The 288,358-nt window shown below is 42.0% G+C and overlaps 1 protein-coding gene across 1 annotated transcript; it reads left to right on the top strand.

The window, feature by feature from the left end:
- Positions 1 to 22,415: 22,415 nt before the first annotated feature.
- On the top strand, positions 22,416 to 228,236 carry LOC126478516 (uncharacterized). The gene is made up of 10 exons (XM_050103707.1): positions 22,416 to 22,535; positions 123,632 to 123,677; positions 181,601 to 181,668; positions 189,498 to 189,630; positions 196,489 to 196,619; positions 197,967 to 198,076; positions 200,032 to 200,180; positions 211,373 to 211,574; positions 217,860 to 217,976; positions 227,719 to 228,236. The coding sequence occupies exons 3-10, from the start codon at positions 181,609 to 181,611 to the stop codon at positions 227,834 to 227,836; spliced, it is 1,020 nt and encodes a 339-aa protein (XP_049959664.1). The 5' UTR covers positions 22,416 to 22,535; positions 123,632 to 123,677; positions 181,601 to 181,608; the 3' UTR covers positions 227,837 to 228,236.
- Positions 228,237 to 288,358: the final 60,122 nt, after the last annotated feature.

Consider the following 288,358-nt stretch of genomic DNA (forward strand, 5'->3'; position numbering starts at 1 on the left):
AACATGTTATTTTCTCTGTTATTGCGTATAGCATCACTTCCGATGTGATGTCTCGTGGTTACATAAGTAAGACTGAAATTGTGGACGACATATCAGATAAGATTATGTCTCACGTAATTGTAAGAAGTATAACGTAAAGGTGATAGCGTGATTTGAAGCATTTGGTTTTTATTCGTTTAAGCTAAGTGCCCAGTTTCTTAATACTTGGCATAAAACGGAGTTTATTCGACAGAAAGAGGCAGAGGTACTACATCCACAGTCTGCTGCTGCGGTATCTACTTCACTGCGACGGAATTATATAGTGCAGCTTCACTGCTTTTATGAAAGACGATTTTATGTATAACCACGACAAAACTGCTATTGTTTACTGTTTTGCAACAGGTATCGATAGTATTGCAGAACAGTGAAGGATTTTACCAGCTGTTTGGTGGCCACACATAAGAATGTCATCAACATACTACCCTTCCTCCATAACGCCCCAAGAAACTGAAAATTCAGCTACACTCTAGTTAATGATACGAACCCGTAATTATCATTAAAGTCTTAGTGTCTTAGCTCTTGATTTTATACTTAATTTTCAGTTCCTTGTTTTTGACATTATGACCTTTATATTTTACAGTGTTAAACATGGCTGTTTCTCAGCCACCGTAGACAATTTTCAAAGATAAGAGCTATACAGAAAACCGGTTGCAAATAACGTTTGGTATAATTGACCTAGATTTCGACACCTACTAAGGGTGTCTTCATTCTGATACAGACACCCTTTGTTACTGTCGAAATCTAGCTCAATTGTACCAAACAGTTAATTGCAACCGGTTGGCTGTATAATGTCTGTGTTTGAAGGTCTTTACATTTGATTATTTATAATCCAAATAACAGTACATGTGTTTTGCTAGGTGTCGTAGTGCTTACGACAAAGAACTTGCCAGAGGTCTGGCAATAAAATCCCTGCCCTGATTAGCCAGAGTACAGAAACTGCGTAACGATTAGTACGTTGATCAAAAAAACAGTCACACACTGCTGGTCGTTAAAAGTGAAGGCGGCCTGCAAACAATGTCATAATGTCATGTGAACTACATGATTAGATATGCAAATGATTATCATTCCAATGTAGCTATATAAAGCGAATGCCATAATGACACATCCATTGTGTATTCAGGTGTTTCAAGATCCCTACTATAGTCTTCTATAGAAGGTAAAATATGCGAGAAGATGGGATCACTTTCAAATCTTCCGCTTCACGGTACGCACACAAACTGAGGGGAGGGCACCGTCGTCGCTCCCTCTTATGACATCGCGTACCATTTTCATCTCTCTCTACAACGTCTTCGAGAAAGTGGTACCCTCGGAACAACGGGGATAGGCTCTAGTGCTGCAGGAACACGCCGCAATCTCAATTTCGCAGAAGACGTTTATCGTCACATCGAAGAGAACCTACCTACGAGTACTCGTAACATTACCGATGCCTTAGGCTCCTGCAGAGCAAATAGGTCAGAGCTCATTGTCTCCGTGAAGCTGGATTTTTCAGAGTGATCCGCTCTTGAAACCTATTTTATAGCCAAACGGTACATCTAGAGACATCGGTCCCTTATCAAAACATTATCTACAAAGTCATCTCTATAACCCCTAAACGCCTGTAAGATGGATTGTGAAAAACTCTGAAAAAAAAGGAAAAGGAATGTCACTTCTGAAAGACCGTGTTGTGCCACGTGTAAGAAGGAGACAGGTCTACTAGCAAGTGAATTCGACATTGGCTCGATCGTGGCCTTCGAGATTGCCGACTATGGCTCAACGATATTGCTGGCAGCATTAGTCGTGATTCTAATGACTGTAGGAGAAACGTACTCAACGGAGAAACACACTCAGTGCCATACAGGATCTCAGCACCCCCACGTGTCTGGCACCCAAGAGGAGAGACGTCTTCATCCATCGACTATGGGACTGCAGAGCCACATCACGTAGCTTGAGCCAGGAAATGGGTTCGTCTGCAGCAAGACGAGTATACACGTGGATAGTGCATACCGTCTGGAGCCCCACGCTCTGTCATCACGGAAACCATGGGTGGTTTGGTAAATCTCCATTGACAAATGGAACATGGTTGGTAAGCTTGATTATTCCAGGGATCGTATAATGAATTTCAGCAACATACAACGTACAGTTCATCCGTCTGGATTGGTCAGTGTGTCGATTGCGATATGTAAAATGGAGAAAACCGGCTATCGTGGTGGTACTAAATACTTTTTTTTGAATGGTTGGACTGGCGCACAGATCAAAACAGAATTGTATGACGTCCACCAACATTTTACACGGTCGCTGAAGACCATTTACGTCTGGTTTAATAAACTGAAACGTGGTTGGACAAGTGCCGAAGACAAAACGTCCTCCTGCCGTCCAGCTGAGTTTCTTCTTCTTTTTTAAATTTTTTTTTATATAAGAGGTTGAGTCCCTCCACGCCAACACCGGCATGATGGCCAACTCAAAAGGTCTACTGCCATCTCTGCATAAGGGTTAGTTTTCACTAAAGTGAGGTGTCGCAGGATGTGGGTACTGCGATGTTTGCGAACGTCTGGTTAAGGTTAACTATTAATACTCGCTCATATGGAGATAGATTGGGTCGAAAGTCGAACGAAGGGTAGCAATTTGTATGGCAGAGGAAAAAAACTGAGAAGGCAAGAGCCAAGGGAAAAAAACCTCTACGATAGTTAGGTCGGGTAGTAAGAGCAGAAGCGGTTGTCTTTCTGCCTGCGACAAGTCGTGCAAAGATAGGCTTTGTTAGTACTTGTAGCGGATACCATGTATGTCGATACCTTTGATGTTGTGCGGTGCTGTTACTCGGCGGCTGCCGCTGGGTGCAGGTATTGAGCTCTCGGTCAGCGGCATCGTACTTGTAACAGGTTCATCATTGTTTTGTCTCCGATAGGTCATATATGAGATGCACAGTGTAGGGTGGAGGTGATTTTCTTGTGCGTTAGTGGGCGAGCTCGTCGGTTTCCCTGCTGTAGCCTGTCGGTCGGCTTTAACAACAGCTGGTGTATCCAATCAACGTTTCTGATATGCAGGGGCTTGCCGACGTTTGTCGCTTGTTGGTGTATGTTAGCTTGCAGTAGGTGGTTATGCCCTAATTAGTAGTGTCTTTGGCCGCTTTTGCTTTCACCTATGGTTATGAACATAGTTTCCCAGAGTAAGGCTGAAAGGATTGTTCGAGTGTCTCGAGTTCCTGTATAGTCGTGTGGCGTGTTTTTTGATTACTTACTTGAGGGTTTCAAGGCGGTATTCATTGTGAAGATCCACGATGCGTATATATCTCGGAGCGTTGCTAACGATGCGTAGCACTTTGTTCTGTATGATCTGCAGGCTGCACAGGCGTGTAGGAGCTGCATATCCCCAGACGGGAGCTGTGTACGTCATCAGAGGCTAATCAGTCCAGCTGAGGTCACCACGAAGGAAATCGTTGACACAATTTATAGTGTGGTAATGAAAGACCGCAGACTGTAGGCATCGCAACTGAGTGAATGCCAATATGCTGCAGAAAAATTGGCCATAAAAAAGCTGTGTGTGAAATGGATGCATCCTGTAAACAGTTCCACACAATGTCTGGCGATGGTTAATCCCAATCTGCAATACCTTTTGCGCCGATTTCTGACTGTTGGTGAAACCGGGTCCATTGTTAATAATCAGAGGCGCCAAAGGAACTGGTATAGCCATGTGTATGCAAATACAGAGATATGTAAACAGGCAGAATACGGCGCTGCGGTAGGCAAAATGTGTCTGCGCAGTTGTTAGATCGGTTACTGCTGCTACAATGATAGGTTATCAATATTTAATTGAGTTTGAACGTGGTGTTATAGTTGGCGCACGAGCGGTGGGACACAGCGTCTCCCAGGTAGCCATGAAGTGGGGATTTTCTCGTTCGACCATTTCACGAGTTTACCGTGAATATCAAGAATACGGTAAAACATCAAATCTCCGACATCGCTGTGGCCGGAAAAAGCTCCTGCAAGAACGGTACCAACGACCATTGTAGAGAATGGTTCAACGTGACAGAAGTGCAACACTTCCGCAAATTGCTGCAGATTTCAGGGCTGGGCCATCAAGTGTGAGCGTGCGAACCATTCAACGGAACATCATCGATATGGGCTTTCAGAGTCGGAGGCCCACTCGTGTACCCTTGACCACTGCACAACACAAAGATTTATGCCTCGTCCGGGCCCGTCAACACCAACATTGGACTGTTGATGCCTGGAAACATGTTACCTAGTCGGACGAGTCTCGTTTTTAAACTGTATCGAGTGCAAGGACGTGTACAGGTATGGAGATAACCTAATGAATCCATGGATCCTGCATGTCAGCAGGAGACTGGTCAAGCCGGTGGAGGTCCTGAAATGGCGTGGGGCGTATGCAATTGGAGTGATGTGGGACCCCTGATACGTCTAGGTACGACGCTGACACGTGACACGTACGTGAGCGTCCTGACTGATCACCTGCATCTGTTCAAGTCCATTGTGCATTCCGACGGACTTCGGAAATTCCAGCCATACAAAGCGACACCCCACACGTCCAGAATTGCTCCAGTAACACTTTTCTGAGTTTAAACACTTCTATTAGCCACCAAACTCCCCGGACATGAATATTATTGAGCGTATCTGTGATTCCTTGCAACGTGCTGTTCAGAAGAGATCTCCACCCCGTCGTACTCTTGCAGATTTATGAACAGCCCTGCAGGATTCATTGTGTCAATTCCCTCTAGCAGTACTTCAGACATTAGTTGAGTGCATGCCACGTCGTGATGCGGGCACTTCTGCATGCTCGCCGGGGCCCTACACGATATTAGGCAGGTGCACCAGTTTCTTGGCTCTTCAGTGTATATTGGTGAGTCAGAGCAGTAGTATTCGGTGCACTACAAGTGTTTTGTATTTGTTCGTGTGCAGATGTACTGATAACATATCCGTTATATGTTTGTTTCGCAGTGCACTTGTCTTGACCAGGTCCCTTCTCACTTAAGGGCATAGCAAATTGTTTCTTTTCGTTAATGTGTTCCAATGAACCCACTCCGAATATAAATTTTAAGTTATGTAAAGAATTTTGAAAGTTGTTGGCCAATTGTGGTACCTGAAGGTGTTTTGGTATTTTGGGCGTCTGGTCCGATGGTGTACTGCTTTAATGGCCAGACAGGGCCTGTTTTTTTGAAATAAGTTCCATGGAATAGTCATTACCGTTATTGTTAAATCTTGTGGCGTTCAGCGCTACGGTACTTGCATAACTGTATATGCGTAACTGGAAGTGCGTAGTTTATTTCAAAGGGTTTTATACTCGTAAAAATGTTATTGTTGATAGCCATTGCGCAAATTTCATGATTCAAGAACTTGTACAGTCATTTAAAGAATTTGTTGTTTTTATGTTTTAAGATTATTTTGGGATACCTGGAGTTTCTTACTTGCCTTCTTTTAAATTGTGAAGTAGATTTTTTTTTTTTTACATTGTGACATTGTGATACTTGTTCGTGACTGAGCTCAGTGTTGAACAGTTAAAAGGCGTTATGCTGTGAAGTGCAAATTTAAACAGTGCCACACAAATTCGTTGTGAAATTAAATTTTAAAATCTGTTGAATAAAAGCTTTCAAGGGTGACAGACCACTCACAGCTCAGCCCAGTCCTACCACTCCCACTGGCAGCACATTTTGATAGTAGAACATGATTAAGGACATGGCTAGCTGTGAGTGGTAAAAAGGGTAGTTAAGGAAATGGTATTATAGTGTCTTGGTGTAGATTCCTTAGTGTGGAAAATACTACTCCGTTTACTGTTGTGTTTCATTGTGGCCGCAGTGGAGGTGACCAGAATGACGGCTTTGCACGAGGACGAGTTGAAGTATGAATTAGAAACCAAGAGTGTAGATACTGCGACTTGCTCGACCACTCGGGTGCCCCACCGGACATGCAGCTAGCAGACGTGTGTAAGGCCGCCTCCATTCTCCACTCTCCTTTGGCTGAGCTAGAAGATGGGGCAAATAAAACTGGCCCCCATTTGTGGTAGCATTAACGGGGGAAGAACAGACCTACAGTTCCTTCCAGCAACTGCTCAATGAGATGGCTAAACCTTGGAGCACATTTACACAATCTCCACGTATGAGAGAGTTGTTAGCAGAGGTCTGTCTGATCGTGATCCTAGCTGGCCTCCCAGGTCACCTGATCTGTTACTGTGCGATTACTTTGTGTGAAGAACCCTCCGGTCTTCCGTGTATCGCAACAACCCTCGCAGTCTTGAAGAAATATAGCAAAACATTTAGGATGACATTCCAGCAGTATAGCTTCGATTCGCGTAGAGAAATTTGCTGACCAAGGCCGTAATGGGCCAAGAAATGAATAGTGGTCACTTTCAACACCTGCTATAGTCGGGTTAGCACTGTATTTCCTTTCTTCTACTGTGTTTGTTTGTACCCTGGAATTCTGTTCTCCGGGTCACTTTTCTTTGCCCCTTCATGTAGCTTCAGTGACTGGTGTGTTAGAAGCGAGTGAGCCTCACGTCCTTATGTTGGTATAGTTCTCTCACGAGTGTTGCATTACGTGAACAGACTCGTGGTTTTGGGTAGCGTCAATGGTGTAGAACAATTCGACGAATCTATCATTCCATTGCTGAGTAAAGTGAAACGTTTACAGCATCGAACCAGGTTTCATTTGGTAAAATTTTCGATCGTTTCTATAGTGAAAGGTATTATGATGATGAGGTAGAAATTAGAGGCAGGATGGGATTGGGACAAGTCGAGCGTGTGCCGAAATTATTTCACAAGCTGCCAAATCACTTAGTAGGATTTTCCACGAAGGTTGGGTCCTATCAATTAAAAGTAGCAAGGATATCGAAAATACATTACAGTTCCTTTTAAATTTACAGGATAAGGGATATGCGTTGGGACTGAAGGATTTTTCAGTTTTATTAGTTGCTGACGCCAATGGTATTTGCCTGTTTATAACAGGTTTCGTGGGAAGCCATGCAGAGAAACTTCCTGTTGGCGTAAATTTCGTGAACTTATTTGCAGCCAACATCTGACTAGCAGAATGTGACAGGAGTTAGTCAGTAAAATATACCAAGAGGTACAGTATTCCAACGAGCTACTAGAAGATTATGTTATTAGATCTAATAGAGGTGCTCAGTGTATGTTTCTCTTCGCTTCCGAAGAGGGTATGTGCCTTAAGAATAGGATGCGAATAGTGCTTAGTATCCGACCAAGGAATATTGTACAGGTGGAACGGTCCTTAACGGAGATTTAGGCAGTTAGTGAGGTTGATAGGAAGTGCTTCAAGAAAAATAACATAGGATTGATACAGGAGAAAGGTAAACAAATTTCATTAAGGAATATAAGAGGGAGGAAGTGAAGTGTTATGGGTGTAACCACCCGGGGCATTTTGCCAGGATCTGTGCTGACAAGTAGAAAGATACTAGCAGACGACGCCAGAACAGTGGAACGCTTCGGTTAGTCTCTGGTTGTAATAGGATATCTGCAGCACCTGCAATTCGGGTTCCTCTTATGTGCGCAGAGACTAATGGAAAATCTGTTTGCCCACTGCTAGATAGTGTCAATTTCTCGACGTTGATTAGCGAGGAATTTTACAACACATTTAAAGACATTTGAAAGACTGAATACCTTTCAGGGAAGAAGGAAGAGTGCAAGGCAGCCAATTTAAGTGAAATGTTTTATTGGGATAGTTGGGCGTAAGGTTAAGCATTAACAAATGCACTTGGCGCTTTGAGTCCATTCTGGCGGGAGGTTTACTAGTACCAATGATTCTGGGGGCGGAGTTTGATTGCAGCATGGGTTAGGTTCTGACCGCTGCGTTCAAGAAGTTTCTCTTTCGTTTTGAGCCTCATTCCATCTTTGAATTTTGTAAAAATATCGCAAAAGTAGGTGCGCACACGATAACTAACAGTAGCGATGCTGGTACTGGGTACGTCTTCGAATTGAGTCAGTTAAGCCATCGACAGATGGAAGTTGCAGCAGTTATGTCGGGAATTTAAGGATGTTCTTCCTGATTTGCTGGTCTGTGTGTGTGATCAGACAGGGGTATTCTAACTCCCCATGACAAGTGACGGTTATATCTCTCCATGATGTAATCATCAGTGTGTTCGACTGGAGAGAGCACTATGATTTAGGTGCAATGTTTCTTTGAGTTACTAGGCTGATCTCTACTTACTGTGTGCTCTGCAGATTGATTATCAAATTACGTTGCCTCTGCGCAAGGTGTATTCGTCAGTCGTTGTAGCAGTGCAGTAGTATTCGGCGCATTACATATGTTTTGTGCTTGTTATCTCGGCATATGTGCATGTTTAGAGGCAACATACCCGTAGTATATCTGTTTCATAGTCCACTTGACTTGATGGAGTTCCTTCTCACATAAATATGTCGCAAAATTGTTTCTTTTTACAAATGTGTTCCAACGAGCCCGCTCCAAAAATAAATTTTAAATTCCGTGAGACCAGTGGTGGTATCTGTAGGTGTTTTGGTATCTGCCGCATCTGATCTGATGATCAGCTGCCTGACGGTGTGCACAGTTTTTGAAATAAGTTCCATGGAAGAGAAATTACAGTTATTGTCAAATCTTGTGAACAGCGCTTGCGTAGCTGTATTTGTTTTATTACAAAAGATTTTTACTAAATGCCGAAGTGTATTTTTGTTGACTGCCGTCGGCCAATTTTCATCATTCAAAATCATGTATAACTATTCAACGAATTTGTTGCTTTCTGTGTGAACTGTTTATGCTGACAGTTAAGAAACATTACGTTGTACAGCGCAGATTTAAACCGTGCGACATAAATTTGCTGAATATCTGATGTAAAATTAATTTTGAGAAACCGTTCGATAAAAAACTTAAGGGGTTACGGACCTCATTGCTCAACGCTGTCTACATATCCCTGAGGCGTCACAAATGTACGACATTTTCTATATGTCGCAAACCTACCGCTATCGAATTTTGACACGTGTGTCTTCTTTTTACAAGAGGCATAATACGGTCTTTCCCCAAACAACCAGCATTCAAACGCTATTTGTGAAGAACAATTCACTGTGTAACCTTGTCTTACATACAGAAAGTAGCTAGCGTTACTACTGTTTTGCGCCGTTGCTCTGAAGTGCTACTGCTCTGCATATTTAAGCATGCTAGTTTGTCGGTTGTTTTACGCCGCCTTCAGAATGTTCCAGTTTTAACGGGCAGCAGTGCAGGTGAAGATGTTAACACCGTAGTCGGATACCGGATGTCGTAGGCCTACGTCACCACTACAATCGTAATTAACGAGACAGGATACCTATAATTTTCGGTTGTAATCTCCATACGTATCGTCACCTCGTCGTCAGAAGGTTCAGAAGCAGCTGTGGCCAGCCGAATGTTCTCCATTTTGTATCGCGGGCCACCACAGTAGCAGAACAGCCAGTCTGCGATCCTGCCACTTTTGCGGCTGGCCTTCAGACGAAGCTGTCTTGATCCGGTCCAATTCTTGGCGAGTAAACAGATTCGAAGGCGTGTCCAGTTCAAAGGGCAGTCGTAGCAAATAAAAGCTTAAGACTGGCCTTCGCTTCGACAATGGAGGCTCGATAGAATACCTACGTCTTAATAGACTTTACTGTAGGGCTATAGAGTCCTGGACTCGTCAGATTAAAGATTTTTTTCTAGAACGTAGCATACAGATCCCGATTCGAGTATTCGTCGTTTTTCGAATCTCCCAATATACACGCGGTAATAAAGTGGGCTATGTATATCTAAGAGGAAATGACAGAAAAACGGATGAATTTATTGGGATACAATTCAGATGATTCTTTGTAGATGCTCTCCCGATAAGATAATCTACTACAGCTGAGATTATTGAGGGAAATGCCAATCAAAAACTTATGCTAAGAAGGTACTCACTCGTTTATATCCAAACATCAATGTTCTGGAAACCTTGCCAAATATACCAACAAACGGGAATATAGTCAAAATTCCTTTCACGGATGAAGTTATATGACTAAGATAATGTGACTAGTAGTACATCTAGTGTAGAATAACCTATAGTACACCTGTTATATTAATATATGTACATAGGGCATGTAAACCAACACTTACTTTTCGGTAAAGTCTGTATTGTGGAAGAGATAGTTTTGTTCACAATCTGTCGCGACTAAAGTTTATAGGATAGGATTCCTTCCTTTATATCAAGTTACCGTCTTTGTTTATTTCTGTCTTTACATTACGTCATCCCCTTTCTGCACATTTTCCTACGTCGATAGTTAAATGTACATCTGCTTCGAATACAAGAAAACGAACGTCTTACCTTGCAGCTAAAAACCATGCATACCCCACCGGTGTCCCGGACCTGAGACTCTTATCTCAACAGGATCATCCTGTACTCACACACTGAAATATGACAAGGTTCCGAAAACCAAGAAGGTGTTTCTTACACGAAGCCTATGGAAACAATCCAAGTAGGTTGGTTCGTGACGACGTCGCGAACAGTATTGCAATTTAACCGTGTGTGCTGCGTGCAACACGATTATCATAGCTGACATAGAGTAGACTGACACTTGAATGAGCTGCTGTTTTAGTCTCTAGTTAAGACTCCAAGAGTGCTTCGGTAACAGGAACGTGAGAACCACCTGCCAACAAATCGAACAACACGTGCCACTATCTTTGTGGATTCGATTATCGGCGGGCCTTAGATGCCGATGTGGATGGGATTTAAGTATCGCAACATCTATTTCACGTAAAAAAAAAAATAATAATAATAATTCAAAGAACACAGGCTTTTGGGTCAGTGAACTGAACAAACATAAATCAACTAAGAACGCTAGTTAAACATCTTTTCTCTACGAAGGTCTTCCTCTGAAATGAGAACAGTCATGTTCTTCAGTGGAACTAGCCTGTACTTTGATTCATCAAGTACGTCTTCTGGTCGCGCGAGAAATCATAAATTTTCGCGAAATGGTCATGATCAGTAATAACTTAGTTAATCACAACTGACAACATGGAGACAAAAGCATGTACGTTAAGGAATTAATAATCAACGATTATTAAAAGACAGAGTTACATTTTTCTCTTTGACACTTATACGTCCTCAAGAACAGCAATACAACGCTGTAAAGATTTTTGATGCTAAGACGGGTAGATCCGTAAATATATCCGATTATCCTAGGCCAGCAGTATCTGGTGTGGTTACAGCACGACTGGTGCTTTTACATCTAATATCTACATCTACGCGATTACTCTGCAATTCACAATGAAGTGCCTGGCAGAGGGTTCAATGAACCACCTTCAGCCTGTCTCTTTACCGTTCCACTCTTGAAGGGCGCGCGGGAGAAACGAGCACTTAAATTTCTCTGTGCGAGCCCTGATTTCTCTTATTTTATCGGGACGATTATTTCTCCCTGTGTAGGTGGGTGGCAAAAGATCGTTTACGCAATCGGAGGAGAAAACTGGTGATTGAAATTTTATGAGAAGATCCCGTCGCAACGAGAAACGCCTTTGTTTTAATGACTGCCACTCAAATTCACGTATCATGTCTGTGGTACTATAACCCCTATTTCGCGATAATACAAAACGAGCTGCCCTTCTTTGTACTATTTCTATGTCATTCGTCAGCCCATCTCATGCGGATCCCACACCGCACAGCAATACTCCAGAACAGGGCGGACAAGCGTGGTGTCAGCAGTCTCTTTAGCAGACCTGTTGCACTTTCTAAGTGTTCTGCCAATGAATCGCAGGTTTTGGTTTGCTCTACCCACAACACTATCTATGTTATTGTTCCAATTTAGGTTATTTGTGATTGTAATACCTAAGTATTTAGTTGAACTTACAGCCTTCAGATTTATGTGACTTACCGCGTAATCGAAATTTAGCGGATTTCTTTTAGTACTCATGTGAATAACTTCACACTTTTCTTTATTCAGGGTCAATTGACACTTTTCGCACCATACAGATATCTTATCTACACTACTGGCCACTAAATATGCTACACCACGAAGATAACGTGCTACAGACGCGAAATTTAACCGAGAGGAAGAAGATGCTGTGATATGCAAATGATTAGCTTTTCAGAGCATTCACACAAGGTTGGCGCCGGTGGCGACACCTACAACGTGCTGACATGAGGAAAGTTTTCAACCGATTTCTCATACACAAACAGCAGTTGTCCAGTGTTGCCTGGTGAAACGTTGTTGTGATGCCTCGTGTAAGGAGAAGAAATGCGTACCATCACGTTTCCGACTTTGATAATGGTCGGATTGTAGCCTATCGCAATTGCGGTTTATCGTATCGCAACATTACTGCTCGCGTTGGTCGAGATCAAAATGGTTCAAATGGCTCTGAGCACTATGGGACTTAACTTATGACGTCATCAGCCCCTAGAACTTACAACTACTTAAACCTAACTAACCTAAGGACATCACACACATCCACGCCCGAGGCAGGATTCGAACCTGCGACCGTAGGCGGTCGCCTGGTTCCAGACTGTAGCGCCTAGAACCGTTCGGCCACCCCGGCCGGTGGATCGAGATCCAATGACTGTTAGCAGAATATGGATTCGGTGGGTTCAGGAGGGTAATACGGAACGCCGTGCTGGATCCCAACGGCCTCGTTTCACTTGCGAGATGACAGGCATCTGGCTGTAGCAGATCGTGTAGCCACGTCTCGATCCCTGAGTCAACAGATGGGGATGTTGGCCAAACAACAACCATCTGCACGAATAGTTCGACGACGTTTGCAGCAGCATGGACTATTAGCTCGGAGACCATAGTTGCGGTTACCCGTGACGCTGCATCACAAACAGGAGCGCCTGCGATGGTGTACTCAACGACGAACCTGGGTGCACGAATGGCAAAACGTCATTTTTTCGGATGAGTCCAGGTTCTGTTTACAGCATCGTGATGGTCGCATCCGTGTTTGGCGACTTCGTGGTGAACGCACATTGGAAGCGTGTTTTCGTCATCGCCATACTGGCGTATCACCCGGCGTGATGGTATGGGGTGCAATTGGTTACGCGTCTCGGTCACCTCTTGTTCACATTGACGGCACTTTGAACAGTGAACGTTATATTTCAGACGTGTTACGACCCGTGGCTCTACCCTTCATTTGATCCCTGCGAAACCCTACATTTCAGCAGGATAATGCACGACCGCAATTGCAGGTCCTGTACGGGCCTTTATGGATACAGAAAATGTTCGACTGCTGCCCTGGCCAGCACATTCTCCAGTTCTCTCACCAACTGAAAACATCTGGTCAATGGTGGCCGAGCGAGTGGCTCGTCACAATACGCCAGTCACTACTCTTGATGAACTGTGGTATCGTGTTGAAGCTGCATGGGCAGCTGTACCTGTACACACCATCCAAGCTCTGTTTGACTCAATGCCCAGGCGTATCAAGGCCGTTATTACGGCCAGAGGTGGTTGTTCTGGGTACTGATTTCTCAGGATCTATGCACCCAAACTGCTTGAAAATGTAATCACATGTCAGTTCTAGTATAATATATTTGTCCAATGAACACCCGTTTATCATCGGTATTTCTTCTTGGTGTAGCAATTCTAATTGCCAGTAGTGTAAATCATTTTGCAATTTGTTTTGGTCATCTGATGAATTCACAAGACGGTAAAAGACAGCATCGTCCACAAACAATCCAAGACGGCTGCTCAGATTGTGTCCTATGCTGTTAATACAGATCAAGAATAATAGAGGGCCTATAACACTTCCTTGGGGAACACCGGGTATTACTTCTATTTTACTCGATGACTTCCCGTCTATTATTACGAACTGTGTCCTTTCTGACAGGAAATCACGAATCCAGTCGCACAACTGAGGCGATATTCTATTGGCACGCAGTTTGGTTAGAAGACGCTTGTGAGGAACGGTGTCGAAAGCCTTCTGGAAATCTAAAAATATGGAATCAATTTGACATCCCCTGCCGATATCACTCATTACTTCATGAATATAAAGACTAGTTGTGCTTCACAAGAACGATATTTTCTGAATCCGTGCCGTCTGTGTGTCAATAAATCGTTTTCTTCGAGGTAGTTCATAATGTTCGAATACGGTATATGTTCCAAAACTCTACAGCAACGTTAGTGAGATAGGCCTGTAATTGAGCTGATTACTCCTACTTCCATTTCTAGTTATTGATGTGACTTGAGCAACTTTCCAGTCCTTAGGTACGGATCTTTCTGTGAGCGAGCGGTTGTATGTAATTGCTAAAAACGGAGGTATTGCATCAGCATACTCTGAGAGGAACCTGACTGGTATACAATCTGGACCGGGGGCCGTGGCTTTATTAAATGATTTAAGCTTCTCTGTTACACCGACGATATCTACTTCTATATTTCTCATTTTGGCAGTTGTTCTTGATTGGAATTCAGGAATATGTACTTCGTCTTCTTTGGTGAAGAAGTTTCGGAAAACCGTGTTTAATAACTCTGCTTTAGCGTCACTGTCATCAGTGACTTCACCGTTGTTATTGCGCAGTGAAGGCATTGATTGCGTCTTGCTACTGGTGTGCTTTATGTACGACCAGAATCTCCGTCGGTTTTATGGCAGATTTCCAGACAGAATTTAGTTGTGGAAATTATTAAAAGCATCTCTCATTGAAGTACGCGCTATATTTCGAACTTCTGTAAAACTTTGCCAGTCTTGAGGATTTTACGTTCTTTTAAATTTGGCATGCTTTTTTCGCTGCTTCTGCAACAGCGATCTGACCCATTTTGTGTACCATCACTTAGTAATTTATGTGGTATATATCTCTCAATTGCTGTCGATACTATCTCTTTGAAATCATTCGACAACTTTTCTACGACTACATGATCAGATCGGAAGTAGTGAAGACTATGTCTTAAAAAGGCGTTAAGAGCATTTTTATCATCTTTTTTAAATAGATATTCTTTGCGTTTCTTTTTGATGGTTGTAGGTCTTACGGTATACAGCCTAGCAGCAATTGCCTTGTGGCCGCTAATCCCTGTATTCGTCACGATACTCCCTAATTGTCAAGAATAGTTGTTGCCTAGAGGTCAAGTATGCTTTTGCATCCATTTACCCTTCGAATAGGCTAATGAACTAACTATCCAAAATAATTTTCTGAGAAAGCCTTCAGTACAATTTCGGATGACGTTTTATGCCTGCCGCCGGTTTAAACGTATAATTTTTCCAGCATATCGAGGGTAGATTGAAGTCACCATAGACTATAATTGTATGAGTGGAGTACCTATTTGAAATGAGACTCAAGTTTTCTTTGAACTGTTCAGCAACTATATCGTCTGAGTCGGGGGGTCGGTAGAACGATCCAATTAATAGTTTAGTCTGATTGTCAGGTATAACCTCTACCCGCACTATTTCGCAGGAACTATCCACTTCAATTTCACTACAAGGCAAACTCCTGATGACAGCAGTAAATACTCCACCACCAACTGTATTTAATCTATCCTTTCTGAACACTGTTGGGTCGTTTGAAAAAATTTCGGCTGAATTTATTTCCGGCTTTAGCCAGCTTTCCGTACCTATAACTATTTGAGCTTCAGTGCTTTCTATTAGGGCTTGGAGCTCTGATTCTTTCCCAACACAGCTACAACAATTTACAACTATAATACCATCGTTCCTACAAGTACCTTACTGTGTTTTACCTGCCCTCTTTTAGGTGGACGCCCTTTCTGTGGTTCTCTGAGACCCTCTACCCTAAAATACCGCCCAGTCCCTTCGACGCAGCCCCCGCTACCTGTGTAGTCGCTTCCTGTGTGTAGTGGACTCCTGACCACGGAAACCCACCATCCGATGGCGCAAGTTAAGGAATCTGCAGCCTATACGGTTACAGAACCGCCTGAGCCTCTGATTCAGACTTTCCAGTCGATCCTGCACCAAAGGACCACAGTTGGTTCTATCGACGATGCTGCAGATGGTGAGCTCCGTCTTAATCTCGGAAGCAAGACTGCCAGCCTTTACCATTTCTGATAGCCACCCGAAACCAGAGAGAATCTCCTACTATCCAAAGTGACACACGTCATTGGTACCGACATAAGTCACCACCTGTAGTTGGCTGCACCCTGTACTCTTCATGGCATCCGGAAGCACCCTTTCCACATCCGGAATGACTCACCCAGTATGCACACAGAGTGCACACTGGCTTCCTTCCCCTCCTTGGCAGCCATGTTTCTAAGGGACCCCACTAAGCGCCTAACGTTGGAGCTCCCTACTATCAGCAAACCCAGAACTTGCAGGCAGAAAAGCTTCCCCAGGGACATGGTGGATGACTGCATCCGGCTTAGAGACATCGTCAGCCCAAGATAACGCCAGAAACCTGTTCCTCAACCGAACTGGGGAGGCCCTACGATCGGCCCCTCGGAAAGTTTTTAATTGCCTGCCAGACTTCGGAAAGATGTCCCACTCGACCAGGGGTGAGGGGTCAGCCTCAGTGCAGGCAGTACCTGGGGCGGCCACAGCAGTGGACCAATTGGGGGACATGTGGGATGTGCTCAACGTCCCTCACATCCCCACGTCCAACCCTCCACAGTGATGCCCCTTTTCAGCAGCCTCAAGCTGTGTGATGGAAGCCAACGCAGCCTGGAGCTGTGAGTGAAGGGTCGCCAACCCAGCTCGCATCTGTACACAGCAATCACAGTTAATATCAATTACTGCAGTGGCTCCTGTTTGAAGCTTGTAAGAATATGTAACAAACGAATGGTGTACTCAGGTTTTTAGCAGCAGGAGTTCGAAGTGCTGTCTGACTGACAGTCTAACCGACACTGAATCACACTAACGAAAACAACCAAAAGCCTATACGAAAAGGGTCTATAACAATGGCGGTACTGTACGCTACAATGTTATTAAAATAAAAGTAAAAGGTTGTGCTTAGTAAGCACTAGAGCACGCAAGAAATTACACAAATAATGTAGTAACTACACAGGTATTTGTAAATAGGTCGCTCCTGACAGAAGCTCGTAAAAAATATATTTAGGTTTCTGCATAACTTTTTAGCGCTATTCCGTAAGTTTAATAAATACAATACATACTCATAACAAAACTTTAGTCATCAATAATATCTTGACTATTTACAACAGTCTACCAACGCTGGAGTAACTTTTTAATTTTGCGATTGTATAAATTACGCCTATTTGAGGTGAAGAACTCGTCGAACCATCTTAAGAGTTCATTTGCATATCGAAAGGAAGCTCATCATAGGTTGTTCGATAAAGGGCGGAAAGTATGAAAATCTGAGGGTACAAGATAAGGTGAATAAGGTGGGTGCAGAATGAATTTCCAACTCAGCTCCTTTATATTATCAGTCTATCAGATGCATGCGTTGTTCATTTGGGATGCACCTGAAAGATAGCTCAGTTGTCGTCAATAAACGTCAGCAGTGATGGTTACACCTCGGGGAAATAATTCTCAGAATGTCACACCTTCGCTGTTCCACCAGATGCATAACAATAACTTTCGTGGAGGGGTGCAGGGGTTCGTACAGGGAGTTGCTGCTTGTTTGGGCTCAACCATTCCTTTCTTTTCCTGACGTTAGTTGAAATGGTTCAAATGGCTCCGAACACTATGAGACTTAACATCTGAGGTCATCAGTCCCCTAGAACTTAGAACTACTTAAACCTAACTAACCTAAGGACATCACACACATCTACGCCCGAGGCAGGATTCGAACCTGCGACCGTAGCGGTCGCGTGGTTCCAGACTGAAGCGCCTACAACCGCTCGGCCACACCGGCCGGCCCCTGATGTTAGCATAACCAGTAACGCTACAGGATAGGAATGCTCGGTGCTATTCGCGAGCCAACTCATACGAGCAACCTGAGATGTACATATGACCGCCCGCTGATTATTGTGATTTTGATTTAGGGCATGCAGTACCCAAACACCCGAATTTTGAACCTACCCCATTATATGCAAACGTCCCACATGGTGGAATGATCACTGTTGGAATGATCACAGTTCATCCCATTTGCCAATTCTCGAGTACACTGAAGTCTATCTTTGTGGATTAAAGCGTTCAAACCATCTTCTTCAAACCACGAAAGTCTTATAGAAAGTCATTAATACCAAAAAGATCCACCTTGAAATGAGAAAACCATTTTATTGCCGTGCTCTGTCAAATGGCATTATCCCTATACACGCCACGAATGTTTCTGGCTGCCTCCATTGCCGTCATCCCTCCATTGAACTCAAACAGGCCGGCCGGTGTGGCCGTGCGGTTCTAAGCACTTCAGTTTGGAACCGCGTGACCGCTACAGTCGCAGGTTCGAATCCTGCCTCGGTCATGGATGTGTGTGATGTCCTTAGGTTAGTTAGGTTTAAGTAGTTCTAAGTTCTATTGGACTAATGACCTCAGAAGTTAAGTCCCATAGTGCTCAGAGCCATTTGAACCATTTTGAACTCAAACAGAGGAATATATCGGAAATGTTCCAATCTGTCCACTTGGACTCCATTTTCTAGAGTCCACAGCTCACTCACCATCTCTGAATGACAAAATGACAATACGCAATCTCAAATAGCAACAGTGAAATAGAAAACGACAATCGATAAGTAAACCCATAGCAACCGGAATACCAACATGCAAAACAAAAACGCTACGAATTTATGTATTACCCTAATACAAGGAATGCGGACACGAACATATGCGACTCGCATACGAACTTAAATTACGAGCGAGAGTCGATGGGTGCTTCAAATACAATAAACTGAGAAATTTAATGTACAAAACAAAACAGAGATCACACTATGCACCCACAATTGGTCTACACGATTCGTTTACCTGAGAACGACAGGTTTGCTTATGTTAACATCGCAACAGCGCTTGATTCAGTCTCGTGGATCTCACAGGACCAATTATTAAATGACGCTACAATAATACTCCGCCGATATGGTGACATAGTTATATTCAACGGTGGAGATTCGTTAATTGCATTTTTCAAATTAAATGAACTTAAGTTAGAACATAGGGCAGTGGCTAAGACATCAGTATTTGCGGGAAACAAATTTATGCCAGACAATTTATCATATCAAATTGCATAGGTGTCATTGTATCGCTTACCACATCATCCGGAGAACATTTCTTTGAAGTCATCTGCTGACATGATAACGTATTTTTGTTTTCGTTCGTATCGTCAAAGTAAAATGTTTACTCTCAAAGCAGTCAATATACGAATCTTAAGATATGTTACATTCTACGTATGTCGACATATCATAGCAGCATTGAAGCGAAAGATATTCTAGGTTCCAGTAAATATGTCTGCCTACATGCTTTATACGCAGTCAATTCTGACATATGACAACACACATGCCGTCCAGATGCCTGGAACGATAGGGGTCCTGTAGTACTGTACATACACAGCTGCAGTGTCACTCCACAAGTTTTGACCCTGGGAAAGAGTAGCCGAAAGTTCATTCATTTTATTTTACAGCATGTCTCGGTAATCCGAAAAAATCTTTTTTTATAAGTTTAAAAAGCGTTGCCAAGGCAAGATATTAGAAGCATACTACCACAGCTGATGAACATTATTCAACATAACACCATATTGGTGCCAACCAATGACAGGAAATAAGGATAAACTTTTCCAAACAGCGTAATTGATTTAGCTCTGTGGAGAAATGAGCCTTAAACACAAAAATTGAGGAAGAACTTGAAAATATGAAAAATTTGTTGCTACAGATAAAGATGTAATAGATAATATAGGCAAGGAAAAATGGCTATGGAAATCCTCTTTAAATGATAAGATACTCGTAATGGAAACAATTAATTTAGAGCTCTAAGCTGACTAATGACAATCCCCCGTCTGAATCAAATTATCTGCCAACAAGTTTCAAAACAACACTACTGGAAAGTGAAATATACATTCGGGTCGTACGGGTTCATTTTAGCCGCGGTTCTCCTAAATTATTTGAACTGAGTAACAGGCCGAGTACTTGGACTGCGACAAAGCTGATTCCCTTCTGTTCGGTGTCCCTATTACCTAGTTCTCTATTTCAATAACAGCTTTTTTTTCCTTTCCTCCAGGAAGAAACGTTCAACTTTGACGTGACACTGTTTAACAGGATGTTAGAAAAATATGCTGACGGAAAAACGTCCCAAACCAAGTAGGAATTGTGCGACGTAAACGATAGTTGATACATGTATTTCTACATCTGAAAGCTGATGTATGTTCATATTTCGCACCTGTCACATGACAGTGGCAACAGCACAATTGACCTTTCTTTACCATCAAAATTCAAACTTGGCGCCAGTTCCTAGGAAGAGGTGGCGGTCGGGTAACTTAGGGTAGTGGAGGTGGCCCAAGTGATCTATCTTCCTGCAATTTTCTTAGGTTAGTAGAGGTAACTGTGGTATGATGCATTATCCTGTTTGAATTTGAGCTTCCCGCCATTTTTGGGGGGAGGGCAGGTGTTATGTAGGTGGAGATAGCCCAATTGACCTTCTTCCTGCCAAACTTCAAACTTCCCACCAAAATCAGCCATCTTCAATGACGTCACAGCCGTCATCTTGGATGACATCATGCACTGTTGCCAACTCTACACGCCACCATCTTGGATGACGTCATCGCCGCCATCTTGGATACATCTGGCAACAATGCAGAGTGCACCAGAACATAGGTTGCCCCAATAGTGAGGTGTATGTATGAGGAAGTTCTGTGTTGACTCTTTCTTGGGACTTTCGTCTCGGAATTTCGTAAGAGAATATATTTTAAGGATATTAAGATAATTCCACTGAAGGTGCTCAGCTTTCACGTGTCCATTAGCATTGGGGTAGCATTGTTATTAGAAATTGGTTCAAATGTCTCTGGGCACTATGGGACTCAACATCTGAGGTCCCGTAGAACTTAGAACTATTTAAACCTAACTATCCTAAGGAAATCACACACATTCATGCCTGAGGCAGGATTCGAACCTGCGACCATAGCGATCGCGCGGTTCCGGACTGAAGCGCCTAGAACCACTAGGCCACACCGGCCGGCCATTATTATTACAGCAGTGGAGTCACGTCAACACAAAGACAAAAGATTTTCGAATGACTGCAGCTAGCTTGTAGCTTACTATAGGACTGTAACTGAGTCATTACAAAGAGAATAGATTTTCAAACGGGTATAGTTGGTTTGCTGTTTCATCCACATTTGTAAACAAAAATACGTTAAAAAAAATAACGTTCATGGATTCGATATCAGAAGTAACACTGATTGTCTGATTTGGAAGAATCTTGAGTGGATTATGTAGCTACGAAGTTGCAGTTCACTCATTGCAGCAATAAGTGTGTCAGAAAGTTAAATATTTTTAAAAACCAGTGGAAATTGTTACACGACTACTCTTTTTAAACCATAGATGAGCTCCCATGCATTTTGAGGCGGTGTGTGTGTGTGTGTGTGTGTGTGTGTGTGTGTGTGTGTGTGTGTGTGTGTGTGTGTGTGTGCGTGTGTGTTTGAGTTTGTGTGGGTAGTAGGTGTCAAAAGGAGTGAGAAAGTCATACAGTGGGATCAAGAGGCAGGGAGGCACAGCTCTTATACATAATTAAAAACGACATCCAGTTTCATTAAACGTATCCGCAACTGTGAATATGGACAACCAACAGCTGTAGAATGGAATGACAACGAAAATTTGTGCTGGACCACAACCGCGCGGGCAGTCACATTACCATTTGGCTATCTGTGCGCGACCCACCGCCAGACCCAAGATTCCATATGTTGTCAACCATGCGTCTAAAAGCTGCACTACGTATGTTTCCGTACAGGTGAGACATTTTACTCGAAAGCCGCTTGCCGGGAGTCGGCGGACAAATACAATATTGCAGTGAGTGTGTTATTCTGAATTAAAATGAAAAGTTTCTTTTTGCATCGTAATTCAGAACAATACAGGCACTGCAATATCGTACTTCCAGTTCCACTGAATGGCAAAATAGAGCTGATTATTTTTTACATTTACAGTTTTTGATCAACTCGAGGACTATTGAAGACGTATGTATCTTTAAAGACATGCGTTTTTATTTTAAATAGAAAAGGGGAGCCGGCCGCGGTGGTCTAGCGGTTCTAGGCGCTCAGTCCTGAACCGCGCGACTGCTACGGTCGCAGGTTCGAATCCTGCCTCGGGCAGGGATGTGTGTGATGTCCTTAGGTTCGTTAGGTTTAAGTAGTTCTAAGTTCTAGGGGACTAATGACTACATGTGTTAAGTCCCATAGTGCTCAGAGCCATTTGAACCATTTGAAGAAAAGGGGAATCCCCTGTGAATACTTTGTATTACCGTAGTGCTGTTTACGAACGTTGGAGATCTTAAGACGGTTGTAACAGCTTTTTCATTGACTACCACGATAATTGTGTACTCATGGCGAATCAGGTCCTGTCCCGACACAGCACTGGAGTCACCAGTGGGTTGTCCCGGGCGGGCGCGAACCACAGGTCGGTGGCGGGGGCAGGGTGTGGCCAGCGGCGTACGCCTGGCCAGCGCGTCTGGGCGCAGACATTAAGTGGCTGTTCCGGCCGCGGAGAGGAGCACCCGACACCGACAGCGACAGCGACAGCGACAGGTCCAGACGCCGCTCAGTGACATCCGCCGGCTGAGCAGCAGGTAAGGCAGCCACCACCCACCTCTCAGCGGTATGAGTATCCCTGCCTCACGCCTTCCATCAGTTTCAAATTACCTTGTCTCGGGTATGCAAACATAGTAAACTGATGAAAAACCTTTAAAATTCAATAATTATTTATACCAATTTTTTTGATACGACATGGAGTTCAATCCAGTGCATGTGCGTTATGACCTGTCTAAAGCAACTACAGTTGCAAGGTTGACTAATTTATATAACAGTGTCTAATTATTATTTTCTCTTCATTTGATTAATGTACAAGATATTACACATGTAACACATGTCTACTTTTCATGAGCATCATCGTAATGAAAATATACGTTCTGGATACAGCCCCTATCTGTGGATCAGTTATATCCGTGGTATCCTCTTATTCGAGGATCTAGTCGGACGAAGTACGAAAGAAAGCTGCTACAGAGTTCGGAAGGCTGGATAAATGTATTAGGGGAGGGATAATTGGTGTGTGGATAGTGCAGATGCAAAAAAGTATTGCCAGTGAAAGACAAGTGTCTGGGTTCGAGTGCCGGTCTTCCACATACGTTTAATATATCATGGACTTTTAAACACATTTCTTAGCGTATTTGTACGTATTATTACATATTTTTCCATTATTATGAGTGTATTACGTAAAGTGAATCTGTAGCAAACAGGTGGGGCTGTAAGTTATTGTCGCCGGAAATGGGTTGTGCCGTTCTTTGTTACATGGATGGATGAGTCTAATGGTCGCTCATTTAGGTAAATCATCATTCCGCTATCATTATGGCACGTCTACCATTATGAAATCTTCACATACAGACTGAATGAAAAGTGTTATTTTCTGCATGCAACCATACAAGATCAATACATTATAGCAGCCCACAATGTTAAACTTTATGGCATGCAAACACACCTGTGACATAATTAACGTTCTAGATCTACGCTGGCCTGTTGTTGCTTATCATCTCAAAAAGCGTTTTATAGACCGCGACATGTAAATACCATAACGACAGACCGTTTTTACAGTTAAAACTTTACTGCAGGGTAGACTTAGACTAAAACTGCATATTTTAAACTGTTAAATGATTTTGCGATAGTGGGTTTCGTTAATATGAAGTGCGATGGATATGAACAGTGCTTTCATATTTCTTATCACGACGTCTCCACACTTATCTTACACAGCGTGTCACAAAAAGGTGTAAAATTGTGCAAAATTCAAGAGCTGTAATTATTTTCTTCTGTCAGCGAGGTCTGATGTCAGCCACTACATTTATGGTTTTGATATATTTGGGAAAGTCGATACAGAAAGATGTATAAACTTATAATTAGTTGCAAAAAGTATTTTGCTATAGTTTAAAAATGTTTAAAAAGTATTTTGCGACTGAAACTGTAATTGAGCGCTGTAAATTCTCCAAACACCTGTAATTTCTATTGTTTATATTACGTGCTCTCTCCCTCACTCTCTGCGTGCCTGTGGATAAGTGTGTGTCAGTCACATTCACTAAAATGCACTGGTTGCGGAAAACTATTCGTGTTGTGTCTGCATTCAAGAAAACTTTCTTCTAATTGTAACACATTGCTACTTCCGAGTAGAAAGTTGTGTTACAAACGCGTTTAGAATACCATTTGCATGACATACTGCCACTGTGTTGCAGAAAACGCTTGTCTCTCTGTTATTCTATTTGTGATTGGCAGCTAAATAACTTAAACATCAAATCAGAACCTTCTTAAGTCACTATGAAAGACCATAAGAACATCAGTGCAGGGTTACTAGCATTTTTACGATTAATACCGAAGAGCAACAGCTCTTGAGTTGGAGGCATTCATTGCATAGCAGTACAACTAAAATATAAATTCTATTTTTATGAAGCTGGGCACTACTGATTGTTGGTTAACGTCTCTATGTTGGTGCGGAAGGTCTCCATAGTTCGACTGTGCGAACTTTCGCATTGCGGCGGTAACTTTCGCGTCGTAAGGTTGTTCCGAATGTATAACTTGTCAGTAGTCAATAACGGAATTTTAATCAAGATCGCTTGCAGGAGTGTGATCGAAATGCGTTTGATCGTATTCGATACAATGTGTCTGGAAAGTAATCATTCAGAGGAACGACGAGGATCAACTCTTGTTTACTAGCTTAACAGAGTTAACAAACAGTGGCTTTGAAAGGCAATAGAGGTGCACAATAATCTGCAGCATTTGATCCGTCTCAGACTCACAGAACATGTAATTTTGGTAGTTGTGACATTTTTCAAAGCTCATTTTGTCAGTAGGCACAGACAGTTTTAAGCATACTTTCATAGGTAACGCTGTCTATGACATGTTGAATGTTTCTAGAGGCACACAGTCGTCAGTTACGCTTCGTGGGTGCACTTAATGAGACATTAATACGTTTTATGTAAACTACCCTAACTCCCATGTGTTTAAAAAATTCTACAATTTTTCTTGCGCTTTTGATTCACGAATTATTCTCTTAAAAAATAAGAAGGTGAACTTAAAAGTAGAATTTTAAGTTTATTTAGGGTTTGTTGAAGCATATTTCCAGACATAATTTCATGGAAAAAGCAGTCACTAAGCGAACGAACCTACGAATCACATCTTAAGTAACTTCAGTAAAATCCATATGAAAGAATTCGACTCGGTTGCATGTGCTATATTCTTAATACTCTTTACAATTCGTTAACAACTGAGCAATCAAATAAATACGAAAGCAGGAGATACTAGGAATAATGGAGGACTACGTGAAAAACGTGGGTGATTGGTAAGTGAGACAGCTAGTTCGTATACTATTCAGAAACATGTACTGGGAGGAGGAAAAGCTAAAGAGAAAACATGTAGAGTCTGATAAATGAGCCAACTAAAATACGGAGGATGTTGGAACTGGTGGATGCGTAATGAAGAAAATATTACAAAAGTACAGGAAACAATGGAGGACGGCAGAAAACCAGTAGAAAGAGAGACAAAGAGCGCTCAGACTACTTGCATGTCGCCACGGGGTATCCAAAAACTAATGATTTAAAAACATGTTCAAAAAACGTGTACTGAGACATGGCAGAAATCACTTTGAAGCACCTAATCTGCGACACTAGACGTGCAACAAAATACCACATTAATGGGAAAAAAATAAAGTTATAAGTGACTACCACCGATAATTTTAACCTCTGTGCTGTAAAGTAACTATTTTTACCTCCTGAAGCAACAGATAAACTAAAATGAAAGAACGCCTGAATTTATCGAGAGGCATGTAGCTAGTGCAAGGTTAAAATTTCTCTACTTCGCAAAAGGCAGATTGATCACAATTTGGGAATCTGTTGTTAATATATAGACATATATTACTCTGTAACGTAATCGAATTGTCATGTAGAGAGTATGAACAAACAGCAGAAAACATTGCCATCAGGATCATTCACTACTGTTAGCAGCAAGTAGTCGTGTTGCCTTTATTACGTTCAAACGAGAAAACTGGAATCCCGTCCTGAACGTAAATTTTTTGTTTCGCGACGACGTAATCACACCACATGTTAGTAAAGATTTAGATTCAGCTAACGCAACAGTTAATAAAGGGGACACTGAGTTCAATCTACAACATATTTATCTTGAAAATGACCGAAAGTTCCTATCCTCCAATTACAAGCTTATGAGAAAAGTAGTACAACATATTTTTCAACAGGAATTAATTACGACAAATTTTGTTTCGGGATAAGTGCCACTTCTTTTTAAATCTAGCTTACAGAAAACATAAAATCGAATCTTCAGCGATGAACTGATCTTTTTAAATCGATTTCCAAGAGTTCTGTGAGCCGATTTGTTGGTGTGTAACATACTCGTAGACAGTAGCTACACTTTAGTACGATAGAGTATTTCCAGAATCAACATCAGGCCTTTAGCTGCACTTTGTAGAAAGATTGGAAGTGTACATAGACCTGTAATGTGTTCACGACGAAAACAAAGTGCATTTTGAAAACTTAAAGAACAGGAGCCAATCAGTAACCTACTCTTAAAAGTGTGGCTGAAACATATATTTCGTTGCTATTTTCGTGTGGTGAACAGAGGTGCACGACGTCATGTGTTCCTGCACCTGAAGCTTGGCCTCGGTGCCGGCGAATCCCGCCACGATACGCTCGTAAAGTAATTGCACGTCGAGCGTAGCAGACGGCGCGATGTGCGTGACCCTCGCACGCGGCCGGCGGTGAACCCTGGCGTGTAGCCGCGCACAGTGTTTTCGATGCTGCCGCTGCCGCTGCCGCTGCCGCTGCTGTTGCGGCAGGGTCGTTAGGAGGCGTCGGCCGACGGCCGATGGCCTGGCCTTGAGATCGCAACGGTCGTCATTAGCAGAGGAGGCACAGCCGCAGACGATTAACAAAACATTTAACGTATAACGAAACAGGTAGCCGAGAACCTGCTGGTTTTCCAATAAAATGTTTGTATATTCGTTTCGAAACTGGATCTATATTTGAATGAAGCTAATGTACCTCCTACATCTTACTGAAACTGGTTCGGTTGGAAAACAAAGTAGGGAAAGAAGAGCAGCTCTTAGCGTCGTGTCTACGACTAAACCCGAATTGTAGAACAATTTGAAAGAAAATCTCCTGTGCTCTTCTCAACGAACCATCGAGATATTTCCCGTAATCGATGTAAGGAAAATACAGATATTGAAGCAGAGAGCAGTGCTAGAGGTAGAAGAACTCACGAATTACTGACTTGCCCCATACTAACTTGTTACATCATTCATTTGACAACTGAATTTAATAATGTTCATTTCTGAGATTGAATATGTATCTCATACTTCAGGAAGTGAGTATTCTGTCATGTACCATCGTAGCATTATCCGTAATATTCTCCGACTAATCAGCATCTCTACATCAGCCTTCGTAAGTCTATTGTTCCAGTAGATGAGGCACCATATATTTCAGCATCTTGTTATTCATTTATGTAACAAAAGTAACGTTATCAGACATGCTATTTGAAACTTTCGTTATCAATTCCGTCTTGTAGGACAAATAGTAACGAACTGGCCACACTATGTTTATATCGATAACATTTTTATATCTTAAGCCGTCGAAGCTGTTTGGAGATTTCAAAAATACACACATCAAAAGTAGTTTTGCATCACCTTGGTTCCCAGACGTTGACTGTTCAGAGATTTCACTAAACCCGCCCATAGATATAAACAACCATGCTTGAGCAGCGCCTATTAGACGGAGGGGGTCCGACAGCCAATCAGTTCTAGTCATTCCACCAGGAAGTAGGTACACAGCTCGTGTTGACTGTAGTTCAACCATACCTAGAAGGTCAATACCGTGGTTCGATCGCATCCACATTGTTACTTTGTGCCAGGAAGGGCTCTCATAAAAGGAAGAGCCCAGGCGTCTCGGAGTGAACAACAGCGATGTTGTTTGGACATGGTGGAGATATAGAGAGACAGGGACTGTCGATGACATGCCTAGCTCAGGCCGCCCAAGGGCTGCGCCTGCAGTGGATGACCGCTTCCGACTGATTATGGGTCGGAGGAACCCAGACAGCAACGTCACCATGTTGAATAATGCTTTTCATGCAGCCACAGGACATCGTGTTAGACTCAAACTGCGCGCGATAGGCTGCATGATGCGCAACTTCACTCCTGACGTCCATCGAGGTCCATCTTTGCAACCATGACACCATGCAGCGCGGTTCAGATGGGCTCAGTAACATGCCGAATGGACCGTTCAGGATTGGCATCACATTCTCTTAACCAATGAATGTCGCATATGCTTTCAACCAGACAATCATCGGGGACATGTTTGGAGGCAACCCGGTCAGACTGAACGTCTTAGACACACTGTCCAGCGAGTGCAGCAAGGTGGAGGTTCTCTGTCCCTTGGGGAGGGGGGGGGGCGCATTATGTGCGGCCGGCGTATGCCGCTGGTGGTCATGGAAGGCGCCGTAACAGCTGTTCGATGCGTGAATGCCATCCTCCGACCGATAGTTGAACCATATCGGTAGCATATAGGCGAGGAATCTTGTGAATTACTTCGTTCAGGATAACGAAATCGTTCGACTAGAGTGGCCAGCATGTTCTCCAGACGTGAACCCTGTAGAACATGCCTGAAATAGATTGAAAAGGGCTGTTTTTGGACGACGTGACCCACCAACCGCTCTGAGGGATCTACAACGAATCTCCGTTGAGGAGTGGGACAATCTTGTCCAACAGTGCCTTGATAAACTTGTGGGCAATATTCCACGACGAATACAGGCATGCATCTATGCAAGAGGACGCGCTACTGGGCATTAAAGACCGGTGTGTGCAGCAATATGGAGCACCACCTCTGCAGGTCTCGCTGTATGGTGGTACAACATGCAATGTGTGGTATTCACGAGCAATAAAAAGGGCAAAAATTATGTTTATGTTAACCTCTATTCAAATTTTCTGTACAGATTCCGGAACTCTCGGAACAGAGGCGATGAAAAACTTTTTTTGATGTGTGTATATAGACGGCGTGCATCAGGTCACTGTGGAGGAGGAGACGGAAGGAGAGCTTCCATTTGTAGATATTTTCGTAGAGCGTAATCCAGATGGTAACTCGATCGACACCACGCTGACAGAAGTATAGAAACATATGAGGCAGAAAACATTACCAAGTCTAATACTGTGTAGGAAAACTGTTGTCATTCAAAGCAGCTTCCAATCGTCTCGCAGTGGGTAAATGCAGGTCCTGTGGTTTTCAAGTGTAAATAGTACTGAGATATGGTGACTGTGGCGAGGGCTGTGGACGCTTCATCCTCGTGCTCACAAAATCTGGCCTGGACTATGCGAGCTGTGTGAATAAGGGCGATGTGATCTTGGAACAGAGCACCACCTTACGTGTGAAGTGTCACTAGCATTCGGGAGGACAACTCTTCAAATCTGCTTGCAGCCATCCAGATCTACGTTTCTGTGATTTCCCTAACTCGCTCCAGGCAAATACCGGGATGACTTCTTTGAAAGGGCACAACCGATTTCCTTCCCCAACCTTCAAACTTTCCGCGCTTGTGCCGCGTCTATAACGACGCAATGGCGACGAGACCTTGAAGCCTAATCTTCCTTCCGGTCTACAGCGCCGCCACTGTGGAACAGCCAAAATGGTCACATAATCCTTGACAGTAAAACGATCTTCCAATGTAATAATAGGCCCGCATCTCGTGGTCGTGCGGTAGCGTTCTCGCTTCCCACGCCCGGGTTCCCGGGTTCGATTCCCGGCGGGGTCAGGGATTTTCTCTGCCTCGTGATGGCTGGGTGTTGTGTGCTGTCCTTAGGTTAGTTAGGTTTAAGTAGTTCTAAGTTTTAGGGGACTTATGACCACAGCAGTTGAGTCCCATAGTGCTCAGAGCCATTTGAACCATTAATAGGGCCCATGAAATACCGCTTTGTCGCTGTCCAAAACATCAGTGAACCCCAATCATGTTTCAGTATTCGGACGTAAACTCGACCACAAGCTGGAAACAGAAACAAGACACATCAGAGCAAATGAATTTCTGCCATTGCTCCGTAGTCCAGGTTTTATAGTTTCGACACCAGGTTTTCCCGTTACAGGCATTTACGTCACAGATGAGTGGCTTCAAAAATTCCAACTGACCCAGCAATTCCTTGCTTATGGAACTCCCTTCGTGTTGTTTTGGTGCTGACAGCGTTCGCAAGTGTTACAGTCAGGTCTGCTATGACTTTTGCAGCTGTCTTCATCTTATTTTTCGCCGCAATTCGCTTCAATGACAGTCTGTCACGACGACTTTGCCAACTCCTTCGCCCCGTTGTGACTTAGGGGATGTTTTTCCACTTTCCCTGTTGCGGTATAAATCATTGATGCGGTGCCTCTAGAAGTACCAAACACTTCGGCTACTTCGATTACGGAAGCACCCTTCATACGGGCACCAACAATTCGTTCACGTTCTAACGCACTTATCTCTGACATAATGCACTCAAAATCACAAAACACACTGTTCTGACCACGACTGACATTTTCGACGTATTAAGTACGGCAATGATGGAAATAAAAGAAAGTTTCAGGAGTGGAATTAAAATACAAGGTGAAAGGGTATCAATGATACGATTCGCTGATGACATTACTATCCTGAGTGAAAGTGAAGAAGAATTAAATGATCTGCTGAACGGAATGAACAGTCTAATGAGTACGCAATATGGTTTGAGAGTAAATCGGAGAAAGACGAAGGTAATGAGAAGTAGTAGAAATGAGAACAGCGAGAAACTTAACATCAGGATTGATGGTCACGAAGTCAATGAAGTTAAGAAATTCTGCTACCTAGGCAGTAAAATAACCAATGACGGACGAAGCAAGGAGGACATCAAAAGCAGACTCGCTATGCCACAAAAGGCATTTCTGGCCAAGAGAAGCCTACTAATATCAAATACCGGCCTTAATTTGAGGAAGAAATTTCTGAGGATGTACGTCTGGAGTATAGCATTGTATGGTAGTGAAACATGGACTGTGGGAAAACCGGAACAGAAGAGAATCGAAGCATTTGAGATGTGGTGCTACAGACGAATGTTGAAAATTAGGTGGACTCATAAGGTAAGGAATGAGGAGGTTCTACGCAGAATCGGAGAGGAAAGGAATATGTGGAACTACGGATCTTACATATACATACACACCTGAATAATTGGTACAGTAATCCTATTTTTAGTTATAGCAACTGCATTTATAGGATACGTTGTACCTTGAGGTCAAATATCATTCTGAGGTGCAACAGTAATTACTAATTTATTATCACTGATAAGGAGAAGGGACAGAGGACACCTGCTAAGACATGAGGGAATGACTTCCATGGTACTAGAGGGAGCTGTAGAGGGCAAAAACTGTAGAGGAAGACAGAGATTGGAATATGTCAAGCAAATAATTGAGGACGTAGGTTGCAAGTGCTACTCTGAGATGAAGAGGTTAGCACAGGAAAGGAATTCGTAATTCGTGGCGGGCCGCATCAAACCAGTAGTCAGTAGACTGATGACAAAAAAAAAAAAAAAAAAAAAAAAAAAAAGTACGTTGCACACATGCTGTTCGTCGTCAAATGTAACAGCACAACTGGCAAGCTTGGCTTGCGTCTTCATTTAGGGTTAAACATGCATTTATTTAGGTGTTTCCAGCCCGCAGCTCGGAGCTCAGAGCTTGCACCACCATAATATTCCTTCCTTCCTTCTACACAGGAGCAACAGTATGAGTTAATTCGTGCAGCTTCAGAATGCTATGAAGCTCACCAATGGGCCATTAAAATATAATCATCTTACTGTTGAAACAACCTCAGGAGAAAACATAAAATTATCATTGATGATTAAAAATGTTCCACTCATCATTACAGAGCAAATCTTTCATCCCAGAGGCTACAGAAATCAAAATTTACAACAGTAACTTGAAGCAGGGAAGTGACTATAGTAGTAGTGTTGAAAGGAAGCAGGCTCTCGACGTTGATAGCTTGCAGAAAAATTTGCAAATTCTTTAAGTTGTAACACGAGCCAGTAGCATCGCAGAAATCAACACGATCCTTGGTAAGACGGCGTCGTGATGCCACTGCCTTATCAATTACTCCCATGATAGTAGCAGTCACTATATTCAGTTGTTCGTTACGTGGGGGTCATCACCTAAAATACGAGACTTTATTTTTTTAACGTCAGGCAGCAAGAACGTATAAAAACTTTTACACAATAATGTTGACCCGAGAAACGTCGTTATCAGTGTACATTAAGATTCGTGAAAATCGCAGTATTCAAGCTCGGAGGATGTCTAGAACATGTTCCGACTACAGGAGGGACGATGCGGACGTACGATAAGGCAAGGTAGTCCCCTTTGTTGTATGAGTGAAAAGATCAATGCTATGTGAAGTTCACCATATGAAGAACCAATACGCCTCATTGCTTACATGGGACACAACACCAGCATTTGACGCAGTTTAAGACGTAGACTGATTTGTCTCCCGGTAAAGAGTTTAACATACCATGGCATTTTGGTTCGTACGTGAAGGGCATCTGCGGAACTGTTGAGAATGTGTGTGTGTGTGTGTGTGTGTGTGAGTGTGTGTGACTGCACACTGAAGCGCCAAAGAAACTGCTATAGGCATGGGTGTTCAAATAAAGAGACAAGTAAACAGGCAGAATACGGCGCTGCTGTCGGCAACACCTATACAAGACAACAAGTGTCTGGCACAGTTGTTAGATCAGTTAGTGCTGCTACAATGGCAAATTAACAAGATTTAAGTGAGTTTGAACGTGGTGCTACAGTCGGCACACGAGCGATGGGGCACAGAATTTCCGCGGTAGCGATGAAATGGGGATTTTCCCGTACGACCATTTCACGAGTGTACCGTGAATATCAGCAACCCGGTAAAATATCAGATCTCCAACATTTTTGCAGCCGGAAAATGATCCTGCAAGAACGGGACCAACGACGTGACAGAAGTGCATTCCTTCCACAAATTGCTCCAGATTTCAATGCTGGGTCATCAATAAGTGTCAGAGTGCTAACTATTCAACGAAACATCATCGATATGGGCTTTCGGAGCCCAATGCCCACTAGTGTACCCTTGACTTCACGACACTAAGCTTTATGCCTCGCCTGGGCCAGTCAACACCGACATTGGACTGTTGATGACTGGAAACATGTTGCCGGCTCCGACGAGTCTCGTTTACAGTTGTATCGAGCGGAGGGACGTGTACAGGTATGGGGACAACCTCGTGAATCCATTAGCCCTGCATGTGAGCAGGGGACTATTCAGTCTGGTCGAAGCTCTATAATGGTGTGGGGCGTGTGCCGTTGGAGTGATGTGGAACCCCTTGATACGTCTAGATACGACTCTGGCAGGTAACGTGAATGTAAGCGTCCTGTCTGATCACCTGAATCCATTCATGCCAATTGTGCATTCCGACGGACTTGTGTAATTCCAGCAGTACAATGCGACACCCGACACGTCCACTGTTACTACAGAGTGGCTCCTGTAACACGCTACTGAATTCATATACTTCCGCCGGCTAATAAAATCCCCGGACGTGAACATTATTGAGCATATTTGGGATGTCTTGCAACGTGCTGTTCAGAAGAGATCTCCACCGATTCGTACTATTACGGATTAAGTGCAGCCCTGCATGGTCTATGGTGTCAGTCCCCTCCGGCACTACTTCAGACATTAGTCGAGTCCATGCACTTCTGCGTGCTCGCGGGGGCCCTACACGTTATTAGCCAGGTGTACCAGTTTTTTTTTTTTTTTGGCTCTTTGGTGTAGTTAGCAGGACATGGTCAGACTCAGCAATCACGGAGTGTTAGTGACATATAGTTTAGTAAAGCTGCTAATACATGTTTTTTTTATATTTTATTTTATTCCAGTCACAAACATCTTTCTTAGTGTTGTCATCGGCTAGTTCTAAATTTAACCTCATTCGCATAGGGCATTGCGTGATATTTCTTCCGCCAAAACAGTGCTTGGAAGCAACAACAAAAACATGCGTCCACATGTACCACTTTGGCCAATGTAAAAATTATCATAAAAAGGAAAACAAACTTACTTACCTATGCGCAGAAATTAGTTCTGTTGCAGGAAGACCGTCTTTGGGTACAGGGCCCCTGAATACCGTCACGTTAATTGTTGCTACCTGTGGATGGCGACGTAATGAAGCCGTCCAAATAAGAGTACTTCCGTTTTAAAGAATCTGATATCATGATTAGTTTTGACTTGACGTCTTTCTTCAGTAGGGTGTCACTGATGGAGTCTCTTGAACTTCTAAGCAAAACGTTTGCTCCTAGAATCCTGGCGCTGTTCAAGCATATCCTGAATTCAGTACTTGGCAGTTTAGATGATTTATATTTAAACACAACCGCACTAATTAGGTACGAGTAACACCAGCTAGTTTCTGTAAGTAAGGGAAGATTACGCAGCAGATTTCTCATTCAGATATCTCAAATGAATGTTGGTGTTTGTGAGGAGATATAGTTTTATGTAAGGAAGAGAAAAGTTTGTCAGCACATGTCTGAATTCGACAGCGGCAGGATCGCTGCCTGTCGAGAATTCAGTTCATCGATTCACGGTATTCTCTTAAGCTGGAACTCGCGACTGTCATGCGAGTATGGAAACGAGGACAGACATACTTCACGGTATGCGGGATCTCAACGGCCGTACGGGACTAGCACCACAGAGGAGAGACATAGAGACATGTGCTGTTTTTTTTTGGGGGGGGGGGGGGGGGGGAGTGTCGTGCAATGTCCTACATCCGCAACAAACTTGAATCAGGAACTCCGCGCTCATAGTAAGATAGATATCGACACATAAAGTGTGATGAGTCTGAAGCGCTACGGGTGCCACTACAGCGACTGTTGCTGCAACGTCTCTTCATGCGGCAGCAAAGAAAGGCATAGCAACAATGGAGCGCCAAATGACACAGTATTGGTATAATGTAGGTCCTGCAGATGATTATCTGTTCTGCGAACGGAATAATGATGGATATATCCGTATATGGGGGCTCTCAAAAGAAAGCCTCGTCAGATTGCATTCAGCAACGTCATAGAGGTACAGCACATGGCGTGATGATGTGGTGTGACACTGGATAAACAACACGGTCTCCCCTGCCTCACATAGCCAGTAATTTGGTCAGCAAATGTCACAATTTTGGCGTGTCAAGACTAGTGACTGTCATATTTTCGAGTTCTCTGTGGTGTTATCTTCCAACAAAATAACGCAATACCACCGCATATTGCCTGTACTATCTTGACCTACCTTCAGTGTTCGGCTTTTACGCTGACCAGCAACTCCGTCAGATATGTCACCGGTTGAAAACATCTTAGGTTGAGTTGATGGTCGATTTGCACACCACTACACGCTAGCTCCCAGGACAGCTGAAATATGGGACAGAGTTGAAGTAGCATGGAATGACGTACCCCTGTCAGTTATCGAAGATCAGTTAGACTCGATATCCATTCGGATTAGAGCAATCGTTGCTGCGCACACTGGCAGCTCTGTGTACTAAATTTCATTCCCTTTATATACCAGAAACATGTACAAATTTAATGACGTATTGTTCCCCCTCCACTGCAATCGCACAGTAGGTATAATTTCGTATTGACTATCCTTCCTTACGTTGTAGTTGTTACGACCAGCAGTGTGTTTTGCCGCTAACACCTGGCTACTTGCCAGAGAACTACTACCTAACTACAACCGAGGTAATTATGATTATTTAAACCTGTGAATCTGACGGGGTTTTCTCTTATGGGGATTATTACGGATGAAGTAGTGGTGGTATCTTACAAATGCTCTTGGCGATAATACGTATCTTTGTTTCGTCTAGAGATTTCTGGTGCAGTCATGCATGGTTTCAGAATGGGGGAGTGGGTAGTTAAATGAAGAAACACAACTTAGTCTCTGCACACATCTGTCAGCTGAGAACAATCATTGATTAGAAAGCTTATCCAATGTACTGAAATTATACTGCATCCCTTAAAAATATTTCAGAAATATACGTAGTCAGCCATTGTGAGAGTTTCCTGAGGAATTTCTTGCAAGAATGTTCCTAAATATAGCGATAACACCGCGTTTTTCGTTAACGTCACTGTTACTGTATTTCTGATATTTAAACAACCATTGGTTATAAATTTGGAAGGCTATGTTTCTCATCTAGACATCAATTTCTTTCACTACAAAATGCACACAAAAACGCTTCGTAATTCTAGTACATGCAACTGCATTCTGTCCACAGTCATCTTCGTATAACGAACGGTATACTTTGTTTTTCGTAGTACTCTCAAACGGCATCGATTAAATAAACCCAGCGGGAAGACAAGCAGTGTTAATGTAGACAATGCTTTGAAGACCTTGACCTTCGTCCGATGGACCGAGCTGCTTTGCATGCAAAGTCGTAGGCTCTTTACTCACAGCTTATTTATTATTCGCTGGGAGGACGTCAGATAGACTATCGGCGCAGCGGTGCAGAACTGTGAAAGGAAACGTGACTGGGTGGTCGCCCGCCTTCCACGCTGCTGCGGCTAGCAGGTGTGTAACGCGTTTTGTAAAGCCTGTCTCCGACAAAGCGTGGTTCTCGATCACGGGCAGGTATTCCGAGCCTCCGAGTGTTACTGATATGGCAGATGGTGAGCTGATAATGTCACAGTATCACAAAGTCATGTAAGTAATGTCACACATTTATTTAAGCCGAATTAGATATTTCAGATTAACACGGGTTGGGAGAGTAAACATATGATAGGAGTGCTACATACTTCTAGCAAAATTTACGGAGGAAGCAAAAGGGATTAAATGCGTGTGCTTAATCCTTCAGTACGATGGAAATGGGAAGTTTTACACGATGAAAACCGTGACTGAATGCTTTCGAACTAATACTCATGCATTTCCATTACTGTAGTATATGTCGACTAAAATTTCATTCTTATGCGAGTTGATTTTCAGTTTTTTCAACACAAAGCTATCTCTACAAATGAAGATAAGTATGAGTGGATTATGGCCAGCCGGCCGCGGTGGTCTCGCGGTTCTAAGCGCGCAGTCCGGAACCGTGCGACTGCTACAGTCGCAGGTTCGAATCCTGCCTCGGGCATGGATGTGTGTGATGTCCTTAGGTTAGTTAAAGTAGTTCTAAGTTCTAGGGGACTGATGACCACAGCAGTTGAGTCCCATAGTGCTCAGAGCCATCTGAACCATTTTTGATTATGGGCATTGGATGTGTCAAACGTTACTGGAATTTTTGAGGTGTAGGTTACAATACAGAATACCTACAGGACGTAGACATACAGCTTATCGATGTCTTTCGAACTTTGAAACAGGTCGAAGAATCACGAGCACGAGGGACATAGAAGGATCACGCCAACAGATCGCAGAGGTATTTGGCTGTAGTTCAGTGACTGCAGAGTGTGATGGCGAAATGGACGCAAGAAAACACTGTGGCAGGAAGAGTAGGCACGGATCCTTCCATGAGAAGTTTTTGTTTTTGTTTTAGTCGTTCGTATTCTCACTGGTTTGATATGACCAGCCATGAATTTCACACTTGTGCCAACCTTTTCATCTGCACGATGGAAATTATTCTCTGATGTCTTAAGTGATGTTCTGCCATCTTGTTCCTTATTCTAGTCAGTTTTTCCCATACGTTCCTTTCCTCACCGATTCTATGGAGAGCCTACTCATTCCTTTTCTTAAAAGTCACCTAATTTTCAGCATTTTTCTGTACGTCTCAGAGGCTTCAATTCTCTTCTGTTCCGGGTTTCCCACAGTCCATGTTTCACTAACATACAATGCCGTGCTACAAACGTCCATTCTTAGAAATTTACTCCTCGAATTAAGACCTAAGTTTGATACTAGCAGTCTTATGAAGACCAGGAATGCCCTCTCTGTTAGTGCTAGTCTGCTCTTGATATCCTTCTTGCTCTGTCTGGTCTTATTTGATCTGAAGTAGTCGAAACCCCTTTTAAATTCTGATTCTAGTACTGGATCCCCTATCTGTTCTCTGTGGACTCCTGTTTCCTCTTCAAACACGCGATCAATAAAGTTTTCGCCTCTTATAGAGGCATTCAATGTACCTTTTCCATCTAACTGGTCTCTCCTCTGCATTTAACAATGGAACTGCCATTGCACTCTTAATACCGCCGGCCTTACTTTTAATTCCGCCGAAGAATGTTTTGATTTTTCTGCATTCTGAGGCAGTCTTTCAGGCAGTCATTCCTTTATCCATTTCTTCATATTTCTCATGCAGCCGTTTTGCCTTGGCTTACCTTCTCTTTTTGTTTATGTCATTCCTACGTAACTTGTATCTCCTTATTCCTGAATTTTCCTGAGAATTTCTTGTACTTCCTTGTACATCGCGGGAAAACCGTGGATTTTTTCGACTGTCTCCGACAAATAGACGGCTGACAATGCCAGAAATTCGAGCATAGAATATCGCCTGGAAAAGACGGGAACATACTACTGGGAGCTCGGTTGAGATCTGAAGCTGCTATGCGTTCATTACCGCCACACCATAGTACAGACAACAGATACTTGTATGATGCAGAGACAGAGTTACCTCGGATTTCCAGTGGGTTTGTACGATGTTCAGCGGTGAATTTCACTTTGTTTGCGGCTGTCTCAAAGACGTCAACGTTTCCGTAGACAACCTGGAGATAGCTCACTTGAAGCAGCGATTCTCGAAACCCATACCGTCCCATTTGTTTAATGGGGAGCCACTGGATTGATTTGATGATTGTTGCAAAAAGCTGAATGCTCGGCAGTTTGTGGCAGAAATAGTAAACCCAGTTGCTACATTTCTCATGACCATTTACCATATTGCATGTGTAACTGCATATGCAAGACCCCACACTGCAGTTCACGTGCCGGCCGTTGTGGCCGAGCGGTTCTAGGCGCTTCAGTCCGGAACCTCGCTGCTGCTACGGTCGCAGGTTCGAATCCTGCCTCGGGCATGGACATGTGTGATGTCCTGAGGTTAGTTACGTTTAAGTAGCTCTACGTCTAGGGGACTGATGACCTCAGATGTTAAGTCCCATAGTGTTTAGAGCCATTTGAACCATTTGAGCCATTTGCAGTTCACATCACAAACGCCTTGATGCATGTACGAATCCATGTCCAACCTGTCTGGCCCTCTAACTTTTCACCCATGGAGCATGTCTGGAACGCTATGGGGAGAGTATACTTTCAATCAGGCACCAGGCAGCAATTTTTATGAACTGACCCACCATGTCTTTCAGGCTTAGCAAGAAATACCTCGAAATGACATTTAGAAAAAGTATGCTTTGATTCCACAAAGTATACCACTGTCTATTTATCCCTATGCAGATCACATATATAGGTGTCACTTTGGATCAGAAGATATTCCCTCTAGTTTCGGGCGGATAGCTGAAGCAGCAAAGACTGCCAGGCTTGCTTGCGATATGAAGGCAGAAATCACCATCTGTAGCACCGTCGACTGAACCAAATGAAGCTCAGATGGTTCTGTGACCGGGTACGTTGCAGCCTTCTCTAACTGCGCCATAGGCTGGCGGGTTTCTGGGTTCCGTTAAATAGGTGAGGAGTGAACTACACGCAGGAAGCGGCTATACGGCTAGTGGGGTCTATGTGAAGAGGACTGTACGGTTTTTTAGGTTAGAAAGTCTTGAGAAAGTACAGGAATACTGTTGTAGCTGTGTTGGAAAAGAACTAGAGTTCCAAACAGTAATAGAAAGTTCTGAATCTCAAATTGTTATAGGTATGAAAAACTGGCTAGAGCCGGAAGTAAGGTCAGCCGAAGCTTTTACAAAGGACCTAACGGTGTTCAGAAAGGATAAATTACGTACTGTTGGTCACCCCCAGCTGCTGTCAGAAATAGTTTACATTGTAGTGAGATTGATAGATAGTTCATTTGATTTAGTATAGGTGGGGTATTATACTTGACAACCGTAATAAATTAATAACTGGTTCCTTTTACCGATCCCCAGACTCAGATGACACAGTTGCTGAAGAGTTCAAAGAAAACTTCAGTATAATTTCAAATAGATACCCCATTCATACAACTGCAGTTGGTGAAGACTTCACTCTACCCTCGATGTGTTGGCGAAAATACGCTTTTAAAGTCAGTGGTAGGCATAAAACGGCGCCCGAAATCGTAATGAACGACTTCTCAGAAAAGTATTTTGAAAAGCTAGTTCAGGAACCCACTATAAGTGTGAATGTTTGCGAAAATATACTTGACCCCTTATCAACAAATAATCACGTCCAAATAAGATGGATTAGTGACCACAAGGTTGTTGTATCTAGACTGAATATCGTGACATCCAAATCATCCAAAAAATAAACGCAAAATGTATCAGATGAAAAATGCAGATAAAAAATTCGCTTCACACCTTCCTAACAGTAGTCAGTCTTTCCAATCTGACTCTTTAAGTGAAGATGTGGGTTAGATTAAAATAAATATTATCAGTGGCTATTGAGAGATTTATACTATATCAATAGGTCCGCTTGGTACACAGAACAGGTCAGAACATTATAGTAGAAGCAGCGAAAAAAGCATGCCAAATTTAAAAGAGCGCAAAATCCTGAAGATAGGCGAAGTCTTACAGAAGCTCGGAATTTCATGCGAACTTCAATGATTGATGCTTTGGATAGTTTCCACAACGAAACACTGTCTCGAAATCCGTCCGAAAACCCAAAGATATTCTGATCGTGTGTAAAGTACACCAGTGGCAAGACGCAGTCCATACCTTCACTGCGCGATAGAAATGATGATGATGACAGCGCCACTAAAGCAGTTATCAAACACGGTTTTCTGAAATTCCATCACAAAAGATGATGACGTGAATGCTCTAGAGTTCGAATGAAAAACAACTGCCAACAAGAGTAACTTAGAAATAGATATCATCATTGTATCGAAGCAGAAAGTGAAACACAACTACCACTTTATTCCCATGAAGTGATGAGTTCTTTCACCAAGAGACGTCAAACTGACTCCACACTTTTAGATTCCCAGAAGGATTTTGACACCGTTCCTCATAAGCGGCTTCTAATTACATTGCGTGGCTATCGAGAATCTTCTCAGTTATGTGATTGGATTCGTGATTTCCTGTCAGAAAGGGCACTGTTCGCAATAACTGACAGAAAATCATCGGGTAAAACAGAAGTAAAATCTGGCTTCCCTCACGAAATTTTATAGGCCCTATGTTGTTCCTGATCTACAGGAATGATTTTGGAGACAATCTCAGCAATCCTCTTCGACTGTTTGCAAATAATGCTGCCATTTACAGTCGTGTAAAGTCATCAGATGATGAAAACGAATTACAAAATGATCTAGATAAGGTATCTGTGTGATATGCAATGTGGCAATTGACTCTAAATCATGAAAAGTGTGAAGTCATCCACATGAGCACTAAAAAGGATCTGCTAAATTTTAGTTACGCGATAAATCGCCCAAGTCTAAATCTGTAAACTCATCTAAATACTTAGGGATTACAATAACGAGGAACTTATACTGGAACGATCACAGCGATAATGTTGTGGGAAACTAAACCCATGACTGCGAGTTATTGGCAGAACATTTACAAAATGTAACAGGTCTAGTGAAGAATGTAACAGGTCTAGTGAAGGTCTAGTGAGAGTATTGCTGTGCGGTGTGGGATGCGGTTCGGATAGGATTGACGGAAGAGATCGAAAAAGTTGAAAGGAGGGCAGGTCGTTTTGCATTATAGGCAGAAAGTAGAATGGATATGATACACGAATTAGGGTGGCAGTCATTAAAACAAACTCATTTTTCGCTGCGACAAGACGTTCTCATGAACTTTTAAGCACCAACTTTCTCCTCAGAGTGTGAAAATATTTTGTTGACGCCACCTACGTAGGGAGAAATGGTCTTCGTTATAAAATAAGAGAAGGCAGCGCTCGCATGGACACATGTAAGTGTTCGTTTTTCTCACGCGCTGTTCGAGAGTAGAACGGTTGAGATGTAACTTAAAGCTGGTTGGATGAACCATGTGCCAGGGACTTAATTGTGAATTACAGAGTAACCATGTAGATACAGGAGTAGATGTAGCTGATGATGATGATAACAATGAAGTACGTCAGTGCCGAATGCCATATCTTTTCGTGTATCTGGTACTCAAAGACCATACATTACAGAAGTGTGAAACTCCCCTTCTTGATACGTTCCGCTTGGACGTGAGGGTTGCAAAACGTGTGGTCCTACAGCTATTTAGGTAGTACATCAAATACTGAAGGTCCTATGAGCCACAACAAATGATTGCGTCTTTGTTCACTATACAATGAGGTGGCAAACGTCATTGGATACCTCCTAATAGCATGTCAGACCTCCTTTTGCCCAACGTAGTGCAAAAACTCGATTTGGCTTGCAATCAACAAGTTGTTGGGAATCCCTTGCAAAAATATTGAGTCATGTTGTCTCTATAGCCGTCCTTAATTGCGAATGTGTTGATGGTGCAGGATTTTGTGCACAAACTGACCTGTCCGTTATGTTCCGTAATAGAAGGGATTTGTGTTGGGTGGCCCGGTGACATGGCCCATTTTCATGGTAACGTTAAGTTCGTCAATGGCTGAAAATGGTCCGCAAGTAGCCGAAAATAACCATTTACAATCAATGACCGGTTCACTTGGACCAGAGGACGCAGTCCATTCCATGTAAACACAACCGACACCATTACTTATCTACCACCCATTTGCACAGTGCCTTTTTGACAACTTAGTCGGTCCATGGCTTCATGAAGTCTGCGGCACATCAGCTTTTACCATTTTAAATCGGGACTTGTATGATCAGGCCGAGGTTTTTCAGCCGTCTAGGTCAAACCGATACGGTCGCGAACCCAGGAGAGGCGCTGTAGGGGGTATCGTGCTGTTAGCAAATGCATTCGTGTCGGTCGTATGCTGCGATAGGCTATTAACTCCAAATTTCGCCATCCTGTCCTAACGGTTATGTTCGCCGTACGTTCCACATTGATTTATGTGGTTATTTCACGCAGTTTTGCTTGTCCGTTAGCACTGACAACTCGAAGCAAGCTCTGCTGATCTCGGTCGTTAACTAAAGGCAGTCGGCCACTGCGTTGTTCGTGGTAAGAAGTAATATCTTAAAATTGGTATTCTCGTCACACTCTTGATGCAGTGCCTCTCGCAATACGGCTTCCCTAACGATTTCCAAAATGGAATGTCCTATACGACTAGTTTCAACTTTGATCCCGAGTTCAAAATATGTTAATTTCCGTCGTGGGGCAAAACTCACATTGGAAATCTTTTCACACGAATCGCCTGAGAACAAATGACAGCTCCGCCAATACATTCCCCTTTTGTACCTTGTGTACGCGATACTACCGTCTTCTGGTTGTGTGCCTATACGTACCCCATGACTTTTCTCATCTCAGTGTAATGCCGTTATCAATCCATTGGAAAACGGAAATTTAAAAATTTTTGGGAGCACTGTATCCTGACGGCTATTAACAGCGACTGTTGTGGAGTTAGACATGTAGCGTAAATTACACACTACACGGAATCGTTGTTCCTTTTACACAACGCTAGGGCACAAATTATCGTAACTACTAACCTAATATTTGTTTTGGTCAACAACAGAGCATTCAGACCTATCACTACTATTTCTTGAAGATAAAATCTGCTGGTTCAAAATGGTTCAAATGGCTCTGAGCACTATGGGACTCCCCTAGAACTTAGAACTAGTTAAATCTAACTAACCTAAGGACATCACAAACATCCATGCCCGAGGCAGGATTCGAACCTGCGACCGTAGCGGTCTTGCAGTTCCAGACTGCAGCGCCTTTAACCGCACGGCCACTTCGGCCGGCTAAAATCTGCTGTTTGTGGATGTAGTAACTTGTTCGTAATGCAGAATATTGGTCGATCTTTTTATGAGGATATGGACACTAAGCTTCAGCCAATCAGTGGTCCACTGGCACAGAGAAACGTTACGCTCTCATATCAAACGTAGTTCAAACTGATTTCGATATGCTTCAGTAGAGCGGGTTCGGGCTGTCAGGCAGTTGCAACGTGCCAGGAGCGCAGTTCGGACCTGCCAGTCGGGGAGCTGGAACGCGACATTAGTTCAGTCGAGTTGGAGCAGCAGTGAGGCCCACAGGTCCATGGCTCGCCCGACCGTTGCCGCCACACATCCCTTGAGCCAGGGACGGTCATCGTGGATCGTCGGTCGGTCGTCCTACCAGACTACGTGAATTGGCTCGCCGATCGCTTATGGCTGTGTGTGTGTGTGTGAATCGACTCCTGATTTGTCTTCGTGATTGCACAGCCACTGCTTAGTGTCGTTCAAGTCTTCGTGCAAGTGTCAAACTGTGTCTGTAGTTGGTGTCATTTCCACAGACAACTTGTTTTAAATGTTGACGGCGTACTGGCAATGAATCTGTCGGTTGGTGCAGACCAAGGAGGATATCTCCGTGCGGTGCAATCGGCTGGGTCCGCTGGCGGTTCCTGTGCAGTGTCGGAGCGTGTTTGGAGCTGTCTAATCGCTACGAGCTTCGTGGCTCACCGACCCAGGACGTCAAAGCTGAGTGGTGTCTTAAGTACCCAAGCCACATCCGATCATGTTGTGTCGTTCGTTTCGGTGGTTCGCTATTGGGGAGCTTTTCCTGTGAGCAACACAGAGTTTGTAGTGGTGAAATCGAGCCGCCGTCCGTTGGAATTAACTACATTGGTTCACTACAATTCAAGTGCACCAGCGGAATTTTCCACCTTGTGGCCGTTAGTGTTCTGGTTACCTGCCCTAGCCACTGACCTAAATTCAGGCAGTGTTCCTTTCTGGTGAAGTTAACTATATTACCTTATTTCAAATTCAAGTGTATTAGCAGAATTTTCTGCCTTGTGGCCGTTAGTGTTCCAGTTACCTGCCCTGGCTACTAATGTTATTTCAGGCAGCGTCCTTTCCCCACCTGTTGTCGCTGTCCAACATGGTGTGTAGTTTTGACAGCTTAATACATATTTCATTGTGGATAATCACGTCCGTAACAGCTTGGTCTTTGAGTTTTTATGAACAGATTAGTGGCTATCAAGTAGTTTGGTCAGCCCGTCCGTGACTGTCTCTTGGTTGGGTTACCGACAGATCAAGTGTAGCTGGGCCCACCACCTGTCTCACCTAAGTGAACGTTAATGTTTCGAGGGCAGCCCCCCCCCCCCTCCCCCCCCCCCCCCCCCCTCCACGATGCGTCTGAGTGCTTATGTCTATACTGGGTGTTTAATGGTCTGTTGGTAATCTATTATAGCCATTGATTTAAAAGAAAAAAAATATTGTGTTTTATGTAAATCAATTTATGTAAATCAATTATGGGCCTTCAGTCGCTTAAAACCTTATTCTTAAATTTAGTTATTGTTGTTGCGTTGCTTTTTCATTTAGTGTGCGTTCGGCCATTGAAAACTTAAAGGTTGAGGTATTTTTGATTTTGAATATCAACTGTGGGCCTTCAGCCGTTTGTATTGCACCTTGTATATGTTTATTCTATCCATTTTTGCCTTCAGGCTTTCCGCCTAGCTGTGATATATATTATTTTATTTGCAATTTTAATTGCATATCTTCAGTCACTTGAAATTTATCTTGTTGCTTTTTAAGATTTCTTGTTTGGAGGCCTTCAGCTGTGAAAGAATTGGATTTTGAAACTTGTAGTTCTAAAGGTTCGGCTATGTGCCGTTTTGGTTTAAAGGTTTTCTTAAATTACAATAAATTACAATTTTAAGGTGAGCCTGACCGGCACCTTATTTGGCCCTGTATGCAGTATTTTATGAGGTTCGTTTCAGTATCGAAGTACATGTAGTGGCTACTCTTCTCTCCGTATAGTTGTTTCTATTCCTTCCAAATTTTGAGTATCTGCTGGTTCCCAACTTTTATTACATCCTGATGTATTCTAGCAAAACAAATAACTTATCTATTACCGGGAGTTTGTTGAAATTGTTAAGTAATTACAGTACTGATGTAAATCAGTAACTCTGTTACCTCTGGACTATCGAACGAATACAGCAGTACTTGACTGATGTCAGAGACGGCCCATGGCGGTCACTGGGATGCGTTCCGTGTTTTCATTGCTTTCAGCTCTTGTCATCAGATCTGTTCACGACCATACGTCTGTTAAGTTACACCAAAAACTCAACATACAACCAAGGAAGTGAACCCGATTCGGTTAGAATCGAGGCGCCATATCATCTCCTGTTGGCTTGGTGCATCGCCCAGCATAACTGTCTATGTAGACTGTTTACGATACTGTTCTAGGCAAATTCGAGGAGGTTTCTTCATGTACGTCTTAAAAATACAACACACAGCGGACAGTATCAAAATCACGCTATAAAGAAGAATATATAGTTACTGGGGTAGAAATGTGAACTGAATCGACCTTCTCGTTCAAGAAACTACCTTCACTATAGGAGTTTGAGTCCGATGTCTGTTGCCCGTAAATTAAAGTCGCAAAGAGGCTTTATCTCCGACTCTGAAGGCCTATCATTGAACACTGAAGTTATGACACTGAGGAAAACTTGGATCATTGGTCTATTATTATAAGAAATCTGAATATATCCACGCGTCTGTCCGGCTTTGCATTTAAAAGTGACATACCTATGGACGCATGCTAGGTGTTCTGTTGATAGCAACGAGAAAGACAACAAAAATCCCACTCAGACTGTTAACTGTATCCTTGCTATTGCAAAATAAACATCCATATTTTTTTCGTTCGTGTATGTGACTCCGAGACACAAACAATATATTATGCAACGACGTTACTTACATTGTAACTGCAGGCATCCAAGAAATAAGGGAAAACCAAATAGACTGTGAAAGTAAATACATAGTAAGGGAAAAACAAATATTGTGAAAGTAAATACCAAGTATAGCCCTGTCGATTTTATCTACCTATTCATCCATATAGTTCTTAGTACTTCATAGTGGATATAGGATTATTAGCATAGTCTCGGTAGCTATTGAATTGAATTGTACACTTATACTACACGTACTTTTAAAAATGCCTTCTACTCTTAAAACAATCTCATACTCCTTTCTTGAAATAGCGTATTTGACACATGAGGTTACGTGGGAGGGTAGTGGACATCAGTAATGGCATTGGAAGATGTATTGAACATAATCGTCATAATAAGTTACATTATTTACTAGTTAATGTATGTAACGCAGGAACATTTCTCTACACACTGGTGTCATCTGGACCGTTGAAGAGATATTTCGAAACAAATAATCTTTAATCAGCGCTGGTGAACATTCCTGAAACGTGGTACTTACTGGAATTAAGGAAAACTCGGAAGGGAGGACCCACCAATATAACTTTCTTTTCACTCCACCTCTTTATTTAACAATATATAATCATAATTTTTTTTACCAAATGAACAAACCTTAAGATGAATCAGCTTTTGCGAAAGAAATCAAAACAGCAAACAATATGACAATGGTTACAAGACGGCCGGACCCGCGTCCTGCCCGTTATCGGGTGAAACAGCGGTGTTTACTACCGCGCTGGGCACAGTCTCTCTTGTTAAATGCCATTCTGCAACACATGAGAACTATATAAGCACTATTGATGACAAGAGTGATTCAGTTACTCAAAACAGATGACGCAACTTTTAATCTGAAAGCTGTATGTGAAGAGGTTCGTGGTTAAGATCCGCGGATTAGGAAACAATATGAAAATGATAAGGCTTACTTCAAAGCAGCCAACATCTTAATTTCAGTCGGCAACCGAGGTGCGACTGGATCCTAACCCGTCGTTTCTGACAATTTTGTTTCGGCTGGTGACAGTTGGCTGTTAATATTTTCAAGGTTCAACTGATTGTTATGGAACGCAGTTTTCCGAAATTCCTTCACCACGGAAGACGAATGGAATATTCCAGAATTTGAAACACGAACAGCTGCTGGCATGAGTTTCTCAGAAATAGATACCTTAGGGGTTGCGAAACAACTCAAATCGCTTGATACGGGCAAGTCTTCAGGTCCAGATTGTATACCGATTAGGTTCCTTTCAGATTACGCTGATACAATAGCTCCCTACTTAGCAATCATATAAAACCGCTCGCTCACCGATAGATCTGTACCTACAGATTGGAAAATTGCGCAGGTCGCACCTGTATTTAAGAAGGGTATTAGGAGTAATCCATCGAACTACAGACCTATATCATTGACGTCGGTTTGCAGTAGGGCTTTGGGGCATATACTGCATTCAAACATTATGAATAACCTCGAAGGGAACGATCTATTGATACGGAATCAGCATGGTTTCAGAAAACATCGTTCTTGTGCAACGCAGCTAGCTCTTTATTCGCACGAAGTAATGGCCGCTATCGACAGGGGATCTCAAGTTGATTCCGTATTTCTAGATTTCCGGAAAGCTTTTGACACCGTTCCTCACAAGCGACTTCTAATCAAGCTGCGGGCCTATGGGGTATCGTCTCAGTTGTGCGACTGGATTCGTGATTTCCTGTTAGGAAGGTCGCAGTTCGTAGTAATAGACGGCAAATCATTGAGTAAAACTGAAGTGATATCAGGTGTTCCCCAGGGAAGCGTCCTGGGACCTCTGCTGTTCCTGATCTATATAAATGACCTGGGTGACAATCTGAGCAGTTCCCTTAGGTTGTTCGCAGATGATGCTGCAATTTACCGTCTAGTAAGGTAATCCGAAGACCAGTATCAGTTGCAAAGCGATTTAGAAAAGATTGCTGCATGGTGTGGCAGGTGGCAGTTGACGCTAAATAACGAAAAGTGTGAGGTGATCCACATGAGATCCAAATGAAGTCCGCCGGAATTCGATTACTCGATAAATAGTACAATTCTCAAGGCTGTCAATTCAACTAAGTACCTGGGTGTTAAAATTACGAACAACTTCAGTTGGAAAGACCACATAGATAATATTGTGGGGAAGGTGAGCCAAAGGTTGCGTTTCATTGGCAGGACACTTAGAAGATGCAACAAATCCACTAAAGAGACAGCTTACACTACACTCGTTCGTCCTCTGTTAGAATATTGCTTCGCGGTGTGGGATCCTTACCAGATGGGATTGACGGAGGACATCGAAAGGGTGCAAAAAAAAGGCAGCTCGTTTCGTATTATCACGTAATGGGGTAGAGAGTGTGGCAGATATGATACGCGAGTTGGGACGGAAGTCATCAAAGCAAAGACGTTTTACGTCGCGGCGAGATCTATTTACGACATTTCAGTCACCAACTTTCTCTTCCTAATGCGAAAATATTTTGTTGAGCCCAACCTACACAGGTAGGAATGATCATCAAAATAAAATAAGAGAAATCGGAGCTCGAACAGAAAGGTTTCGGTGTTCGTTTTTCCCGCGCGCTGTTCGGGAGTGGAATGGTAGAGAGATAGTATGATTGTGTTTCGATGAACCCTCTGCCAAGCACTTAAATGTGAATTGCAGAGTAGTCATGTAGATTTAGATAGATGTAGATTGTCAGTTATTAAGGCCGCTCTGAAGGAACGTCTTAAAACATATCTTGTGAACACTTATTACAAGAGAACTCACTCGGCGGAACCACAAGATCAAACTAAAATACACAGCAACGCACAACTTAGTACAACAGGTTGTTTAGATTATATATGACTGAGAAATGCAATTACGATCAAAGAATTGAACCAGTTAAAGTCTAAATCTAAACACAAGGTCCCTCTTTTGTTTAACGGCAACCTGTGCCTTCGTACAGCTGTTCCTGCTGTATTTACGACCAGGAGCTGATTCAGTAGAACATTAATGAACGGATACAAACCAGAAAGGATAGGAAATATAATAGCGGGAGAAATTTTCAAACTACAACTAGTTCTTAGTACAATACTACGGCCTATATTTACGACCAAAGAGCCGACCGAGTAAAACTCTGGGAGTCGGGTACAAACCATAAAATAATAAGGAAAGGCAATATAATAGCGGAACAAATTTTCAGACGACAAATATTGTCTTAGTACAGTACTACGACGTACATTTGAGACAAAAGAGCCGACAGAGTAAAACTCTGAAGTTCAGGCACAAACCAGAAAATAATAAGGAGGGCAGGTAGACAGGTAGACAATGACACGAATCACCACGAGAATTACAGAAAGTTACTCTCCTTTATCAGCAAGCAGCCCCATGGGTCCACGGTCCGTCGTAGCGGTTACTGACAAGGGAACCGCCCCATCGCACCCCCCTCAGATTTAGTCATAAGTTGGCACAGTGGATAGGCCTTGAAAAACTGAACACAGATCAATCGAGAAAACAGGAAGAAGTTGTGTGGAACTATGAAAAAAATAAGCAAAATATACAAACTGAGTAGTCCATGTGTAAGATAGGCAATATAAAGGATAGTGTGAGCTCAGGAGCGCCATCGTTCCGTGGTTAGCCTGAGCAGCTGCGGAAGGAGAGGTCCGTGGTTCAAGTCTTCCCTCGAGTGAAAAGTTTACATCTTTTATTTTCGCAAAGTTATGATCTGTCGGTTCGTTCATTGACGTCTCTGTTCACTGTAATAAGTTTAGTGTCTGTGTTTTGCGACCGCACAGCAAAACCGTGCGATTAGTAGACGAAAGGACGTGCCTCTCCAATGGGAACCGAAAACATTTGATCGCAAGGTCATAGGTCAACCGATTCCTCCACAGGAAAACACGTCTCGTACATTCTATACGACACTGGTCACGGCTTGTGCGTCACATGACAGGAATATGTTGTCGACCCACCTAACTTGTACGCTTATCGAATGGATAAAAAGATTCTTCTACCTTGCCCGATTTAGGTTTTCTTGTGGATGTGATAATCACACCCAAAAAAGTGATGAAAACATAAGAGTTTGTCACATAAACTGCAACAAATGAATGCAACAGTTTCACAGTCGCACAGTTTTCCCTGTGCTCTGTCAAAACATATGTTTTTAACGTTTTCAAGTTTTTCCGTGTGTAGACCGTCAAATCCTGCATATCTCCAAGAAAATCTGAACATGTCCTGGAATTTTGGAGAGCGAAGTTGATTATGTGTGAGTGCCTGAACTTTGATAACTGTCTGAAAATAAAAAATTAAACTTTTCACTTAAGGGAGGACTTGAACAAAGGACCTCTTCTTCCGCAGCTGCTCACGCTAACCACGGGACCACGGCGCTCCTGAGCTCACACTAGATGTTGCATATCTTGCACATGGACTACTCAGTTTGTATATTTTCCTTATTTTTTCATTGTTCCATATTACTTCTTCCCGTTTTCTCGATTGATCTGTGTTCAGTTTTTCAAGGCCTATCCACTGTGCCAACTTACAACTAAATCTGAGGGGGGGGGGGGGGGGGGTGCGATAGGGAGGTTCCCTTGTGAGTGGTGCCGATGAAAGCCACGTAGAAGAGGGCAGCCAGGTCACGAGCGGTCGACCGACACCAATGTTGCCAACCAACTGACGGGATGTCGGCCTGCTGCTTGTAGTCGACGCTGACCATGGTGAAGTACTCCGGTATCTTCGTTCTGGGCAAGCCCTCCTTGTGTAGCTCGTGGCTCGGACCTTGTGACCATCTCTTGTCGCGACGCTACAAAAATCCCCAAACTTCTCTCGGGCCAGCGAACACCGTATATGTATCTCAGCAAGTGAAGACCTTCCAAGGACACAACCCACAGATACCAACTCTTCCCCATAGATATTGGCAATGGGGCCGCAAGAGGGATAGTCGATACTACCCTTGAGCCAGTGGCGCCAGACAGAAAAGTGTTACTAACTCAATGGCGCCACGGCTCAATTCGCTTAGTCAGAGAGTAGTTCCTTTTGTCGATGAGATGCCGGATTTTGAAGGAAGGTATTTCATATTCTCTTTTGTATGAGAATACAATAGCTGGGAAACAGCTGCCGATCGCGAGAGATATTAGATATTTGCCAACACTAGAGCCGACGGAAAGGAACTTACACGTTTTTCAGGCGTTCTATGCGAGCAGTTCCAGTATCTTTCTTATCAGAATGGGTTAACGCTGTCCAGCCTATCATTAGCGCAGACTGGGTAATTTACACTGTGCCATCAATACGGACATTGTGGCCAACTCTGATCTCTCCACCAGATGCCTCACATATATTACACAACTGCCAGTAAGGACGTGCAGTCGACCGTGGCAAGCGTGGTCGGGGAAAAAAAAAAAAGAGGAGAGAGGAGGAGACAGCCAGTCCGTAAAGCGGCGTTGTACTCGTATGTTTGGTTCTGGTTTTTGCGTGTGTCCCGCTGCTTGCCTTGCACGTCAGTCTCGGAACACGATTAACATACAAGCTATCGGTCCAGCAATTTGCCGCGTCCTCACTGAATTGCGAAACGTAATGAGCGTGATGAATATTTAACTGCAACGCGCTTGTTGAATATTCACTGTCACCTCGTTCTCATGCCTTCGTTGACCAGCGGCAACAAACGATGCGGAACGAAAACTCGGCAGCGTGCGTGGAGGCAGTAGTTGGCTGCGTGTCTTATTCCGTCATATACGTGTGAGAACTTTTACATTTCGGTGTAAAAAAATTAATACTTTTCGGCTACCGATTATTAAAAAAATTAAATACAAAAGTGCAATTTTTATCGTTTGAATATGTTAGCGAAGTTGTAAATGCTTTATAATCGTTCACCAGTTACATTAGTCGGAAATTTCTAAGATATGCAATTTATAAGGAGAATTGAGCAGTCTTTCGCGAATGTAGATAGAATTTTCTTTCGTTTCTTTTGGGTCTGAGCATAGGCGCCACTTTTCTTTTGGATCAGAGCATAGACGCCGCTACCACGTATCTATTACACTAAAATTCGCGAGATATTGTATATTCATTTTAAGATGCAACTAGCTGACTATTGAAGACGTCGCCCGTGTATGTATTCATTGCAGTGTTCTATTTCTCCATCTCTTCCTTCCCCCTCTCTTTATCCACCTTCTCCGTCCCCCCTCTCTGTCTGTCTCCTCTACCCCCTCTCTCCGTCAACTCCATCCATCTCCTCCTCCCTCCCCCCACTCCACCGTATCCATCTTCTTCTAGGCAGCTAAATCCGATCAGGCCGAAGCATCATTTCACCTTTGCAACCACTCAGCAAGAAGAGAGATCAATGTTATCTTTGAAGGGAAACGTCTTAACCATAACAACTATCACAAATATCTAGGAGTTACATTGGACACGATGCTCTCTTACAAGGAGCACCTGACAAAGACTACAGGCAAAATGAGGACAAGAAAAAACATCATCCATAAATTTTGCGACACTATTTGGGGCTTCACAACAGATACATTCCGAACATCAGCAACTGGAATCGTCTACTCAGGGGCAGAATACTGCGCTCCAGTGTGGATTAAATACCCGCACGCAAACAGATGTGGTATTAAACGACACTATGCGCATCATCAGCGGCACAGTCAAATCCATCTCTATCGTATGGCTGCCAACGTTGAGCCATATACCACCCCCAGATATATGGTGGAAAAATGCTCTCCTCATAGAATACAACAAGGTAACTAATAACCCTCAGCTGCCCGTGCATAATGATACAGCTAACCTGGACCGCAGGAGACTTAAATCGAGAAGACCACCACTACTCACTACTAAAGAGATGACGAACCCCAACTTTGACATCCACAGTCTCTGGAAACAACGCTGGTTAGAACACTGCCCACCAATCGCATAAAACCGCATACGCACTGGCCACGAAGGAAGTGCTGACGCCCTCTAGAAAGGGGAAAGATACCAACTCCTTATTGCGGCTGCGGTGCTGAAAACCAAACAACCCAGCACATAGCAGAAGAATGCCCAGTTCGAGTTTACAAGGGAACCTTCATCGATTTCCTAATTCCAACAGAGCACGCCATCGATTATATTCAACGTCCGGATGTCAGTTTGTAATTAAATAGTATATAAAGTGTATAAGAGTAGCAAAATATGCCATACGATAAATATAAAGAAATGTACCCTCACTTTGTCTGTCCATATCCTCCTCTCTTTACAAGTTAACTTAATTTACTGGAAATCGTTGCAGGAGTTTAGGATGAGCATCTTACTCGTGGCTTTGCCTTCGTACGCTCATTTAAAATATATTTCACACGTATTTTAATACATTTCGCACGTATCTGTACACAGATTTCACCTTTACCTCTAGCGATTTTTTATGGAGTTCAAGGCTTCTGACATTTCTCCTGAGCTACGAAGCGTACAATATAATGTTACAAGTATATTCAGTGATATATGCGGCTACTGTCTGCAAAATGCGTTGTGAGTAGATATTCATCATTTGGATTTGCAGCTCCTTGTGTTGACCGTGTTTGCAGTTAAAATTGTAGGGTGTGAGATCCACTAGTTGTGCAAAACACCGTTTTCTCTCAGTACACAAACATGTTTCAGCACTACTGTGCCATCATCAGTGGGTTTCCGTTTTATTTATTTATTCTTTACACTTGGTGTGCGTGATTATTCCAGATCACTTGTGTATTATTTACATGCCGGCCAGTGTGGCCGAGCGATTCTAGCCACTTCAATACAAAATGTTAAAATGTGTGTGAAATCTTATGGGACTTAACTGCTAAGGTCATCAGTCCCTAAGCTTACACACTACTTAACCTAAATTATCCTAAGGACAAACACACACACCCATGCCCGAGGGAGGACTCGAACCTCCGCCGGGACCAGCCGCACAGAGGAGCGCTTCAGTCTGGAACCGCGCGACCGCTACGGTCGCAGGTTTGAATCCTGCCTCGGGCATGGATGTGTGTGATGTCCTTAGGTTAGTTAGGTTTAAGTAGTTCTAAGTCTAGGGGACTGATGACCTCAGATGTTAAGTCCCATAGCGCTCAGAGCTATTTGAACCATTTTTGTATTATTTACTACAGGTAGCTTGTCATCTTTTCGTATGGCAAGCCCTTTTATTCTCCGCATCATGGTGAGGTGCCGTGATGCACACATGAATATAACACGTATTTTCCACAAATAAGATTGTAAAAGCACTTTTCACTTCACCAAAACACAGTCTGGTTGTGGTTGGGTTTGTGAAGTGAAAATTGCTTTTACAACCTTATTTGTGGACAATACGTGTTATATTCACGTGTGCATCACGACACCTTACCATGATGCGGAGAATTAAAGGGGCTTGCCACACGAAAACATGACAAGCTACCTGTAGTAAATAACACACAAGTGATCCAGAAAAATCATGCACACCAAGTGCAAAGAATAAATAAAACGGAAACCCACTTAAGATGGCACAGTGGTGCTGAAACATGTTTGGGTACTGAGAAAAAACGGTGTTTTGCAAAACTGGCGGTCCTCACATCCTACAATGTTGCGATTAGGATTAATTGTAAAGAAGTAATAAAGTAAATCGTCTTGCTCGAAGAGGCAGTTTTGCATGTACGTCAGTATTTATGACGTCATGCTTCTGAACTATTTGATGTATAACGATATAATTTTGCTGATACATTCAGGGGTGTATGTAAATACTATCTCCAAAATACGCTCGTACGTCGCGAATATAGTTGGCACTAAAGAAGTAATACATTAAAACATCGCTCTTGATGCACCGTCTTACGGCATGTACAGCAAAAATGTAGTGAACGATAAACTGTTTTCCTTTGATTATTCTATGGGGGTTGAAAGCGAGAAAAAGTTTCATAAATGTTTGAAGTTACTGCTTTCCAAGACCCACTTATCAGAGCCATTAATTTTTAACTCTTTTTCAATGCAAATAGTTTATCACAGAATATTTGAGTTCGAAGGCGAGGATCTGCATATGGAGAACGTTCACCTGAAACGAATCAGATGCACTCTCGATGTTTAGCCGTAGTCCAGTGGCGCCTTGCAGCTACTGTTATACAGGCACATTCGTTTGGTGAGGAGGTCTAACACAGGGGAAACCTCTATCCACTTCATTCCGCTCACAGGCAGGAAGTTGTAATAGAAGCTAAACATTCACAAAGCCCGTGCTATATAAACATAGGCAAAAAATAGTTGTGTTTCATTTTTATCCATAAAATGGACAAATTAGTTTCGTGTGACCGCTTACCGAAGAAAAACGAAGAAAACTTGAAAAATGATCGCTTTTTTATTTACGAAACACGCTCATGACCAATGATTGCATTAAAATATTATGTATCTACGTCAAAGCTAATAAAAACTGAAACACCACTATGGAGACATGGGAGTTAAATTAATTTTGTATCACAGTTTCAAGACGTTGCAATCACCAAGTGTTTAGGAATAAAGAGCTATTTATGATTTTTGACATGACAAACTTACAGGGTGTCCATAAAGTCCAGCTATCATTTAAAAATTCGTAACCTTATTGTAGACAGAGAATCGTCTTTTGCATTGAAACTTTTAGTAACTCTCGAAGATTGTTTTCCTTTGACCTTCGTTACAGTTTGGATTTGCAGGGCGACGGACCAGGTGAATGTGCAATGTGTCATTTGGTGTGCAAATCCAAATCTGTGATAATGGTACAGCGGAATTGTCGACGTCAGTATGCGAGGGCACCACCGCCAAAAACAAGCATAATGAGGCGGTTCGAAAACTGTAAACGGAATTGCAGTGTCTAGGACCTTGTGATGTCCTCTTGTATATCAAGTACGTGTTGACGGAGTGCAAGCTACATTTCAACACAGCTCCCAGAAGTCAATTCATGGTACGTTACGCGAACTGCAGGAAGCAAGGTCAATTGTACATCACCTTCTAAATAAGCGGTCATGCATTTTTAAGTAAGAAGCGCAAACGCTGCAAGCATTGCAGCCAAACGATCGTCCTCTGCTGTGTGGATTCGCGTATTCCATGTTGGCCTCCATATAGTCTGATAATGACCACCTGAAAAGGTGTCTGTTTTCAGACTGAGCAATGTTCCACATTTATGGAGATGTAGATCGCCGTAATATTAGGATCTGCGGCTCCGAAAACCCATGAACACGTTCGCGATAACTCGAAGCTTTATGTTTGGCACGGCCTAATGCACGGTAGTATGTTAGAATGGTTCAAATGTATCTAAGCGCCGGCCGAAGTGGCCGTGCGGTTAAAGGCGCTGCAGTCTGGAACCGCAAGACCGCTACGGTCGCAGGTTCGAATCCTGCCTCGGGCATGGATGTTTTTGATGTCCTTAGGTTAGTTAGGTTTAACTAGTCCTAAGTTGTAGGGGACTAATGACCTCAGCAGTTGAGTCCCATGGTGCTCAGAGCCATTTGAACAATTTTTTTTTGTCTCTAAGCACTATGGGACTTAAAATGTGAGGTCATCAGTCCCCTAGACGTAGAACTAATTAAACCTAACTAACCTAAGGACATCACACACACCCATGCCCGAGGCAGGATTCGAACCTGCAAGCGTGGCAGCAGCGCGCTTCCGGACTGAAGGGCCTAGAACCGCTCGGTCACAGCGGCCGGCTATGACAGGATAAGAGGATTTTTCTTCGCAGAGGAAACCATAACGGGAAATGTTTCATTGGAATGATCGAACAGTCCGCGCAACTACAAGTTGAAAAGCTATAGTCGTCCATCGTCTTCCAGATTGATGGTGCATCCTCACACTGGTGTTTGAACGTGTGGGGTATACTGAATGACAGGTTATCTGAGAAGTGGATGGATCGTGACGCAAAGTTCCTCCGATTTCAAGCCATTAGACTTACTTTCGAGGCGTTATGTCGAGGATCGCTTGTATTTCCACTGCTGCGTTGAACTGCGAGACGATCAGACAAGGACGTGCCCACCTGGCACATAACCACGAATTTGAATGCACAGCATCCCAACTCAGGGCGTTCCACTTCATTGACAGTTCGCCTCGAGCTACCTCCCTGTGCGACCATGGTGTTTAATTTAAGAGTTAGCAAATGACATGGTCCTTGAGATCATTACAGACGACTCTATTCACTTATATGTATGGCCATCCTGATTTAATTCTCGAAGTTTGCTGTATCACTGCACCAAATTTAGTGATAATTTTGACAACAAATTCATGATCGTTTTGCTCACCCTTTTCCATCCAATTCGCCATATACACTAGTTTATTCCATGTAGTGACCTCTATTTCTATCTCACGCCTAACTTTCTAGCATTCTTCCTAGCGTCAGTTTGTCACCAATGTAAAATTTTTGGAGCTATTTCTATCTGTATCTCGTTTATGTATCTCTGAAATACGAGTAGATCAGTGTTGTTGACAAACGCTATTAGATGTAAAGATAAAATCCTGGAACTTTTTTAGTCATATGCAATTAAAGCGATAATATGGTAGGTGAAATCTTGATCATTCTATGCCTCCACAGCTGAATAATATGAATGTTAATAAAAAAATCATCCCTGCTGTTATTACATATACGTTTATTATCCACATTTTGCCCAAATAAACGCATACGTAATAACAGCTGGAGTGTCTTTTTTTATTATTAACATTAGATAACAGATATGCTTCAGTTGTCATAACTGTCTTCTAAATACTAGATTTGCCGCAGTTTACAGTACTTGGCCGTACGGAATCAAATATATATTTCATTTTAAAGTCCGTGTTTAGGTACTCTGATTAATTTCATATCTTTGACAAATTTCGAATGTTTTTTAGAAGCAGCTATTGAGAGAGGCTGTACCGTGGTTAAGATACCGGACTCGTAATCCACAGGACGGTAGTTCTGAACCCTGGCTGGCGATTCAGAGTTCGGTTCTTCGTGCTTTCACCAAATATTTTAAGCCAAATACCAGTATTGTATCTTTAAAATGCACACGACCAGTTTCTTTCCTCACTCATCCCAATTCGAACTCGTGGTCCGTCTCTAACGGCCGCGTAGTCGACGGGTCGTGAAACCTCAATCGCTCTTCCTTTCCACATTCCTTTCCTGAAATTGATAGTTGAATTTCAAATACAACAAATAAGAGCCCACATCGTTCTTGTTTTACTTGCAATTTCCTCTTTCAGGTCCCGAACTTATAACGCATATTTATATACATTTTCCACATCTATGAAACTATTATAACCTTTTATTGTTTTTTATCCTAACCCCTGCTTAAACGTGATGGCATAGGACTTCTGATACTGCATATCGTTAAGAAATGAATGTAAAATGAAAGTAAATTTCACTAACAAAGTATAATATTGCTTTCAGTTGAAACAACGTCAGTTGCATTGAACTTGTGACAGAAATTAAATATTAAACAGCTATTTAATTCCCAGAACGGAATTAAATAAAACTACAATTCCTAGGAATAACTGACATGCATAATGCTAAAGTGGAAGGTGTACAGAGCAAGCAGTTATGGTTTCCGGAAGATGGCGCTCACACAGTGAAAAGAAAAGAAAGCAAGTGCCAGTGTGACTCATAAATGTCGGAGGGTTTAATATTAACATAAGCTCTAATAGGACCAAATGATCAGTGTAATGGGCATTTCATACCTTAAAAATGAGTGGATTGAAAGCCAACGGCCTTGCGCCGTTGAAAATACCGGCACCCGACCGATCAGCGAAGTTTTGTGCTTTCATGGGAGACCGTCAAATACGCAGGATGCTTTTGGCTCAGGGACATGCAAGTCGTCGAAGTGGTGTCCAACCGAAAGATTTACGCCAAGACATTGGGTCATTAATGTAATTAGTGGATTGAAGATTATCGTATGCAGTCACGTGCTTGTCCCAGAACAGTAATATAGGCAAAGCTGGGGGCTATCGACGCCTTGTCAGCTGGGGTGGTGCAGGACTGCGGCGGGTTTAACCCTGTCTCTAGGGTGAGTTGTCGCCATCTGTGCAAGCTGACTGACAACATGTGTCCAATTGCATCGTTTTCCGAAGCGCAAAAACTATAAACACCTCGAACAGCAAAGGTCACATGAGCCTAGGTACTGGGAACCTAAGTGAAAACATAATGTTTCTATCGATTTGCACTACAGCCTGTCCCGCAGTGACAGGTCGCATGAATGTTGAAGATACCGTGCCGAGCGTAATTTGATAGGCACCACCGTTCAACGTTGAGTGATGTAGCGGAAAAACGTAAAAAGTAATTCTTACAGGCTCTATTGGACGCCACAGTCAATGTTTTTGGAGACCGAAATACGAGGGGCGTTCAATAAGTAATGCAACACTTTTTTTATAAAAGCAGGTTGGTTTTAATCAGGATTAGAATAGACCGTATTATTCCCCTGTCTTCTAATTACAATACCTATTTTCAGCATAATCTCCGTTCACTGCGATGGCCTGCACCACCTCTCTGAGAGGGCTTGTATGCCGGGGTGGTGCCACTCTACTGGTCGGCGTCGAATCCAACGTCTTGCAGAGTCAATAACCTTTCCATTATCCACGTTCTGGTTCCTGCGGAGTGCATCCTTTATGAGGCGAAACATATCGAAAGTGGAAGGTGTGAGATCTAGGCTGCAGAGTGGATGAGGAAGAACAGCCCAACGAAGTTTTGTGGGTTCCTCTCGTGTATGCAGACTTGTGTGAGGCCTGCCGTTGTCATGCAGAAAGAGCAGTTCGTTTCCGTTTTTGTGGCGACGAACACATACCAAGTGTCACAGCGGTGTGTGGCCGGAAAGCACACGGGAGATCGGACATGTTAGTGCGAACTTCCGATGATGACAGACGCCTCGCACAACGATTCGCCGTGCTTTTGTTCACTTCCAGGTCTCCGTAGACATTCTGCAAGCGGAATCTGTACTGCAGACGGCGATCATTTAGCTGCAATGCTTACACCATTCGCACTTGTTATGCAAGAAGGCGTGACCGCATATATAGAACTTGATGGAAAGTTGACCCTGCTTCCTGCAATTCGTGTAATGCAAGACGAATTGACCTGAGAGCTGCGTTGAAGGAAGCTTGCACTCTGTCAACACGTGCTTGAGATACAAGAAGCGTCCATTTCGAGGAGGGTCTTAGACACTGCCAGTCAGTCTACAGATTTTGAAGCACCTCTTTACGCTTGTTTTTGGCGGTGGTGCCCTCCCATCTTGGCGTCGACAATTCCGCCGTGCCGCTGTCACAGATTTGGATTTGCAACCCAAATGACACGTTGCACTTTCACCTGGTCTGTCGCCCTCCAAGTCAAATCTGTAACGAAACTCGCAGGGGAAAAGCTTTGAGAGCTACTAGAAGTTTCACATCAAAACACAATTCTCCGTCTCTAATAAAGATACGATTCCGAAGTTCAAACCAGATCTTTTACACTGTACCACTGCTAGTTATTGGGGATACATGTCCGCCAGTTGCTTGTCCAGATTCTGTGAAAGAGTCCCTCACCAGAGCAGCACTCACCCCATACTAGTATGCGAGCGGTAGGCATCTTCGGAAGAGTGCACCACATGGTTTTGAGTGGACCATCCCCTGACCTGGCACGGCATAGTGGGGGTCTCTCACTAGAGCAGCGCCCAGCCCATACTAATGTGCAAGCGGTCTGCAGCTTCGGGAGAGTACACCACAGGGGTTGGGGCAGACCAGCCCTTACCTTCTGGTACGGCATAGAGATGTCCAGGTCAGCGCTACGTCAGGACCCTGGGTTCCACCAGATAACAACAAAAACAACATGGCTGCAATTGCTTCACAGAGACTCAGGAAATAAATCAGCGATATACCACATGAAATTTTAGTACGTAAATTAATGGGAAATACTCCAATAGAGGGAAGTTGCAAACCTCTGTAGTTATCACGTCTGTTTCATTTGAATATTAGATTCCACATTTTACGAGTAAGAGAAGAGGAAAAAATTCTATTTACCACTTGACTGAGTAGCTAGTATACATAATTAAAAAGTAACCGTTGGGCTGGTTCCAGCCTGACGCATTTCGTAACGAACATTCCGTTCAAAGTCAATCTGCCAGCATTTGCCTCAAGCGATGTACGTAAATCACAGAAAATCTAAATCTAGGTTGCCATACAGGGACTGGAACCACCATCTTCTCGAATGGTAGCCGAGTGTCCTAACACTGAGCCACATCGTTCAGCCCGTGAAACAATGTACAGAGTTGACAACAATTATAGATCTCAATTCAATAAACTTTACCAACATCCGTATACTTTAGGTTATTTATTTCATTTCGAACGCAACCAGTTTCGGCGATTAATTTTGCTATCTTCAGGCCCCATACGCTTTTTGAGAATCAGCGGGCTTATCATACAGCGCCATAAAACTGGATGCCGCGAATCCCAATCGTTGTGCAACTGATTCATACGAAAGGGTGACATCAACCACACTTTTGGTATGAATCAGTTGCACAACCATTGGGATTCACGGTATCCAGTTTTATGGCGCTACATGATAAGCTCGTTAATTTGAAAAACGCGTATGGGGCCTGAAGATGGCAAAATGAATCACCGAAACTGGCTGCGTTCGAAAATAAAATAAAACAACATAAAGTATACAGCTGTTGGTAAAGTTTATTGAATTGAGATGTACGTACCAGCCGATGTCCCCTGGCCATAATAGACCGACAGAGCTAATTATAGATTGTAAGTAAGATAATAAGAAAAATAAAATTATAGAGCTAAGTCCGCAAACATGAGAACTGAATGATATTTTAAAAAAATGTTCTACACCACTTATTTCCAAGTCAGAGAACGGAATCTTATTTCAATACACAGATTATCGAGTGAGGTAATTATTCAGTCAAGCTGTATTTTCCATTGCTGAGAACATTCTTGTACATTATCAATATATATTAAGAAAGACACATTCACAGGCTTCTTCCTTAGCCTGAGACGTCTGAAAGCTTTCACGTGGTAAGTCATCGAAAAATGAATGTATCGTTTTGATATTTCAATCAGTAATTGTAGTATAAAGAATTACAGAGTAAAGGCTAAATTTTTTTAAATTGCATCCCATCACTCCCTTTGCTGGATAAGGCTTTTCATTTATCACAATTCTACAATTCAGTATTCAACGTTCATGGAGTGAATGGAAATAGCAAAACATCTTTCTGAGTTACTGCATTTTCAATGTAATCATTTAATTCCATCAATATGAATCGGAAGAAGGAAGTTAAAAACTCTCGCAATCATATTTGCAATATAATGCTGTACTGACGTCAACGTGAAAAACGCAATATGGGCGATTAGAATAATTAACTGCAAACAGGTTCGTAGCACGATTGCCAGTATTGTGATCCTGTGTTGTTTTTGATGCTATATGTAGATCACTGCAAGCAATACGACACTCGCGGTTGAGAAATAGTTTAAAGGCATATGTCGACTGTCACGTATCAAGCTATTACTCTCCACAGTAATAGAAACAAAGACGTAATACGTAACACTCCAGGTACAACACTTGCGCAGATGCAAATAGGATTGTACCACGGGTATACGACTTGATAGTAACATATGAAACTTAATGCCAGACGAGGACTCGAAGCCGGGTTCCTTGTTTTACGCGAGCAATCGCCGTAACCGCTTCGGCCACCCGAGCACCATCCAAAACTTCCGTAGGCCCTATGTCCTAGGGTCTACGTCCCATAGTGCTCGCATACAAATTGTATGATTGCCGCGTGGGGAGAGACGTTATTTTCCTTGTCACATTCCCTTGCTTTGCATGAAATACAGTAGGGCAGCGTGTGTATTTTACAGTGTGTGTAGTTCGATGTAATGTTCGTTGCCTTTCGGAGGGAATATTGCATCGAACTACACAGTCCTTGTAAAATACACACGCTGCCCTAGTGACTTTCGTAAGACTACTTCACAAAAGTAGATGCTAAGTAAAGAAGACAGTACTAAGATACTGATTCCTTTCCTAAATGAACGGTCAAAATAAATAACTGCAGCGAAAAGCCATATTACTTTCTTAAATACAGAAACTGATTTCCTGCTCCCTCACCCCCCACCCCCCTCCAACCACCAAACCATTGCAGACTAGAGGCGTTACATCATCTGTAACGACCTCAGTGTCAGGAAAACGTTAAAGACGAAAAATAAAAAAAGGTATTTTTCACACTATCAGAAATTAAGCTATTAATTCTGCAGGTGGAAAAAATTTATTGACTCTACTGCAGTATCAACCTCTTCATAATACAAAAGAAACTGAAACTGAAATACTTCCACACTGGAAAATTTATAGTTGATATTTATAGGAAATGGAATTAAAGCAACATCTCAAGAGAAATGTAGCACCCCATTTCTGCGTGAGATTGCGACGTGAATTCACATCCAGTTGGCGGCCTTAGGAACTATGAGAATGGACAGGTACTGAATTCATGTGACCAGCTGGTTGTGATATAGGGTGCGCGAAGGCGACTAGACAAGTAAACCTGCTTACTTGTGTTTTCTATGTTCACAGCGTCATTCTCACTAAATATAGGAACTTTTATGTGGAGCATAAGTGCTATAGCTCTGTGTAATGGTGCTAATTACGGTACCATTACCTGTGAGGACAGGGCCGATAAACCAAGCTTCTCATTTCGTTGCACGTACAAGTTCTCATTAAGAGGATAACGGCTGAGGCCGTAATTGTATGCCACTTAAACTCGTACCATGTAGGCGTGCTCAGTGCTTTTGAGAACTTACAGCGTCTACTGGTGTTGCCCCCTGCGCAATCGCTCTTTCTCTTATGATGTGTGAATATTATTGAGGATTGGTGACTTATCCAGTGAAAAGCGAAAATATAGGTTGTTAAATTATTATGGTCTTCTAATGAATTGATTAGTTATGTGCTGAACTGTAGCCCATATCTCCCCGAAGACTGAAGTCTTCGTATACGAAATTTGTTATTTAAACGTTATTGAAGGAGGCAATTGACTGAATGAGTGTAGACCTTTGATTTAGTGCTGTGTGACGAGATCAGAAGCTTCAAGGATGTGTTTCGTATGTGACTGGCACAAAACACAGAGGCGTCCAGAAAAATGTACACCCTTTAACAGTTAATACCTTTGTAACAAACTGACATATTGTTGCAATTTTGCGCAGTAGCGTAGTCCACTGTTTTTTCACCGAGCTTGCCGAGCGTTTTCCACCAGATGACAGTGCACCGAAGAGTGAAGTAAGATTGTCGTCTGAGCAATGTAAGGCCATACGGTACAGGAAGTACGAAAACTTGATGGAGATATAACGGCAATGGCGTAAAGTGTACGAAAGTCAGCCACCATCACGTACAACAATTTGTCGTATTCGGGATTGAAGATGACGGTATTATTCAGGATGTGCATAAGGAAAGGTCTGGCCGACCAAAAACATCAACATATCCAGCTTTCAACGCTGCTGTGTTGCAACATTTTACTTGGTCACCTCAAAAAACCTGTGAAGCATGGTGCACGTGAAAGTGGGGTAAGCCGCGTAAGCCGCTCAATCTTACGATGAATTCCGAATGCTGCAAATTGGAAAGAGTACATTCCAAGATCGCTGCACACTACGAAAGAGAACGAACCAGATAGAAGGATGGAGTACCGCGAGTAGTTTTAAGGCTTGCTTTGTGCGGATGAACGGTTTACACGGATGGTTGTCTGGTCTGACGAGGCACAGTTGAGACTAGACGGCACTGCAAGCCGCCACAACTGCGTGTACAGGGCTCCTGAAGATCTTCACGTTCACGTGGGCAAACAAGTTACTGTAGCGGGTGTTAATTTGTGGTACGGTCTGTCATCGGGCTCGTTCTTCTTTGAAGGTACCGTAGCTGTCGAGGCGTATCCCCATATGCTGCAAACATCGATTTTACTTGCCATCCGAAAGGTGTTGGGAAATGAAAGCTTTTACCTACAACAAGATGGTGATCCGCCTCATTACCACAGAGGTGTCAGAACCAACTCTGATGAAGATCTACCTGGACATAGGATAGGCCCAAGAGGATCTGTTGAGTACCAACCATGATATCCAGACCTTACACTTCTTGACGTCTGCTTGGGGGGGGGGGGCTTGAAATGCGAGTTTATCAACAGAAGCCAGCTACACTGAACGAGCTACGAGAAACCATCGAGGCGTCCTGCACGGCTATCAGACCAGCAACACTCTTCAGTCAAGATTTTAGCGGCATCGACTTCGACTAGCTGCCAGTGAGGTCACTTGGAACACACAATATAGCTTTCCCCCGGGCAAGAACTGCAACGGTATGCCATTTTCTTACATTAATATTGACTATCAAAGAGTGTCTACATCTTTCTGGATCCCTCTGCATTTTATTGTCACCTGACAACCTTATCACAGGATCACATGCAGGAATGCTACATCTTCAACTGATATTTATCCATAGGTAATTGGTCATTACCGTAGGAACAGCTTCAGTGACTTTCGCCGATTCAAACCATCGCTGCCGTTAAGGCGTGGGACTTAATTAACGTTGTTGACGACTTTAGAGCCCTGAGCAGCAGGCAGAGGTAGCGGGCAGAGTGATGTTGCAGCAACGACGCAACCACGTGCCGACCTTGCTTACTGGAAGCGAGTAACGGTGGCAGCGCGTTACCACGGCTGCCGCTCCAGGGAGAGCGTCGCTGTTACGGTAACTGTCCTATGAATGGTCGGCCTCGCTCAAGGGCACCAGCAAGGCCGCTCACTTGAGAGGCAGACGTCTGCCTGTCACAGGGTCGATAGCAAACCTCTGTGGGAAGTTGGGAGTTCAGACAGGGCGTACAATCAAATGCTACAGAGTGGCCACGCGAACTCTGTCTAGCAATGACGGCAGCTTTGTAGACTGCTGTGCAAGGAGGAGCAAATGTTTAACCATTTATATAAACTTTTCCACCAATTAAAAGCTCTAAACGCCAACATTCTTGCACTATTTGGAGACGAAGTGCAACGTATTAATCACTATCTTGGTGTAATACAACTCAACTAGTTCCAAAATTTATCATTGTTCTTTCAGGTGCACGTTTCATTTTAACATTTTATAAGTTGTTTCCGCTCCATTCAGACGTCGTCCCTTTTTCACTTGGAAACCAAATGCTACTGAACATTAGTTTCAACATCTTTTCCGTGAGGTCAGCGTAAAATAAACAAGTTTTCCGACAAAGACCTCAATATCACACCATAGTCTGTTGAAACCGATTATCTTAAATGAATATATATATATATATATATATATATATATATATATATATATATATATATATGAATGGATTTTATTTTAACAAGTAAACGTATCGCCCTTCATTTCTCACGAAATGAGAAAACTCAATCACAGTAGTGAAACTGCACTGCAGCACTGAATTGTGCAGGCTACATCCAACCCAGCGTCGCTCGATTATAGCAGTAATGCTACATTATCATTTTTGAAAGTAAAAATGTCGCATGGCATTCAGCTGCCTGTCGGAAAGGAAGTTCTTCCTCCGGCCACACTGGCTCCTTTTCTTGCGGATATGTGACAGTTGTGTCGGATGTGTGTCTGGGCGTAGGTCGGTGAGACGGATGCCTATGTAGTGTAGTGTTATGTTTGTACCGTATGTAATGAGGCAAGGGAGTGGGTGAAAGATACTATCGACGTGTAGCCTACTCCTTTCGAATAGTACCAAGCGACCGGAGATTTCGAAGTCCACATCCGACGGAGCCCGGGGACTGGATGTTTGTGTCGTTCTCATCATTTCATCATCATCATCATCATTTGTGTCAGTGGCTGGAGTGGACTGTGAAAAAATTGGACTGTGTAACAATTGGGACTTTGTATGGGCGTTACTGACCGGGCAGTTGAGCGCCCCACAAACCAAACATCATCATCATCTTCATCACCATCCGACGGACGGATTATCATCAACAATGTTACATGCCCTCGCTTCATGAGATACTGAGGAGAGATCTGGGATTTAATACAGGACACTGGCTGAAAGCTGGTGATCAGAACTTTCAGCCACATCCCGTCCTTCCCTTGCCGGACAACTACTGGCAGTTAAAATCTCGTCGACGTCTACCACCAAGTCCACGTCCATGTCCACTCCCACGACCGGTTTGTCTCCGAGTCGAGCGCCAACGACCTCGGCTACTGCGGCTCATCATGTGTGCACTCACAACTGGTCCTCTTAACGTATTCGTTGGGCATATGCTGGTGTTGCAGCACACTGCTTCTGTGCTGTGTTATTCCCAAGTCCGCTTCCGTCATGGGATACCTTCTTCCAAAATTTCGTTGAAGAGGAAAACCAATGACATATCATTCAGCAACATATACGCTGACAAGAGTAATACACAGAAGAATGGAGAAGAAACCTAAGGATATGTTAGAAGACCATCAGTTTGGCTTTAGGAAAAGTAAAGGCACTAGAGAGGGAATTCTGACGTTCCTGTTGATAATGGAAGCAAGTCTAAAGAAAAATCAAGACATGTTCGTAGCATTTGTCGACTTGAAAAAAGCGTTCGATAGTGTAAAATGGTGCAGTTCTGAGAAAAATAGGGGTAAGCTATAGGGAGAGACTGATAATATACAATATGTACCAGAGCCAAAAGGGAATAATAAGAGTGAACGACCAAGAACTAAGTGCTCGGATTAAAAAGGGTGTGAGTCAGGGATGTACGTAATTTTTCGCCCCTAGTGTTCAATTTGTACATCGAAGAAACAATGATGGAGATAAAAGAATGGTTCAGGAGTGGAATTAAAATTCTAGGAGAAAGGATGTCAATGATACAATTCGCTAATGACATTGCTATGCTGAGTGAAAATGAAGAAGAATTACATGTTCTGCTGAATGGAATGAAGAGCGTAATGAGCACTGAGAGTAAATTGAAGATAGACGAAAGTAATCAGAAGTAGCAGAAATGAGAACAGCGAGAAACTTGACATCAGGATTGATGGTCATGAAACAGATGAAGTAATTCTACTACCAAACCAGCAAAATACCCGACAACGGACGGAGCAAGGAGAACATCAAAAGGAGACTAGCACTGGCAAAGAGGTCATTCCTGGCCAAGGGAGGTCTAGTAATATCAGATATCGGCGTCAATTCGAGGAAGAAATTTCTGAAACTGTACATCTGGAGCACAGCATTGTATGGTAGTGAAACAAGGACTGTGGGAAAACCGGAACAGAAAAGAATCGAAGCATTTGAGATGTGCTGCTACGGTCGAATGTTCAAAATTAAGTGGACTGATAGGGTAAGGAATGAGGAGGTTCTATGCAGAATCGGAGAGAAAAGGTATATGTGTAAAACACTGACAAGGAGAAGGGACAGGATGATTGGACATTTGTTAAGACATGTGCGAACGACTTCCATGGTACTATAGGGAGATGTAGAGGAAGACAGAGATTGGAATACATCTAGCAAATAGTTGAGGATGTAGGTTGCAAGTGCTCTTCTGAGATGAAGAGTCTGGCACAAGAGAGGAATACATAAAAAAAGCAAATGTCTCGTTTTTGAATCGTTAAGCGTAACTAGTAGAATGACATAATTAGGAGATTTACAGTTTTTTTTTTCTTTTACATAGAGACGATTGACGATTATGGTTACAAATCTTATTTCCTAATACGATCTTCCTGTGGTCCATATTTCCTTGTCTCTCAATTCTTACAGAGAGTGGAAGGTTGACGAATCTTTTCGTACGTCCACAATTTCCTAAATTCCCAACAATATTTCAGGTTTCCTCAACTTTTAATGAAGTTTTTGTTATTTTAGTGTCCGTCAACACTCCTTCTACGTAGAAAGGGTCTACAATTTTCTTAGAAATTTGGTACCTTGCGTTTCTGTTAATTACGAATCCAGATGCAGTATCAAGATTTCCAACGCATTTAATGCTTAAGGTTAAATTAAATTATTACATAGTTTTGCGTGCTCATGCTGAGATACTGACTCTTCGTCCTAGGATGCTGGTTTTTCGGCACGTGAGTTCCAGGGTATGTCACATAATCTGTAGTCGTTAGGTTGGTCATTTAAAAACGAGGGTTGTATTGTTATCTTTCAGACACAGTAATTTTGCTAAAGCAGCAAATTTTTTAGAAATTAGTTATTGATTGAATCGGGATACTCCACTGTATTATGTTTTTGGAAATGAAATGTGAAGTCTGGCTCTGTCAACAATTCCATAAAGTTTCTCAACAAAGTAGGCTGCCATTTGTCTACTCTTTAAAAAATTTGTCGTATGAAACTGCGAAACAAATCACCTTTGATTTATGTCCATCTACTGTTTGGTTATTTATCTATTCTTAAAATCGCAAGACAGCAGATGTAATTCTTCGCAGTTAACTGCCACCAGAAATATACCTTTGATTTTTGTCAATATTGGCTACACATTCAGTTTCTAGTGAATAGTAAATAGTAACACAAAAAACACTGTGATTTAAACCAATTATTATGATAACACTTCAACCGTGTGTTACTGAAGTTTTATCTTTCTTTTTACATCAGAATCTTAACCCATTTGATTTGTGGAGCTTCCGTTTATGTGAAACCTATGTACAGTAGATTGCGTTGATATTTTTCAATGGACAGCACTTGTCTTAGGTGAACGGCGAATCAGAAATTGTTTTGAATCGGGCTGTACTTTAAATAAGTGATTCTCTTCTCTGAAACCGTAGAACCACATGCATTTTGTTTTTAATTACGTTTGATTCAGCGATGCATTCCTGACAAGAATCCACCTTACGAATGCGTCATTTACCTGCTGGCTTTGCCATACTATTGAAGTACTGAATTTAGCAACCAAATTCAGTATGGGAAATTTCAAATGGTTCAAATGGCTCTAAGTACTATGGGACTTAACGTCTGAGGTCATCAGTCCCCTAGCCTTAGAACTACTTAAACGTAACTAACCTAAGGACATCACACACATTCATGCCAAAGGCAGGACTCGAACCTGCGACCGTAGCAGCAGCGCGGTTCCGGACTGATGCGCCTAGAGCCGTTCGGCTACAGCTGTCGACTATGGGAAAGTCCTCAGTCGAATTTCTATGTATATTCTTCCACATTAAGGAAGAACAAAGCACCGAAATTACGCACGTTTACGTATTCCACTAGCCACCACGTGAAGCGAACAAACGAGGACGTAACGAATTTTTATCGACGTGTAACTGTGTACAAAACTAATTTGATCTTCAGTTTCGAAAAAGTTATTGCTCTTTATATTGGTCGTATATAAGAAAACAGTGCATCCACTTGTGATCGGAGACGCAGATAAATCAGAAAGTAACAGCTGGTTACCAGGAACCGGACGAGTGAATCACTCCTGTTATTAAACGGATCACCCGCCACAACGGAGGTCTTCGAATGCTGACGGCGGCTTTGTGTGATTATGACGTCATTTATGGGACAATAAAGTATATCACCGCGCTGGCGGCTGCCGCTTCATTTGAATAAGGAGCGCGCGCCGGCCAGCCGTGGAGAATGGCTACGGCGTCTGCGCCTGGCCGCCTCCGGCTGTCCAGGGCCAGAGAGCGGCGGCGCGCTGGCTGCGCCGCGCACTCTCGACCAGCTTCAGAATCCACTTTCGGCCACAGTCCAAGACTGCGTTCGGCACATAATGATATCGTCGTTGTCGAGACAAATTCTAAAAAATTTCTTTCTTTTAGATATCTACAAAGAAGTGTACGAGACTATCCAGGAACACTGCGTTGTTACAATAGTTAAAAAACCGTTAGCAGTTACACTGGTTTCTAGTTAGAAATGTTTTTGATGTAAAACATCTCTATTCTTTGTCAACACGTCAAAGCTCTGCGCAGACACTGTGTGCGCTAGAAACGGTGGCAAAGTTAGTTTTTAGTTGTTTTAATACTGTCCTTTCCTTATAAACTATAACAGCTTCCTGTACAGGAAGAGCTTAACTTGTTTTAACCAGACTTCATTATTTTTGACACCACACCAGAAAACATTATGGGCGATGAATAGACGTACTGCTTCCGACGTACTAATCGAGCCAGCGTTCCGCCGGGTGAGGCCGCCCTTCCACCGCCCGCTCTGTTCGATGAGGGACACCACGCATGCGCGAAACCAGAGGACGTTCAAGTCACATGACCTCACTGCACGCAACCTGACTGGTCGGCACATCCTTTCAAGCAGCCCCATTTCAGAGCTCGACTCCCGATCCAGTGCATCTACAGACCTATGAACAGACAAAAATCTCTGCATGTAAAACTGTTGACTGTCAACAACATTGCAGTAATTTGTATATAGCTCACACCATAGACGAAGCTACATCATTCAAAGTTATGTATAACTCAGTTATTCATTGTACATCGTGTAAGTAAACTTATTAATGTGATACCTGCTTGTATTTAAAAGTAGGTACTATCGAAATTTCAACTCAGTCGTAAAAAAATCGCAGGGGGCTGAAAATGTGCTTCATAACATATCTTGGCATGCAGAGTTCAGTGGGTAAATCCAATCTGCTAAACAAAATTTTTGTATCAGTTTTAAATTTTTGAGTTTTGAAAAAATGATTACTCATGCGTGAAGTTATTATCACGGATGTATTTATAAAAAAAGTTTGAGCCAAAAACTTTTAAAACTGACGGAGGAGCAGCATTTTTCACTGTGGCCATTTTGCTTTCCTTTTTTTTTTTTTTCAAAACAATTGAAGAAGAGTTAGGTTTCTCTCACAAGATCAGAACTGATGCTCTCGAAGTCTCTGATCGGATTGCAGCCAACAAGCTATGGGCGGCTGGTTAAGTCAGCGTTGACCGAGACCGCTGAACTCTGTCTTCATGGAGGTTTGGCGCTGCTTGCTATTTCCATTGATGCCGTTTTGTGGCGCTCTACTGGTCAGCGTGAAGTCGATGCCTTAGGACTGCACGGAGAGTGTGTAGAGGAGGAAGAGGTGGTCCCAGAGATGGCACAGAAGGGATAAAAAATGGCTCTGAGCACTATGGGACTCAACTGCTGTGGTCATAAGTCCCCTAGAACTTAAAACTACCTAAACCTAACTGACCTAAGGACATCACTCACATCCATGCCCGAGGCAGGATTCGAACCTGTAGGGCCTATAACCGCTCGGCCACTCCGGCTGGCACAGAAGGGATAGGTAAAGAGTGGCGCGAAGACGGTAAAGACAGAGAAAGGAAGAGGAAAAGTGGATTTCAGCTGCAGATGCCCCCCACGTCCAGTGTGTTGTGGTGTATTATCAGTCTTCTTTTATCGACATGTTTTTCAGGGGCTACGCATGGGATTGACAGAGGGTCCAAGGCGAGATGCATAGTGACAGGGGCTGGAAGGGATGACGGGAGGAGGAGACTGACAGCTAGAGGCGGGAGGGTGAGGTGGTCAGAGAGATGGAGGTCAAGAAGATGTAGATACAAAGAGAGGGAGAGACATATGCACAGTACATGCACCAAATACATTGCAAGCGATATATATATATATATAGTTTTTTTTTCTCCCACCCCCATGAACCATGGACCTTGCCGTTGGTGGGGTGGCTTGCGTGCCTCAGCGATACAGATAGCTGTACCGTAGGTGCAACCACAATGGAGGGGTATCTGTTGAGAGGCCAGACAAACGTGTGGTTCCTGAAGAGGGGCACCAGCCTTTTCAGTAGTTGCAAGGGCAACAGTCTGGATGATTGACTGATCTGGCCTTGTAACACTAACCAAAACGGCCTTGCTGTGCTGGTACTGCGAACGCCTGAAAGCAAGGGGAAACTACGGCCGTAATTTTTCCCGAGGGCATGCAGCTTTACTGTATGGTTAAATGATGATGGCGTCTTCTTGGGTAAAATATTCCGGAGGTAAAATAGTCCCCCATTCAGATCTCCGGGCGGGGACTACTCAAGAGGATGTCGTTATGAGGAGAAAGAAAACTGGCGTTCTACGGATCGGAGCGTGGAATGTCAGATCCCTTAATCGGGCAGGTAAGTTAGAAAATTTAAAAAGGGAAATGGATAGGTTAAAGTCAGATATAGTGGGGATTAGTGAAGCTTGGTGGCAGGAGGAACAAGACTTCTGGTCAGGTGACTACAGGGTTATAAACATAAAATCAAATAGGGGTAATGCAGGAGTGGGTTTAACAATGAATAGGAAAATAGGAATGCGGGTAAGCTACTACAAACAGCATAGTGAACGCATTATTGTGGCAAAGATAGATACGAGGCCCACGCCTACTACAGTAGTACAAGTTTATATGCCAACTAGCTCTGCAGATGACGAAGAAATTGAAGAAATGTATGATGAAATAAAAGAAATTATTCAGATAGTGAAGGGAGACGAAAATTTAATAGTGATGGGTGACTGGAATTCGGTAGTAGGAAAAGGGAGAGAAGGAAACGTAGTAGGTGAATATGGATTGGGGGGGAAGAAATGAAAGAGGAAGCCGCCTCGTAGAATTTTGCACAGAGCGCAACTTAATCATAGCTAACACTTGGTTCAAGAATCATAAAAGAAGGCTGTATACATGGAAGAAGCCTGGAGATACTGACAGGTTTCGGATAGATTATATGATAGTAAGACGGAGATTTGGGAGCCAGGTTTTAAATTGTAGGACATTTCCAGGGGCAGATGTGGACTCTGACCACAATCTGTTGGTTATGAACTGTAGATTAAAACTGAAGAAACTGCAAAAATGTGGGAAATTAAGGAGATGGGACCTGGATAAACTGACTAAACCAGAGGTTGTAGAGAGTTTCAGGGAGAGCATAAGGGAACAATTGACAGGAATGGGGGAAAGAAATACAGTAGAAAAAGAATGGTAAAAATACGAGGGCTAGTAGAAATCCTTGGGTAACAGAAGAAATATTGAATTTAATTGATGAAAGGAGAAAATATAAAAATGCAGTAAATCAAGCAGGCAAAAAGGAATACAAACGTCTCAAAAATGAGATCGACAGGAAGTGCAAAATGGCTAAGGACAAATGTAAGGATGTAGAGGCTTATCTCACTAGGGGTAAGATAGATACTGCCTACAGGAAAATTAAAGAGACCTTTGGAGATAAGAGAACCACTTGCATGAACATCAACAGCTCAGATGGAAACCCAGTTCTGAGCAAAGAAGGGAAATCAGATAGGTGGAAGGAGTATGTAGGGGGTCTATACAAGGGCGATGTACTTGAGGACAATATTATGGAAATGGAAGACGATGTAGATAAAGATGAAATGGGAGATTCAATACTGCGTGAAGAGTTTGACAGAGCACTGAAAGACCTGAGTCGAAACAAGGCCCTCAGAGTAGACAACATTCCATTAGAACTACTGACGGCCTTGGGAGAGCCAGTCCTGACAAAACTCTACCATCTGGTGAGCAAGATGTATGAAACAGGCGAAATACCCTCAGACTTCAAGAAGAAAATAATAATTCCAATCCCAAAGAAGGCAGGGGTTGACAGATGTGAAAATTTCCGAACTATCAGTTTAATAAGCCACAGCTGCAAAATACTAACGCGAATTCTTTACAGACGAATGGAAAAACTAGTAGAAGCCGACCGTGGGGAAGATCAGTTTGGATTCCGGAGAAATGTTGGCACACGTGAGGCAATACTGACCCTACGACTTATCTTAGAAGCTAGATTAAGGAAGGGCAAACCTACGTTTCTAGCATTTGTAGACTTAGAGAATGCTTTTGACAATGTTGATTGGAATACTCGCTTCCAAATTCTGAATGTGGTAGGGGTAAAATACAGGGAGCGAAAGGCTATTTACAATTTGTACAGAAAGCAGATGGCAGTTATAAGAGTCGAGAGACATGAAAGGGAAGCAGTGGTTGGGAAGGAAGTGAGACAGTGCTGTAGTCTCTCCCCGATGTCATTCAATCTGTATATTGAGCAAGCAGTGAAGGAAACAAAAGAAAAGTTGGAAGTACGTATTAAAATCCATGGAGAAGAAATAAAAACTTTGAGGTTAGCCGATGACATTGTAATTCTGTCAGAGACAGCAAAGGACTTGGAAGAGCAGTTGAACGAAATGGATAGTGTCTTTAAAGGAGGATATAAGATGAACATCAACAAAAGCAAATCGAGGATAATGGAATGTAGTCGAATTAATTCGGGTGATGCTGAGCGAATAAGATTAGGAAATGAGACACGTAAAGTAGCAAAGGAGTTTTGCTATTTGTGGAGCAAAATAACTGATGACGGTCGAAGTAGAGAGGATATAAAATGTAGACTGGCAATGGCAAGGAAATCGTTTCTGAAGAAGAGAAATTTGTTAACATCGAGTATAGATTTAAGTGTCAGGAAGTCACTTCTGAAAGTATTTGTATGGAGTGTATCCATGTATGGAAGTGAAACATGGACGATAAATAGTTTGGACAAGAAGAGAATAGAAGCTTTTGAAATGTGGTGCTGCAGAAGAATGCTGAAGATCAGATGGGTAGATGACATAACTAATGAGGAAGTATTGAATAGGATTGGGGAGAAGCGAAGTTTGTGGCACAACTTGACTAGAAGAAGGAGTCGGTTGGTAGGACATGTTCTGAGGCATCAAGAGATCATCAATTTAGTATTGGAGGGCAGCGTGGAAGGTCAAAATCGTAGAGGGAGACCAAGAGATGAATCCTCCTGCAGGTGCCACCTAGCCACATCATAGGTCATCTGGCATGATCCTCCAGGAAGGCAGGCATATACTCCTTGTCATGCGTGTAGAGCTACCAGATCACGCATCAAAAGTGTGAACCCTGTGTGGTCAGGAGACTCTGCCGAAAGGGTACAAAAGACTCCCTACAACGGACTGGCTTTTAAGCACGCTTGTGTGTCTACGTGGGCATTGTGCCCAGAGACTCACCGACACCGTAAGCCATTAAAGGCGTTCTTACCCTGTCGGTCCACACACAGAAAAAAGAAAAAGAAAGTTGTGAACTGTGGTCGAACCCAGAAGGTAACTAAAATTACTTCCGCCCGACATTGATGTATGGCAAATGAATGAAGATGTCGACGAAAGCAGAACCTAGGAAATATCCGAGTCAATATCAGAGTCTGCCACTGCGACTTAGAAACAGAAGTAAGAACAGTCGGAGATCGGAGACTGCAGCACAACAAAGAAAGTAGGTGCTGCATTAGCTTCGGGTCCCATGTCGCCTCACACATGCGAAAGAGTCCTAGGCCTCCTGAGATTTGTAGCTTTAACAAGCTTCCGCGTCTCGAGGACGAAACTCCTGCCAGTATTATACACTTGACTGAAAGCGTTCGAGAGCGAAAACCTATTTTCGTCATTTGATGTGTAAAGTATTACTGGAGAACAGAAATAATCGTTTTGTATACAAAACCATCTAGATCGCTTAGTATATTATCATTATTTATTACACTGTTTCGGCAACTTCCATCATCAGCTGTCTGATATTAGGCTTAGAGGAAGAGAAAGGCCGACAGCCGTTTACTATACAACATCAAGCTATGGAAAGTCAATAATTAAAAAGGAGGTTCGAACTTACTTCTGTGTGTAATTTTTTGAACCAAGTTTTTAGCTCTTTCTCTGGTTAGGCATAGGTTTTTAGCACTGACACTGCACCTTGTTTAGAAAGTTCTAAAATATTTGGTAAGTAGACTTCGTAAAATAATTTAACTTTTCAATTTTTAATCTTTTCGCTCTATTTGTTCCTTTAACTTTTTTACCTGTATCTGAATATGACAACAATCTGAACGGCGTAATAAATAAAGAAATTTTATTCAGCGATTTAGGCGGTTTCATTCATAAAATATTCACAGTGATTGCGTACTCATACAGGAAATTTATTTCCTTCATTAAGAAATAATCATTGCAAGGAATGAATATCGAAGTGAACCCTCTAAATTCATGTGTTTCAATACACACATCCTACGCGCATTTCTTATTTCTTCCACTATGTAATATCTGTGTCGGAAGTAGAGCACGGTTTTCCTTCGAGAATTTTGATGTTTGCGACGCTGCTCACTTGCACCGTGTAATTGTCTAACGGAAGAAAACATTATCTAGTCATTGCAAAAATAGTCACCGAAAATCATATACATAAAATCGTTTGTGTTGAAGTGTACAATGTTATGTTACCTATGACAAAATGACAAAGTTTCTGTATCTGTAATCCTGAGATAGAGTATCCATTAAAATATAAATTGAAAGTAAATATTTTAAGATAAAAAACCCAGTTTACAGGAAATAAATATATCATTAACTTTTCTTTTGTCTCTGTTCTCAGGAATGAAAGATCGAGGAGTAACTCTCTCTGATTTATGCCTTTAGTATTACAGAAGCACGACGAGAGTCAGTTTACAGCTATGAGACACATCTTATACTGCTCTTCGAGCGTTCAGTGGCCGTTCATCTCTCCAGTTCCCCCATTATCACTCAATTAGAGATAATCTGTTTGTGTCGAACGAAACCATTCGCCCCGCACAATGTCATAAATCACCAACGTGATACACGAAATTTCGTAGTAAGCGCCGTAGATCACGGGCTGGTGGTCCTGCAGGGCCACACTGGTGGTTGTAGGACAAGGAAACAGAAAGATTTGTGTTCGCCCTGATGCCAAGAAAACAAGCTGTGTCAAATGTATTTTTCTGCGCCGAATTTATTAGACCAGTCAGGAGACGATAAGAACCTCAACGTTGCCAAAAGACCGACAGACCTCCGCTTTATACGGCAACACCTGCCACATGTTTTAACATAACGTATCTGAAAGACATCTGAATGGAGCTGCTTCACTAGTATGTCACTTGTTGTACTCAAAATAGCTCGCAATGGGCTTCATATTTGGAGGAAGACGGAAGTGGTTGACGGGTGGAAGATGGAAAATTAGAAACTAAGCGTCATGGAACACTAACCTCTCGTGAAGTAATTGTGCGTGGCACAGAACACCGCAGAAAAGACTGAAAGACATTGTGAACTAAAATTATCTCATGCCAAACAATCATATTAATCTCAGTCATTTAACTTGCTGAAGTTCGAAATAGCTGTAGAAAAGGGTTTTCTCGCTTTTTCATCAAGCTCGTTATCAACAATCATCAAATATTAATTTATCTGGAAAAAGGATTCCTGGTTCAGTAGCATTCACAACATTTGGAGTGCAGTGACTCATAAAGGGGAAAGAGTCATTCTGAACAAGAGTATCTAAGTCGACGGAAGTGTAATAAAGAAGCAGCTATCAGAAAATTGATAGTTTCCTCTAACAGTACAAGCTCTAGTACTCAATTTTGGTTCTACTCGTTCTCTTACAGCTTTTAGGAGCTCTTAATAATTTTGTGACAGAGAATATCGGTATCTTGTTTCACTTCTCTATTTCTGGAAATACTGACAGGAAAAAATTCACAATACCAAAAAATAATTAATACAGAGTAATGAAATTTCGGGAATACATTTGTCTACGTAACATATTTAAGTGATTAACGTCTCAAGATCACAGGTTTATTTACGTACGACATAAGCCACTGCAAAAGTGAAATGTTGGTACATTAATAACCAGAGTAACCGCCAAATGGTGAATGCATGCATGCAAATGACAGTGCATTGTGTTGCATAGGTGCCGGATGTCAGGTTGTGGGATGGAATTCCTTGCCTGTTGCACTCGGCTGTTCAATAGAGGAACAATTAATGCGGGTTGTGGATGACGCTGGAGTAGTCCTTCGATGATGTCTCATAGCGCTCGACTGGAGACAGATCTGATTACCGAGCAGGTCAAAGCAGCATGTCGACACTCTGTAGAGCATGTTGGGTTACAATAGCGGTATGTGGGAGAGCGTTACCGGAACCTGCTGGAGAATACCCTCTGGAATGCTATTCACGAATGGCAGCACAACAGGTCGAATCATTAGACGTACAAATTTACAGTCAGGGTGCGTGGGAGTGTGCTCATGCTATGATACGAAATCACACCCCAGCAAGCAGACAAGTTGGTTGTAGACCGTCAACTGGCCGACCTCCCTTTAATCGCCACACGGCCATCACTGGCACTGAGACAGGACTGGCTTTCATCAGAAACCACAATACGCGTCCAACCAGCCCTCCAATGAGCTCTCATTTGACACCACCGCAGTCACAAATGGCTACAAAGCGTATGACTTGGAGCTGTCCTCGAAGTAACCGATTTGCAACAGTTCGTTGGGTCACTATGGTGCCAAATGTTCCGCAGAGTGCTGTACGGTGGGCCAAAGCCATACGCCGAACATGACGGTCTTCCCTCTCGATAATGCGAAATGACCGTCCGTATATTCCCGTGAAGACCGCTGCGAGCAATCGTGTACAGTGGCTATATTTCTGCCAAGTCTTTCTACAGTATCGCAGAAGGAACATCAAGCGTCTCGTAGCCCTATTATACGACCGTGTTCAGACTCAGTGAGTTGTTGATAACGGCGTCTTTGTCGCCTTAAAGGCATTCTTGGCTAACATCACCTCACAACGTCTAATCTCGAAGGTAATTAACGCTCACGATCGTTACAACGTGTGTTTAAAGGAAATGTAATTCGCATCTTCATAGTGGTGCTACGAGAGCTACTCTTATGCGGCTGGCACGAAATTTGAATGGTCATAATCTTTGAGATGTACAAACATGCCTATCAATTTTCACTTATGTCGCACAACTCCTTCTTGATATTACGTTTTTTTTTCAATATATAACACCATAAAGGCGGTATGCAACAAACGTAAAGCAGGTTGGTGTGAAGCCATCTACATTCTGTGTACAACAAAAGAATAGGCAGTGGCTTTCTCATTCAGAAACCTCGTTTTAAGGCAGGAAAGTGTCGGAATTCGACAGTGACAGAATCGTGGCCTGTCGACATTGTGCTTTATCCTTCACCAATACAGTACAACAACTGCCATGTAAATAAGGAATCGAGGGTCCTGGACGGTCATACTCACTGCCATGCGAGGGTCTCAGCTGCCCCACACGACTAGCGCCCGAGACGTATCTAGAGTCAAGAAACGGGCTTGTTTGCAGTAACGTTAGTGTAAACAGAGACAGTGCAATGACGCCTGGAGCACAATGGACTGTCAGTAGCGTGATCATAGTTTAGGCTTCCCTCGACGCGGTAACAGAGAGAGGTGCGTTAATTGTGGTCAGCACTGGACAAAGGAGTGTCTCCGCGTTTATTTGGCCAGTCTCGGTATTACGTGCAGCCTCACGATGGACGTGTCCATGTAAAAGAAAGTCGGTAGGTTGCATTTGACACCGTCATATGGGTACATGACCTACCTTAATGGTAATGGATGTCTTTCGGTATACGATACAATCGCTCCTGGTCGCACGCGCTGTAATGGTGTACTTCGAGACAGAAGGTGTTTGACTGCTGCCTTGGCCCACACGTTCTGAGATCTATCACCCACCGAGAACGACTGGTGACGGCCGACTGAGAGACTGGCATGAAACCTCTCGCCAGCCATTTCGACTGACAGGCATTCAGGGTCAGTTACACTCGGTACTAGCCATATTAGAACCGTCATTGCTGCTGCTGCCTGTAGCAGCTCTGTGTAATACATTTCGAACCCAATGTGCCCGTAGGTTGCGTATTGTTACTAATATTCTGTCTGCAAAAATTTGGCCGGACGGTGTGGCCGAGCAGTTCTAGGCGCTTCAGTCTGGAACCTCGCGACTGCTACGGTCGCAGGTTCGAATCCTGCCTCGGGCATGGAAGTTTAAGTAGTTCTAAGTTCCAGGGGACTGATGACCTCAGATGTTAAGTCCCATAGTGCTCAGAGCCATTTGAACCATTTCTTTCCATAAAATTTTCGTATTTAATGGCCATTAATAGGTCCACACTCTTCGAAAGTATCTATGCATCTTGAGAACGGGATCATCGTTCTTTATCATTCACGGGATGTGGAGAAGTAACTGTTAATGCGACAAAGTAATTCTTACGGAAAAATCAACAACTTTTTAATAACGAAGCACAAAACTAATACTGTCCTGTTTGTCCTCATCTCTTCAGCTCTAATTGTACCTGCCCTTGTTCCACTTACGTACAGCAATGCCGCGATTTAGCATATATTTATTGTAACTACAATGACTGCTGCACGAGCAGATTTCCGCGAGTCCACTTCATATCTGAGCGAGTACCTCACGTAGCTGGAGATGTTTGAGGTGCATGTGCTGTCGTTTAGGAAAGGAGTGTGGAAGTGGTGCTACACTAATAGGAGCGGTCGCGCGCGCGCACCTCACTATCGGCTCAGATATCTCGCGCTCAGAGATGTGCCGCGGCCGCCCGTGCAGGGCTGAGGGCCGGCGGCCGCACGCGGCGGACCGGTTTGCAGGCACCAAGGACGGCGGCGGCGGCAACCGCTGGCCACCGCTCCTCCCGCCACACACTCGCCATTCCACACGCACCTCCCACACCTCACTCTGCTCCAGCACCTCATATCGCCAACAGCCACCATTTTATAACGCCTACCGAGGAAATGAAACACAGCTGGAATGGAGTACCCTTGAATTTTCGTCTGAAACTATGAAAAAGTGTTTTTCTGGAAAACTGCTACAATTTTGTGTTATTCTCCCTTTCTTAAAAGTTAGTAGAACATTACAGAACAACTATCATTCAGTCACTGTGTCCATTTCTTAACTCGATTCTCCTGGCTGTGTGCACATACAATTTTGCAGCGGTTTCATTACATTTTTTAACATGTTCGTTCTTTTTTAGAAGCTTTCGGAGGTCCCCTGTCGTCAATTCTTTCAGCATTTTTTGTTCGTACTGATATGAGTCTGTTTCTCGAAAGCGGCTTAATTTTCAGCTCTCGTTCACTATTTTCATAATAACTGCATTTGATAAATTTGCAACATTCAACTATGTTCTGAATGAGTGCCTACATTCCTAAGGTAATAATAACAGCTGGCTATGATCAGATTTGTAACTTAGCACATAGTTCAAAAGTTTCACATATTCCTCAAAGTTTTATAATGTTCTTTCTATCATCAATGTTAGAACTAATCTGCCTTAGTAAAGGTTTCAGCTCTGAAGCAAAAACCGTCGACCACTACCCACTTGTCATCAAAATAAAATGATATCCGTGATATCCATTAATCTACTAATAATTTGGTCACTGCTTGCAACGGGAACACCGTAGCACTGAAGCAAAATCTTAGTGAATTGATTATATTTTTTAAATATGGGAGAAGTTATGGGAGGTAGAACTCATAAATGGATACCGATTTCCAATTACCAAACATTTGTTCAAATTCGAAACCAGCATGGAATCTTAATGCAGAGTGACTCTTTAAAAGCAAAAGCGCGGCAAACTAATATGAAATAGTCAAGTTAATTATGTGAGACTTCCATCAACGTCGTTAGGAATATTGAAAGAAAAACAACTCCCATTTTAAAATTAATAAGAGAAAATAAGCAAATGAACTCCGCATCCAAGATGCGCAAAGAATAAGATAAATGCGAACTGGACAGAGCATCGACTATGCAATATGAAAGTTGCACATCATGCTATTAGTAAAAGGGACACTTACACTGTCAAACTGCACAGCCAACTTGGGACAACAGCAAGTAAGCGAATGATAAGAAGCCAAAATTCTCTGTACCCAGCTCAAACTCTCTTTGGAGGGGCGGCAGCAAGCTTGTACCCAAAGTGACGAAAGACGAGGTGCTGTGGAACATCAAAATAGAGAGGAACGCTCCAAAAGTTTCCCTGACGTGGCAAAACGATTTTTTTAGTTGGTGCCTATGTCGATAAGGGAAGGCAATATACAGGACTGGACGGACAGAAATACTGTTCAAATGATGGGAAATCTCTCATATTTTATGGGAATGAAAACGCAGGATACTTGTTGACTTCCAAGCTGATAGCTGTTATATCTGAAATGGGCACTAGGCGACTAAGACGCCGTTACAACTGCAAATAAGCGATTAACTCCTGGAAACCGCAACTTCAGACTACAGTGAGCAGCCACTGAGAACCAGCCCAGAATGCTACCTGACTTGAGGTGAGCTTGTTGGCTGTAACTCCACAGTGAACACCAGATGTACCAAAAACCGACTGCTTATGTGAGAAGCTTTCAGGCACCATCCAGCGACTTGTACTGCCCACTTTAATTTAAGAAATAAATGTAGTTGAACACACGATCATGAAGCAATCTGTAAGTACCAGTCATCTTACGTCACCTAGTCCCACCAAAAACATTAATGTTAATCAAATTTCTTTCCTTTTTTGGCACATATGGTCATCATCCGGTTTTGGCATTTCCGAAAAATCATATTTGTAAGAGAAAATGGAACCAGTCTTCCTATTGGAAAGAAATGCTGGCAAGACATATTATGGCTAATTTGATTTTTACAATAATGTAAAAGAAAGGAAATTTTTATGTAGAATGCCTTGTGCTAATGTAAATACCGGAAACAAAGGAAACCGAAGGTTCACGACAAATTTTTTGAATTATTTCCTGAAGCCTTCAGCTGCCATTTTGTACAATTTCGGCCTTAGTCCATTTTCAAGTATTGTACGGATGAGTTTTTGGTAACAGATTATGTCATATACGGCGTTGCTCCTATGACATCATGTTATGCCTACTTGGACCATGTTTTAATTTTCAAAACATGTTGAAGTAGTGGACCCTCGCAGAAACGAAATTATGAAACAAAGGTGTTTGTCGCTGTGGCAGAAACGTTTTACGAAATTTCGATCAGAATGCGAAAATATTTTTTTTATTTGCACCCACACACATAGCGAGAAATGATCATTGTAATAAAGTAAGAGAAATCAGGGCTTGCATGGAAGGATGTAAATGTTTGTTTTTCTCGTGAACTTTACAAGAGTGGAACGGTAGAGAAATAGCTTTAAGGTGGTTCGATGAACACTCCACACGGCATTTCACTATGAATTGCAAGTTAGTCGTGTAGACGTAGTTGTAGCTATAGAAAATTCGCTCTGTGCAAGCACAGATTTTGCAGAACTTAATTGCAACATGATAATAGGTCCTTCTTTCTTTTCTGTTTACTGAATGTAGTGACATGACGATTAATGGTAAACGATAAAACTTGTGTCTAAAATTCACGTATTGGTTAATGGCGAGGGTGTTTACGCAACAAATGCAAAACTTTGCAGAAATTAATTCCTCGTGAAAAAATTTATGTTTAAGATTAAAATGCTGTGATTTATGGCAAAAGAGTTTACCTATGGAAAACATACAGCTACATTTGACTTCGACGAAAATTGTTCAACTGGATAATGGCAGCAGAATGACAAAACGGAAAAAACTTCTGTGAGAATTTAACTCTGTGAAAAATGGCAGAGGGGTTTGTGTAAGAAAAAAACTTCCAAATTATTATGCAGGTCCGTAATAAAAAATATTGCTTAACGAAATGAAATACCAGTATAATGATAAGGTTTACATTAAAAAAATTAACAAAGTGCCCATCCAATCAGCATAAATTGATTATAGCAAAGTAAATTTGAATCTTCATTGCATTTATCATTATGCGATGACAGACTCATCTGCGTAAAAGGAACTTTCATCTCAGAACAAAATTTTCACGCTAGCACGTGACAGTAGGTGCGACATAATTTACTTTGAATTCTTTGACGCGGTTCTAGGCGCTACAGTCTGGAACCGCGCGACCGCTACGGTCGCAGGTTCGAATCCTGCCTCGGGCATGGATGTGTGTGATGTCCTTAGGTTAGTTAGGTTTAAGTAGTTCTAAGTTCTGGGGGACTGATGACCTCAGCAGTTAAGTCCCATAGTGCTCAGAGCCATTTGAACCATTTGAATTCTTTGACAAAACAGTTTCAATAGTTGCTTTACAATATGTTCTGTTTATCATAACGGCAGAATGGGCAAACTATTATTTAAGATTAATTATTAGTCGTCTTCCTGCCGGCTTGTGTGAGGCAGGCAGATGTAGCTTTTGTTGGTCGTTTTGTTAATCATACAGTCGACAATGCTATAAAGATCTCTCCATTTGTTGGCCTGGCTTTTAGTTCGTCTTTTGTCTGCTTTGACACCATCTCTTCCCGTGTATGTCCCGTTGCACACTGCAACTCGTCTACATTGAAAAATGGGAACAGATTCCGGCAAACATATTTTGTATGCCAATACAGATTTACACAACAAGTTGGTAATCTTTTCATAAATAGTTTAATTTTGTTGGTTGCAGAAAAAAATACAAGCATGTTTAAGCGCGAAATTTCAAAGGATAGTTGTAATATCTAAGCTCACAGTTAATTTATTTAATATTCACTTTTTCTGCTAACTTCACTGGATACGTTATCTCCAAAATAGAACAAACATAAGTGATATTTTTGTCCTTGATGTTCTTTCACTCTGTTAGCCATTGTAATCATGTATGTGAAACGTGTACTATGCACAGAAAATTTGTATGGCGTGGCGAAATTATGGCTAAAACGAATCGTTCCTGTTAGATATACGCCAGCTAAAACTGGTCTTGAAGAAAAACAATCCCTAACACGTATAAAAGTCAAGATCGCCCAGTGCCGCTTTGGCAAACTGGCATCTGATCAAAATTGTCACAACCTGTCTCAGAACTCAAGGTCAATACTCAAGCACATTTATTCGTTGCCAGCGGCATTTCATGTCCATAAAAATAGCGTCAGCAGTGCGTCCAGCTGACCACTCAGTTCATTTAAGAAAAATTTGGAAATGCTATACACTCCAGACTTCATACATCAGTTAATTCAACATTCAAACTTAATAAAACATAGGAAACCATGGTCATCACAAAAATTTTGGAATCTCAAAAATTACATTATTCTTAAAGTAATGGAACTCAACACAAGTGAAAAGTAATTTTCGAGAACATTTCTCGCGGAGGATATCAGTGGTGTTGCTAAAATATATTAAAACTGAATTAAAACAGTCTTGGCTACAATAAAATATTTATTGGCCATGGTAACAGGTTTGGGTCAAAATTTAACCATTTTCAGATCAAAATACATAACGATGGCAGGCAGTGGTGGTGAACGGAGCAGGTATCGTGGATCCACGAACGTTAACAGCCCTTGCTGCTGACAAGGAAACACCTGGGTCAGTGCCTCTGCCCTTACAATGCTCTTCACACGCCCCCTCCTCCCTCCATGACAGCATTCTGCACTGATCTGCTGCAATAGCCATATCAGCTCATCTCCATACAAGTCTGCTGACGGGGATACTTCCTTCTGAAAAGGTCACTTAAGGCCAAAAATGGCGTGGCATATGCCACAATCTCCTTCACAATACCAGAGAGACACCAGATTCCGCAGCAGTAGATCAGTTACCGAAGGAGACAATGACAAAGCAAATGGTTCCGCTGTAGACTCGGTACATTGCGCAGCCTTGGGTAGCAATTGGTCCACCATCATTGACAGGAACGCGGACTCCTCCACTAGCGAGTGGTGAAAGAAAGACACTGGTTAAATTCCAAGGTCTCTGCATTGATAGAACTACCCCTGTCAATACCCTGTTTCAGGGTCGAAGGTAGAATGGCAGAGGGGGTGGTGGAGGTGGCAGTGGGTAAAAGCAATACCATACTTGGGAGCCTCCCACTGGAACAAGACTATGACCAACACCATCGCCGCCTGGCTTGGAGAAGGCCGCATCAAGGGTCCAACTGATTTCAGATGCAAGTGACTGGAATGACAGGTTAGCTGCTCCTGAGTGACACCACAAACCAGTGCTAACCCCTGTGGCCCACACAACACACAGGAGCCTACCCTGCTGCCACCCAAAAAGACTGGACCCACTGGTAACGCCACACAAAAAATGCGGCAGGCTAAATGATCTGAGGCATGCAATTTGGGATGCAACAGAAACAAAAGACCCTTCTGCTGGTACTCATGAAAACATTGCACTAGATTGCACCCATTAACCAACGTTGCCTGGTACATGCCAGGAAAACTGGACAGTGCATTATCGTAGATGAGACGGACACAGACTTATTCATTTGAGTTTTGAACATTCGTATAAATCATGGCACCTCCGAATTAGAAGCCGAGTGAAATGGGCTGATATTCAGATGCTGGACACCACTGAAAAAATCTACAAACTTCATTAACATGAACTGCTGAGTTACAGGAGAGACGAAAGTCTGGGGAGCGTCTTTGAAAGCAAACATGACAACGTACGAATATTTGCAGTCGTCAGCGAGGAGGACAATTCTGCAACATGCAGGATATTTTACAGTGCGCTGCTTCCTCGGCAACCCCCAAAAATGTACAAATTCGACGTGGTGTCCAAGACAGTGTTTCATTCCTATTGCTATATTCGATCCACTGTAATTTGCTTTTTGCATAAGCAATTGTGTGAGGCTGTGTTTTCATACTGCATAAGTGACGCTACAAATCTAGACAGCCCGAGAGTAAAATAGATCAGCTTCACCTAGGAGTGGCCAATAAAATGCAAATAAGTTTATAGAACTAGTCGGTCATTTAGGCATTCCTTATGCCTAAATTCCATCGACCGTTTTTTTCCATGGCAATGCTAATATGTATACTCAAAACCATAACAGTAGAAAAAACAGTCTGTCACCATAGGTGTCTGTTTATTGTACATCATCACAGGGCGTCTTCATCAAATCTACCAGAGTGTTTCAGTATATGACTGTGTTATGTTTCTGTAGCAGACCTGCTATGAGTGTTAAAACGAACGGAAAAGAGCAAGAACACAGTGTGTTTACAAATCTAACTGTGTGGTTGTTACTATTCACAATCTTAGTGCTAAAGATTGTTCGATGAGACCTGAGCTAGCTGTCTTCCTCACTTTCAGAGGTCCATGACTCAAATGGTTGAGCAAAGAACCGGATCACACTCATCGTACATTGCAAGGTGGTTTCATGACTAGAAAATATACTTAAGTCAATTTGTATGACGAATGTGCTAACTGACTCACTGTCTGCAACATTGGTATGCCGTCACGCCAGGGAGTCTTAGGTAGATGTAAACATGTTCCGTCTAGGAGTATGGAATTAGTGATGTCATTTGAGGAATTATCGTCACCACTGCCACCCGTCAGGTATGCACTCTGGAGTAATCCATAAGAATATTGTACATGCGAAAGTAGCACTGTCTGCTACGTTTTCTCAACTAAATTACTGAACTCATTTCAGTGAAATTTGGTATGCTGATACCTTGAATCTTAAAAAACAATGTACTGTATATTATAGCGTGTTTATGCAATATAATGATTGCTTTGAAGACCATAAATTGAATTAGGGAAATATTTGGTCTTTGGAAAAGGTATTTTGACTTTTGCACTTTATGATATATGAGAAAATGATTTTTTTTGGTTGGTGTCTTCCAAACGATGCGATTTAACATATTGAATACAGTGACTGTACAATGCATACTTGCACTCTATACTATTAAATGCGAAAGTATCTGTAAACGTCTAAACCGCCGGACCTCTTTAGATGAAATGTGGTATAGAGATAGCTTGAACCTAAGAAAGCACACAGGCTACTGTAGAAAGCAGAAAAAAGAAATGACTGCTAAAAGGGAAAAGTGAAGAATGGAATATATTTTTTGTACGTCGGTAGAGAGAAACTGTGTTAAAGTTACTAAACTGGCTGCTTAATTTACAGCTGTATGATGAATGTGTAGCTACCTCAGTACTACAATGCGCAGATACGTGCTCCCTCTCACGGCCCTAAGCACGCACTGCTCGGCAGTGACGCTCCGTGTCCCACGACGCCGTGCGTTGGATCATTAGGGAGAGGAGGGGGATACAGTATACATGAGCTATGTTTACCAGAAGAGACGAAGGCTCGTGAGGGAAGCTGACGTAACTACACGTACATAGCTTTCTTATTCACCATCAATTATCATAAAGAACAACTGATATGTGAACTCAGTCACTGGTAACAGTTAGTTCTTAATAAATGTACCGATTCTGTCACTAGTGAGATAGATTATGCAACATGCTTTTACAACATGCTTTTACACTTGTGTGACTTACTCTTAGAAAATTCTAGATTGGTTTATGGGCCAGTTGCTTATCAGCAACACTAAACTCTTGCAACACATGAACAAAAATGGAATAATTTCAAGGACTAATGTTTGGCAAAGATGCTCGATTGCAACTTTCGTTGGCTGAATTATTGGTTTTACATTCATAGGCTTAAACAAATAGTTAACTGTAAGTTTTTACTGTCTCCAATCCAGCTTTCTTTTCCACACGAGGGAATCTACACTTCAAACAAACTCCCTTTCAGTATTGAGATCCATCATCTTTCCATATCACTCTGTACTGATTCCTACCTGATAGCCTCTAATCGCAGATTAAGAAACTTCTGTTCCTAGTGCGATTGTAACGGAACGATATTCGTAGAATGAAATTTATTAGCTGAAAGATAAGGCCAGCTCTCACGCCTACATCTACATATATACTCCGCTAGCCAGAAAGCGGTGTGTGGCGGAGGGCACAATTCGCTCCAAAAGTCATACTTCCCCCCCCCCCCCCCCCTCTGTTCCACTCACAGATCGCGCGAGGAAAAAAACGGAAAAACGACTGTCTGAACGCCTCACTACGAGTTCTTATTTCCCTTATCTTTGAATGATGATCATTGTGCGATTTTTGAAAGTTGGTGGTAATAATATATGCTCTACTTCGTCGGTGAAGATTGGATTTCGGAATTTAGTGCGCAGCCCCTTCTGTTTAGCGCGTCGTCTATCTGCAAGTATGTCCCACTTCAAACAATCTATGAGATATGTAACGCTCTCGCGATGGCTAAATGTACCAGTCACGAACCTTGCCGCTCTTCTTTGGACCTTCTCAACCTCTTGAATCAGACCCAACTGGTAAGGGTCCCATGCAGACGAACAGTACTCTAAGACTGGACGAACTAACGTATTGTAAGCTATTTCCTTTGTTGAAGGACTGCATCGCTTCAGGATTCTACCAATAAACCGCAATCTAGAGTTCGCCTTACCCGTTACTTGTGTAATCTGATCATTCCATTTTAGATCATTTCGAACAGTCACACCCAGATACTTGATTGATGTTCCCGCTTCCAAAGACTGATCATTTATTTTGTATTCATACCTTAATGGGGATTTTCGCCTTGTTATTCGCAGTAGGTTACACTTACTAATATTGAGAGATAACTGCCAGTCATTGCACCACGCATTTATTTTCTGCAAATCCTCATGATTTGTTCACAACTTTCGTGTGATACTACTTTCCTGTAGACTACAGCATCATTGGCAAACAGTCTAAGGCCGCTGTCAATACCATCAACCAGATCGTTTATGTAAATTGTAAAAGGCAGAGTACCTATTACGCTGCCCTGGGGCACACCTGAAGTTACTCTTGTTTCTGTTGAAGTTACCCCGTTCAGGACGACATATTGCTCCCTGTCTGTTAGAAAACTTTCTATGCACCCGCTACTGTCGTTGGATAGACCGTAAGCGCGCACTTTTTGTAGCAAGCGACAGTGTGGAACTGAGTCGAACGACTTTCGAAAGTCGAGAAATATGGCATCAATCTGGGAGCCGGTATCTAGAGCCTGTTGTATATCATGCATCTCGCATGACCGCTGTTTTCTAAAACCGTGCTGGTTTCTGCAGATGAGCTTCTCAGAGTCTAGAAAGGTCTGAACACAAAATATGTTCCATGATTCTACAACAAATCGATGTCAGTGAAATTGACTGGTAATTATGTGCATCCTATTTTCCACCCTTTTTATAGATTGCTATGACCTGGGCCTTCTTCCAGTCCCGTGGAACTTTCCGCCGTTCCAATGAGCTCTGATAGATGACGGATAAGAATGGTGCTATATTTGTGGCATAGTCAACATAAAATCTTACGGAGATACTGTCTGGGCCAGATACCTTTCTGGCGTCTAAGAATCTTAACTTTTTTACAATCCTAGTTACACTAAACACTATGTCAGCCATCCTTTCGTTTGTTCGGTAATTGAAAGGGGGAATGGCGCTGCAGTCCTCTATCGTAAACGAGTTTTTGAAAGCTATGTTTAGAATTCCGGCCTTCTATTCATCATCATCAGCTACATTACCCGTACTGTCAGCAAGAGAAGGTGTCTTAGTAAATAGGCACATTTCCATCGAAACCTTATGCTATGGGTTTCGCTCCCAACTGACACGATATTCATAACATCGATTGGGTAAAGGGAAAGAGCTCAGTCGTCAGCGACACACATGAGAAAAACAGTATCGGAAATCACGCACAGGCTAAGGACAGGTAATTTAGATCTCGAGACGTTTCAGTAAACCATGTGCTGACGACGTTGTATATAAAGCAGGAGACACTGGTTCATAATACTCGGAAACCTGTCGCTATTTCGGATCGTAGCAACCTTTCAAACAGTGTTCGTGGGAGGAGGGAGGCGACGCCAGCGTCCGCGGGCAGGCAGCAGCGAGCGGAAGCCGCGCCCCGCCGTGTCTCTTCGCCGCGTCCCGTTACGCGCCGTCTGAGCAGCGCACGACACGCCACGCCACGCAATGCGTGAGGCGAGGCCGCGGCTGTCCGACCTTGGTGCGTGTCGCGGCCCCCGATCCCGCCATATGTGGACGCGGCAGGCGCCGCTGGCCGCGCCTCCGGACCATATGTAAAGAGACTGGCGTGGATATGTCAAAACGTCGCTCCTTGCAGTCTACCGTCACTGCTGAAAATACGCCACTCGACAAGGAAAGTGAAGCGCCCATAAGGAGAGGAGGAAACGAAATGAAACTTCAGTGGTTGAGAGGGTATGTGATGTTATTTCAGATAGAGTCAAATTTACAAAGAACTTGGGAATGTTGGGCCCCCTTATCAGTATGACGCTACACTCACTTTGGTCGAGATGCGTGTACTGATTTGGTTGGAAAGGGTATCATAAAGGCACTGTATCGTCTCCTGACTCAAGCTGCTTACTGGAGCTGGGACGGAACTGACGCCCGAGCTGGTCTCACACCTGTTCTGTAGTGACCAGACCTGAAGAACTTCCTAGCATGAGTATCCCAACATCACGCATAGAAATCTGTGCCACGCAAGGACAGTGGCATTACGACGCTGTTGCCTGAGACGAAACTCATAAGGGCGCAGGATAGCCGTGAGTACAGTTGTGCCGTCAGAGTTCCCTCAGTCACTACCAGCCCTGACTTCAAGTCATACCCGATGGCCTGCCACACCATCACAATGGGAGTAACGTCGCTGTGCCTTTCCAGAGATTTGGAACAACGAGACCTCCCCCAGGTCGCCGCAACTCTCGCCAACGATGGTCATCTGGCGTGGAGCAGAACCGCTATTAATCTCTCAACACAGTGCGACGCCACTCACAGCACCGCTGCAAGTTCAGCTGTTTGTGTTGTGGTGTTAGAGGTGGCCTACGCATGGGAAAGGGTAGTTAAGCTACTGAAGGCTGCAATGTAGTTACCAGTTACTATAGATACAACGGAAATAACCCAATCCATCAGATTACATCCAACAACGACAGATCCGAAACAACCTTAAATGCCACAAGAGGAAAATACACTCCTGGAAATTGAAATAAGAACACCGTGAATTCATTGTCCCAGGAAGGGGAAACTTTATTGACACATTCCTGGGGTCAGATACATCACATGATCACACTGACAGAACCACAGGCACATAGACACAGGCAACAGAGCATGCACAATGTCGGCACTAGTACAGTGTATATCCACCTTTCGCAGCAATGCAGGCTGCTATTCTCCCATGGAGACGATCGTAGAGATGCTGGATGTAGTCCTGTGGAACGGCTTGCCATGCCATTTCCACCTGGCGCCTCAGTTGGACCAGCGTTCGTGCTGGACGTGCAGACCGCGTGAGACGACGCTTCATCCAGTCCCAAACATGCTCAATGGGGGACAGATCCGGAGATCTTGCTGGCCAGGGTAGTTGACTTACACCTTCTAGAGCACGTTGGGTGGCACGGGATACATGCGGACGTGCATTGTTCCGTTGCCGGTCTAGGAATGGTAGAACGATGGGTTCGATGACGGTTTGGATGTACCGTGCACTATTCAGTGTCCCCTCGACGATCACCAGTGGTGTACGGCCAGTGTAGTAGATCGCTCCCCACACCATGATGCCGGGTGTTGGCCCTGTGTGCCTCGGTCGTATGCAGTCCTGATTGTGGCGCTCACCTGCACGGCGCCAAACACGCATACGACCATCATTGGCACCAAGGCAGAAGCGACTCTCATCGCTGAAGACGACACGTCTCCATTCGTCCCTCCATTCACGCCTGTCGCGACACCACTGGAGGCGGGCTGCACGATGTTGGGGCGTGAGCAGAAGACGGCCTAACGGTGTGCGGGACCGTAGCCCAGCTTCATGGAGACGGTTGCGAATGGTCCTCGCCGATACCCCAGGAGCAACAGTGTCCCTAATTTGCTGGGAAGTGGCGGTGCGGTCCCCTACGGCACTGCGTAGGATCCTACGGTCTTGGTGTGCATCCGTGCGTCGCTGCGGTCCGGTCCCAGGTCGACGGGCACGTGCACCTTCCGCCGACCACTGGCGACAACATCGATGTACTGTGGAGACCTCACGCCCCACGTGTTGAGCAATTCGGCGGTACGTCCACCCGGCCTCCCGCATGCCCACTATACGCCCTCGCTCAAAGTCCGTCAACTGCACATACGGTTCACGTCCACGCTGTCGCGGCATGATACCAGTGTTAAAGACTGCGATGGAGCTCCGTATGCCACGGCAAACTGGCTGACACTGACGGCGGCGGTGCACAAATGCTGCGCAGCTAGCGCCATTCGACGGCCAACACCGCGGTTCCTGGTGTGTCCGCTGTGCCGTGCGTGTGATCATTGCTTGTACAGCCCTCTCGCAGTGTCCGGAGCAAGTATGGTGGGTCTGACACACCGGTGTCAATGTGTTCTTTTTTCCATTTCCAGGAGTGTATTTTATAATCACATAGCTGACTCATCAGAGTCCATGACACCAAATTAGTCAACGTCCGTCGCTCCTATACAACCATGCCGAATGTGACATGCCATTCTTCTGACTGCAGCAATCAGCAGACTGGAAAGTCAATGTCATCGAACTCTTGACGAAGAAGCCTCCATCCGTGGCATGGAACATATTCGTCCACCTCAGCAAGGTGAAGACAACTTCCTCTTCATACCCATTTGCTTTACTCAGCAGTGCAGCCAGGAAATTCAGGAATAATGCTTCCATGCCCGTCATGGTACAAATTAAACGAAAGATGACATCAAGGCACAATTTCCAATGTTACATTCTTCCTAGAATCATTAGGCTAGGGCTTAGATTACACGACAACGTCAAGGGTTCATCGAGAACGCACTGAATCACACTTGATATGATTTCTAAACTATAAAACACATTTAAATCCACTGGCTTCCGCAACGCAAGCACAATGCTGTAATCATCTTAGAAAGTACAACAGTACATGATAACACATGACGGCGATGTCAAAAAAAAAAAGAATACAGTTTTTCTGAGTGACAGTAACTGTATAATGACACCATTCCACTCAGACAAGTGCACACAGGTTTACTTTTAGAGGAATCCAATTTCCTGGCACTAGAAGCCCCATGCACATCGGTAAAACAAATGTATAAAAACTTTGGTACATACATTTGTTTACATCTGAGTGTGACTCATGCTGTAAAAGTGTGTTTGATGGTGTAGTGCCGCTAGCGACCCCTAGAAGTACCGAGGAGATGGGGGGACGGAGGATGTTGGGAGGGGGGGGGGGGGACGAGGAGTGAGAGGAAGCTAATCTTCTTCGTGTAATCGTGGCGTCTACATCCGTAGGTTACCCTGTACAGCTAATAGTAATTTTCTTTTCTGTTCCACTGACGAATAAAGCAACAGAAAAACCATTGTCAGTATAATCCCTAATTTCTCGTCTTTTACCTTTGTGGTCCTTACGCGAAATGTATGTTACAGGCGGTAGAATCGATCGGCAGTCAGCTTCGGATGCCGATTCTCTAAATTTCCTCAGTAGTGTTCCTCGAAAAGAATATCGACTTCCCTCCAGGGATTCCCATTTGAGTTCAAAAATGTTCAAATGTGTGTGAAATCTTATGGGTCTTAACTGCTAAGGTCATCAGTCCCTAAGCTTACGCACTACTTAACCTAAATTATCGTAAGGACAAACACACACACCCATGCCCGAGGGAGGACTCGAACCTCCGCCAGGACCCCCATTTGAGTTCCCAAAGCATTTCCGTAATACTTTCGTGTTGTTCGAACCTACTGGTAAAAAATCTAGCAGCTCGCCACTGAATTGATTCGATGTCCTGCTCAATCCGTCCTGGTGTGTGACCCAAATACTCGAGCAGTATTCGAGAAGCAGTCGCTCTAGCTACATGTGGGTGTTTCACAAATGAATCGCACATTCCCAGAATTGTACGCTAAACCGAAGTACAGCCTTCCCTGCAGCGGTCCTCACATGCTCGTTCCATTTGGTATCGCTTTGCAACGTCACGCCCAGATATTTAAACGACGTGACTGTGTCAAGCATGACACTCGAACATATCGGGTTTGTTTTTTCCACTAATCTGGACTTATCTGCATTAACTTACATTCTTCTACACTTAGAGCAAGTTGACATTCATCACATGAACTAGAAATTTGGTGTAAGTCATCTTGTATCGTCCTACAACCACTCAACTTCGACACCAGAGCATCAGCAGCAAGCAAGTGCAGATTGCTGCCAGCTCTGTCTGCAAAATATCTTATATATAAAGATAATAATAGCATTCCTATCACACTTCTATGGGGCATTCCTAACGATGCTCTTAGCTCTGACGAACACAACGTACTGGATTCTTTTACTTAAGATGTCTTCGACCCACTAACACGTGTGGGAACCTATTCCAAAAGCCTATTCCATTCGTTAAGAGTTTATAGTGGCGCGCCGTGTTAAATGCTTTTCAGAAATATAGAAATATGGGATCTGCCTGCTACCCTTCATCCATGGTTCGCAGAATACCATGTGAGAAAAAGGCAAGTCGAATTTCGCACGAGAGATCCTTTCTAAAACCGTGCTGGTTCGTCGACAAAATCTTTTCGGTTCCAAGGAAGTTTTTTATATTCGAAATCAAAATGTGTCCAAAAAATCTGCAGCAAACCGATGCTAGGGACACTAGTCTGTAATTTTGTGGATCCGTTCCCTTATCCTCCTTATATACAGGACTCACTTGACCTTTCCTCCAGTCGCTGGGGGGTCTGCGCTGGTCGAGAGCTTCGCGATAAATGAAAGATAAGTAAGGGGCCAGTGCCATAGAGAACTCTTTGTAAAACAGAATTGGGATTCCATCCGGGAATGGCGCCTTACATGTGTTCAACTCTTTCAGTTGTTTCTCTAAGTCACTGGTGCTATGTCGTTCATACGGGACACTGCGCGGTGGTATACTCGTACGATTCTCCTGTGTGAACGATTTCTTAAACGTGAAACTTAAAAGTTCGGACTCATCAGAGCAGTTGAGCGCATCGCCGCAGTTGACTTTATCAGCAGGAGTGGTGATCGACTTGCGACGTAAACGGCGAGGAAACGAGGTCGGATGTCGCAGAGGGTGGCGGACCCCACCTCACCTCAGCTCACCTCGCGCTTGACACAGAGCGCCGCGTCCAAGGCCAGGAGAAGGCCGCGCTCTTGACAGCCGCCAGCGACCGGTTCTGCAGACGGACATCCCGCTAGCCTCCACCTGAGCCGCCGCCGCCACCACCGCCGCGGGCGACGTGTGTACTCCGCTACCAGCATTTACTATGTCTGGACATCGCAAACTAGTACACTGTTGGCCATTAAAATTGCTACACCAAGACGAAATGCAGATGATAAACGGGTATTCATTGGACAAATATATTATACTAGACCTGACATGTGATTACATTTTCACGCAATTTGGGTGCATAGATCCTGAGAAATCAGTACTCAGAACAACCACCTCTGGCCGTAATAACGGCCTTGATACGCCTGGGCATTGAGTCAAACAGAGCCTTGGATGGCGTGTACAGGTACAGCTGCACATGCAGCTTCAACACGATACCACAGTTCATCAAGAGTAGTGACTGGCGTATTGTGACGAGCCAGTTGCTCAGCCTCCATTGAACAGACGTTTTCAATTGGTGACACATCTGGAGAATGTGCTGGCCAGGGCAGCAGTAGAACATTTTTTGTATCCAGAAAGGCCCGTACAGGACCTGCAACATGCGATCGTGCATTATCCTGCTGAAATGTAGGGTTTCGCAGGGATCGAATGAAGCGTAGAGCCACGGTTCGTAACACATCTGAAATGTAACGTCCAAAGTGCCGTCAATGCGAACAAGAGGTGACCGAGACTTGTAACCAATGGCACCCCATACCATCACGCCGGGTGATACGCCAGTATGACGATGACGAATACACGCTTCCAATGTGTGTTCACCACGATGTCGCCAAACACGGATGCGACCATCATGATGCTGTAAACAGAACATAGATTCATCCGAAAAAATGACGTTTTGCCATTCGTGCACCCAGGTTCGTCGTAGAGTACACCATCGCAGGCACTCCTGTCTGTGATGCACTGTCAAGTGTAACCGCAGCCATGGTCTCCGAGCTGATAGTCCATGCTGCTGCAAACGTCGTCGAACTGTTCGTGCAGATGGTTGTTGTCTTGCAAACGTCCCCACCTGTTGACTCAGGGATCGAGACGTGGCTGCACGATCCGTTACAGCTATGAGGATAAGATGCCGGTCATCTCGACTGCTTGTGATACGAGGCCGTTGGGATCTAGCACGGCGTTCCGTATTACTCTCCCGAACCCACCGATTCCATATTCTGCTAACAGTCATTGGATCTCGACCAACGCGAGCAGCAATGTCGCGATCGATAAACCGCAATGGCTATAGGCTACAATCCGACCTTTATCAAATTCGGAAATGTGATAAAAGGCATTTCTCCTCCTTACAGGAGGCATCACAACAGCGTTTCACCAGGCGAGGTATCACAACAACGTTTCACCAGGCAACGCCGGTCAACTGCTGTTTGTGTATGAGAAATCGGTTGGAATTTTTCCTCATGGCAGTATGTTGTAGGTGTCGCCACCGGCGCCAACCTTGAGTGAATGCTCTGAAAAGCTAATCATTTGCATATCACAGCATCTTCTTCGTGTCGGTTAAATTTCGCGTCTGTAGCACGTCATCTTCGTGGTGTAGCAATTTTAATGGCCAGTAGTGTACCTCCCATGACTGGAATCCCACAGTTTAGTATAGCGCCAAAACATTTACGTATAACCGAAGAAGTGACAAGTAAAGGACTATTAAGAACAAGAGGCGTTGAATAAGTAATGCAAAAATTTTATTTCTCGGCCAGTTTCGGTTGAAAAAATGCAGAATTTGAGAGGTGCGTTCCAAGCAGAGGCTGTCACTGAGTTTGTTTCGGCGGAAAACCATACCATCGCAGATATTCATAGGCGCTTGCAGAACGTCTACGGAGCCCTCGCAGTGAACAAAAGCACTGTGGGTCATTGAGCGAGGCGTGTGTCATTTCGGAACAAGGTAGCGCAAACCTGTCCGATTTTCCTGTCCGATTTTTCGCGTGCCTACCGGTCGTCTACAGCTGTCACTGCGTGCGCACAATCAAACACCTCGCTGCACAATTGTACAGCTCTGCTGGTAGTGCTGACACACTCGTCCACCAGTTGGGGTACACGAAGGTACGTGCCCACTGGATTCCTAATAAAAGGCAATAAGTCCATCTGAGAGGAGTTGTTTGCGCTTTAAGAGGCCGACCGTGACAATATTTTTTGAATATCGTCAGGGGCGATGAAATCTGGGTTCATCACTTCGAGCCAGAAACAAAATGGCCATTCATGGAATGGCGCCACACTACCTCTCCTCTGAAGAAGAAAAAGTTCACAGCTCCACCCTCAACCGTAAAATCATTGCGATGGTCTTTTGGGACTCTGAAGAGATTCACTGTGATGTATTCCCTCATAATGCAACGATGAATTCTGAAATCTGTTGTGATACTCTCAGGAAATTGAAGGAACGACTACAGCGCATTCTTTGCGACAAAAATGCCAACGAACTTCTTCTTCTCCATGACAACGCAAGGCCTCACACGTCTGCACATCCGAAAAGAGGTCACAAATCTTCATTGGAATTTTCTTCCTCATCCACTCTACAGCCCGGATCTCGCACCTTCGACTTTCATCTGTTTGGTCGAACGAAGGATGCACTTTCCGGAAACAGTACGTGGATGACAGGGAAGTTACTTACGTAGCAAGACGACTCCGACATCGACCAGTAGCGTGGTACCCTGAGGGCATATAGGTAAGGTGGCGTGAGACCGTCGCACTGTACGGAGATTATGTTGAAAAATAGACTTTCGTAGCCAAAGACTGGAGAATAATTAGGTGTACTGGAATCCTGAACAAAACCAACTTCTGAGAAAAGAAGTGCGTTCATTACTTACTGGACGTCCCTCGTACTACAGTGTTCCAGCAGGCTTGAAAGCACTACCTAAGTCAAACATTTGCATGGTCTTACGCCGGTAACTACGGTGAGAAGTTACAAATCATCAACAGTCTGAACTAAACTGAAACTTCGTAACTAACAAGATGCAGAAAGCGTATATTTTAACGTTCAGTTTCACATGGCACTTATTAAAAAATTCACCTAGGGAAAAAATGAGGTGAATCAGAATTAGCAGCTGCTGCCTTGCAATTTGACTACTGGATTATCAAAGGCTATAGAAAGAAAATCTTGAACTAAAATTACCTCGTCCTCCAGGTTGCGGTTGGTGCAATTTGCCGACTCCCCCACTCGTCGAAAATATTCACTTTTTAAAAAGCCTGTAAGATTACTGAAGGGACGAATGTAGTGGGAAATGGAAAATTATACGCAAAAGAACTATTCTGATTGATGTATGTAACATAGCTGTCTGGCAAAATAAAATAGATGAAGCTAGGGATGTACAGAGAATTGAAATCCGAGACATTATTGTTCTCCCAGAATAAAAAGAAAAAGACAAGGGCCATCGCATTAAACTCAAGAGACAATATACACACTTTTATAGTAGGGTATCGAAAAATCAAATAGATTAGTGTCCGATATCGATAAATGTGGAAGACATTTCCAGAAGAATCGTTGTGGACTGAGAACGTGTCAACGGAAATTTGAACAGTATTAATGAACCATTGTATCAAACGGTAGAACTACATAATAAATTAAATGAAACTGTAGGGAATATCGAACACCAAGAGAGATCAACAATTTCAGGACATTTTAGCATTAGAATAGAAAGTAAAAAGGGATATAATAAAATGGAATAATTTGCAGTAAAAATCGATATTGATAACTGTAAAAGTCTCAACGATATTCGAAAGGAATGTCCACTGAAAATTCTGAGCGCTTTTATCAACACGAGGAAATGCATAATAATTACAGATACACTATGTGATAAAAGTATCCCGACAACTGGCTGAAAATTACAAGTTCTGGCACCTTTCATCAGTAATGCTGAAATTTTATATGGTGTTGACCCGCCCTTAGCCTTGATGACACCGAGCGAGGTGGCGCAGTGGTTAGCACACTGGACTCGCATTCGGGAGGATGACGGTTCAATCCCGTCTCCAGACATCCTGATTTAGGTTTTCCGTGATTTCCTTAAATCGTTTCAGGCAAATGCCGGGATCGTTCCTTTGAAAGGGCACGGCCGATTTCCTTCTCAATCCTTCGCTAACCCGAGCTTGCGCTCCGTCTCTAATGACCTCGTTGTCGACGGGACGTTAAACACTAACCACCACCACCACCACCACCTTGATGACAGCTTCCACTGCCGCTACGGTTGCAGGTTCGTATCCTGCCTCTGGCATGGATGTGTGTGATGTCCTTAGGTTAGTTAGGTTTAAGTAGTTCTAAGTTCTAGGGGACCGATGACCTCAGAAGTTAAGTCCCATAGTGCTCAGAGCCATTTGAACCATTTTGAACAGGTTCCACTCTTGCAGGGATACGTCAATCAGGTGCTGGAAGTTTTCTTGGGGAATGGCGGCCCATTCTTCACGGAGTGCTACACTGAGAAGAGGTACCGATTTCGGTCGGTGAGGCCTGCCATGATGTTGGCGTTTCTAAACATGCCAAAGGTATTCTATAGGATTCAGGTCAGGACTCTGTACAGGCCAGTCCATTACAGGGATGTTATTGTAGTGTAACCACTCCGTAACAGGCCGAGCATTCTGAACAGGTGGTCGATCGTGTTGAAAGACGCAATTGCCGTCCCCTAATTGCTCTTCACAGTGGGAACCAAGAAGGTGCTTAAAACATCAGTGTAGGCCTGTGCTGTGATAGTGCCACGCAAAACAACAAGGGGTGCAACCCCCTTCCATGAAAAACACCACCACGCCATACGATCACCGCCTCAGAATTTTACAGTTGGCACTACACACGCTGGCAGATGACGTTCACCGGGCATTCGCCACATCCACACCATGCCATCGGATCGCCACATTGTGCACCGTGATTCGTCTCTCCACACAACGTTTTTCGACTGCTCAATCGTCCAATGTGTAATCTCCTTACACCAAGCGAGGCGTCATTTGGCATTTACCGCAGTGATGTGTGGCTGTGAACAGCCGCTTGACCATGAAATCCAAGTTTTCTCACCTCACGCCTAACTGTCATAGTACTTGCAGTGGATCCTGACGAAGTTTGGAATTTCTGTGTGATGGTATGGATAGATGCCTGCCCATTACACATTACAGCCGTCTTCAACTGTCGGCGGTCTCTGTCAGTCGACGAGGTCGGCATGTACGCTTTCCACTTCATTATCACATCGGAAACAGTGGATTTAGGGATGTTTAGGAGTGTGGAAATCTCGCATACAGACGTATGACACAAGTGGCACACAGTCACCTGACCACGTTCGAAGTCCGTGAGGTCCTCGGAGCGTCCAATTCTGCTCTCTCACGATGTCTAGTGACTACTGAGGTCGCTGATATGGTGTACCTGGCAGTAGGTGGCAGCACAATGCATCTAATATGAAAAACGTATGTTTTTGTCGGTCTCAGAGCTACTACTGTAGCGCCTCCATTATTTTTCGGCGCTACGGAGCAAAATAGCGGCACTGCACAGCAGGTGCAATAGTGTCGTTAAAGTCGGTAAATCCAGAGCCGACCAAAACACTGTTACATATTATGTTGCTATTCACATGTCGATATGCACATAGCATACCGAGCGATAGGCCAGTAAATTAGCAATTTCGATGCAGTAGGAAGGCAGAGCAACTGCGTCGTCAGCAGGCAGGTCACTAACCTCCAAGCAATGGGTTTATTTTGATGTATATGTTTTGCTGAAGCACGGCTTCCAAGCAGGTAGACGCTGAACCAGTAGAAATGGCCATCATTTTTAACCAAAGGTCTTTCAGTCTGGTAGCACCATCTACAAGGGCAGGTCTAGAGCAGGTGATTGGGTGAGACGCTTCTGCAAGCAGTGGCCACGAGACTTGACTCCCAGGAAGAACGGGCCTCCTGCTGATTCTAAGTCCACCACCATGCACTTAGATGTGGTCTTCCTCGAGGATCGCTCTAGCCACGGCCAGCCTTCTGTCCTGCGGGGTAGCGATTGGAGTCCAGGGCGGTAGAGCTGCTTAACCACCAGTGGCTGTGTGGTCTGACTAACGCTATACACCTCCGCTCGCAAGCACTTCTTGCTGCAGCAGTGAGGATGGGACTACATGCGTAGCGGCGCTTCCTGTCCTGACCTGCTGGGCCGTAATCAGACGGTTCACAATCTGCCGCGAACTCTGTGTGTCAACAAATCTGCCCAGCTACGGCGTCAAGCAGGTCACAGACTGTCCAGTTGCATCAATACCGCCGCACTTGCTGCCGCAGAGTGTTGCTACGAGTGTTAGACTTTTTTTAAAATAAAAAGTACGGCTAATAATGATGTTTCCTTCATAAGCCATTAATAATGATCCTGACGACAATCCACCCTGTCAACTGTAATCCGCCACCGAAGAGGTCATCCACTCTGGTCCTCTACACAGCATGATGTTGTAACTGAACGGCACATCAAGACAAAAATAAGATCCTATAGTTGTATAACAGTGGTAACTATGTAGTAAATCGAATTTTTTCCCTTTCAGACACTGCACAAAACCAGTTTGAAATCACCAAACTCATGAGACACTCCCCAATGGACTTAAGAATGTAAATGCTGTATTTTATATAAAAAACAAGATAAATTTGTGGACTGAACATTTGGTACTACCAAAACCAGATTACATAATAAACAAATTACATGATCTGTACAAAGAAACATCAGGAGAAAATTATGAATCATTATTTACTACTGACATGATGTAACTGAAAACGAGATAAAACTAAATATATAAAAAGAATTACTGCCACAAAAGTGCTTAATGCACAAAAAGTCGCAATCAGGAAAATGTTGCAGAAGTAATAAACAAAACTATGGAACAGTTATGTAAAAAACAGAATCTTTTGTTGGGGGATGGGAGGAGTGGTACAGAAACATGTGGAACAACGAAGAATATTAGAAGGAGTTGTAATGTGACAAAGCTTATTAAATGTCTCTCTTTTCTTTGGAGAAAAACATTCCTTTCTATAAACAAAACATTTGGAAAATGATCTGACAGAATGTATTGGACAAATAAATGGCTGGACAGATTATGATATCCATCTGGAGATAGAAATAGTTACATAGGCTGTAAAAACCTATAAAGAATGGAAGAGATATAGGCACTGAAAGCATTACCACAGTGTAATTAAAATTTGATGCTGATAAAATTACGTGAAACAGTAAGGTGTTTAAAAAACGCTTAAATTCAGAGAGCACGCTAAGTAATTGAAAAGTAGAAGCCTTTTTAAAAATCCATAAAAACCAAATAAAGGTGACTCGAAAATTATAGGCATATAACAGATAAAGTAAGTTGACTTCTGAGATGATTGTAATCAATGAAGACTGAAGAATTAGCTGGCTTTAGATTTGGTTGATCATTACTGGACCACATTTTCTTCCTACAAGAAATATTGGGGTTAAAAATACTTGATATTTGCAGGTCCGGAAGAAACCTATTTATGTGTTGCTTTATCCATTGTGCAGGAAAATCCAAAATCGGAGAAAATAAATGAAAATATAATCAAGAAAATTCAAACACTGTCAAAAATACAAAATAATTATCAACTGCATTTCAGGTCACAAGAACATTATGTTGGGGTTGTGCACCTCACCTGCATTTTATAAAATATGCACATAAACCTAAAACGTTGGAACAAAAAAAGCAAAATTAAAAATATGTGGAATGCCATAAATGATTGAGCAGTATACTCAATACAATTTGCAGACAACCAGCTGATGATGATATTGAGTAAATGATCAGAAAAGTGATATAAGTATATAAAAAGCAAGGTCTAAATATAAAAATTAATGAGAGAACATTAGCGTTAAATGATGGAATAAATGAAGATTTAGTACTGGAAGGATAGATGGGAATGTTGCAGCTACTATCTTACACAGATTCCTAAGAATGAAAATTACAAATAACGGGAAACAAGACAAAGAATTTACGTAAAGAATAACTTCATAAAAACTTGATATTCCATGATTAAATGGAGTCATCTGGCAAAAATAAATAAATGGAGTTATCTGCAATAAACATATAAGAACTGATACAAAACAACAGGTTTGTTGTTCCATGTGTATCAGAAGTTCACACAAGAAAATGGCAATAAATTCAGTATCACTATCTACAAAGACATACAGCAACGACATGAAGGGAAATGTAGACGAGTCTAAGGGATACAAAAATAATGAACAGTGTGTCAAGTAGAAGGACAAATGGGTATCAAACTAATACTTGGACTCAGGGGAGGTAAGAATATTCCTCATGAGTTATGGAAGAATACAAAAGGGTAGAGAAAAAGAATTAGACACACACTATGTTATCATAAGAGCTGCTGAAACGTGCAAACTTTGTTAAACCAGAAATAATTAAATGATTTAGAGAAGTAAAGGAAAACATTAATCAGTAATGTTATGTGGAGATTCTGAACCCATTCGTCCCGAATACGAGAGCAGTATTTCAACCATTCCACCCACAAGTCCAGTATCGCATATACTGTTGTTACTGCTGCCAGTGCAAGTCACAGTAACTGCTGGAATAATAATTTAAGTGCTTAACGACATTTAACCATAAATCTTTCACTTATTTGTCTGTGGCAAGTAAATTGTCAAAAAACTAAAAGTTGCGGTAGCGTAAATAGTATAAAACTGGTATTTTGATATGTAATTTATTTTACGTTATCGTATTGTTCATTTCTGTCAGCGTTGGAGATTGCACTAATGCGAGACTGTTAATGTCCATTGCAGTGTTTAGAAGCAATTTCTAATTAAATCGTGGCAGTACATTATCAACCCAATAAAGTTATTGATGGATTAATTTCCTAAAGCAACAAACTGAAATATTTAATGAATTTACCTGTCATACGAAGATTAAATCCTTTCAAGCGGTAATTAAGAGTTTTTGAGGGAAGAAACCTGTCGAAGCTATATAGGAATTTATTCACTCAGTGTTACGCAAATAACTTCTTCGTGAAGGGACCGTTAAAATGTTAATTACTTCTCATAGCAAAATGTTGGCCTGTACTGTCCACTAGTTGGTCATGTGAATTATCTAAAAACACTAGTTTCTAGAGGAATTACTAAGACAACATTCCAGCACCAGCACAAATCAAACCGGGATACATCGTAAGAAACAAATACCCAAAGGAGGATGATGCTGTAATAAACCTGACCTATGATGCAAGCAATATTGCGCTGAGAGTTCAGTGATTTACGATAACGTTGACCATTACGTCGATCTATAAAGCCTACTGGGTCATGTGACAAAGTTATATGTACTGTGATCTCTGCACAGCAACGTATTGTGCAGCAATTGTCCTAATTACTGATCATTTTTCATTATATTTTGGGGAATGAGTGATGGTTTCTCTGTATTTAAACTACAATATCCAGTGTGGTTGAAGCCCAAGGCGTATACCCGCTCTGGGCAATGAATAGCCACAATGAAGGCCCACAGGGAGACAAGAGACACACTTTGCAGCGGCAGACTACCCAAACCACTAGCATGGTCCCGATAGGCACTCAGTATTGGTCATAAGGAAATTGCAACAGGAATTTCATTCAGAGAATAGAGAAAGTTTTCTAAGTTCTAATGTGATGCACTGTACTTTTTGCTTCGTTATTTAAATGCGAGATTTTTCGATTATATGACTGTCCTTTATGAGATTGATAAATAGCGTTTATTCCTTCCAATATTATCCATCTTAATGACCGGAGGTAGTGGCTGTAACGACAATGATTATAAATATTTTAGCATGCGACCACTAATACTAGTAACATAATAATCACGAATGCATTACGGGAGTCAAGCTCGCATTATCTGGCTGTTAGGTCGTGCATGCACTTCAAAACGCCCACCCACTGAAGCGTTCCTTCCGTAAAGAGACAAACATCGCTCACAACAGCTACCTCTCCATACGCCGCTAGTTCGTAAACAAGTGTACGGCTTTGACAGACTGCACTGAGCCATAAGCCGTTCCATAATATCTCAGAGATGTTGCAAAGGACCTGTAGAGACAGCATACCAACGGTTATGTCTGCGAAATCTTAAGGAACGATTGGTAGAAGAGCGGTAACGTGGATAAGCGGAAAAGAGAATCCGGTGTTGCAATTTTTAAAGTAAGACGAGAACTTCAGGTTCAGATAACTTTTTATGTTTTGATATTGCATGTTTATGTAGTATTTACTTAGGTATCCAAATGATGTGGGCTTGATTCCCGAAACGATTATGTTCCTAATGTCAGTAGTTGTACGCTAAAATATTTATAACGAACGTATATTCATCTGTTGTATAGACCGACTAGTTGTTGCTACTGTTGCACCACAACTCTGTCGGGTGTGCTGAACTGCTTTTACGACTCTCAGCAAAACAAAGTCATGCAGAGGAAAGCGAGTGTCGGCCTGAAGACCCGATATCGTTTCACAGGAAGTTGAGTTCGGGACGGAAGAGTGTTTATTCGGGAAACTGACGGACCGGAAGAACCTAGCCAGCGCCACTGAAGTGCAGGAGCTGACAAAACAAAAAAGCCAAATAAATTATATCACCACCACCCAATGGCGATACCCGGATGCTACAGATTGTGTCTCTTCTGGGGAGCGGGTGCTGCTACTGGAGAAGTACTGGCGAGCAGACACTTTTAAATACATTACCGCCTCCCCGAAACAGACCGTCGCCCTCAGATGCTCGCCACTGTTCTCTGTACACGACTGTATAAGGGTGTATATGTGTTTCTGAACACCAGTCTCTCCGTCCGCTGCCAACTTTGAGCTTAAGTTCACTGCAGTGTCAGATGAATCATCCTATAACGTACCAAGGACTGAGTTTGGGACAGCATGCAGATGACCTGGCGCCTTCGCGTGTTAGTTTATATGCCGTATGACTATCTTTTGCCGGCGACTACCTACCTCGTGTGTCACATTCACGAAGCTGGTCCAGGGGCTGCCTAATCTGCATGTTAGAGCGTGGGCTAAGGGTTGCACTATCTTTGTGTTATTGGACACTGGTCTCTGAGGGCCCATCATTGTCGCTGATTATTGCCCACGGTGGGCATATGCCTTCGACCTCAGAGCCATGCTGGATTTTACGGTTTAAACACCCACTATCCCGGTGTGGTGTGCAGCGGCCACGAATTGGTAGGGCTGCCAGAAGGCTCGCCAGGCCCATTTCGGCGACAGTTTCACTGAAACCAACGCCATGGTTGCTAACGCGAGCCGTCCTCTGAGATAGAAATTTCTGACATCAGCATCCGGCGAACCGCCAGCCACTGGCCTCCTTGAGGAGCAATAGCCTCCCGTCTGCTGCGATCCCGTCCCCGTGTTAAATGAGTGAAGGGCTATTGTAAACGGGGATGTTTCACTAAAGGCTCACCGAACGGTTCCAGCCACCACCATCTGCCACGTCCAGGTGAGGAGCAGCACCTTCTACTGAACTACGACTGGCCAATACGACCGCCGCCCGGGGTCATCTCCCGACCTCAACGCAACTTTACCCACGAAGGGAGTTACGTACATAAACTTGTGATATCCTTCGCTTCACAGTGCCAGAGGCAAACAGAATTCCAATTTTCGTGATAGTCAACATTATATCGATTGGTGATAATTAGGCAAAGCGAATATGACTGGACGAGAAAGGGAAACTGTCAGTATCACGTGTGTAATTGATGTACTGGCTGATTTCATGTTTTAATTTCGTAGCTGTTGTGGCTGAGGAGGACCAGCTGAAAATTCCTCTTTTTTTAAATGGGAAGGAAAATTCAGGGACGCTTACATTTCACTTAGATACGAGGGGGAGGGGCGTGGGAGGGGGAACGAGACGAGGGGGTCCAACCACCCAACCCGAGAACCATGAAGGTCTTTTTTATTTATTTTTGTTAAGTCGCTGACTTTGATATATGACAATTATCAGTTGTCATGAATGGAGTGAATATGAGCTTAAATTCTGCCTTTTGAACACTTACAGTAACTGTTATATTGCAAAGTTTGGCAGCAGCGAAAAGTGGCTCGAGTCTATAAGTTGTCTATGCTAATGTGAGGTTTGGCTCCCTAATTGGTTCAAATGGCTCTGAACACTCTGGGACTTAACTTCTGAGGTCATCGGCCCCCTAGAACTTGGAACTACTTAAACCTAACTAACCTAAGGACATCACACACGTCAATGCCCCCGAAGCAGGATTCGAACCTGCGACCGTAGCGGTCGCGCGGTTCCAGACTGTAACGCCTAGAACCGCTCGGCCACCGCGGCCGGCTGGCTCCCTAATTGTTAACGCTACATGTCGCTACACTTTGTGACTATTGTCTTATGTTTAGGACTGTTGTCAATTTCAGTGATATAACAGCTATAGCATTACGGTACGAGGCAACTGGTGTTCTGTGTGTCAACTGAAAAATAAATACTATAAAGAGTGTCTGAAAGTGCAAAAAGCCTAAGATATTCTTTCAAGGAACCTTGTTACTGCCAAGTGTAATTTACACTATAGCATACAGCTGCGGATTATCAGCGCACACGGATGCCTAAAGTGGCATCATTGTGTAGCAGACAGATAACATTCCCTCTCTTACATCCCTCCTCATCGCAGCGACAGAGATCTCCTTCCTGCTTTCTATACAACTTAAAATCCATTGAAATCTAAGGTTAACACCGGGGATTAAACCGACTTCTATGAATATATTTGGAGTGGAGATCCCTAAAACTTTCAGTAAAAGTTGAAGTGTCTTAAACAATATAGTGATTACCAAAAACTTGAAGGCTTTTAGAACTTAAGACTTAATTGTCTGAGTTTCATTCGTAGTCATGTAACAACAGTAGTCATGTAACAGCGTTTTTTCACACTGATAGCAAGAAGGTAGTTGTCGTACTTGACGTGATTGAGATTGTGTTGATTGTTCGATCCAAGTGAAGTGATATTTCACTACACACTCTTAATGCTATGGATCTCGGAATATTGAATTCCCTAACGATTTCCGCAATCGGAAGTCTCATGCGGCTAGCTCCAACTGCCATTCCACGTTCCAAGTCTGTTAACTGCCGTCGCGCGGCCATAATCATGTCGGAAACCTTTTCACATGAATCACCTGAGAATAAATGATAGCGTCGCCAATTCACTGGCCTTTTATATCTTGCGTAGCAATAATTACACATCGCTGTCCTCTTATCTTTTTCACCTCGGTGTATTTCACCCACACAAAAAAAGAACACAGTTGTCTCCGCCTTTGTGTGGACACACATTCAGGCTCGAGATGAGACTAGAACACGCCACTACCTTTCCTCAATATGGCGCATCCGGTGCTGGACTGCCAGTGGCGTCGCAAAACGGGTGCGGGTGGTGCGGTCTGCACCGTGTACCATTTTCGTGGGGGTGACAAAACTTGCCATCTTCTGTGGCACGACTACTACAAACATTTTTTGTTCGTCGTTTCATTCCTGACATTTGTCGGAGCCGACAAGCGACTAGAGAATTTATGGACTCGGCCTGTTCCTTTAGCATGCATACCCGCACTTTACCGCTAAAACAGCGTGTACAAAAATTATTCTCCCACAGTACTTGAGGTAGTGATGTCGATTATCTTGCTTTGACATTTTCTAGGGCATTGTTAACACAGATTCTCAGTAACTAAACTGTTTTTATGCTTTGATTGTGGTTTGAAGGTTGTAGTGCTGTAATTATTTTGTGATGACTGGGGATTTCGGATTCTGAAATAAACAGTCTGTCTTTTATTAGTGATCGTATTGTGATCGGAAAGGAGTTCAGGTTGTCGATAGGGGGCTATCCGATTTAGAGTCTCCTGGATTCAAAAAAGTTTTTTTTTTACTCGAATCATGTTGCATAATGTATGTAACAATGTGTGTCTATTAAATTGTAAATTCCTTCAAGATAAGGTACTCTAGCCGGTCATATCTGTTTCTTAAATCATGTAACTATGATAGTACGATCATGGACACAACACACTTTCAAGAATCGTGCCACATGTTTTGATTATATACTGCAAATAGATAAGTGCTTGATCCGGATACAAGTAGCGAGAGGATTTTCTTTTGCATATTTTGAAACTTTCTGCATCTCGCGCATAGATAAAAATCATTGATATCGTTCGTTATGTTCATATGCAAACATGCAAGTAAAAGTAAAGGAATAATTTCTAGGTAATCTGTAGTAAACTGGGAAGAAAGTCGTTACTATGACGAAAGATGATTTACAGGTTACTAAACTGAATAGTCAGGACATAACAAAATGCTGGGCACAAGGATTCGACAGTACTTCTACAATGGCCATAGTGCATTCAGCAATACAAGCAAGAATTTGAGAACTTAATTCTAAGACATTTTTTGTACCCTGTACAAGCCACTCTCTTAAATGTGTGGCTTACACGCTTTTGTAACAGTTACGTTATGTGTGACTTTTTTGGAGCCTTGGAAACTTTGTAGGTGTTTTACTCATCTTATAGCCACAGATGCACTATCTTTCTGAAAGACGCTGGAGTTACAACTCGGAATTTCAGAAACACGATTGAATGCTCACCACGACGCCTTTAAAAAATTATCTATGCGTTTGAGACCTGCCAGTTTCTTCAGAAACTGTAGAAACCAGAGGATTTCCTCAAATTCAGTTGTCGGCATTTCATGATTTTGTGTGTGTGTGTGTGTGTGTGTGTGTGTTTGTGTGTGTGTATGTTTACGAACTATTGTCTTAGAAGAAGACAACCATCCTCAAAAGCATTTACAGATTGTTGGAGTCAACTTCGGAATGCATATTACGAAGATGATAAGTCTATTGCTCTTTTCGGAAGACAAGAAATTTATCTTGTTCACGAACTAATTGAATTTTCAAAGGTCACATGTGATGAGATATGCATTTCTATGGAAAAAGTAGTACTATGAGGAAGAAGAAAATAATGCCTAGCAAGGAGGCTTCAAAGGAGATGTTGATTTTGCACCACGAACCAAGAAGGTCAGTGTTAAAGTGTATCGAAAGGTCTCTAATGGTATCGTATTGATGGCACAATTTAAAAATTTTCAGCAGAAAAGTTAGAAAGAAGAAATTCTAAGCTTTGTGTTAAGTCACCTACCAATAAGAAGATCGTTTTCTTATTTGTACTGCTTCATTAATAATCAATTGTACTATATTATTTATAAAAGTGCGTTGTACTTAATTGTTTCGAATCTGAAAACTGTTTACAAAATAATTAAAATTACACTTTATTTACTTAAAGCACTTGTATCAAAAATTTATGCCCCCCCCCCAATTTTTTGTTTGTTTTTGTTTTTGTGGGGTTGGTGGGATGCTGACAGCGCTCCACACCGGTTGCCAAACTATCCAGCTAAGCCACTGTGGACAGCGGCACTTTTTCGAAGTAACAGAGGTCGGCGTCTCGATATTTTCCTGTGTGATGACACCTTTGTACAATCTCGTTCATGGAAGGGCTTTTGAGGAAAATGCTATGGAAGGCCTTTCCATACTGAATAGTGCTGTCTGCATTGAAAATTTTAACTGTCAAATATTCATAGAATTTTCACAAGGCCTAAGCATAATTTTCAATTTTGTCGCAGCTACCCCTACTGTCCAGGACCTGCCGTTCAGTGCTGTAGCAGCTCAGAAAACGATGTTATCGAAAACTTCTTAATACAACTGGTAAATGTATGTGATGTTATCGTTTTAGTAACTGAAGACAAACCAAACCAGATAAAAAGGTTTTTGTCTTAGTTCACCTCGTAGGTTTTCTTTATATTATTCATGGCACTGTGGACAGAGCTTTAATTGCTTCCTGCACCTTTTCGGTTAGTCATGAAAGATAACAAACCTATCACCCAACACGAGAACAAGGCGGAGTCTTCCGTTTTCACAGAGCGTGAGTCGGATAGTGGAGCATCTAACCAGCATCAAGTGTTAGGTCCACTGTTCGGTAATGGCACATCAGTGGACAAACGACGACAGGAAGTTAGAACACAAAACAATGGAAGCGCCTTGGCAAAGATGAACGTGTGGAGTGTTCCTTGCTGGACGAGGACCAACCTCGTGGCCTGTCATTAGGGAGGCCGCGAGTATAATCAGAGGCGGAGCACGACGGCTTCGCGAGGATCGCAGATGTCAGAGTTGTTATTTCGGCAGCCTGTGTCACATTACCAGCTGCTTACAAGGCACACCCACCTTGTAATGAACTACCATTATACTCCACTGAGTGCTCCTTCCACATAATGCAGGGGCTATAAAACAATTAAACCGTAGGAGGAAATTAAACTGCAGTTGCGTTCTTTTCATGAGCTGTATACTTATCGATTTAAAACACAGAACTAGAGAAAAGTTAATCTTTAAAGCTACTAGTGAAGACGAAGAAGTACTTTAAAATGTAGGTATAAAATGAGGAAGAAGTTTCTAAAACGTACTAGTCAACGAAATTGAGTCGTATACCATGAAACAAAAGGATAAAAAGAAACAGAAAGCACCTGAAAGATACAATGGAAGAGAAGTTACTCAAAAAGTAATCAAAGAAAGAAATCTACGGAAAGTCCTTGCCAGGATCTGCTAGGTGGACATTTACATATCATGAACTTTTGCACTGGTAGGAAGTAGAGAAGGGAAAAGTTATATGTACAGACAAATACTCCAAAGTAATGTAAAATATGTTGATGATATTAGGTGCAATATATAAGTATAGGTTAAAATCTCGAGCTAGAAGTCGGAAGACCGCATATATTGTTTATTTATACGTATTTTGTTTTGTTTATTTATACGTCCGTTACAACCATAACATCAGTTTGCTGCAGAATTCTTGAACACATTCTGAGTTCAAATTTAATAAATTTTCTTGAGACTGAATAGCTTATGCCACGAATCAGCATGGCTTTAGAAAGCAACGTTCGTATGAAATTCAGCTTGCTCTTTTCTCACATGATATATACTGCGAACAATGGATGGAGGGCAACAAGCTGATTCCCTATTTCTAGAATTCCGAAATGTATTTTACTCAGTGTCCCACTGCAGTCTTTTATCGAAGATACGAGCATATGGAATAGGTTTCCACACATCTGAGTGCCTCGAATGCATCTTAGGTAATAGAATCCAGTAAAATACGTGCAAACTAAGTTGACACTCGGTGCAGTGGCTGGTGGGAGCGACCGTACAGACATTTCCCATTTATAGTCTCTCCCATCAGCCACCGAGCCAAGTGTCAACTTAGTTTGCGCATATAGTATATTGTCCTCGATGGCGAGTGTTCATCAGAGAGAAGACTGTCGTCAGGAGTGCCGCAGTGAGATGTGACAGGTCCGCTCTTGTTCTATGTACACATAAATTACCTAACGGACAGCGTGAGCAGCAATTTACGGCTGTTTGCTGATGATGCTGTGATGTACTGGAAAGTATCATAGTATACCGGCTGTAGGAAGATACAAAATAACTTACACAAGATTTCTAGTTGGTGTGAAAATGTGAGTTAATATGGATGGGCATGAGCAACAAACGCTCAGTGTTCAGATACAGGATTAGTGGTTTCCTGCTTGACACAGTCATGTCGTTTATTTATATCTGGGTGTATCGCTGCAAAGCAAGAAGGAATGGAATGAGGATGTTAGGTTTGTCATAAAGATGGCGAACAGCCAACTTCGGTTTATTGGGAAAGTGCGGCTCATCTATAGAAGAGACATTGTATAGAACGCTAGTGCGACCCGTTCTTGAGTAGTGTTTAAGGTTTGGGATCCACACCTGCTTGGATTAAAGGAAGACATTGTGGTGTGCGTACTGTAAGACCTTCGGTACACACACCATCAGATTATTTGACTTGTCGCTCTAACGAAGTAGGCGAGTGTCAGCAATATGTCTCTTGGTCTTATTGTGGCGTGTTTATCTTCTGCCGTTAGGTCAGACGACAGAAATGCCACTTGCACGCTTAGAGTAGCAGATTGACGGTGACCAACTTTAAACAGAACTTGATTAATTTTCACACACATTTATTAAAATAATAATAAGCATAAATATTACTTAACTGGATTCTGGATGATATTTACAACTGACAATCTGAAGTTCCTTTGGTCTTGGTACGTTAATCTTATTCTCACATATCTCTGATACTTGACAAAGTGTCTATACATTTCTCTTCATGGATATGTACAGGAATATGATAATCTTATTAGGCGCAGACTGAAACTTGACTACAGACTAATGCAGACTGACTAATCGGAAGTCTGTACACTCGTTATAATACCTCGTGCGTTCAGGTATCACTGCGCGAGTGTGATCCACGAGGATAAAAGGTTCTACATTAGCAGCAATCCCATTGGCTGCGTTACATATTAATACGCAGAACGGCGGAAGCAGAATTTGGTCCATCTCTAGGACAGCGCCATCTCGTAGTGTGGAGACGGACGAGCGCTTTGCCTGCGCTGTTGTGCTTAGCGGGGCGCGCACTATTGGGAAAGTTGTGTACGCGCTGACTACATGGAACTATGTACACAACAGACATCGAACCAGTTCATAGGCGTGCTGCTAGGTTTCTTCCTCATATGTTCGATACACACTCAAACATTACAGAGATCTTCGTGAACTCAAATGGGAGTCAGTGGAGAAATGATAGCTCTCTTTCCGGAAGGCATTACTGTGGAAACTTAGAGACCTGACATTTGAAATTGACTGTAGAACGATTCTACTGCTGCCAACGTACACTTTGCGTAAGGACCACTAATATAAAGTAAAAGAAACAAGGAATCGTACTGAGGTACAAAGACAGTCGTTCTTCCCTCGCTCTGTTTGCGAGTGGAACAGGAAAGGAAATGATTAGTAGTGGAAAGTTAGAAGGAAGAAATTCTAAGCTTTGTGTAAAGTCACCTACCAATAAGAAGAACGTTTTCTTGTGTGTACTGCTTCATCAATAATCAATTGTACTATATTATTTATAAAAGTGCGTTGTACTTAATTGTTTCGAATCTGAAAACTGTTTACAAAATAATTAAATTTACACTTTATTTACTTAAAGCACTTGTATCAAAAATTTCTGCCCCCCCCCCCCAATTTTTTTGTTTGTTTTTGTTTTTGTGGGGTTGGTGGGATGCGTCTGAAAGACGGTGGAGTTACAGTTAGGAATATCAGAAACTCGATGGAGTGCTCACCACGATGCCTTTAAGCCTGCGTTTCTGTGCTTTAAAAAAATTATCGATGATGAAGTTGTCTGCATTTCATGATGTGTGTGTGTGTGTGTGTGTGTGTGTGTGTGTGTGTGTGTGTGTGTGTGTGTGTGTGTGTGTGTGTGTGTTTACGAAGTATTGTCTTAGAAGACAACCATCCTCAAAAGCATTTACAGATTGTTGGAATCAACTTCGGAATATGTACCGTATAACGAAATGATAAGTCTATTGCTCTGTTCAAAAGACAAGAAATATTATCTTGTTCAGGAAGTAATTCAATTTGCATAGGACACATGTGATGAGATATTCATTCCTGTGGAAAAGATGGTACTACGGGGAAGAAGAAAATAATGCCTAGCTAGGAGGCTGCAAAGGAGACGTTGACTTTGCACCAGGAACTAAGAAAGTCAGTGTTTAAGTGCATCGACAGGTCTCTGCAAGAAACCGAGACACATTGCAAAACCATGGACCGCATATCAGATCGTTCTTCTGTTTTAGAACCTAGGAATCTGAGTAAAGCTCCAGGAACTGACCTTTCCACGATTATGAATAGCGTGGTTCTCATTTATGATGAGATTTCTGGAGATTGTAGCCTCACACGCTGAAGAAGAATTCAGGAAGCTTCCAAAATTCTAAAAGATGTGTCTTGTTTTGGCAGAGTTTAATCATTACAGTTCATGCACGTATATGAATTTTCCAAATATCCTCCATGCCTCATTTTGGCGTTAAGGTTTTTCTTAACTTTGTATGTATGTTTCGGTAGCGTAATATGGAAGGAATTTGTTAAAACTCAAACTAATAAAGAATTATCTTAACTCCACTTTGAGTTAGACACGACTCTTTAGTTTGTAAATTTCGTCAATCGAAAACAGTCCAGCTAATGGTACCGTATTGACGGCATAATTTTCTGCAGATACGTTCGAAGGGAGAGACTGTAAGCTTCGAGTAAAGTCACCTACCACTAAGAAGATCTTCTGTTATTTGTACTACTTCATTAATAATCGGTTGTACTATAATATTTATAAAAATGCGTTGTACTTACTTGTTTCGAATCCGAAAGCTGTTTACAGAAGAATTAAAATTACACTTTACTTACTGAAGCACTTGTATCAAAAATTGCTTCCCCACAAATTTTGTTTGTTTTTGTGGGGTTGGAGGAGGGGGGGGGGGGGGGGGGGGGGCAGGCGTGACAACGCTCCACATCGAGTGCCAAACTAAAGCTACTCAGCTAAGCCACTGTAGACAGCGGCACTTTTTCGAGGTAACAGAGGTCTGCGTCTCGATATTTTTCTGAGTGGCGCCGACCGGGGTGGCCGGTCGGTTCTAGGCGCTTCAGTCTGGAACCGCGCGACCGCTACGGTCGCAGGTTTAAGTAGTTCTAAGTTCTAGGGGACTGATGACCTCAGATGTTAAGTCCAATAGTGCTCAGAGCCATTTTCTCTGAGTGGCGACACCTCTGTACGATTTCATACATGTAAGGGCTTCTGAGAACAATGCTATGGAAAGCCTTTCCATACTGTATAGTGCTGTCTGTACTGAAAATTTTAATTGTCAAATATTCACAGCATTATCACAACGTCTAATTTTGGATTTTGTCGGAGCTACCCCTACTCTCCCTGACCTGCCGTTCCATGATGTAGCAGCTCAGTAAACGATGTTATCGAAAACTTCTTAGTACAACTGGTGAATGTATGTGATGTTATCATTTTAGCAACTGAAACAAACCAAACAAGAAAAAGGTTTTTTGTCTTAGTTCACCTCGTAGCTTTTCTTTTTATTATTCATGGCACTGTGGAAAGAGCTTTCGGTCCTTCTTGGGCATTTCCGGTTAGTCACGAAAGATAACGTAAACCTAACACCCAACACGAGAACAAGGCGGAGTCTTCCGTTTTCACAGAGCGTGAGTCGGATAGTGGTGCATCTAACCATCGTCGAGTGTTAGGTCCTCTGTTCGGTAACGGCACATCAGTGGAAAAACGACGACAGGAAGTTAGAACACAAAACAATGGAAGCGCCTTGGCAAAGATGAACGTGTGCAGTGTTCCTTGCTGGAAGAGGCCCAACCTCGTGGCCTGTCATTAGGGAGGCCGCGAGTATTGTTGTGTCTAGACAAGACAGCCTAGACACAATGAGAGGAAGCCGAAAGGCACGCGCTTAAACTCACGCAGGCTGGCGTGAGGTCTGAAACAGGATACGTAATGAATGCTATAAAGAAAAGTATGTAGCTTCTGAAATACTTAACTTTAATTCATAATTGTAGAACACTCTCGTTACTGTACATGCTTCATAATATTAATTACCAATTGAATACGGCGCCTTGCTAGGTCGTAGCAAATGTAGCTGAAGGCTAGGCTAACTATCGTCTCGGCAAATGAGAGCGTAATTATCAGTGATCCCCTTCTGGCAAAGTCGTCTGTACAACTGGGGCGAGTGCTAGTAAGTCTCTCTAGACCTGCCGTGTGGCGGCGCTCGGTCTGCAATTACTGACAGTGGCGACACGCGGGTCCGACGTATACTAATGGACCGCGGCCGATTTAAAGGCTACCACCTAGCAAGTGTGGTGTCTGGCGGTGACACCACAAGTATAACCAGAGGCGGCGCACGACGGCTTCGCGAGGACCGCAGACGGCAGAGTTGTTATTTCGGCAGCCTGTGTCACATTACCAGCTGCTTACAAGGCACACCCACCTTGTAATGAACTACCATTATACTCCACTGAGTGCTCCTTCCACATAATGCACGGGTTATAAAACAATTAAGCCATAGGATGAAATTAAACTGCAGGTGTGTTCTTTTCATGAGTTGTATACTTATCGTTTCAAAACACAGAACTAGAGAAAAGTTAATCTTTAAAGTCCAGTACCAGTTTTCCTTCCCCAATATTAAGTGCCTTTAATTCACTTACTGTTATATCTGTACTTATTTTCTTTATACCTTAAATACGTATATGTAAACTTCCCTAAACATTGTTTCGCTATTAATGGCTTTAGAAGCCATGAAGAAAGTGTGATGGATGGTTCAGTTTTATCGTCCCGCCGCAAACACACAAAAGAGCCAAACATCGAAACGGTGAAAGACAGTAGAAGTACGAGGTGCATTCAAGTTCTAAGGCCCCCGATTTTTTTTCTCCAGACTGGAAAGAGACAGAAACACGAGCAATGCTTTAAAATGAGGCCGCGTTCATTGTCAATTTGTTCCAGAGATGGCAGCACCGTATGGCAGATGGAATTTTACCGCCAGCGGCGAGAATGAGAATTGTTTTAAATACTTAAAATGGCGACGTTTTACTTACTTGAACAGCGTGCAATCATTCGTTTTCTGAATTTGCGTGGTGTGAAACCAATTGAAATTCATCGACAGTTGAAGGAGACATGTGGTGGTGGAGTTATGGATGTGTCGAAAGTGCATTCATGGGTGCGACAGTTTAATGAAGGCAGAACATCGTGTGACAACAAACCGAAATAACCTTGGGCTTGCACAAGCCGGTCGGACGACATGATCGAGAAAGTGGAGAGAATTGTTTTGGGGGATCGCCGAATGACTGTTGAACAGATCGCCTCCAGAGTTGGCATTTCTGTGGGTTCTGTGCACACAATCCTGCATGACGACCTGAAAATGCGAAAAGTGTCATCCAGGTGGGTGCCACGAATGCTGACGGATGACCACATGGCTGCCAGTGTGGCATGTTGCGAAGCAATGTTGGCGCGCAACGACAGCATGAATGGGACTTTCATTTCGTCGTTTGTGACAACGGATGAGACGTGGATGCCATTTTTCAATCCACAAACAAAGTGCCAGTCAGCTCAATGGAAGCACACAGATTCACCGCCACCAAAAAAATTTCGGGTAACCGCCAGTGCTGAAAAAATGATGGTAACCATGTTCTAGGACAGCGAGGGCGTAATACTTACCCATTGCGTTCCAAAGGGCACTACGGTAACAGGTGCATCCTACGAAAATGTTTTGAAGAACAAATTCCTTCCTGCACTGCAAAAAAAAAAAAAACGTCCGGGAAGGGCTGCGTGTTTGCTGTTTCACCAAGACAACGCACCCGCACATCGAGCTAAAGTTACGCAACAGTTTCTTCGTGATAACAACTTTGAAGTGGTTCCTCATGCTCCCTACTCACCTGACCTGGCTCCTAGTGACTTTTGGCTTTTTCCAACAATGAAAGACACTCTCCGTGGCCGCACATTCACCCGCCGTGCTTCTATTGCCTCAGCGATTTTCCAGTGATCAAAACAGACTCCTAAAGAAGCCTTCGCCGCTGCCATGGAATCATGGCGTCAGCGTTCTGAAAAATGTGTACGTCTGCAGGGCGATTACGTTGAGAAGTAACGCCAGTTTCATCGATTTCGGGTGAGTAGTTAATTAGAAAACAAATCGGAGGCCTTAGAACTTGAATGCACCTCGTAAATGAATTTTCTCTCTAGGGGGCAAGATTAGGAAAGATCATCGAAACAAAGCTACTAGTGAAGACGAAGAAGTACTTTAAAATATAGGTACACAATGAGAAAGAAGTTCCTAAAACGTAGCACTGAACGAAATTGAGTCTTATACCATGAAACAAAAGAACAACAAGAAACAGAAAGCAACTGAAAGATACAAAGAAAGAGAAATTACTCAAGAAGTAATCGAAGAAAGAAATCCATGGAAAATCCTTGACAGGATCTGCTAGGTGGGCATTTACATTTCATGAACTTTGGCATTTGTAGAAAGTGGAGAAGGGAACAGTTATAAGTACAGACACATACTCCAACGTAATGTAATATGTTGATATTAGGCGCAATACATAAGCATATGTTAAAAGCTGGAGCTAGAAATCGGAAGAGCACATATACTGTTTATTTATACGTCACTTTAGTAAAATATTCCGTTACAACCATAACATCGGTTTGCTGCGGAATTCTTGAACATATTCTGAGTTTAAATATAATAAGCTGAATAGCTTATGCCACGAATCAGCATGGTTTTAGAAAGCAACGTTCGTACGAAATTCAGCTTGCTCTTTTCTCACATGATATATACTGCGAACAATGGATGAAAGGCAACAAACTGATTCCGTATTTCTAAATTTCCGAAATGTATTTTACTCAGTGTCCCACTGCAGTCTTTTATCGAAGATACGAGCATATGGAATAGGTTTCCACACATCTGAGTGCCTCGAACGCGTCTTAGGTAATAGAATCCAGTAAAATACGTGCAAACTAAGTTGACACTCGGTGCAGTGGCTGGTGGGAGCGACCGTACAGACATTTCCCATTTATAGTCTCTCCCATCAGCCACCGAGCCAAGTGTCAACTTAGTTTGCGCGTATAGTATATTGTCCTCGATGGCGAGTGTTCATCAGAGACAAGACTGTCGTCAGGAGTGCCGCAGTGAGATGTGGCAGGGCCGCTCTTGTTCTCTGTACACATAAATTACCTAAGAGACAGAATGAGCAGCAATTTACGGCTGTTTGCTGATGATGCTGTGATGTACTAGAAAGTATCATAGTCCACTGACTGTAGGAAGATACAAAATAACTTACACAACATCTCTAGTTGGTGTGAAAATAAGAGTTAATATGGATAGGCATGAGCAACAAACCCTCAGTGTTGAGATACAGAATTATTGGTGTCCTGCTTGACACAGTCATGTCGTTTATTTATATCTGGGTGTATCGTTGCAAAGCAAGATGGAATGGAACGAGGATGTTAGGTTTGTCATAAGGATGGCGAACAGCCAACTTCGGTTTATTGGGAAAGTGTGGCTCATCTATAGAAGAGACGTTGTATAGAACGCTAGTGCGACCCGTTCTTGAGTAGTGTTTAAGTGTTTGGGATCCACACCTGTTTGGATTAAAGAAAGACATTGTGGTGTGCGTACTGTATGACCTTCGGTACACATACCATCAGATTATTTGACTTGTCGCTCTAACGAAGTAGGCGAGTGTCAGCAATATGTCTCTTGGTCTTATTGAGGCGTGTTTATCTTCTGCTGTTATGTCAGATGATAGAAATGCCACTTGCACGCTTAGAGTAGCAGATTGACGGTGACCAACTTTAAACAGAACTTGATTAATTTTCACACACATTTATTAAAATAATAATAAGCATAAATATTACTTAACTGGATTCTGGATGATATTTACAACTGACAATCTGAAGTTCCTTTGGTCTTGGTACGTTAATCTTATTCTCACATATCTCTGATACTTGACAAAGTGTCTGTACATTTCTCTTCATGACTATGTACAGGAATATGATAATCTTATTAGGCGCAGACTGAAACTTGACTACAGACTAATGCAGACTGACTAATCGGAAGTCTGTACACTCGTAATAATGCCTCGCGCATTCAGGTATCACTGCGTGAGTGTGATCCACGAGGATAAAAGGTTCTACATTAGCAGCAATCTCATTGGCTGCGTTACATATTAATACGCGGATTGGCGGAAGCAGAATTTGGTCCGTCTCTAAGACAGCGCCATATCGTAGTGCAGAGACAGACGAGCGCTTTGCCTGCGCTGTTGTGCTTAGCGGGGCGCGCACTATTGGGAAAGTTGTGTACGCGCTGACTACATGGAACTATGTACACAACAGACATCGAACCAGTTCATAGGCGTGCTGCTAGGTTTCTTCCTCGTATGTTCGATACACACTCAAACATTACAGAGATCTTCGTGAACTCAAATGGGAGTCAGTGGAGAAATGATAGCTCTCTTTCTGGAAGGCAGTGGAGAAATGATAGCTCTCTTTCTGTAAGGCATTACTGTGGAAACTTAGAGACCTGACATTTGAAATTGACTGTAGAACGATTCTACTGCTGCCAACGTACACTTTGCGTAAGGACCACTAATATAAAGTAAAAGAAACAAGGAATCGTACTGAGGTACAAAGACAGTCGTTCTTCCCTCGCTCTGTTTGCGAGTGGAACTGGAAAGGAAATGATTAGTAGTGGTACGTGGTACCCCCCTCCGTGCACCTTACGGTGGCCTCCGAAGTGTGTATGTACGTGCAGATAAATTTCATTTGAGATGCTAACTCCTATTTCATATTTTTGTAACAACTGAATGCTGAATCACTAAAACAACTAATCAACTTGCTGAAGCATATAACATACTGGCCAACCTTTCTATGATATTCGGAACTGTGGTAGTTATAATTACTTCCAAACGATATTCTTCGCAAGTGTTATTGGCTTCACCGTTTCCCCGTATTACACCAAAAATTATCTCTACTACCATGTCACATGTGCCGAGTGGTCAGCTGCTCTAGTGCGTTTTGTGTTACTAAATGTAGCTACTCTATAGATATTTCCAATCCATAACCCAGCACACAGCACCTTATCCTGTTCCTGACAATGCCCATGTAAGTTGACCTATAAAGAAGTTTCCCGTAAATGATATTTTAACCTTATCATTTCGTCTTTTGTTCCAGGCTGTTCCCTGATGAGTCGTTGCCAACATCCTAATTACCCTACTTAGTAAGTATTATTTTCTAATATCAAAAGCCACGCGGGATAGACGCGTGGTCTCAGGCGCCTTGTCACGGTTGCGCAGCTCCTCCCGTCGGCGGTTCGCGTCCTCCCTCGAGCATGATGTGTGTGTCGTCCTTAGCGTAAGTTAGTTTAAGTTAGATTAAGTAGTGTTTAAGCCTAGAGACCGATGACGTCAGCAGTTTGGTCCCATAGGAACTATCCACCACCACCACTATATCAAAAACAAACTTTTTCTGACCCGCTTATCTATCAAATTTAGGCTTGGTAAATTTCGGACTACAGTGAAACTACATATGAAAGTTAATGCCGCTAATTGCCATTAATGTGTTAAGTGGGCTGAGAAGAAATCGACCACATTCTTTTAATTTTTGCAATACGTGATGCAAATGAGAGAGAAGTGAGTTGTTATACCTTACTGTTCGAATACGAAGACAGAACGTGACTTCACTGCTTACTCTTATTCTATCTCTCATTAACGTCATTGTTTATGTTTATTTTGTAATCTAAACCTCCAGAAGATATATCAATCTATATGTCAAACTAACGACCCGTCCCGGCTTCGCACGATTGGCAGTGGCCAAATGATTTGACTCGCGTATCAGATTTTGTCTTGTAGCTCGAATAAAATACAGAGAACAACGTTAAATAAGTGAATACCATGATCTCTTACAATTTACGCTATGTAAGCAGCACACTCCTGCAAAGATGTTTGGTGGCATGACTGTTAGTGTCCCATATGTTATTGTCCTTTGGAGTGACATCCCATGCTAATCATGGGAGCACATAGTGATGTAAGCAATATTCGTACATATATTGTAAATATTGTATGTGAATCATGGCTCTATCACGAAAGGAAAGCAGAAAACTGAGAGCTGAGTCATTTTCGGCGCTGCTGAAAAACTTCCTTTATACACCAGTGCCCAAAATTAAAGTAACAAAAGGAAATTTTGCAAGGTTGCGTTTATTTTGCCACAAAACAGTATAAATAGATGATAGTAAAATAGAAATAATGTAAAGAATGCATAACGTAACCAACTGCAACATGCATAACGGTAGACAAAAATGTTCTTCCTTTCTTTCCAACTTAATAGATTTGAACACACATTGTGACAACTGGTTAATGTGCACAGCATGAGGTGTGACAACCTCTGACGACCACGGGGCATTCTGTGAATGATATTATCACTCTCATTTAGAGGCAATAACGCCAATTCCTCCTGCAGAGCTGCTCACAAGTCTTGGAGATTGGTTGGCTGATGCTGAAGTGGTGCAATTCGTCTCCCTAGTGAATCCCAGACATGATCTATCAGATTCAAATCGGGGGAGCGAGGAGGCCACGCCATGCGCACAATATCTTCCGTTTCCAAAACCACATCCACTACTTGTGCTCTATGATGTTGACCATTATCGTCCACCAGTACGAAATCTGGGCCCACAGCATCTAGTAAAAACCGCGCATGAGATTACAAGATCTCCTCACGGTACCTGAAAGCATTCACATCCTGCTGATTCATCCGTACAGTTTCATGAAGAGGTGTTCTAGTGATCAACATAATCCCTCCTCGATATCGCTCTCTTTCCACAGTGTTTGGGTTCCGAAATCGAGTTCCACGTGCCCTCCAGATACGAATCCGTAGAAAATCACTCTACAGACAAAACCGGGAATCATCTGTGAAAAGAACACTGACCCACCGTTCGTCCGTCCAGGTGGCATGTTGGCGGCTCCACCCTAGACGTTCCCTTCTGTGAAAGAAAAGCCAGAGATAAACAGCGGGTCTCCAACAATGAAGGCCACTCTGCTGAAGCCTTCTGAACACCGTTTCCTTGATACAGCACGTTCAGGGGATGCTGTGAGGTCAGATGTCAATTGCAGTGCAAGAATTAGGCGGTACCGTCGTGTCCTTACAGCCAAATAACGGTCCTCTCTTTCTGATGTCGCACATGTTCTGCCCTGCCCTGGTCTCCGGGATACAGTTTCGACCTCTATAAACTGTCGCCAAATCCAAGAAACAGCAGAACGATTCACTTGAAGCCATCGGGCCACTAAGTTTGCTACTCTCCAACTTTCGTTCTTCCTATGGCACTCCACAGCAAAGAGTGTGTAGGCGTCATCTCTGTACCATACTGCAGCGTCTGTGACTGTGTACACAGCGATTGTGGATGTGAGACTGTCTTGGAAACAATGTCCCACTTCATAGGTGCCTTGACGTCATTCCTGGAGTGGTTGTCCGTTGATGGGAGTGCCATCTTCCGTGCAGAACACGATCGTAACGACATCTGTTGACAGTTTGTATGATTATATCGTGAATTAGACACAAAACGAGGAAATAGCAGTTTGTTGCTTTAATTTGGACACCAGTGCATAAATGAAGTAAAGCTGCATCCCATGCTACATTTTACTTTACGCACAAATAATTGAAACTCACAGGTTTTGGACTCGCCGTTTTTCCGCTCTGGAGTTTTTCTGAAACGTTTGCAGCCAGTTCAAGCAATGAGGACCATAAGGCCCTAAAGTACATCATCGTCGATTGGAGGATGTCTTCATGCTTCTGACATCTGTTGATCTTATGATGAGTCAGCTTTATCTGTGCTATTGGCGCACATAGCTTAAAAGACAAAGTGAAAAAAGTGACCTAGCCGGGATTTGACCCGATAACCTTTCGGTTCGTACCAAAGGTCTTAATATTTTTTAATTTTTTTTTAATCAGGCCTCCATCCACCCCCACAGCCGACCTTTATGCTTGCCGGAATATGCCTTCATCGGCCAGGTTCATTCAGAGGCCTTCTTAGCTTCTTGAATTAACTAAACTCTCCTTATTTAAATAAATTAAAACATATTTCTTTTCGGGTGTAACTCACAATTGAACTCTGTCTTTTTTTTTTTTTTGAGTGACCTGAAGATCTATTGCCGTTGCGTCGTTCAGACGTCGCAATAAACGGTAAATAGATTGGGATACAAATAAAATTAACCTTTTGGACGAAATTAAATATTATGCTTCTTCGTCAGAAGTCTTTTCTTGTATTCCTGGAGAGACCAGGTGACAGTGTTACTGCAGTTAGGCGACTACGCGAACATTACGAGACATTAAACTTCTGAATACTAGCTTAACATGTTTCTGCTATCTCAGGACATTGCGACTTATTCGTATCCTTGTGTCAAAGTATAAGGAAGGAAGTTATAAAAAATCTTCTAACGTTGAAACTTTGTTTCTAATGATGCGTTGTTGTTCTTGTTGTGGTTTTCAGTCCAAAGACTGGTTTGATGCAGCTTTCCGTGCTGCTCTATCCTGTGCAGGCGTCGCCATCTCCGAGTAACTATTGCAATCTACATCCTTCTGAATCTGCTTAGTGTCTCCCTCTATAATTTTTACCCTCCACGATTCCCTCCAGTACTAAATTAGTGATCCCTTGATGCCTCAGAACGTGTCCTACCAACCGATCCCTTCTTCTAGTCAAGTTGTGCCACGAATTCCCCCTCTCCCCGGTTCTATTCAGTACCTCCTCATTAGTTACGTGATCTGCCCATCTAATCTTCAGTATTCTTCTGCAGCACTACACTTAAAAAGCTTCTATTCTTGTCTAAACTGTTCATCGTCCATATTTCACTCCCATAAACGGCTACACTCCAAAAAATACTTTCAGGAAAAACTTCCTGACACTAAGTCTATACTCTATGTTAACAAATTTCTCTTCTTCAGAAACGCTTTCCTTGCCATCGCCAGTGCACATTTTATACCCTACTTCTACCATCATCAATTACTTGGCTGTTCAAATAGGAAAACTCGTGTACTACTTTGTCTTATTTCCTAATCTAATTCCCTCAGCATCACCTGATTTAATTCTATTACATTCCATTATCCTCGTTTTGCTTTCGTTGATGTTCATCTTATATCCTTCTGTCAAGACACTACCATTCCATTCAGCTGCTCTTCCAAGTTGTCAACTGTCTCTGAGAGAATGACAATGTCATCGGCAAACCTCAAGGTTTTTGTTTCTTCTCCCCTGATTTTAATTCCTACTCCAAATTTTTCTGTTTCTTTCTCTACTGCTTTCTCAATATACAAATTGAATAACATCGGCGATAGGCTGCAACCCTCTCTCACTCCCTTCTCAACCACTGCTTCCCTTTCGTGCCTCTCGGTTTCTGTACAAATTGTAAGTAGTCTTACGCTCCCTGTATTTTATCCCTGCCACTTTCAGAATTTGAAAGACAGTATTCCAGTCAACATCGTTAAAAGCTTTCTCTAAGATACCCCTCGGTTTTGGTTGCACCTAAGGAGCGGCTGGCTGTGTGTACCACTGAAGCACGCAAGCCTCCCCAGCACCGGCAATGTCCATGGTTCATGGGAGGGTGGGGGTGATGCGTAATGACACAGTTCACAAAATTTGTGAGCAGTCCAGTACAACTGTTGTATTTCACCTGGGGCGTAAACTCCAGTTTAGAGCACCTCCTCTAAACATATTGCGGTTTGCTACTTCCTGTTGATAACTGCTAGTCTTTTCGTGTCCATTACTAGGCCATCTCACCAGATGCGAATTTGGTCATGCTTTTTGCTGCGTCAACTCATAGCTGCTTTCTCGAGTTATGGCAGCTGTTCACTAGGGGTCAGTGGCATAGTTTACATATCGTAATTTTAAATCATTATAAGTCAGTCAATTTGTACGAAATATTTATAAATTACATAAAAAACCTTCGTTGTGAATCAGTGTATTATTAGTGAGAACTAGATAAGAATCTCTACAGCGGTTGCTGAGATTAGCCTACACATACAGATGGGTACGAGCAAACGGCTTGAATTTATATACAGAGAGATGGAGAAGAGAAGATTATAAGAGAATACAGAAATATTACAGCTAAAGTCATATTTTTAACTCAATTTCTTACCATCTACCCTTAAATTAATTTCTTCTTATGTTGTTCTCAAACTGTCGTCAGCGACTTGTCGGAAACAACGTTCGTTGAAATGGACTGATGTTTAATATAATAAGATTAGTAGTAGTGGATGATAAATATGCTTATTAGAAGCATTGAAGTGTATAGAGGAGGTAACAAAAGGGGGCTGGTGATCAATCAGGTCACATTTATTACACATAGCAGAAAAAAAGGTGTTACATAGGCACGGGAAAGACACGTTTTGCAGGTTTAGTCAGAAGTACCTCCGAGGATTCACGCCTCCATGAAAGTTACAATCCATACAGGAACCAGTGGATGGAGCATCTCTGGAACTTTTTCACTCACATTACGGGTGCTTAGGTCACTTGTTGTGACAAGGCAAACATCAGTACGGGCGGAAGAGCAAGTGCGTGCAATTCTGTGAAGTGGCTGATTCTGAAAACACCTAAATCCACTTTGGAAATCTCTACTCTGGTTTGCGTGTCTGGAGGCGCGATCTAATTCTGAGCGATAGTACGGAAAAGATTATTTATCTATATATTTTGACACATCTTCCCCGTAGCGGTGGGCTCTGCAACTACGTCACGGCGCCTGTTATAAATCGAAATACGTGGAGAGAGGCTCTGTCCAATGATGTCTGGTTCTTTTCTGTATATCTTGCATTTTTCACGCAGTCGTCTTTTGAAGCCCCCGGGCTGTTTATAAAAAAGCTTGTCCTTTCTTGATAAAGATTATTTTCTAAACTGTTCCTCGGACATTAATCAAACGTACCAGTACACAATATGAAACTGTTTCTTGTGTGAAATGTTCAAAACACCCTTTTGGCCACATTTGGTCAAATTTTAATTCTTAGGTCCAACAACATTGTTTTGTGCACCAGTCCATGAGAGATGAACAGAAAGAGATGAAGTTCCGTGGCTTCTGCTAACACCTTACGTTGAGACCAGTGGGAGCAGTTGAAAGCACTTGTGTATAGAATTTCAGTACAATGTTTATAGTGTCTGCATGCCCGGATTATGGTAGGCTTTAAAAGTAAGCGCAGTACTTCAGGGATACATCAGCGTACCCAGGATTGAATTCAATAATGAGATACGTACTCGTACGTACCAGTGTAGAAGTTATTTTGAACATTTAATTTAAGAATTGGTTTCGCGTAGCATTGTCGTACGACCTGTATGTTTCCCGTTAATAATACAGATGAGAGCACGTGGAGGGTAGAGAGAGTTCTTAAGAACACATAATGTTTCCTGTTCGGTGTTTCAACCTTTTGACTGATTTAATAAATTAACAGATTACAATTAAATGCAACCTTACCAAAAGCCTCCCCACGTTCCACATGTAAAGAGATACGTCTCTCCGTTTGCCGTACAGCCTTTAAATGACTCCAAGTTCCTAGGACATAAGATCTCTCGGAGGTTTTGTTGGATTAGAATAACTTCCGCAATTACACCTATCTTAGAACTAAGCCCTTAATCAGACTTACATTTGCGACGCTTATAGTAATTGTTTTGAATATGTTTCTCTGGATTATTGTCCGATTTTATTGTTGCATCCCCACCAAAACTCTCCAGCTAAGCGAGGTGATATAGGAACTCAATATCATAAACCACGAGCACAATAACATTGGATTTGCACTGTCATGAATTGGTGTAGGGATACAAAGAGTCGCCGACCATCGTTCCAGCGTCATGTGCATGCCACTCCCGTATACTTTATTTAAAAATATTTATAATACCTGAAAAGATTCGACTTTGTAACATAGCCCATGGTCTCCCTCAGGGCTCAAGCTATTTACATTCAAGCTATCTACATACCGAATACGTTCGAAATCGGTTCAGCGGCAGAGTTGTGGAAACGTGACAGAATGAGCTCCTTTCGCAATTAATAATACTGCTATTAATATGGAAGTATGGATTAAACACTTTGAGAATTGAAGAAGCATTGTACTGATTACGTTGAATCATACTGCGTAGAACATATCAACCAATAAAACCTTTTTCACAAGTATGGTAACGTTCAGAAGTCAAAGAGTAAATAGTTTTTGTATAGAGTAATTATTGTTCCATGTTTCGCGTTATATTCTGCAAATACATAAATATGTCGTACTACACACTTCCTAAAACAGCCTATGTTCTTCCTCAGTGTTCAGACTGTCACCGTACTTAATTTTATGAAAATCGATTCAGAGGTTTAGTCGTGAAATCGTAACAGACAGAGTTACTTTCTCATTTATAATAGTTGTATGGATCAAAGCTAATTCTTCAATTACGGAGTTTTATGGTGATTAAAATTCTGTATATTTTTAAACCTAGTTATGTAATTATCAGACGGTCAAGCCATATAGCGTCAGTCGAGCGTCATCTTGTGCCTTGAAATGGAATGTCTCTTTACCATGGAACACGTGATATTTGGATATGAACTGAGCTATTTTATGTCTTAACATTGTTCCATGTCTCGAAAATGGAAATATGTGTTAATTGCCAACAGCTTACACTTCAAAACGTTTCTAGCTTGTAACTCATCTTTGATAAAACTTTTGCTTAAACTGATGTTTACTTATTGAGTATTGATATGTACTAGAGTAATAATGTAAGACATAACTACTGAATACACTATTAACACGATTTTATAGATAGCAGCACTTCTAATTTAAATAGAATATTTGTTCCCAAGTACATGCAAATATTGTGTCTTGGAACAGCTTTTCACGTTTGGAAAAACATTACTATATTGGAGTGATTTCCTTAATTTCAGAAAAAGGTTGCAGCACAAATAAAGTGAATGCTATAATTTCAAAACAGAACTAAAAAATATATTAACCCATTGACTTACTAATATTTTTCTACATCGTCAACCCTATATTTACTATTTAAATTTACGGAAATCTGAATATTTTGCCTTGCATACTTTTCTCAAAATTATATATTTCTTTCATAGGATAGATGTATCCTTAATATTTATTAAAATGATGAGGAATGAATTTTTTGTTGGTGTGATACAACCGAAAAACTACAAGCATGTACAACTAGACATTTCTCACACCATGTATCACGTCTTTGTTTCCTTGCTTTGCACACAACACAACTTCTGGAGGGTGTTTTCTTGATTGGAGTGGAGAGAACAAAATTAACGAAACCTGGAAACGATTGCTTATAACTCGAAAAATATAGAAATAAATATACTGTGTTGTACAACACTAAATATATGGATTTCTCACTTTCCAATGATATATAACATACCACGTCATCTATTAAAAGAGAAGAAGAAACACTAAGAAGAAGCTATAGCTGCTCGGCCCGTCTCAAAGCCGGCAGTGTAATAACAGACTCGAAACCTGCGGCCGGCTGTGAGCCGGTTGTATTAATCAATGGGTCATACTTTTATTACAGTTCTGGCTAAAGGCGAAAGTCTGAAAATTGGTCCACGATACAACATTCTCCCCTAACATGAAAAACTATAGAACGTTAGTTCTAACGTAAAAATAAAGCACTCTCGGACCTATTTCCTTCTTCTAACCAAGGCGACTTTACGGAGTGACCCTTTCCGATTTCCTTGATACATACAGGATATGAAGGTCAGTGCCCCGATATCATTGTCCTAAGTCTGTACTTGTAAAAATCGCCTTTGAAGTTACAAAATATTCGAGCGCTGTTAAGTACAAAACATTTGTACTTAATTAAAAAATGCGTCGGTAGTTCAGCGCCTAGCATAATCAGAATGTAATCATAAAACCGCTGGTATATGACTTTTCTTTTGCTTTTTTGAATTCCATATTTATGAAGAAATCGAAATTCTAATTAACAAATATGAAATTATAAATGTTTATAAAAATCGCATCTGTTTATTTTTAATTACTGATTGTATGAAAATGTAACTATTCATAATAAAGTAAAATTTGGAACAGAATCACGAAACATAAGATATGAAACCAAATACATATTTTGTTTCTAGAGACTGAGCAGTATTATTGCTGCATATATTTTTTGTTCATTTGAGAAAAAGGCACTTCGTATATCTAAATCAAATTTTACTTTATTTTCATACAACCAGGAATTAAAAATGAAAAATGTTGTTCTTCTTAAAAATTATACTTCTGTACTTGTTTACGTTCTCATTTCTTAATAAATATGGAATTCGAGAAATAAAAAAGGTATGCTAGTTTTGAGATTACACTTTGTTTTCTGTTTTACTATGTGCTAAGCTACCGAGGAATTCATTAATTAAATAGAAATGTTTTTTGTTTAACAGCGTTCGGAAGTCTCAAAGGCGATTTCTTCGAGGTTCAAATCCTATAACTATGAAGATAATAGGAGAAGGCAGGTGGGCCTGCCTTTGTAAGTGTGAGCAACGTGTACTGAAATTTTGGCCGTAACCTTCACAGGGAACAAACTGCCGGTGGTTAACATTAATGTGCGTTACTGTAACACCGACAGTTCATATTTGATTACTTTATTACAATTAGCTTGTTTTCTTACAGAAAATGATTTGTGACAAGTGTAATTTGAATCATGACAGCTGTTGATCAAAGCTGTAGCTGGTTTGTTGTTTGTATGCGTACCCAAAATTAGGAGTTTGTATTCCTGAGGGCATGTAAGTGCATGAATGCTTAGAAACACCGGACTCAACAGCAGTTCTAAATAGTAGAAGTTGTGTTAATAAAAAATAACCACTCCGAGTAACTCGTGTCAGGGGTCAAGATTTTCTTTCATTACAAGCGTTTATCTCAAAGTACGGTATACGGTGTTTCCATGACTGGATACATATGTACTTTTCAACTTTGTCGCACGATGACCTACCTGTAGCAAAAATAACTGTCAGTTAAGCTAAGTGTGGTAAGTCGTCCCCGTCATCGTGTATACTTTGTTCTGCGTTTGTATTTTAACTGTTTCTGTACCGTATTTCCTGAGGCGGAGATTGGAGACCAGTACAGAATTTGCCTAAAAAGACGTGGAAACCCACCTCAAAACCAAAGTAAGGCTGCCCCATGTACCAGACCAATGGCTGTTATTCCTCCACCACCGTTTATATTCGAGTTCGGTTCACCTTCATGTCTCGCAAGCTAGTTCGCTGCAAGTAAAGCTATACAAGTAGGTTTTATAGTTGTTGATTGTGGTTATTAAGTGAAAGCTTTGTATGTCAGACAGAGTTTTCCCAAACCTGCAAGATAAATAATTGGACGATTTGTTTGAAAAGGACACGACTAGTTCCTTACCTGATTCCTATGTGCTCGTCTTCGAGGGGTTAGAGTGTGAACTCCTTTGCTTTCCTATATTGTTCCCGAGCCGTTTCGATCAACGAGTTTGACCTGACATTTTACGTAACCTTCACGTATTGCAATATTTTGTGTAGCTGAAAACTACGTGCTTGCCCTGTGTTTCAGAATCCACGTTAAATTAAAAATATTCCCCTTGTGGACTTGATTTGACATAAATATTCAGCCACTTACAGCAAGTAATCATATCAAGCATCCTATTGTTTGTACTTCTCCTTTGCTTTACCTCCGGTTACGAAAACTTCCTTTTTGAGTGAAAAGTAAAGAAAGACAAACCGCGTAACGATTGTCAAATATATATTGACAACTAGCCTTATATAACAACTGCAGTTCAACAAACCGGCTCTTTCTCTCTCAAAGCGTCTGTGGTTTCGTAAGTACCGTTAACTTCATTTCCCTATTTTTTTGCCTCACTCGTTCTTAATATACGAACAGGCCTTGCATTCCAAGAGTATTTAGTGCTACTGCCAACAGAGTTCCATAAAAGTTCGAATGGTCCACGCCTAAAGGTCAGCAAGGATCCAGTGGATGCAAGAGCATTCTGCATTACCTTGCAAAGAAACCACTGAAGTATTTCAACATTTCCGATTAACTTACGGCTTTAGTATTTTACTCCGTTTTTGAAAACGCCAGATAAATTACGTCGGAAATAGGTAACGCATAAAGCGTAACATGGTTCTCTTTACTAAATACGTTTCACAACAAATAAATATAATGCACCTCATAATTCACTACACACATTCAAATTTTGCACATTCTATACACCTGTAAAAATACTTATTAGGTTAATTTTAGTATGTCCTTCTCATACGGCACGACAACAAAACTCTCATACATTTTTATGCTTGCCAATTTCCATCTCTTTGTGTTTTCCTGAATAAATGCTGACTAATTGACGGCTATCGTCATCCTTTATCTACCGAACGTACAATTATTTATAATGGGAATACAGTGTTATGAGGAATCTTGTTGGTACGAATTAAGAGAAACAGAGAGATCTTTAGAGATTAAATTGCATTTGTTTCAAAGAAAATGCCTTTTTTGCATGCTGCACATCGAAATTTTTATTTTTATTTTTATTTATGCACCCAGACGCGTTTCGCCTTTTTTACAAGGCATCTTGAGTGGGTGTCCTGAAATATTACATGATTTGTCCATTTTTACACATAGGTTATGATTTCATATCCAGGTTATAGATTTAAAAACAGATCCTTAACGGTTTTTTATGAAATGGAAAGGTACTTACAGGTAACTTCTAATTCACTACATTTAAGCAAACTGCTTTTTCTCATCTGGCAACCAGGTGGACATATTACAGTTCACTTTCAGTTCACTGTTTACGTTACACATCACTGTAACTGCCATCTTTTTAATACAGTTTCATTCGTTTCTCTAAGTGTTACCAACATTCTCAGTTTTCTGAATTCAACTGTTTTATGAATGTGTGTGTGTGTGTGTGTGTGTGTGTGTGTGTGTGTGTGTGTGTGTGTGGGTGTGGGTGTGGTTGTATTAGAGATTGAGACTTTTTTTTAATAAAATACAGATAGTTCAGTGAAAGAACGTGTTATGGCATTTTAAGAGCTGGAATACGGTATGTAATCAAACACATCAACCTTTAGAGGACTACTAAAACCAAATGAGAAAAATTTTAGAAAGAAAGTAAGATATTACAGCGGTTTCTTCAAAGGGGAAAGGAGAATTGTAGTCTATTGTAACAGATAATTACTTATCACAGTTTCTTCTAATAACAAATCTCTTGCTGAAATCCAGGGCATAACCAAGCACTATTTCAGCTAGGAAAAGAATGACGAATTCTGCACACACCTTAGGAAGTTGACCAAGTAATCAACCTGTATTCCTCTATTTATGGAAACCACTGGAAACTGAAATAAAATCGGCTGTGGTGAGATATCATCACCGGGTTCAGTCACTAAGAAATGTAGAACAACAGGAGAGTTATTACAGACAGGTAAGCAAAAGACATGTTTAGAGGACTAAAAATCATAGCGGGAGAAGATTTGAAACAAAATGGTTTCCTTGAGCGGACTTTTACAGTGATGCCTTGCAGTTTCATTCCCAGCTTGAATATAGCAGTGCATACGTTCCACATGACACACAAGCCATCCTGGTTACCTTACTTGCATATCACTGCTGCGAGACTGTATGTGACGGAGAGCGCTTCAGCCACAGCTTAGCAGTGAATTCAAGTGACACCATCTGTATTAATTTCGAAATTAAGCTTTCATAGGCAGGTACTTGCTTCCTGTGAGAGATGCAAATGGGACGAGAGCCTCTATTAGGACAGGGTTGCCATTATTTATGAAAATACGATTGTTATAACATTCCACCCTCGATAAAGAGCTCATATAAGTTTGGCTAAATTTTAGACGAGCGACAAGTATCCTAAAAATCTACTACTGCACGAACGACTTACTTAGTATCAACTGATGTATCTGTAACAATGTTACACTACGCAGGAGCTGTACAATTTCTGGCCTCTGTATATTTTCATCGCCGTAATGCTTTCTGTGAAAGTCAGTACTGTAAACTTTTTTAAATTTTTTTCTGAGCTTTATCTTTTTTACGTTTTTGGCACAAAATACTCTAAGATTTATCTTACACTCTTTACGATGTATACATTTACACAGGCCGCAACAAAAAGAAAAAAAAAAAGATACAAACCGCGAGGCACTGTAGACGGTGCCTTGGGAAACAAATTGGCGGTACGTCATCCAGCAACGCCACAGGACGTCTAAGCTACTGCGGGTAACGCCTGATGCTAGGCAGCTATCATTAAGTCGTTACGCTGACAGGCCGCATGCGGAACTATTCGTAATGTGCTTGACAGCATTTGTTAGTTGGATGGTGTCGGAAACACCGCACAAGTTATCACAAAACTGTAGAATGTACAGATATTCACTTCCAAAGATGTGACCTTCGGCAGACGTTCGTCTTATAATTTCGCCCCACTTCCTGTCTTTGAACGACGTTCCCAGCTATGCGTACCTATTCTCAATTTGTTCCTTCAGACACCCTCTATAATCCCTCGATGTTTGTCGATACCATTTTTTAGGTTATGTACATGCTTGATAATTTTTTAATTAACGTGTAAATTAAAATATGAAAATGCGATACACATCTTCGAAAACCCTCTCGCCGTTAACACCTGTGGAAAGAACTGTTGTAAATCAGCTGTTTTTATGTATACACTACGTATAGTTTTTGTGATACGTTCAGTAGCCTCGAGAGTCTCCTCACCGTAGGTCTGCGGAATTAATGGCTGGCTCTGAGCACTATGGGACTTACCACCTGTGGTCATCAGTCCCCTAGAACTTAGAACTACTTAAACCTAACTAACGTAAGGACATCATACACATCCATGCCCGAGGCAGGATTCGAACCTGCGACCGTAGCAGTCGCGCGGTTCCGGACTGAGCGCTTGAACCGCTAGACCACCGCGGCCGGCTGCGGAATTAATATTTCGCCTAATCCTGAATTGCGATTTTTGGAAAACAGAAGGAAGGTGCTCGTAGATCAAGTCTTCGTGTCAGACAATGGATAGTTTCGGTGGAAAAGTCACTTCCCAGAAGGGCCAAAGATGGATTCGAGTTCCAAGTTGTCGAGAACATTCCTTGCGCACACTCTTTGCTGCAGAAAATCTCTGTCCGAAAAGATGATGTATTCAAAAGCAATGATCACTAGCAGAATCTAATCTAACGATGTGTTAACATGTAAAAGTGTGGTGACACACAAAAAAGTTAAAAGATTCCATTCCTCAGTAAGCAATATCCGTTTGAGCAGCTTCATTGTGATAAGATAGCAAGCTATTAAAATCCAAGTGCACATAAAAATAAAACAAGGGACCTTTAGACGGATGAGATGATTGTCTGTGAGAAGCTCTTATTTTAGGATAAAGATTTATTAAACACATGTCCATACTTTGTTACTTGCATCATAATATGTTAGACAGATTACAGTAATACAGCAATAGGAGAAACTGGAATGGCGAAGGGAATAACAGAAACTAGCAGAAACTAAAATATTCGACATTTATTTTTGCTAATATGGCAGTAATGTCATCAGTAAACAACATTTGCTGAATCACAAATAGTCACATTTTCTCTGCTCTTTGTTGTTAGATTACCCGCTTATTATGAATTTTGTGAATTTTACATCAGTGTGTGCTTCTACGTTTATATGTAGTATTTTTAACCGGGAATGTCGCGAGACTCAACTGCTCGTTACAAATAACGTCGAGTGAGTGAGGCACGGTACAAGCTTCCGGATGACCCCCGCAATACGACCGCACAGCGGCCGGTTCTAAGCGGCTCAAGCGGTGACCGCTGAGGGGATGGTCTGCAGACCAACACACACACACACTCACACACACACACACTCTCTCTCTCTCTCTCTCTCTCTCTCTCACACACACACACACACACACACACACACACAGCGAGCTTAATGGCGGCATTCCACGCGTGCCCTGCGGTCGTCATTACACGCAAAGCGCCCAGCAATCTGGCCAGCGCGTATGTGCACTGCTGCGCAACGGTATCTCTGACTCGCTTTCAAAGCAGTCGCGAAAGTACCTCACAACTGAAGTCGTGTGATGGAAATGGCGTCGACAATATATTTTACTTGTCTCTATAGTGGTTGATGCTTTTAATGTATACTGTTCACATTAAATACGCTCAATCATTTGATATCCTTACATTACAAGTGTGTAACATTTGTTCGTTTGTAATTACTCTTCTGTAGGTTCCAGGTTTCTTTGACAGCGATTGCGTTAAAACTGTATTCAAAGGGTGATAGGTAACGAATAGATTGGCAGTACAAAAGTATTATCATATCTTTTTCCTCAAACGCTTAGTACCGGAATTTCGCACCGGTTCCCTTTCGAGTAAGTACATCGGGTTGCACTAAGGCGTTAGGTTTCTCTAGATCCAAGGCTGTGAACTGATGAAACCCCATATTTTGAAGACATCCCCGCACAAGGGAACAACTGAAACGCAACAGTTACGATTTTCTACAGCTTTCATGGTTTGTTATTCATTGATGGCTTCATGTCACTAAGACTTACGTTGAGATTATTTAAGCACAAGTATTTGTAGTTCAGAGCTAAAAAAAATTCGATTGTGAACTACAAACAAATAAATGAGAACTCTGCCTTTGAACTCAGGATTTTTATTTGTATGAGAGATGTCGTTCGATAACGAGTTGAAATGTATACGCACAAAGTATAAGTGTCAACATTGCTGAAGTTGCAGTTTCATTTCGAATTTCTCTGAAAATACTGAAGAATATATTATCTGAATATGACGTTATTTGATCTTGTACATATTTGCCTAACTGAATTACTATCTTTTATCTGGCACCTTGTCTTTTCATAATACGCACAGCAGGAAACTTAGGTAACTCCCGAGAATTTTGTAGTTGTTTCAGTAAAGAATCTTATCCAATCGAACATTAAAACAAAGGCAGTCGCGTTCTAAGGGCTACGACCATTAAAACAAAGAAGCTATACACCGCTGAATGTATGAAAACACACATGTTTCGCGCAGCTGTGATTTTTAGATTACAGAGGCGCCATTATTCTGACGACAGTACCGAACAAGAACAAAAACACAATTGAAAAGGACTCGAGTGCGGATACAGGTTCAATAATATACGTTTTCAGCAAGAGGAAAGAAGGAAGGAACGCAAAGAACTGCACTGCCTAAGAAAGAATAAAGAGATAAAAGCAGACTGGCGAGTGAGAGAAACGTTTCATCACTAAAATATTTATTTGTGTCATTAACAGCTCTGTAACCGACAGAAAACTATTCTTGTAAAACGCGGACAAGACTAATCATGAGAAACGACAGAAAGTGAAGTATTTGCAATGAGTTGCTATATGTTCGTCGAAGATAAACCGTTTTCTCGAGAAACACCGTTGTAAGATGATCTTCCGGCCTCCTACGAAGATTTCAGCCGTACTCGGTATTGTGACAGATGATTTATTTCATCGTAAAGAGGGTGTGTATCAGATCCCTTACGGAAATTATGATATGTCACATAAGATCAGGTAACACGCACCCTCATGCAAAGAGAGACAAGCGTGGGACGCCGAATACACACACTTACTATAGCCAGATAAGTCAGCTGCGGCAGAACATAGTATAGATACGGATCATTCAATGAACTACAGCGACGAAGATTTTAATACTGACCTCCTCCTTTCGGGATACTACTTTCAAGGAAGCCTTAGAAGTTAAATAAATCAATAACTTAATAAAAGAGATAATGGTTTTAATTTGGGTAAGGCATTGAATACGGCTCTTGATGTAATTAAATTTCAAAGAAGTCGTCAAGGTGTTACCGCCGCCGAACGTACATCGATAAGCGAACTGAATATCTGAACGCTTTCACCACAGGTGGCGCGTGTATAAATGTATCTTCGGCGCCGACCAGCATCTGTGACCCGCATGCACAGTACGGCCGCGGTGGTGGATATAAGGCCGCACTTAGCACCCTGTCGTCAGTGTCCCCCACCCTGCTGCCTCTCCGAATGTCTACCGCCGAGCCGACTGGGATGCCTACCGGGAATCCATTGCCTCACAGGTCGAAAGCCATCCAGTTACCTTTCACCATCCCGCTGACATCAGCCATGCCTCGTCCTGCCTCCAGAAGACCATCACCCCTGACACCGTGGAGGCCCACGTTCTACCAAACATATCCCCCCGAACCGCCCTATTCTTTCTCCACAGGCCGTCCTTCTCCGCGAATCCCGCAGGCTCTGCCGCTCCTTCCCCCGCACATGTGCCTGGGGTACACTCTTCCGCCACCGGCATTTACAACGACACGTCCGCAACCTCTTAGCAGCAAAGAAACGCCAGGACTGGCGCCAGACACATACACGAGTCAACTACGCCCTTCCATTCAACTCCTCCAAGTACTGGTCTGCCTTACTGGTAGCCGTTCCGGCCTGCATTGCCCCTTCCTCCATGACGACCGCCCCTTCCCTGACAACCTCAGTAACGCTAACCATTTTGCTTCCCACCTCTCCGAGGTCTTACCCATTCCCAATGATCCTCACTTTCATTACTCCCTCTTCCTCACAGTCCGTTAACACTCCAGTCTTTCCATACCACCAACTGCGCCCAGTTCCCAGCACTTGCATCAGTTAGCCCCTCAAATTAATCACTGTCATTACAGCACACGACATCGAACTCATACTCCGCTCCAAAAGCAACACTGCCCCTGGTCACAATGTTGTCATCTACCGCTACATCGAAAAATTCCCCTCCTCCTTCCTGGCTGTCCTTGCTACCTTGTGCAACGTCATCGTCCTTCCCCACAGGCCGTCCTCCACGAATCCCGCAGGCTCTGTCGCTCCTTCCAGCTTTTACCCAGACCTGTGGAGGACTTCCTGTGTCCTGCTGTTTTCTATATCCAACACACCCCTCTGACACATCTTCCTATCGTTCCATCTGCCTACCGTCCATGTTCTGTAAGGTCTTAGAGTCCATCATCTCCCAAAGTATTCATCACCACCTTAACCAGCACCACTTCCTTCCCCTTCTGGCCCTCCTCCTCCGCTGATGACCAGTTCCTTAACCTTACTAATCTTCTTTCCCTCCAACTTAATGTCATAGCACTGTCTTTGTTTCCCTCGACCTCCAGAATACCTGTGACCATATCTGGCATCCTGGGCTCCTCTTTAAACTCCAGACCTATGCCCTCCCCATTAATTTCATCCATATCGTTGCTTCATTCCTCTGTCGTCCCATTCCTGTATCACTATCCACAAAACCAACTCCCAACACCCCAAGGCTCTGTCGTTTCACCTCTCCTCTATCTCCTGTATACTGCAGAGATGCCCAAACCTCCCCTTGCCATCTCCACCAATTACTGATGACACTGCCTTCCAGGCCCTCTATCATACTGATCAATAGTCTCAATGTACCCTTCAAACCCACCTCAATCAGTTCACTGCCTGTTGCAACTCCTTCATGTCACCTCTTCAAAGACCCAGGCAATCATCATAGGCTGCGATTTTTACCTTACCAATTGTGGTTGTCCTATGCATCTGACTCCTACCGTGAAAAATGTTCGCCTGAACCTTGACTGTCACCTCATCTGGACTCCTCAGCATCCAATACAAAACCCACAATACAATCTGCCTCCTGAAACTCCTGTCTCGCTGGACATAGGGACTGCACTATTCCTCCATCCTTCACACCTACAAATTCTTGAGTCGTCTCATCACTTGACATGCCAGCATTGCCTGGGTTCCCACCCCACCCAGAATCTACAAAGCCCTCCAAATCCTCAAATGCCATTCCCTCTGCCTTGTTTCCTGTATCTGCCTCACATCCCCCATACGGACCTTCTATGAACTCGTCCCCTTCCTACATCATCTCCTTTTCCTCAAATACTTCCGTACCCTTTACATCATCTGCAGACTTAACACCCCCCCCCCCCCCATTTCCCCTGGTGTCTCCTATCCTCTCTATACCTCCAACTCATTGCCACTTCTTAGACCATTGTGTCCCACCCTCTCTCCATCTCCACCTCCACGCCCTCCACTGTCTTTACCTATCTTTACCTATGTACCCCTCCCAGATGATGAGCTTTGCCTTGATACCTACCCCCTCTGCCAAATCTAACCCAACCATCCCCCGTTCCTCGAGAGCCCTCTCCCCTCCTTTTCCTTTCCCCTGAGTGGGTTTGTCCTATTCACCCTCCCTTTCAGTGCACCTCTTCTTCATCTCTGCACTCACTCCTGACTTGCCTTCACTCTCCCTCTCCCACCCCCACCTGTCCCCTGCCACCTGGTGCACCCCTCCAATGCCCTTTCTTTTACACACACCTTTTCCAGCCCCGATCTCCCACTGCCCCCTCCTGTTCCCTCTTTTCCCTCCTGTCAGGCCTCCCCTCCCTCGGAACATCCCTCCTGGCAGTTTTTACTCTTCATCATGTGTGATCTGTCTTGTGCAGTGGTTTTAAAGTGTCTTTGTTCTGGTTTGTTTTAATGCTGTGGCCGCCTTTTAACTCGTGCGTGTGACTTCAGTGTATTTTACTTGGTATGCAAATCACCAACCGTGTAGTTTTTATCTTTATGAAGACCTTTTTAACTGTTCCACAATGAATGGTGTCTGTGTAAATGTATATTTTACCACCATTGTCTCCCCTTATTATGTTTTTGCGTTCCCCTTTTCACCGCCTTTGATAGGTTTCGTTTTGTCCTTTTATTAACTTATATCACTCGGCTGAAGAGCGGCGATTTGTGCCGCAGCTAGGCCTCCCCTGCCCATATTGGGCAGGAAAATGAAGCCACAATAAAGAAAAGAAATACTTGTCAGTCTTGTGACTCACTCTGAGGACGGCTGAATGGGACGCAGGTGAGATATCAGTGGAAGAAGTAGTATTTGCGTGGCTGCATGCCCGAAGTTTAATGCCCTTTTCATTAAACTGTGAGAAATTAAAAATACACATCATGACCAACATCATCCCTACAGATCAATGAAGTCATAACTCTGCATGAAAGAATAACAGAGATGTGTTATTTCACATTGCGTTACCGACCGCCATCCAGTCGACCGCTCTTTAAAATACGCGCATCGCCAGTCGTGCTGCCGCGTTTCCCGCAACTGCTACAACGACATGAGGGCGCTGCCACGAACGCCTATGCAGCTACAAATGAGATGCAAGCATCCCTTCTCCGGAGCTCCTGCGGCGTGTTTACTTTAAGTTCAAACGCCGATGCACAGACCACATTTTGTGTGCTTGCCATTTCATAACATTTACAGACTTTCACAGCTGTCAGGGATTGTCATTATGGAATAACTATTTTATTGAAGATGGACTGAACTGTAAACCTCTGTATCTGTATATCTTTCGACATTCAAGTCTACTGATACCAAATGGCGCTGCAAGTACTGCGAACAGAGTTATGTTCAAATGGCTCTGAGCACTATGGGACTTAACTTCTAAGGTCACCAGTCCCCTAGAATTTAGAGCTACGTAAACCTAACCAACCTAAGGACATCACACATATCCATGCCCGAAGGAGGATTCGAACCTGCAACCGTAGCGGTCGCGCGGTTCCAGACTGTAGCGCCTAGAACCGCTGGGCCAATCCGGCCGGCCAAAGTTATGTATTACTTTTATTATTTGATATTAGTCAGTTTAGCTTAAGAAGAATGGATATCCCTAAAAAGGGTAATCACAGAAGTTGGAGAGAAAAACTTAGGTACAAGGAAGGTAATTGCGAAAAAACCGTGGGTAACAGAAGAAATACTTTAAGATATTCAGGAACATAGAAATGCAAGTCACTTAGAAAGAAAATAAATAGAAAGTGCATGGAAGCTAAGGCGAAACGGCTGCAGAAAAATATGTGAAGAAATGGGAAAAGAAATGATTGTCACAAAAACTGACTCAGCATACAGAAAAGACAAATCAGCTCTCAGTGAAATTAAAAGCAAGGGTGGTAACATTAAGAGTCCAATGGGAACTCCACTGTTAAATGCAGAGTAGGGAGCAGTTGGGTAGAAAGAGCACACTGAAGGCACTTATGAGGGGGAAATTCTGAGAAAAATAAGGAAGAGACGGGTAATGTACAACATGTAAAAGAGAGAATAATAAGAATGGAAGACCAAGAACGAAGTACGCGGATCTAAAAAAAAAAAAAAAAAAAACTGCTGCTCAATCTATATGTCGAAAGAGCAATGATGGAAATATGGTGGAAATATAAAGGGCTGAAAGGTAGAGTTAAAATTGAAGATGAAAGGATGTCAGTGGTTGGTTAGCTGGCTTAGAAGAGGGGGGAAGGGACCGAACTGCTAGGTCATCGGTCCCTTGATATCAGTGATACGATTCGATGGTGACATTGCTATCCTCAGTGAAACTGAAGAAGAATTACAGGATCCATTGAATGGAATGAATGGTTTACTGAGTACAGAATATGGGTTGAGTGTAAATCGAAGAAAGACGGAAGTAATTAGAAGTAGCAGAAACTAGAGCGAGCAACTTAACGTCAGTATTGGTGGCCACGAAGTAGATGAAGCTAAGGACTGCTGCTATCTAGGCAACAAAATATTCAATGACGAATGGAGCAAAAAGGATATCAAAAGCAGACTAGCACCGGAAAAAAGGGCATGCCTGGCCAAGACAAGTCTGTTAGTATCAAAAAAAGGCCTCAATTTAAGAAAGAAATTTCTGACAATGTGCGTTTGGAGTATAGCATTGTTATGGTAGTGGAACTTGGATTGCGGGGAAAGCGGAACAGAAGAGAATCGAAGCATTTGATATGTGGTGCTACAGACGGATGTTGAAAATTAGGTGGACTAATAAGGTAAGGAGAGGAAAGGAATACATGGGAAACAGTGGCAAGAAGAAGGGACAGGATGATAGGACAAAGACATCAGTAAATGACTTCCAGGTTACTAGAGGGAGCTGTAGAGGGTAAAACTGAAGAGGAAGACAGACATTGGAATACATCCTGAAAAAAATTTAGGACGTAGATTGCAGGTGGTACTCTGAGATGAAGAGGTTCGCACAGGAGAGGAATTCGTGGCTCCAGCATCGCACCTGCTCCTCGCTCCTACATCTACTAGAGAACCTCTAAGGAAGTTACATCATTCATATACACAGGCCACCCTGCACGTAGACACTGCTATGTCCGAGAAGATGCCTGAGGCTAGCAACGGTCAATCTGATAAACGAGAATCGAGAGTGGGTTTATTATAAGCTTTTGAAACTAAGTCAAAGGAAATTCAGCTTTAACTGATACCACAGACGACCACAGAGAACTTTCCATAAACTGCTACTTCATCATAATTTCGCTTGTATATTAAAAAATGCTAGACATATATGTGGTGCGTAAGAATGTAATGGAAACAATCTAATATTCCGCTTTAGTGGTAACTGAACGTACTACATGAGTACATTACAGCTGAAAAGGGAAGTTTTGCGTGCTTGACACACATTGCCGGTAAACGTCTTTCTATATAGCTCATGTCCTTACATACGCTCAAAAATACTATAAGGCAACGTACAAATAAGGATTACTTTCGCCTGTAGACGTGGCGGCCTGATACTGTAGACGTGCTTTTGTTGTTCAAACAACTGCTGTTTGAAAGTCAACCAGCACAGTAGTAGAATGCTTTGTCACGAAGTACCCATGGAGTTCACGTAAATAATAAAGCTACGGGATCGCAATAAAGGTGAGGCCCGGGACTATCTCAGTCATTACTGCGTCTTCTAGTCAGTGCCACGCATTAGGTACCCCCAGCCCGTCACTTATAGATCTGAGATAGTGGCAAAGGTACCTCCTCATTACCCAATCAGTCAACGAAACTCTACCGTGATGGGTAGCTTCCAACATATGGGTAGCTTCAAACACTAAAAAGAGCGACAATTTTTACTCCTTTGTACATACCTTCACAGAAGGTAAAGAGAGGTGAGAGGAATACCATCCAAATAAAGAATTAATGAAATTCTCTCTCTGCGTCTCATTCGTTTGAGTAAGGCTGAATAAATAGATAACAATTACAAGCTATACCATAACATTATTTTAAAAATGTGCGATGTAGGGAGGCAGTCCATAGTTTTTCCTTTGCACCGAAAGGAAAAAAAAAGTGGCAAAAGGTTAAACCTATGCGTATGTTTGTATGAACCTTGGCTTCAGACATAATCTCCAGGTATGTACAATTTGTCGTTTTCCTTTAAAACATTCTACAACGAAGAAGGAGCAGTGTGTGCTTCTCTTTTACAGCGTATGAGGAATAAAGTTTAGTAAGCCTAGTGCAAACAGTATCTGCTTGGGAGGGATGAGAATACGTTTCAGGGGCATTACTGTGGAATATTTGAGAACCTATTATATTATTTTTCGCCTTTTCCTCATTCTAATTAGCACCACTGGTCTGCTTTATCAGAGCTTGCTGCTAAAAGACTGCAGCAGTGATATGATGCGTTCTGACACGATCTGTTGGGTTGAAACTGAGCCGTTTATAAAATACTCTCAGAATGACTTTTTCTGCATAGGAATTTAGCATTGCCCTCCTTAGTACAGGCGGATTTGTACCGTCCAATTCCTTTCGTCATCCTTTCGTGCGTGGATGGGCGTCTTTTCAATAGGACTCAACACAGGAAACACTGTCATCTTTATACAGTCATGCAAGATCTTCTTTAATGATTCTGGATTCGAGATTATTTCACATAACATCAAAAATTTTGTCAGGGACGGTTGCTATTTAAAGGTTTCATAGTAATGATAATCACTGGTATTTGATTTCTCGCATTGGTATTGCGTGTTTATCAACATCATTGACCGATGCTTTGTCACCCACCGCAACGTCACTTTTGATGAATAGTTTCAAAACACAAATAGTCAATACTTTGATGTACCTCTGCACTTAGGGATAACCGAAAGAGACTATAGAAAGAAATAAGTCAACGTGAACAAAGCCTATGAATTTTGCTAAATTTGACACTTAACTAGCAAACATAGCATTCATTTTGTCAAAATTCTAAAAAGTTAGTAGCTTAAAAATTTCATGAACAGTATTTATATAGTGCTTTAGTCAAGTGATTGGTAATACATTTCACAATCGTGTTCATATAGTCTATAATTGTCATTATGAGAAGTTATTCGAGCGTCGGGTTGTCATTTGCGCAACGACCATCAATCGACACGTAGACACCCACCAGTGAGCTACGCACACACACACACGAACAGATACACACACACACACACACACACACACATACACACACAAATATGCACAAAAATACACATAGAATGATTGTGAATTTCTAAAAATTCTGTTTTCGGCAAGATTCACCGTCGCCAGTGTTCGACTACAACTACGTACTGCCACACTTGTAAACATATAACGCCTGCATAAATGAATTACACTTTTTGTTCTTAAACTGTAATATCACAACATGTACGCTCTTCTGTAAATCCAAGAATGAATGAAACGACTGTTAATACCATTAATTAAAACAAGCCACTCAAACACTATTTTTTGATGAACCAGCGCTAATCAACATGCCTTAAAAAGCTCTATTTAGTCGAATGTGAATTGTTCATGGTTAAGGCACTTTTACTGGATACTGAAGCATAAAAGACGTAAACGAAACACCTTACTGTGATGAGACGAAGGCCATCAGTGCCTAGAATGATTCTTGCCGCCGGCCAAAGAGGAACAGGACGACGCCAGCAAACGCGTCTTCGCCGGGAGTTGTCCAGGAGCATAACTCATGGAGATGGAGCTGTCATTCTTAATTCACACTCTCAAATTACGCTGCCGATGCTGGCAAGTTTAGTACCGCTATTAGCGGGACAGGTTCAGTTTCCTTTAAAGGAAACTCGACAGGTGACTAACGAAGGCAAGTTCTTCTGCAAACACCGACTTTGAATTCACTTCCAGGAGAATTCTCAGAGATTTGTCACCTTTTCCATTTAAAACAGTCGTTTGAAAGTTGCGGAAACAAATCCTCATACAGCCAATCTACATTTTTTCCCGAAAAAAGGGGTATAAATACTTGCTTTAATGATCAGTGTAATGGTTCGTAAACACATTATATAAACATATATAGATATAACGTTTACTTATGCATTTAATATTATAAAATGTTTTCAGCTGTTTTGGGAAAAGACCTCATTGCTATAAGAGACGTCGTACACACAAACATAACTACCAATTTTGCGCCTGTAACAGCGTTCCATCATGATATGTTACAATTAGATCTTCCCACTGTAGATTGTGACTGTGCAAATTCATATACGCTGATCAATGAGTGTAACCAATTTTTGTGAAAATATGTTTAGGCCTTCCCAAATGTTGTGCCGGCCGGTGTGGCAGAGCAGTTCTAGGCGCTTCAGTCTATCATGAATGAACTACCGATCTGAACATCATACTAGTTACTACCCAACATCTACACGGAGCATGTCCATATCTCACCACTGACTTCTAGTATCAGCCTCACGCAGTTGACGTCAACAAGTGTATGGGCCTGAAGATGACGTTGTTACAACGTTGAAACTAGTTGCCAAAATAAAATCGACACCTTAAATGCAGCTGGAGGAATGTCTTCATTTTTAATATAAATTTATACCTGCTGACGTCCCAGTGTCCTCCATTTCAACTATAAATGTACGAAGATAAAATGTTATATTTGTTTGACATTCTTACACACACGTGGGTGGTGTGCTTTTTTTGGCCATTTGCGACCACGGCTAGTGACCTCTTCACAGCGGATCACGCCCGGCTTGCGGGATTTGGCGAAATGCCGCGGAATGCCGCGAGTAATAAGGATATTGGGCTAGGGACACTAAATTAGTACTGTATGGATAAGTTGACAATTTGAGTCTGTCAGGAGTGGTGTTAGGGTAGTCCGTGCAGTTGCGGTTACCACTGTGTCCGGAGGCGCAATGATCGGCGCATCTACCTTGTGAGCAGAACGCTATTCAGGCATAATTGCAACCAGATGGATCAGTGTTCACAATTGGTATTCATTTATGAATTCTAGGAGCACCATTTCGTTTTCGTGTTATTTCGATGTTCATCTGTTGCTTCTAAAACGGAAGGTACTGAAGAACAGTGTACATCGAGTATTTATCAGCAAAAGCTTTCGGAAACAAATTGTGTTCTATGAGAATGGGTCTCAAGATTCCGAATTTTGGCGCTAAGATAAGCCAGACACGGTTTCAATCTCTGTATCTAATCAATGAACAGTGACGTTTCCGACAGTCGATTGCAGTTTTACGGTGAATGTTGAGATCATTTACGGCTTTCTCCACAGGTGTGAACGTTACATGGTCTTTTATTCTTGCATAATCAGTTACAAACAATTGATCATCAAACATCATACATCTGAAATTTGAAGAAAACCAGATACAGAAAAATACCTCCGAATAAATTCTGTGCTCCAGCGTGAGAATCACCTTCAAGACGCTTTAAACTAACGAAATAAATATCTTACTGATTAATGATAAGGGCGTTCTTCCTGTTAATTCACCGATCGAGGTGGCGCAGTGGTTAGCAAAAATGCATTCGGGAGGATGACGTTCAATCCCTCGTCCGGCCATCCTGATTTAGGTTTTCTGTGATTTCCCTAAATCGCTCCAGGCAAATGCCGGGATGGTTCTTTGAAAGGGCATGGCCAATTTCCCCCGTCCTTCCCTAATCCTATGAGACCGACGACCCCGTAGTTTGGTCTCTTCCCCCAAAGCACCCAAACACAACCCTTCTAGTTAATTCCCAGGTCGAGACGAATTGGTAAACATGTATGGTTGTGTTTTCCACCACTTATACGTGAGGCTGTTCTTCTGTTCACGTACATTCAAAGCAAACTATAAATTAAGTCAGTAAAACATTTCGAGAATCTTGTGTTTGTCTGGAAAACCCAGTAGAGAACTGAGCTACACACTTTTGATAGTCTTTGATTCTCCACCTGCATTTTAAAACGACACATCAGTGTTCAGAGTGTGAGCGACTGGTGTTAGTGATACAATCACAAAAATTTGATCTTGCTATACTATACATTAAGTTACTAAGTTTCCAATACTGCGCCGAGCTAAATATGTATTTTCGGGTTACAACAGCTAAACGCTGAAGAAAGATCCAATTGATTGACGTTGCTTACACTTTTTCGTTGATCCCGTCTGAAATGACAGTATAATTGAAAAGCAGTCCTTAGTTTTTCCCTGAAATACTGAGGTAAAACATCATGATATATAAAATGTTTATGTCTGTGTTCAGGAAACGACAAACTGTTCGTTCTTATCTGCTTTATAATTTATCTTGAAGTGTAATAGGCTGTATTCATCTGTCAGGTTCAGATATTTATCTCGATGACCCATTTGATGCTGTTTCAGAAGTGTTAGCCATGTGACCCTGACGATTATCATCTCTCCTTCCCCTCACGTGATAAACGTGATACTACATTCAATGCTTATTCATCACAGTTAGCTACATTGATCACATTACTATATACGTTACGAAGAAAAGGTGACAATTGTTGCAAAAGAAAATAGTCTGATCTTTTAGAAGGACGAGGATATTTTCAGATTTTCCTGATCAACAGTAATGAATAGCTGCTTTACTTAAAGTTGACTTTTTCTTGAAAGTATCATGTACGAAAAGAGCTCGCCGTTATATAGAATTATTTATGATCATTAATGCAATCTATGTTCAAACAGAGCTCTTGACAGCAAAAAGAATGGAATTCTTATGGTGTAGCGTTATATGAATTAAATGAGTCAACGCTGCAGCAATAACAAAATTTTAACTACTGATATTCGACTGCTGTACATCCCGAAATAGTATCAGGTTCTCTGACAGATAAGCGAATCTCTTCGTTCAGCAGCATATACTGTTTTAGGGTAGTCTGTAGCTCAGTGGCAAAGGTATGCACTGTTAAAAACTTTTCTTACCTCTTGACCACACTTTCATTTTTCCAACAACACCTTGTGCGTTTCGACTTTCCATCATTTTCAAAGGCTACAAAATCAACACAAAACTGGTATCAGAAGATATGAAAATATGATACATTTTATCATTGATAAGAGACATAGTACAGCGACTAGAATATGGCTTCCTGTCTTAACAGTGTTATGCCGGTCATTTAAAATTGATCATTAGATGTATTGTATCACGTCAACATTCTCAATCACAAGACAAGCGTAAACTGCTAGCAAGGAAAATTTTAGAAGCCACTTGGACTAAACCGCCGGATGGCGCTGGGCGCGTGGCACATGCTGCAATTTAATTTTGTTTACAATCACAGTTTTCATCGTTACATGGAATAAAAGAATTTCATCAGCAGCCATGGAAATCGCCCTACAATGTTTTACGTAATGGTGTTACATTACATGACACCGAAAGATACGTACCTAAAGACTGGAAAATTGCTCAAGTCACACCAATACCCAAAAAGCGAAGTAGGAGTAATCCGCTGAATTGCAGGCGTACATCACTAACGTCGATTTGCAGTAGAGTTTTAGAACATATACTGTGTTCGAACATTAGGAAGTACCTCGAAGAAAACGATTTATTGACATATAGTCAGCACAGATTCAGAAAATATCGTTCTTGTGAAACACAACTAGCTCTTTATACTCATGAAGTAATAAGTGCTATCGATAGGGGATGTCAAATTGATTTCATATTTTTAGAATTCCAGAAGGTTTTCGACACCGTTCCTCACAAGCGTCTTCTAATCAAACTGCGTGCCTACGGAGTATCGCCTCAGTTGTGCGACTGGATTCGTGATTTCCTGCCAGAAAGGTCACAGTTCGTAGTAATAGACGGGAAGTCATCGAGTAAAACAGAAGTAATAACCGGCGTTCCCCGAGGAAATGTTATAGGCCCTCTATCGTTTCTGATCTATATTAACGACACAGGAGACAGTCTGAGTAGCCGTCTTAGATTGTTTGCAGATGATGCTGTCATTTACTGTCTTGTAAAGTCATCAGATGATCAAAACGACTTGCAAAATGATTTAGACAAGATATCTATCTGTATGGTGCGAAAAGTGGCAATTGACCCTGAATAAAGAAAAGTGCGAAGTTATTCGCATGAGTACTAAAAGAAATCAGCTAAATTTCGATTACGCGATAAGTCATACAAATATGGGGGCTGTAAATTCAGCTAAATACTTAGGAATTACAAATAACCTAAATCGGAACGATCACATTGATAATATTGTGGGTAGAGCAAACCAAAGACTGCGATTCATTGGCAGAACACTTAGAAGGTGCAACAGGTCTATCAAAGAGACTGCTTACACTACGATTGTCCGCCATATTAGATTAGATTAGATTAATACTTGTTCCATAGATCATGAATACGACACTTCGTAATGATGTGGAACGTGTCAGGTTAATAAAAGATATCTGTACAAGATATTACATTACACAAAATATTGCATGACACTAATGTTTAAGTTTTTTTCCCCTCCCTTAATTTATATCTAAAAATTCAGCCAATGAGTAGAAGGAGTTGTCATCTAGAAATTCTTTTAATTTATTTTTATTCTGGAGTACTGCTGTGCGGTGTGGGATCCGCATCAGGTGAGACTGACGGATGACATCGAAAAAGTACAGAGAAGGGCAGCTCGTTTTGTATTATCGAGAAATAGGGGAGATAATGTCACAGACATGATACGTGAATTGGAGTGGCAATCATTAAAACAAAGGCGTTTTTCGTTGCGACGGTATCTGGCTCTGAGCACTAGAGGACTTAACTTCTGAGGTCATCAGTCCCCTATAACTTAGAACTACTTAACTCTAACTAACCTATGGACATCACACACACCCATGCCCGACGCAGGATTCGAACCTGCGACCGTAGCGGTCGCGCGGTTCCAGACTGTAGCGCCTAGAATCGCTCGGCCACCTCGGCCGGCGGACTGGATCTTCTCATGAAATTTCAATCACCAGTTTTCTCTTCCGATTGCGAAAACATTCTGTTGGCACCCACCTACATAGGGAGAATTGATCATCTCGATAAAATAAGAGAAATCAGGGCTCGCACGGAAAAATTTAAGTGCTCGTTTTTCCCGCGTGCCGTTCGAGAGTGGAACGGTAGAGAGACGGCATGGAGGTGGTTCATTGAACCCTCTGCCAGGCACTTTATTGTGAATATCAGAGTAATCACGTAGATGTAGATGTAATAGATTTGTACTTTATTTTATTTATTTATTTTGAGTGGTCGAAACTAATACATTGGAAGAACTTACTGATTGGCGCTGGGGCCAACTATCTGTTAACAAACAAATCTTACAGCATATAAATTACTGTCATCAGTGAAAGCTCATAAATATTTAATAAAAGTTAACATGATATAGATCACTATGGTGTCGAAAGGGAATTGGTTAAAGTTGGCACACTTAAAATAACGTACTAAGATCTTCTGTATTTGTATGACTATAAAAGTGTTTTCTGCGAATAACAAACATTGTAGAGTGCCATGACGTAATCAGAGAAGGGAGGAAGGGGGTGAAGGGGTACATAATACTGATATTGACATATTAAAAATCCTGTAAAACTGTTTTAATACTTTATCTGCCAGTGTTTATAAAATGACAACTTTAAATAAAATAACGCGAAAACGTTGTGGAACAGCTATAGCAGCGCTGTTGTCAACAGATTTCATCTTGTGCCATGCAGCGTGAAGCGCTGAGCAGCCACTCGGCCTATAACCAATCCGCGCGAATGACACTAAGTGTGTAGTAAATAATTAGACTTTTACTCATCTTGTGGACAAAACAAAACACAAAACATATCTCTTGTTCCTGGAAATACATCTGTTTGTAAGATTTCGTTGGAGCTAAAGCTTTTCTATTTTCCCATTACGATTATTTCACGACATGTCTATGTAGTTGGAAGTAATACGGTGTCCTACTCTTCTTGAAACCTACACTGCCGAAACTGTAACATCTCCTCTCTCCTTGATGTAGAACCTCTCCCCTGCACTGGAGCCTCATGAACATCTCCACAACGCTCTTGGGCTTATTAAAGTAAGCCGTGAGAAACAAGTCGCTTTTCGTCTCTTCTCTGTCTCTTCTATTAATTCAGTCGGGTAATGATGCCAGTCAGTTGAGTAACACCAAAGAATCGGTCGGACGAGTGTTTTTTACGCCACTTCTTTTGCGGTCTAAGGCGCTGCAGTCATGGACTGTGCGGCTGGTTTCGGCGGAGGTTCGAGTTCTCCCTTGGGCATTGGTGTGTGTGGGTGTGTTTGCCCTCAGGATAATTTAGGTTAAGTAGTGTGTAAGCTTAGGGACTGATGACCTTGGCAGTTAAGTCCCATAAGATTTCAAAGACATTTGAATATTTTTGAATTACATTTCCTTAAGATTCTCCCTATGAATCTCAACTTCGCATCTGTTTTTCCTGCAGTTCCTCTTATGTGGTCGTTCCACTCCAAGCCTCTCCGTATGGCTACTTAGAGACATTTTAAGGTTGATACTGTTACTAGTGATTTATCGCAAAGGGTTGCAGCAGTCTATTTTCACATTTGTGTTCACGAAGATCTCTATGATTGTTCCTAGCAGAGGAAGTTTAGGCCAAACGTACCTCAGAGCAGCCTATCCGATTGATGAGCTCGAAACAGCGTGCGTAAATTAGCTTAGTGATTTCCGATTCTCCAAAACCATTTATGAGATTTGGGATAGCGATCAGCCGCTCAGTTTCATTCTTTCAAATCTTTACGACATAAGAAGCAGAATGTTAATATAGTCCAAAGTTGATACCGAAAACTATGAAAGTAATATTGACATAACAAAAATTATAAATTGTTTAGTAAGTCAAACGACGCAATTGAACCAAGCGAAAACTGAACAACGACATCTTAAACGGTTGTGGAAATATTTGAGATTAATGGCCTAACTGTGTTAACAGTGACGGTTCTATCGGATTTCCTTGTGGTACACTGGTTGCCACTTCCGTTTCTGACTAAGTCTCTTCGTGAAGAATGACCTATTTTACTCACTTAAGAAGCCATCAGTCCTACGGCATGTCTATAGTTATAGTCAGTAATCACGTATCTTATTCATAGCCTACTTGCCAAAAATGCATCGATAACTTTCAGGGACTCCAGGCAAACGGTAGGAACCTGTTCTTCACTATCTGCGATCTTCTGTATTTCGCGAAAGACCCGGAAAAACTGGGTTTCACAAGATAGGTGCCTGCAGAATCCTTTTGACTGAAATAAAAAATAAGGACAAGGCACGTTACAGAAGTCAATAAAATATTTATATCTGTAGCTCAGCGCCTTTTCCTACGACTTTTTCTACACAGTAGAACGACCTGTCATCTTTTCTACTCAACCGCGATTGCTCCCAAAAGAACGATTCGGAATAATCTATGAATGCTTTACTTATTAAACACGTAAAATTCTGCCTTGAAGCCACAAATATGATGCATTAAAGCATGCCATTGGTTTCGCAATACTGTAAGTACTGATAATAGCAAAAACGTGAAGTGGTATTGACATTCACCTGGGAGACGCACTAGCGTTACTTAATAACGCGCGGACCTGGCGTCTACTGCAGGGTCGGCAGAGCCATCTAATAATTTTGGCAGCTGACTGCTGTGGCCCGTCGCCCTTGGCATTTCTCTCTGCAGCCGGACATCATGTAGACAATTTGTTCCCAGGAAAGCTCTTGCCACTTGTTTCTCTTGCCATTTTGAATCTGCGTTTTTTTTTAATTGTCGGACTCTCGTACTACTATACAAATGGGTCAAAACTTGTAAAACGTTGTCAGTAATGCAATTTTTGCGTTAATCACACACCACAGTTTAACAGTAATGCGTATCCTAGTGGCTTACATCAGAAACAGCCTTATCTACGGTATCTCCGTAATATTTTTCTGATTATGTTTATGACATCCACAAAAAATGTGAGCTCAATTGCCTCAAATAGCAGTTACACTCAGGTGAAGAGTGGTGTGAAAGAAATGCAATGAAGAATACGTGTTTTATGCTGCAGCTGGCGAGGTATTTCTGAAGGGATGGACTAGATATTACAAATAAGGTTTCAGTTACTGTAGAAACGTCACGTATATTGAGCAAGAGGCCCACGTACAGTTTTCACAAATTACAAGTCCAGTGCATAAGTCCAGGCCTAATCGCCGGTGAACAGCAAGCGAGACACCAGCCAACACAATAAACTGTGACAAGTCCGCTGGCATGGCAGTAGTCGTAGTAGGTGAAGTGAAAGCATCGAAGCACAAGAACGTAAAGTGACCAAACACAGATGTGTACTAAGGCTTCGCTAGATGCAGCAGGCTCTCCTACTAACGCCTCATTGCAGAGCCACAGACATTTTAGCCAATACCGGGTGAGATGGCAGTGAGATGGCATCCCAATTGGGGATGTTTCTGAGGGTATTTCCTGTTCAGACGTTTTACTTACACCCAAAAAACAAACATCTTCTGAAAGCTTTGGTCGGAACCGGAGTATGGGAGCTATTTTTAATTTAATCCTGGGATAATATGGCTCAGCCAACAAAATTGAAGCTTAGTGTATGTAAAAGTGTATTCGTTTATTTGCATACAGAGCACAGCAGATGACTTGCTCGATATGTGCAGTGTATCCGTACTGGCTGTTAGCTAGAGCTTCACTGCACTGGGGTTCTGATGCTACGCTGATGACACTATGGACCCTACTGCACGTAGTACAGGGGTGCGTCCGCCACAAACAGCACAGTTCTCGACGCAAGGCAGCCGAGCAGAGCGCCGCTGGTGAACCAGCCTGGCACCTTGTCATCGTAGTCGCTGGCGGATATCGCACTTGTTGGTTCAGTTTTTAATTTCTATAATAGAAAAATAACATCTTGCCGTCCTACGTAATCAGGTTTGTAACGCGACTGGAGTCTGTACGTAGTGTCGCAAGCTCCGTTAACAGCCTACAATGGAGGTTATTTTTAATCTAAATTTCCTTTGTGTATTTTATTTTTCTGCCTTTTATTACGGATAAGATATGTAAGGAAAGTGGTACTGAGAATGTAATAGGAACCGTGGAGTAGGGTGTTATTGATCAGTTTCGAAGTTCAAATTCCCGTACTTTCTAAAATACAGATCCACCGAAAACGAAGAGAAGATAAAAATATTGGTTTTACTGCACAGAGGATACAATTAATTTGATTTTTTTAATGAATAATATCTCGAAGAAAACTATAAATGTAAATGATCAGTGTTAAACAGTGAATGGGGCTACTTGGACAAAATCGAACGAAAGTAGCTCTTTTGAGCGACATTTTTTATACAGAATGAAATAAGTTGGCTAAGTTCAAGAAATTGTTATATTTTTAAGAGTTTGCATGTGACAATGATCAAGGCAATGAAAAACCCTTTTTGCAAAAATCACTTCTCTGTCTTACACACTATTAAAAATTTTAGAGATATTAAACAAAAATCAAAACATCAATCCCAGTTACCTCGAGATCTGAAATGTTTATTGTAAAAACATAATTAGGAACTAATATAACGTATCATCTTCAGCTTACACTTAAGCGCCAGAGAAACTTGTGTAAGCATGCGTATTCAAACACAGAGATATGTAAACAGGCAGAATACGACACTGCGGTCGGCAGTGTCTCTATAACACAAGTGTCTGGCACAGTTGTTAGATCGTTTACCGCTGTTAAAATGGCAGGTTATCAAGATTTAAGTGAGTTTGAACGTGGTTTTAAAGTCGGCGCATGAGCGTTGGAACACAGAATCGCCGTGGTAGCGAAGAGAGGGGGGGGGGGGGGGGGGAGGGGGCTTTCCAGTATGGCCATTTCACGAGTATACCGTGAATATCAGGAATCCGGTAAAATATCAAATCTCCGACATCGCTGCGGCCGGAAAAAGATCCTACAAGAACAGGGTCAACGACGATTGAAGAGAATCGTTTAACGTGAGAGATGTGCAACCCTCCCGCAAATTACTGCAGATTTCAACGCTGGGCCATCAAAAAGTGTCAGCGTGCGGGCAGTTCAACGAAACATCATCGATATGGGCTTTCGGAGCCGAAGGCTCGCTCGTGTACCCTCGATGGCTGCACGACAACAGCTTTATGCTTTGCCTGGGTCCTTCAATACCGACATTGGATTGTTGACTACTGGAAACATGTTGCCTGGTCGGACGAATCTCGTTTGAAGTTATGTGGAGCGAATGGACGTGTATGGGTATGGAGACGACTTCATCAATTCAAGGATCCTGCATGTCAGCAGAGGACTGTTCAGGCTGGTGGAGGCTTTCTAAAGGTGTGCTTGTAGTGGTGGGGGCGGGAGTTGCAGTTGATACGACTCTGACAGTTGACACGTGCATAAGCATCTTATCTGATCACCTGCATACATTGATGTCGATTGTGCATTCCGACGGACTTGGGCAATTCCAGCAGGACAATGTGACACAGCACACGTTCAGAATTGCCACATAGTGGCTCCAGGAACACTCTTCTGAGCTTAAACACTTTCCCTAGCGACCAAACTCCCCAGACATAAACATTATTGAGCATATCTGGGATGCTTTGCAACGAGCTGTTCAGAAGAGATCTCCACCGCCTCGTACTCTTACGGATTTGTGGACAGCCCTGCAGGATTCATGGTGTCAATTGCCTCCAGCACTACTTCAGACATTAGTCGAGTCCATGCCTCGTCGTGTTGCTGGCCCTACACGATATTAATTAGATGTACAAGTTTCTTTGACTCTTCAGAGTCCAACTCTTGAATATTAATACTTCAGTAGTCAGTTGCAATAATTACTATGTGGACGATGCGGCCTATTCTACACCTTATTTTAGATCTATATGACGATGCTATGCTGATTATATTTATATGTTTTGAAGAAGCCATTATGGCCTTATCACTTCAGGACATGGTGGAAAAAAGATCTGAGGATGGTCATTACGGACTGAAACCGGTCATCGTCTAAAGAATTCATATTGTGTTCAGACTGGAATAAAAAACATTTGGCAGTATTGCATCACTGTTTGTATACGCGACCATGTCGCAGTTTGTGAAAACAATCTTCGATGAAATTAAAAGTAGGGGCTGTAATATTAAGAGTGTAATGGGAGTCCAACTGTTAAATTCAGAGGAAAGAGCGGATAGGCGGAAATAGTACACTGAAGACCATTGTGAGGGGGAAGAATTGTCTCATAACGTGATAGAAGACGAAACAGGAGATGAGATAGGGGATCCACTATTAGAATGAGAATTTAGAGCTTTGGAGGACTCAAGTTCGAATAAGGCGGAAGGGACTGATAGCATTCCACTGGAATTTCTCACATCATTGAGGAAGTGGAAACGGAACAACTATTCATGTTGGTGAGTAGAATGTATGAGACTGGCGAGATACGATCAGACTTTCGGAGAAACGTCATCCACATAATGCCGAAGATAGCAAGAGCCGATAAGTGCGTGAATAATCGCACAGTGAGCTTAACAGCTCAGATTAATATACAGAAGAACGGAAAAGAAAACTGAGAATCTGCTGGATGACGATCAATTTGACTTTAGGAAAGGTAAAGGTACAAGAGAGGCGGCAGTTCTGACGTTGCGGTTGATAATAGAAGCAAGACTGAAAGAAAAGGCTTGTTCACAAGATTTGTTGATCCGGGAAAAGCGTTCGACAATGTAAATTGGTGCAAGATGTTTCAAATCCCGAGAAAGATAGGGGTAAGCGAGTAATTTATAGTGTGTACAAGAAGCAAGAGGGAAAATAAGAGTGGGGGACCAAGAATGAAGTGCTAAGATTAAAAAGGGCATCAGACGAGGATATCATCCTTCATCCCTACTGTTCAATCTATACATCGGAGAAGCAACAACGAAAATAAAAATAAAACTCAAGTGCAGGATTAAAATTCAGTGTGAAAAGATATCAATAATAAGATTCGCTGATGACATTGCTATCCTCAGTGAAAGGCGAAAAGAACTGTAGGACCTGTTGAACAGTGAAATGGGTACATAATATGGAGTGAGAATAAATCTTAGGACGTTGAAAGTAATGGGTAATAGCAGAAATAATAACATCAAGATTGGTCATCACGAAGTAGATAATGTTAAGGAATTCTGCTACCTAGGCAGCAAAATGACCCATGGCGAATGGAGCAAAGAGGACATCAAAAGCAGACTAGCACTGGTAAAAAGGGCATTCTTGGCTAAGAGAAGTCTACTAGTATCAAACATAGGCCTTAACTTGAGGGAGAAATTTCTGAGAATGTACACTCTTTGACATAAAACTTGACCGGCGGCCGGTCGCTTCAGAGGCTAAGTCCGCGCCGATCGCGACATGGGACAAAAAAACTGGCCAACTCGCTAATTCTCTAAGTCCGGTTATCTGCACAATCTGGCAACACTGTAGACTGCGGCACTTCCTGGAGGAAAACTTGTCCCATGATAGAGAAACTCTAGTCTGATTACGCCTGTGGTCTAGCGGTAGCGTGCGTTGTTTCTGTTCATAATGTCAGTGGATCGAGAGCAGCTGGCATAAAATATTTTTATAGCCTCTTCTGTCTGAATGCTGAAGACGTGAATGTAATGGTAGCGCAGATTCAATCTATTTCGCTTTGTGACACACCGATATCAAAATTTTATCCAGTAACGATTTTGCGGCAGATTTCCTGCAGACTGTCCTCCTCTGGACGCCGTATGCGGCAAAGCTCCGGGATCCATTTGCTGGCTACTGGCAGCGGCCGTGGCGACAGCAGCGGCGCTGCACTCCCCCGTTCTTTATCGAAAGCGCCTGCTACCGCTCATCGCTTTTGATGATTTAAAACGCTTTATTATTAAATGTTGCTCCACAGAAAATTTCTACAATTTCCATTCACGCTCAAAAGCAACGGAGACAGACGCCCTGATTAGTAGGCGGATATTATATTACATTAATCGGCAAGAGCTGAGTATGGCCCGAAATTAATTTTATAGACTGGGACGAAATTAAACCACCTCACTACATTCGATGAATTTATAAATGCTTCATACCTCGTTTCTTTTCCTTTCAAACTCAATTATTTGTGCAACTTTTGGTCAATGTTTGGATGTTTTCGTCAAGCCAGAGTGAGCGTCTGTGGTGTAAAGTGTATTACAGTTCTTGTTTCATTCCTTATGGTAAGTCTATGCGATAAACTGTGTGAATACCTTGCAATGCATGCTCTGTAGCAGTGCAGGAACACTGCACATTTGGAGTTCCATGTATGGGTTCATGAAGTATTTATTGTTGATCGGAAGTGATAGTTAAGGTCATCAGATTTAAACCAGAAAAATTTGTCGTTTTGAAGGTTTCAGAGAACGGAAAGGAATTGCTAACGCCGGTGTTAGAAAACGTCTACAGTTAAATGCTATTGCAAAAATTTAGAAGAAGGGAACTACATTAATGAACATGTGCACTTCATAAACAACCTTCTGACATGTTAGACCTATATGACGAACAAAGCTCAAATTTATATCGTTGACAGTCGGTTTGAATCTTTTCAGGGTCTATTTTACAGTGAAGCACCTTGGAATTCGCAAAGCAGAAATCCATGATATTAACTTAATTTACTAAGTCGAAATCGGACGAAGATTGATGTTTAAAGGCATTCTTCAGATTTCGCATAAGAAATTTTTACTATCAGTTTGCAACTCCATTAATTAAAATGGAAAATAAAAGGTTGTACTCAGCGGCTTCTACCGTGATTCGAACTGCTATGTCTTATAGTATAAGCACTGCAACGCACAAGGGAACCTCTGAGCTAACGACACACTGGCGGCCAGAGGCGGAATATAGTCACTGCGATGTTGCCTGAGCCTCAAAACGCAACCTTAAACACACGAACAGAGGAGGTGGAGATTACTGTTTTAACGTCCCGTCGACAACGATGTCATTAGAGACGGAGCACAAGCTCGGATTAGGGAAGGATGGGGAAGGAAATCGGCCGTGCCCTTCCTAAGGAACCATCCCGGCATTTGCCTGAAGCGATTTAGGGAAATCATTGAAAACCTAAATCAGGATGGCCGGGCGCGGGATTGCACCGTCGTCCTCCCGAATGCACACACAAACAGGTGTTACTTATGTGAAGAACGCCATTCTTGGAGTCCAGAAATTAAATATACTTTCTAATTGTGTCATCATGCAGTGGATTATATCGTACGAGTCTTCGATGTGGAAAACGAATGTCAAGTGAATTTAGCGAGGTAACGCCGACCTACACCCGAGAGTAAATGCACTATCAGAGTGTTGACAAATACTTGCTACGACGCTGCCATTTCTAGGCTCTCTGACGAGGCAGCTCTTCAGCGAAATGCTTGCCGTGATTCTCCGATACGGTTCTTCCGAGTGGAGACGCGCGCGCACGTTTGGTTTTTATGCGGCGTTCTCCCCTGATGGTTTCTGACGTCGCCTTCTGGGCTCTGTATACATATGAGACATTCAATTATCATTAATCCAGAATGATACAAGTTTCAGCTTCCGGTGTGGAAGAAGGCTGTTGACGCCGACATTATATCATTTCAACGTAGGGAAAGCAAAACGGATCATTCAATGTTTCTCATTCAACATAAAGCATGTGAGATAATTTTCTGTAACGTTCATAATCATCTAAAAATACAAACGAAGTAAAAATACACCGGATGCTTATTCGAATTGAATATAACGCTTTGCACCTCGATGTCGAATTTGTCCACTTGCAATTTTTTCCAGCATACACATAGAATGTCATGATTACCACGAGAATGAAGAAATATGTTGATAAGGATGGAAGCAAGAAGAGACGCAGTCAACAAATATTGTATTCCTCATGGCATTCATTTCATTTGACACGTAAGAAGAGGTAAAGCGGGAATTTACTTTCGTCAACACGAAAGATATGCCGCACATATTGATAACGAGGAAGTCTGAGTCTTCATACGTTTCCTCCTTGAAATCTGTATGCTCTATTATATACTAAGTAGCCCGATCATTGTTTCAGTAATGTTACCCTCTTGTTTGACCCCGTAACGATGAACAGATTCCAAATGCATGTCTCCCTTCCTGGGTTGTTTTTTGTGTTTTATTGCTTGGAATTCCTGAAGCAGACCACTGTGCCTTCCCCCCTCGTGGGTTAGGTCTCAAAACTAAACCGCTTTGTATCCAATGGCATAATTTATTCAGACAGCATCAGCACAAGACTATCAAACAAAGCCTTCCATTTACAGTTGCAGCACTCTAACCAGCACTGACCAAAGTGTAATCCACGGTCATGGTCCTAAATTACCAGCTGTCTGCTACTGTGGCAAAGTCCGTACTACACTGTCGATTCCGCAGCACCATTTTATCTGGTAACACTGTGTAGTTGCACAGTTGTGCTACCAGGTCTGTCTTCACACTGTCAACTTTATGTATCTCACTTCTCCTGTAGCGTAGATCACGAGGAGCCGAAGTAAATGAGTGTATTCTGCATGACGTAACATTCAGTATTCCCTTCTTTCATAGCCACTCTTCATGTGCATCGATACCAAATAGGAATGCGAAAACTCTTGCGAGTGAGAGAATGACAATAACAATCGTAACAAGAACAAGCAAATAATGAATGATGTTTATTCCAACGCAGAACGAGAATGGCTTTAAATATAAAAATCTGTATCTATATCTATATCCATATCTATTGATCTTTGAGTTGGCACAATGCAAATATATTCTTAGCATTTAGTTACTGAATTTAGTTCTGGATGTTTGCAGAGAAAAGGAAAAGTCGGTACTTCTCGCTAGTGTAATATAACGTGAACCAGCAACTACCCTTTCCTTAGAACACGACTCAAGCAGGTCCTCAAGTAGGTAGCAAGGCACTGCTGCATTCTGTTCCCTGACATTGCTCTGATGACGGTTAATGCAGATAGTTCCGATTATGAAATACAAAACGTATTGCAGGTTAGTTCCTAGGATAGTAACATTAAATTTGCGTTGTAGACGGCACATGAACGTGACGACTATCCATATTACTCATCAATGTAAAAAGACAATATTTAGGGAATTTAGCAGGATTACTCAAAATGAATTCTGAAATTGGGTGACTGACTGCACAGGTGCTAAACGTCGTCAAGAGTATACGATGTCCTAATCGCATTAGGAATATGAAGATCGTCTTCGACAGCTCGCAACTTTCACATTGGTATCTCCACCCTACTCCAGACAGCCCTCGGTGGAGTTGCACGACGTTGCCGATGTTATGGAAGGCCTTCGAACGACAACAGACCACATATTGAAAAATACAAGCGAATTCTCTTGCAGCGTAAGCTTATTGTAACTAATCTAAAAATTATTGGAGAGGAACATTGTCCTATTCAAAAAAAGTAAAATGTTACACACTGTTGACGTGAAACGGACATTATCTATGTCCTGTCTTGTGTCCTACTCATCTATAATATCAAGTGTACTATGAAAATGATTATATATAATGGATGATAGGGTAATGCATTGATACCAGATGGTGGGGGCCGGCCGGTGTGGCCGTGCGGTTCTAGGCGCTTCAGTCTGGAACCGCGTGACCGCTACGGTCGCAGGTTCGAATCCTGCCTCGGGCATGGATGTGAGTGATGTCCTTAGGTTAGTTAGGTTTAAGTAGTTCTAAGTTCTAGGGGACTGATGACCTTAGAAGTTAAGTCCCATATTGCTCAGAGCCATTTGAACCATTTGAACTGTTTAAGACAAAATGACATTAAAAATTAAAGTTATTCACGAGCAGCTAGTTGAGAATATGTATGAACATTAAATGACACGACGAACTGAAATAATATGACGAAGAGTTCAGCGCTCACTGGGAATAGAGCCCCACACATATCGTTGTTGACTACACACAAAGAGACGTCAGCTACCGAATTTTTCTCCACCAGCTGCTCAGAATAGCATCTTGAACTTACAGTCATCTCGCAAATAGTTCTGTGTCTCACTGGGAGTAAAAAACCTCAGATATCGTTAGTGTTGACAGCGAATGAAAATACATTAAAAATCAAAATTATTATCCACCAGCAGATAGGTGTTCTCATGATATAGCTTGATAATACATAATTAAATCTTTAGTGCCGGGCCAGGATTCGATCCCATTCACGCGTAATATGTGAAGGTGTTGAGGAATCTGCAGTTTTGAACAAACAACAAATTGTAGCCGAGCTGTATTGCCACGAAGGGATCAAATTCCGCGTTAAGGGCGGTCTGAGTTGCATTCCCAGTTTAGAACCAATTTTATCGACATACAGAAGCTCAAATAAAAGATGGAATAAGTGTCCTGTGACCATACATAGCGTTTGTGTCGTCACTTGAAATAAATAACTAGTATAAGAAAGGTTACTGGTGATAGAGTTTCTACATGTCGCCACTCCAGACTTTATTGTGGTTCAACCTACCGCCTACTTGGTAAAGAAGGAATATCATCTTTAATGTGAATTTTCAGACCACGCAGCCATTATATCTCCTCACTTGGTGTAGCCAGGAGAGAATGGAATCTGTCTGTCCCTATCTAAAATCATTGACGGAAGTGGGAATCGAACCCAGACCATAGGTATAACAACCTACCATCCGTCCAACAGACCACGAAATCCTCTTCTCTGCGAGTCATTTTTCTATCGTAACGCAGTTGCGCCACACTGGATGAGAATTCTGACACACAGGCTCCCTGTAGTAATTTGCAGCATGTTCAGTTAATTCATTTACTTGGTTGACCGAATCACCATTAACTAGCTGCCTCGGCTACCCAGTGCATACATTCGACTATTTTGTAATCACAGAAATAAAATCACGTAACTGCCACCTGCACACAACTGCCAACAGTGTAGGATGCAGAAGTTTAAATAGGAAGTGTTCCTTTCCACTTGAGCTATTCTATTGCGCTATCTGTTACTAGAAAACGTCGTTCAGTCCAAAAGAAAAGCTGTAACTGTTTGTCTCTCAGAAGTCAAGACCTGGCCATATGCATAATCTCACAGTGCTGTGGAATCCAAAAGTTCTGGAGGAATAGTTACCGAGCTCTGGAGCTGCTGTAGCTACGTGTCAGCTTGTAGCATAGATAAGATGTCGCGAGTTCGAATACATTCAGTGCTACATTTTTTAAAACGCAATTCTGCTCTCTGCTGAAGGTATCAATCTAATGGAACTTTGAACATAATTACCTTCACTTCTCAACCCAAAGTAGTCGCATGTGGAAAAAGGGCTAACTACTGTGACATTTTGTTCTATTCAGGTTTAATAGACAGCAGGCAGCAGATGCATCTCGAAGATGTGCAGGGAGAGCGCATCGTGCCATAATATGTCAGAAAAGTATTTTCTATATTAGCCGTCGTGTGGTAGTGATATTTTATTCTTCTTCAAACTTTTTTTGACAGCTTTAACTCAGAACAAGTTTTCTACATGCATGTAATCAATAAACTGCATGTGCATTGTCAGACTGTCATAGGTAACATCTGAGAATTCGCATATATCGTTGATGATTAATTTCTCTCTCATGTTTACTATTGTTTTAACAACACTAAAGGAAACCTTACGAAAATTGTGCACTGTATTATAAGAAATGAAATAAAACTAACCATGGTAACCTTACGACGAAAGTATCTGTAAACAAGCATGCCTCTATCGACACGAATTAGTAAAATACTACTCACTTAGATTTTGATTGGGTCTGTGTTTAATTGGTATGCTGCGTCATACTCAAGAGGTATGCAAATGTGGCATTTCATAAATATAGTTACGTATTCCTAGAAACCCAAAATTCGCTTGTCAGCAGCGGAAAGAGGCCTTACCTGTTGTGCAGCATTGTAAGTTTTTCAACATTGCACTATGAGCTGAAAGCATTTTCTTGCGATTTCCTTATTGATGTTTGATCTGACTGCTTGTAGCTCTTTCACAGAAGGGATAAAAACGTTACAGCCAGTGAGACTGGAACTGCGAACCGTAACAGACGCTTTTTCACAGCTGAGCACGTTACCACAGAGCTGGCGAGGAGGTATGGGTCTTAGCTTCCTATTACGGGGGCAATAGTAACTAGAACTCGTAAACCGCTATTTGAATGTCGAGATTAGTTGCGGTTTCCACCTGCAACGACTTTCCTGGGCTGGAAACCGTAAATTTTCAATCTTTTGTTACCCTGCAAGCGATAATAACTCGGATTATTCAATGGAAATGACAGGTAAAATCAAGTGAACTTTGAGGCTTAATTCCGTGCACACCAGGAAGTAACTCGTCGATCACAGAGTTGCCAAACATATGTTGCCTTGTTGCCAAATCTCAGTTACAGTACCAGCAGGAAGAAGACGAACCGATGTGATCCTACAGCGGTCTGGGAAGTGACCATAGCTGGTGTCTCCAAGTCACGGCTGCTACGGCCTGGAATACGTAATGCGTCTGATTCGCTTTCTGTAACTAGGTTTAGGGACTGGAGCGTAGTTACTAATAATACTCAGAACTGACTGCAAACTGAGCATCATAAATCAGTAACTCTCATTGTTGTTTTTATATTTCTTTCGTAAGTGTACTCAAAACTAAGAAAGTCATTCACAGGCGTTTTCGTGCCTCGCCGATAGTCGAGCACAACATACAAATAAAAATAAAAAAGAATGTGTGTGTGTGTGTGTGTGTGTGTGTTTGTGAGAGAGATAGAGAGATAGAGAGAAATAAAAAGCAATGAGAGAGAGTGTAAAAAATTGTTGTAAAGAAATTGAATCAAGGTATTTAAAGAAATCTTTCATTAAAATGACACGCTCCATATCATTACGAAATGTCGTATTCATGATCTATGGAACAAGAGTTAATCTAATGTAATCTAATCTAATCTAATCACATCATATTGATGATTAGCCATGAAGAGTCATGAATTACCGAAATTTTGGCCAATACCAGTAACCAAATCTAAACTTGAAAATAAAAGACGACAATTTTTGTAATAAACCGTGACTCCTATCAAGACCCTTTCGTCCCTGTTATCGAACCACGAAAGATGTCTGATATACCTCCATTCTGAAGTAACAAAGTGTGCATGCATTTAAAGATGAAGTGCATGATGTGAAGTTCTGTGATGGAGATACGAACCCAACACGTAATCCGATTGTTAACTAAGAAAAATCAAATGTTACGTATCGGTTTTTCTTACGAGCCGCTAGGTGTCTGAATCTAAAATAAGGATACAAACTTTTGTGCCTAAGCGACAATCGAACTGCACACCTACCGTGCATCCACGAATATAGCTTAAGTTTCAGTTGCTTACTCATGAACAGTAAGATGTGTGCGTGTTTGACCAGAAATAACGACACCTGTTGCCATTGTTGGAAACACATGAACAGACATTGAAATTGCGCGTTAATTTTCACTAGCAGGTGGGTGTGCACTTGATAAAGCTAGAAATGAAATTATGAATATTTTTGTACTGGATCAGGTTTCAGACCCACATACTTACCTTTGGAGGAGACCTAGAGAAGATTGCAGTCTTGGGAAAAGGAACGAAATGACTGAACTATACTGTTCCGAGAGATTCAGATCCTCGCAAGAGGAGATACGAATTCGAATCACAGTCCAGCACCAAATTTTTAAACGTCTCTAGTTCAATCAAGTACAAGTAAAATAAGAGCCCTGTCCCTTTAAATGGCTATCGGTTCATCAAATAAAATAAAATTTTCTAATGTAAGTAAGCTTACTGGCGACTGTATTTCTGTTTACCATGACTTCCGCTGTGTCATTTCCCAACGTAAACCGGCTCTGCCCAGTTGGTAATGAAGGAACGTGATGTTTAATGCGGATTCTGGATTATAACGTCTTTCTCTTGAGGTTACCAGAGGTAAAATAAATCTGTTTGTGCCTCTTAAAAGTAAATGCCTGAACCCACGCATTGCACCTGTGATAGCTCGTTCCACCATACCATTGTGGCCACATTACCCAGCCCCAAGAGTGTGCTGTAACGGATGATGTGCTTAGCTTACAAAATTAGTCACGGTGGAAAAAATGCGAGTCTATTAAATGGTCGAGTAGAAGCAAGCTTCTGACGCAGAGATTATGCTATTCTCATGTCATCAGGATGTAAAGACTCTTCTAGGCATCATAGGCTGGATGTGAAGCCATTTTGATTTTTCACAAATTCAGCAAATTTCTTAGTTCGAGAAAATCCACTAAGAAATTTGCTGAATTTGTGAAAAATCAAAATGGCTTCACATCCAGCCTATGATGCCTAGAAGAGTCTTTACATCCTGCTGACATGAGAATAGCATAATCTCTGCGTCAGAAGCTTGCTTCTACTTGACCATTTAATAGACTCGCATTTTTTCCACCGTGACTAATTTTGTAAGCTAAGCACATCATCCGTTACAGCACACTCTTGGGGCTGGGTAATGTGGCCACAATGGTCTGGTGGAACGAGCTATCACAGGTGCAATGCGTGGGTTCAGGCATTTACTTTTAAGAGGCACAAACAGATTTAATTTACCTGTGGTAACCTCAAGAGAAAGACGTTATAATCCAGAATCCGCATTAAACATCATGTTCCTTCATTACCAACTGGGCAGAGCCGATTTACGTTGGGAAATGACACAGCGGAAGTCATGGTAAACAGAAATACAGTCGCCAGTAGTCTTACTTACATTAGAAAATTTTATTTTATTTGATGAACCGATAGCCATTTAAAGGGACAGGGCTCTTATTTTACTTGTACTTGATTGAACTAGAGACGTTTAAAAATTTGGTGCTGGACTGTGATTCGAATTCGTATCTCCTCTTGCGAGGATCTGAATCTCTCGGAACAGTATAGTTCAGTCATTTCGTTCCTTTTCCCAAGACTGCAATCTTCTCTAGGTCTCCTCCAAAGGTAAGTATGTGGGTCTGAAACCTGATCCAGTACAAAAATATTCATAATTTCATTTCTAGCTTTATCAAGTGCACACCCACCTGCTAGTGAAAATTAACGCGCAATTTCAATGTCTGTTCATGTGTTTCCAACAATGGCAACAGGTGTCGTTATTTCTGGTCAAACACGCACACATCTTACTGTTCATGAGTAAGCAACTGAAACTTAAGCTATATTCGTGGATGCACGGTAGGTGTGCAGTTTGATTGTCGCTTAGGCACAAAAGTTTGTATCCTTATTTTAGATTCAGACACCTAGCGGCTCGTAAGAAAAACCGATACGTAACATTTGATTTTTCTTAGTTAACAATCGGATTACGTGTTGGGTTCGTATCTCCGTCACAGAACTTCACATCATGCACTTCATCTTTAAATGCATGCACACTTTGTTACTTCAGAATGGAGGTATATCAGACATCTTTCGTGGTTCGATAACAGGGACGAAAGGGTCTTGATAGGAGTCACGGTTTATTACAAAAATTGTCGTCTTTTATTTTCAAGTTTAGATTTGGTTACTGGTATTGGCCAAAATTTCGGTAATTCATGACTCTTCATGGCTAATCATCAATATGATGTGATTAGATTAGATTAGATTACATTAGATTAACTCTTGTTCCATAGATCATGAATACGACATTTCGTAATGATATGGAGCGTGTCATTTTAATGAAAGATTTCTTTAAATACCTTGATTCAATTTCTTTACAACAATTTTTTACACTCTCTCTCATTGCTTTTTATTTCTCTCTATCTCTCTATCTCTCTCACAAACACACACACACACACACACACACACATTCTTTTTTATTTTTATTTGTATGTTGTGCTCGACTATCGGCGAGGCACGAAAACGCCTGTGAATGACTTTCTTAGTTTTGAGTACACTTACGAAAGAAATATAAAAACAACAATGAGAGTTACTGATTTATGATGCTCAGTTTGCAGTCAGTTCTGAGTATTATTAGTAACTACGCTCCAGTCCCTAAACCTAGTTACAGAAAGCGAATCAGACGCATTACGTATTCCAGGCCGTAGCAGCCGTGACTTGGAGACACCAGCTATGGTCACTTCCCAGACCGCTGTAGGATCACATCGGTTCGTCTTCTTCCTGCTGGTACTGTAACTGAGATTTGGCAACAAGGCAACGTATGTTTGGCAACTCTGTGATCGACGAGTTACTTCCTGGTGTGCACGGAATTAAGCCTCAAAGTTCACTTGATTTTACCTGTCATTTCCATTGAATAATCCGAGTTATTATCGCTTGCAGGGTAACAAAAGATTGAAAATTTACGGTTTCCAGCCCAGGAAAGTCGTTGCAGGTGGAAACCGCAACTAATCTCGACATTCAAATAGCGGTTTACGAGTTCTAGTTACTATTGTCCCCGTAATAGGAAGCTAAGACCCATACCTCCTCGCCAGCTCTGTGGTAACGTGCTGAGCTGTGAAAAAGCGTCTGTTACGGTTCGCAGTTCCAGTCTCACTGACTGTAACGTTTTTATCCCTTCTGTGAAAGAGCTACAAGCAGTCAGATCAAACATCAATAAGGAAATCGCAAGAAAATGCTTTCAGCTCATAGTGCAATGTTGAAAAACTTACAATGCTGCACAACAGGTAAGGCCTCTTTCCGCTGCTGACAAGCGAATTTTGGGTTTCTAGGAATACGTAACTATATTTATGAAATGCCACATTTGCATACCTCTTGAGTATGACGCAGCATACCAATTAAACACAGACCCAATCAAAATCTAAGTGAGTAGTATTTTACTAATTCGTGTCGATAGAGGCATGCTTGTTTACAGATACTTTCGTCGTAAGGTTACCATGGTTAGTTTTATTTCATTTCTTATAATACAGTGCACAATTTTCGTAAGGTTTCCTTTAGTGTTGTTAAAACAATAGTAAACATGAGAGAGAAATTAATCATCAACGATATATGCGAATTCTCAGATGTTACCTATGACAGTCTGACAATGCACATGCAGTTTATTGATTACATGCATGTAGAAAACTTGTTCTGAGTTAAAGCTGTCAAAAAAAGTTTGAAGAAGAATAAAATATCACTACCACACGACGGCTAATATAGAAAATACTTTTCTGACATATTATGGCACGATGCGCTCTCCCTGCACATCTTCGAGATGCATCTGCTGCCTGCTGTCTATTAAACCTGAATAGAACAAAATGTCACAGTAGTTAGCCCTTTTTCCACATGCGACTACTTTGGGTTGAGAAGTGAAGGTAATTATGTTCAAAGTTCCATTAGATTGATACCTTCAGCAGAGAGCAGAATTGCGTTTTAAAAAATGTAGCACTGAATGTATTCGAACTCGCGACATCTTATCTATGCTACAAGCTGACACGTAGCTACAGCAGCTCCAGAGCTCGGTAACTATTCCTCCAGAACTTTTGGATTCCACAGCACTGTGAGATTATGCATATGGCCAGGTCTTGACTTCTGAGAGACAAACAGTTACAGCTTTTCTTTTGGACTGAACGACGTTTTCTAGTAACAGATAGCGCAATAGAATAGCTCAAGTGGAAAGGAACACTTCCTATTTAAACTTCTGCATCCTACACTGTTGGCAGTTGTGTGCAGGTGGCAGTTACGTGATTTTATTTCTGTGATTACAAAATAGTCGAATGTATGCACTGGGTAGCCGAGGCAGCTAGTTAATGGTGATTCGGTCAACCAAGTAAATGAATTAACTGAACATGCTGCAAATTACTACAGGGAGCCTGTGTGTCAGAATTCTCATCCAGTGTGGCGCAACTGCGTTACGATAGAAAAATGACTCGCAGAGAAGAGGATTTCGTGGTCTGTTGGACGGATGGTAGGTTGTTATACCTATGGTCTGGGTTCGATTCCCACTTCCGTCAATGATTTTAGATAGGGACAGACAGATTCCATTCTCTCCTGGCTACACCAAGTGAGGAGATATAATGGCTGCGTGGTCTGAAAATTCACATTAAAGATGATATTCCTTCTTTACCAAGTAGGCGGTAGGTTGAACCACAATAAAGTCTGGAGTGGCGACATGTAGAAACTCTATCACCAGTAACCTTTCTTATACTAGTTATTTATTTCAAGTGACGACACAAACGCTATGTATGGTCACAGGACACTTATTCCATCTTTTATTTGAGCTTCTGTATGTCGATAAAATTGGTTCTAAACTGGGAATGCAACTCAGACCGCCCTTAACGCGGAATTTGATCCCTTCGTGGCAATACAGCTCGGCTACAATTTGTTGTTTGTTCAAAACTGCAGATTCCTCAACACCTTCACATATTACGCGTGAATGGGATCGAATCCTGGCCCGGCACTAAAGATTTAATTATGTATTATCAAGCTATATCATGAGAACACCTATCTGCTGGTGGATAATAATTTTGATTTTTAATGTATTTTCATTCGCTGTCAACACTAACGATATCTGAGGTTTTTTACTCCCAGTGAGACACAGAACTATTTGCGAGATGACTGTAAGTTCAAGATGCTATTCTGAGCAGCTGGTGGAGAAAAATTCGGTAGCTGACGTCTCTTTGTGTGTAGTCAACAACGATATGTGTGGGGCTCTATTCCCAGTGAGCGCTGAACTCTTCGTCATATTATTTCAGTTCGTCGTGTCATTTAATGTTCATACATATTCTCAACTAGCTGCTCGTGAATAACTTTAATTTTTAATGTCATTTTGTCTTAAACAGTTCAAATGGTTCAAATGGCTCTGAGCAATATGGGACTTAACTTCTAAGGTCATCAGTCCCCTAGAACTTAGAACTACTTAAACCTAACTAACCTAAGGACATCACTCACATCCATGCCCGAGGCAGGATTCGAACCTGCGACCGTAGCGGTCACGCGGTTCCAGACTGAAGCGCCTAGAACCGCACGGCCACACCGGCCGGCCCCCACCATCTGGTATCAATGCATTACCCTATCATCCATTATATATAATCATTTTCATAGTACACTTGATATTATAGATGAGTAGGACACAAGACAGGACATAGATAATGTCCGTTTCACGTCAACAGTGTGTAACATTTTACTTTTTTTGAATAGGACAATGTTCCTCTCCAATAATTTTTAGATTAGTTACAATAAGCTTACGCTGCAAGAGAATTCGCTTGTATTTTTCAATATGTGGTCTGTTGTCGTTCGAAGGCCTTCCATAACATCGGCAACGTCGTGCAACTCCACCGAGGGCTGTCTGGAGTAGGGTGGAGATACCAATGTGAAAGTTGCGAGCTGTCGAAGACGATCTTCATATTCCTAATGCGATTAGGACATCGTATACTCTTGACGACGTTTAGCACCTGTGCAGTCAGTCACCCAATTTCAGAATTCATTTTGAGTAATCCTGCTAAATTCCCTAAATATTGTCTTTTTACATTGATGAGTAATATGGATAGTCGTCACGTTCATGTGCCGTCTACAACGCAAATTTAATGTTACTATCCTAGGAACTAACCTGCAATACGTTTTGTATTTCATAATCGGAACTATCTGCATTAACCGTCATCAGAGCAATGTCAGGGAACAGAATGCAGCAGTGCCTTGCTACCTACTTGAGGACCTGCTTGAGTCGTGTTCTAAGGAAAGGGTAGTTGCTGGTTCACATTATATTACACTAGCGAGAAGTACCGACTTTTCCTTTTCTCTGCAAACATCCAGAACTAAATTCAGTAACTAAATGCTAAGAATATATTTGCATTGTGCCAACTCAAAGATCAATAGATATGGATATAGATATAGATACAGATTTTTATATTTAAAGCCATTCTCGTTCTGCGTTGGAATAAACATCATTCATTATTTGCTTGTTCTTGTTACGATTGTTATTGTCATTCTCTCACTCGCAAGAGTTTTCGCATTCCTATTTGGTATCGATGCACATGAAGAGTGGCTATGAAAGAAGGGAATACTGAATGTTACGTCATGCAGAATACACTCATTTACTTCGGCTCCTCGTGATCTACGCTACAGGAGAAGTGAGATACATAAAGTTGACAGTGTGAAGACAGACCTGGTAGCACAACTGTGCAACTACACAGTGTTACCAGATAAAATGGTGCTGCGGAATCGACAGTGTAGTACGGACTTTGCCACAGTAGCAGACAGCTGGTAATTTAGGACCATGACCGTGGATTACACTTTGGTCAGTGCTGGTTAGAGTGCTGCAACTGTAAATGGAAGGCTTTGTTTGATAGTCTTGTGCTGATGCTGTCTGAATAAATTATGCCATTGGATACAAAGCGGTTTAGTTTTGAGACCTAACCCACGAGGGGGGAAGGCACAGTGGTCTGCTTCAGGAATTCCAAGCAATAAAACACAAAAAACAACCCAGGAAGGGAGACATGCATTTGGAATCTGTTCATCGTTACGGGGTCAAACAAGAGGGTAACATTACTGAAACAATGATCGGGCTACTTAGTATATAATAGAGCATACAGATTTCAAGGAGGAAACGTATGAAGACTCAGACTTCCTCGTTATCAATATGTGCGGCATATCTTTCGTGTTGACGAAAGTAAATTCCCGCTTTACCTCTTCTTACGTGTCAAATGAAATGAATGCCATGAGGAATACAATATTTGTTGACTGCGTCTCTTCTTGCTTCCATCCTTATCAACATATTTCTTCATTCTCGTGGTAATCATGACATTCTATGTGTATGCTGGAAAAAATTGCAAGTGGACAAATTCGACATCGAGGTGCAAAGCGTTATATTCAATTCGAATAAGCATCCGGTGTATTTTTACTTCGTTTGTATTTTTAGATGATTATGAACGTTACAGAAAATTATCTCACATGCTTTATGTTGAATGAGAAACATTGAATGATCCGTTTTGCTTTCCCTACGTTGAAATGATATAATGTCGGCGTCAACAGCCTTCTTCCACACCGGAAGCTGAAACTTGTATCATTCTGGATTAATGATAATTGAATGTCTCATATGTATACATAGCCCAGAAGGCGACGTCAGAAACCATCAGGGGAGAACGCCGCATAAAAACCAAACGTGCGCGCGCGTCTCCACTCGGAAGAACCGTATCGGAGAATCACGGCAAGCATTTCGCTGAAGAGCTGCCTCGTCAGAGAGCCTAGAAATGGCAGCGTCGTAGCAAGTATTTGTCAACACTCTGATAGTGCATTTACTCTCGGGTGTAGGTCGGCGTTACCTCGCTAAATTCACTTGACATTCGTTTTCCACATCGAAGACTCGTACGATATAATCCACTGCATGATGACACAATTAGAAAGTATATTTAATTTCTGGACTCCAAGAATGGCGTTCTTCACATAAGTAACACCTGTTTGTGTGTGCATTCGGGAGGACGACGGTGCAATCCCGCGCCCGGCCATCCTGATTTAGGTTTTCAATGATTTCCCTAAATCGCTTCAGGCAAATGCCGGGATGGTTCCTTAGGAAGGGCACGGCCGATTTCCTTCCCCATCCTTCCCTAATCCGAGCTTGTGCTCCGTCTCTAATGACATCGTTGTCGACGGGACGTTAAAACAGTAATCTCCACCTCCTCTGTTCGTGTGTTTAAGGTTGCGTTTTGAGGCTCAGGCAACATCGCAGTGACTATATTCCGCCTCTGGCCGCCAGTGTGTCGTTAGCTCAGAGGTTCCCTTGTGCGTTGCAGTGCTTATACTATAAGACATAGCAGTTCGAATCACGGTAGAAGCCGCTGAGTACAACCTTTTATTTTCCATTTTAATTAATGGAGTTGCAAACTGATAGTAAAAATTTCTTATGCGAAATCTGAAGAATGCCTTTAAACATCAATCTTCGTCCGATTTCGACTTAGTAAATTAAGTTAATATCATGGATTTCTGCTTTGCGAATTCCAAGGTGCTTCACTGTAAAATAGACCCTGAAAAGATTCAAACCGACTGTCAACGATATAAATTTGAGCTTTGTTCGTCATATAGGTCTAACATGTCAGAAGGTTGTTTATGAAGTGCACATGTTCATTAATGTAGTTCCCTTCTTCTAAATTTTTGCAATAGCATTTAACTGTAGACGTTTTCTAACACCGGCGTTAGCAATTCCTTTCCGTTCTCTGAAACCTTCAAAACGACAAATTTTTCTGGTTTAAATCTGATGACCTTAACTATCACTTCCGATCAACAATAAATACTTCATGAACCCATACATGGAACTCCAAATGTGCAGTGTTCCTGCACTGCTACAGAGCATGCATTGCAAGGTATTCACACAGTTTATCGCATAGACTTACCATAAGGAATGAAACAAGAACTGTAATACACTTTACACCACAGACGCTCACTCTGGCTTGACGAAAACATCCAAACATTGACCAAAAGTTGCACAAATAATTGAGTTTGAAAGGAAAAGAAACGAGGTATGAAGCATTTATAAATTCATCGAATGTAGTGAGGTGGTTTAATTTCGTCCCAGTCTATAAAATTAATTTCGGGCCATACTCAGCTCTTGCCGATTAATGTAATATAATATCCGCCTACTAATCAGGGCGTCTGTCTCCGTTGCTTTTGAGCGTGAATGGAAATTGTAGAAATTTTCTGTGGAGCAACATTTAATAATAAAGCGTTTTAAATCATCAAAAGCGATGAGCGGTAGCAGGCGCTTTCGATAAAGAACGGGGGAGTGCAGCGCCGCTGCTGTCGCCACGGCCGCTGCCAGTAGCCAGCAAATGGATCCCGGAGCTTTGCCGCATACGGCGTCCAGAGGAGGACAGTCTGCAGGAAATCTGCCGCAAAATCGTTACTGGATAAAATTTTGATATCGGTGTGTCACAAAGCGAAATAGATTGAATCTGCGCTACCATTACATTCACGTCTTCAGCATTCAGACAGAAGAGGCTATAAAAATATTTTATACCAGCTGCTCTCGATCCACTGACATTATGAACAGAAACAACGCACGCTACCGCTAGACCACAGGCGTAAACAGCCTAGAGTTTCTCTATCATGCGACAAGTTTCCCTCCAGGAAGTGCCGCAGTCTACAGTGTTGCCAGATTGTGCAGATAACCGGACTTAGAGAATTAGCGAGTTGGCCAGTTTTTTTGTCCCATGTCGCGATCGGCGCGGACTTAGCCTCTGAAGCGGCCGGCCGCCGGTCAAGTTTTATGTCAAAGAGTGTACATTTGGTGAACAGCATTGTACGGCAGTGAAACATGGACTGTGGGAAAATCGAAACAGAAGAGAATCTAAGCATTTGAGCAGTGGTGCAACAAAAATGTTGAAAATAAGGTGGACTGATAACGTAAGGAATGAGTAGGTTCTCGCGGAATAGGCGAGGAAAGGAATATATAGAAAACACTGACAAGGAGAGGGGTCAGGATGATAGGACTGATGGGACACCCTAAAACATCAGGGAATTAACTGCCATGGCACTACAGAGAGCTGCAGGGGGTAAAAACTTTAGAGAAAGATAGAGATTGGAACACATTCAACAAATAATTGAGGAGTAGATTGCTAGCGCTACTCTGAGATGAAAAGTTTGGCACAGAAGAGGAATTCATATCGGTGCATGTCAACCCAGTGAGAAGACTGATGACAATAAATAAATAAATCAAGAATAAAAAATAAAAATAAAAAATAGAAAGAGTAGCTTGGCTATCCAGTAGCCCAAAAATGGACAGTGGAAATTCAGTGTTCAGCCACTGCAGATTTAATGGACCCCTAGAAGGGGGGTGTGTCGCTGGCGTTAGCTGCATCGTTCTTCCACAGTGCTTATTGCTTGTGCTATTTCATTTTTAACACGCTGATGTGGTATTGCTAAAAATCCTACTTTCGCGAAAGTAGATCATCTTTTGCATATCCCAGAGGAGTTGTCATTTTTACCAGTGTACGGGAGATCATTTCCCTTTCATGCACTTTATTATCTTTAAAATTTTTGAAGAAACGTTTAACACATAAGCTGTATGTGATCTTTTCTCTCCGACTTTTCTTGGAGGAGATAATATGTATATAAAGTTACTCAGACATCAAAATAGAGCTGTGATCAAAATCTTAAGTATAACAGCGTAAGTATCTCAGTATGATATCATCTCAGTGGGGTCTCTGTTAATTGGCGTCGTACGAGCACTCAAGTTCCCATCTCGCGTAGCGAGAGTGACTCGTCTTGCAGCATCACGTGTCCGATTATGTTTATTTGCTTAATATGGGGATGATGTAACGAGCAAAACATATTTCGTTATTTGAAACTGATTTCGTTACTAAGAATTCAATCCTACAGTCATGGTGCATGTTACGTGAGCGTTTTGGTAGTAGTACTTCTAAAGACGCTTCGTTGATCAACTTCCACTTCTCACTTGTATAAGATCTTATTTGAATTAAGGAGATAAATATATTACAGTTTCCAGTGGGAGCCACCGAAATAAAAATGAAAACTAGTGCAATGTACACTCTACAACCAAATATTTTACGTTGTTATTTTATGGTTTTGAGAGACAATGACTAAATATTCAGAAGAAAAAAATTGGGAAAAAGAAAGAAATTTAGCGAGTAGAACGAAGTAAGAAAGTTTCACATCCCCTTGCCATTGAGATCAATAGAGATGTTGTACTCGCTCTGTCGAACATGACAGAGGGAAGGAGTTATCTGTGGTATTCTTAAAAGATGCAAAGACCACCCGAATACCGGCTTAAAATTATTTGACCTAGCATGAAATATCTAAGTCATGATTGCCGGATGGGCATCTGGAGGTCACTTTCGCTAGCTTCGAAGGAAGAAAGGCTGGAAGGCAGGTGAAAGTTTAACGCCCAGCAACAACGATGACCAAGTCGCCAGAGACGGAAAACAAGATCGGATTGGGGAAGAATAGGAGGAAAACGGCAGTGCACTTTTCAAAGTAGAAATCGACTTACGCGATTCGCGGAAACAAAGGAAAACGAAAATTTGGTGATCCGCTATCCCCTCGAATAGAATACCACTTTTATTCGATGTGTTTATAAATCTATATATAGATCTGGAAAGTGTAATGTACAGTACTACGTATTAATAGTACCTAAGGAATAGTGGGTAGGTAAGACCAGAGATTCTCGACATATAGGTGTGCGCATTCATCACTTCGCAGTGTTTGCTAGAGACATAAAATTGTGCTCGCTATCATTCAAGATATGTTAAAGCTGAAGTAGTAATGATATGCACTTCTCTCATATTTCATTGTGACTCGTTCTCATCCCCTCAGTATTCAATATTGATACAGGGTTTGCTTGCTCTGCCCGCATCTCGTGGTCGTGCGGTAGCGTTCTCGCTTCCCACGCCTGGGTTCCCGGGTTCGATTCCCGGCGGGGTCAGGGATTTTCTCTGCCTCGTGATGGCTGGGTGTTGTGTGCTGTCCTTAGGTTAGTTAAGTTTAAGTAGTTCAAAGTTCTCGGGGACTTATGACCACAGCAGTTGAGTCCCATAGTGCTCAGAGCCATTTGAACCATTTCTTTTGCTTGCTCTCATCAGCTACTGTTATTGTAATAACTGGCACAGTTACAGCTAAATTATGAAATTTACTGTATCGAAAAGAAAGATATAGTGTGTGTGTGTGTGTGTGTGTGTGTGTGTGTGTGTGTGTGTGTGTGTGTGTGTGTGTGTGTGTGTGTGTGTGTGCAGGTTTGTAGATAACGACACAGCTAGGGCACCAAGGCACCTTCACAAGTTAAGAGGCGGCTTGTATTCATTTATCTCATTTGCATCTTATGAAAACTGATCTCTCTTGTGGAGCAGGACGGCGGTATCGGTTTCATAGAGGAGCCGCAGAGGAGATTCTGGCAGGCGAGGAGGTGTAGATAGCATTCCAGAGAGAGCGACGCGCTGACAACTGTCGGCATGTCCACATCACTCAAGCTGGAACGACTTTTCGCTTAACGACGCTGGTGACATTTCTATGGAGCGTTAAAGTCGCCTGCTTAATGCTTCCACGTCGGGAGCCACTAAACGCCCACATTACATGTTTCTAAACTACCATATGCCTGAATATTTTTGGTGAAATCATTTTTAAGTCTCGCATCTCAGGATTTGTTTTATTAATCACTCAGAAGATAATATCGTAAGTTTAGCAGGAGGATCACATTTCTTTCCCTGGTATTACATAAACTTTCTGCGCATGTACATTTTATTCCATTTTGTCTGAGTTGTCGTTCGTGGAATTCTGTAATACAAACAATACAAATTGCAATTCCTACATGAGGTTGGCATCCTATTGGCAATGACATCATACAAGGTAGAGGCCGCTCACATTTCACTCATTCTAAGAGAGAAACAATGATTTGATTTCTTCTAAAACTGCTCGACAGTCACCTGGACTAAACTAAAGACAAGTGTAAATCGGTGGTTGGTATCTGGATTAGAACCACAGCATTCTGTGTCGTCTGTATGATGACGTTTCATGCTAAGAAAATTCTGTAATTTTCTTCCTGTTTTCTTTCTTTTCAGGAAGCAAGATGATTCCAGGGAACGAATTACTACAAAGGGCTCTGCTAATATGGGCACTGCTGTTGCAGGTAAGTAAAGACGCAAAGTTGAGTCGCTAAAATGTTCTTCACATTACATGAAATTAAAGATAACATAGTTCAACCATGCACAATACGTTCAGCGAAATGAAAAGGATTGCAAGAAATGGCAAAGACGATGGGGGTGAGGGAAAAGAAGAGAGAAGAGGTGAGGCAATGTAGTTGGATGTACATTTGGCCACGTAGAAATCTAGGAAGCGGCCCCTAAAGAACTAAAATTAACTAAAGATCACATAAAACTATACACATTGCTACAATATAGATGAACTAAGCAATTACTTGCTCGGAAAGGGTCTAGTACTGTAGAAATTACACACGTATCTGGAAAATCATAGATATCAGAGGAAGATAATAAACGAAAGTTTTATTAACATTTGTTGTGGGACAGGCAAATAAATGTTTGGGAACTCTGGGTTCGCAGGACAGAGCGGATCAGGATTGTTGCTGTGGAAAGCGTCCAAGATCAGTAACTGTTAGTTGTAGAAACACACAAACTTTATTTGATAAAAACAATCAGACATGCGCTTAGAAGCACTCAGAAACAATACGGCTGAAAGCCCGAATACAAGTTATTAAATTTATCTTAAGGAATACACACAGCTGAAGACCTTAGTTAAAGAACTGCTGCATAAATACTCGGTTGAAGGCCACATCTTAAAATATTTCACACAAAGTTCGGCTGAAGGCCATCTACTGAACATAGAATCACTCGAGGCTTAAGGCCTGAATAACAGATTCTCAAGGTTTTGAACAAAGGATTTTTCAAATTTTAATTTTACAACAGCTGAAGGCTTTATGTTAAAATATTTCACGTAGAGGTTCGGCTAAAGGCCGCATACTGAACATTAAAACAAACTAAATTAATACACTGCTGAAGGCTGAACAGTGGTGCTCAGAAGTGCTCCAAGGGTCGGCCTGCGGAAGTAACCCTAATATAAGTTTAGGTGAGACGGGCAGCCAAGCGTAATACTAAATAAACGGATGGCAACTCGACCCAGGGACGGCTGAAGGACCGGCCAACAACCTAATCAATTCCCTTCCGCCGACCAACGGCACGACAACCGAACATGTCAGCGAGGGCGAAGATACCAGCAGCACTACGTCTTCAAATATGGGCATCTAAATACAGCCAAGGCACAATAACCACTGAAAAATACGAAAAAAGACAAGACTGTAAAACTACACGCCGTGCGGACAGCATAAACACGGCGAGGAAACACACACACGCTATTTTCTGCCGCAACCGACCGACTGGCAACTGCAGTACGCAGACAGCATAGATCTGCTCAGTGGAAATCACAGAAACTACACACAGTTCCACGTAAACACTTGCACCAAGAACTGCGACAATCCTAAAACCAATCACTGTGAAACAACGAGGAGAAACCACAAGTCGACACACAGAGTTTCCATAAGGGGTTGGCGACCAAATACACGGCCGGCCTGGGTGGCCGAGCGGTTCTAGGCGCTACAGTCTGGAACCACACTATCGCTACGGTCGCAGGTTCGAATCCTGCCTCGGGCATGGACGTGTGTGACGTCCTTAGGTTAGTTAGGTTTAAGTAGTTCCATGTTCCAGGGGACTGATGACCTCAGAATTTAAGTCCCATAGTACTCAGAGTCATTTGAACCATTTGAACCAAATACACGTCGTCCGATGAGAAAACCGACAGAACGACCAAACAAGGTCGTCTTTACTCAAATTATGTGTGTCGGCAACGGTCGGGCGAGTCTTGGGTGTCCGGAACTCTCTGCAGCTCCAATCCGACTCAACTCTATGTCCGTTCGGAACTCGGGAGACCCGACGATCCAAGCTCACTGGCTCGGACCCAACCATGCAGAGATAACTCTTGTGCATTGGCCACGACATCTCTGCACAAGAAAGGAACCGTCCCACGTCCGGCAAGATGACCAACTGGCGAGGCCCAGAAAGGGTCAAAAGACCAAATACACGTCGCCCAATGAGACGACCAACCGAACGACCAACCAGCGGTCGTTCCCTCTCCAATCTCCTTCTGTTGGACAGATCAAGTGTATCGCCAGTGGTCGGCGAATACTGGCTGTCCGCGCCTCACTGGTGTTCCGTCCCGACTGACTGACTGACTGACTACCCAGAAACACTAGCGGTCGCTCTAGACATGGTACTACAGTGCACTTATCGATAAGCGCTGCTGCTGCCACTCACGGGGAAGCAAACCAGCAACTATGTGAAGCCATTAAATCGAATACGAAAACTAGGCGGCAGTACCGTAAAAGAAGATGACAAACAATAAACGGCATGAACACGAGCCGCGCAGGGCTAAGTTTGTTTGAAATGTTTGATAAAGAAACGATCTTATTAGCATATTGCGCACAGACGAGATATGTTGTGAACATAGGTATCAAGCAAATGCTGAGCACATCAATAAATCTAACTGCACAAACTGAGATGTAACTAGAAACTTCCCTTGACGAATACCAATTGAAACGCTGTCTCAAATTGTTGGTTTGGAGAGAACTGACTCAAATGCTTGTAACACTTCATAACGTCAGTTTCATCAAAAACATGAGTTCTATGTAAGTGTACTCGTAAGCTTCCCTACAAATAGGTCCTTTTAAAGAACTTTAGAAAACTGCCACTCATTCAAAATATTTCCACTATTATTCGAAGCAGGTAGTTGTGGTTCATTGCAGAAAATTCATAGCGTCCGATGGATAGTTGTATAGCAAAAACATCAGAGTTAAATTTTTGCATCCACTCTGTTCATTTATGTTATCAATCTTTCGTTGTAAGTCGAAAGAAGCAAGTAAGGAAGATCAGAGTCCGCAGCTCGTGGTCGTGCGGTAGCGTTCTCACTTCCCACGCCCGGGTTTCCGGGTTCGGTTCCCGGCGCGGTCAGGGATTTTCTCTGCCTCGTGATGACTGGGTGTTGTGTGACGTCCTTAGCTTAGTTAGGTTTAAGTAGTTCTAAGTTCTAGGAGACTGATGATCATAGATGTTAAGTCCCATTGTGCTCAGAGCCATTTGAACCATTTTTTTTGAAGATCAGAGTTGAGACGAGATCATTAGAGGTCATTAGAGATGGAGCACAAGCCCGAACTAGGGAAAGTTGCAGAACGAAAAGACTGTGCTTTGTTACAGGAACCACCGAGATGTTTGCTTTAAGCGATTTATGGAAATCATGGAAAACCTAAATCTGTATGATCGGATGGCGGTTTGAACCACCACCCTTCCAAATACGAGTCAAATGTTTTATCACTTCATCACCTTGCTCGGTGTTTGCCGAACTCCTGTCATGAACAAGAACACTCAAGAATGTGGAATGGTTCGAGATATACACTCCTGGAAATTGAAATAAGAACACTGTGAATTCATTGTCCCAGGAAGGGGAAACTTTATTGACACATTCCTGGGGTCAGATACATCACATGATCACACTGACAGAACCACAGGCACATAGACACAGGCAACAGAGCATGCACAATGTCGGCACTAGTACAGTGTATATCCACCTTTCGCAGCAATGCAGGCTGCTATTCTCCCATGGAGACGATCGTAGAGATGCTGGATGTAGTCCTGTGGAACGGCTTGCCATGCCATTTCCACCTGGCGCCTCAGTTGGACCAGCGTTCGTGCTGGACGTGCAGACCGCGTGAGACGACGCTTCATCCAGTCCCAAACATGCTCAATGGGGGACAGATCCGGAGATCTTGCTGGCCAGGGTAAATGACTTACACCTTCTAGAGCACGTTGGGTGGCACGGGATACATGCGGACGTGCATTGTCCTGTTGGAACAGCAAGTTCCCTTGCCGGTCTAGGAATGGTAGAACGATGGGTTCGATGACGGTTTGGATGTACCGTGCACTATTCAGTGTCCCTTCGACGATCACCAGTGGTGTACGGCCAGTGTAGGAGATCGCTCCCCACACCATGATGCCGGGTGTTGGCCCTGTGTGCCTCGGTCGTATGCAGTCCTGATTGTGGCGCTCACCTGCACGGCGCCAAACACGCATACGACCATCATTGGCACCAAGGCAGAAGCGACTCTCATCGCTGAAGACGACACGTCTCCATTCGTCCCTCCATTCACGCCTGTCGCGACACCACTGGAGGCGGGCTGCACGATGTTGGGGCGTGAGCGGAAGACGGCCTAACGGTGTGCGGGACCGTAGTCCAGCTTCATGGAGACGGTTGCGAATGGTCCTCGCCGATACCCCAGGAGCAACAGTGTCCCTAATTTGCTGGGAAGTGGCGGTGCGGTCCCCTACGGCACTGCGTAGGATCCTACGGTCTTGGCGTGCATCCGTGCGTCGCTGCGGTCCGGTCCCAGGTCGACGGGCACGTGCACCTTCCGCCGACCACTGGCGACAACATCGATGTACTGTGGAGACCTCACGCCCCACGTGTTGAGCAATTCGGCGGTACGTCCACCCGGCCTCCCGCATGCCCACTATACGCCCTCGCTCGAAGTCCGTCAACTGCACATACGGTTCACGTCCACGCTGTCGCGGCATGCTACCAGTGTTAAAGACTGCGATGGAGCTCCGTATGCCACGGCAAACTGGCTGACACTGACGGCGGCGGTGCACAAATGCTGCGCAGCTAGCGCCATTCGACGGCCAACACCGCGGTTCCTGGTGTGTCCGCTGTGCCGTGCGTGTGATCATTGCTTGTACAGCCCTCTCGCAGTGTCCGGAGCAAGTATGGTGGGTCTGACACACCGGTGTCAATGTGTTCTTTTTTCCATTTCCAGGAGTGTATTTTAAGAAAAAGGAACAGCTCTCGTAAACTAACACTATACACAGCATTCAAAATTAATTACTGCAATCTGAAACCTATACATGGGTTTTTGTGTTTTCATTGTGCAAATTATATATCTTCTAAAACCGGTCTTTATTAACACATACTAGATACACGGTATTCGCGATACCTGTCGTAGCTGCCTCACACTGTATACACCGTATTTAACTACCATGAGTAGTCTTTACTTGTCCATTCCTACTTAACTACACCATCTACTAATTGCGTTGCATCTTTATTCTGAACAATTAAATACCCTGCATTCTCCCAAAGTTAAGACAGTCCTATTTTTAAAAACCTCAGTAAATGATAATATGGAAAATATGATTGTATTAAAGTACGTCTATAAGGACTGGTTCTACTACAATTTAAAATAGAAAATACGAAGCACCACGAAGGAATTATCAATTGGGTCGGAAATCTGGAGATTCGATGTACATGTACAGACAAACAATACATTATAATTTTAGAAAATTTGGCTGAATTATTCAAGAGAAAGAGCTAAACAAGTTGAGCTAATTAGTAACGCGTTGATCCACCTCTAGCCCTGATGCAAGCAGTTGTACGGCTTGGCTTTGATTAATAGAGCTGTTGAATGTCCTCTTGAGGGATGCTGTGGTAAATTCCGTCCAATTGGCGCTTTAGATCGTCAAAATCCCGAGCTGGTTGGGACGTCCTACGAAGTAACGCTCCAAACGTTGTCAACTGGGGAGAGATCCGGCGAACTTGGTGGCAGAAGTAGGTTTGACAAACACGAAGACAAACTGCAGAAACTCTCGCCGTGTGTGGACGGACATTATCGTACTGCAGTGTGAACCAAGGGTGGCTTGCCATGAAGGGCAACAAAAAGGGTCGCAGAATATCGCCGACATAGCGCTGTGATATATGGATGCCGCAAATGATAGCAAATGGGGTCTGTTATGAAATGAAATGGCACTTGAAACTATCACTCCTTGTTATCAGGCCGTATGGCGGGTGACAGTGGGGCTGGGATCCCAACCGCTCTCTGGGACATCTCCAGATACGTCTTCGCTGGCCTTCGGGGCTCAGTTCGGCTTGGGACTCATCACTGAAGACAATTCTACTCCAGTCAATGAGATTCCTGGCCGAAGACATGCCTGGGGATGCCCTGGACAGCGATGAGTTACCAACCTGTCGCCTGCCATACGGCCTGAGAGCCAAGAGTGATGGTCTGGGGTACCATTCACTTCGTAGCAGGAGCCTTTGGTTGTCATCTGCTGTATACTTAAAGCGCAGCCGTACCGGTACGTCGACGATAGCCTACGGCCTATTTTGTTGCCTCTCATGGCAAGCCATCCTGAGTTCACATTTCAGCAAGATAATTCCCGACTGCACTCAGCAAGAGTTCACTCCAAGTGAGAAGATTTGAAGCATTGTAGGCAGAGCCCTCCACCCAGCTCGAGATTTTGAAAATCCAACGCACCAATTGGGCAGAATCTGGCATGATATTCTCACGAGAACATCAAACAACTTTATCTATCAATGCTAAGCCGAGTAACTACTTGCATAAGAACTGGAGTTCGACCAGTGTGTTATTAACGTGATCAATTTGTGAAGCTCTTGCTATTGAATAAATCATCCGGTTTTTCTGAAACTGTATTCAATTCATTGTCTGTACATGTGCATCACATCTACCGGTTTCCGTCCCACTCGAATAAATCATTCGCGGTGCGTCGTTTTTTTATCTTAGGTATACTTAAAGTAACTATATAAGTGTTTATTTTTAATTTTGCGTACCTAATGAAACGTTGTTTCTGTACTGGGAAAATGCAAGACGTAAAACTGAATCTGATGTGATATCGCAAAAGGGTGTTTCACCAATCTGAAGGATTGTTATAGCCTGTAATGTTTTATTACTGAATCAGACATTTTCTTCATACGAGAGGAAATAGTGGCCTCAGTATTGCCATTTTCATTAAATTCTTCTGTTTAGGGTTCCGTTCCTCAGTCGGTGATACGGAACCTCTATAGGACCACTTTGTTGTCCGCCTGTCTTGGCTTGGTTCAAATGCCTCTGAGCACCCTGCGACTTAACTTCTGAGGTCATCATTCGCCTAGAACTTAGAACTAATTAAACCTAACTAACCTAAGGATACCACACACATCCATGCCCGAGGCAAGATTCGAACCTCCTACCGGAGCGGTCGCTCGGCTGCAGACTGTAGCGCCTAGAACCACAAGACCACTCCGGCCGGCTTCCGCCTGTCTATCCGTGTGTTCAGACACATTTTTCTCATGAACGGGCAGACATATCAAGCTGCAATATGTGACACATACTGAGGTCTATAGTCCCAAGGCGGTGTGGAAACTTTAAGCTTCTGCGTCAATGCAAGCAAAAGATAAAGCCATTTATGTCGCCTATATATATGGTTGCAAACTCACTCATCAAAACCTATAGCGTACTTCCTGTTAACCTAGAATAACAAAATGCGACAAGAAGTAAGGTTTCACAGTACATGTAACGAAAAAATTCGAAAATTGTTAATTTTAATTATGTCACATAAAATAAGATTTGTTTGCCGTTTGTTGGCCGTCTGTCTATCGTCTTTTAGTACCCCTTTTTCTCAGGAACGGTTTGAAGTATCAAGTTGAACATTACGTCAAATACCAAGGTCAATGGTCCCTTAACGGTGTAAAATATGTAAGGTTCTAACTCAGTGTTATCAAAAGATACGGCCATTTGCGACATATATTTTGCTACTCGCAAACCGAACTGTCTATAGACATAATTAAGTTTGTACATAATCCTCAGATCGCGAGTCCTACTTGAACTTGTCCAGTTTTTCTAATATTACGTTACTGACACAGTGACGGATTTTAAATAAATCTATAACTTAACGAATGGTAACATTTTTCTACTATTTAAGTTTTAGTATTTTATCATTTTCTGGAGAAATTTAATTTCGTCCTTGTATTCAGATGACTGAAATAATGATAATTGCACAACAACGACAGACAACACAACCAAATGTCATAGTAGACAGCGGTTAATATCAGTTGAAGCGCATTGTTTTCCAGATGGTCGGACAGCCTGGAGTGGAGGCGCACGCCCGCCTCATGGACCCGCCCGCCAGGAACTCCATGTGGAGGTTCGGCTATTTGACGCCCGTCAACTACAACGACAACGAGCTCTACTGCGGCGGCGCCAATGGTGAGCCTCGCGCCTCGAGCCGCCACTCTGCACACGAGATCACTGCGTCTGCTAAATCCCCTTTGGAGAAGTTGCAATATATATTCTAATTAAACCTGTTTCAGTCTACAAAATTATTTGTCTTGAGTCTATTATTTAGACTGTACAGATGTGTTATTGATGTTCTGCTGCGCACATTTCCACGTACACTGCGTTTTCAATCAAGTCAGGGGTAATAAATCTGAAAGACTATTCACCAAATGGAGTTGAACATAGAATAGGAGTAGTGAGTTGAACTTAATCTCATTTCTAGACATCCTTTACCTTAGACCTCGAGGAGCATACAACTAGGCAGCATGTAAGATCCTCCACGCACCGCAAATGGAACATCCTTATCACACACGTTAAAGAGCTGTCCCAATCAAAGTAACAATTATTTTGTGTGGTTTAGGATACTTAAACTGAATGTTTATGTAAGGGAACAATTTACTGTCCAAATGTCACTTCCATTTTCTAGACAGATTGCACTGATATTCCAATATATCTTTTTCATCATTTTCAAATTTATTATGGTTTGCTGCGTTGGAGTCGGTCTCAATTTACTCGTATTATTTGTGTACTCTTGCAGCCAGTGATTGTTTTCATTTGTCCCACAATATTCACTTTCCACTGCTGTCTCCATCACGAAATTATCTAATCGAAGATTTCTTTTTTCAGATGTTTTGAAATCAATAGTTTTTTTGTATCCGTTTAATTTTTCATATCGTTTTACAGAACAACTATCTACCGCAAACAGTTGCAATAATACACTCCTGGAAATTGAAATAAGAACACCGTGAATTCATTGTCCCAGGAAGGGGAAACTTTATTGACACATTCCTGGAGTCAGATACATCACATGATCACACTGACAGAACCACAGGCACATAGACACAGGCAACAGAGCATGCACAATGTCGGCACTAGTACAGTGTATATCCACATTTCGCAGCAATGCAGGCTGCTATTCTCCCATGGAGACGATCGTAGAGATGCTGGATGTGGTCCTGTTGAACGGCTTGCCATGCCATTTCCACCTGGCGCCTCAGTTGGACCAGCGTTCGTGCTGGACGTGCAGACCGCGTGAGACGACGCTTCATCCAGTCCCAAACATGCTCAATGGGGGACAGATCCGGAGATCTTGCTGGCCAGGGTAGTTGACTTACACCTTCTAGAGCACGTTGGGTGGCACGGGATACATGCGGACGTGCATTGTCCTGTTGGAACAGCAAGTTCCCTTGCCGGTCTAGGAATGGTAGAACGATGGGTTCGATGACGGTTTGGATGTACCGTGCACTATTCAGTGTCCCCTCGACGATCACCAGTGGTGTACGGCCAGTGTAGGAGATCGCTCCCCACACCATGATGCCGGGTATTGGCCCTGTGTGCCTCGGTCGTATGCAGTCCTGATTGTGGCGCTCACCTGCACGGCGCCAAACACGCATACGACCATCATTGGCACCAAGGCAGAAGCGACTCTCATCGCTGAAGACGACACGTCTCCATTCGTCCCTCCATTCACGCCTGTCGCGACACCACTGGAGGCGGGCTGCACGATGTTGGGGCGTGAGCGGAAGACGGCCTAACGGTGTGCGGGACCGTAGCCCAGCTTCGTGGAGACGGTTGCGAATGGTCCTCGCCGATACCCCAGGAGCAACAGTGTCCCTAATTTGCTGGGAAGTGGCGGTGCGGTCCCCTACGGCACTGCGTAGGATCCTACGGTCTTGGCGTGCATCCATGCGTCGCTGCGGTCAGGTCCCAGGTCGACGGGCACGTGCACCTTCCGCCGACCACTGGCGACAACATCGATGTACTGTGGAGACCTCACGCCCCACGTGTTGAGCAATTCGGCGGTATGTCCACCCGGCCTCCCGCATGCCCACTATACGCCCTCGCTCGAAGTCCGTCAACTGCACATACGGTTCACGTCCACGCTGTCGCGGCATGCTACCAGTGTTAAAGACTGCGATGGAGCTCCGTATGCCACCGCAAACTGGCTGACACTGACGGCGGTGGTGCACAAATGCTGCGCAGCTAGCGCCATTCGACGGCCAACACCGCGGTTCCTGGTGTGTCCGCTGTGCCGTGCGTGTGATCATTGCTTATACAGCCCTCTCGCAGTGTCCGGAGCAAGTATGGTGGGTCTGACACACCGATGTCAATGTGTTCTTTTTTCCATTTCCAGGAGTGTATTTGGAATCTTGGAACCTTGAATAACACTCCACACGTCTTTCACTTTAGTCCTGCATAATTCATAGTATTGATGATCAGACCACTGTTGTTCTAGTTTCGGGTACTTTGTACTATTTTGGTCAGTGTCAATTTTAATTTTAACGGGATTACTGTAATACGAGATTTTTACAACTATATTTTTACCCTTTTCCGTGTTACATATTTCATGGAGGGGAGCAGTTTTATCCCCTCACTTCATAACTGCACATATTATACACTGATGCTTTATGTTTTAATTACACGTACACTAACGGTCAAATATTTTCGATAACCGACGGTAAAACTGTGTACTTCATTTCAATGTATAAACCCAACTACAAATAAATAGACCAAGAATATAAATATTTTCTCTATCACTAAGTAAAATACAATACACCTAAGATTTTAGCCTCTTGAAAGTATCCACTACACAAACTCTTGACATTCTGGAGGTAAGATTTTGTAGTGTTTTTGCAGATATTGCAGTCCAACACATCTGGAATTATTCTATTGATCTTCAGCATTAGATGACCTTAGTTTTCTCACCTCTCCGTAAAGTTCGTCACATAATAGTTCATTGGGATTTAAGTTAGGTGACTGAATGGTCATATCATATTCTTGAGCTATCCATATTTATCTTTTTTACTGATACACTCGCCGCACAACTTAGAAACATTTTTGGGATCATTGTCCCGCTACAGAGCAAACACACAACCAATAAGTCTCTTACCAAATGGAACAGCTCTGTTGAGCAGTATCCTGTGCTTTCCTTCCTTCTTTAATTTCCATTAATTCTCACTAGATCACCGACTTTATCACTCGAGAAACATCTCCACACCATCACTGCCCTCCACCATGCATCACTTTTGCCATCAAAAACTGACTCCACTAAGTCGACAAACAAATATTCAACGATTGATTCTAAATATTTCAAACTTAAATTTATCTGTGAGTAACACTTTGGAGGCCTGCCGGGTTAGCCGTGCGGTCTAAGGCACTGCTTTCCGGGTGGGTAGGGGTGGCGGTCCCCGGCACGAATCCACCCGGCGGATTAGTGTAGAGGTCCGGTGTGCCGGGCAGTCTGTGGATGGTTTTTAAGGCGGTTTTTCATCTGCCTCTGAGAATGCGGGCTGGTTCCCCTTATTCCGCCTCGGTTACACTATGTCTGCGATTGCTGTGCAAACCCTTTCTCCTCGTACGCGTGCACCATAATTACTCTACCACACAAACATTGTGGTTACACTCGTCAGGTGTGAGACGTTCCCGGGGGTGGTAGGGCGGGGGGGGGGGGGGGGGGAGTGGGGGCAGAACCGCACAATAACCCTGTGTTCGGTATATGGCGGCGGTGGGGTGAGTGGACTGCTGTAGCCTGTTGTGGGGTTGTGAACCACTGAGGGCTACAGCGGAGACGAAGCCTACCCGTCGTTTCTAGGTCCCCGGTTCCGTACAATACAATGCAATACGACACTTCGGACCTATGTTGCACACTTTTTATGTTGCTGTGCCCATTTCTATCATTCCACCTTATTTTGTTTGCGCAATAAAGGATTTGCGGTCACTATGCACCCTTTTAAACCTTGTTCACGAAGTTGGCGTTACGCTCTTACTTCTTCGCAAATTTCAGGTGCTGATGTTTACTCTGTACACATGAGGACTGATGTTGCCTGTATGATATTATTCGGTGTCTTTCAGATCGTGAAATACTTGCATTAGCACCAGTTAGCTTGAAACTCTGCAATTTATACACGACTGTAGATTGGGCTACGCCACCCTTTGTTGCTACTGTCCCGCTAGGATATGCTTTGAAATGCTGAAATGCTGGTACATCAATAACCGGTGTAGTGGCCAGAATGTTGAATGCTAACATACAAACTTGCATGCATTGCGTTGTACAAATGCCGGATGCCTGTTTGTGGGACGGAGTTCCATGCCTGTTGCATTTGGTCGCTCAGTACAGGAACGGTTACTGCTGCTTGTATATGACGCTGGAGTTGTCGTTCAATGATGTCCCTTATGTGTTCGATTGGAGACGGATCTGGTGATGAAGCAGGCCAAGGCAACATTCGACCCTCTGTAGAGTATGTTGGGTTACAACAGCGAAATATTGACGAGCGTCATCGTGTTGGAAAACACTCTCTGGGATGCTGTTCATGAGTGGCAGCAGAACAGGTCGAATCATCAAACTGACGTACAAATTTGCAGTCGGGATGCATGGGATAACCACGAGAGGGCTCCTGCTATTACACAAAATCACATCCCAGACCATACCTAAAGCACTGTGTTAGTCCAGCGGGTCTAGCACGCCTACAGCCTGGTGGCAGCCCCTCAACTTGTATCCTTCTAAGCAACACACGACCACCACTGGCAACGAGGCAGTACCAGCGTTCATCAGAAAACACAACAGACCTCCACACTGCCCCCATAGGAGCTTTCGTTTGACACCACTGATGTCGCAAATGGCGGTGGTTTGGGATGAGTAGAATGCACACTACTGGGCATATGGCTCGGAGCTGTCCTTGAAGTAACTGACTTCATCGTATCACTGTGGTGCCAACTGCCGCTCAGACTGCTGCTGCTAATACAGTAAGACGGGCGAGAACCTTACGCCAAATACGACGGTCGTCTCTCTCGGTAGAGCCACGCGGCCGTCCAGATCCCAATCTTTTTGCGAGCGTACATTGTTCTGACCACCTCTGCGAGCAATCATGTACAGTGGCTACATATTTACCATGTCTTTCTGTAGCATCACAGAAGGAACAACCAGCTTCTCGTAGCCCTATTACACGATCTCGTTCAAAGTCAGTGAGATGTCGACAATGGGTCTTTGCCACATTAAAGCCATTGTTGAGTAACATCAACTAACAGGTAACTAATGCTCACGACTGTAGCAGCACGTATGTAAAGCAAATCTGATCTGCATTCTCATAGTGGCGCTACTAGAGCCACTCTTATGCGACTGGGGTGAAATATGAATAGACATCATCTTTCAGACATACAAAGACGCCTAGCAACTTTCGTTTATGTCGCACAGTTTCTTCATAGTGTAGCGGTTTTTTTTCTCGTCATTGTATCTATGCAACTGAAAATACACTCCTGGAAATGGAAAAAAGAACACATTGACAACGGTGTGTCAGACCCACCATACTTGCTCCGGACACTGCGAGAGGGCTGTACAAGCAATGATCACACGCACGGCACAGCGGACACACCAGGAACCGCGGTGTTGGCCGTCGAATGGCGCTAGCTGCGCAGCATTTGTGCACCGCCGCCGTCAGTGTCAGCCAGTTTGCGGTGGCATACGGAGCTCCATCGCAGTCTTTAACACTGGTAGCATGCCGCGACAGCGTGGACGTGAACCGTATGAGCAGTTGACGGACTTTGAGCGAGGGCGTATAGTGGGCATGCGGGAGGCCGGGTGGACGTACCGCCGATTTGCTCAACACGTGGGGCGTGAGGTCTACACGGTACATCGATGTGTCGCCAGTGGTCGGCGGAAGGTGCACGTGCCCGTCGACCTGGGACCGGACCGCAGCGACGCACGGATGCACGCCAAGACCGTAGGATCCTACGCAGTGCCGTAGGGGACCGCACCGCCACTTCCCAGCAAATTAGGGACACTGTTGCTCCTGGGGTATCGGCGAGGACCATTCGCAACCGTCTCCATGAAGCTGGACTATGGTCCCGCACACCGTTAGGCCGTCTTCCGCTCACGCCCCAACATCGTGCAGCCCGCCTCCAGTGGTGTCGCGACAGGCGTGAATGGAGGGACGAATGGAGACGTGTCGTCTTCAGCGATGAGAGTCGCTTCTGCCTTGGTGCCAATGATGGTCGTATGCGTGTTTGGCGCCGTGCAGGTGAGCGCCACAATCAAGACTGCATACGACCGAGGCACACAGGGCCAACACCCGGCATCATGGTGTGGGGAGCGATCTCCTACACTGGCTGTACACCACTGGTGATCGTCGAAGGGACACTGAATAGTGCACGGTACATCCAAACCGTCATCGAACCCATCGTTCTACCATTCCTAGACCGGCAAGGGAACTTGCTGTTCCAACAGGACAATGCACGTCCGCATGTATCCCGTGCCACCCAACGTGCTCTAGAAGGTGTAAGTCATCTACCCTGGCCAGCAAGATCTCCGGATCTGTCCCCCATTGAGCATGTTTGGGACTGGATGAAGCGTCGTCTCACGCGGTCTGCACGTCCAGCACGAACGCTGGTCCAACTGAGGCGCCAGGTGGAAATGGCATGGCAAGCCGTTCCACAGGACTACATCCAGCATCTCTACGATCGTCTCCATGGGAGAATAGCAGCCTGCATTGCTGCGAAATGTGGATATACACTGTACTAGTGCCGACATTGTGCATGCTCTGTTGACTGTGTCTATGTGCCTGTGGTTCTGTCAGTGTGATCATGTGATGTATCTGACCCCAGGAATGTGTCAATAAAGTTTCCCCTTCCTGGGACAATGAATTCACGGTGTTCTTATTTCAATTTCTGGGAGTGTATTTCAGACAATGGTCAGCAGATGCTTGTACCACGTGTCACGACTAAGGCTGTTATTCGCCAGCGCGCTGTATGCCCCTTGAGGTATTGTGGCATATAACATGGCGGTGTTCTGCTCAGTGCAGTGGCAGCAGTACAACGGCAGCTGCGGCATCTGCGGCGACAGCTTCGGGGAGCCCAGGCCGCGTCCTCACGAGGCTGGCGGTCTCTACGGTCAGGGCGTCATCAGCAGGCACTTCGTCACCGGACAGGTAAGTTGCCACTCTACCTGCACACTTAAGATAAAGTTTAATCAGCTGATGAAAGTGCGATTTGTAGCAGGATGAAGCTGACTATCATTGTACTGGCATTTATGCTGGAAACGTTCCAGTTCTCTACCGAGGAGTCGAGGGTTGTTGGCCTTCACAATTATTCTAGCAGTTCCTTTATCCTACTTAGCATATGTTTCCCTCTACATCATCATGTGCTCCCTGAAGTACTGACCGAGCGAGGTGGCGCAGTGGTTAGACACTGGACTCGCATTCGGGAGGACGACGGTTCAATCCCGCGTCCGGCCATCCTGATTTACGTTTTCCGTGATTTCCCTTAATCACTCCAGGCAAATGCCGGGATGGTTCCTCTGAAAGGGCACGGCCGACTTCCTTCCCCATCCTTCCCTAATCCGATGAGACCGATGACCTCGCTGTCTGGTCTCCTTCCCCAAACAACCCAACCCCAACCCTGAAGTACTGAATCAAGCAGGAGACTGATCATTCGTTCAAAATATCTGATTTATCTCTCCTTTCGCCTTTCTGCAGTCCTAAAATACCCCCACTTAAACTTAGTGGTGTCTTGCGACACTATACTGTACACTGCCTGTTCCCAAGTGTTCCTCCGTCATGCAAACTGTTCTCTGCGAGCTCTAATCCAACGGACAGCGAGTGGTGTACAGGCCTTCCTCTTTACCCGTCTTGCTTCCACTTTTAATGCTGTAACGTTCTCCCGAATTACGGTTTCACTTTATTGAGTGGAGTTCTCATTTAGTCGTAAGATGTCCCATAAATGTTGCTATTCGATGGCAAAATTATCGTCGTTTGACAGGCTTCGTGCTTTTGAAGGTCGTATCCCTGTAATGGATTATGTTAATTAATTGCAAGGCTGATTAGGTTAGCAATACATACTATGGTCGATCGAATCGTCCGACTTCCGTTTCACAAAGGCATTTGACAATTGTATCTGTCCATCCTTCTGTAGGTCAGTGATGAACCTGAGATTTTCATATCAAATTCTGAGAACTGCATCCCCCATCTATCCGTAGTTTCAAGATGTAGCTGTAATTGGAATGGATAAGCGAGGGAGTAGTCGACATAGATAAAAGGAAGAACAGTTCTCTTGGCGATTCTCTACGATAGGAGAGGTATGATGATGATCATGGCGTGTACACTGTATTATGCCAAGAAGGCTCGAGAAACAGTCACTGAACCCGAAAAAAAAAAATCACGCATCATCTGCGCTGGCAATGCACACCGTGCTTTGAAAGAAAAAAATTTTCCTCTTGTTATATAAGCACACGTTTGCTTCGAGTGCGCTATATCATAGATAAACACGTTTCCTTCCAGGAGATCCAGGTTGAAGTCGATCTGACGGCGAACCACTACGGCTACTTCGAGATGTATATCTGCCCCAACAACAACCCAAAGAAGGAAGTGGATGAAGATTGTCTCACCAGGTCAGCAACTTCAATACTGGAAACAGTATGGCTTTTTTGTGTCTAGGCGTTGCAGCAGATGCTCTACACTGGGTTTTTCTTTCAGAAGAAAAGTAGAACTACGTAATAATGTATAGATATCAAATTTCAACGCTTCATACAATGGCTGCAAAGAGCTCATAATTTTCGATTTACACCTATTCACTTCAAGCAGTATTTACTGTATGCTCAATTGCAGAAGAAGAACGTGAAAGATCTGATTTGAAATGCTCTCAGTGAACGATAAATATTACGGTCACCATCGAACCTAAAATTCAGCATGGTTCCTCAAACAAGGCTGCAGATGCCATGGCGCTAAATTCTACCTTTCTTTCCTTTTTCCACCTATAGCTGTGATGTCAACTTCACGCATATCCAGCACTAGATGACAATAGACTTCAACGCCACGACATTCAACAGGAAACAGCTAGCACGTATTTCGAAGCCAAGCTGATTTTCATCATTATCGTTCTCATGTTTTATGCTTCTAAATGTTATGGATGCACCCTTATTCGCAAGGAACCACGTTATCCTCGCAGTCCTTCTGTTCGTATTGCCATGCTGTATTAGTTCTAATGGACTCAGGTTGTACTAGTGTTTTACATCTCTGATGACACGAATAACTAGTTCTTCTTCTCTCTATGACCGGAAAACGAATAACAAACTGTTTATCGGGGGAATATGAATTCCGCTGATTCTATTATTCTTGAGTCGGCTGATGAAAGAGTGCATTTTCGCTTCTGTAGAGTAGTAGCCTGTTACAACAGCCTATATAATTTTAATAATGGTTCTCGTTTCATCTCGTTATTAACAAGGCTGTTGTCAAGCATGATAAAGATTGTTTGGCCTTTTTGCGATCTTCTGACAAATTAATTTACACGAGGGTGTACAGGTCTGGTACATTTCCATCAACACCTATTCACTGACACCAGCTGCTGAGCAACATCACTCCACCTCACAGAAGAAGACAGGAAGCTCGTTCTTATCGTTATGCGAAAAATTTGGAAGACCCAGTAGGGTCTCCATATCCAGAAAGATTGTATAATCCGCCAACTAGCCCGATGACCAGCCTTAATCCTGATAACCAAAGCTTTCAATCCTGTGGCTGCATGTAAAGTGAGGTCGTCATTTTAACTCCAGCAAAGTTTCTTGCTACTTGAAAACCTAATTACCGGCTTTCAATTTTCCTTACACCAGCTGGCACAGAAGATGTGAGACAACAAAAACTGCTTCTACTGGTTCTCACATTAGTTACAAGAGCAGTGCACATTATTACTCTTATTCTAAGCGCGAAAACATCAAATTGTGTGGGATTTCAACCAATAATTAACACTAAGGAATGTTACTGGAAATGTCTTTTACATTATATGCAATGAATGCATTAATACCAAATATATTTCACATTGACTCCATATAAGAATCCAAATTAACGAGCTCGTATATAATCCTAAAAATTTGCGATCACTTATATAATGTTCCTAGGTGTACATACTTTTGGCGACTAAGAACAAATGTTATTAGCACACAATAACAAGAGCAGACAGTGTTTGTGACAAGGTCCATGCCATTCCTGTATTTCTTCAGAATCAGGACTCTCCTGGAACCAGTTTGCCACGCTGCATTCTAGTGGCCTGTTTTTTCATCAGACACTGGCTGGCAACTCCAGCACTTGCACGCTAAAGCCAAGTGAAGAGTGAATGAACAACCTCGTCATACTCACACGAAACACAGTCGTCTGATCAGAGAATGCTATCGGCATAATCCTTGCGACACTGTTTATGTAAGTGGACACAGGTTGACATGATATTTACGGTTTTTTTGGACATTATAAAAAAGTAAAATCATTAATCGAATGCACTGAATGTAATAAAAGGCAGAAACATTCACTGCAGTGCACGGGTGTACTAGAATAAGTAGCTGATGCTGGATGTTGACAGGAACCCGCTGCTGGTGGTGGGCAGTGAGAACGAGACTCGCTTCCACATCCCGGACGGCACCGAGAAGAGCGCGACGCTGCGATACAAGGTGCGCCTGCCGCCCTTCCTCACCTGCACGCAGTGCGTCATACAGTGGAAGTACATCACGGGTAGGTGTCATAAGGGCGTATCCTACCTACCTCGTACACTGTCAAACTACACTAACAGTGTAGATCCCTTAAGAAGGTTGGATGATTGTTTTCCGGAGAGGAACACAAGAAACAGAAAAATTCATTTACCTGGTAACGGAGCTGATGGATGAGAATCGAGCAGTCAAGTGCCATTTCTAGAAAGCTGAACTCAGGTTGTACTTACGTTAACTAAAAGCATATGCACGCATATGGCTTGGAACGAGAACACTAAATCATATTGTTAGCTGTCGTAGTCTAATGAGAAGCTCGGTAGAAATAAGGTGTCATGTTTCCTGTGATAAATAACATTAAGCTTTAGAATTCTACGGACATAGCGGTGTCATGCACAACGACATTTCTTTTCTTTCCGCCGAGTTATTTTCTCAAAATAACTATTCTCTTCAATTCACTTATAACTTCCTTGATGACTAGTAATTTCAGTAGAGGGATACAGTATCCATACATGTCAAAATGGATGTATGAATGGGCTTGCATATGTTCCACACCTCCTTCAACATCCTGGGACCGATTTGGCTCTGAGCACTAAGGGACTTAACATCTGTAACATCTGAGGTCATCAGTCCCCTAGAACTAGTTAAACCTAACTAACCTAGGGACAACACACACATTCATGCCCGAGGCAGGATTCGAACCTGCGACCGTAGCGGTCGCGCGGTTCCAGACTGCAGCGCCTAGAACCGCTCGGCCATGGGACCGATTTCAACAAAACTTCCTACACTTATCTCTTACCGTCAGGCAACAATGCTGTGGTGGTAAGAACCATCCACATAACATGGTTGAGGAGATATGACGTCATAAACAATGACATGCGCATGCACGACGTTTAAATTTGTTACTTCTGTGCTACTAATTCTATTCGCAATAAATTTCGCAGACTTTATCCACAGATTCCGCTAAATGCACTTACAAAACTTTATCATGTTACCACACACAGTTCAGGAGGTATGATGTCATAAACACTGAGATTCCTGAAAAACTGCCGCATCAAGGGTATTTTATTGTTTACTGTTTACTGCTAAGATGCTGTTACAGTCGAGCTACCTTAAGGAAATCCCTGACACTTCACAGCGCTTTCGACAAGTTTCAAATGCGAAGCACAAAAGGCGATAGGCAAAAACAATAGCCGTCTATAGAGCTATGAAGAGGCGTTGCCACAGACACGTTTACAAAGCTGTGTTGTAGACAGGCGAAGCACCTGCACCGAGACTACAGAAACTATTCCGTAATTTCAAAGGTGTTTCGACGAATACATGGAAATATTTTTTTTTATATTACATGCCAAACACACTCAAATTTTTGTTTTCATTTCTAATAAGAAATTGGCGAAATGAATACCTGGGCAGTGTAGGGTTTGTCAGCTAGTTTTCTATAATACTTCGCAGCAACATTATAACCAGTTTCATTGCAGTTCGTTTTGCTGCGTCATCTTTGTCCATCAAAATCAATACCAGCTCGTATTGCAACATATCAGTCCTGACAGTCCCAGGGAGCACATCTTCTTGGCTTTTGTAGATCACAGAATAGGTGTCCGGTATTAGGACCATGGGGGCATTTTTGAAGCTTTTAGACGATACATCGATCTTTCTGCAATCCTCCTAAATGGATTGTGGGTGGGGTCTGCTACGCTGGCGAAAGAGCTAGTGACTTTCCCCTAACGGAAGGGTTTTCCAGTTCCTGTTGGAAATAAACTTTCGAAACGTCCTAGCAGAAAGCGCGGCCTTGCTGAGGATTGCTATTGGTAGGAGCAGGAAATGGCGAACAAAAACGCCCGCATTCTACTCCTGAGCTTCATTGGTTGTAAGGCCTGACTTTTCAAACAGTTATGGGAAACGGCTGAAGGGTCGCGAAGTCAACGAGTTGGATGGTGATCCTCGGAGCTGTGGATGGGGAGCCGTGAGTCATATCGGGGGCAGATAGTGCTTCAACAATGTTGATGTATCAGTTTGTGGCTTGGCGATCCATAGTGATCAACAATGTTGTTATACCAGTACGTGATCGTTTAAAAGAATTCTTAAAGTGCGTTCTCGTTCCCTGGCATGAACCTTGCTTAAGTTGTAAACTGAGCTGACTGTTTTCCAGGTGATGCTGCAGCTTAGTAACGGTACACAGGCTAAAAAGAAAGAGCCTGTACCGCAGTACAGCAGAGCGCTGAGCTGTTACCTGGGTGGAGCTGGTGCTTAATGAAGAAGGTGGACTTAGTGACGTCTAATGGTTCACAATAAAGACTGTCTGTTCTCACGGAAACTTGAAGTGCAGTGTTGTCGTATGTGTGTCCTTTCTTACTGAGTTTGAACTGTTATCGGCAGGAATTTCGAGAAAGCAGTTACAGGCGGTCTAGTTACTGTATGTGATGTACTTTTCCATTTAGTGTTTCGATCTGAAAGCATTTGTGAAAGTACTTGGACTGTTACAGGGGTTTAATCAGTGCTACATGATAAGTGACAATTTTAACCCTTTCTACTCTGTCATTGCAAGAGTGGCAACACTTATCTAGTCTGATTTAAGAGTGTAACAATGTAACACTAAACGTTTCCGATTAAACCTACTGAGCAATGTGCCGCGTAATTTGTCTCACGCGCTTCACGTGTCAGATGTGTAAATTCTGGCCGAGGCTGCCGGAATCACTTCAGGGCAACGCCACCGAAATCATAGAGTGTGAGTGAATGAAACTGAGTGAGGGAAGTGGTGAGAGAAGATTTATGCAGAAGTTCTGTAGTTCAACAACATGCACTGATGACCTCAAACGTCATCACTATCCACTGTGAGCCTGAATGTCGAACAAAGCCGCCGCGGGCGTGTGACGTGTTAAGGAAAGTATATAAACGAAGCAGAGGCGAATGCGGATTCATCTAGCGACGTTACTGGCCGCTGCTGTGGATATCTGCTGGCGTGAGTGTAGGGCAAGGCGTCTGAGAACTAACTCTGGGAAACGGGCGAAGGTGCTCCTGACGTGTGCATCAATGGAAAGTTGTTGAAGAACTTGAAACCACGACTAGGTGTTGAATGTTCATGCCTCATCACTGAATGTAAAGACTTGTCCACAGTGTAAAGCAGGATACGTGGCGTTTGGTGGCACATCTGACGACAAGGTACAATTCTGGTACCGGCACAAGTGTTTCGGAACACACCGTTCAGTGCACATTATTCAAAAAGTTTCCGTATCAGACGGCACCTATGACTTCCTATGGTGAACCGGTGACATCGTTAATTACGATTTCAGTGGCACGGAATCATTGGCATTCGACCATGTATCAGTGGAGACCTGGTGCCTGACCGGATGAGTCACGATTCTTGTTATACCGAATACACCATAATCTATGCGAACGGCTGCTCGAAACATATACTGCGTCAAGGATTCGGGGCGGTGTGCTAGGTAGTACATCTAAGGGGTCTCTGGTGGTAATCGAAGACAAAAATGGTTCAAATGGCTCTGAAGAATATGGGACTCAACATCTGAGGTCATCAGTCACCTAGACTTAGAACTACTTAAACCTAAGTAACCTAAGGACAGCACACACATTCATGCCTAAGGCAGGATTCGATTCGAACCTGCGACTGAGGCGCGGTTCCGGACTGAGGCGCCTAGAACCGCTCGGCCACAGCGGCCGGCTCTAATCGAAGACACCAAGACAGCTGTGCACTACGTGAACGATATTGTGAACCGCCTTCATCTATTCATGATTGGTCTCTCTCCCGAAGGCGATGGCGTCTTCGAGCAGGATAACTGTACCGGTCAGTGGTTTGAAGTACTCGACTGTGAACTCACAATCGTGTCTTGGCCACCAAATGCGAGTGATTAGAACCCGATGGAGCAGTCCGGGAAGCTATCGGACGTAAGCTCGACTCCCACAGACCACCAGTCCATAATTACGGGAACTGTGTGACCCGTGCTCAGACATCTGGTGTTACATATCTCTGGAAACCTGCCAATTACTTTTAGAACACCTTTGCTCTAACAAAGTGTGTCTATGTCAAAAAAAAAAAAAAAAAAAAAAAAAAAAAAAAAAAAAAAACATTCCTCAAACTAATCGTTATTAGTATTTTTTTTCAATTCCACCTTAAATAAATGTAATGCCTTTACACTTTTTTATACCTATACTAAATGCAATGAAGATCGTTTTAGGCTAATGTAGTACACTTTAGAGTCTTGCTATGTATTTCTCTTTGAAAACCTTTCCTATTTGTAAGTTCATAATCGTGCTTTAACTGTTTAGTGGTGAAATGTCTGTGTGATTTCGGGTAACATACACATACAAATATGGAAAAATCCGGGAAGAGTCATAACTTTAATTCTTTTAAACATTCCTGCATGATTCAGTTACCTCTCCCCTTTGGTCAAATGTCTTAGCGGAGTGAAAATAAGACACCGTAGAAATTACACAGTGCATATTTTCCGAGTTTCTATACCCAAACGAAGAATGGGAATTGGACAAATGGGGTATCAAATTGACCAGCTTGAGGGTTAGTTTTGAAAAGGAAAGAAATGATTTAATTGCCTTGAAGTAATCAGGGAAGTTAAGAAATTAATTGATTACTGGTCGATACATAAATATATTTTAATAGCTGCGCCCCGCGGCGTTACCAGTGGTTGAAAAGCTATTTATTTATTTTTTTTGGTCATCAGTCTACTGACTGGTTTGATGCGGCCCGCCACGAATTCCTTTCCTGTGCTAACCTCTTCATCTCAGAGTAGCACTTGCAACCTACGTCCTCAATTATTTGCTTGACGTATTCCAATCTCTGTCTTCCTCTACAGTTTTTGCCCTCTACAGCTCCCTCTAGTACCATTGAAGTCATTCCCTCATGTCTTAGCAGATGTCCTATCATCCTGTTCCTTCTCCTTATCAGTGTTTTCCACATATTCCTTTCCTCTCCGATTCTGCATAGAGCCTCCTCATTCCTTACCTTATCAGTCTACCTAATTTTCAACATTCGTCTATAGCACCACATCTCAAACGCTTCGATTCTCTTCTGTTCCGGTTTTCCCACAGTCCATGTTTCACTACCATACAATGCTGTACTCCAGACGTACATCCTCAGAAATTTCTTCCTCAAATTAAGGCCGGTATTTGAAATTAGTAGACTTCTCTTGGCCAGAAATGCCTTTTTTGCCATAGCGAGTCTGCTTTTGATGTCCTCCTTGCTCCGTCCGTCATTGGTTATTTTACTGCCTAGGTAGCAGAATTCCTTAACTTCATTGACTTCGTGACCATCAATCCTGATGTTAAGTATCTCGTTGTTCTCATTTCTACTACTTCTCATTACCTTCGTCTTTCTCCGATTTACTCTCAAACCATACTGTGTACTCATTAGACTGTTCATTCCGTTCAGCAGATCATTTAATTCTTCTTCACTTTCACTCAGGATAGCAATGTCATTAGCTAATCGTATCATTGATATCCTTTCATCTTGTATTTTAATTCCACTCCTGAACCTTTCATTTCCATCATTGCTTCCTCGATGTACAGATTGAAGAGTAGGGGCGAAAGGCTACATCCTTGTCTTGCACCCTTCTTAATACGAGCACTTCGTTCTTGATCGTCCACTCTTATTATTCCCTCTTCTTTTTTCAGAATCTCGAACAGCTTGCACCATTTTATATTGTCGAACGCTTTTTCCAGGTCGACAAATCCTATGAAAGTGTCTTGATTTTTCTTTAGCCTTGCTTCCATTACTAGCCGTAACGTCAGAATTGCCTCTCTCGTCCCTTTACTTTTCCTAAAGCCAAACTGATTGTCACCTAGCGCATTCTCAATTTTCTTTTCCAATCTTCTGTATATTATTATTGTAAGCAGCTTCGTTGCATGAGCTGTTAAGCTGATTGTGCGATAATTCTCGCACTTGTCAGCTCTTGCCGTCTTCGGAATTGTGTGGATGATGCTTTTCCGAAAGTCAGATGGTATATCGCCAGACTCATATATTCTACACACCAATGTGAATAGTCGTTTTGTTGCCACTTCCCCCAATGATTTTAGAAATTCTGATGGAATGTTATCATCCCTTCTACCTTATTTGACCGTAAGTCCTCCAAAGCTCTTTTAAATTCCTATCTCTTCTAAATCGACTCCTGTTGCTTCTTCTATCACATCAGACAAATCTTTTCCCTCATAGAGGCTTTCAATGTATTCTTTCCACCTATCTGCTCTCTCCTCTGCATTTAACAGTGGAATTCCCGTTGCACTATCAATGTTACCACCGTTGCTTTTAATGTTACCAAAGGTTGTTTTGACTTTCCTGTATGCTGAGTCTGTTCTTCCGACAATCATATCTTTTTCGATGTCTTCACATTTTTCCTGCAGCCATTTCGTCTTAGCTTCCCTGCACTTCCTATTTATTTCATTCCTCAGCCACTTGTATTTCTGTATTCCTGATTTTCCCGGAGCATGTTTGTACTTCCTCCTTTCATCAATCAACTGAAGTATTTCTTGTTACCCACGGTTTCTTCGCAGCTACCTTCTTTGTACCTATGTTTTTCTTCCCAACTTCTGTGATGGCCCTTTTTAGAGATGTCCACTCCGCTTCAACTGTACTGTCTACTGCGCTATTCCTTATTGCTGTATCTATAGCGTTAGAGAACTTCAAACGTATCTCGTCATGCCTTAGTACTTCCGTATCCCACTTCTTTGCGTATTGATTCTTCCTGACTAATGTCTTTAACTTCAGCCTACTCTTCATCACTACTATATTGTGATCTGAGTCTATATCTGCTCCTGGGCACGCCTTACAATCCAGTATCTGATTTCGGAATCTCTGTCTGACCATGATGTAATGTAACTGAAATCTTTCCGTATCTCCCGGCCTTTTCCAATTATACCTCCTCCTCTTGTGATTCTTGAACAGGGTATTCGCTATTACTAGCTGAAACTTGTTACAGAACTCAATTAGTCTTTCTCCTTGTCCCAAGGCCATATTCTCCTGTAACCTTTTCTTCTACTCCTTCCCCTACAACTGCATTCCAGTCGCCCATGACTATTAGATTTTCGTCCCCCTTTACAAACTGCATTACCCTTTCAATATCCTCATACACTTTCTCTATCTGTTCATTTTCAGCTTGCGACGTCGGCATGTATACCTGAACTATCGTTGTCGGTGTTGGTCTGCTGTCGATTCTGATTAGAACAACCCAGTCACTGAACTGTTCACAGTAACACACCCTCTGCCCTACCTTCCTATTCATAACGAACCCTACACCTGTTATACCATTTTCTGCTGCTGTTGATATTACCCGATACTCATCTGACCAGAAATCCTTGTCTTCCTTCCACTTCACTTCACTGACCCCTACTATATCTAGATTGAGCCTTTGCATTTCCCTTTTCAAATTTTCTAGTTTCCCTACCACGTTCAAGCTTATTCCACGCCCCGACTCGTAGAACGTTATCCTTTCGTTGATTATTCAATCTTTTTCTCGTGGTAACCTCCCCCTTAGCAGTCCCCTCCCGGAGATCCGAATGGGGGATTATTCCGGAATCTTTTGCCAATGGAGAGATCATCATGACACTTCTTCAATTACAGGCCACATGTCCTGTGGATACACGTTACGTGTCTTTAATGCAGTGGTTTCCATTGCCTTCTGCATCCTCATGTCGTTGATCATTGCTGATTCTTCCGCCTTTAGGGGCAATTTCCCACCCCTAGGACAAGACAGTGCCCTGAACCTCTATCCGCTCCTCCGCCCTCTTTGACAAGGCCGTTGGCAGGATGAGGCTGACTTCTTATGCCGGAAGTCTTCGGTCGCCAATGCTGATTATTTATCAAAATTTAGGCAGTGGCGGGGATCGAACCCGGGACCGAAGACGTTTTGAGTATGAATCAAAATGCCCAGGTATATGTTTATTCCAACCTCCTATTAGTCCATCTCCTTCTTCCCTCTCTCTGTGGCATCTCCTCCTTCCCTCCCTCTCTGACCATCCCCTCCACCCCAGCTCTGCCACCCCCTCTCTCTGTCCTTCTCCTCCTCTCCCCTCTCGCTGTTCATCTACTCCTCCTCCGTTTCGCTGTTGACTTCCTCCTCCCCCTCTCGCTTTTCATTCCTTCTCCTCTCTCTCCGTTCATCTTCTCCTGCCAATCTCTCAGTCCATCTGCTCCTCTCCTCTGTCTGTGCCTGTCTCATCCTTCCCGCTCTGTCTGTTCGTCTCCTCCTCCTCCCTCCAAGTTATCATCCCTATCCCAATAGAAGCCTGGCGGCTCTTACTCCCACAGTATTTCTTTCCAGATCGTAACTAATATCGCTACCAAGTTTCTTTCAAATTGTTCCAGGGGCTTAGGATGTGTTTTTTTACCCGTGGCTTTCTCACAGTATCCACATGTCAAACATATCTCACACGTATTTAACACATTTCACACATATCTGTACAAATGTACAAATCTCTAGCCAATTTCGCTGTGCAGTTTCGCGCAGCTCAATGTTTTTGGCGTGGTATCTCCCGAAGTACACTATGTGATCAAAAGTATCTGGACAGCTGACTGAAAATTACATACAAGTTCGTGGCGTCCTCCATCGGTAACGCTGGAATTCAATATGCTGTTGGCCCACAATTAGCCTTGATGACAGCTTCCACTCTACCAGGCAGGAGCTGGAATGTTTCTTGGTAAATGGCAGCCCATTCTTCACGGAGTGCTGCACTGAGGAGAGGTATCGATGACGGTCGGTGAGGCCCGCCATGAAGTCGGCGCTCCAAAACACACCAAAGGCGCTCTATAGGGTTCAGGTCAGGACTCGGTGCAGGCGAGTCCATTGCAGGGATGGTACTGTCGTGTAACCACTCCGCCACAGGCCGTGCATTATGAACAGGTGGTCGATCGTGTTGGAAGACTCAAGCAGCGTCCCCGAATTGCTCTTCAACAGTGGGAAGCAAGAAATTACTTAAAACATCAGTGTATGCCTGTGCTGCGATAGTGCCACGGAAAACAAGAGGTGCAAGCTCCCCTCCATGAAAAACACGTCCACAAGATAATACCACCGCCGCCAAATTTCACTGTTGCCGCTACACACGCTGGCAGATGACGTTCACCGGGCATTCGCCATACCCACACCAATCGATCTGATCGCCACATCGTGTACCGTGATTCGTCACTCCACACAACGTTTTTCCACTGTTCGATCGCCCATTGTTTACGCTCCTTACACCAAGCAAGGCGTCGTTTGGCCTTTACCGACGTGATGTGTGGCTTATGAGAAGCCGCTCGACCATGAAATCAAAGTTTTCTCACCTGCCGCCTAACTGTCATAGTACTTGCAGTGGATCCTGATGCAGTTTGTAATTCCTGTGTGATGGTCTGGATAGATGTCTGTCTATTAGACATTACGACCCTCTTCAACTGTCGGCGGTCTCTGTGAGTCAACAGACGAGCTCGGCCTGTACACTTTTGAGCTGTACGTGTCCCTTCACGTTGCCACTTCACTATCACATCGGAAACAGTGGACCTAAGGATGTTTAAGAGTATGGAAATCTCGCGTAAAGACGTATGACAGAAGTGACACCCAGTCACCTGACCACGTTCGAGCCGGCTGGGATGGCCGAGCGGTTCTACGCGCTACAGTCTGCAACCGCGCGGCCGCTACGGTCGCAGGTTCGAATCCTACCTTGGGCATGGATGTGTGTGATGTCCTTAGGTTAGTCAGGTTCAAGTAGTTCTAAGTTCTAGGGGACTGATAACTTTAGAAGTTAAGTCCCATAGTGCTCAGAGCCATTTGAACCACGTTCGAAGTCCGTGAGTTCCGCGGAGCGCCCCACTCTGTTCTCTCACGCTGTCTAATGACTACTGCGTTCGCTGATATGGAGTACCTGGCAGTAGGTGGCAGCACAATGCATCTAATATGAAAAACGTATGTTTTTGGGAGGGAGTGTCTGGATACCTTTGATCACATAGCGTATGTGTCGTACAAGCTATAATTTCGCAGGTACATACAGTAGTATACCTGAATCGTGTCTGCAAAATATCTCGCGAATAGAATCAGTAGTAAGAAAGTAATAAATTAAAACTTCATGCTTCATGCGACACTTTTACTGCATGAACAACGAAAAGGTAGTAAGCTATAAACCTTTTTTCCTCAATTTGTGGTGGTTGTCAACGAGAAAAAGTTTCGTGATGGTTTTATATTATATGTAAAGCTTGTTGCAAGTTACTACGTGCTTTTATTCTCAAGTACTCGATGACCAAAGTGTGGGTATTCGCGCGTCGTTGGCTTCTACTCGTTTTCACCTCCACGCGCACCCGTTTGATAGGTAGGTATATGTAAGGGAGCCTTCGAGTTAATTTATGCAAGTTCGTCCAGCTGTTTCACTGTGAAGAAGTAACACACACACACACACACACACACACACACACACACACACACACAAACTAACTTTCGCATTTATAATGTACATGGTGTTTCCGTAAGAGCACGCAAAAATTTAACAGAGCATGTAAAAATTTAACAGGACATAGAGGATGCTAACAGAACCTGCGTCATTACTTCCTGGTAACCAGGCTTGTCCTTGTTTCCTTGCAGCAAATAAAGAACGTTCATGAAAGAAAACAGCACAGTACGTGTAAACTTGTACGCATGTCAGTTGTAAATAAGCCAGAAAACAGTAACGCTAGACAAAGTAGCCACGTTTACTTCCATACCACCTTAAACCAGCTCCTCCGACCTCAGGTTCCCTATCTCACATTGTTCAGTGGACCATTCTCTGCGTCCTGCTACATTTTTGCACGCTCTTACGGAAACTTTCTGTACACCCGATATCATGCCTACTGAACAAAACTTGAAAATAAAAAAAAGATATGAAAATAGTCTAATGTTTTTTTTAATGATTACCCCAGTTATAAATAAAATTGACTAGAGAAACAGTTGACGTGCCATGGAATGGTGCTCGAAATCATGTACAGTATTACTCTAATGCAGCAGACAAATAACCACTAGTACTCTTCAAAATTTTAAGTAAAACATTAAATTTTAAATTCTAAGTCGGCACCTCATTTTCTGTGTATAATTTCAGGCATGATTCAATGTTACGTTAAATGTTTCTCTAATCCATTTTTTCCTACTTTTAGACAAATCGTTTCACAAAGTGAGTAACCTTTTTTTCGAAATTTTTATTTAATTTACGTTTGAGACTGGAACATGTCTCTGGGACTGACGTGCAAAGCCCACCTTGCAGCTAACAACTGGGGCGTTTGCGCCGACGGCAGGGAGGACATCGGCTGCGGGCCGCCCGAGACGTTCGTCAACTGCGCCGACGTGTCGGTGGTGACGGCCGTCGGCGGCCTGCCGCCAGCCTTCGTCAGCGCGCAGGACTACCCCAACCTGCTCTACTACCGCGACCTGCGCATGCCCAGCGCCATCTCGCCTCTCGTCCTCAGGTTTGTACCTGGAGTGCGCAGCCTCCAGCCTCTATTCCGCTCTATGTCTCAGGGTTAATTTCTGATCCTTACATACGGCAGTCGTCGGACACTTGTGTAAAGTAACACGAGAGGTAATCTTTAGCTGCTGTTTCTTAACTGAATGCCGAGATTTAGTATTTTCTGGACGTAATACAGTTGATTATTTAACATCGATCGTAATTCTCTAGAAGAAAATAAGAAAGGAAACACTGCAGTGACTCTGGTGAATGAAGACGAAGGAACGATGCAGCTACGGCCTATCTGAAGAACTATCTAACAAGGGAACCTCCCCATCGCACCCCCCTCAGATTTAGTTATAAGTTGGCACAGTGGATCGGCCTTGAAAAACTGAACGCAGATCAATCGAGAAAACAGGAAGAAGTTGTGTGGAAGTATGAAAAAAATAAGCAAAACATACAAACTGAGTAGTGCATGCGAAAGATAGGCAACATCAAGGAAAGTGTAAGCTCACGAGCGCCGTGGTCCCTTGGTTAGCGTGAGCAGATGCGAAGCGAGAGATCCTTGGTTCAAGTCTTCCCTCGAGTGAAAAGTTTACTATTTTTATTTCCGCAACGTTATGATCTGTCCGTTCGTTCATTGACGTCTCTGTTCACTGTAGTAAGTTTAGTGTCTGTGTTTTGCGACCGCACCGCAAAACCGTGCGATTAGTAGACGAAAGGACGTGCCTCTCCAATGGGAACCGAAAACATTTGATCGCAAGGCCATAAGTCAACCGATTCCTCCACAGGTGAACACGTCTGATATATTCTATACGACACTAGTGGGGGCATGTGCGTCACATGACAGGAATATGTTGTCGACCCACCTAACTTGAACACTTCGCGAATGGGTAAAAAGATTCTTCTACCTTGCCTGATTTAGGTTTTCTTGTGGATGTGATAATCACCCCCAAAAAAGTTATGAAACATAACAGTTTGCCAGATGATAATTGTCTGAAAAAAATTAAACATTTTACTCGGGGGAAGGGACCTCTAGCTCCGCAGGGACCTCTAGCTCCGCAGCTGCTCACGCTAACCACGGGACCACGGCGTTTCTCACCTCGCACTGTCCTTGAGGTTGTCTATCTTGTTATGGACTACTCAGTTTGTATATTTTGCTTATTTTTTTCATAGTTCCACACAACTTATTCCTGTTTTCTCGATTGATCTGTGTTCAGTTTTCCAAGGCCTATCCACTGTGCCAACTTATAACTAAATCTGAGGGGGGTGCGGTGGGGAGGTTCCCTTGTAAGTATTACGGAAGCTATGGAAAACATAATCCGGATTCCCATGTGGGGATGTAATTTAGCTCTCCCCAGAATGCAAATTCTGACAAACAGTATGCTTAATTCCGAATGTGAGTAAAATGAATGGAGAGCATCAGATGAACGGAAGCATATCTGTCCAGTAACGTTACCACTAAACCACGTTAGACAAGTAAATTGTCTGTAGCGGATGTACTTGTACAGCGTTACTCCGCAAGCCACTTGACAGTGTGAGGCGGAGGTTATTACTGGTACCAATATCACATCCCCAGTTCGCGGTTCCATTCGCAAATGGTGCGTGCAAAGAATGATTGTCCATAAGCCTTTGTATTAACTGTAATGTCTCGAATTTTCTCGTTGTGGTTACTTCGTGAGACTTATATGAGAGGAATCGTTATGTTGTCCAGTTCTTTTGAACTCAGAATTTCAGTAGTAAACCTTTCGTGATGCACAACGCCTCTCTTATAAAGCCTGCGATTGGTGCTCGTTGAACATCTCTGTAACATTCTCGCCCTGACTAAACGATCCCGTGAGGAAATGCGCCGCTATTCGTTGAACCTTCTCTACCTCTCCTAGCAGTCCTACGCGGTAAGCGCCCCAGACTGATGAACAATATTCAGGTATCGGTCGAACAAGCGACTTGTAAATCGATTCTTTAGTGGATGAATTGCATTTCATTAACATTCTTCCTGTGAAACTCAGTTTTCAATCTGCTTTCACTACTATCAGTTTTACGTGATCGTTCTACTTAAGGCTTAAGGTCGCTCCGGATAGTAACTCCTAGATATTTCACGCTAGATACTATATCCTGTAATCTGTCATCAATAGTGTAGTTGTTCACTATGGAATTTCTTTTCCTATGTATGCGTAGTATATTTCATTTACTTACGTTCACGTCAACTGACAGTCTCTGCAACATTGGACAATGTTCTGTAGGTTCTTCCGCAAATCTTAACTATCTTCTAGCGTTGCTACCTTCTTATAGGCAACCGTGTCACCTCCGAACAGCCTTAAAGAGCTTCGGACGCATTCTTCTAGATCGTCATATACATTCTAAACAGTAACGGTCCTATCCCACTTTCGTGGAATACTCTGGTAATTACCTACACGTATGTCGATTTTGTTCCGTTAAAATCGTGGTAATTCTTTGAGGACAAAAAAAAAAAAAAAAATAAAAAATAAAAAAATAAAAAAAGATAGGTGTCTGTGCATGTTCTTCTAAAGCCAGAAAAGACCGACTGGTGTGCGCCACCAAACAACGGAACACCGATGGCGATAAGACGAGAGAGAGCAATCAGGAAACGGATAAGTGAAGACTGCATGAATGAGTAAAGAAGTCCAATGAGTAATCCAAACAGAGAAAACCAGAAACGTAGTAAAGCAGGGATTAAGAACTAGTAGTTCGTTATAGTAACGGGACAATAGCGAGGCCAGTACGCGGATTGTCTCTGTCACGAGATGGTCGTACTTACACGGCCGTCGCGGTGGCCAGTAGGTGACGCCGAAACAGGATACACTAGCGCTGCAGCGGCCGAATGCCGATGTCCAGCTCTCAGCGTCGCCGCGCCAGGATCTTCAATATCAAAGTATCTGCTACCAAAAGTCGTTAACTTTTTCCTTTTATTAACCTTAAGCACTACGCGATTCGCGAAGTAAAAAAAAACTGTGGACATACTATAAATTCTACAACTTAGCTGACTCAAGTCCGCTCGTTGTTAGACATTTATTCTGAGAATCCAGTCAAAATATTTACTTGCGGTTATTGCAGTCCACTTGGAACCATCTTCATAATTCGTAAGTGCATTGTCTGTTTTGTAAGAAATGAGTCTCTACCACGTATCTTCCCTATAATTTATGAATATATTTCTTATATAATCACGAATATGTTAAGGAGAGAGCCACTGAACAGATGAGAGAACTAGCAAACAAAAATAAATCGACAATAGCACTAATATATCAACATACTACAATAAATCACGGTTTTTCAGTACATTTTCGCATGTGTGATTCAAAATTGTAGTAAATTGCTTGAAATTTTTCAGGATAAAGCATTTTTAAAGGACCTCACTAATGGTCACAGGCTTTGCAGACCATCAGTAACGTCACTCATACTTTGTTTTAATTTCAGTAGTAACTTTAAAGTTAAATTTTCCTATAATACAGTACATTTCGCAGACGATAACAAATAATATTCCTTTCACAAGGGTTTAATTTTTTTGTGCACTGTTGGTATCAGTTCTCACCTCAACTCTAACATTTTGCTTGTGCACATTGTAATGGTGCCTCACAGGCCTACTTTGGAATCAATTTTAAGCAGTTGCGTAGTTGTTAAGACGTATAGTGCTGAATTAATTATCTTCAATATGATGGCCAAAGAGAAGTAATGCAGACTTCAAAGAATAAAACCCCGTACGAGTGATACCAGTAAATAGTACACAAGAGTTTGACCTCCTTTTTAAGAATTGGTGGAGCATGAAAAATTGACAATAATACACCAGGGTGAGATCTCAAAAATCTAAACATTATGAGCAGACCAAGAAGATGGTATACAGACGCATTTGGAAGAGTCAGACTTCGAACCACGGCCGAGCCATCTGAGTTTAGCTTTCCCAAGGTTACCTCAGATTACTGAAGGTGTTACAAAGAGAACGGAAAGAAACTCGCTCTGTGGTTCGCAGTATCTAAGGAAAGAATGTTATTGCGACAGGAGGCTTACCGATGATAGATCACGTAACCTACCAGAAAGTCAAACAAGTTGATGAAAGAGGCGACCACTTGGTTCCACTTCTTAAACAAATGCCGTAAATAATTAATTAACTGAGGACAGCAGAATAGGTTGTACGATCGGTGCAAACGAGTTGTTTATGATCTCCGTCCCTCCAAGCGTAAGTTATTATTCCCCTATATCTCAGGTTGTTCAAATGGTTCAAATGGCTCTCAGCACTATGGGACTCAACTGCTGTGGTCATAAGTCCCCTAGAACTTAGAACTACTTAAACCTAACTAACCTAAGGACATAACACACATCCATGCCCGAGGCAGGATTCGAACCTGCGACCGTAGCGGTCGCACGGTTCCGGACTGCGCGCCTAGAACCGCGAGACCACCGCGGCCGGCTCTCAGGTTGTTAAAGTCAGACAAAATACAGCACAGTTTTGATAACTGAGCATGATTTTTTTTCCCTTTTTAAGCTCAGATCTACAACGAAGCGACTTCCGTTTAGACTGAACTAAGGTTGACTATGAAAGTGCAAGTGATTAGGTACAGCTATCTTTCAGAGAAGGAAGAGAGCCAGGTCATCTGGAATTAGAACATACAGAGTAAGGTGAAACATGCTTCCCCTCCGACTGGCGTCGTCTGGTTGATTGATTCGTAGCATATCACAAAGAAGTTCAGAAATTCGTATAAGCCTACAATAAAGAAAAGGATTAAAGATTATTCCGGGAGCATACTGAAATCTGCCATGATTCTTGAAGTCAGTAACAGATTATAGGAAACTTGTGATCACATCCATCTAAAACATGTTACTGTGCGGCGCCATTCCATTTGCAGTGGAGTGTGAGAAAGTGTTGGTAAAATATTTAAATAATGGGACGTCAAAGAAACTCCTTGTTATCCGGAGGCCTGTAAGTTGCGCTTATCTATTTCCTACCAAAAGAGCACACCCGTATTCGTTCCACATGCTTGTCCAGTCCGAGCATATGCTACTATGGACAGCATACATTTCTCTGAGAGGGCCGTATTTTCAAAGATTCTAACTGACAACAGCTTCTGCCTGTCATTTTGTATCTAACTAGGTAAGTTGTAACGAAACTGGCTCGAATTTATTCGGGTCTTTGACGTGAAACATTTAGAAGAACATAATTTTCTCTAAACGTCAGAGTTAACAGACCATCACCTATTCATGGGTTACATGCTTCTATGCATAACTTATCAGCAGTAGAGCAACAGTAAAAAGTACTTATTTTTAATTCCCATGTTACTAGTTATACAATTAATCTAAGTGTATGAACGAGGATCGAAAGATTAGTCGAAGAATGTGAAATAAATTACTTCTGAAGTACGCATGGTAGTGTTACAGAACGAAATAAAGTATGAAGTGAGGAGGCGCTACAGTGGATGAAGAAAAACAGATAATTACAGAACGCTTACTGGCAGGAAAAATAATGTGTATACTAAAACAAGAAAGAATATCTGATCAAGCAACACACGGCCCAATATGGAGTATATATAGTAAGGTAGGGCAGAGACCAGAATGTGTGACACAGATTATAGAAATAGCAGCAAAACTTCACGGAAACAAAAATGATGAGATTCGACAAGGCTGAAAGAAAAACATAAAAAAAAAATCAAACAGAGAGAACAATAAAGAGAAAATAAAGATTGTTATCAACCAATTCATATCTTCCTCCCGAAAGGGCTCTTGGATTGAGAAAGGAAAAGTAAACAGCATATACTATTATTAACAAACGTGAGCGTCCCATTTACGTTTTGTATCTGTTATTCGGATTCTGAATGGAATAACATTACAGTATAGAAATTATCTTTGAAAATCTCATTAAGAAGGTAACTTGTTTTTAAGAACTAGCAGGTTTAAATAAAACCAACTTACTTTGTGACTGCGTCATCTTAGGTCATGAAGCTACATGACGAAATCACAAATTCCGAAAAATCTTACAGAAACTTATTTTGGTGGCAGAAACTTTCGTACAAGAACAAATTAGTCTGTTTCCTTCAGCACTACATACGATGTCATGTGTGCAAGGTACAAATAATTTCTAGGATGAGAGTGAGTGAGGGAGAGAGAGAAATAGAGAGAGAGAGGGATGGAGGGAGAGAGGGAGAGAGAGATATCAATGTTGAGATCTCAAAAAACGTGTAGATAAGAGTAAAAATATACATTTTATATGCTAAAAATTGCAAATTCTCTTCATGTAAATAGCTTGCTCAGGCTGTCTAAGTTTGGCACACTATTTCATCAAATATCTTATGTTTTTCAGGGCGCAAGTGTGTCAGCCGACACCGCTCTACCGCTCGTCGCCTGGCATGGGCGAGTGGTGCCAGACCAACTGCCTGCGCTACCCACCCAACTGTCCTCCCGAGCTCTGCCACTGTCCGTGAGTACTCGGCTAAGTCTGCAGTCTACAAGGATCACATACGTACTTCACTACGGCCTAACCTTACTACATCGAAACGAAAGTACCCCAAAATGCCAGTCAGGGGATTTGGGTTCGATTCCCGTTACTAGAAGGGATTTTTTCCTTTGTGGGAGGACTATTACGGGGTGGCCGCAGCCTCGTGAGACCAACTGAGGAGCTACTCGACCTATTAGCAACGATTCAAAAGTCAAGAAACCCGACAGCGACGGAGAGAGTGGTTTGCTGACCCCGTGCCCCTCCAATCGCACCCGATGAGGCCACTGACAAAGGATGACATGACGATCGGCCGGTCCCGATGGCCAGAACAAGGAACTTTACGCTGTCCACGTACAGCTTCAGAAAATGTTCAATTATCCCAATAGTGCGTTGCCTATTTCGTATTGCTATGCACTTAATATTCAGGTTGTTATAGCAGTTTAAGTAGACTTGATATCGGCAGTGCCAATACCATACCAACTTAGTTTTTATTTCTCCAGCTCATTCACTAAGCTACAAGTGCTTGGTGCAATAAACACGGTACCATATTAACATGATCGTGTGGCAATGAATTAGTTCAAGTGAAGAACTCATTACGAGCCAAACAGAAAAGCAGTTTAATGTGTCATGACACGTTGTTGTTGTTATTGTGTTCTTCAGTCCGAAGACTAGTTTGATGCAGCTCTTCGTGCTACTCTATCGTGTGCAAGCCTCTTCATCTCTGAGTAATTACTGCACCCTACATCGTTCTGAATCTGCTTACTGTATTCATCTACGATTTTTACGCCCCGCACGTCCCTCCAGTACCAAAGCGGTGATCTCTTGATGTCTCAGAGTTTATACTACCACCTATCCTTTCTTTTGGTCAAACTGTGCCACAAATTTCTTGTCTTGTGCTTTCTTGTCAGCTTAGTGCAATGTTGGGCTATCTACTACTACTGAACAATATTTGTCTGAGATTTGCATTATTAGAAAAAAAACTGACTTTGCTTGTTGACACAGCTGCGTATCTGGTCCTCTGATTATTAAACAACACGTGAGTATGAGCTGGGAAAATTTGTAAAATATTTAAATTCAAGCAAATTACTGATAAAAAATTATGCTCTAAGAAACCTTATTATTGAAAACATTTCTGTAAACCATTACATAAAAAATTTAAAATTACAAGTCTGACTTCATTAGTGCTGACAAATCACAAAGAGATTGAAACATCTCAGACAAGAAATGGAAGTACGCGCATGGCGATGAAGAATAATAAAGTTTACCTTACACTACATGGTAATGAACGGCTATTGCTCTTACACTGCTAGCAACTGTACTGTAGCGGTGAGCTACTATGACTTATCCGGAACAGCGAGCTATTGCGACTGCCCCATAACAACGAACTATTGCGACTGCTCTGTAGGAGCGCGCGATTATTACTGCTGCCGACATTGCTCTGACCTGCGATTCTATTCCAGCAAAGATGTTTTATATCGCAGACAGCGCGTGAGCAATACATCGAAATTACATTTGCTCCAGTAGGGTAGTGAACAGTAAACCACTTACATAATAAACCCCTTGCACAGTGTCCTGGATATGATACGCGAATTGCGGTGGCAGTCATTAAAACAAAGGCGTTATTCGTTGTGGCAGGATCTTCTCATGAACTTCCAATCACCAGGTTTCTCGTCAGCGTGTAAAACTATTTTGTTAGCACCCATCTACATAGAAGGAATGTCACGGAAAGAGTTAAGTGTTCGTCTTTATAGCGTGCTCTTCGAGAGTGTAACTGTAGAGAAATAGATTGCTGGTGATTCGATGAACCCTCTGCCAGACACGTAATTGCGGATTTCAGGGTAACCATGTAGATACACACACATCGAAAAAAGTTTTGCATCACCTCGGTTCCGAGAGTTCCGGAACCTGTACAGAAAATTGGAATAGAGATAAACATAAACATTATTTCTGCCCTTTTTATTGCTCATGTAAACCACACATTGCATGTTGTACCACCACACAGCAAGACTTTCAGAGATGGTGTTCAAGACTGCTATACACACCGGTACATCCAATACCCAGTAGCACGTCCTCTTGCATTGATGCATGCCTGTATTCGTCGTGGCATACTATCCACAAGTTCATCGAGGCAGTGTCTCACACCTCAACGGCGATTCGGCGTAGATCCCGCAGAGTGTTTGGTGGCTCACTTCGTTCATAAACAGCCCTTCTCAATCTATCCCAGGCATCTTCGATAGGATTCATGCTGGCCACTCTAGTCGAGCGAGGTTGTTATCCTGAAGAAAGTCATTCACAAGATGTGCACAATGGGGGCGCGAATTGTCCATGAAGACGAATGCCTTGCCAATATGCTGCCGATATGGTTGCACTATCGGTCGGAGGATGGCATTCACATATCGTACAGTCCTTATGGCGCCCTCTGTGATCACCAGCGGCGTACTCGGTCCAAATAATGCCACCCCAAAACAGCAGGGAACCTTCACCTTTCTGCACTCGCTGGACAGCGTGTCTAAGGCGCTCAGCCTGACCGGGTTGCCTCCAAACACGTTTCCGACGATTGTCTGTTTGAAGGCATACGCGACACTCATAGGCGAAGAGAACGTGATGACAAACCTGAGCGGTCCATTCGGCATGTTGTTGGCGGCATCTGTACCTCGCCATGGACGTCGGGAGTGAAGTTGTGCATCATGCAGCCTATTTCGCACAGTTTGAGTCGTAACACGACGTCCTGTGGCTGCACGAAAAGCATTAATCAAAATGGTGGCGTTGCTGTCAGGTTTCCTCCGAGCCATAATCCGTAGGTAGCGGTCATCCACTGCAATAGTAGCCCTTGGGCGGCCTGAGCGAGTCATGTCATCGACAGTTCCTGTCTCTCTGTATCTCCTCCATGTCCAAACAAGATCGCTTTGGTTCACTCCGTGATGCCTGGACACTTCCCTTGTTGAGAATCCTTCCTGGCACAAAGTAACAATGCGGACGCGATCGAACCGCGGTATTGACCGTCTAGGCATGGTTGAACTACAGACAACACGAGTTATGTACCTCCTTCCTGGTGGAATGACTGGAATTGATCGGCTGTCGGACCCCCTCGGTCTAATAGGCACTGCTCATGCATGATTGTTTTCATGCTTGGGCGAGTTTGGTGACATCACTGAATAGTCAAAGGGATTGTGTCTGTGATGCAATATCCACAGTGAACGTCTATCTTCAGGAGTTCTGGGAATGGGGTGATGCAAAATTTTATTTGAGGTGTGTAGGTGCCCTGGATAATATCTTAACTAAACTACTTAGTGTGTGTCTGTATCATAATGATTACTGCATGTGGGTTTGTACAGTACTCGAAATAATGCATGTCGTCTACATAAGTCAAGAAGTAACTTTTTTACCATGTTTAACTTCCTCATCCGACGTAGGTATCACCATCAACAAACTAATGATGTCATTTGCTATGGCAATCCGAAGAGGTTTCGAATTTAATAATGCTGTTCAATTTGTACGTACTAATCGTTCCCCACTACCTCATCATCTATCCCTTTCAGGCCGATTCAAGCAATGAACGTTTCTTCCCTTGCACAGACGCCAGGTAGCTATTCCGAGTTAAGCACCCCGGCGTTTTAGACACTCTGACAAGGAAGCATGTTAACTTCCTAACAGATTTTAAAAATAATAAATCACTTCATGATTGACATTATATGTGATACCACGTTTGTTCTATACTTTCATTACGAGATCATCTCTCTTTTACTGTAGAGTCTTACTTTGATCATAGGGATTTGTAACATCTTCATGAATAGGTGGGTATCTTTATAAAATTGCCCGACTATTTTTCCCTGTTCCTGTTTTCTAAATTTCAGAATCATAAGAAAGCAGTACACATGTAATACAGCTGACTCTCATAAATTACAGCTAATTATAAGAAAACCTTATGAAAAACAGTATGCTCTTCTTTCAAAGAATGCATTACAGTACCCAAGGCATGCATACCAGCACCATAAAGTAATTATTTTATGTTCTGAGTCTGATTTTCCTACATAGACTATCAGTCGTGTGTCCCTTAACTATCCACCCAAGAAACAGCCTGATTATTTTTAGAGAAACGTAAGTTCATAACCGAGAATTTCTAATAAAAATTTCGAATGTATGATTTCGGTAGTAAATATTTCCGCAACAGTAATATAATAATTTTTTTCCGTAGCAGAAGCTGAAGTCGGCCACATGCTGAATTATTCTGAATTTGAAGCATTACCGACAAGAAACTCTAGCTGAGTAGCTACGCATCATGATTATGATATCTTCAAGATTATTGTTTTCGTCAACAGTGATAGAAGGAATCACTGGTTGAAGACAGGAAAAGGAGTAAAATGGAATACAAGTGGCAATTACAGGGTATATTCAACCAAGGCTGAACTGGAAATCCGTAGCCATTCAAGCACAAATCGTGGTAGTGATTTGTGTGCCACAGGAAATGACGTCAACACAGATTAAGACTTGTTTTAAATAACAGTACGTCAAAAGAAGTATGGCCTGTTGCTTACCCTGATGGAAGACTCTAAATCTCTCACTGGTAATTTTCTTATTTTCATGCATCTAACATGACACTAATTCCTTCGTCTCGTACCCGCCAAGTTCAGCTACACTGAGGGAAATGGAAAAGAATCTGTCCCGGATTTATCAGACTTTGTGGAGGTGTTCATCACATAACTCGTAAAAAGTTGTTACACTTTCAGTTCATTTGGAGCGGATGTCCACCATCACCATCAGTATCAGCATGAGTGGTGACTCCACGGGCACGAATACACTTATTCGCAGTGCCATGGAAATGAACAACCTCTGCATGTCATCTTGAGGAACTTTTTACTTTGCCTGAAACACTTGTTGTGTAAGTATTATCAAAACTGCTTATTGGAGGCTAGTACGAAAGTGCACGTCTTGCAGTCGCATCGCAGACCTGCTGTACGGGTGACTAGTGAGAACGTCCTAGTCAGTCAAGGATTCACATATTCCTCAAGGCGTTTGTGGTGTGAACAATCGCGTAAGTTTTCAACAATCTCCTGGATTATCCCTTTTGTACCATGGTCATTAAGGATGTGAGAACAAGGTTTACTGTTCTGACCACATGCTGTCTATCGTTCAGTCCCACTTCAACAAATACCAAATCAGCCCTACTATCGTATCGAATAGTTCCCCATACCATGATTCCAGATGCTGGAGCGGTATAGGTCTCTAGCATATCTGCTTCCTACGACCTTTCACCTGTTCGTCACGTCGATCTTACCGCGACAGGCAGACATGCAGAAAGAAGCGAGATTCATCGCTGAACAGCAAAGAATGCCATTTAATTTTTCTGTTGATTGTATCTCGACACCATGCGAGTATCTGTAGTGCGTGGCGTGTCGTCGTTAAACTAATCATGGCAACTCGAGAACTCAACCCAGCTTTCACTGTTCTGTTTCCCATGGTTCACGATGACACTGCCTGTAACTTCTCCCCATATTTCAAATGCTGTCATCCGTCTTTGGAATGACCCGTACCAACTCTTCTTGCCACGGTGTTGTCATAAGTCCATTCGGTTCTGCAGTCATTGTCTGTGTGATCTGTCGGTATGATGCTACTAGTGATCCGACCTTTCTCAAAGACTTTGTACAGTTCCTCTGAATGTGTTCTGTTGCAAACTGCCCGCATCTCGTGGTCGTGCGGTAGCGTTCTCGCTTCCCACGCCCGGGTTCCTGGGTTCGATTCCCGGCGGGGTCAGGGATTTTCTCTGCCTCGTGATGGCTGGGTGTTGTGTGCTGTCCTTAGGTTAGTTAGGTTTAAGTAGTTCTAAGTTCTAGGGGACTTATGACCACAGCAGTTGAGTCCCATAGTGCTCAGAGCCATTTGAACCATTTTTTTGTTGCAAACTCTAGTTGGAAACTTCTAGTAACGTCAGAACCACCCAACATCCACATGATGTACTCATTACGATCTTCATCTGTAATAATGGCTTCTACCTGTACTCGCAGAAGACAGGGATTTGTAATCAACATACCATACATGCATGAAACTACTGGAGTATTTGCTCTATACCGTTTGGTCAAGGCATTACTGGTGTAACACTTCCCATTTTTGTTAGTGTACACATTTGTTTTTTTCTGATTTGTGGCAATCGCAAGTTTTAGCTCTCTCGCTCTGGAACCAACACACACACACACACACACACACACACACACACACACACACTGTTGTTTGCGGCAACTACCACTTTCTGTAAGCTTTCTACAATTAAATTATCTGATAAAAAAGAGCTTCTCCTCATAGAAAACTGATAATGTGCAAAGGATCATACATGAATACCGTGGAGTAGGAATATCTATGGAGTGAACATTCAGAATGAAGTACTTTGTTGCCAACATACCTCGACGCAAAAGTGACATGGGCATATTTTGCCTGAACGCGCCTTACAAATTCTGCATGTCATGACATAGCTAGTACAGACAGATTCCGCGAAAAAGTAACTTGTATTTTGTACATACGTTGCATAGGCATCTTAATAATTAACATTCGTTAGTTTCAATGAACTTGACTTAAAGCTTTTAAAAGATAAATCCAAGTTTTCCCTTTTTTACTTCAAGTTCCACAGTTGAGACGCCAGTAATTATCTGGGTATAGGAAAAGAATGAATAGCCACCACTATTTTTTTAGGTTTTTTGGTGTACATGATCCTACTGGCGAGTCTCTGTTTCAATTACTTGTGCTACAGTGGTATCGTGAAATGGCTTCCCACAACGCCAAAGTGAAAGTGTACAGGAAAACCATTGAATTTGAAACTATGACATGCAAATTAGTGATTTATCAAACACTGAAATATTTTTAGCAACGAAATTATTTGGTTTTTCCTTTCTGGTGCCATATTTTTAAACTTCGTTCATACTCCTGATATGGAAACTAAATTACGATGGGCGTTCAGTAAGTAACACGACACATTTTTTTTCCCTGTAGGCAGGTTGGTTTCATAGCACTTTGGTTTTATTCAGGATTCTGATTGTAGGCCACAAAACCCTATATTTCAACATTATCTCCGTTCAGTGCGGTGACCTCATGCCGCCATAATAGGAGGGCTCGTATGCCTGCATGGTACCACCCTATTGGTCGACGTCTTGCTACATCAATAACCTCCACGTCTTCCTCTACTGCATCCCACAAAGTGCACCCTTCACTGAGCCAAAGAGATGTAAGTCGGAAGGTGTGAGATCCGACCTGTAAGGAGCATGAGGAAGTAGAGTCCAGTGAAGTTTTATAAGCTCCTTTCGGGTGCGCTGACTTGGATGGGGCCTTGCATTGTCATGGACAAGGAGAATGAGAGTGTCCGCACGTTCCAACACTGCAGAAATCACAGCTGTGTGCAGCACACTGGCACGCGGGAGGTCGGACAGGTTTGCGTGACCCTGCTGCGATGATGGCAGATACCTTGCCCAACGATTCACCGTGCTTTCGTTCACTGCCTGGTCTCCGCAGATATTCTGCATCCACCTACGAATATTTGCGATGCTCTGATTTCCAGCCAAAAGAGACTCAATTACAGCTCTCTGCTTGGAGCACAACTCCGTTACAGACGCCATATTCAAGGCTACCTACAGCGCCGCCCCCTTTCGGAATTTCATGAAACTATAGGGGTTAGGGTGGGAATATGCCACGATGTCCCACAACAAACTCTGCACTTTTTCAACCAAAACTGACTGACTCATTCAGTGTCTCTCGTATTAATCGTACATATTCTCTACGGCATAGATTCTAGTACTGTAGTGTCCTACTGTGGCTACTCCGAAATCAGTACAGTGATTTGAAGATCTATATAATCTAGAGTTGAAAATTATTCCGAATGTACATACATTCAACAGATTGACTGCCAGCATACTTCCATACTACCGAATTTATCATACACTTACAAATATATGGCCATGCAGCCATACAAATTAGGACTAGGACATGAACTCTTTACTACCCTACAGTACACTATTTTCAGCTTATGAAGCTGTTCTTTTTGGTATGATACTGGAATTAGACCTTTGTGATAATTAATCTGTGAAAAGCGACTTTACATTCTTTGACGAATATACACAACTGACCATTAAAATTGCTACACCACGAAGATGACGTGCTACAGACGCGAAATTTAACCGACAGGAAGAAGAAGCTGTGATATGCAAATGATCAGCTTTTCAGAGCATTCACACAAGGTTGGCGGCGGTGGCGATACCTAAAACGTGCTGACATCAGGGAAGTTTCCAACCGATTTCTCATACACAAACAGCAGTTGACCGGCGTTGTCTGGTGAAACGTTGTTGTGATGCCTCGTGTAAGGAGAAATGCGTACCATCACGTTTCTGACTTTGATAAAGGTCGGATTGTAGCCTATCGCGAATGCGGTTTATCGTATCGCGACATTGCTGCTCGAGTTGGTCGAGATCCAATGACTGTTAGCAGAATATGGAATCGATGGGTTCAGGAGGATAATGCGGAACGCCGTGCTGGATCCCAACGGCCTCGTATCACTAGCAGTCGAGATGACAGGCATCTTATCCGCATGGCTGTAACGGATCGTGCAGCCACGTCTCGATCCCTGAGTCAACAGCTGAGGACGTTTGCAAGACAACAACCATCTGCACGAACAGTTCGACGACGTTTGCAGCAGCATTAACTATCAGCTCGGAGACCATGGCTGCGGTTACCCTTGACGCTGCATCACAGACAGGAGCGCCTGCGATGGTTTACTCAACGCCGAACCTGGGTGCACGAAAGGCAAAACGTCATTTTTTCGGATGAATCCAGGTTCTGTTTACAGCATCATGATGGTCGCATCCGTGTTTGGCGACATCGCGGTGGACGCACATTGGAAGTGTGTATTCGTCATCGCCATACTGGCGTATCACCAGGCGTGATGGTATGGGGTGCCATTGGTTACACGTCTCGGTCACCTCTTGTTCACATTGAAGGCACTTTGAACAGTGAAAGCTACATTTCAGATGTGTTACGACCCGTGGCTCTACCCTTCATTCGATCTCTGCGAAACCCTACATTTCAGCAGGATAATGCACGACCGCATGTTGCAGGTCTGTACGGGCCTTTCTGGATACAAAAAATGTTCAACTGCTGCCCTGGGCAGCACATTCTCCAGATCTCTCACCGGTTGAAAACGTCTAGTCAATGGTAGCCGAGCAACTGGCTCGTCACTACTCTTGATGAACTGTGCTATCTTGTTGAAGCTGCATGGGCAGCTGCACCTGTGCACGCCATCCAAACTCCGTTTGACTCCATGCCCAGGGGTATCAAGGCCGTTATTACGGCCAGAGGTGGTTGTTCTGGGTACTGATTTCTCAGGATCCATGCACCCAAATTGCGAGAAAATGTAATCACATGTCAGTTCTAGTATAATATATTTGTTCAATGAATACCCATTTAACATCTGCATTTCTTATTGGTGTAGCAATTTTAATGGCCAGTAGTGTATATTTGCATCCTTAGCAGCAACAGTTAATAACCATTGCTGTTAATAATAAGCAGATGCATAAATACAGGACAAATAAGTGAAACATGCATTAAAGTTTCAGTCTTAGAGCAAAATATAAACAAAAGCGTTGTACGTAAGTCATGTGAAAATCTCGGTTCGATGAATATTACTGGTTGTGCCACTGTTGTGCGTCTGGTGCCCTCTCGGTGGTTAAAGCTATTCTGTATGCTGTTGCAGACGCACCTGCGAAGCTATCGGCGACCTGGCGGGCCGCAGGGGCGCAGACGAGTACTGCATGGACCGCTGCATCGTCTATCCGCCCCGGTGCCCCTTGGATCGCTGCTCGTGCTACTGATACCAAGGCGCTGGCCTACGATTCTCAACCACTACCACCACAACAGCAACGGCTCCTGCCCTAGCAGGCACACTACCCAGTGTTTCACTGTGTTCTGTTACCTGCATCAGATTCCAGGCCATGCACCGCCTTGATGAAAAACAGTTGTACTCTCCTGTACAGCGCACGCAAACTAGTGACAATTCCGGCCTGTATACATTACTCGTCTTATCGACTTGAATATCAACGAGATGCACATGTTCTGACATGAGAACAACTATGTTTCTGACTACAGCATTATCTTTCAGTCTACAAACAGCTACAGTATCAGTTTCTTCTAATGTTCGTGACAAACGTTCATACGAGAAACCCAGATGTGATACTATTCAAATGAAATAAACTCGAGAAAATTCTCTCCGTATGTTGACTATTTTCAGTAATTCCCTACAGTCTTCAGTTGAAGCACAAGATTCAAAGATCTCTTCTTTTCACTTTTACGAATACTATTGTCCGCATTATCCAGAAGCGGAATCAGTAACGCCTTCTAGTCGTAGTAGGTATCGAAAAGAAAATACATTCATGATAGTCTGTAATCGTCTTTTATTTAATAACGAATGTTTTGCAGCTTCTTGTGCGTAATAAGATGATTTTGTTTACGTCTTCCGCTTTATTATTTGTATGGAGAAGACACATTTCCTCTATCATAGTGGCAGTATTTTTGTTTTTGTTCATATAATTCTTTGAGCTTAATTTCCAAAATATGTCTTCTTCACTGAAAATCAACATTTTTACAGTTCCTCATCTTCGATATCTGGCCAGCAAATGGCATTTATTTGAGAAGCGCCAGCGTAAACGCTAAAACTTGTTTATTAAATCAGCTGTCAATCAAATTTCTCCCAACACTTCAGACATAGCGTTTGTTTGACAGACACGTCAAACAGAGCACCACACTGCTAAATAAGCTGCTAAACATGCGAAGTTTGACAAATTGTTTGATCATCTACGGGAGCAACTGAATGTTTCATCCACAAGAAAGTGACGTGAGACGTCGTGCGCACAGACTTATTCTTAAGTGGTCCCTAATTGGTCAATAATATTCACAGCAATATGGCGTAATATTGTTGACAGTCTTCCAAGAGTGCACAATTACTTTATCGATTATATTGTCAATAATGTCGTGCGTTTGATATATTATTGCAAATTATTCTCCCGATATAAATTGGTGTCCCCATACATAAGTACTTGCTCTTTGCCACCCCCCCCCCCTCCCCCCGCCAGTATAAACGTCTGCGGGCGCCCATAGCCCATATCCTATCATCAAAAAAACAAAATAATACGTGAGACGGAGTTCCACAAAGTCTGCGCTTTTGTATTACGCTAGGATCCCGATTTACTGACAATTCTTTCGAAGACTTGGAATTTAAAAGTGCAGTTTTACCTTGCAGTATTTGAGATATAGCTAATGAAACGTGTCATGCAATAATACGTACACTAATGAATTATATTCCGGTAAGTATGTATACACAGTATGTATTAATTAATTTTTTTTAAAATATTTTCGTCTCATTTTTCACACAACAACAAACCTAACACGATATTTCCGAGCCGCAGAATGTATTTCGAAAGTTTTTGATATTCTCAAATCTGATCTCTACACGTTTAATATTATTGCGCATCTGGAAATGTTGTACAATATAATTGACCGTCTAGGGAGCATTTTAATGAAGTTATTTGTCTCAAGTTTAGACATTTAGTTGTCACCTGACAAACGGCTAAGGAGCTGAAACCTTTTCGTAATTAAATAAATAATAGCTAAGTACATCAGGAAAGTCTATTACTCTCATGTTCTGCAAATACGACTAAGAATTTAGCTAACTTTAAAAAGCTAGATTTCAATTTCCAGTTCTTGCCTTTGAAAATTCCAGAAAAAAAGTAACACATAACAGTAACGTTATCGAATTTGCAACAAATTATCTTCTAATACTCTGCCGTATTTCATCCTAACATGAATGCAGTATAAGCAGCAACGGACAGATGGAAAAGTAAACATCGACAAGAAATTAGCCTTACACTTACCAATAGGCCTTTATAAGTGAATGTAAGCAGTGAAAGCTTGCATATGTTTTCCCACACCATGCGGAATTTTTGCTCTTCATCCACATGGCGTATTTAGATGACGACTTGTTTTGTTCCAAATTTAGATAATATACAAGTTTTTTTTAATTTAGATTACTTGGCACCACTCACTCTCATTTCTATGAACAGAGGTACATCTACATCTACATCTACGTGATTACTCTGCTATTCACAATAAAGTGCCTGGCAGAGGGTTCAATGAACTACCTTCATACTATCTCTCTACCGTTCCACTCTCGAACATATAAAACATTGAAACTACCGCTGTAGCACATCGTTAAATCTTTAGATTGATACAGCCACCTTTAAACAGACAGTCACACAAACATTGGCAACTTGATACTCGTGTATTACCACAGAAGGCCTCAACATTAATTTATTAAAACCTTTGAGCTACAGGTTTTAGTTTTAATTTTTATTAGAAAATAATACCGATGGGTACTGTATATTTGTAATGTGTGGCAGTCATTTATTGAAGTATTCAGCTTTACACTGTAAGGAAACACACACACACACACACACACACACACACACACACACACACACACAGACACACATATATATATATATATATATATATATATATATATATATATATATATATATATATATATATATATACAGTATCTGCCGTATAACTACAGGAAAACTAAAACAAACATCAGTAGCTGTGACGTACTTGTGTTACAGTCTCGTCGCTGCCTCTCACTTTTTCTTCTACTAGACATTTTCTTTGTGAATGTTACGTCATGTTTCCATTCCAATTTGAAATCACACTAGTAACGTTTTGTTATCAGCTTGTTACACCGCTAGCACTCAAGCAGATTACCATACAAGAAGTCTATCAGTTCCACAGTGCGGCCTTTTTATACTGTCTTGCACAATCTCATTGTCGTTGCCACGTATAATCGCACAGTGCAAGCTATGGTTACTATAATTATTATTATTTCTGAGATAATACATCACAGTACGAAAGTTTTGAACGCTGTTAGAATGAGATGAAGGTCAATGAATTTTCTGCTCAATTTTAAGGACCGCTTGTATTCAGTCTGATCGAGTCACATAGGTCTAATGGGAAGTCTGACGCAAGCCATACCATAAAATTATGTAAATGGCGTACTGACATATTGCCATACAATGTAGTCAATTTGCTATTAGAAATGAAGTAGATTGTAGAGAGATAATGGAAGGACGAGAAATGAACCTATAACTATGAAATACGACTTTCTAAAGAGGATAAACTTTCAATTATAGAATCTGTATGTATTGATCCATTCGGATTGTAATTTACGTGTCTTATGTTTCGTAGAGTACCTGAAAATTACTCTTAAATACTTCAAACTGTTTATGACCAGTGTATGTAATGCATGAGCGTCATTCTAACAAAAGAGACATTTCGAAAATACTTGTGTTATTGCATATAATGTAGGAGAAATCAGATAGTTAATAGAAACCAGTCTCAGAAAAGTGTCTAGATAGATTACATTTCTGGTGTTCCAACTTCTTTCCTTTCTGCCGACCTCATACAAAGCGACGAAGTCATCAGCACAAACTCGTTTTGCGTCTGGGATCAATAAATGCATTCTCGTTCATTCTGTGTTTATGTCACTTGTACAGCAGACAAAACAAAGAGTGACGGGTGCGCCTCAAGCTCAGAAAAACAGACCCAATACTGTCACAAAGTCGGACGTAAACGGAAATCACTGCAGTAAGAAGAACGAAGTGTAGTACATTTGTTTGTCTATCACTAAGACTATACGAAGGTATACATAACATATACTTACAGAAATCATTATCGACCTATCAAAATACGTAACTGAAAACTGTGGGTAAATTTGAAGTAATTCACAATTTCAAACAGAATTAACAATGCATGTCGTAAATAATGTTGAGCACTGGCACTATTGGTACGTGCATCTTACCGCACAGGAGGTCATTTTGAAACAGCTGTGTGGATCCTAGAAGGAATAAATGACTGCGTTCAACTTACTGGAGACATCGGGGTCTACAGAGACAGACAGCGTTTGCGTAGAGACAACAAGCCAGTGAATAGTCTACTGAAAATAGTATACCACAGCTCGACACGGTTAATGTGTGTGACGTCACTGATTTTTCCTTATTAGGATATCGTTATTTTCAGAACATAGTCCTATCATAAAATACACTTGCTCAGTGCACGGGTGAATTTTGCCTCGCAAAACAGTTTCTTCTTCCTGTTCTTGTACGAATAATCTCACGTGACGACCATAGACGCCCGTCCTACCTCTCTCAGAAAATGGAATCCGATGTTTGAAAAATAAAGAATATTGTCCAAATTTTTCTTTGCGCCTGCACATTGTTCTGTTTCGGTGATGTGTGCAGACGAAAACGCATCTATCCAACTCCCAATACCAGTACACGTTGACAATCATACATAGCTCTCAATAAATGTTAGGAAAAAATACCTTTGGTCGTGGGATCATTTAACATAAGTTGTAATCTATTGGAATGAAACTATAAAGCAAAGACAAGTATGAAACTTCCTAGCAGATTAAACCTGTGTGCCGGGCCGAGACTCGAACTCGGAATCCTTGCTTTTCGTGGGCAAGTTCTCTACCGGCTGAGCTACCCAGCCAAGACTCACGACCCGTCCTCACAGCCTTACTTCCGCCAGGACCTCGTCTTCTACCTTCCAAATTTCACAGAAGTTCTCCTGTGACACTTGCAAGGCTAGCACTCCTAGAAGAAAGGATTACTTGTCTTAAAGAGAAGCAAATGGGAAGTTACGAGCAATGTCAAATCAGCGTAGCCGTAAGTACGTACGTCTCTCATTTTACTGTGAACTATCTTCGTCGAAAATACATATATTTTCAGTTCTGTAAAATTCACAGAAGAAAACACACTAATGTTTCTCGGCGGCGTCGGCAGGAAGCAACGATCGGTCCCTGCGTCAAGAAGGGACCTTACTATTCCTACGTAGATCCCATTTCTGTGGTGTCTAAAGAAGAATAAGCATTTATGACATATTCTTTATCATACTATAGTAATAAAGCGACTTCACGAGAAATGTAAAGAAATGCTGAACTAGATGTATCCTTTGAAATCAGAGTGGATGCACCCAAACAGGAGCTATTATCAATAGATACTAAAATGTGAGTGAATTCTTAAGCAACATACCCAAACACCGAGAGACTCTGGCAGTAGAAGACATATTTATGTACTACTTAGGCATTTCCGAATGCTATTTCAGTAAATCCATTATTGCTTGCACGAGAAACGAGTGATGATTTTGTAAATTAGATACCATGATTGGATTCAGTCACATCAGTAGTCTTTCACATGATACAGCTACAGAAAGAAAAGAAAGACGGAGCCGTAAGGTTTAAATTCGTAGAAACCAAGTTGAAGTAGCCAATGATACAGAGTTGACAAGTTTTAGCGAGTTTCTAGGGTCAAAGAAAGAGAAAATTCGCTGGCAGAGATGGATGATAATCGCACTAGTTCAAAAACCACACTTTGTATTTAGTACGATGGTAAAGCCAAATAGGTTGGAAATGCAGGTAATGTTACATATTTGCAACCAATGCTACTTGTTTGAAAAACGTAGGCCTATATGGAGACCTAGTTAAATGAGCTTAATAATTCATTATTTTCCTTCCAGGGTTACCTACGAATTCCCTCACGATTAGGAACTCGTGTTCATGTTCTGTTTCACGTAATTCTCAGACACATGAACAGATGGGCTGCCGCTCCGTCCGTATGATGAATGCAAACCAAAGAAATGGGTGTGTCACTGCATCCTTACCAACAGTAGTTTTAAATCTCTCTCTAGTTACAAGCCAGTTTGCTAATATTTATGACTAGTTTTTGATTATTATTAGTGTCTACAGAGAAACAGACAACCTAACATTCCGTTCTTTATTAGGATGAAGAAATGGAAAAAAGAAGCTCTATATGGATCAGGGATGCGTAATTTTTACATATTCTTTTATGTCACGAGAGGTCATCTTTAAAACAGCGTTTCAGTTTCTAAAGGCAAATTAGGATAAAAAAATATTATAAAGCAGGGGCAAAGTGTAGGTGATGCAATGAAGTTTTAAATGACAGCAAGGAAGCTCGTTGCGAGAGTTCGCAAACTGTTTCCAGCTAGAACCACCACAACAATATCTGCAACACCAGACGATCAGACAGTAAGCACCTTGATCGCACTTGAAGACTTAAATTTGACCAGAGTCGGAGAAACAATATTCAAGATTCAAGGAAATCTCTGACATAAGCTCTCCAAAGATTACAACGCTTGCGTAGTAAACAAACAGGTACTTCAAAATTTTGAAAACAGAATGAAAAGAACAATCTACGATGTGTGGACACCTGGACACGTACTGATCACAAAAATGTATGCAACAGATCTTCCCGATCGTGCTATCAATTATATTCAATGGGCCGATATTTGCTGTTGTATCTTCCGAAGAATTATCATCTATATTTTACTGGTTCGTATTTTCAAAAAGGACAAACGATCACTAATTGCTTTTACTCCCTCGTAAGTATTCATGTAGCAAATATCAATTTCAAACTATTTTTCAAATTCGGATATATTGCAGTTTCCGCTGTCAAGACAACCAGAGACGCTCTCGGCTATTACTACACAGTCAAGCGTGCAGTAGCGTTAAGTATTTCTCTGATTCACATATCGAAACTGTCAAAATGTTTCACTTGTCACTATTAAACTTTCATTAAATTTCAAAAACTGTCAAGTATTTTCCGAATAACGTTAACTATTCCCACTGTTTTTAAAAAAACTCACTCAAAATAATGAGAACAAATTAATCACATCTTAATTTTAAAAAAAGGAGCATGCACATGATTTTCCAATGTTTCTTGGTTGCGAAGTATTTAACCCTGCGTTCCCCTTTTTATCTGATCAGGATCTTGATTCAGTTTTGACAACCAACATCAAGCATACACACTTCAAAAATAAAAATCTTCAACAGCATGTTTTTTCTTTTCACAATAATTACCTTCTCCGATGGTTTATTGATAACTCTTCACAATACACATAGTGTGGTATACATTTCCATCCAATGACTGACTTCAGTGGAATACAGACATGTCCTGAGCAAAATTGCAGTAGCAACAAGTTCTTTTTCTTATTAACAGTGTTATAATTTCATCTGTGTCGCGTCTGCTGGATCAACGACGTCGCGTGGTGCTCGGCGCGTACAGCTACCAACTCCCGAAGCTGCCGTTACTGTGCAGCCGCCAATCCGCCGTCGTTGGTTCAGTGTCCTCGAACACATGGAACATAAGAACACAAAAAAAGAACACTACACACAGTACATCTTTTACATAATTTTAACGCATTACATTTATAAAAATTAACCACGAAACTTGTTAACTATATTATAGTATTCTCACCGCAACGTTATACATTGGACAGCGTTCTTGAAGGAAGGCAGTGCTGAATGGTAAAAAAATTGCGATATTTACTCAAGAATATCAATACAAATCTCAGTAGCCCAAGCAACTCTATTTTCTTCGCAACAGGAGTGCTTTCAGAAGTTATTTTTTGTAAGAAAGACATATAGGCCTTTAGTCTCAGTCATGGGCGACTGGAGTGCAGTTGTAGGGGAAGGAGTAGAAGAAAAGGTTACAGGAGAATATGGCCTTGGGACAAGGAATGAAAGAGGAGAAAGACTAATTGAGTTCTGTAACAAGTTTCAGCTAGTAATAGCGAATACCCTGTTCAAGAATCACAAGAGGAGGAGGTATACTTGGAAAAGGCCGGGAGATACGGGAAGATTTCAATTAGATTACATCATGGTCAGACAGAGATTCCGAAATCAGATACTGGATTGTAAGGCGTACCCAGGAGCAGATATAGACTCAGATCACAATATAGTAGTGATGAAGAGTAGGCTGAAGTTCAAGACATTAGTCAGGAAGAATCAATGCGCAAAGAAGTGGGATACGGAAGTACTAAGGAAAGACGAGATACGTTTGAAGTTCTCTAACGCTATAGATACAGCAATAAGGAATAGCGCAGTAAGCAGTACAGTTGAAGAGGAATGGACATCTCTAAAAAGGGCCATCACAGAAGTTGGGAAGGAAAACATAGGTACAAAGAAGGTAGCTGCGAAGAAACCATGGGTAACAGAAGAAATACTTCAGTTGATTGATGAAAGGAGGATGTACAAACATGTTCCGGGAAAATCAGGAATACAGAAATACAAGTCGCTGAGGAATGAAATAAATAGGAAGTGCAGGGAAGCTAAGACGAAATGGCTGCAGGAAAAATGTGAAGACATCGAAAAAGATATGATTGTCGGAAGGACAGGCTCATCATACAGGAAAGTCAAAACAACCTTTGGCGACATTAAAAGCAACAGTGGTAACATTAAGAGTGCAACGGGAATTCCACTGTTAAATGCAGAGGAGAGAGCAGATAGGTGGAAAGAATACATTGAAAGCCTGTATGAGGGGGAAGATTTATCTGATGTGATAGAAGAAGAAACAGGAGTCGATTTAGAAGGGATAGGGGATCCAGTATTAGAATCGGAATTTAAGAGAGCTTTGGAGGACTTACGGTCAAATAAGGCAGAAGGGATAGATAACATTCCATCAGAATTTCTAAAATCATTGGGTGAAGTGGCAACAAAACGACTATTCACATTGGTGTGTAGAATATATGAGTCTGGCGATATACCATCTGACTTTCGGAAAAGCATCATCCACACAATTCCGTAGACGGCAAGAGCTGACAAGTGCGAGAATTATCGCACAATCAGCTTAACAGCTCATGCATCGAAGCTGCTTACAAGAATAATACACAGAAGAATGGAAAAGAAAGTTGAGAATGCGCTAGGTGACGATCAGTTTGGCTTTAGGAAAAGTAAAGGGACGAGAGAGGCAATTCTGACGTTACGGCTAATAATGGAAGCAAGGCTAAAGAAAAATCAAGACACTTTCATTGGATTTGTCGACCTGGAAAAAGCGTCAGACAATATAAAATGGTGCAAGCTGTTCGAGATTCTGAAAAAAGAAGAGGGAATAATAAGAGTGGACGATCAAGAACGAAGTGCTCGTATTAAGAAGGGTGTGAGACAAGGCTGTAGCCTTTCGCCCCTACTCTTCAATCTGTACATCGAGGAAGCAATGATGGAAATAAAAGAAAGGTTCAGGAGTGGAATTAAAATACAAGATGAAAGGATATCAATGATACGATTAGCTGATGACATTGATATCCTGAGTGAAAGTGAAGAAGAATTAAATGATCTGCTGAACGGAATGAACAGTCTAATGAGTACACAATATGGTTTGAGAGTAAATCGGAGAAAGACGAAGGTAATGAGAAGTAGTAGAAATGAGAACAGCGAGAAACTTAACATCAGGATTGATGGTCACGAAGTCAATGAAGTTAAGGAATTCTCCTACCTAGGCAGTAAAATAACCAATGACGGACGGAGCAAGGAGGACATCAAAAGCAGACTCACTATGACAAAAAAGGCGTTTCTGGCCAAGAGAAGTCTACTAATATCAAATACCGGCCTTAATTTGAGGAAGAAATTTCTGAGGATATACGTCTGGAGTACAGCATTGTATGGTAGTGAAACATGGACTGCGGGAAAACCGGAACAGAAGAGAATCGAAGCACTTGAGATGTGGTGTTATAGACGAATGTTGAAAATTAGGTGGACTGATAAGGTAAAAAAAATGGTGCAAATGGCTCTGAGCACTATGGGACTCAACTGCTGAGGTCATTAGTCTCCTAGAACTTAGAACTAGTTAAACCTAACTAACCTAAGGACATCACACACATCCATGCCCGAGGCAGGATTCGTACCTGCGACCGGAGCGGTCTCGCGGTTCCAGACTGCAGCGCCTAGAACCGCACGGCCACTTCGGTCGGCGATAAGGTAAGGAATGAGGAGGTTCTACGCAGAATCGGAGAGGAAAGGAATATGTGGAAAACATTGATAAGGAGAAGGGACAGAATGATAGGACATCTGCTAAGACATGAGGGAATGACTTCCATGGTACTAGAGGGAGCTGTAGAGGGCAAAAACTGTAGATGAAGACAGAGATTGGAATACGTCAAGCAAATAATTGAGGACGTAGGTTGCAAGTGCTACTCTGAGATGAAGAGGTCAGCACAGGAAAGGAATTCGTGGCGGGCCGCATCAAACCAGTCAGTAGACTGATGACAAAAAAAAAAGTCTCAAATCAAATTTTCCGAGGATATTTAAGTTAATATCAAATAGACACGACTTCAGATGCTTAAAAAATTCCTCGTATTATCAATTTTGTTAAAGTTAATACCCAGGTCATTTCTTGTACTGTTCTTAGAGCCCCATCTAGCAACAGCTACGGGAAGAGCGTTCGTCGTACAGCTATCGCTGTCGTATTCATTTCTCTGGTTCAACAAACCGGATGTGATTTCGTCCGCTCCGTAATTCTGTATCCATTAACATTTCTTGTTTTGAGGTGCTGTAAGATGCTTCTCCCATCCATCACGAGGTCTTTCTTTTGATCTCCTCGTAGGTACATTAAGATCAGTTAATAATCGAAAATTCCTACAAGGAGCCATTCTTTTCATATAACCATACTATTCTAATCTTTTGCTTCAAGAGTCGCAGGTGGGATTCCCTTCAGTCATAGCTGTTGTCAGATGCCTTAGATTCTTACTTCATACGTTTATTTTTAATGAACACTGAAGAACTGATTTTTTTAATACCCTTAATTGGTACACTCAAACCGTTAGCCCCTCTAACCCACACATCGTTATAGGCGCGAGACGTCATTTGTACGGTTTTTTCTTGGAGACCAGAGGTATTGTTTTATCAATGTACCTGGAATACTCCGTGGTACAACTTGGAAGCTGCTGGTGTTATTGTCACAATGTGCACGTAATGTGACGCCAGACAAGAAAAAGCGCTTATTACTAACAGTGAGTCAAGTAATTAGAATAGAAATAAACAGACAGTTATTGAAAGATAGATGAAAGGTCTATACATGTGATTGGTGAGGATTACGAATAAGTCAGTTACTAAAAGAAAAGGTACTGGACGAATGTGAGGGCGAAAGGAAAGATAATAAAGAAGCGAATGCACAGTGGTCTAGGCCTCCGCCTCAGCGTAATTACCAGTATCAGGTTCTCAGCCTCTTTTTTTTTTGTATGGTTTCCTTAGGCGGCTGCCCAGCTTGTATGAATAAACTCGAATGATAACCACTGTATTGGTTTCTCGTCGAATGGGTGATGTAACTTTCATTAAATGCATAATCCATCCTTTACGAAATATGCCTGGTATTTCATCGGCATATCAAGACAGGTTGTACAGAGTTTCAAGTAGAGCATAAGGGAACAATTGACAGGAAATGGAGAAAGAAATACAGTAGAAGAAGAATGAGTAGCTTTGAGGGATGAAGTAGTGAAGGCAGCAGAGGATCAAGTAGGTAAAAAGACAAGGGCTAGTAGAAATCTTTGGGTAACAGGAGAAATATTTATTTTAAATGACGAACGGAGAAAACACAAAAATGCAGTAAATGAAACAGGCAGAAAGGAATACAAACGTCTCAAAAATGAGATCGACAGGAACTGCAAAATGGCTAAGCGGGGATGGCTAGAGGACAAATGTAAGGATGTAGCGGCTTATCTCACTAGGGGTAAGATAGATACTGCTTACAGGAAAATTAAAGAGACCTTTGGAGAAAAGAGAACCACTTGTATGAATATCAAGAGCTCAGATGGAAACTCAGTTCCAAGCAAAGAAGGAAAATCAGAAAGGTGGAAGGAGTATATAGAGGGTCTACACAAGGGCGATGTACTTGAGGAAAATATTATGGAAATGGAAGGGGATGTAGATGAAGATGAAATGGGAGATATGATACTGCATGAAGAGTTTGACAGAGCACTGAAAGACCTGAGTCAAAACAAGGCCCCGGGAGTAGACAACATTCCATTAGAACTACTGACAGCCTTGGGAGAGCCAGTCCTGACAAAGCTGTACCATCTGGTGAGCAAAATTTATGAGGCAGGCGTAATACCCTCAGACTTAAATAAGAATATAATAATTCCAATCCCAAAGAAAGCAGGTGTTGACAGATGTGAAAATTACCGAACTATCAGTTTAATAAGTCACAGCCGCAAAATACTAACACGAATTCTTTACAGACGAATGGAAAAACTGGTAGAAGCCGACCTCGGGGAAGATCAGTTTGGATTCCGTAGAAATGTCGGAACACGTGAGGCAATAATGACCCTACGACTTATCTTAGAAGATAGATTAAGGAAAGGCAAACCTACGTTTCTAGCATTTGTAGACTTAGAGAAAGCTTTTAACAATGTTGTATGGAATACTCTCTTCCAAATTCTAAAGGTGGCAGGGGTATAATACAGGGAGTAAAAAGCTATTTACAATGTATACTGAAACCAGATGGCAGTTGTAAGAATTGAGGGACATGAAAGGGAAGCAGTGGTTGGGAAGGGAGTGAGGCAGGGTTGTAGCCTCTCCCCGATGTTATTCAATCTGTATATTGAGCAAGCAGTAAAGGAAACAAAAGAAAAATTCGGAGTGGGTATTAAAATCCACGGAGAAGAAATAAAAACTTTGAGGTTCGCCGATGACATTGTAATTTTGTCAGACACAGCAAAGGACTTGGAAGAGCAGTAGAACGGAATGGATAATAATGATAATGAGCATATGGCATTGGTGGCCGGAAGACCCCTCGCGGAGCGGTTCGGCCGCGGCTCCACAAGGTCTTTATCGACACTACGGCTACTTCTGAGTGATTGAGGATGAAATCGTGATGAAAGACACACAACACCCAGTCATCTGAGGCAGAGAAAATCCCTGAACTCGCCGGGAATCGAACCCAGGAACCTGTGTGCGGGAAGCGAGAACGCTACCGCAAGACCACGAGCCGCGGACAACGGAATGTACAGAGTCTTGGAAGGAGGATATAAGATGAACATCAACAAAAGCCAAACCGAGGATAATGGAATGTAGTCGAATGAAATCGGGTGATGCTGAGGGAATTAGGTTAGGAAATGAAACACTTAAAGTAGTAAAGGAGTTTTGCTACTTGGGGAGCAAAATAACGGATGATGGTCGAAGTAGAGAGTATATAATATGTAGACTGGCAATGGAAAGAAAAGCGTTTCTGAAGAAGAGGAATTTGTTAACATCGAGTGTAGATTTAAGTGTCAGGAAGTCGTTTCTGAAAGTATTTGTATGGAGTGTAGCCATGTATGGAAGTGAAACATGGACGATAAATAGTTTAGACTAGAGGAGAATAGAAGCTTTCGAAATGTGGTGCTACAGAAGAATGCTGAAGATTAGATGGGTAGATCACATAACTAATGAGGAGGTATCGAATAGAATTGGGGAGAAGAGGGATCGGTTGGTAGGGCATGTTCTGAGGCATCAAAGATCACCAATTCAGTATTGGAGGGTAGCGTAGAGGGCAAAAGTCGTAGAGGGAGACCAAGAGATGAAAACTCTCAGCAGATTCAGAAGGATGTAGGTTGCAGTAGGTACTGGGAGATGAAGAAGCTTGCACAGGATAGAGTAGCATGGAGAGCTGCATCAAACCAGTCTCAGGACTGAAGACCACAACAACACCATCAAGACAGTTTTTGTTGCATACTAATTATTAAAATGATGTAGTCGACACGTTGGAGTTAATCATTCACCAATTTATTTCTACAAAGAATACACCACATCTCATCCAGGACCATCACAATAATTTTGTAAATCTGCGCTAAAACTAACGTAATACCGACTGACCACGGCTACCGGAGTTAATCCTTACGCAACTTGCAACAGTCACAAGATCTCTCTACGTATCGTTTAGCTGTACATAAGTAAACTTACAATTAAAACTTACGTGTTTTCATAACAGTAGTAACAAATTTTAGGTTGGCAAATCATGACAACATCTCTGATATAATTAGCGTTTCGAAGTAATTTGGTTTTTGCAATGGAATTTCATGAACTATCCAGTGATATAAACACAGTGTCTTTGTTAATTACTTCACAATTACGCCACGACTTTTGCTCCTAACATTATTTCAGTGTTTTTTCATTGAGTTCTATCGTTATTCCTATTTCCATCTTGTATGTTTTTCTGTGTAGTAAGCTATTTTAAGCAAAATGTGTAATGTAGGTTCTGCCCATCACCATACCAATATGCCAGCTCTTACCACATCTGTCCATACTGTACACTCGTTCTGAAACGTGAAGCAATCGTATTTGTTGAAGATTTCTTTCGTTTTTGCGAAATGGTGAGCAACTACGAATTTGTCTAATTTTTCAGCCCGGGATGGTTTAAGTCTTTGAGCTCTCTGTCATGCAACCTCAATCAGTGTCCCTCTTCAAAAAACTGTCGAACCACTTAGGATCAGCGGTCCCTTCAAAACGGTTTGCGATGCAGTTTTCTTGGCGGAAACGAAAAACATGGAGTTTAAGGATCTTATCAGTCAATGTATAGCCTGCAAAACGCAAACTGAAAATTCTGCAGCATAGCTGTTCTCCTTGTTCAGGTATCAAGGTGAGTTTTCCAACCAACTTCTGCTTTCGTTCACAGGCTTTCTTTCTCCAAATAACAGGGTAAATACAGGGTGAGTCACCTAACATTACCGCTGGATATATTTCGTAAACCACATCAAATACTGACGAACCGATTCCACCGACCGAACGTGAGGAGAGGGGCTAGTGTAATTGTTTAATACAAACCATACAAAAATGCACGGAAGTATGTTTTTTTAACACAAACCTACGTTTTTTTAAATGGAACCACGTTAGTTTTGTTAGCACATCTGAACATATAAGCAAATACGTAATCAGTGCCGTTTGTTGCATTGTAAAATGTTAATTACATCCGGAGATATTGTAACCTGAAGTTGACGCTTGAAACCTCCGACGTTCAGTTGCGTGTTGTAACAAACACGGGCCACGGTCGGCGAGCAGCATCTGCAGGGACGTGTTTACGATGACGACTGTGTTTACGAGTGTGGCTGTAGTGCACTGTTATGGTTTGGTCTAGCTGTCGCAGTGTCCGCATATAGCGCTTGCTGCTATTCTTATTCTGCATTCGTCTCCGCACGCAGACCAACTGTAGTACACCGTGTTACCAGACGTCTGTGATAGTGTAGTGTTGCAGGAACTGTGACCATGGTGTATTCGAACTCTGAAAAGACGGAGATGATACTCATCTACGGCGAGTGTCGAAGAAATGCAGCTGAAGCCTGCAGGGCGTATGCAGAACGGTACCCGGACAGAGAGCATCCAACGTGCCGCACATTGCAAAACATCTACCGCCAACTGTATGAAACAGGTACGGTCGTAGCAGGCAAACGGGTCCGTAACAGGCCGTCACAGGAGAAGCGGGTGCAGTTGGTGTGTTAGCTGCTGTTGCCATGAACCCACACATGAGTACACGGGACATTGCGAGAGCCGGTGGACTGAGTCAAAGTAGTGTCATGCGCATACTGCATTGTTACCGCTTTCACCCGTTTCATATGTCGCTACATCAGCAATTACATGGTGATGACTTTAATCATCGAGTGCAATTCTGTCAATGGGCATTAACAGAGAATGCGTTGCAGTTCTACCTGTTTACCGATGAAGCGGGATTCACAAACCACGGGGCAGTGAATCTACAGAACATGCATTACTGGTCCGTGGACAATCCTCGCTGGCTCAGACAGGTAGAGCGACAGCGACCGTGGACTGTAAATGTATGGTGCGGAATCATTGGCGACCACCTCATTGGTCCTCACTTCATTGCAGGGGCCCAAACAGCTGCAACATACACCGCGTTTCTACAGAATGATCTGTCAACGTTGCTCGAAAATGTCCCACTGGAAACGCGTCGACGCATGTGGTATCAGCATGATGGTGCACCTGCACATTCCGCAATTAACACTAGGCTGACCCTTGACAGGATGTTCGACGGGCGTTTCATAGGATGTGGAGACGCATAAATTGGCCAGCCCGTTCTCCTGATCTTACACCTCTGGACTTCATTCTGTGGGGTACGTTAAAGGAGAATGTGTACCGTGATGTGCCAACAACCCCAGAGGATATGAAACAACGTATTCTGGCAGCCTGCGGCGACATTACACCAGATGTACTGCGGCGTGTACGACATTCATTACGCCAGAGATTGCAGTTGTGTTCAGCAAATGATGGCCACCAGATTGAACATATATTGGCTTGACATGTCGGGACACACTCTATTCCACTCCGTAATTGAAAACGGAAACCACGTGTGTACGTGTACCTCACCCCTCATGGTAATGTACATGTGCGTCAGTGAAAAAGACCAATAAAAAGGTGTTAGCATGTGGACGTAATGTGCTGTTCCAGTCTCTTCTGTACCTAAGGTCCATCACCGTTCCCTTTGGATCCCCACGTAATTCGGTGCTCTCCGAAACACACGATCGAACAGCGGAGGAGTGGTACTCAAGCGTCAACTTTAGGTTACAATATCTCCGGATGTAATTAACATTTTACAATGCAACAAACGGCACTGATTACGTATTTGTTTATATGTTCAGATGTGCTAACAAAACTAACGGGGTTCCATTTAAAAAAACTTAGGTTTGTGTTAAAAAACATACTTCCGTGCATTTTTGTATGGTTTGTATCAACCAGTTACACTAGCCCCTCTACTCACGTTCGGTCGGTGGAATCGATTCGTCAGTATTTGATGTGGTTTACGAAATATATCCAGCGGTAATGTTAGGTGACTCACCCTGTATTTACTGGAGAGCCAAAGAAACTGGAACACCTGCCTTATATCGTGTAGGGCCCTGAGAGCATGCAGAAGTGCCGCAACATGACGTGACATGGACTCGACTAATGTCTGAAGCAGTGCTGGAGGGAATTGAAACCATGAATCCTGCAGGGCTATCCATAAATCCGTAAGAGTACGAGAGGGTGGAGATCTATTTTGAATAGCACGCTGCAAGGCATCCCAGATACGCTCAATAATGTTCATGTCTGGGTGTTTGGTGGCCAGCTGCAGTGTTTAAACTCAGAAGAGTATTCCTGGAGCCACTCCATAGCAATTCTGGATATGTGGGATGTCGCATTGTTCTGCTGGAATTGCCCAAGTCCGTCGGAATGCACAATGGACATGAATGCATGCAAGTGATCAGACAGGACGCTTACGTACGTGTCACCTGTCAGAGTCGCATCTAGACGTATCAGGAGTCCCACAATTCTCCAACTGCACAAGCCCTACACCACTGCAGAGCCTCCCTCAGCTTGAACAGTCCACTGCTGACATGCAGGGTCCTTGGATTCATGAGGTTGTCTCCATACCCATACACGTCCATCCGCTCGATAGAATTTGAAACGAGACTCGTCCAACCAGGCAGCATGAATCCAGCCATCAACAGTCCACTGTTGGTGTTGACGGGTCCAGGTGAGGCATAAAGCTGTGTGTCATGGAGTCATCAAGGGTACACTAGTGGGCCTTTGGCTCCAGAGGCCCATGATCAATGATGTTTCGTTGAATAGTTCACATGCCGACCCTTGATGATGGCGCAGCATTGAAATCTGTAGCAATTTGCGGAAGGCTTGCACTTCTGTCACGTTTCTCTTCAGTCGTTGTTTGTCCCGTTCTTGCTGGATCTTTTTCAGGGCAGTGATGGAGATTTGATGTTTTGCCGGATTCCTGATGTTCACGGTACACTCGTGAAATGGTCGTATGAGAAAATACCCACTTCGTCGATACCTCGGAGATGCTGTGTCCCATCGGTCGTGCAATGACTGTAACACCACGTTCAGCCTCACTTAAATCTTGATAACCTGCCATTGCAACAGCAGTAAGCGATCTAACAACCCAGCCAGACAATTTTTGCCTAATGTAGGCTTTGCCGACCGCAGCGCCGTATCCTGACTTTTTACTTATCTCTCTACTTGAATACGCATGCCTATAACAGTTTCTTTGGCGCTTCAGTTAATATATATAGAAAACAGCCAGGCAGTGTTCTAATTTCATACTTTTTACCGTTATGACGATATACTCATTCATTGAAATACGTAAAAGCACTTCATACTTCACTGTATTTGTTTATATATCCGTACAAAGCTTTTTCAAAAGTATTACAGTTTTAAACATGGCTGTTTCTCAGCAAGCGTATAGGCTACACCATCGTAGCGTTCAAACATAGGAATTATACAGCCATCCGGTTGCAAATAACTGTTAGGTACACTGATCTAGGTTTTGACACCTTCTAAGGGTGTCTTCATGAGACTGAGATTTTGAGAAACTGTAAAATTGCATTACGAGAAAGCAATGCTCAGAATTGAGAGCAGCTATGCTCAGGTCAAAAATAAATAAAACATGCTCCATCTCTGAATTATGACCACTGTTTTCTCGCAATGTAATTTTACAGTTTCTAAAAATTTCATTCTGCTGAAGACACCCGTAGTAGGTTTCGAAACCTGGACCAGTGTACCTAACCAGTTGGCTGCACAGTTCCTGTGTTTGTTAAAGGGATTAAGCACATCTGAAGATGACGATAATGCCGAAATCGGTAATTTGATTAATTTAAATATATCTGAATGTTTGTGACTAAATAAATTTTTATACAAACACTTAGAGGTCGCCCATACTTCCATTTGAGAATGTGACAATTTTTTAAAAGCAGAGGAGGATATAAGAGCATAAAAGGATGAAATCTGGCCTTTGCCTCAGCGAGTGCGGATTGGTCCCACTTGAAGGGGCCCTGACTCACGTAGTTCCCAGCTAACAGGTACCTAGGTCTACAATTTATTATCTACAGAGAATAAAAAATAAACGCAAAAAGGAATTGTCAAACGTGTGCATTGATATCTAACTCGAGTAGTGTGCACTTGGAACACAGAGAACTTCGCAAACTAGTTACTGCAACAGGTTGTCGCAAACATTGCTCCACTGCAAAATAAGAAGCAGCGGTCTCGATGTTTTCAAAAAATTACAATGACTGTGGTTGAAGAGTGAGGCTGACGTTTTGCATTCACCGAGAGCGTCAGATGAAAGCAAACCCGGCGGCCTCGCAGGTAGCTAGAGCATAGGTAGCAGTTTCTTTCCCTCTTCTTAACAGGAATTCCTCTTCCCCCAAATTTTGGCGAAGGCTTAGCATTGCTGGCTCTTTGCTTCAAACTTTCAAATTACCATTACTAGGTTCTCTTCTTCTTTGGTTGTACTTTCTTGTGTAGGTCTGAAAAACACATACAAAATATTAAATTAGTACCGAGTGAGTCAGTGGCAGCCGACGTTTTTGACTTGAGTAGCAGTGGGTGAGTCAGCGTAGCGGAGGATCATGCTTGTGTTCATTATTTTCCCTGAAGCAGTAGTTTAGGTACAATGGAGAGATGGAACGAGCAACACAGCAACAGTGTGTGCTTGTCATAGAGACACTCTTCTACAAGTGCAGAATATGTGACCAACACTCAGATGGATTTCCATCTCCCATTCAGTGTTCCAGTTATCGTGCAATTCCAACCCACAATGCTATTCTGCTATGGGTTGACAAATTCCGTGAGACCAGTTCTGCATTGAACAACAGTGCACAGGCTGTCACATCACCTGAACACGTTGGCATTGGGCGTCATGCAATTCAACCAAGACGGCACACTCAATCTATTGGGTTATCAAATTTGTGTCTGAGATTTTACATTGTCTAAACTTTCGTCACTACAAAACTGCGAATGGTCAAGAGTCGAAGCCTCAAGATTTTGTGAGGAGACTTTTTGCTGAAGTAACGAGAGGGATGTCAGAGGGAGAACCTGGGTCTGTGATTTCAATGTCAGATGTCCTAAACGGCGGTGTTAATAAACAAAACTATCGTTATTGGTCCCCAGACAACCCTCAACAACTGCACCAGCGCCCATTGTGTTGTGGTTCAGTTACAGTGTGTTCTGGATTAGGCAAATATGGAGTCGTAAGTAATTATTTCTTCGAAGAAATGGGAGAGCCATCATTGTGAACTCTTTATTTCACCATGCTGCATGAATTTCTCATCATCGAGCTTTGTTGCCATGACATAAATGGTCGACATGTTTCTTTTCAACAATACGGTGTGACAGTTCACAATTCGAATGTGTGTATTGCTGAAATAAGGAAGTTCTTTCCAGGGAAAGTGATATACAATATATGAAATTTTGACTGACTGCCACGCTCTCCTGATCTTAGTCCATGTGATTTTTTTCTTGTGGGGCTTCTTCAAGATGGAAGTGTACATGAATAACCTATGTAGTAAACCTCAAGTAAAGGATGCTACTGAGTTAGAGATTTGTGCTTTACCCTGTAACATGTAGAAGAGAGTGATGAGAAATTTCGATCAGAGATTTGACAAGTGCATCGAAAAAGAAGGCCAATGCTTAAACGACGTTATCCTTCACAAATGGTCAATTTCTGTTAAAATTAACATACAAGATGTAAACTACTATTCATTGTGTATCTTTTGAAATAAAAGAAGTTGCTACATCTTCAAACGTCATTGTGTACCATAAATTCAAAAGCCATTGGATAATGCTGACTCACCCTGTATATTTTATTCCATCAGCAGCTGTGGCACCTTGTTGCTTTCTGGCACTGCACCCTACTAGTGCCTAAGTTACAGATACGTCGATTATATGATGTCCTAAATTTCTTACTGAAGTCACTAGCCGATCGCCTAAACCTTTCCCACAGCTAACATATTATGGCTGCCTGATGGAATTCCAATGTTGGAAAATCCCTAGATAGGTGCAAAGTGAATCTGAGAGTTTGATTTTGCACTCTCTGTGGCAGTCGCATTTCCCCACACAACAGCTGCTTACTCCAAACTGGACACGATAACATCTTGTACAGAACAACTGCAGGGTCCTGTAAGAATTTGAACATCAGGTTTAGCAGAGGGTAGAGCTGGTGGTGCAGACATCCCACTAAAAAGCTCTGTATAGAACAAGTATATTCATCCTTTCCCTTTCACTTGGTGAGTCTACATTCCACAATTGGCTGAACTCACATCATGTGATATTTCCAGCCACATTGGCCTCCTGTTAAGTGTGTGTAACATTGCACATATTATGCATTTTCAGAAGTCTCAAATGAAATTCCGCACCAGTCATTTGCTTTTGGCTGCACTTTCCCAACCAGTAAAATAGAGAAACTTCATAGGATTCTTGCTGAAGGGTGACGGCAAAGAAGAAGAATTTTGATGTATTAATGCAAATAATCATAGGATTTAAGTTTCACCACTGAATATATTAAGTAACAAAAACCTGTATTGTTTTAGCTTGGACATTTTTGTGATCAAGGTTGTTGCATAATAATTTGAGATTAAACATTTGGTGTATGAATGCTTTTTAAGAAATCTGCAGATTGTTCCATTTAATTTCATGGAAAATGTCGATTTCTTGAAGACAATGGCCTACATTCCTCTTTCATTTGCTTGCATTTGGTTTCTTGTTAGAGCAAAAAAAGAAACAAAGAAAAAGAAATTTCTGAAGGCATGCAAATATAATGTGAACAAAACAGGACATATTTTCCAGTTCTGGTAAGTAACAGCTGTTTCTGCTTCATGCCAAGCAGTTTCACATGCAAAAAGATATCATGTGTGTTAAACAACGTTTTCTGTCTATTTTTGCATTAAGTTCAGAACACAGATACTGTTATGTGTACATATTTACATATCAGTTATACTGTAGTAGAGTTAGGATTTGTGGGCTGTTAACTTCAATGCAAGAATATTATGAATACTTCATGTTTAAGCAGAGATGAGGTGCAGGCACTACTTTTGGCATCCCCAGATGATGTTGAAGATGTATTGATTAGACAACACAGCCTAAGTCTTCAAAAATGTACTGTGTCATTGCTCTTGTAATAATTCCACAATACAGTAACTCAGAAATTGATTTATTAGCTTAACAATGGCTGCTGCACTCAGCCATTATCTCCCCCCCCCTCCCTTTCCCATCCTAGAACTGTCTCATACAATACCTTGCTTTAGTAAAAATTCCTTGTCAACTACGATGTGATTGACAAAGAATTTCAGTTTTCTGCCAATCTCATGTTTATGAGTCCCACTGATATGTAAAGCTTTGGCTTTGAAAGGAGTCGATCATCCAGCAACAGAAATGGATGATTTACCCAATAATATAGGGAGCTGACAACTGACAATTAGCAACTCTGAAATCATTTTCTCTGGATAATCCTTTCAATTCTAAGGATGAATATATTTTTACAACTGATAAAAGGTGTAGTACATTAGACAAAAATGTGTACTTGACTTAATTTCTGTTTGACTAATAACATGAGTAATGGCATTCATTTTAATTAAATTTAAGCTACTGTGCTGTTTGGTAATCTGTAAATAGTTATTATGCAGTCATTAACACAAACACTCCATCTGCACGTAGCCCTGAATCCATGTTGTACCACATAATTGCAATATATACTATAAGTAATTATGATTTATGAAATTTGTATCTAACCAACTGACTAACAATATGTAGAAAAAGTAACAAATTAAGAAAGAAAACAACTGTCAGCATTGTGATGTCATGTAAGGCATAAGACAGATGAAGTCAATCGCTTGAGTAGCTACTATCTCAGTTGATGCAACTAATCAAATACATGTGTACTGTGATGAATTAAACACATTGTGGGTGACTAGCAGCAATCTTGATACATTTGCAATGCTGATGTGGTAACATTCATGATTTTATTAAGCTGATATTGGGTGTGTTGATAAGAGTTAAATGACTATGAAACTAATCATGTTTTAATATGTGTCCATTAATATCACAGCTGTAAATAAAGAACTCAGCTGTTACTGGAAAATAAATTTTGTGATTAAATAGATGTGGAAAATATTACACTAAAGCAACATCAGTTTATCTTTTATTAGAGTCTCATTTTACTATAAGCAGTTTAGTCTAGCCTATCAAACATAATCTGAAGTACTTTTTGGAGCATTCAACTAATGAACTGAATTGTTTTAAATCTTTACTGCCACGAAAGAGTGTGGAGGGCATATAAAACAAGATTATTCATTCAGGAGATTCACAGCAAATAATAGCATGTGAGACAATGAAGAACAAACATCATGAATAACCCAGTATGTATGCCTTCCAGTGTGACTGATTACTAGAAAACGTGGAAAAAAGGAGTGTATATGAAAATTTTCTGTCCTAATAAAATAAGACACAGTCATTTAAGATAGCAGAAAACTAGACTGGGGAAATACAGGGAGAAAATCAGTCTTTTCTTTTCAAGACAGCCTTCCTGTTATTTTTACTGTGAGTACAGAACCACAGGTACATTAATCTAGATTATCTGACAGCTGAACATCTTGTGATCAACAGGTTTTCTTGGTGTGAGTTATTTATAGTGTGCTTCCAGGTGCTCTGCCAAGTTGCTTCCATTTTATGCACAATATTTTGATGATGACCAGAGACTTCATCTTCAGGTATTGTGAGTGTCATGTGTACTCACTGTCTGGGCTCCAGCCAGCATCAAAGGACTGAGTGGGCACTGGGAAGGCATTGAGAATTGAACTTGCCTATAAATAATGGCATGAGACCAACAATAGTTCATGGTCTGGTTGGAGTCCAGGCATCTAGTACATTTAACAGCAAAACCTGCAGCATCTGAAGAAGGTGGCTGAGTCACAGAAATATTGAGCAGAAAACGGAAAAAATCAACTTGGCAAAACACTGAGAAGCATGCTATTAATTGAAATTCCTGATGACTGCACTTTATAATTAGACTTTGAATAAGTTAATCTTTATTAGAATGGCTATGAATTTTTGTCCAGCTTACAGCTCATAGTTCCAGGTTCATCTTCACCTTTCTTATGAGGTTAAATGCTGAAATACATTGTATGAAAAAAAATTGTTTCACATTTTGAAAGGTGGCTAGTACAGACCAACATAAGAAAAAGTCTTATAAACATGGACTACAAACACATACCTTAAGAAATATGAGCACTCGCTCATATTGGATACTGTGGAACAAATCTCTTCTACAGCAAGCTTTTTGTCATTACAAATGATCTACAAAATGCAGTTAACAATGGTGTCACATTATTTTGTTGCTGGGAAATAGCAGAGCTTCTAATGTGATTTGCTTGCTGTTAAATACAACCTGCACTTGTGAGCCATCACTAAAGGAGCTGCTTAATATTGTGTCCAGCCACAGTAAAAAATACTTCCATCCGAAGTCTTAAAGAAACATGCACTCTCTGAAAAACTCCAGGTTGCTGCTGTATGCACTGGTAGGCATTGATGGTGCATTCCTTCAGTATTTATATAATTATATCATTAATGGTCTTGGATATATGAACAATTTTAAGTGTCTCCATAAGCAAAAATGCAAGGGATTAAGACTGGGGGAACAAGCTGGCTTTTGTACTGGACCACCCTGACTAATCCATTGCTCATTAAGTGTCTGTGTGACATGTTCTCAAATATTTCCAACAAAATGGGCTGATGCCCAATCACACATGAACCACATCTCCAGTCATTGTTTAAGTGATGCCCTCTCTAGCAGAACAGGCAAACTGTTTGATAGGAATTGACAATACCTTCCACCAGTCAACCTGTTTGGTAGTTTGTATGGTCACATCAGCTGAACACATTGTCAAGGCAGGTGAATAATACAATCCTGTCACTGTAGTTGATGTGAACAGCTTTCACTGCACTTAATATAAAGAGATTCCTAAGAAGACAAGACTTTGCATATTAGTGACTGGGATGTAACTGAAAAAGAAATAGAGAAATTATGCAGGAAACTTGAGACAAAGCAAGTTGTGAACTCCTGCATCTGTTACATTTTCTACTCCCATGAGTAACTAATATTTTTCACTTTTTTCTTTGTATTTTCAAGGCACTTGTACTCTTTAATATGTATATGAAGCACCATTATGTTATTTTGGCACAATTCAATTTAAATATACAGTTCAATTATATGTATTTATCTCCCTGCTTCCAGTGATGGAATTAGTTTCACTAAAAGCTTAATTCATTAAAAGTTATAGCTAATTTAAGCTAACTGAAACTTTGACTATAGCAAATAGTGGAGAAACTTGTTGCGCTAATAGACATAATATGAAGTACTGTTCCAGTTCATTCAAAAGTAGACATTTTACTCCTTTTGAGAACATACTTTAATTTATCTGAAACTAATTATCTAGTGAAATGACATTAAAATTATGGTCACTCATAATTTCAGTTGCCTAGTTTGCCTCAATACTTACAAGAATCTGAACTTACTTTTGTTGCTGTATTTTCATCTCAATCAGGTGATACCTCTCCCTAATTAATTAAGTTTGTGACATTTGCCTGATTGATTTCTTCATTTATACTCCTGCTGTCAATGTACTGCATTGTTATACTGACTGAAAAATTGGGGGTGGAAGTTCAACACTGGCTATTGTAAATGATGTAGCCGACAGTTGTACCATTGCGTTTCCAAGTTCTTCACTCTCACTGTTCGCAACCTACCAGTATTACACAATTACATGGCCAGTTCACTATTGGTAAATGTCGATAAGCCTCATTAATATGTTGCAGGCAACATCAGCATATTGCTACCATAGTTTTCTGTTGAACATCTATGAGCAGTAAAAACCTAAATACACGGTTCACAGTTCTTGCATAATAATGTAATATGTGTGACACTGTTTTACAAATAAATGAAACAGACATTGTCATTAATTGTTCTAACATATGACCTATTTGTGTTACATTCATTCCACTCTTATGTTGATACATTGTTGTTAATCTAACCATCACATGTTTCACATCTGAACATCGGCGATTGACTGACTGTTTCGGTATCAAAAGTTGGTCCTTTATATACACTCACAATAACAGTCACTCAAACTGTACAAGGTTTGATGTGTAAATTACAGAAATTACAATTAAAACATAACTCATTCAATTAACTGAATACATCAAAAAATTCCTTCTTTTCAACAATTCCTTTACTACAAAGGTTATGCCAAATTATTTGTTTAATTAATGAAATTAACATATATAGTTATACAAACAATACTTTTGACAGACATGGTAATTATTTTGGATTTAATTAAGGGCTGACTTTACTAATATATTATCAAATAGAAAAAACATCCTGTCTTCAGGCCACAAGTGGCCCGTCGAGACCATCTGACCACCATGTCATACTCAGCTGAGGATGCGGATAGGAGGAGCATGTGGTCAGCACACCACTCTGTCAGTCGTTGTGATGGTTACCTTTGACTGGGGCCGCTACTATTCAGTCGATTAGCTCCTCAGTTTGCATCACGAGGCTGAGCACACTCCAAAAAATGGCAATGGTGCATGGCATCCCAGATGGTGACCCATCCAAGTGACAACCAAGCCTGACAGTGCTTAACTTCAGTGAACTGACAGGAGCCAGTGTAGCCACTGCAGCAAAGCCATTGCACATTTTCAAATAGAGCCAAACACATACTTTAAGAATCCTAGTAGTTCTCCTTCCATATTTTATAATTAGTTCAGAATTTATATTTGTTTGTTAGTCAACAATAGAATCACAAAACAGTTACTCATTTCACCCGATAAAGATCTGTAGCAAAAGATATTAATTAGGAATGGTCAAAATAAATTATAGGAAATTAATTACAAACACAAAACTAAATACAAAATTAACACCGAGGGCCAAACCTTCTCTGTTATGGAAATGTAGCTTATACTCATGCATGTTAATGGTAATCAGGCAAAAACAAAAATAAAAGGAATTTAAGGAGACAGATGGCAGAACAAGAGAGGAAGTAAAGAGATCCCAGCTTGCTTAATCACAATTTGCTAATTAATTTTTTGAATAATTTGCAATCATAAATGATTAGTTTCAATATCGATGCCATACTGGTACTTATTAAGTAGGGGATTCCGTACAATGGAAGCATGGTTAAGTTCCATCTACTTTTATAATATACTAACTTTCAACATTTTTCATAAAACAGGTAGCAGTAAAGTCCTGTAGTCTATGAAAAATAGCAAAATCTTGCATATCTGATTTTCAAAACATTAAGCAGTTTTGGAAAATAATTCATATTTTTACCCCTGTCTTTATATAGCCACCCTTTGCCCAAAAGCATCAGTCTGTGACCAATGTGCTATCATGAAATAACCATCAGTTTTACGCGAAAGTCCCAGGCGCACTACTGAACAAATAACACTTAGGCATCAAAAAATCTGTGCCCTGATATTGTAAAGGTGACAGTGATGTATGTAGAGTCTACAACTGCATAATATCTTGGCACTGTAAAATCTTGTGTGCAATAGTAAACTTATAACCCCAAAGAGCTAATGTTCCATAAGCACTAATCATTGGACATTGTAATTAATTTTAGTGATTTGCTGTCATTTACATCATGTGCACTGTGATTTCACAATTCTGTTCTCCTGCAAATTATACTGCAGTGAAATTTAACAAATATTGTGTCACATCTTAATGCCTGTAATATTTCTCTTCTGAACATATTTCAGAAGGAAGAGGAGTATGTCAATTTACCTGTTTGATTGTAATCTGTAAAACTGGAACTGACTACCAACAAAATTGTAGTACTAATACAGTGGGAGACACCACTTACAATTTATGTACTTTGTGGTCTGTATAAGTTTTCACTGTCCTTTACAGAATCAGTTTGCAGCACATTATTTCAGACCTTCAAGATATGAGACTTTGAGACATGTGAAACCAAGTTGTTCAAAAGGTAAGGGAAATGTTGCAAAGCACTCTAAAGTCTTGCACTGAAACATTCAATACTGAGGCAACAAGAAGCTGTAAGTTGAAAAGCTCAACAGTGAACCATAACTAGGTGCATTATGCATTAGTGGGCATTGGCTAAATGGAGGAGAACTTTTAAATCTAATCCAGTTTATTATATCCACAGATCAAAACACAAAAGTAAAGATAATGCTATTTCCAGCATGCCTACAAAATATGTTGAAATTACTGGTATAATGAATGAAGATCTAAGAATTTTCTGTGCATACAAGTCTCCAAGAGGTAGTATTGCAATATTTCTGAAGCAAGTGACAAAACTGTTACTGAATTTTAAAACAAAATCTATTGTAACATAGGAGACCTCAAAATAGACATACAGTAGACAAAGAACCAAAAATACAACAAGAATAAAAAGAAGCATAGCTTCAGTATAATATGAAAATATCAACAAATGCACTCCGGTTCATAGCCTTCCAGCTGATTTTAGGAACTGTTCAAAAGCTAAAATGTACTAGTCAATGTTTATGCCTCATCAGCATCAGACTCAGTACAGATTATGGCTGAACAGTTTGGGAATTAGCAGCAAACAGTTTCATGTTTTAATTTTTCGAAGAATAATAGTACACAATTTCAGACAAATGAAAATGTCTTGCTGTACCAGAGATGAACATTAACCATGATATACTAAATGAAAAAAAAAGACACACACACAAAAAATTTCCAAGCATTCAAGTAGACAATAAAGAAGAATTATGTCAACATATAGATCAAAGTATTTCATGCCATATTAACCTACACATAATGGTGTTATTACCTTATTTTACATTCCTTAACTCTCTGCTGTGTTAGGAAATTATCCTCTGGGGCTATGCTACTGAAGTAAATAAGGTATTCAGAAGTATAGTAGTAAACAGCAATAGGACTGTTTGAAGTAGCATACATTTGTGGCTCTGAAATTATCTCAAAATTCTTCTAAACACATATATTACTCAACAAATTTCGTAGATAATGGTGGAAAAGCCATCAGATAAACTGAATCAAATAATTGAAAGTCCAGGATCGAATAACAACACACACACACACACACACACACACACACACACACACACACATGACAGAGAGAGAGAGAGGGGGGGGGGGAGAGAGAGAGAGAGAGAGAGAGAGAGAGAGAGAGAGAGAGAGAGAGAGATTCCTGAAGAAGGCCTTTTGGACAAAAACTTCACTGTTTAATTGACTTTTCATTGCACCTGTCTGTGACACACTGCCTCTTCTACAAGGTGAGCATTTATCAAACAGAATGTCATTTGTACAACCACAACATGAGGAACAAAAAGACACCTGTAATCAGACTAAAGCAGTGAACTTAGAAACTCTCAGTAGGTTCAAAAGGAAATTAATATTTTGCCATGTTAGACACAAGTAATATTATGCCATATTAAGCAGTTTTTCTGTGAGCTATCACAATCCAGAGTAAGAACATAGCCAGTGAGGGGCATAGGATGGTTTTGATTGATTGATTTATTGATTTCTTTATTAATACATGTAACAATTTACATTGTGTGGATTTCGTCAGCAAAATCATATACAATACAATATACCTACAATTATACACATAAAATTTGTATTTACACACATTTTTGAGGTATCTTAAGTTAGTTTTATATCCTTGTGTGATTTGCAATTTTCTTATAGTACTGTACAATTTTTGATTTCATATTATAATTCTTTCCTCATGTATTACAATGCAGGCTACTTTAATTACACTACATGTTTTAATTCAGATAGTCCATTACTGCATAATAACTTTTATTTAATAAAAAAAATTTAGTTTTGTTTTGAACTGTCCGATTGTGTCAAAACCTTTTATTTTTTGGGGTAATTTATTATATAATTTAACAGCATTGTACAACAAGCTCTGCTGAGTTTTAACTTTATGTTTCCTCTCTAGATGCAGATTGTATTGGTTTCTAGTTTCATAGCTGTGTACTAAAGAATTTTTCATATAGCAATCAATATTTTTTTTTACATACATAACACTTTGAAAAATGTATTCACAGGGGACAGTTAGGATTTCCAGCTTTTGGAAATGTTCAAGGCAGTGAGCCCTACTGCCACTCTTGGTTATACGAATTGCTCATTTCTGTAATTTGAATATTTTTACTGTTGACTCCCCAAAATATTATTCCATAGGTAATAACAGAGTGGATATAAGAAAAATATACAGATCTGACACATGTAGTATCACAAACTGCAGTCAGAATTCTCAGAGCATAGCATGCTGTAGCGATTCTGTTACTAAGTATTTTAATATGTTCTTCCCACTTTAACTGACTGTCAACATGCATATCAAGAAATTTTGTGTAGTCTACACATTCTATAGTTTCATTGTTTAACTTAAAGTTGTTATAGTGTGGTTTTTTGCAGACATAGAAGTTAACAGCATTTGTTTTTTTAAGATTTAGTGTTAGTTTATTATTGGATGCCCAGTCACGTACACTGTTTAGTGTTTGTTTGGCTTTTTCTTTTAGTGCATCTGGTGATTTGTCACTGATTAGAACATTTGAGTCATCTGCAAACAATATTGTTTGTCCATGCTTGATGCTCTGTGGGAAGTCGTTTATGTAAATGAGGAATAGTACTGGGCCAAGGACACTACCCTGTGGGACACCTATATTTACATAATTTGGGTCTGAAGTATACTTTACAATATAGTTTGAGCAACTTGAAATATGTGAGATTTCAGTTATCTGTCTTCTATTTTTTAGATATGACTGGAACCATTTGTTCACAAGTCCCCTTATTCCAAGTTCATGTAACTTATTTAACAATATGTTGTGGTCTACTGTATCAAACGCTTTAGTTAGATCAAGAAATATACCTGTTGTGTAATTCTCTTTATCTATTGCTTCTAGAATGTGTTTTGTGAGGTGTGCTGTTGCTGATTCTGTGCTTTTCCCTGATCGAAATCCAAACTGGTCAACAGACAGTAAGTTGTATTTATTTAAATAATTCATTAGCCTATCTTTCATAATAGTTTCTAATATTTTTGCAAAGCATGATAGTAGAGAAATCGGCCTATAATTTTCAATTATTCCTGCATCACCTTTTTTGAAGAGAGGTAGTAATTTCGCATATTTTTAATAGTCTGGAAAGTAGCCCTGCTTGAAAGATTGATTTATAATATTAACTAAAGGTGGAAGTAGGCTCTTGATACAGTCCTTAATTATAAAAATGGGGACTTCATCCAGACCAGCTGAGTTTTTGTTTCTCAGTTTGCTGACTGCTTTATAGACTTCTTCCTGTGTTGTAGGGAATAACACCATTGAGTGTGATACACCATTATTTGGCTTTTTGACCAGAGGGGCTGTTTGAAAATTTTCCTGTAATTTTATTCCTATGCTACTAAAATAATCATTTATATAGTTTGCCAAATATATTGGGTCTTTTATTAGAGTCCCTTCCTCTTTGATTTTCAAGTTTGACAGATTCATTTTCCTGGTACCAGTTGTCTGCTTCACAATCTTCCATACTGCCTTATTTTTGTTTTCAGCAGAGTGCAATATTTTGGAGTTATGAACTCTCTTTGCTGCAAGCAATATTTTCCTATATGTTTTCCTATATCTTTTATAAAAGAGTAAGAAAGCAGGATTAGTTTGGCTGTGTTTAATGGAGCTCAGTTACTTTAGTGTTTCAGATGATTTTTTGATTCCTCTTGTGACCCACTTGCTTTTTCCTGCTGTTGATAATGGACATAATACTTTAGGAAATGTTTCTTCAAAATTTAATTTAAACAATGTCATGAAATTTTTGAATTTTTCATTTGCATCTACCTCTGAGAATACTGAGTCCCATGTTTGTCCTGCTATCTGTTTGGCAAACTCATGTCTATTTTTTTTAGAAAAAATTCATCTGTAAATATGCATTTTCTTTGTTTCTTCTGGAGCCACAGCCGTCATTTCACCGCCACACCCAGTCTTTTAACTTCTTTTATTTTTATTTTTATTTCTCTCCTTTCTGCTACTTACCCCTTGCCCCCTCCACATCTTCTTCCTACCCTCCATCTAAACTGCAACACTTCACTGTCCCCCTCCCCGCCCCAGCCTCCTCCTTGCCCCCATCCAGTCACCACCTCCATCATGCACTGGTGCTGCTGATCACAGTGTAGTTTCAGCTCTCTGAGACTGCAGATATGTGTGCAAGTTGCGCTTGCATGAGGGTGTGTGTGTGCGTGTTTGTATGTGTCAACCGCTGACAAAGGCCTTCATGCCGAAAGCCATGATTGTGTGAATCTTTTTATTATGCCTATCGCATCTCAGTATCTCTGCAATATGGTGAGTAGCAACTTTCCTTCTCTCATATTGTTCTGTAGTCAACTTACCTCCAGTTCCTCTGATGCCTGAAAAACCCCCATTTATATAGACAGAGTTCCTGGGTTAGGGCCATGTCCACCTCCTGTCTTCCCAGAAGGTGACCCAGAGTGACACTTGCCTTTTTACTGTGTTGTAGGTTTATATGCAGCTGTCTTGTTATCTGTTGGACCAGGTTCAAATTGTTCAAATGGCTCTGAGCACTATGGGACTCAACTTTTGAGGTCATTAGTCCTCTAGAACTTAGAACTAGTTAAACCTAACTAACCTAAGGACATCACACACATCCATGCCCGAGGCAGGATTTGAACCTGCGACCGTAGCGGTCTCGCGGTTCCAGACTGCAGCGCCTAGAACCGCATGGCCACTTCGGCCGGCATTGGACCAGGGCAAGTGTGCTTTGGTGCTTGTGTTATTGGTGCACGGCATTTGTCGATCAACATTTCCAGCTGATTCAGTGTGAGCAGAATGGACTCAACACACTACCATAAATCATTTGCGACACACTGCCCATGCACAGTCATGCTTGATAGTGTTAGGCAGCCCACTGCTAGTATGGGGAGTGAACAGACTTTCCTCACACTTGTGCACAATTGATGTCTGTTGTGGCACATCTTGGCTTTACATGCAGTCTTTTTCAACCTAGCAGTGCTGCAGTCCTAATCCTTATTCATTGCAAGTACCTGTTTGAATGTTAATAAATACACTTAGGACCATAAAGTGTTTTATTTTATTTTATTTTATTTTATTCTATTTATTTATTTTTTTTATCAAACATCGCTGTATTGTGGCTGTCCCAGTTTGTTCTTTTCTTCTTTCTCCCACTTATTTTAATGATATAAAACATGATACATCTTTCTTTCTTTCTTACATCACATTACTTTCTTTAAGTGCACGTTCTCTATCCAATATTTTGGCCCCCTTTCTAAAATCTGCTTTATTACAATATGTTTTTCATCGCTCTACTACTCTTCCATGAACACTGGGTCATAATCTGTGTATAACCTTCCACTGTCATTCCTAAGCATGTATGGAACCTGGCTGTATCTCACTTTACCTTCTTTGATACAAAAGTGATCTATCCATTTTCTGTATAACCAGTGAGCCAGCCACCTTTGAAAATTTCAAGAGATGCAAGTGTTTGGGTTAAGCCTTTGAGAACAGATTTGTCAATATCACTTAACTGAGAGTCATAACACCCTACAAGTATGGTTCCCTTGCCTACACCACACACCTCTGGCTGTAATTCCTTTATAATGCATTCCTGTAAGGCTTTTTCAATCCTCTTATTATTTGTAGTGATCTCATTCCTTCTGTTTCCACTTGGTTAATGAGTCTATCACACTTCTCACTTGTTTCTTGATTTTGATGTTACCATTATGAATCACTTGAACTCTGAGGTGGCAACAGTCATGTGACACTTCCCAATATTGTGCTGGACCTCAATTTGCCTGGTGTAGTGGAGCAGCTCAATGTGGCATGATTTCAACAAGTTGTTGAAAGTCCTCTGCAGGAATATTGAGCCATGCTGCATCTATAGTTGACCATAATTGTGAAAGTGTTGTCAGTGCGGGATTTTATGCGTGAACTGACCTCTCAGTTACATCACATAAATGTCTAATGGGGTTAATGTTGGGCAATCTGGGTGCCAAATCTTTTACTCAAATTGTCCAGAAAGTTCTTCAAACTAATTGAGACAAGTGTGGCCCAGTGACATGGCACACTGTTGTTTGGGAACATGAAGTTCATGAATGGCTGCAAGTGGTCTCCATGTAGCTAACTTTCTAGCAACGATCAGTTCGTTTGGATCAGAGGACTCTGTCCTTTCAATGTGAAACACAGCCCACACCATTAAGGAGCCACCACCAGCTTGCATAGTCTCTTGTTGTGAAATTGTCTCCATGGCTTCATCAGATCTGTGCCACACTTGAACCCTGCCTGCAGCTCTTACCAACTGAAATCAGGACTCATTTGGTGAGACCATGGTTCCACAGTGATCAATGGTCCAACTGATATGGTCACAATCCCAGGAGAGGTGCTGCAAGTGAGGCCCTCTGCAAAGGAACCCATATCAGTTGTCAGTTGTGTCCTGCTGTAGTCCATTAACACCAAATTTTGCAGCACTGCCCTAATGAATACATCCAACATTGATATTTGTGGTTATTTCATGCAGTGTGGCTTGCCTGTTAGCATTGACAACTCGATACCAGCACCACTACTCTCTATTATTAATTGAATGCTGTCAGCCACTGTGTTGTCCATGGTGAGGGGTAAAGTCTGACATTTGGTATTCTTGGCACTTTCTTGACACTGTGGATCTCAGAATATTGCATTCCCTAATGCATTTCTAAATGAAATGTCGCAAGTGTCTAGCTCCAACTACCACTTCATGTTCAGATTATGTTAACTCCTGTAATGTGCCCATAATCACATTAGAAATCTTTTAACATGAATCATCTGAGTATAAGTGACTGCTCCATCAATGCACTGACCTTTTACATCTTGTACACCAGAGGGGCAGCAGCCTTTTCAGTAGTTGCAAGGGCAACAGTCTGGATGTTTGACTGATCTGGCCTTGTAACAATAACCAAAACGGCCTTGCTGTGCTGGTACTGCGAACGGCTGAAAGCAAGGGGAAACTACAGCCGTAATTTTTCCCGAGGGCGTGCAGCTTTACTGTATGATTACATGATGATGGCGTCCTCTTGGGTAAAATATTCCGGAGGTAAAATAGTCCCCCATTCGGATCTCTGGGCGGGGACTACTCAAGAGGATGTCGTTATCAGGAGAAAGAAAACTGGCGTTCTACGGATCGGAGCGTGGAATGTCAGATCCCTTAATCGGGCAGGTAGGTTAGAAAATTTAAAAAGGGAAATGGATAGGTTGAAGTTAGATATAGTGGGAATTAGTGAAGTTTGGTGGGAGGAGGAACAAGACTTCTGGTCAGGTGACTACAGGGTTATAAACACAAAATCAAATAGGGGTAATGCAGGAGTAGGTTTAATAATGAATAGGAAAATAGTAATGCGGGTAAGCTACTACAAACAGCATAGTGAACGCATTATTGTGGCCAAGATAGATACGAAGCCCATGCCTACTACAGTAGTACAAGTTTATATGCCAACTAGCTCTGCAGATGACGAAGAAATTGAAGAAATGTATGATGAAATAAAAGAAATTATTCAGATTGTGAAGGGAGACGAAAATTTAATAGTCATGGGTGACTGGAATTCGAGTGTAGGAAAAGGGAGAGAAGGAAACATAGTAGGTGAATATGGATTGGGGGACAGAAATGAAAGAGGAAGCCGCCTGGTCGAATTTTGCACAGAGCACAACATAATCATAACTAACACTTGGTTTAAGAATCATGAAAGAAGGTTGTATACATGGAAGAACCCTGGAGATACTAAAAGGTATCAGATAGATAATATAATGGTAAGACAGAGATTTAGGAACCAGGTTTTAAATTGTAAGACATTTCCAGGGGCAGATGTGGACTCTGACCACAATCTATTGGTTATGACCTGTAGATTAAAACTGAAGAAACTGCAAAAAGGTGGGAATTTAAGGAGATGGGACCTGGATAAACTAAAAGAACCAGAGGTTGTACAGAGATTCAGGGAGAGCATAAGGGAGCAATTGACAGGAATGGGGGAAATAAATACAGTAGAAGAAGAATGGGTAGCTTTGAGAGATGAAGTAGTGAAGGCAGCAGAGGATCAAGTAGGTAAAAAGACGAGGGCTAGTAGAAATCCTTGGGTAACAGAAGAAATATTGAATTTAATTGATGAAAGGAGAAAATATAAAAATGCAGTAAGTGAAACAGGCAAAAAGGAATACAAACGTCTCAAAAATGAGATCGACAGGAAGTGCAAAATGGCTAAGCAGGGATGGCTAGAGGACAAATGTAAGGATGTAGAGGCCTATCTCACTAGGGGTAAGATAGATACCGCCTACAGGAAAATTAAAGAGACCTTTGGAGATAAGAGAACAACTTGTATGAATATCAAGAGCTCAGATGGAAACCCAGTTCTAAGCAAAGAAGGGAAAGCAGAAAGGTGGAAGGAGTATATAGAGGGTCTATACAAGGGCGATGTACTTGAGGACAATATTATGGAAAGGGAAGAGGATGTAGATGAAGATGAAATGGGAGATATGATACTGCGAGAAGAGTTTGACAGAGCACTGAAAGACCTGAGTCGAAACAAGGCCCCCGGAGTAGACAATATTCCATTGGAACTACTGACGGCCGTGGGAGAGCCAGTCCTGACAAAACTCTACCATCTGGTGAGCAAGATGTATGAAACAGGCGAAGTACCCTCAGACTTCAAGAAGAATATAATAATTCCAATCCGAAAGAAAGCAGGTGTTGACAGATGTGAAAATTACCGAACTATCAGCTTAATAAGTCACAGCTGCAAAATACTAACACGAATTCTTTACAGACGAATGGAAAAACTAGTAGAAGCCAACCTCGGGGAAGATCAGTTTGGATTCCGTAGAAACACTGGAACACGTGAGGCAATACTGACCTTACGACTTATCTTAGAAGAAAGATTAAGGAAAGGCAAACCTACATTTCTAGCATTTGTAGACTTAGAGAAAGCTTTTGACAATGTTGACTGGAATACTCTCTTTCAAATTCTAAAGGTGGCAGGAGTAAAATACAGGGAGCGAAAGGCTATTTACAATTTGTACAGAAACCAGATGGCAGTTATAAGAGTCGAGGGCCATGAAAGGGAAGCAGTGGTTGGGAAGGGAGTAAGACAGGGTTGTAGCCTCTCCCCGATGTTGTTCAATCTGTATATTGAGCAAGCAGTAAAGGAAACAAAAGAAAAATTCAGAGTAGGTATTAAAATTCATGGAGAAGAAATAAAAACTTTGAGGTTCGCCGATGACATTGTAATTCTGTCAGAGATAGCAAAGGACTTGGAAGAGCAGTTGAATGGAATGGACAGTGTCTTGAAAGGAGGATATAAGATGAACATCAACAAAAGCAAAACAAGGATAATGGAATGTATTCTAATTAAGTCGGGTGATGCTGAGGGAATTAGATTAGGAAATGAGGCACTTAAAGTAGTAAAGGAGTTTTGCTATTTGGGGAGCAAAATAACTGATCATGGTCGAAGTAGAGAGGATATAAAATGTAGGCTGGCAATGGCAAGGAAAGCGTTTCTTAAGAAGAGAAATTTGTTAACATCCAGTATTGATTTAAGTCTCAGGAAGTCATTCCTGAAAGTATTTGTATGGAGTGTAGCCATGTATGGAAGTGAAACATGGACGATAAATAGTTTGGACAAGAAGAGAATAGAAGCTTTCGAAATGTGGTGCTACAGAAGAATGCTGAAGATTAGATGGGTAGATCACATAACTAATGAGGAAGTATTGAATAGGATTGGGGAGAAGAGAAGTTTGTGGCACAACTTGACCAGAAGAAGGGATCGGTTGGTAGGACATGTTCTGAGGCATCAAGGGATCACCAATTTAGTGTTGGAGGGCAGCGTGGAGGGTAAAAATCGTAGAGGGAGACCAAGAGATGAATACACTAAGCAGATTCAGAAGGATGTAGGTTGCAGTAGGTACTGGGAGATGAAAAAGCTTGCACAGGATAAAGTAGCATGGAGAGCTGCATCAAACCAGTCTCAGGACTGAAGACCACAACAACAACAACAACACAAGATACTACTACCATCTGTGTATTTGCATATTGCCATCACATGACTTTTGTCACCTCAGAGTATGTCGTGTCCTACTTTCACATTTTCTTTCTGACATAAATTCGCACTGACTTGGATTTCCACCCCCATAGCCGTGACTGTTTCAGACTGGTTTTTCAGTTCTGCTTTCAATTTGGAAATTCTTTTCTGATTGTTTGTTCCTAATTCTTCACATTTGTTTGTGTGCTCTTCCTTCTTAGAAATACTGACTGAAGACTACATTTTAGATCTTCCTTCTCCTTTAGTCATTGTGCATCCCATTCTTCCTCTTCTTTACCTGTAGTGAGTCTCATTCTTTCTTCTCTCTTCACTGTTGCACTGCCCATTCTTGCTTCGCTTTCAAACATTTCTCCCATTCTTTCTTCTATCTCATTATTAAACTCATTAGCTGATGGGTTAACAAACTGAAACTAATAAACATAATATCATTAGGGCTTTTGTGTCTACACTCATAAAGATTTTACATGATTAATATCAAATATTTAACACATTAAATCATTTGGGAAGTAATCAGAAATTTCAAGCTGTTTTGTAAGTGGGAGTTTGATTCTTAAAGGAATCAGGAGTTGAGAATTACTGGTCCATCCTAATTCATATTGTTGTTAATAATCAGTCCAATAGTGTCATCTGTAGGACACCGCTAAATTTTCCACATCAGTAACCATAATTTCAAATACTGTAACTATTAGCCACTAAAATCTGTAAAACTAAGCAGCTGCAATATGACTGAATTGTCAGGACACAGAGGTATCAGGCTATTTTACTTTGTTGCAATAAGTTTATTATTTTAATATAGACAAATCAAAAAAATTTTGCATCACCCCAGTTCCCAGAACTACTGAAGACAGATGTTGACTGTGGGTATTGTATCACAGACACAGTCCATTTGACTGTTTAGAGACGTCACTAAACCTGCCCAAAGATGTAAACAACCATGCATGAAACGCGCCTATTAGACAGAGAGGGTCCAACAGCCTATCAGTTGCAGCCATTCCACCAGGTACACGGCTTGTGTTGTCTGTAGTTCAACCATGCCTAGATGATCAATACCACAGTTTCATCACATCCACATTGTTACTTTGTGCCAGGAAGGGCTCTTGACGAGGGACGTGTCCAGGCATCTCAGAGTGAACCAAAGCAATGTTGTTTGAACATGGAGGAGAGACAGGAACTGCTGAGGACATGCCTTGCTCAGGGTGCCCAAGAGCTACTACTGCAGTGGATGGTCACTATCTCTGGATTATGGCTCAGAGGAACCCTGACAGCAATGCCACCATGTTGAACAATGCTTTTCGTGCAGCCACAGGATGTTTTGTTATGAGTCAAACTGTGCATAATAGGCTGCACGATGAGCAACTTCACTCCTAATATCCAAGGTGAGGTACTTCTTTGCAACCATGACATCATGCAGCATGGTACAGATGGGCGCAACAACATGCTGAATGGACCACACAGGATTGCTGTCAGGGTTCTCTTCGCCAATGAGTGTCACAAATACCTTCAAACAGACAGTCATCGGAGATGTGTTTAGAGGCAACCCGGTCAGGCTGAATGTCTTAGACACACTGTGCAGCAAGTGCAGCAAGGTGGAGGTTCCCTGTTGTTTTAGGGTGGCATTATGTGGGGCTGACGTATGCCACTGGTGGTCATGGAAGGCACTGTAACAGCTGTATGATACATGAATGCCATCCTCCGACCAATAGTGCAACCATATCGGCAGCATATTGGTGAGGCATTCATCTTCATGGACTACACTTCATGCCCCCATCATGCACATCTTGTGAATGACTTCCTTCAGGATAATGACATCACTTGACTAGCGTGACCAACATGTTTTCCAGACATGAACCCTTTCGAACTTTCCTGGCATAGATTGGAAAGGGCTGTTTATGGACAACATGACCTACCAACCACTCTAAGGAATCTATGCCAAATCGCCATTGAGGAGTGGGAAAATCTGGAATGGGAACAGGGAGGGGGCGGGATGGGTGCGGACAGTGACTAAAGAAGGTTGAGGCTAGGAGGGTTATGGGAACGTAGGATGTATTGTGGGGAAAGTTATCACCTGCGCAATTCAGAAAAGCTGGTGTTGGTGGGAAGGATCCATATGGCACAGGCTGTGAAGCAGTTCCAAAGTCCCACAGTCCAGCCACAGAGGAGCATTCCCCTCGTAACTCAGTACCACCTGGGACTGGAGCAACTGAGTTACATTCTCCGCCAGGGTTTCAACTACCTCTTGTCATGCCCTGAAATGAGAAATGTCCTACCCACTATCCTTCCCACCCCTCTACGTAGGCATGACAACCAACAAGCTGTCTGTCCGCAAGAATGGCCACCAACAAATTGTGGCCAAGAAACAAGTGGACCACCCTGTAGCTGATCCAAACATGATACCCCACGTCTCAATGACTGCTTCACAACCTGTGCCATATGGATCCTTCCCATAACACCAGCTTTTCTGAATTGCGCAGGTGGTAACTTTCCCTGCAATACATCCTACATTCCCGTAACCCTCCTGGCCTCAACATTCTTTAGCCACTGTCCGCACCCATCCCGCCCCTTCCCTGTTCCCATTCCAGCACTACACAGCCGTCATTTCACCGCCACACCCAGTCTTTTAATTTCTTTTATTTTTATTTCTATTTCTCTCCTTTCTGCTACTTACCCCCTCCCCACTCCACATCTTCTCTCCTATCCTTCGTCTAAACTGCAACACTTCACTGTCCGCCACTCCCACCATACTATCCCACCCCAGCCTCCTCCTTACCCCCACCCAGTTGCCATCCCATCATGCACTGGTGCTGCTGATCGCATTATAGTTTCAGCTCTCTGAGACTGCAGATGTGTGTGCAAGTTGCACTTGCGTAAGTGTGTGTGTGTGTGTGTGTGTGTGTGTGTGTGTGTGTGTGTGTATGAGTGTGCATGTGTGTGTGTGTGTGTGTGTGTGTGTGTGTGTGTGTGTGTGTGTGTATGTGTGTCTACTGCTGACAAAGGCCTTAATGGCCAAAAGCTACGATTGTGTGAATCTTTTAATTGTATCTATCGCAACTCAGCATCTCCACTGTATGGTGAGTAGCAACTTTCCTTCTCTCATATTGTTACATTCCATCCTGGATTTTCATTGTTTGACTCCAGAACATATATTTATACTAAGACTGGAATTTTGTTCATTCCAATGGCAGAATTCTGTTCCAGGGATTTAGTGACTATCAGGATGAAACAACTTAAGGAAAGAAGCACAAAGAATATTGTATTAGCCTCAGCCTACATTACTCATGAGTAATCCTTTTTCTCAGGAAGTGAGGTGACTGGTAGTTAGCTACTCACAGCTGGCTGGTTGTGATCCCAATGTCAAAAATCTGGTGTGGGGAAGCAGTGACACCAACCGAGCACCTGTTAGGATTTATACTGGAAAATAATCTGGAAATCTTTAATGGGGTAGGGAATCTAACTTCACAAACAGAACAAGGGAAGAAGTAATTGACATAACTTTCAGTACCACTTAATGGGTACTTATGTCAAAGAACGACATGTGGTAATGCAGTCATCCTTATCTGACCACATGTGTATTATGTGTGAGGTTGAAATGGATTTTAAGCAGATGATGGCCTACAGGAGTCCTAGGAGAACAGACTGGGAATAACATAAGAAATGCCTCAACTCACACTTATATGAAGCCAGAACTCTGACAATGAACCTAATAGATTTTAAGGAAATGGCAGATTCAGTGAATCTACTATTTTGAGCTACTATTTAGAAAACTGCGCAGTCACCAAGAAGAGCACAAACAAAAATGTATCTTGATGGAGCAACAATGTTTAAGTGCAAAGGAAACAGATAAAAAAGACTGTTCAACCTTGCAAGGAAGATAGGACAATGGGTGAAGTATTTGGAGACCCTTGTCAAATACAACCTTGCAATCAAGCATGTGAAGGTATTTTATGAGGAAGTGGACGTTACTGGTACTTGGGCTTGACTTCATAAAATCGTCACTAGAACACCAACTAATCCAGGAGGTAGTCTAAGGAAAGAGGATGGCAAGTATACAAGTGAGATGCTGGATGTGCTGCTCAAGACTCACTTCTCTCAATGCACTCTGGCAGATAACATAAACCAGGAGTCAGTCTCTGAGAGATACTGATTTACAGGCAGTCAAAGGGAAAAAAGGAAATCAGACAGAGAAACTGTTGATTTAAAAAATATCCTGTGGGCAGTGGGAAGATTTCAACCATTCAAGTCACGAAGCCCAGAAGTAATCTTTCCAGTTCATTCCAAAGACAGGGAGAATCGATCACAGCAAGGTCAAGGATATGACAGTGATCAACTAATGTTCCTCCATATGTAAACCAACAAGCATAACAATCAGACAAATTGTGTGAAACAGCACTTCAAAAACTTGTTGTTAAGGTGGAAAAAGCACTACACTTAGTACTACACTTAGCACTACACTTAGCATCTTCCTCACTATTAGTAACACACCTTCAAATACAGAGTCTCACACCATATATTGGGTATGGTAGATGTAGTAATAGTCAGGGAAATGCCAGCTGACCATACAATAACTTCCTCCTGCTTCAATAAACCTTTCATTGTAAGAACAGGAAGTAGGGAGCTCTGGAAGAATGAAACACAACACTGTGCAGGAGACATAGTCTGGTTTTATGAAGGGCCAAAAACAGATGAAGACACTGGAGCCAGGGTGTACGGAATACAGTGAAGAGAAGAGAGAGCAGTCTCTTTAGGTGGCTGGTCACAGCACTCCAGGCAGAAATATCTGCTGTCAGGGTGTGTTTGCATGAGAATTTGTGTAGGTGCTACAAGGATCATAGAACCTACATTTATTCAGACAGCCAAGCAGTTCTGAATTTTCTATTAGCCCCTGCAGTGAGATCAAAGATTGTTGCTGAAAGCCATGAAGCACTTGGAAGACTAGAGGAAAGCAATGGCATAAATCTGTTGCAGGTTCCTGGTCATTTTGTAATTAGTTTCAAGCTGGTAGACTGGCAAAGACAGTATCTGGATTAGGAGGATATTGGATTGTGATCTGAAAACTAAAACACGGCAAGCTTATGACACCAACGTCATGTTTCAAGAGAAGTTTTGTAATCCTGAACTTGAACAATCAAGATTTTAAACTCATTATAGGACTCATGACTGGCCGTGGGAACTGCATAACATCTAATCTTCCAATGCAAAACTCTGGAGGGAAAAAGCCACAGAATATTTCATTCATAGAGCCTGAAGAAATTGTGTCCAATAAGGAACTAGCAAAGGTCTCCTGCTGCATACTTCTTAAGGGTACCCATTGGCTTTACTAGAATTGCAGGGGGTGAAACAGGACAATAAACTCAATTTCAATGTGGACTAGTCATTAACTTTGTTTTCACCATGTTTTGGGTTTCATATTTTCCTACCTTGAATAGTCATCTTTTTTTCTCTCTTTGTTTTCCAATATCTTGCTTAATTTTCGCAAAAGATTTGGTAGGACAATGTAAAGTTATGGCAGTAGGCTTGTTGTGTCTTTGGACCTCTTTAGATTATGTTTAGTGGAGTTGAAGCTAAAATGACAAGAGGAGTAATTCAAGGTTGCCTGAAGTGAGAAAAGTAGCCACAGTGATAAGTAAAAGAGAAGAAAAGAAGATGTCATTAGTAATCATTAGTCATCATAAATAAGTGTTGAGTGAAATAGAAGTTGTGATTTAACTGTTGACTTCCAAAGATTTTATGGTTCTGATCATTGAAGTAGTAATTAGTGATGTAACGCCTAAGTGTTCAGTCACTGCTGCCTAGCTCAAATGCTGTATGGGAGATGAGGCGTTAGTTACTGCAACACCAAAGAATTTTTAAACAGATTAATAAAGAAAACATTCAAGATAACCAATGAATCACTTAGGTGCAATACATCAATCTTCACAAATCAAAAACTCTATACACAAGACATTTTGAGGAGGTTCAAGATGGAAATAAATGCACTCAACACTCTGAAAAAATGATATCTAAATCCAGAAAGAACTGTGGAAATCATTTGGTATCAGAATATAAATAATAAAACTGATTGTGCTTTAATACATTTGTCTGTCTTCATTAGAATTCATCTCAGTTCCTAAAAGATGAAGAAAGATGTTGCCTCAGGTCTGTCAATGAATGAAATATCAGGATCTTTAAAAATTTTGTGTAAATATTATTTCATGACAGGAGAACCTAACATATTGTGTAGTATTGACTTTGCTGTAGAATGTATGTCAAGAAAGTTCATCAACAGTATAACATCAGTTTAAACTGGAGCAGTAATTTTTTGAATTAGTTTACTGCTATGTCAATGACACAACCTTGTTCACTACCCATCCAATCATGTCAGCTTTGGATAGTGTTACACATGAATCACTCAGATTAGCCCTCCATTGGTTCTGAGAAAACATGTAAGTTATGTGTGCAAAAATATTTCATGGGGCTCCTATCTCCTTAGGAAACTTAGGCAAATGATGAGCGTGGAGTAATGTATTCTGGGATCTTCCTATCACATATTACTTATGGCCTTCTCATTTGGGGGAACACCTCTCAAATTACTAATATTTCAAAAATAAAAAAAAGGAAAGTAAGCATAATGTGTAAAACTGGTCGTCAGAAGTGCAGTCATCCTTTCTGTAGCAGACTCAGATAACTGACCATTCTAAACCTGTGCATATATGTCTGTGTACTACTTGTATTAAACAGTATAATGAAAGATGATGTCAATAAAGACATTCTTGACCAGACCACTAGAATGAAGGCAGATTATGACATACCAAGAGCCGGCCGTGGTGGCCGTGCGGTTCTGGGCGCTGCAGTCCTGAACCGCGGGACTGCTACGGTCGCAGGTTCGAATCCTGCCTCGGGCATGGATGTGTGTGATTTCCTTAGGTTAGTTAGGTTTAAGTAGTTCTAAGTCCTAGGGGACTGATGACCTAAGATGTTGAGTCCCATAGTGCTCAGAGCCATTTGAACCAGCCAACATACCAAGATGCAGGTAAACAAAAACTGCTAAATCACAAAAGTGAATACTTGAAAAATCTTCAGTACACGACCACATGCTGCATAGGGCATGCCATTAAAATTTTTTAAAGAAAGACTGTACAACTGGTTTTCAGACAACCCAGTTTCCTGCATGCAAGAGTGGTATGACATGAGTACTTCTGAGATCAGTTTATGAAACAACTATACTCACAGTTTGTTCTACTTATATTATTAATTAACAAATGTATAATGACTATTAGCATGTAAGGTAATGTGCTGTATTCATTATCTTAAAAAATGTTTGTCACCCATCACTTATACTAATTTACTAATTGTGTATAATCACTGTTTCAATATATATCATATTTAGTACCCTTGTGTCTTAACTGTGTTCACCAATTTAAAAAAAAAATGTAGTGTGTACTGGATAATATACTCACTGTCTTAATATTTATGGTATTTATAAACAGCTCATGGTCCTTTTGCTAGTAAGATTCCAGGACAGTTTTTCTTAAAAAGTAGAAAATTATGCTTATCAAGAAATGATCCTAGCTCTTATTGAAGTAGTTCCGATGGTTATCTATACACAGTTACCAACGTTTCTAGAGGTCTCAGAAGCAAGCACAGAAATTCTGAATTGTGATGCTTGTAAAATCATTTGTCACAGTCCATTGAATGTCTGCAGTGTCTTGATGAAGCTTTCTTTTCAGTCACCTTTTCACAGCAGAAACAAGAAAAAAATTGCAAAGTGAGAGGCTGGGCAAATATGATGGATATCGGAGGGCAGTAACAAAATGTCTGACCAGATTCTTGATAACAGAATAAGGAGCATGGTGTCTTGCAGTGTCATGCAGTGAGAACCAGTTCTGAGAGTGTGACAAATCAGGGCAGTCATGTCTCACTGCTTGTAGGAAAGGTTTGAAGACTTTGATGTAAAGAGTTTGGATCACTGTTTGACCTGGAGGAACCTCCTCAAGGTGATCTATTCCTTTATTATCAAAGAATGCGATCAAAATTGTCTTTGATTTCAAGTGTTGTCCCTTTTTTTTTTTTTCAAGGGTGGTGATCCAGCTCTCTTCCATTCAGTACTTTCACACTACATTTGAGGACCATACTGGTAGCACCAACTTTGATTCCCAGCAATAATATTGATAGAAATGCAGGATCACATATGACTATCCAGTAATTCAGCAGAAATTCTTCATCTTTTCTCTCTCTGTTCATCTGTTGGTGTATGAGGGATGAGTTTTACATTAAGTATCTGTTGCTCTAAATCTTCTCTTAAAATCTTGTGACTCATTCCACAATTCAAATTAAGTTCTCCTGACATCACATATACAGTTACATGATGGTCTTCTTGCAATAACTGCCTTAAACAGTCCATGTTTGCATCAGTATGTGCTGTAGATATGCGACTAGCTTTGGGATCATCTCACACTGAATCTCTGCCTTCAGAAAACTTTTTATGCTACTTGAAAACATGGCTTCTTGAAAGTATCTCACCTGCATATGCTTGCTTAATCATTGTCCATGTTTCACTAGGAGTTTTCCCGAGTTTAATGCAGAAATTAATGTTCACTCTTTGTTCAAAATCATCACCCATTTTGTCACCATAACTAATGCTCCAAGGACCTGAACAGTTTGTTGTTAAGCACAGCACTGCCGCCTTGTGAGTTTACACAGAAACATGGCCAAGATTATTTCAAGGACACACTCATACCATGTAACTTAAAAGCAACCTTTTTGGTATTGCAGACTCAGAAATAAGGAAAAGCTGTCCTGGAAATATTTTGAAAAGGGAGTATATTGACTGTATTTGTTCATTGTATACATTGTCAGCAAATTTTTATTATGTGATGAACCTACCAAAGACAAAACCTATTTTATCCAGTATGATCAACAGCTGATAAAGATTCTCGATTTCTAGGTCCAATGTTATTCTCCACTACTGAGGCAGAATAGAGAGATGTAATAGGAAATCACTTCGAAGTAGTCATGATCAACAGCTGATAAAGATTCTTGATTTCAAGGTCCAATGTTATTCTCCACCACTGAGGCAGAATAGAGAGATGTAATAGGAAATCACTTTGAAGTAGTCATCTTTTCTTTTTCCCTTCATCTGTGCTATTATCTGTTATGTCACTTCTTTAAACTTTGCATTCTGTATGAAGTATATACATCTGTAGTTTTAGTTGAAGTGTTGTCTTTTGTTTGAAAAATAAATGCCTCTCATTTGAGTAGTAAATAAAGTGGCAGTATGTAAGATGGCAAGTGCTTCTTCAAGTTTTTAAAAGAAAATGTTCTTGTGAAATGTAAACTACCAATCTTGTTTTTATATTGTGTGAATTTTGAATAATTGTTTAATGCCATTTGCAGAAAAATGAATAAGAAAATGTATTTTTGCTTTAGTATTGACACTACAGAACATTACAGTGGGCTACAGGTTATGCATTAAAGAGAAGCAAACACATTATTGTGTAGGTGTTTACTATTATTCGAGACTAATATTTGTTGTTTCTTTTGGAAAAGTGAGAGAGCAATAGAGAATATGCTAGCCAATACCATCACCACTGTTTATTGGTTGCATAGAGGAGGGATGGGTGATTCAGCAAGAATTTCAACTTACAGAAATCAAATAATCAGTAGTATTAATTTCAGTTTTCAAGTGTAAGTCCTAATCAATGAATGCTGTTTATTTTCAGCATTAATGCCTATGTTTGTGAATGAATGCTTTGTTAACAAATGCTATGTTCTATATTTCAAGTATTATTTTCTGTATTGCAGCAATAGTTCCTCAGGTATGACCTAAGATTATTTTTAAGTGAATTTTCTGCTATTTTATGTATATGTATGCCCATCAATACATAATTTAACTGTTCCACGTCGAACATTTTTCTGATACAATGCTGTTCTGGATTGTGTTTTTAACTTACTGACACTTTTATTTTGTCATACTTCCCCTAGAATTTTTAAAAGCACTTATTTAAAAACAAGGGAGACATAACTAGAAATACAGAAAATAGACAGAGTTTTATAACTGAATGGAAAAAAAGTCTACATAATTTTAAGCTTTGAACTGCAGTCACACTTTCTTGAGCAAAAAGCATAAGATAGTGAATAGCATAGCATATACATTGGTCATATTTGGATGCTAGTGTCCTAAGTGCAGGTGAAATTACCCAGTAATAATAATAATAATGAGCATATGGCAGCATTGGTGGCCGGGAGACCCATCGCGGGGCGGTTCGGCCACCGCTCCACAAGTTCTTTAACGCCACTACGGCGACTTGCGAGTGAATGAGGATGAAATGATGATGAATGACAACACCCAGTCATCTTGAGGCAGAGAAAATCCCTGAACTCACCAGGAATCAAACCCGGGACCCCATGCGCGGGAAGCAAGAATGCTACCGCAGGACCACAAGCCAAGGACGATTACCCAATGCAGTAGCTGTACTTCTAACCTACTGCTTTCCCCATGTCAACTGTAATTCGACTTAGAAGACATTAACATCTGTAAAGTTCACTTAAATGAAATACACTATACCATGAAAAAAAGACATAAAGATACTGCTTATTCATTTCCTCATTCATATATGTATCTTAATCATAGTAAGAATGAGAAGTTTCTATAAAGAATGTAAGACAAGGAACATATCATAAAAGTCACTTAACTTTGCAACAGGTAGTTCCAACTCCAGTTGCAAAAGGAGGGGGAGGAATGATGAAAGGAGCTTCATCAGTATAAGCACAAATATGAAGACAAAGGTTTCCAGTCGCGACTGTGATGCATACTTATTTGAACGGTCAATATTACTCTAATGGTATTGAAACTGTGATGTGGAGGGAAATGGGATGGTTTCAAATTATTTCTTAAGCACAGAAACTATGGAGTGTACAGAGAAAAGATATGACACTATTACAAGTAACTCAGGAGCGAGGATCCAGCTAGGGTATTAGTGAGGCAGACCAGATTAGGATCTACATCTACATCTATACTCTGCAAACCACAATGGAGTCCATGGTAGGTGGTATGTTACATTAAACCAGTTATTAGGGTTTCTTTCCATTCCATTCACATATGGAGTGTGGGAAGGATGATTGTTTAAATGCTGTAGTTAATATGATCTTGTACTCACAATCCTTATAGGAACAATATGTAAGCAGTTTTGGTATATTCCTCCAGTCATTATTTAAAGCTGGTTTTTAAAACTTTGTATGCAGGCTTTCCTGGTATACTTTGCATCTATCTTCAAGTGTCAGCAAGGTCAGTTTCTTCAGCATCTCTGTGACACTCTCACATGGATCAAACAAACCTGTGCCCACATAGTCCTGTTTTGAATGGGTCCCACATATTTGAGAAATGTTATACGAGGGTTGTCCAGAAAGAAAGTTCCAGTCAGATGTGAAATGGGCACCACAGTGTAAACCCAATGCAGCTTTGCACAGATGTTTTGGGTTGTGTCTCTAGTAAGACTGTCAATCACATCAAGATGCTCTTTTTCAGTTGTGAGCACACTGTGAGTAAGTAAAGGTGCTTAGAACAATGATGTCTCCCACCAAGTAGGAGGGCCCACTGAGAGGCTTTGCCTTAATGAATGAAGCCCACCTAACACATCTGCCATGCACTTCCTTCTTCGTGGTAATTCTCAGCTGCACTCTGCAGGGGTAGTGAATATGCTCCTGCAGCCTTTTTGATGGGAAGTGTTCGATCACCCACAACACAGCCCTAATTGGCTCATCCAGAGTATCACATCTGTTCACATGAAATGCTGGATATGAAGACAACACTTGGGCACGAGCTACGCATTATAGACCAGTGTAGAGAATATCGGAAAGTACAGGCATTTGCCTTCTATGATGATTGTGTTGGAAATTTGCTATAACGCTCTGACAAATGTCTAAGTCAGAGCGGTGACTATGTAGAGAAGTATCTGGAAAGTGTAGCTAACTCTAGCAAATAAAATGTTTCTGATTTTCACTGTGGTTTCCATTTAGTGATCAATCAGAACTTACTTTCTGGACAACCCTCATATAATTGGTTGCACATGTGATTTTCAAGTAAACTCCTTAGTAGACTGATTGCGTTTCCCTGTTATTCTACCAATAAACTGAAGTTTACCACCTGCCTTACCCACAACTGAGCCCTGGGATCATGCCATTTCACATCCCTACCAAGTGTTACACACAGTGTTTGTATGATTTGATTAATTCCATCTGTGAATCATCGATATAACAGTCATAGGATATTATGTATCTTATCTTTTTTTTGTAAAGTATACAGTTTTACATTTCTGAACATTTAAAGCAAGTTGTCAATCTTTGTGCCACTTTGAAATCATGTCAATGTCTGACTGAATATTTATGCTGCTTCTTCCAGACAGCATTCATTATAACTGCATCATCTGTTAAACTTAATCAATTCTCCTGGTTTACCTGTGCAAGGCAACATTTGAAAATGGAGTCAGCTTTCATTTTGCTACCCTCAATTTCAGTTTGTGTCTCTTGTGTGTGTGACTGGATACTAAATTTGGTGCCACCAATAGCCTTTGGGTTTTATGGAAGATCATTTGACAGTGTTCTGCTATGGTACGCACTGATGGTCGCACATATTGTTCGATTGAGAGCCAAACATGTTTAATTCAGCATCCCTCAATCTATAGCCATATGTATACATTGTTTTACACTTATTGTGCAGTAGTCTCTGTTCCTTCAGAAGTTTCCTTATGGTGCCAGTATACCATGGAGGGTCTCATCTTGATGAGAGTAATGTGTAGCGAAGAAGAAAAAAAATGGGCAGCAACCAGTCTAAGAAAAAAAAGTGGGTGGATAGTGTTATGAACAACCTGTCATGTAAATGATAGGTTAATGATGGCAAGAAATGTCATTGAAACCACAAACTTGGTGATTATGATAGGTAGACTTCATATTCTGGATGTGATGAAGATGACATTGAATAAATATATTAAATAACGAAGAGAATAAAATTAAGAAGTGACAAGCATAACAGAATCATAATGGGAAAATTCAGTGCTGTAGTAGTGAGTGATCTTGAAAGAAGGATGGCAGAAAAATTTGAATTAGAAATCATCAATGTCAGAGGACAGGAGTCACTTCACTTTTGCAAGGAACTTGACATGGTGACAATAACAGGTATCAAATTGATATTATATTAGTGAAGAGGAACTAAATACACCTGACTCAGGATTCAGATACTAAAAATGTGCCAGTCATAGCAAAGCATACCGGTAATTTAAGCCTCAAATAAAGAAAATGGAATTAGACAAAATTTTAAAGACTCACTCATAAAAAGGGAATATGATAAGAAAATAAAGATTCTAACCAGTAGTAGCATTACCTAATCATTGTGAAATAAAATGTATGTATCTGGAACAGAAACAGCAGTTGAAGTATTAGGGAAAAAAAAAACAATGTAAAAGAACCATAGACAACAGACAGTACAATAAAACAATGAAACATTCAGAATGGTTTGGCTAAAATATTATGGAAAGGATAGTTTGTTACTCACCAGTCACATACAAGCACAACAAAAAGAATACTATACGTTTAAGCTGTCATCCATAATGCATTGAGACACTGATCCTGTGTGTGTGAGTTGTGCTTGTGTGGTTATGGTGTGTTTTCTACTATAGAAGAAGGCCATTTGGGTGAATGCTTAAATGTATGTCACCACTCGGTGGATGTCCAGTTTCAGTATTGATGTGAAAATTTGAGCCTCTGTCACTGATAAATAACAGTCAGCATGGGTGCATGAACCAGGCTCATAAACAGCAACGTTCACCTTAAAGGTCATTCAGGAGACATTGTTGGTAGCCCTTGGTTCATCTTGGTGGTCAGTTGCTTATCAGTTGCACACCTCTTTGCAAATACGCATCTGTGCAACTGTCATTCACCTCTTTCATCTATGGCCCTGGTGCACCACAGTTTCCTTGGCAGTGGCATTGGATAGCACCATTTTGCCAGGGAGCATATGACCACAGCAGCATATGAATGGTTTACAAATTTAGCCATTTTGGAAATGCTTCCACCCTCAAACTGAAGGCCAATGATTATATCCTTTTTTGGTGTCAGATAAATTGCTCTGTTTCCACATTACAACAATGACTGCACTGATTTCTGTGTTCCCTGACACATTTTATATACCCTGCATTGCTAGTGCTGTGAGTGGTTGTTGCACAGTGACTTCAAACATAGGCACCGGTCACATTAATATGACTGGATGGTGTGCCTAACAACATTGAAGAAACACTGATATTTTCACACTCCCCAACAACATTTTATACATATCATGAAGTTGAAATTGCACCAACAAGTTTCTACATCATTTGTAACTTTGTGCAAATGGAATGACGGACTTGTCAACAGCTGTAACTTCTTTCAGAAAACAGTCTAACCACACACATGATTTGAAAGCTTTATTTTCAGCCATATATTTTGCCTTTATTGATGAGAAACCTGTAATTTACTTTTCCACATAAATGGATCTCCACAAAATTTGAGTAGAATGCCACTTTTTGGTTGCTTTGTGTCTCTGTCTCCATAATGGTCATCATCGTTATAAGTTGCAATATCATTGTCTTCATTCTAATCTAACTTCAAGCCCTCAAGTATCCATCCAGGTTCAACTGCACAGTTCAAGAACATTTTTCCATATGAGGTACTTAGCATTTGGTGACCAACCTCCCACCCTCCCTCATCCCCTTTTCCCTCACACACTTTCACCCGTGTTAGTTTTTGCTACTAATTGTGATATGCACTGTATACAGATCTTGAGCTCAGGTGCCTCTCACACTCCTCATAGATTGGCAACCCAAGCGACTGGTTAAAATTGTGGTAAGTCTTGTGTAGAAATCTTACAGTTGTGGTTTCCCTGGTGCCCCTCTCAGCTTGGTATCCCAAGCTTTGGTTTGTGTCACTTGAGCCTTAAACTAGCCTTGTTCAATTGGTAATTCTCTTCACATTTGCAGACTGGTTTATTTGACTATATCTGTCAACTTTCTTGATTTGTAAGCCAAGGAGGTAATCAACCTTTTCTACAGTGGTCTGAAAATGTTTACCCAACAGTTCAGTAAATTTAATTTTTGCATCAATAAAGCCCATAGCTAGTAGATCATCAATATAAAACAGAAGTACCAGGTCTCCAGCAAAGAATATATATCTGGAGCTGAACAGCTTTCCCATAAATTATTGAAACTAAACTTCATCAAAATAGGCCTCAAAAGGCTCAACAGCACCAATTGATCACCTTGTCATCCTCAGCCAATAGGCATCATTGTATGCAGACAATCACTAAGAAATTTAACAAGTCATTCATACCAGGATTTTGAAGCTTGCTTTAAACCACAGAGACTCTTAAGCAATTCACAGATATGTCCAGTTGTTTGAAACACTCAACAGACCACTTGTCATCTCAAATATCGCTACAGGGTTAAATGTGTCAACATAATCTATTCCAGAGCATTGATTATATCTTTTTGTCACCAACTGAGCCTTATATCAAACTGGTTTACTATTTGCATTTAATTTTCTAGTTAAAACTCATTTATTTTCAGTCTCCGTATTTATTTTACTTTTGTAAACTAGTTCCCATGTTTCATTTTTCTTCAGAAAATTCATTTCCTTCTAGATTGCTCCCATCCACTCTTCAGAATTTTCTGCCTGCATTGCTTCTTTATTAATTCCTCAGTGTCTCACAGAGAAGCAACATTCTTGGTTGATGGTCTGAATCTACACATTATCATGATGGTAGCAACATTTTTTTCATCACAATCTGCTATTCTCATTTCATACCTGAGAAAGTACTGAACAGAATTTGGCAGAAGAGGAATTTGTGGCACAACCTGACTAGAAGAAGGAATTGGGAAATGGTTGGTACGACACATTCTGAGGCATCAAGGGATAACCAATTCAGTACTGGAGGGAAGCATGAAAGGAAACAATTGTAGAGGGAGACCAAGAGATGAGTACAGTAAGCAGATTCAGAATGATGTAGGTTGCAGCAGTTACTCAGAGATGAAGAGGCTTGCGCACAATAGAATAGCATGGTGAGCTGCATCAAACCAATCTTTGGGCTGAATATCACAACAACAATAATAGAAACTTCATTTTTGTAACTTATACAGCATTTTTGCCTCAGCAGGTAAATTGTACCATGTAATATAAACATCACTGTTCGAGCAAAGTTCGCAAAACTCATGCACAAAGGCCATGTCATTGACAGGCTTGTCTATCAGTTATGGTTGATTTAGTGTTTTATTATATTGGATAGTTAGCATTGGATACCTATACAAATGCTTCCCACACAATGTTATCAAATTTGTGTCTAAGCAGATCAATGTTTTCAACTCAGTGATATCACCAGTACTATGCATCTTATACCGAACCTCTTTTGTGGTCTTACATTTCCTAACATGAAGTAAAGGCTTGGTGCGAATTGGTAGTATCAGTGTTTCCTTCCCTATGTCCATCTGCCAAGATCAATTTACTAATTTTGCACTCTCTCCTGGCTTGTCAGCTTACTACTAACAAAGTCAAAGATTTCATCATACTCTAAAATAGTTCTCATTAATTCTCCCCATTCCCCAATTTTCTCTGCATGTGAGTTTTTGAGTTTGCTAGCATTCATTGGCCATTGTCTCCTCTTTTGCATTTTGTACCTGTGTAACATCTAGGCAAACATCAAATCAGTTAAAACTGTCACACTTCATTAAAACTTTACCAACTATGGATGTCTGCTGTCATATTGATAAAACCCCAAATGGCATTTTAAAACAACAAAATTATTTTAAACCACAAAAGTATGACAATCTCAGAAGAACAAATCAAACAACTTAAGCACAACAAAAACTACTCTGAACATTACCAAAGAAGTTCCTGTAATGAGAAGTGACACATTTTGTATAGGGTGATCATAATTAAAGTTCCAGTTTCAAAATCATTTAAAAAAACAAAATCACTGCTCACAATGATGTCAAATCTCAGTGTAGTATCACTGAAGAATGGGGGGAAAAAAGAAAAATTTTACTGCTAGATAGTGCTGTAAGTGGAAGAAAATCTAAAACAAAAGACACATGGTTAATGGATGTTCCACAGTTTGTGTCTGAGAAGTTTGACATGCCTCTCTCAATGCAGGATCATGCACTGCTGATAAGGTTCCTTCACAAGAATGGTCACACTGTGCCAATATCTCTGCAGAAGTTCTGGTCACTCAAGGATATGAAACAGGCATTCATCCAGTGTCTGCCATGGGTCTGAAGAAAATGATAACAAAATTGGAAAAGACAGTTTCTTGTGAATTGCAGTGTAGCTGAATGAGGAAAACAATTGATCAGACATCAATATATGATCAGCCTTGCAGTAGAAGTCAAATGGTGGTGTCCAAATAAGCAATGCATGGGTAATTTCCTGAACTTTGGACATTCCTGTGAGTTTGATGCATAAAGTTCTAAGAAAAATCCTGCATTGCTATCCATACAAATAACACATTTTCAGGAGTACTTCACACTGACCTAACAGTAAGACAAATATTTGCTGTAGAATTTATTGCTCACATGTAAGTGGACACTGAATGCCAATGGAACATTCAGTTGACAGACAAAGTGCATTTTCCCCTCCAAGAACATGCCATTACATACAATTGCAGAACATGGACAACAGAAAATCTGCTTGCAGATCAACCAGTACTGCTTCATTCTGCAAAGGTAACTGTGTAGTGTGGGTTGATGGCATCATTTATCACAGCCCATATTTTTTTTGATGAGATGGATCTTACATGCCCTGTTACCTGTACTATCACTAGTAAATGCTATGAGAATCTTTTGCATATCAACATCATTTCAACACTTCAACAGCAGGGATTGTGCATAGCATAATTTTTATGCAAGATGATGCTTCTCCACATATTTTTTTGTTTATTTATTCATTGAAGGACCATCTTAAAATGATAAAGGATTTGTTAAGGTAACACAATGTCAATCAGTGGGCCAAAATATAATGCACAGTATGCATAATATACTTTAAGAGGACAGGACCGATACCTATAGATATTGGAGAGGAGGTCTGTCATGGCCTTGTTAAGGAACCATCCTGGTATTTGCCTTTGCAATTCAGGAAAACCGCAGAAAACCCTAATCAGGATGGCCAGACAGAGCAACTCCACATCTCAAAAGTGAGGTTAGTATCCTAGCAACTGCACTGCCTCATTATATAGCTCTCTAATGAATAATGTTTCTTCATTTACACACAAACTATTGTTTCATGTGACTTGTAACATAAACTGTAGTTTCCTTCCTCACTGCCCACACACAGAGAACATCTGCTGATGACTTCTCAACTGTTCTTGGTCTCTTGCTATGAAAAACATAGTAGTTGTTGGTCTCTTGCTATGAGAAACATAGTTCCACTCTTCACTACCACTCACATATAAGACATTAAGACATCCTCCATGACCCCTGGACTGAGAAGATGCTGCTGTGCTCCTTGACTCAATTCCAAACTCCATATGCAACTATGTGCCACCATTCACCTGAAAAGTTAAGCTGCTGGACATAATAGCTCTTTACAATGGCCTGACCACAACTTCCAGTTCTTATTCTTATGGCTCTTTTCTGTGGTTTGAGCACCATGTCCATGTTTTGTGCCTCTGATCCCCAGAAGTGAATCCCATAGCTAAGTAGTGTGTGTATGTAGGTACAGTAGATCACACAAACATTGAAAGTTACAAATTGATGCTAACACCCTAAGTGCATAGCATGCTGATGACATTCTTTTTGCCAATATCTTTGTACGTTCACTCTAAGTTAGCTGACAACCAATTTTCATCCATAAAAACTTAATGTTTGCAACATGGTCTATAGAATTTATCATCTATGCTTATAGCAACAGAGTTGCTCCCTCTCTTTATGCTGAAGTGAATACTGTTCATTTTGTTTACATTCAATGTTAATTTACTACATACTGCCCAATTGTACACATCCTTGGGGGTTTCATTTGCTTTCTCTAGTAGGAGCTCTGATGTTTTATCAGCGACTATGCTGTTATCAACAAAGAGAAATTTTTCCACATATCTTATACTGACTGGAAAGTCATTGATGTATGTTAAAAACAGGATTGGACCAAATATACTACACTAAGCAAAACCTATGTTTATACATTACAACTGCACAGCCAGCGAAGCAGCTGCTCCAGGAAATTTTGGAAATGCTAGAATGTTGAAGATTAGGTGGGTAGATCACATAACTAATGAGGAGGCATTGAATAGAATTGGGGAGAAGAGGTGTTTGTGGCACAACTTGACAAGAAGAAGGGACCGGTTGGTAGGACATGTTCTGAGGCATCAAGGGATCACAAATTTAGCATTGGAGGGCAGTGTGGATGGTAAAAATTGTAGAGGGAGACCAAGAGATGAATACACTAAGCAGGTTCAGAAGGATGTAGGTTGCAGTAAGTACTGGGAGATGAAGAAGCTTGCACAGGATAGAGTAGCATCGAGAGGTGCATGAAACCACTCTCAGTACTGAAGACAACAACAACAGAATTATCAGCCATCATTTTTCCTACAGCATTGTTGTCCAAATCACCTAATCTTAATCCCTGAGACTTCTGGCTGTTGGGTTATCTGAAAGATGCTGTGTTCAGTGCTCCAATCATAAACATAACTGAACTGAAAGCATGCATCGCACAATGCATTCTAAACTTGACCCCTGTTGTGGAACATGATGTTTTTTTGTTCTGAAATCCTGCGACTGTGGAAACAACAGGTTTGTTTATGAATAACTCATCTGCTACCAGTCACGATTTTCTTTATTTTATTTTTTGCATGACACATTTCAGGAAATGATTTCCATTGTCAAGTGCATTTTTTGTGTTTGTTATATTGGAGAATTATAATTTAAAGCTCGTTGCTGAATCTTTGTTAGTAGGTTTTCTCAGTGCACTTACGTCTATGTTCAGGACTCTGCCAGTTCAGTTCTCTCAGCAAATTTATAACAATTTTCCATGGGTCAAATAAAGCTGTGACCATTCACGCTGCCCTTCTGTGTTTACATTCAACCCCTGTTGATTTGATTTGATTTGATTTTGACAGGGAAGCTGAAAACAGCTTAGGTCTAACCTGCCACTGCCCGTGCTGAAACCAAGTTTATTGTGCAGTATCGCTCCCTGTATATCTAGTAAGGCCAACCAATGCCCTTAAATAGTGCAAGGACTCCCTTTACCAGTTTTTTGTTAGACACAATTTCTTCAGGTCTAGTTGTCCCGAAGATTCTGAATCTTTTGCTCTCCAATGCCTTGCATTCAAAGATTAGATGTGAGGCAGTTTCTTCATCCTCATCACAGATCCTACATTTAGGATCTTCTTCCATTATACCCATTGTGTGTAGGCGTTTTTTGAAATTCCCATGGCCAGTCATCAGTCCAGTCATGTGTCTAATCTCTTTCCTGTTCAATCCCAGGATTACAGAGCTTCTTTTAAAGCATGGCTTGGGCATCATTACCTTAACATGTATTTGTTTATGGACCTTTGTCCAATACTCTATGTGCTGTTTCCTAAGCCAGTTCCATAGTTCTAGTTTGATCTTAGCCTTGGCGATTGTCAGGACAGGTTCCGGTACAATAAATGGAGTCGTTGCCCCCATCCTGGCCAATCTGTGGGCTTGTTCATTGCCACAAATTCCTGAGTGGCCAGGAAACCACACTAGGTTTACCCTATTGCTCCTCCATAGCTCCACCAGAGACCTGTGGCATTCTGTAACAATCTTAGATCTTACTGCAGGAGCTGCCAGTGATTTCAGGGCTGCCTGGCTGTCTGAATAGATGTAGATGCCACAATCCTTGCAGCTCCTATGCATATTCTCCTCCACACATGCCCTGATTTCAGTAATTTCAGCTTAGAATACTGAGGCCAGTTTTCCTACACAATTGATGCCCTCCAGTCTTGGCTGAACCCTGTACACCCCTGCCCCAAAGCCTTGGTCTAAATATCCAGCTGCTGCCTCCATCTTGACCCAGAGGTGTAGTGGAGGCGTGTTCAGCATGGCTTCCATCCCAGTGGTTGGTGTGCTGCTACATCCACCTGTTATGGCTAAGCAGGCCAGTCTCTGCAACCTAGCAAGCTCCTTAGCTGCAACCCGCTGTTCTACCTTCTTCCACCACACTACGGCCCCATAGGAAATCCTAGGTCTAACCACTGTGGTGTATATCCAGTGCTTACCTCTGGGGCTTAGGCCCCAGTTCTTACCACAAGCCCTTCTGGTATTCACTGGAGTACTTTTCGCCTTCGAGCAGATGCTCTTAATTTGAGAGGCCCATGTTATTTTCTCATCTAAGGTTACCCCTAGATATTTCACTATCCCCTTCACAGGTAAAGCTTCATCGAAGAGCTTTAGATTCCAACTTGAGTGTTAGATATATCTCCTCAGGAATGAACCACAGCAGTCTTCTTAGGATTAACCCTTAGATCCTGTCTAATGTACCAGTCTTGCACAATGTCCAATCCTCCTTGTGCCATATTTCTAACTGTGTTAGTAAATTTGCCAAACATTACTATGACAAGGTCATCTGTGTATCCTTGGCAGAAGCATTGTCTGGAATCTAGTTCCTCAATGAGTTCATTCACCACTAGATACCACAATAAAGGGGACAGAACTCCTCCTTGTGTGCAAAGAGCTCCTCCTTGTGGGCAACCTCTAGTGGTGTTAATTACTATATTTTCATTCATCATGGTAGCCTCTACCTTCCTTCTACTAAGCATGGCCCTGGTCCACCTACATATAGTGGTCCCTTGGTCAAACACCTCCGCTGCCCTTACCATGGAATTGAAGGTTGTGTTATGAAAGCTCCATCGATATACAGGAAGATGCAGAAGGCTATTTCTTGGAAGTGAAGTGCTTTCTCCAGCCTCCCTGTGAGTTGATGTAGAGCTGTCTCACATGATTTAACTGGTTGATATGTGTGTTGGTTTGAATGTAGAGGGGTCACAATTAGCCTCCTCTTCCCAACATATACATTACCCAGTTTTTCCAATGTTTCAAAAATAAAGGAGGAGAGACTGATTGGTCTCATATCCTTGGCCTTGGTATGATCAATTCATCCTAGCTTTGGAATGAAGACAACCTTTACTGCCCTCCAAGTATTGGGAATGATTTCTACTGCTAGGCTAACCCTGAATAACCTGCATAGGACTCTTATGAGATTCTCTCCTGCCTGTTGCAAGAGAGCTGGAAAGATTCCATCTGGGCCAGGTGACTTGAACATATTTCCTGCTAGTCCTACTTGGTACAGCCTCCCACACTTGAGCAACATTCTAGAATGGGTCATGCAAGTGATTTGTAAGCCATCTCCTTTGTAGACTGATTGCAATTACCCAGTATTCTACTTATAATTCATCACTGTATAGATTGTGTGAAGAGTACTATGAACAAAATACAAAATTAATGAATTATTTATTTAACATATGTTTAGTATCACATCACAAGAAAACTTTTTACCTATACAACACACATATTATACACAGAGAAAAACTCATTACTATATGTTAATTAAATTTATAATACTTGCAAAGCACAGAAGGTGATAGACATCAATTCAACTACTGG

The sequence above is a fragment of the Schistocerca serialis genome, chromosome 1, assembly GCF_023864345.2.
Source record: "Schistocerca serialis cubense isolate TAMUIC-IGC-003099 chromosome 1, iqSchSeri2.2, whole genome shotgun sequence".
NCBI lineage: Eukaryota > Metazoa > Arthropoda > Insecta > Orthoptera > Acrididae > Schistocerca > Schistocerca serialis.

Coding starts and splice junctions, on each gene's coding strand:
- LOC126478516 (XM_050103707.1), top strand. CDS start 181,609: ATGATTCCAGGGAACGAATTACTACAAAGGGCTCTGCTAATATGGGCA. Junction 181,669..189,497: donor TATGGGCACTGCTGTTGCAG/GTAAGTAAAGAC, acceptor ATTGTTTTCCAG/ATGGTCGGACAGCCTGGAGT. Junction 211,575..217,859: donor ATCTCGCCTCTCGTCCTCAG/GTTTGTACCTGG, acceptor TATGTTTTTCAG/GGCGCAAGTGTGTCAGCCGA.